A 288358-nucleotide genomic window follows, 5' to 3' on the forward strand; every position below is an offset into this window, starting at 1 on the left:
TTTGATACATGTGTGATTGTGTGTCAGTCTATCTATGGACGAATAGGCAATGCGAAAATGTAGACAGACTTTTAGACGCAGAGTTGTCTAAAGCTTCAGTAAGTATTATTTCTTAGGTGGCACTTCAAAAATGCATAATTATCTCGCGTACCATAAACGTTAAAATCAAATTCAATTTGACATCATAGTGGATATTTGAAACAAACAAGGTTGAGGGAGGTTTTCAAACGGAGATAGGTATATTTCGATACTATCGATTAGGTATTAATTTATTATTTTATTACACAATATACCATAGTAATTTGTACAATCAGGTGGACTTAATGTTAAAAGCATTTTCTACCAGTCAACCTGCAGGAGGTACAGGGAGCAAATTGTATGGAAGTGCAAAAAGTTATGTCCGCACCTATGTGTAGGTATGAGTTAACCAAATTTGTTCAGACAATTGAACAAATTCTATCTTTATTGTAACACATCCACCTACCTAGGTATTACATAGCAATGCGGGTAAAAAGAGAAGAGAGTGGATACACTATAAATCATAGAGTACCAGCGAAGCTAACTGGAATCTGGATGCGACAGGATTTTTTGTTTAGACGTTAGAAATAAATATGAATAAATGCGTTTAAAATATGAGTAGACACTTTTAAAGTCGAGACCGGTGGGATGACGTACTTACTAAATGTTGTACTATAGACTCGTTTCTGTAAGGGCATAACTCAAATAGTACCAGTTTTGGAGTTTTTATGGAATGGGTACAAAATTATGATATGTAATAAAAATTGCATCACAAAAATTTTAAAATATTATGATATACTACGTCTACAACAGTACTCATAGACAGTCAGCATTTTAATTTAATTTATGTAAGTACCTACGTGTCTTTACAATAGGTTTATTAATTATAATTTAGTTAAATTACAAATTATTATTAAAAATAAAGTGATGGGGCTAATAAATTATCATTCGTCAAAAGTTAGATAATGCATGATTACTGTGTGTTATCATTTAAAAATTAATAAGTAAACACATAGGTAGAATTACGCCTAAAATAAAATTCATTTATGAAACTAACAATTTTAAATCAAAACATGCAGTGAACTCTATATTTCTGTAGCTCGGCTATAATGCTATTGCTGTAGCATTACAACAAATTTATATCATTGTAAGACAAATAAGTATTAAATAATAACAATCGAATCTAAGTAAGTTGGTATCAAAAACTAAATAAAAAACATTTGTCGTGCGTAATAGAGTGTCAGGCTAAATTTCCACAGTAAAAAAAAATATTAAGGCCCTGTTCCACAATGTCTGGTTAGTGGCTACTTGTCAGATAAAATACATGCTGTCACTGTCAAAAAAATAATAACAGAGGGTGACAGCATGTGTTTTATCTGACAAGTAGCCACTAACCAGACATTGTGGAACAGGGCCTTAAAGTCTTTAAAACATATTTTGAAAAGATATTCGATTTTCAAACCTTCCAAGCGTCGGGAAAATGCCGACGGTAACTTCCCGTCGGCACGCGTCCCGCGCCATTCTCCCTCCGACCAATCAGAAGCCAGAACACGCCCAAAGAGCGAGCGAGACGCACTCATGCGGGAAAGCTACGCTTCTGACAGAGACAGCAAGCGTGCGTGTGTTTATGTGTCGATAGGGGAAATATGATGCATCTGTGTTGTTTTAGTATCGTATTCAGTTCAGTTATTTATGTATTTTATTTTTTGCGATAGGTAAGGAGTGGATAAGTGTATGGTAAGTTCTTCAGTACCTACCTAAGAATAGGTAAGTACAGGCTACTTAGTATTTGTAAAATAAAACTTTTAGATTTAGAACAGGAAATTTTATAAATTCATAATCTGCATATTAAATTAATTTCTAAATCTAACAAAAAAAAATATGTTTCAATAGTTAAAATATGTTTTGTGTACATTTTCCAACCGTACTTAATTAATTTATTAATCATAAAGATTCAATACATTTTACACCCTTATATACTTAATGGTTATTACTTTTCACATAGAATACTAATTTGTGCTGTTTAAAGTTCATTCTCCAAGTTAATATTCCCCTTCATCAAAATAATTATAGATTCAGAATTCTTAATTTATGAATTCATGGCTACAGGCTCCAAGGAGGGTACATATCATTACAATTTAATACTTTCAAAAAATCTAAAACCATTGTTTGTAATAAAGGCTTTTTAAAAAAACAGTTATACTGATTGTAATCCTTTGTTTTTATCTAGCGATTAAGAATGGTCGCAAAAAATAAACAATTGGCCAATCCGTTTTTGAATTTAGAATTGTTTGGTCGGTCTACTAATACCAACTTGTAGATTAGAAGCTCCGAAGCGTTGCCTATGCTTTTACCCGACTTGCCAAAAAGGAGGGCTATGTTTTTTATGCAACCAGCTTCACAAAGAAACGTGGTTTTGGAAAGACACCGCACATCAAATTGGCTGCATCCCGTGATAATCTTTAACCTATCAGCAGATAGAATAGTTCGCTCTTTCTGATCCAATGCCGTGGGGCAAAGCATAAGAGGAAGCGATAACACCTTGTACAGCTACAGCTTATAATATATCATGAATTCAAAATATAACACGGAGAGCATTTACTTCAATTGGTTTAAAATTGGCGTAAATTATCTTCTAAAACTCTTGAATTTCGTAATAGGAGTTATGAAGCTTGCATGAACACTAACATAAACACTTCTCCACCTAACAAACACTATCTAAGACCATCAACATTGGAAGAAACAGACGCAACATTTCGTCTATTGCGGGCTACTTTTTGACATCTCGCTATTTTGAATCGCCCTGCAAGTGGAATCGCCGTCAGTCCGCTCTCAGACCGCCGACTGTCGGCACACAAAGCGTTACTGAGACCCTTCCACGGCGTGTTGTGAGCACGCAGCCACGCGTGTAAGACGCTGCAGCTGCTGACGTCGACAGCGCTGGGTGTGACTGCTGCTTTATGTTCTTTGCAGAGGAAAGTAGGGGTGTTACACGTTTGTATGTCTGTCTGTGAAATGGACAGTGCAGTTTGTGCTGTTCGATACGTTGCGCTGGGAGAATTTGGCGAGGCTGTTCAAAATGTATGCGTTTGATCAGGGGGGATTGGAAAGAATGTGTTTTGGGCTACGACGCTATGTTGTGGATGTCTGGAGTTTATCGATCCATTGGGAACGCTTAGGATTGTATCGTGTCTAATGTTGCATAGTCTTAAAGGTCAATTGTGAATGCTTCTGCAAGTTCGAATGTTAAATTGCATTGGTGAAACACAGAAACAAATAAAACTATAGAGGCCGTTAACAAAAGCGCCACAATCGGGCATCTTTGTGCAATGTTACAAAACGCACCCCAAGAACAATCCGTTGTAAATGCGAAAGTACAAAATAAAATTATCGATGCGTAAATTAAGGATCCGACGCTATTCATCCACGGCTTGAGTACAAATAATATAGAAAAAATATCTTAAGAAAAATAACTTGGCCCTGCGTATATAGATGTCCCGCTGAGGCAAGCCACATTGTTCTTAGACAAACACTTTCTTTAAACACCGAAAATCTGTATTAACGTTTTTAAATCAAATAGGTGCCTTTGTAATGATTTTTCAAGCTCGAATTGATTTCAAATACGAATTTGGCACTAGAGCAATTTGAGTTTATTCCATCTTGTGATGCTTGGGGTGAATGAACGTTATATACCTCAAGTGCATCATCATTATCATGAGCCAACCATAAAATCGTGATGGACATAAACCTGAAAAGATCAGTCATGTAAATAATGTAAGTTTTAGTTGAAGATCGAATCTGCGATGACACATTCGACGGCCTGAAATCAGGGCTCTATATTATGAGTACAATACACGTAATAATAAAAATGACGACTCAATCAAACCGAAGTAACCAGCCGTGTCTAAAACCGTGTCATGGTATAGCGGGATCTCACAATAAGTAAGAGTTAGCGTGAAATTAGGCCAGTATGAGTTAGTGCCCGCGCACATTGCGGCGTGACGACGGCCACGCGGCCTTGTGCGAAAACTTTTTGTTGATTTTTGGACCGCTCCGTTGCCGATTATGGGCTTGTAATCATAATTAATTGTGTGTGGCGGTGTGTGTTATTGTTTGATTGTGTAAGAATGAAACTGCTGTTTGAATGTTGTCTCGTTCTTTCGTTTTAGTGACCGTGAATGCGCTTTGTCCTAATTGGTCATCTCAAAGATTTATAGCATTCGGGCTGGAGTAAATCAGGTGTACCCTTATCTTCTCAAGTGCAGGTGGAAAGAGCACACGAGATACGAGACTTTATACTACATGGGCTAGTTACCAACTTTCCTAACCAAAAACGACGCATAACAAATGGTACGGCTTTCGTCCTATTTTACTGCCCTCTTAAAAAAAAGAACCCTTTCCGCTGATTCAGCGGACATTTTACTCTCGACATTACCATCAAGCCTCGGACGTAAACATCCAGGGGATGAGCAGATCGGCAGTAAAACGTCGTATCACCAGTTTACGACAGCCACGGTCGAGTAGAAATGTAGCCGTGCATCGCGGCCGGATATACTACCGGCGCTGATACTAAAACACATGACAGTTTCCATTTTATTGGGCAACTAAAATATAACGATATGGCCGCTGCGAACGTAGCTGATGCTCGATATAATTTTGATAGCTAGTTATCTACAAATAAAAATTAAAAACCCCAAAAAATAAACTTTGTAATTTTTGTCTAATCTTGAAAACCCAAATTTTCCCCAAGTCCAGAAGCAGTAGCGTCGCGCGCGTAGTGCCGCGGCGGCGGCGGTGTGTCAGTGTGCGTGAGTGCGCGTGTGTGCGCCCCCCTGCGCCCCCGCGCGCCCCCCGCCCCCCGCGCGGGGTCCAGGCCCCGCCCCCTGCGATGCTCACACGGCTCAGTTAAAATCAGATGGGTCGGCCAGTTGAGCGAGCCGTGACATCGTGAACGGTTCGCGGGGTACGACTCGAACCGACTCAATACTTGAGCATTCGGTGATTACGCGCTACACTAGCCTTTAGCGAAGACGGTTCACTTGCGATTTTGGGCAATTTTGAAATTACGTCCTTTTGCTGTTAAGGCCTTATTGATCGGGATTAGACAGTGCAATTGTTTTTTTATTAGTGTTGTGTTTAGGACTGTGTGTGCCGTGACTGTTTGCAACTTGTCCTTAGGTAGGTGGAAATTGTATGACTTCTAATTCATCTTTATTTAGGTGTCCTTACCTATTATACCAACACCCGTAATTTATAATAAAAATTGAGAAACTTTAGATAAAACATAAAAAAATATTTCTTCTTTACTGCACTTCACACAATTATTTTGGATATAAAATAGAGATATAATATAAACTACATACATTTTGCAGCAGCTTTTTAAAATTTAGGCACGATTTTTACCTAACATCCGTTTAATATGCCCACAACATTGAATATACGACATTCAAAATTATTTTAGAATTTTTTGATAAACACGTTTTTACCGCTTATCAAAATTGACAGTAAAAAGCGACATCGGAAACCATTAAGATAAGTGTAACTAAAACTTTAATTTACCTTTAATATGATGAAATGAAAAAGTGGTTATCCTCTCCCGGTAACCCGATATTTTTGTTTGCATCCCGTCCCGTGCGGGTTTTTAAAAGTGAAATTGAACTACAACAAGTTTGATCCATTGTTGGCAGATAATTTGTAATAGTAAACATTTGGCCTCCTTGTAACTTCTTTAGAAATTGTAATTCGATATTTTTTGAGGCCATATTGGCCAGCATTTGCTGCTAGGAAATATTATGTAATTTACGGATTTAGTTAGTTTTAAAATGGCTATTTTTATTATTTATTAAATGTTTTACACAGATATTTTTCCATAATCATTTTTATAACAATATGCTGAGAATTTAATATAATCATAAATTAAAAAAATACCTTTATGAAATTTCACTGTAGGAGTTTTTTTTGTTGAAAGTGATTTTCATTTCCATGCTTTTTCCAATAACCATGATTGTGTCTGTACATAATACTAGACAAGGACTTACCTATTCCACATTAATATATAAGACCTATAATCGCCTTTAAATCCAAATTTTATTAAGATTAATAATAGTCATTTAGCAAAAGTTATTAATACTACAGCGGCATATCAAAATAAACTACTTACCTACATATTGAAAAAAAAATGAAAAATAAGCAAACAAAATTCGACAATTCTATTCCGAATTCAAACAGGTCATTGACAAAACTGTTTGAAGATGCCGATCGATGGGAGCCCTTGGACTATTTGCTATGGCCATTGTCGCGGAGCTGAAATTTGTAATTTTATTAAATAGAACTCGCGTTCTGTAGCCGGCATTGTAAGATTGTAACTGGCAAATAATTTCTGTGGTAAACGATACTCGGGCCACAATGGCTGACAGTGACGAGGGACTGGCCAGTTTCTTGTTATACTTCGCTACTTATATTTTGAAAGATGAGTTTTACTATAAAAGGCGATTTGATAAGGTTATCTAGTTAGTATGTAAGTTTCAGAGATAGGTATTTGAAAAAATATTTATACATATTTAATTGAAAATATGGGATTTAATGTGTTCAAAGATATAACGGTGCACCGTTATATCTTTTAGTGTTGCCCAAATGCAAGAACAAGACGAGACTTAGCCAGTCTTGGTCTTGGTCTTGCGCCAATACACCTGGTCTTGGTCTTGGTCTTGGTCTTGCGCCAATACACCTGGTCTTGGTCTTGGTCTTGGTCTTGCGCTCCCAGTCTTGGTCTTGGTCTTGGTCTTGCAGCAAGAGTCTTGCAAGTCTTGCAATTACCTATTAGTCTATTACTATTTATTAAAGTTTACTTTTTGATTTTAATAGATATTTTTTTATTCGCTATGTTTATGGTATTAGTCGTAATGCGCATAGGTCCAGTTTTTCATTTTCTTTGATACAGTTTTTTGCATCTCATAGAATTCCTAAGCGTACTTACCTATACACTGAACTGTTACACCTAACTACTCAGTGAAATAGCGCTAAGTCCTGGCTGCAAGACGCAAGAGTCTTGCAGGCTATGTCTTGTTCTTGCTCAAGTCTTGCACGGTCAGTCTTGGTCTTGGTCTTGCTAAAAATACGCGGTCTTGTTCTTGGTCTTGGTCTTGCAAAAACGCAAGAACAAGACCAAGACTGCAAGACCAAGACTGAATTTGGGCAACACTAATATCTTTGAATCCAATATAAAATTATCTCCATTAAAGCTAATTAACTTCCTTTTTCATAAGCACCATAGCATTTAAATCTAGTATTTATCCAAATACAACTCAAATTTTAACATAAGCACTTAAAAATGTCAACCTTAATTTTTTTTATGTATTAAAAAAATATGCGATAAAATTGCAAAAATCTATAAATCGCGCATCGTTTGAACAAGCCGACAAAGTATTGCAAAGTGTCCATTCAAAAATACAACTGTTACTATTATTTATACTTCAAAAGCGATCGCTTTCAAGTGTCGACAGCCCTATTATGAAACATCTCTCCAGGGGTGTACCGTCGGTACTTTGACTTTTTTTTGTCATTAATGTCATTTTTTGACAGAGACATAACCATTGACACCTTCAGATACTTCTCACAAACTGTCATTACACGGTGTTAAAATAAATGTGACTTAATAGACATGACCTTTGAAACTGCTTCATTGTAAAATTTGGCGTCAGTTATGCTGCTGTAAATTTTTAAGGGCACATCTCATCTTAAAAAAAATAAAAAATTGCAAAATAAAACGGCTTCATATTTAAATTTGACATCAAAAGATATGTTTAATTCGACGACTCCTTGTGTTACCTAAGTCTTATTATCCATAAAAAGATGATGGTCTCAAAATAACACCTAAAGTCCTTACCATCACCCTTTTACCGATGAGGCTTAAAGGATTAAGATACAGCCTTTTTAGAAGAAAAAGCTCTCAATGTGTCCCGCTTATGAATATTATTAAATCGTTTTTTATTTGCTCCTTATTAAATAGCTGATTTGGCTTTTCAAGTGCCCCGATGACACTTATTTTATTATTCATTCCAATAAAATGACCGATGATTTTAAGGCGGTAACCGTAAAGATTAGCCTAAGTGAAACCCAAAAATCGAATCTACCCAGTGATTGTTTTTTTTGTTAAATGAGATTCAATTTAAATCAAAGTAAGCTAGGAATATACTTAAGAATAAGGGAAAATTTATTTCTAATAATTTAATTTAGTATAGGTAATATTCAGCGCGTAAAAAAACTTAAAGATACCTTGATTTTGCGTTATAATACATTGACAATAATGTAGGTGAAATAGTCAATGTCAATCTTGGTTACATCGGTTACATTAAATTATGACATAATTGGTTTTTGTTATTAAAAATAAATAAAACCTCCTTTATTAGAAGTCGGTTAAAAATAAAAAAAAGCCATCTAAAGTCTAGTGCCAGATGTAGGCTGGAGATAGATGGTATTTTTGGTTTACGAGGAATCTAGCTTGACCGAGCGTATGCTTTATCAAAAACTGTTCAGTTATTATTCCAAAGTCATAGTACAATTTTATGACTATGGGAAGTTTTAACTGCGGTCAGGTTATACCCTTATTGAAATTTGTAGAGCAAACCTACCAAAAGAGATAGGCATAGATGTAGTCAGTACCTTTTTTCTTTTTTAACAGCCTCGGCGAGAAGTAGCGATAGAAGCGTCATGGCATTGTATCTAGTTTACAATAGTGCTCGATTGATTTATAGTGCCCAGTGTAACAAACTTTGCTACTCTACAGTGTAAACGAAATGAACTTGGATGGTTCTAGTGATGTACTGATCGCAAAAACGCCGTTGCTTAATAGTTTTTTTGTTATTATGCTAAAAGATAGGGTTCGTAATATTTTGTGGCGCTGTGTCTTAAATTCGAATGCTATTAGTTTAATTAAATTTAGTTATAAAAATAATGGGGCTCTACTCGTTGCATGCCTAATATCGCATATTTAGATTTGATGCCCAACGCTGTAACTAACTATTACAATAGTAATAAAACATAACATGGTGAGCCAACAAAAAATACGGCATTTTTTTGCTCTCGCTACCTCACATTCACGTCAAAGGAACAAATCGGCGGACGGGTCGGCTTCTTTGCTGACGGTACGTCGCGCCGGCGGTAATTTATTTTTACTCTGACAGTACCACGTCAGTGGAGGCGGTACATCAAGAAGCGAATGGAATTTCGGTAGCTCTATCATGTCTATGGCATTTTGATACATTGAACGAAACAACCATGTGATCTACCTATCTATCTATGCAGTAGGTTATACTCATCTTCCTATGGCTATTGTAAAACCTGTTCTTGAATATGGATTTATGGTAAACAAATAGTTTTTAATTAGATGAATCGTTTTCCCCGCGATGAAAGCCTTATGGGATGTTCGGGTGACTCTACCTACCAACAATGGATAGTTTACTTTCGTACGATTTACTTACATAACTACATGTCCAATCACACTAGCAATGTCCAGTCACAATTAAAAGTATTGAGACTGGACATTCAATTTTCAATTTCTACAAATAGTAATAAGATTTCTGATCTAAGTAAATCACCGCTAAATGTTTTAATTATAAGATTCATAAAAAATGAGTATTTTTACCTCATTCCGTAATAAAGACAGTCATTTTTATACATCGGTAGATAAATTATAATAAAGCACAGGAAAAACCCAGTAAAATATTAATAATAAAAGGCATCATACACATTTTTAATTAGCCGCACAAACATCACCGGAGCAGAACAGATTTATTCACAAACTTAGTAAATTGAAAACCTGCACTGTGTGTCTGTCTGACTACCATCAACAACGAAGGCTTTCAACAAACACATCAAATACGGGAATTATTACACCACTTTAGACTTGAAAGTAATGTCCTATCTGTTAGCGAGCTTGTACAAATTCTATGTTAATTATCTAGATACACATTTCCAAAGCTGGCTAGAGAACTTTTTTCGAAACAAAAAATGCAGTGAAAAGGAGGAGCTTTGACGTTTTCAAATGTTAAGAGCCTCTCCGCAAAAGAGGTGCATGTTTTGTATTCACTTTTGAAACGTAGAGGGCGCTTTGATGATACGCGGATGAAAAGTTAAAACTCAAATAGGTTTTAATTTATTTAGCGACGCGTGCACTAAATCAGATCAAAGTTACAACTTAAGTGCTTTTACAAAAACGCACACAGAAGCCTTCTTCTGCGACTATTACAACGTATTCAGATCAGAGTTACCAAATATTTCACATACACTGTAATAAAGAAATAAATATTAGCAACAGCATAATTCCAATTAATTGCGTAAGCAAAATAAGTAACACTTTTACACGTAAAACCTTTGCCTCCCACCCTTTACAAAAATCCAAAGTCAAAAAGGGAAGTTCGAACTTTGCAAAGCCAAATAAAAAAAAGCAAAGCCAAGGAGGATCTATTACGGCATCTATTCCCGTAAAGACGCAGGCATTAGCACCAGCTGTCGCTGAATCAAAGCAGGTCTAATGAGGTGTGTCGGACGGGACCGCTTCCAACACTGTATGGAAATTCAAGCTGTAGTGATGGGAAATGGACAGAAAGTTCGGTGAAATGATAAATACTTATACGAGACATAAGGGCGCGTCGAGGGTTTGTCACCACTGTGAATAGGTTAGGTTGTCAGAATAGTTAATAATATTCCCATAATAACGCAGCTCATAGCATATTTATACATTTAATTTAGCTATATGTATAAAATGTTACAAGTAAAATAGTTACACTATGTACCTATCCATTAATAAGTGAAAAAACGTATAACGAGTTGGTAAGCCTTATAAAGTATATATATATATATATATATATATATAAAGTATATATATATATGTATATATATATATATACTTTATATATACATACTTGTAACATTTTATACATATAGCTAAATTAAATGTATAAATATGCTATGAGCTGCGTTATATATATATATATATATATATATAAGTATATATATTTACAGCGTAATATGTAGGTATTTGAAATGCAGACTTTACCCAAAACCTTCATATATAATCATCATCGGTATTGTCCGATAATACAATATAGAGGTATTCCACTGCTGGAAATGGGAAATAGTCATCTGATATCTCTGAAACAGCGCAACAAAAGTATATCATCAGTAAAACTATGCTTTCTTCATCTAAACACAATCCGGCTATACTGTACGGTTTTTGGCGTTTATCAACTTTTGTATTATGTAAAAGCAGCTTCATTGACAACACATCACTAAAGTAGTTTTGAATTTTAAAATGTCAGTTTCTAGTTTATCGTTGGAGAGTGCTCCAGGTTTAGCTTAGCTCTTCTAAGTGAAAGTTATCCTTTGACCGAACCTCTATCTGAGCTTCGAATGTAAACAGTTTTTTTTATATTTATAAAAAGTCACTTTTAGAACGTTTAAAAATCAGTTCCATAATAAAATTTAGTTTCTTTACGATACAGGGCAAACTAGGGTTTTGATGGCAACCCCCAATTACTGGCATTTAATAATAATAATAATTGTCTTGTCCTAAAAAACTGCATAATAATATCTCCATTGGACATAGGCCATTCAAAGCTCGACAATCGGATAAGTTATTTGCAAGCAGTGTTTAATGTTCTGAGCTTTAAGATTACTGTTCTAGAAAACTAATCTCTAACCTTAAATTACGTAGGAAATAGTTATAGCATGTATTAGTTCAATGTCATATTTCAGTTATACCTAACTCCGATTAATATTTTTTAACTAGTTCATCACTTACAACACTCATCTCAATTTATAACATTGACCAAACTTATAAAACTCTACTACAATCACTTCACCGCGCCAAATAAAACGAACAGCCTAAATAAAAAGATGTTGCACTGACGGATTCCCGGCGCATCAAACCCGGGACCGCGAGGCGGCGCCCTTATCGCACGCGGCGATCTCCTCGGCCTTTTAACTCGGGTTTATCTCGACCGACGCGGATCGGGTTTCCGAATCGTTCACACAAAAACTTGCTTCTAATTAGTGTAATGAGAAACGAGTAGCGAAAGTGGCATAATGATCATTGTTTTAGGTTAGTTTGGTAGCTAAATCGATATGGAAAAGTATACTTGCTCCACTGAAGATTTCGGGAAAATAGTCGAAGCAAGGTTTATGTCTCTCCAAGCACAAAGCTCAATTCATACCTAGATAACTTATATTCGTCTGTACCTAGGCATACTTTACATGTATGTAGGCAAACAAATTTTAACTATATTTACATACAACATCAAAACGATATTACAAGTCGCAGGTATTCGAGAATCGTTTGATCTTTTCAACGGCGCCCAATGTCTCTTTGATACGGCCCTCCAATGCTATGAAAGTCGGGAAAAGGGTCGATTCTATTCGGAACTTTTGTAAAGTCAGTGGAACTTCGAGAGGCGAAGTCAAAAGTGACTTAAAGTGACACGTGTGTGACGCAATTAGTGACTTTTTTGATCTGTGAATCGAAATGGTTGGATTGTCTGTGATAATGATAATGGGGACGCGGAAGCGAATAAATTATATTTTCAAGATGGCGGTTGCCGAAGATGTCAATTAAAATAATGATTTTTTATTTATATTTTTAAGACGCATAGGTATTCAAAATAGTGCTTAGTAATACAGCCTAATAACTACTAGCGTCCAAATTCAAAATCTAACAGGATAACTCTTATATTTTCCTCACATTACGCGCAAACGAACAAAGAAGATACTTCAAAATCCGCGTATCGAATCCAATCCATTCACTTTCCAACATAATTGATGACGACTGCAGATCTCTCATTCAATCAGATGAACACATTCAAGCCGTGTAGCATCTCATACAATCAAATTTAAACAAATGGACCGATGGACTACCGTTCGGAGGCCCGCTCTATGGGTGGCACTGCCCTCACAATATCAGAGATTAATCTCTTCGGCGGCCCCTCAGAGATCATTATCGATCACGCAACTATTTCTAACATGCAACAATAGATGGCGCTTTCTTAAAATCCAGCAATATCATCCACCAATTAGCTGTAACCTCTACAGAGTCTTGATTGTAATTGATGATGCTATATTAGGGTCAGCCTTTTAGTGGTTCGTTCGTTGTCCGCTTTTATTCTTCATAGCGGTCCAAAGTTTTATAACAGGAGTTTATTAGGATTATTTTGTAGGGTATGTACTTATTTTACATTTAGCAGTTTTAAAAATAATGCATTATTTTATATTTCATAAAATGACCAAGTTCCTACCTATATTTTTTCAAGTTCGGGGGAAAATTCGTAGCATACTTTCATTTTCATACATTAGACATCAACGCGTAGCTTTATAAGTACCTATTCACTTTTAAAAACTAGCATTGCTTATGCCGCTTAGCTTAGATATTACTTAGAAACCTACCTATACACACTATGAAACAAATCCTATTTTTAAATTAATATGAACTTTAAAACTCACCCTGCATTTTCTTCCTTAGGCTCAAGCGGTCAAAGAGCAGCGACTGCGCAGAAGCGCCAGCGGGCACAGTTGCCGCGACGAGCGCGCTAGTTCTCGCCAGTGCCGGCGTGGCGCTGCACGGAGGGTGGGGGCGTCCGACGCCGGCGCCCGCGCACGCCGCCACCACGCTGGTGGGCGGGCTGGTGGCGCCGCCGCGGGAACCCACCACGGCGGCGGAGGCCTTCTGGAAGATGCCTCATAAAGGTGAGATTCAGCTCTAAGATACCATGTTTTGTTTCAAAAGATAAAAAATATTCAAGTATTTAAAAAAAAAGTTATGACCCCTTGATTCACCCAATTCGGCTTATTATATATACCTTTTTATAACACCAACCCTGTAGAACATACCTTTTTGGTCTTTTTATGACAGTAACTGATCTTTGCGAGATTTTGAGGTCAGTTCTTTTAGGACTGCGAGCTAGATGACCAAGGAATCAATTTAAGCGTAAGCTTGACTTAAGTGTGCCGTGCAGAACTGTCATTGGTTGAATTTTAGTTGAAGTCCTACACTTTTAATTGTGTTCCTCATTTACTTATATTTTACATCCAGCATATTAAAAAAAACTGCCAATGACATCGCTGCATGTCATATAGGTATTGAAGTCCTCCTTAACTTGATGTTCTCAGTTGTGAAAACCGCAGTACCTCATTATTGTATGCTGAGCAGTAGTGTGTCATTGTCAATATGTAGCCCATCTTAAGACCTAGACCGGAAGCAAAGTCCTAACTTCACCACTACAAAGCCTTCACAATACCTCGCCGGTAACTTATGAAAGTTGCTACCTTGTTAGCAGTTTGCTTCACGCTGGCTCAGAGTTACTTAGTTTCCGCTAAGATTCAGCTAAGTTTTCAATACCTTCGATTGGCAGTACCTACTTATCTAGTTTGTAGAGCTACTTTGTTTACCTTTGGATTAAAATAATAGGCATACACACTATGTGCTGAAGAACACTAGAATCTATGTAATTAGCGAGACGTGTGTAACATGTTATAGTTAAAAATAATAATTTACACCGAGGTAAATTGTAATAAAAATAAAGATTTCTTAGTTTCCACTCAATTGAAATAAAAATTCAAGCTTCACAGTTCACACTGATGAAGAATAATTTAAACCCATCAGTCCAACAAGACGGAAGTTAAATGAAAATAGTTGCTATTATTCCGTCTTAAGCCCTCATTTGCGTCTAGCTGCTTCCGTCGCAGACATGTTGCTAAACAGATCCAACTTAAGTCGCCAAGTTAACCAGCAACCGACCGGTGTAAACTCCAACTTAGACTGACTTTGCTTAGGTATAAGCCACGGCAAGTTTGCCCGCTAGCCCGCTCGGGCTTTTGATGAGCCAGATAGAGCTTGTAGGTGTAGCTTTATTATTCAAGATATTATATAACAGCTACTTGCATTTGCCTTTACGCGGAAAGTCTACGTTTATAAGCTAAGGCAGCGGTGAAATGGTAGTTGTTACGGATGGTAGGATTGCCTATATTGTTTTCATAGTAATCGGCTATCATACAACGTCTGATTTGAATAAGAAGCAAGCCATAAATTAAGTTAATGAGTTGTATAGCTAGCCACATACTTTACCTCACCAAATGTTAACTCCGACTTTTACGAGTTAACCAGATGCGTAAATAAGCCTGAAGTTTATCGAATAAAGCAATGCCCTCTCTGAGAGGCTAAAGTTTCGTAGGCACTGTGCCTAAAGTTGTATAGTCGTTAAAGTGTGACCTTCCAGACACGACTCGAAACGTTGCCATGGCAACCGTTCCCACTCCACCGTGAGCCGTCGGTGTGTATCAGTTAAGGAAAAAGACAACGCGGAAAAGAGGATCGAATGAAAAAAAAATAGTTCCCAATAGAAGAGGTTATAAAGTGACCAACAAAGTTTCTATGGAGAAGCAGCATTTTTTGTCGCGAATTTCCAAACAAAGGTAGTTTAGAATGACCCCCTTAGTCACTTGGCTTAGTACACCACTTTTGTAACACTTTGTCTGATAAGGTTTTAATTTATTGAACAGTTCTAAGTTGCCATACTTTAAAGCTTAGGTTTACTAGTTTATTAGGTAAAACAAGCCAATCACCAATGACCTATGCACTTACAGGAATGGAAATGGCTTAAGCAACTGAATAACCCTCGGTGTTCCTTGGCTTGGGCGAATCATAAAACATGATATTCACGACTTGGGCCAAGTTTGTGCAAGCCAAGCAAACGGACCGTGCCACACTTGTCACATTAGGCGCCAGACGGAGACAAATAGAGCGGAAAAACGGCCGTGCGAGCGAGACGGTCACACGGTATTTGTCACGACGTTGAAGATTTTGATAATTAAGGATTTGACTTTTTAATCTTTGATAAATTATATTTTTTTTATAAAAGTTTTTAAAGTACTTATAGTTAATTTACAGTGTGTTGAGTAATGCTCAAAATTGGCGACAGTTAAGTAAACAAGGCCAGAATGCTAAGTCTTCTAAATTCAAAAAGAGATAAAAACTAAAATCAAATCAAAGACCACGAAAAGAAGAAAGAAAAAGATATCCTTGACGCATGCGCGGGACTTTTTTTAGCGCATGTCCAAAAGGACGACTCGCTGACATTTATTTAATAAAGTAATGAAGTTTTTGAGAGGACAAAAGGAACTCTTGGAAAAGACTAGTGCTTAACTGTTTTGATCTTTCATTTCTTTTTGTAGTTTTATGAAAAAAACTTGAGACTTTTTTAAAAATAAAAATACTGTTATTGGTTATGGTGACGATAACTGGGATTGCTATTTTATTATGTTTAGATAATTAGGTAGGTATATCATAAAAATGTTATTAAAATGAAAAATTTTGCCACGTGAGTTTGGACACTAGAAAATTCCACAAAATGCATACCTAAAATATATTTTTCTAAACCTATCAATGGCTTCCAATTCTCTGACATGGCATTCAACAGTCGTTTGTCAATGGTTTCACGGCAGTGTGTGTTTTTTTTTCAATTCTTTTTTCAAACTAAAGTGCCAAGGGGCGTGGTTGCAGTTATTTGCAATAAATTATGTCAGAGCAAAACAAACGAGCGCTATCGTCGCGCGGAATGAATGGATCTGAATGTTACCGAAAAAAAGTTCGCATGTTTTATGCCGTTTTGTGTTTGTCGCTTCTGCTATTAGCTGTTGTTAATGTTTTCTTTTTTTCCAAATCATTGCAATCCTTAGAATTTTGTGGACTCAATAGAAAAAAATAACCTAAAAATTTGCGTTGATTTTGATGTCATGTTTATTTTACGAATTGAAATTCGAATAGAAACCATTCTCTTTGGATTACAACTTAATTTAAATGTTCCAAATTCAAAAATGCTTGCCATCACAAACAGGATTTACAAAATTCAAAATGGCGATTATCACCACAATTAAACTCTCCCCTATAGGTCTGATTCAAAAACAGATACAATAATAATAAGAAGGGTCTAATAAGGGGGGGTTTGTCTGTCTGTGTGTCACCTGGCGTGTTAGATGCACCCCTGTCATGTGCACACCCTTATATACTCAGCTATTATGTACTAGCGTTTGATTAATGGATTAACGTTTAACGGTCGCTTTTATTTCATGTCGGTACATATTTTTTATGTTTGATTATCAACAGAACAACGTGTAAGTAAAAAAAACCAAAGCATGATTTTCTTAGATGGAAATCTCCTTATCTTGCGTATTACTGAAAACACACGAGTGGTTTAAATCTGTGATCTATTAAATATGATAATTTCCACCATCGACCAAAACTATCGAAGTAATACCATAAAATTACTTGTAGGTACCTACTACTACCTACCGCATCACTAAGTAAAAAATATAATGATTTCACCAGCATCCACCGCCACTCTCGAACATCATTAATTGAGTCTCCTTTACCGCGGGCTGCATAAAAAAAGAACTACAACTACATCTGCGACCAACTTATAGCGTCGCGTCGCGCCCATAAAAGCGTGGATTAAAAATAAATCGCTCGAATAAATTGCACCTCTGAAATTAAAACGCCTCCCTCTGTATAGCACGCGTGGCGCGGGGCGGGGGCGGGGGCGCTATTGTCCATTGTTCTTTTAACAGCCGCGTGCTTGTTACCGCGTGCGGGAAGCGTTGGCGACGCCGACAGCCCAAAGGTTAGAGGGCCGTAATAATTAACGCCGCAAATTCTCGCACCTGTATTGTTCCGCGCGTCATTATACGCAAAAATCCAATCACTTTGAAGCTCAGTTCAGTTTTGCCTAATCCCTTTTTACGAAGACGTCGATGGAATCGGAAAAAGGTCGTCGGCATTCGCGTCACGCCCGCGCAGGGCCTGAGGCCGCAATACGAAAAAAAGGTCCAAAACAATAAAGTTCTTGTCCACCCCTAATCAAGACCTGCCCTAAATTCGCCCACAAATTGCATTCAATTGTTCACTTTTTACCACACAAAAGGGGTGTAAAAAAGAATTATCTGCCGGCCCGCTGGTTGGGCACATCTGATTCGATGTGACGCTCTATGGCTCTATGACGCATTGGATCGAAAATTTGGCGAGAAATTGATATTGCTTTTTAGCCCGCCAGAGACTAAACACAATATGCCGCCGCAAATATGACTATAGACTAATGTTAGGTTTCATGGGTTACAGAATTAACATTGACATTTAATAAAATGTGCTACGATTAATTTGTTGGTTCGCTGGAGGCAAAATATGCTTTAGTTTGGTCTGTGGATACAGAACTGAAATCAACATCCACGTGTCGTCGACTGTACGCGAGTTTTCAATACATTTCATGAACAATCAAGGATACCACAAAGCGACCACTTCAGTCGGTTATTTATTTTTAATCGCTTAAAAATTCCAAAAGCTTTCAGAAGAAAAGAGTTGTTTTTTACGAGGACGAAGCGAAAGGCACCAAAAATCGATATAACAAACAAAGCTACTTTGGGAGACCGAAAAAAAATTCGCATCCCTTTGTAAAAGAGATAATATGGAGGTATCGCTATATCTTAGAGATTAGATAAAAATTGAGGTTTTGTGGTTTTATGCCGCGAACCCTTTTTTGCAGGCTCATTTTTTAAGCGGATTAGTTTTAAACGGTTATTTTTTGCACTTATATCTTGAGTATGAACCTTCGTTCAAAGTAAAATAATAATGAAAGAGTATATAGGTATACTACATTTAAAAGAGCTAAAGCGAATAAATGAAATTCAGGATTTACATACGCATTTATAATATTATGTTAATATGAAATTTCGTATTGATAATACACGATCCTCGACATTTAAGTCGAAACGCACTTACAAAGTTAGTTAAAAGGTCTAAAGGCGCGCTATTAATAATTATATCCCTAGCCACCCATCACCTATCACCCTTCTTCAATCATCAATACCTATACTGTATTTTGTTGTTTGTGGATTTACCTTCTATGCCAAGAATGAAAAAAAAACACTATACAATCCCCCCAACCCGCCGTAGACCACTCCATCCAATACACCCACAGCCTTCGTTCCAGACGACCTGATGCACAGCGCGGCCATGGGCGGCGGGGGCCTGTTCGGCTGCTCCTCGGCCGGGCACAGCGGCATCAACCAGCTCGGCGGGGTCTATGTCAACGGCCGCCCCCTGCCGGACTCCACCAGGCAGAAGATCGTGGAGCTGGCGCACTCCGGCGCGCGCCCGTGCGACATCAGCCGCATCCTGCAGGTCTCCAACGGATGCGTGAGCAAGATCCTCGGCAGGTGAGTGCAGGCGCCTTCTTCAGCTACTAGCACTGACATTAGCAATTAGCATGAGTAATTCTCAAGCAGGTGATGTGTATCCAAGATCCTAGTTTTTGATCGGGGGGAAATCTTATCGGCACAGAGACACGATTTGGGTTTCTGACTTCTGTGTGTGTCTCTGATGCTAGGAATGTTGGAAGGGTTTTTGACTGTATGGATGCGGATTTTTTGTTTGATAGTGTCAATAGAGAATGCATATCTATATCTTTTAATTGAAAATGAAACATTATGATTATTTGTATTTGGTGAGTTTTATATTTAGCTGGCTTTGAATATAAACGAAGAATGTGTAAAATCGCACATAAAATGTTACATGATTGTATAAAAGAGTATTACGACAAAATTCCCGTGCAGCCATGACCATTGACTGAAGAAACCCTAAATAATCCAATTAACACATGTAAGAAACATCGAGCTCCAATGCCAACAATAGCGAGCACTATTACCGCGACATCGAATAATGAATTAAGTAAACCTCATTGTAGTATTGTCGCTTTAAAAATCGATTATTCAAAGACGTTTGAGGAAACGCCACGCGTTCCTAAATTGACGAAGTTCCCATAATACCGCCCAAGGCCCCGCACAATGGGTCACAATACGTGCGCCCTGGACACAATTCTTAATTTCAATGACTCAATCAATACAATAGTTTGACTTTACATTCCCATAGATGGCATTGTTTTTGGTTAGACGTGTTCCCTACAGGGCGTCTGAGAAATTGACATCTGTAGTTGTCGGGTGCTGCGGAAGCAATAGGGGCGGCTCTAATTTCGATGCTGCCATTGTTTGATCGCTTGATTTTATCTTGAGATCAGTGGATTTGTGACCCCGGGTGTAGGAACATGTTAGTGCTTATTGAAATGGGATTGCTCGGCGTAATCTAAATTGTTTTCGCTTCGATTTCTGCATGGCATTAGTGATACGATCTAAAGTAATGATGACTTTTAATTTGGATGGTGGCTACTTCATTTTGATTGTCTGAATATAATTAATATTGTATATTTTTAATAACACACCGTAGATGTGATTTTTGGTGCTCATATTTATGAAAGAAACAAGTATTAAAAATATACAAACGTAAATAACGTTGGCACTGTGGGACAAATAGGGAACAATCAAGTCAAAAGTCAATCCAAACAATAAAAAAATGCAAAAGACGTCAATCAAAGAAACTACTCCCATTTTAATAGACGGTATGCCTTTCAGGGCTGTCCCACGACCGCCCCTAAATAAAAATGAAAATAAAACATTATTTCTAGTAATTGGCGCCCCTACCGCGGCACTCGGCTTGACGCCACTTGAACAGTTCTTGTAGGAAGCTCGGTTGTGGCGCGGAACCCTAAAATATTGCCCTCTTCCCACATGTTGTTATTTTGCAATGTTTTGCTTGTTAAGGAAAACAAATTGGGCTGTGAGAATTTGTTTGACCGGTGAAATATCGGAGTTGTTGTTTCATCGATCGGTATATCAGGTGAATTTTTTCAACCCTTGATAGATTCAGAGAGTCCGATTAGTAACCTACTGAATTTTACTAATTAAAATCGATTAATTAGTTCTTACTTAATGTCATCTTAAATTATTGTAGATTACAATAAAGTTATACTTACTTCAACAAGTATACATAATACTACCATCAATAAAAGTTTTCTACTTATTTCTGCCCAGCGTTTTGGCCCCTTTCACGAGCTATCACTCGATCGGATCAGACGTCACGATGGGGCAAGTGCGTGAAAAGGCGGCCGTTCCCACATTCCCTCAGTATTTTTATCTTGCCAATTTGCTGGAGGGTCCCGCACTGTTCGGCAAAAAGGGCTAACGTCACAGGACTCCTAATTAAGGAGGGCCCCCGCTGTTACGCGCCTGTATTACCCTTTTGTAGTATATTGTCGCCGTGAGATGTTTAGTTGCACCTTTACCTTAGTCGCGATCTGGATCTTTATCGTTGGAAAACCGTTTATTTTAGGCTTTTAAATTAGTAGGTATTCATAAAATAAACATTGCCTGCATCAGTTAAATTTGTTTTGCTGTAAGTGCAACAAGGCATAGTAGCATGACAAACTTAATACTTCAACTTAGGCAAGTAAGTTTAAAAATACTTATTCCCAAAATCTCGGCTGCACAGTAGGCGCTCATCATTGATGGAAATGGGCGATCGCAGATTGTTTTTGAAGTGGTTATTCAGACGTAACTAAGTTTCGTCACCCCCGGGCCTCCGCTACAACAACGCACCTTTCCCCGAGGCTATTTTATATTGCATATAAACCAGATGATAATTTTGTTGCATTTTCCCCTCTGTTTGTAATGAGTATGTACATTTACTTAGCTACATAAGATAGAATAGATAGATAGAATACACTTTATTTGTACACCAAAACAGAATAATACAATTAACAAAATGTAACTATAAGAGGGGAGGTTGATTTAATTTATACATACATAGGTACATTAGTCAAACAAAATATTTTGTTAAATTTTAAATTACGAGCCAATAAAACAACTGCACAGTGTGCACGCTCGATTGTTTTTCCAGACATAGTCGCATCGTTTTTTGTGTGACGAAAAAAACAAAAAAGTGACGCTTAAATAAAAAACAAAACCCTCTCGTTCACCGGCGCTCGTCCAAAATAAACTGGCACTCAATTAAAACGCAATCTACACGCGCCGCGACAATAGGTGCGTTGGGAGTAGTTGCTGGAAATTCACGGAAATTGGCCGCGATCGCCCTTGGCGAAAACGTTTTAAAGCTGTTTTGTTCAAGTGAGATAAACCTTGAAAGTTCTGTTACATAATTTTATGTATTTTATGGTGGGGTTTTACATAGATTACACTAGACCATTCAAACTATTCGGCTCTTTGTACTACGGCTGGCCACTTAGTATGTATAATATTACCCATGTTAATAAGTACTTAAATTCTAACCCCCTTATTCATAGAAAAGTTACAAGACGTTTTAACTAATAAACTGTTTTGTCCCTCTCCGACAAAGAACAATTTGTTCTTTGACAGAGAGGGACAAAACAGTTTATTAGTTGAAACGTTCTGTAACTTCTCTATGAATAAGGGGGAAAATATTTAGATATGTAGCTATCTGAGTAGATAACAGAATTTTCCATTATGTACTTACCCATATAATATTGAAAATAAAGTACCTAACCTAAGTAATTACGCTTTTTAGCAGCAAAACGTAAAAAAGCATGCAAACGAAAGGAATTGTATTTTTTTATCGCGCACCTCTCAACGAGATTGCAATCTGCAAACTTTTTCCAATCCACTTCCGAACTATAAGAATGGGGCGCCTTCGGCTGTTATCGCAACAGCCTTGTAATGATACTTGAATGACAATGGCTAAGCAAACACAAATACGAGAATTACTGACAGATGACGATCGAAATATTCGATTTTCGAATCGGTCGTTCGCTTTGGGGAGACATTTGGCGATGGCAGACGTTACGCGGTCGCTGAATAAATAGATTAACTTGTAACAGAATTTATGTTTACACGCTTTACAATCATTTACTTGTAATTTGTAACGGTTGTTTTGGATCTGTTGTTTTTTATACTTTTAGAAGTTTAGCATTAGTTATACCTACTATAACATTTAACGCATGGCGTAGGTATGAATCTTCCAATATTGGCGTGCAAGACGCCTGGCTAAGGTACAGAATGCCAAGTGTTGCCGGCATGGAACAGTATCGATCAAAGGCACAATGGGCCGATGTTCGAGTGGCGACATCCTGAACTCCTCACAATAGATAATCTAGCCACTAGAGTCGTAGTGGGTAACATATGTAATTTTATTTTAATCGCTTTGAAGGAGTTTTTAGGTGCAGCTGGTGGGTTTGATAATGAATCGAAGAATTTATAAGATGAGCACCTTATTATAAGGCAAAGGCTTATGAAAGCAACCTTGCAAATTGTAATAAAGTATTAACAAAAATAACTGAAAGTCTGAGACACGTTAAAACAACGAACACCGTTTTATTAAATAACATGCACCTCTTTAACACGCACAGTGGGCACGATCATTTATTTCTAGACATACTAACACGGGACCTTGGAGCATAAACTGTATAACCAAATACGCTTACACCGCATTCCGTCATCCAAACTAAGTTCAGCTTTGCACACAGATATTACGAGACGGGGTCTATCAAGCCTCGCGCCATCGGGGGCTCCAAGCCGCGGGTCGCCACCACGCCCGTGGTCTCCAAGATCGCTGACTACAAGAGGGAGTGCCCGTCCATCTTCGCCTGGGAGATCAGGGATCGCCTGCTGAGTGAGAACGTCTGCAATAATGATAATATTCCTAGTGTGAGTACCGCTAATTTTTATTTTATACACTAATGCTTACATGTCACTTTTGAAATGAAGGACAGATTGGGCGGCGCGGCCAAGTTTATGAGGTGAACAACTTTGAATGTTATAGGTAAATTTCGCGCTGGTGTTTTTTCTTAAGGTCAAGAGATATCTGCCCGTTTTTTTGTTTAACTCAGTTTATACTTAGGAATTGACAGTGTGATTGTAAACGTCAAAACATTTCTAAAAAATATTGAGTTCCAAAACATATGCTAGGAGTGCCCATTGTGTGGCCGTCAAAGCATTGGACAAAATCCCTACGACATATTCCAAGTTAATCCAATTTTGCGATATTAAAATTTCTAATTCAAACAAGGTTTTTGTAAGTGCCATATGTTTCGGTCTTGACACGGGTCCATTGTCCAAAATTAGGGTCTTTTCAAGATGGACCCGACTCAGTTATTCAACAAGAGAGTCCATTCTGCAAACATTATTGATGATAGCCTTTAATATTTTATGTTAGGATTTCTGATCAGTAGTTTTTTTCAGTTTTATTACACTTCTTTTTAATAATGTTCAAAATGATGTCTATTATGTTTTTATTAGTTTATCAAATTTATGTTCATCTGCCAATTTACTACTTAAATTATGATTGACTTAGTGTGGTGTGAGATGTGATTATTATGAATTTTAATTTATACAAATATATTTATTATTAAAGGTATCGTTTTATCAAGGAATCCTAAAAACCAGACTACAAATTTAGCTCATATCGTATTCTTTCCCAGCTTTCAATTACCCAACACCTTAACTAAACATACGTGTAAGTTAACCGCAACATCCTATCCCACAGACAAAAAAAAACGCCTATGAAAAATATCACGCACAAGATTATAAATAAAGCTGTACTCGAGTTGACGCGGCCAGTAATCGCAGCCGACATTTTCACAAAGCATTATATCCACCCGACATCTGCCCGGCCAATATGCGATGGCAAAAAATGTCAATAGCAACTACAAAATTGTGAAATTCCATTGACTGTCGGGCCAATTTTTCTGTTAATAATGTCACAACTTATTGATGATGTTTCGACCATCGTGCGCGATTATGTAAACACTTGGTCGCACAATAGATCACGCTGGGTCACATCAAAAAAAAGTTTTTGTGCCTTCTGAGTGTTTTCTGTGTTGGTTTGTAAAGCTGGTTCTGTTTGTTGAATGAGTTGGTATCAGAATACAATGTTGTATCTACTTATTTACATTTCTATAACTACTTCATCTAGCTTTTTATCAACATTTATAATTAAAAAGAGAAAGAGCCTGACTGAAGTTTTCAAACAATACTATTTAATCAACACTCCCACAGCCTCAACAAATAACATTAACACAATGTAGATACGCAAAGGTTACTTTCAACAAGGAAAAGCCAATCAATAATTTCAGCCAGCGAGAGCCTCACACATACACACCCCACTTCGACTAACGAGTGGGACGAAAATTTCATCGTCGACGAAAGCACCAGAGAAGATTCGGCGCCAAAGGGGCTATTTTTATGACTGTCATACCTACGCATTCGGCCCACTGGGCACGACGCCCGAGAGCGAAACAAACGTATATTTTTACACGTGTGTTAAAAAGGGACAAATATACACGGTGCGTTGCGTCTGCCACTCATAACGGTCGAATGGGCGTGATGTTTCTTACCGACTGGAAGCGGACAAAAATACGAGGAACAATCACTGGCGCGGATCAAAACGGCGCAAGTGACGCCGCCGCCGCCCGCAAAACTACCAATGTGCTAACTTGCCTAGCTCTAGGTTACCTAGAGCTGGTTTGATGTAAAGTCTATCCTTTTATCTCGGATACTAAATCGTCAAGTCCAAATATCAAGGTGAATAAAAGCTAGTAAGTATTCATATTTCACTACTAGAAATTTGCGCTTGTTAATTTAAAGAATAGGTACTTTAGGGCTATAGGGTATATTTTTTAGTTGCTTGTATTTAAATATTCAACTTATAGGACTAAGTGAACCTCAAATAATAATGTGTATAGTCATAAATATAATTAATTATCTCTTCGTAGATAAATAATACATACTTATAGAAATATCCCTAACGATACTCTACTTAACTAAAGCTGAAAACCTCAACTTCAATGAACGTAGCGCAAAGCTCAAAAACGCACTTACGCCATTTCTCTTTTATAGATATCTTCATACAATTCCGCTTGGGGGCACCCCGTTTACGCGTGAATGCACAGACGTTCTGCCGTCTCGCTCCCACTTGTTATGAAATAATATAAAGATCGGCATTCCGGTGTATTGCTGACCTTGTCACCGGGATTAATGTCAGTTGTCTGTGGAGGCACAGGAACTGTCGATTTATGCCTGTAGAGATGGCTATTGCTGAACCTAGGTACATATAGATAAATACAGATATACACATAAAGTATATATACGTTTTCTTTCGTTTAGCTTCTTAATGTATAATTTATCGAAATACCTATAGATCTACCTCTAGGTAGGGCGCTTTGGACTTGTATCTAGGTTTCTGATCTAGAATTTTATTAATTTAAAGGTATTTACTTGACAAGATACTCGTACGTAAGTTTATATAAACAAAAATACGATAGTAATTAACAACGATAATTATACCTACCATCCGTTAAACAACGAACAGAGTGCTTGTAAAAAAAACAAAAAGCCTTAACCTTTGCGGAACGTCAACGAACGAATCTGAAACTCTTTAACTTGTGAAGTATTCGCCGTCTCATTTGACTTTCATGAGCCAAGTTCCGCACAGTGCTCCGACAGGCTTCGCTTGTGGACTACACTGTAGATACCTATGTTAAATAGCTTAGCGATGTTTTTCAAACTTTCTCTCTTGCTTTTTAATAGCAATAGTATTAAATTTTTAGTTAAACTTAGAGTTTTGGTCACATTTTCAGACTGCTCTGTTCTTGTTTCCAGTCGAAAAATATTTTAATCTTTGGACTCACGACCAAAATCTAAATCTCACGCCCAGTTAAACTTCCATCACTTTCTCGTAACGAGGAATGTTGGACAGTTGTCACCCGACACCGCCAAAAACGTTGGCTACCGACACGCAGTTTGGAGGCTTCGTGTAACACTGCCTTATGTAGCTGGTTTCGTTTTCATGTTACACGCGCAATGGTATTTTGTTACTAAACTTTTAGCTGGCACAATATGGGGCTAAGCGGGGAATTAACTATGTGACAGTTTTCGACCGGTCGGTTATTTCGGCGTTTTAGGGTGGTTTTCTATTATTAATAAAAACTAACTTTGTGTTAACTGTACAAAAGCTACCCAACTTCATACAGTGCTTTTGTTTCTCGTATTGCAGGTTACAAGCCAGCTTATATGAATCTCGGTTGATCTAGAAAAATCCAATCTCAATGTTAAACGCCGACAACAATTTAACAGCCATAATGAACCCTCTCCAAGCTTCATAAGCACAAACTATGCAATCTCGACGCCCCAAGAGAATTGCAAAAAACTCCCCCGGCCTGAGGCTGGCTCACCCCAACGCGAAACCGCTTTCACCACCATCGTCCCAGGGGTCTCCGTGGGTTAAGCGCGTACGTTAAAATGTTTATAGATAATACCAAAGTAGGTAATAGTAATTCTAAGCGGGAATTGAGCGCAACCCCTGTCGGGGCGACTGGCGGAATTTGTATTCATCTTAATGGCTTTTGTCCGGATATCTTGTATCGGTTTGATGTTGAATAGGCTCGGAAAAGATGGAGAGGTATAGGTTAATAGCGATGAGGATTTTCATTCAGCGGCTCTCGAGTTTTTGTGCGTTTTCATTGGGTGGGGTGGCGTGAGTGGTATGACCGTTAGGTTTGTTAGGTACTTACGTTTTGACATAATATACTTAAGAACAATTCTATTACCAATATTTAAAAAAATATTTTATCAGTTCCGAAATATCTTATCAACAAAAAACAAATCGATAATAACGAAACTGACAAAACAGCTCAACCACGTAAACGGTCATCGTTTTTCTTTTTTACTAGACCACCAGCATCGCATCGGCGCATCTCTAACGCTATCCCTATCGCTGGCTAGATGATCTATGGCCATGTCCGAGCTAATGAGGTGCGCGCGCTTCTCCAGTGACACCTGTCAACTGTCAACTTGGAAATAGAACGCCCGCGATCCCGGTATGATGTATGGGACGTGAGAGAATGTGACGCGTGCGAAAAGTTTTGTGTTTCGTTACTTTGTGTTGATGTTAGGTTTAATTAGTTTTGTAATTGTGTAGGTTATATCGCAAGGTAAATTATGTTTTAAATCCAAAATGTTTTTAAACGAATATAATAACACTTAAAGACAAAGACTTAATAGGTATTCCTATGGAGTAATTAAACTTTCTAAATATATCACCTCATACCTAGCAATTTATATTTAGGTACTTATATTATCTTTATTAGCAACGAAAATCGCCTAACAGTTCAACTTAGATCGGCAAATATTTCAATAAATTCTCTAATATTTCAAAACTGATTATGAATTAAGCCGCCAAACGCTGAAAAGACCCAAATACCTCGAATTTGAGCCAAGTCGAGCCTAAAATCTGGCTACTACACTACCGAACAAGGTGGTAACTCTACACCAGTGTCACGATTTCAGCTACGTGTTTGTTCAACCATGGTGAACGCACGAGACAAGACAAGGCGAACGAAACCCGACTCTGGCATGCTTTATGGAAAACATTATTTTGTTATTAATAATTTAAACTTACGCATTTTTGATCTGAGAAGTTAATGTAAAAAAATTATTGATCGGCTAAATTATTTTATGTCTAGAGATTAATGCGAATTGAAGCACTGTGTTTATGTATAGCTTGTAGTATTTCAGACAACTAGGTAGGTACCGTTATACCTTTTAAATTGTATACTTACGTTAAATTTTTTTCATGGCTTAGTAAGATATTTACAAAATACCAAAGCAAAATCCTAATCCTAAAATTGCTCTCCTAAAATCCTTTTACATCTACCGTTGTCGGAAACTATTTAAACTAAAAAGTTTTTTATAAGCCCCTTATAAAGCCCCCTTTACACTGTACGCAGGCGGCACCGAACTGCCGAAACTTTTAGGCCTCTCACACACATCACTGATCACTAATTCGAGATGCGCCAGTGTAAAAAGGCCTAAGTATCGCACGCAGAGTTTGTAAGGCACAAAAGTTTGAGGATAAAACTTTGTTGCGTGGAATAAAGAGGGTAGTTCATTTCCAACCTAGCCAGGTAATGTGTTAGAGTTTTGTGTTTATGACAAGAATATCCTAAAAATACCTAGACTCGACTTGCTATCGACGAATCAAAATGAAACATTTAGGATGTAGATAGGTATTGTTAATACCTACTTACTTCAAAATAAAGTTTCTGAGTTATAAGTAAGTATTCATAAACCCAGGTACAGTCTGGTAAAAACAACTTGATAATTACTAACTATAGGTATATAATTCTTTAATAAGCTTTAACTATTAGCTAAACAAATTGATCGATACATTTTTAATTATATCACAAATAAATCTATTTAAAAAAAATACAGCTGCGTGTGCACTCTTGCGTTTAATATAAAACGGTCTTATTTCGGGAGATCCTCCGATAGTGACAACTGGGTCAATATTTAATTGATCCTATAACTTATCTATTAAACTAATAAAAACAGTCCAGAAAAAGTATACTAAATGGATAGATTGCAATATAATGTTATTATTAATATGTATGTAGTTATTCTAACCTAGAGCATAGACTAACCTAGAGTAAATTTGTAGGGCTACAGTAGGTAAGGTGTAGGTACACTTAACTACACAAACATCGTACATCAATGATAAACAAACGAGTGTAACTCCAAAATTTCATTACAAATGCATGAATATTGAACAAAACCCTTTCAAAATTCGAATAGAACGTGTACACAGCTCTTAATCTTGTCTATCTGATTGGCTGGCGAGCTGTCACGAGCAGCGTTCCTTTTTTAAATGCCTCTCTCCCATTGGTTAACGTAACCCGAAATGTTTTTGGCGTTAAGAATAGATGGTTTTTATCTGATCGGGAAAGGATTTAAATTTAGTAATTGGTTTTATACTGATTAGTTTTTTATACGATGTGCAGCCAGTATGAAATTGATTTTGAGTATGACATTTCACTTTGATACGAGTATGTGTATGTATTTACAAGTGTTTAAACAGGTTTTTGGAAGAGTAATTCGGTAGTCTAGTGTCTCTAACAATCTCTCACGGTCATTATCAATTTTTTATTGAAAAATCCACCAGGGGACCTCACATATACCAGTTCTGCTAAATGTGCTAATAATAATACTTATTTTTGTTAATTTGACCAACATAATATTATAACGTAAGTATTTAGATATGCATATATTTTATTAGTTAATTATCTTCTTTAGACAAAAAATATTATTTTAACGTCAAATGAAAAAGTGTTGTGAATAATCTGCCCGTAGCCCGTACCGTTACAGTCATATCGGAAATAGTCCAAATAGATTGATATCGCTAAAAGGCAATTTAACAGTATCAGGTAAGTGTACAAAATGGTAGCAACGCCGCGCCGGCCGTCTGTCGATAATCTTCCATTAGTGGTGCCGGATTAATTCCAACATTTAACACCACTTTACTATCAGTTTTGAATTTCGCATATTGCGATCGCACTTCGGTTCGTATTTAAAACAATAGTAAGGCTCGGAGGTATATTTTGTTATTACTGTTGCTAAAAGTACATATATATAGTGTCATTTTATCTGTGAACTTTTCTAAGGCACGCATCCTGTATACAACACCTCCTTAACTAATATTACCTAAGGAGACCTGAAATGTATTTATTTATGTAGGTAGGTGTATAATGTATATTGTGTGTGTGTGTGTGTGTATATTTTTATTACCTAGGTAGGCAGGTATTAGTAATTATTAGGTATTTTGTGCAATAAACAATTCAATAATAATAACAGATTCTGAAAAATTTACAAGCTAAAATATTCACAGAGCACATTCGTAGTTTTACGCTCCCACTTCCAAGATATTTCCCGCCTTGTCATAGGGTAAAATACATTTTCTCAGTTGCCACTGGCAACAAGGGAACTGATAATATGGAGGGCTGGCCCCAAGGATGGGTCTACCTACATAAGGCTATACATATTTTGCGCCGAACTGGCTAGAAGAGTATTTGTATGTGTTGGAAATTGGGGCCTTCCGAATTGCGCCCGTGGAATGCATTTTTATTTAATGAAGGATCTGATCAGTCAGTAAAAATATATAAGTATACAAATTGTTGATAAATATAAATTAAATCAGGTTCATTTGTTTAGCGTGGGTCTGCCTCAAGCATGTGTTACATACATGAGAGTCAATAGGCCTAATTTGACTTGGATTCCATACCTATCCGTATGGTGCCTCTTACAAAAGGTATGTGATTAATTAAATAAAAGTTACTTGCATATTTTTTTGTGCACTATTTGCAGGTAATTATACCTACAACTGTAAGGTCTGTAAGCCACGTTTTCCAAGGTACATTCAGGAAGCAGCCGAGTTTTTTACGCATGCGTGGTTTTCGGGTGAAAGTAGGTAGATATTGAGGTTTTTAGGCCCGCGGTAGGTGGGGTGGAAACGTAAGGGTGGGGGCGCCCTAATCCATGCCCCTTTGACGGCTACGATTGGAATTTTAGTGTTCATATTAGATTTTAAATTACACGTGTTGAGAGGTAATTGGGGTCCCAACTCGTTTCGTATTAGATAGTTTTAATGGGCTGCTAACTGGCAGGTAATGGGATTTGGGCTAGTGAGTGGGAAAAGTGTTGAGATTAGATAAGTCAGCCACTTTAATTTGTATTTAATGTTACATTACCTGATAGCCATTCAAAAGTGTTGAGCCATAAAAATATTGTTGACTATTCAGCGTCTTCTACACACTCTACCAGACGAAACTTAACTCTATATACCTGTACCACAAGACACTGCCATTACTACAAACATTCTCAACCCTCATTCTTCCTCATTCAAATAAGATCACCAACCTAACCAACCCTTCCTCGCAGGTGTCCTCAATAAACCGGGTACTCCGGAACCTGGCATCCCAGAAGGAGCAAGCGGCATCAGCCCAGAACGACAGCGTGTATGAGAAGCTGAGGATGTTCAACGGCCAGGCCGCCACTGGCTGGTGGTACCCCGGCCTGCCCGCCCCCGCGGCCCCCGCCATCCCCGCGCCCCTGCCCCCGCAGGTCCAGCGGGCTGGCTCGGCCGACGACCATAAAAGAGGTTAGTGTTTAAAGATACTTTTTCTTTAATTTTTTTCTTTGTGCCAGAGTTAGGTTATCAGTGTAAAAAAACTTGAACAAACTTAAGTAAGTATCTGATTGGCATTTCAAATCTAAACTAAGTACCTAAATAATTAGCAGCCGTTATTTTTTAATCTAGGTAGCTTTACTAGAATCTTCTTCTAAAAGTATCTGTTCATCGTAATTCTTATTAGATTCAAACACGTTACCGTTTTAAGACGTCAAACACCAAAATGGTACCAAGTTATACGGATCAAATACGTACGTCTAATACACTTTTGACGCGTCTACACGAGAGTGCCTATATCACCTTGTCAGCGACGTCTCATATGCGAGGCCACATAGAGGAATGTACAAAGAAATAGTGTTGGAAATAGTGGGGTGTCTCTGCGATAGTCTTTTTCCATTTTTCTTTGACGTAGCGTCGTCGTGACCCCGCACTCAGTCGTCAGCGGGGTTTATGAACCTTAGCATTGGGTTTGGACCTTGTTGGTTATTTGTTACATATATTTTTGTGTTTAAAAATACTTTATAGATAAAAACAAACGTTAGTTAACCTCTAAATTCAGTCTAATATTTCGATTATTTAAATACTTATATTTTTTTTAAATTTTCCATCAATATGGTTTACATACTTAAATTACATAATAGTATAGATACGTTAGTTAGATAAAAAAACTAGTTAGAACCATAGTAACGGTAACGGTACCAAAAAGTTAAAATACTGATCCAGAAAAAAATCACGGAATAGTATGGGTCCAAGCATACCTCCTAGTGGGATGCCGTAGTTATAGAGCTGAGGAGAGGAAAGTGGGGGTGAAACATGTCTCTGCACAGTGCGTCTCGTCTCTCCAAAGATTAAACCCTTTGAATCGACGTGTGTGTCACGCACACCTGCCTTAGATCATTTCGTCAAGTGTAACACGCTTTTTGAACACCTCATTAACCAATCAGAGGCGTGCATTTTGACGCTATAGATGTTCAATGCTTTTAATAGGGACTAAGATTTTATAGTGCGTTTTTTTAAGCAACTTTACGAATAGCATAAATCCTGATTAAATACTAATTGCAATGCCCAATGACCACTCAGCCAATCACCAGTTCTGTGACATACTTAAGTTGAAAAGTTGTAAAACCAACAATGTCGCAGAAATTTTTGCATTTAGCCAACAACCGCTTTAAGCGCGACGTAAGTTTGCACGTCACAACACTTAACCCTTAACCTGGTGAAGTGGCCGGGTCTTTCTGACCTCTTCCGAGTTTCCACGTCGCCGGCGAAGTGTTGTGTGAACACGTGATTCGCATTTTGAATTCGGCCGCACCGAGACTTTTCCGCCATCTTGCTTTTTAACAGATTCCCTCTTTCCGTCTTGTACTTACTTCAGCTTTACACTTTTCGCAGAGTGTTCTGTTTTATGTGGTTTCAGATATAACATTGTTAAATAAAACTGACAGTTATTCGGTATTTTTATTATAATCGACATTTATTCCTGTAATATTTAGTATCCAATCTAAGAAGTATAAATATATTTATTTATATATTTATTTTATTTTTATTATTTTACTGTCCTAATCTATTCGACTGTGACTAGGAAATCTCTAAAAAATCGTACATAATAATTGACGAGAGTAATTTTCTCTCTCTACATTAGAATTTGACAGTTATTTAGACCTTTTACCATTGAGGACCGCGGCGTTTGCGGGCATGTGAGTAAATAGTGATTGTTTGGAGTTCATTACGGCTGCACACAGTCATCGGCGGCAGTGGTCCCTGTGGTTTAGCTTCAATGGACGCTGCACTACTAAACTACCCGCGGGAATCATTAGTTCATGATTACGGAGAATTTTAGGCGTAACGTGAAATTAGATGTACTATTAATGAATATCCAAGTATAGCGTTGTTTAGATTAGACAAAAATATTTCATATAATATACGAATAATCGAACCAAAAAAAACTTAACCCCATTAATAAGCGTCGTTTTTTTTATTTTATAAGCACCTATTTTATAAATCAATCAACAATATGTACACTTCAGAAATCAATCATTCATTAAAAGTGTGCAACTGACTCTGTAAATGAATACCACTTAAATTGCATAGTCTGACTTTCGACACGCTTTTGAAACAATGACTTTTTAACTTGATTGTACTTATAAGTACAATATTTCAAATGAATTGAACCCAAATGGGGTTCATTTCATAATTCAGTATTGCTGAACTGTACTGGCTATGTAAAATTATTTAACATTTCACTAATTCCAAGATCAAGGCAGTACTCTCCACACATTACCTATACATTTTAAACTAGGAAAAGTGAGAAGAAACAAACTCCTTCTTATTTTTAATGATAATAAATGTTTGCACAAAAAAACATTACTGCTTTGCAAAAGAGGGTTTGGCCCAACATTTGTACCACTTGACGGAACAATAAATACGACAAAATGTTATCAACCAGACATATCAACTAATTGAGATGGCCCCGGAGGGCACCCTAAACTAGATCATTACGCCCAACCAGCCTTCGTATGACCCACCATTTTACTGCCTTGTGCAAGAAAATAACATGAACAAATAGGGATAAATGCCCAGTCACAGGCCTTATTAGACTGGCCAGTGTTTCTATTACTCACATCTTGCAGGGCGGACCAGTAAAAGTGTTTATTCGAGTGACTAATTTTATAGTTAGATTAATGTTATTTTTTTACTCAACGCATCTTTTAAAAATTTTCGCCTGTTTGTAACAGGAATATTCAACCATTATCAGAGCGTAAAGGTTTGTTTGACATAATATCAAGCTCACTTTCACAAAAATCGCAATGGGAAAAATAAACAACGATAAAACGGTTCAAACGTTAAGATAAGAAGCAGCACGTTCCATCATACTCGCCAACTTGACACTAGTAGAATGGTCGGCGCATCGAGCGACAGTATCGATCAGAAAATAATCGGTATTATTCCCTATCGCTATCCTGCTGGCGATTTCGCTTCGATAACTCCAATTTCGTTTCCTCCCCCTACACCACCCACGCGCCCTTTTTGTAGACCTATTTTCTCCCCAATTTTTTCCCCTCCCGCCTTTTTTGTTCTTTTCTTATTTCTCTTACTATTATTTTCTGAGTCTCATCTGGCCGGTTTTTCTTGGGTTTTAGGGCCGCGGTGACCGGCAATCTTATTGCGTGTATTGTTTTTTTTTATTTCTGAGGTGAAATTAAAGAAACTGTAAAGAAATTCGACTCTTCAAAGACAAACTGATGCCTATTTGTTTAATAATTTGTTTGTCATTCCGTAATTAAACATACCTAAGTATGTAGTTACTTTCTCTCATCGATGTCATCATGACTAATCAAAACGGATGAGGGAAGCAAGGACTTATGTGAGGACAATTCTGGGGAAATTGCATAACATAGTACCCGAGGCTAAACTCACAACACACTGATGCAGCAAAACTTGTGAAAGGTTTTTGTTTTTGCAACCCGATGACAATTAAGGTACGTATTTAAAGAAAACAAATATGAAAACAGAAGTCTGAAATTAAAATAGATACATTACTATAAATAAATTTGACTTACTTACGCCTCTTTATCTACACTTAACAGTCATCGAACCTACTTCATAAGAACAAATAAACGGTGCAATTTCGTAGCAGAACTCACGTGTGTTGCTCTCACCACATCTGCATCATGCACACAATAATTACATATTACGTACTCACATACCCATATTAATAACACCACTCATTCAAATTGTCTGATACTTTCAAGAGGCCGATGCTAATGGCCCTTACCCCAGATGGAGGGCGATAGTGAAACTAAACGTTATTTGTAATGTCGACATGCCCCTAGCTAATTGATTAATTTGCTTTACGACTGCGTCCCGCGTTCGAATCCCGTAATGGTGGTACGGACAACTGGTTCTGCTCAATGGGAGTCTGTTGCACAATCTGTCAAGTTTTTCTCTGTGTGCCTTCTTGTTTTGACGTGTATGGATTTGCAAAGATGAGTTTGCGTATCTTTTGTTTTGGTTCTGTTAGTTTGTTAGGTAAAATAATTCGTATCTAAAGAAACTGACGGCGTCGAGTAAAGTTCTTCGGCCAGCCACCAAACCATTATTTCTCAATTCTGAGAGGTAAACAAACTAGCTAAGAAATTAAGTTTGACAATTACTGCCATACCTGGCAGTAATTGTCTACCGATCTAGACGGAGATGGCGGGACGACCTGGACAGACTTTTTGCCAGAATGGCGTCAGGAGGTCGACAACAGATACGTGTGTTATAAGCATAGGGAGGCCTTTGCCAAACTAAGCCATCTTAAAGTAACTAAGTCGAACTAAAACCGAAACAAAATTGAATACAGACACAGAAAAATAAAATACCGTTGCAAGCAGAACAGTGCATCGACAAATAAATAACAATAACAATGCCCCACCTCTAGAGCGTCAGCAAAACGGTTCAATTTCAAATGATTGATTGGAGAGACACTCTTCAATCAGGCGACATGGCGAATACGATCGGTTGACAATTTTGATTGATCACGAACGCGTGCAAGCTACGACGCTGGAAGTTGGAGGGCATATTCATGCAGAAAATTATGTGCTTAATTCTGTGAAAATAACCAAATCTTTAAGTCGTAATGAATGAAGTATTTACTACTATTATAAGCTTTTTATCTCTGAAAGAAGCATAAAAATATCATCTGTTACCAAACGTTAACACTAATAAAGTAAGGGCAAATTAGAAAGCGGTATCGGTATTTTTGTTTGACAGGTGATATAATCAAGACTGTTGTTCGAGCGAAGTCTAGGCCATTACTATCAGCTTCTCTTTTCCTTCATTCCAGCTCAGTTACTGGATCACCAGTCCACCACCCTCATTTATTAGCAATCAGCACACCTTTGTCTATCTGTAAGATCCATAACAGTTACAGCATCATATAACGAATGCTGCTTATTAAGGATTATCGACTGTTAATGTTCGATTTTGGTAACCCTTCAGATCTATTAAAACATGTACCTAACCAAAGAACCCTCCACAGATGCTGCACCCTCAGACGCAGGGTCAGACGGCAACAGTGAACACGCATCATCAGGGGACGAAGACTCGCAGATGAGGCTTCGACTGAAGAGGAAACTGCAGAGGAACCGGACCAGCTTCACCAATGACCAGATTGACAGCTTAGAGAAAGGTATAGCTAGAAGATAATGACACAGTCTCTACCGCTCGCCTTTCGAGTCTAGTGTTAGACATTGCAAATGATACGACTTTAATGGCGGATGGTCGAGAATTACCCCGTTGCGTTGGTGTTGATATGAAGACCTTGGAAATTCCCAGGTGAAAATTGATAGGCAAAGCGCCCTTCCAATAGCGTGTTTTATTAGTTTAAAAATAAACTGTCAATATGCCCATCTTTCCATAATCAGAAAATCTGTCCCCAAACCTCCCTAACTCGAGCCTAATGACACCTCCCAGTGGGGCCTATAAACCTATTTCCAACCCTCCCCAATTTATTATTGACAAACATAATAATCACACAGTTTATTAGTAGATAAATAAATATTTTGTCCCCTGTATTTGTGGAGCTCTCGAGATATGGCGTAGAGGCCAATTATTGATGTTGACCCCGGCTTTAATCATAGTTCTGCTTGTTTGTCCCATAAGTCAATGCTGCGATTGGACTTCTGAAGTAGGACTCTTAAGGGAAATCTTAACGACAACATCGATAATAGCTTTCAAAGGAATAATTTCTTTTGCGATCAGCTTTATTATCTTTGTGACGTTCAATTGCTACGTCGTCTACATAACTACTAAATTAAATTATGATATTTTAATCTCATTTGCGGTACTTTATAAGTCAAAGCCATCTCTTCTCATACAGTGTTGTGTTGCTTGTATTTGGGGCTCCGGCTACCTCGTAGTCTGCTTAGCTCACATCCTTTGGGCGCCAAATCAAATTCAAACTCCCATTTCAAATTTGGAATTCGAACGCGTCTACTAGTGTTGTCCAGAAATTGAATTTAGAATCTGTTCGCAGAGTTCGAGCGGACGCATTACCCCGACGTGTTTGCGCGGGAACGGCTGGCCGAAAAGATAGGATTGCCTGAGGCACGTATCCAGGTAAAATAAAGTCCACTTTACACCGCGGTGGGGGTGTATCGGCTAACATCTTTGTACGTGTCGACTAACTGGTGGTGGGGTTTTTAGTGCTAGTGTTGTGCCGCGGTGTTTGTTCCCGTCTTGTACAGGTAAGTGAAGGTTGTGTATGTGTGTAATTTGAATTGTGTAAAAATTTGCGCAATGTAAGGAGAGAGAAGGAATGCTTAGATCCTTAAATAGGTAATTATTTCCATGGATTGAATTAATATTATTACTTATGATACAATGGAAATGTGTTATGATAAGAAAGCGTTAGGTCTAGATCTTCATAAAAGGGGTCTCAAAACAAAAATAAATGTTTGAGTAATTACTGTAAGAAAGTAGACTAAGTAAATAATTTTGTACTTTCACAATGTAATAATAATAGAATATCCTAAAAAATTGTGTACCAAACTACACAACATTTTGTCGAAGTCCGATGGCAAAAAACTACACAGGGGCGTATATTAAAACGAACGCGTTCATAAGGGCATGTTTACACTGCTATGTTTGCGTAGGCACAGGCCGCATGTAGATGCGTCTTTAGCAAACAAGCTAAAAAAACAAGGGCTTTATTATAAAGCCCCACCACACCACGAGTACACTTATGAATATTATGTAAAAATGGGGAACTTTTGTTTGTCCGTGTACATAAAATGTTAGCTTTACGGTATAACTACATGACTATGAAAATATTGGTCGAACAATATGGTAAATATTGTTTTTATTGTTTGCGTTTTATGTGTGTTTTTTGTTCTGATATTAGGATGGCAAGTGATAGTTAGATAAAGCAATATTTTTAATCAATACATATAACATTATTTTATATTGAACAAATACGTAGGTATACAGGTACGCGAAATATTCTGTTTCAATTTCAAATATTTACTGTGTGGATTGTTAGCATTTTATTAAAATATACTACGTACCAAAATTTAAATGTATTACTGTATCTATAAAAACAATATTTTTGAGTGCCAGCATAAAATTACCCTTTCATGGCACAAAACATTAGCGGTGTTATTCTGGCAACAAACGTCAGTTTGTCATCTGACAGTTCGCGCACTCAGCTAGCCCGTCGTATAATGTGTTCCAGACCTTATAAACAGTGTTGCCAACAGTTTAAAAGGTCATTTATCACTTCCGTCCCACATTACTGGGCAAGTTTTAAAATGCCGGTAATGCGCTTTTGACTGCAACATTTAAGTGCGAACTTTTAAAGTGCATTAGGTTGAGTACAGTTTAATCGAATAAACTTAGAAACAGTTTTGTTTGAATAACTTATAGCAAAACGGTACTCGCCTAAGTTTGAAAATGATTTATCATTATTTTTCAACACTAAGAGAAGAGGGTTAGTAAATGTGTGATTTTGAAATCAGTTTCTGTATATTTTGTGTCTGGACTTCTGGAGCTTCAAAATTATTACAGTGTTGTATATTAAAATTTAATTAAACCCTCCTATTTATTCTATAAACACCTTATTTTCATATTGAATTTTCAGTATAAATTGTATTCTATTTAAAAAGTATATTTAATATCTTTACCGAACACCTAATCGTAAATTTTCTATTCAAATTCCGAAAATAGACTCGTTTTAGATCTGCCGCAAACTGCTAAAGCTTAGGGTGTCCATCAGTTGGCATCTTCTCGGGAAACACCACGTGTTGCCGGCGCGGGTTCAAGGCTGTGCTGAAAGATGTAGGGTGACCATCAATACCGATGTGTAGGGAACATACCTTGAGGTTTTTTTTGTGGCTTTTTCAGCAGAACTATATTGTTTGTTTATTTACCGTATTGTATGCTAAATATACTTGTTTACCATGTTATTGCTGATTTATGTTTGAGTTTACTATACTTATTCAGATTATTGCAGATATTCTATCTTTCTATTCTATTTTTTTCATATGGTAGAAAATGATAACATAAATATAATTGAATAAGCTGTAGATAGATTGCTATTATCTAAATAAGAGCTCATTTTGCCGTAACATAAAATTAAAGAACATTAGGTACTGCTCATTTTCCTACATAAAATATATCCTTTTCTGATTCAGAAGTAGAATAAATACGTAACAAAACCGAACCGACCTTCTGATCTTGATGCGCATTTAATCGCAACATTAATTACCTACTTATCTGAGACCGCGCCGTAAACTTAGTCCCGTTAATCCCGATACTTCACGTTATCATGGTCACCCCACGGGGGGTATATTGATCGAGGCGGAGGGGGTACATCCGGCAAGGGAAGGGGAGGGGGTTGTTTTGAAAATTGGCGCGGTCTAACCGCGTATTTTGCACTTTTTTCTTTTCAGTTTATTTCTTTTGTGCCAGTGTTTGTTACAGCCTTTTTTCTTGTTTGGCTGTAAGGCCACCATCTTTAATATTTTTCAATAGTCGTAGTCGGCTTCGCGTATTTTTACTACTATTTATGAATGTGTAGTTTTTAATAGTATATATTTATACTTTATTATTCCTTTGTTTTGGATTCTATGAGATAACTAAACTAAACATCTATACTACGAAACACCACAAGCCAACAAACGAAAAGTATCAACAATTATTTCAGTTATTTCGCATAAAATTAATATTTCAATAGAATCCGAACTAAATAATTATGTATATGTAGTGAAGTTACTAATTAACTAACTTCATACAAAACAAGTTCTAAATAAATAAACAACTGAAAAATTACCGGCATAAACCTGATTAAACTGAATTTGACAAACAAAACATAGGTAGTAGGAACGTTCTTTATGATATAGGTAATTTAATTAACTAAGTACGTGAAAATTATTTTGTTGCCAAAATGTATCTATAATGCGGCAAGTTACTTGGCGACCCTCCTTGCGGGGTGAAAGAAGTGGCGGGGGCGAGGTAGCACGACATGCTACACACGTAGAAAAGTGTGCCCGGATTAATCTCGCGATAGCTTGTAACTATTTCTGACGTAAGTAAAATTTTATTCTATGAGTGTTCCCGTAAATGTCATATTTAGCTTAAAATTTATAGTTTGACAGCATTAAAATTTGGATGTTTACCTTCAGAATATCTACCAATTTGAATTTATTTATGTAAAAGTGTTTTATTTTATAAATCAATTTCCATGTCACTTTCATGTTCACTCTCTGTTTGAACTTGTTCATCGTCGTCGTCATCCTCATCTTCATCATCGTTTTCATTAACTTCAATTATAAATCTAAGACAAAAACCAATTAATGTTTAATTTACAATAAATTATCAATAAACAATAACATACCTGTCCAATACATCGTCAAATACTCTATCAGATTTATAATATTCGTCTTAATTTTTTATGACATGGTCGTCACAATTTCTCCACTTTTTAGGCGAATAATTAGAGAAAAGCAACTCTAAGTCTTTTATCTCTTTATCTAAGTTAGAGTCAATCGACGTTCTTGCGAGCTCGCCTTTCGCGTACCGCCACACAAGTTCAATAGGATTTAATTCCGGGTGGTATGGCGGTAGGCGAAGGACGATATGACCATTTTCTTTCAAAATTTCATCAATTTTGTAATTTTTCTCTGTGTTTTGCTCATTAATTACTTTCATTAAATCACATAAATTTTGGTTGCTTTCCTAGTTACAAGAACTGACAACTGACGCACTGTCATATGGACTCTTCGTCTTTGTTGTTTACTTTTTCGTATCTGACTGCGCAGTACCAACCTTTAGCCGCGTAGCATGACTGATCCGGTACGCTGTTCTACAAGAAGCCCCTATATTGAGACATTATACGATTTGTTGTTTTTAACGTTATTTTGTTGACGAATTATAGATACCTAATAATAATATAATGATAATATTAAAAAGGCCTCAACATTCATCCTAAAACTAATGGTCTCAGGATCAATGATCTCATGTGGGTCGCACTCAAATTATGACAGACTATATAAGACATGTGGCCGCCTCGGCTGCGCGGCCGAGACTGCCGTAACAATGACATGCAATGCACGCGTTGCCCTTCCCCGCTACCCTCCCGCTACCCGCTGTCGTCTTGGGTACCTCGTCCCCTCCGCGTCTTTCACCCCGCAAGGAGGGTCGCCAAGCAACTTGCCAATCTATAGCTCTGCGACGTAGGTCATTTAAGGTGTTAGAAATCATCAAATCAAACAATTTATTTATTCGTTACGATAACCATCACCTGTGTACTTACTAGTAAATTGTACTTACTAGTTTCTGGTAGGCACAGGCAGCCCTATTGCTTAACATATAAATGTACAAAATTCAAAATAATAACATTCAGTTATAGTTATTCTACTGAGGGTTAAAATGGCGGGCGTTATTCATGAAAATGCGGGAAATAAGTAGAAGGGCGGGAAAAGGGCCTGTCATGGCCGCGGAAATAACACAGATAAGAGGGGCGAGGGAAGAAACTTCATCATATTTACTCTGTGTGATTATGATTAAACAAAGTGATTGTTCTTTGGATTGTATATTTTCGTAGATTTAGCGCAACCGGAGGATATAAATTAAACTTTTAGTGAAATATTTACTGTTGTTGACAGCCTTAAATTTATGTAGGTATTTGCCAGGATACTTTTATAACACTAACATAAAATAAGATTTCTGTCAACTTTAGGTAGATTCCATTTTGGTATATTGTTCGTATCCTTTACCACCATATATAAAGAAATATAAAATGGAAACTCACTTCACATATTATAGGTTCTATACCCTGTCAAGTTTCCTTTCCGAGGGTTGCCCGATATAAAATATTGTTGCAATCCAACCTATTTGTTGGAGGCCGAAAGCAATAACATTATGACTTATTGCCTTTCAGACCGCTTTTGATGTTAACTTGTGTTATTTTTTTCGGTGATTTTTCGTATTTCTCTTGTGGGAGCTGATGGGTGTTGTGATTTATGGTTTTCGGTGCAAAGTTTTTTGGTCGTTGTTTTTATACGCTGCATATGACCAAGAAAAGTTAATTGAGTTTTTTAATATTGCTATCATATTGTCGTCAATACTCCATGACATGACACTTTTTAATCTTACATATGGGTGCAACTATAGTTAACTATTTAGCAATCTGTTGTACTGAAATAAATGACTGAAAAGTTGTGAATTGCTTTAACGTTTTTTAAAAAGCTGTATTTAAAATGAAAACGCCTTCCCTTTTTCATCATAAGCTTTGCAATGCTACACATAATAGCGCGACCGCCTCGTCATTACAAAAGGGCGGGAAAGGCGCCATATTGCCGCCGCCATGACACCCGCCGGAAGTGACGCGCACGTGAGCGGATCTTCCGGTCGCGTTCCGTTCCACGCAGTTCAATGTCACAATATTGTGTCTATGGTCCAATTATTTTATCTCTTTAATGTGTTATCTTACTCTGCGTTGATTGCGAAATTGAAGCCGCAATTTTAAAACATGTAATGATATCGTAAGCAAATATTTGAAAAAGGAAGGTAAATATGGCGTGTGTGCCTCAACCACAATTTTCGCCAGTAAAGCAGCACCCTTTAATATCATAATGATGTGAAATATTAACTTTATTACTTAATTAAATGACTTAATTAACAACCGGCTCACGTGATACACGTCGCGTTTATTTAAATTACCCGCTAAGTGTTTATGTTGTGTAAAAGGGTGGTATTTTTTGCGTAATCGTAAATTATGTAAAGTAGGTATTACTTCGTAGTCATGCACAGGGGTTATTATTCTCAAACAAAGAAAATTTAATACACAACTATACCATTTTTCAGAGCTTATGATATGTGGGACGTTTTGAGTTTGACAGTTCTAGAGATGTCCGAGAGTGAAATCCTATCGACTTGAACATATCGATTTGTATATACTCCATAGTTTATATAAATATGAATTTATTCGTATTTTCGGAAAACACATTATACTTGCCGCTTTCAGTATATGCTTCTACTGCTATTGCTCTCAGAATCTGATGTATCCTAAAAATGGTTCTCCATATAAAATTTGTTGGTCACTTGACTTAGAATTTCTTAAAGTCATATAGCAGAAGTTGTTCCGAACCTGTATAGTTAATGTAGTGTCATTAAAATAAAGATATCTCGAATAAAAATATGTAAGGAAAAGTTATGTTTTTTAAAAATAAAATACCTCTCTCGATAGTTAATTATTTCATTTAAGGGATAAGTTGACTTTTTGGACAACCTGTATAATACAATGTTGTAAAATTTCTAATATTGTATAAATTTTAATCGATTTTAGAATGTCGACTTTGATGTGTCGCATCTCTAGTACGTTCCATTTTACCAAAGTGCGTACTCTAGAAATATATATTATCTGTGGTCATTGTCAATAAAATGACAGATTTTGCAATAGTATTCATGCGTTAAATGGAAAATTTTAAAGTGTCACCCATGTCTTTGAATCTGGAAAATGGTATAAAGGGAATAATAATGAAGTACCTTATGGATAGGTATTCTTGAAAACCTTAATTAATTGTATGGTCAAAATCCTAAGCACACCTAGTTATAAATATTCTTAACTACTTTACATTTTAATGAAACCAAAACCTAACCTAAAAATTTCCTCACCAGGTATGGTTCTCCAACCGACGAGCCAAGTGGAGAAGAGAAGAGAAGCTACGAAGCCAGCGGCGGGACGCCCCCGCGCCCTCACCCCCCGCCCCTCCGGCGCCCAGGATACCCCTCAACGGGGGCTTCAACTCCATGTACAGCCCCATACCACAACCCATCGCCACCATGGCGGATACGTATAGGTAAATATCACCTCTTTGCTGCGAAATTGTGGACGTGACTTTTTGTGATCGATAAGCGCTTGATATTATTATTCTGAGGGATTGATTGACGATTGCTGGCTGAAAGGATTAGAAATTAGAATTATGTTTATGAATAAAAATATATTTTTTTAATTATAAAAGTAGTGCTACGTGAGTGCTACAAATGTTTGCTACGACCGCTACGAAAGTTTGCCTACGTAATCGCGTAGCACGTCGTAGCCGCTAAAGTGTGTGAAAATGAGTAAAACGGACTGAAAGGTAACCGGTCCACAGCGTCTTTCTAACGCCATCTATGATCGAAGAGCGAGACTAATTAAATTGCACACGAAATCGAGCGGCAAAGGTCGCACCTCCTTGCGTTTTCCCGCCAACCGCAGTAGACGTCTGAAAATGGCGCGGAAAAACCAACATGGCGGGTGAACTAAGCTATGGAAATCTCATTTTCACGTAGACACTAGCGCCACTGTTAACTTGGAGATTTACTTTGCCAGTCTTTAGACCGAACAAGGTCGGGTTTTCACTTGAATTGATTTTTAATAGTGTCTTTAGTCTATGGGCTTTGGCTTTTGTCGTCGGGAAACTAAGTTAGTGAGACGAAAAGTTTCCGTTTTACCTTTAGTTTCTATGTTGGATGGGATCGGGGTTTTAATTTTCATTTACTTTTCGTGCCCTTTTTGATATTCATTTTTATTCCTTTAATTTTTACAATACCCTTTCCTTCGCTTATAATATTTTGTGACCTTAACTGTAGGCTCTGACTGTCTTATGGTCAGAATTCTATGACTAAAATTTATACGGCATAACTTTTAAAAGCACCGAACTTTATGCATATATATCAGTCAAGTCAGTACAGTAAGAATCAAACAAAAGAATAAATTAACCATAGACAACACGATGCAAAATTTTAAGCAAAGAAAACAACTGCATTCTGCCAATATCGCGTATTGACAGTCGTCTGCTAGTGACAGCTAGACGTCGCCCTGCCGCGTCTGTCAGGTGAAGCCTGTTTGTTCAACGAGATATTCCTAGGAATATTAAATATCTGGACTGAAGATTTTGTAAAAAATATTATGTATAAAAGAGCTGTTATCGTGTCGTGGCTACCATAATCAAAGTAAAAAGTAAAATGTAGAACACATTTTGTTTGACGAATCGCAATGTGTTCACATTCTAAGCATTTGTCTGACTTTTCCCTATATTTTTTTTACAAATTTGTGTATCTCAGAAGAATAACTTTCACGACATGCGACTTTCCCGCGCACTCAACTATCAACCCATATTTTTTTTCGAAACAAAAGGAACACCTCTATACGGCCTGTATAAGGAGTTCTGTTTACAGCCACCCTTACCTCCACAGCTCCATGTCCAGTGGTCTGACGTCATCGTGCCTGCAGCAGCGGGAGGGGGCCTACCCCTACATGTTTGGGGACGTGCTGGGAGGGGGGGGCTACTCCAGGGCGCCGGCTGCGCATCAGCAGCACTCAGCCTACTCGCAACCACAGGCGCCGGGAAGCACTGGTGAGTTTTTTTTTTATATTTGTCTATGTCAGAAGAGGTAATGGAATTTTACTGATAGAGCCTGGATTTCTTGGAAACGTTTGCGGTGAATTGGGTTTACGTTCCACTTTAATATTCCATAGGTAACTCAGTAATTTGATGGAAAGTTTATAATATCGAATAGTTACTTGAGGCTAGTAAGAATCTTATTTGAATTCAAACGCATAAGTACTCTAGTGCTAGTGTGTTTCTAACGTTCATTTGTTATTAGTAACATACCCAATGGCCAACTGTTTATTGGAGTCCTAAGATAATAATCCAATTCAATAAACTGTATTTGAACTAAGAAAGTCAGGTCGTCGGCAGATTTCTAAACCTAGGTAACTAGTCTAGGCACAAACCAAACAAATGCAAGATCTGTATAGTTCAACAAAAACAACGTTCCTGGTAATGTAATTTTATAGTAAAATCCTTCATCCATTCAACAACATCAGGTCCCCAAGTAGTCAACAAAAACACTCTTTGATCTAAACTCACAAAGGATTCAAATGTAAAGTTAGGTACAAAGAAACGGTTCAAAAGCAGAAAATCAAAAGTACCTAGAAAATATTTACCGACATAATGATCAAATGTAAAAAAATGCTGCCCTCAAGAGCTAAGGGCGTCTGGGCCGGGAGAAAAAAAAAAGACAGAAATGGAAAATTGAAGTCTATGCCCGGATTGGATTTACGCTTGTCTGTGTATCTCACAGAATGGATTCTAAATTGATTTTAAATATAAACACTTTTTGCGCTGGCTGGTAATAAAAATAAAAAACTTTGGCGCAATGGCAACACAGCCAACAGCCAAGCAACTTTCATTTTTGTAAATGCGAAAAAGCGCGGCAAAAAATCGGAGATTTATTATTCCCGAAAAAGAATAAACCGTGAGTTCTCATTGTTTTAAAAGGCCGTAACTTTTCCATTTGATATTATATATCACAGGGCCGACATTTTTAGCCGTAGGTGGTGGGGAAGGAATGAATTATTGTTTGTTTCGGGCCACGCCGCCATTGTCCGGAGTTTCCAGTTCTGATGCGAACAAAAGAGTTTTTCATTCAAAATGTACGCTCGCGTTTCATTTACTCTTTTCGTAGCTTTCGACGGGTGCATTTCCAGCTTCCCGCGGTATTAAATAATGCGGATTTGTTCCACTTTTCGCATTTTCACTCGGCTCTTTCATGAATTGTTGTAGTACTTGCATAAGTACAGCGGCGGCAGCGAGGCTTTTCGTTTGTTTTGCGTCTGTAATGGATTTGTGGCTTCAAGAAATGGACGAGGAATGCGCTAATGCTGTTTGCATAAGCCACTACCAACCACCAAGTATGCACCAGAGGTTATTGCCTAAAGGTGATACCCTAAAAACCCAAGCTTGCAAATAACAAACAATTAAATATCAGAGTATTTTTGACGGAAACAAAAATTCCCGCGTAAACCAACGAGCTTCCGACCATAAACACAGTATAAAACCATAGACGAACGACCATAGACACAGTCCATTGAGTGCAGCCTCCAAGGAGTGTTTACGTTCGATAATAACGGGTAATGAATGTAGACGGGCTCTCTGGTGCGGGGCTGTTATCGACACTGCGCACGCCATGGGGACGCCCGCGGCGGGAGCGATGTGGTAATCAACGTTTTATAGACGACTTCCTATTTATAAAGGAACATGTATTTACTTTTATTGTACACTGAAGTTATAGGGAGGAAGCAGATAGGAAGGTACTTAAAATATTTTCCGGCTTTTCTTTTGAATAATATTGGAGGTAAAACATAATGTTCTGTTGTAAATAGGAGATCAATAAAAGAATGACGGGTAGCGATATTTCCTTTCAGGTCCGCCATTTTGTAAAAAACCCAAACTGCCTACATCCTATTCGCCCCAACCTCCCCGTAATACGGGCAGACGTCATTCATAGGAGTGCCGATAGCTTTATGACGAACACACAATATTCAACCTTATTTACCACCCTATCTCGCCGCCTTCAAGTCCAATTTCCCTCAACAAGCGTGAATTCAGGCGTCAAATTTAACGTAACGCTTTGCTGCCCTGGACATAGGGTTGGAAATGCGGCGATAAGCGGCACAGGTTGAGCGTTCCGATAACTCGATTGTGTGTAATAAACGGAACCCTAATTGGAATCCTATTAGACAGATGGCGGCCGATACGATACGAAATGTTAATAGGTTTCAGGATTTGAGTTAGCATGTGTTTAGGATACAATTAGTACACGCATCGATGTTCTAGTGTATCGATATTGCTTCGATAGCAGTTCGAAGTGAACTTAGTGCTCAGAATCTGCGTCTATTCTTGAAGCACTGCCTTCCCCGTATCATGGTTTACCGGCCTTCAATTTAAGTAGCCTTCCATCCACAATCAAATTGACGTAAAACTGTAACTGCTGTTTCTAAATGTTACAAAACGCCGGCCACTCAAATTACTGGCAAAAATTCCCCGCCCGATACCGATCGCCCCAACTGTAAAACTTTAAACTTCGAGCCATTGTCTCTTTTTGCTTTTTTATTTTATTTACCCCACCCTTTGTGTCGTAGGTGTAATATCGGCGGGCGTCAGCGTGCCAGTTCAAATACCGTCGCAGGGGCCAGACCTCGCCAGTAACTACTGGGGGAGGCTCCAGTGATCGCAGCTTTTCGGGTTTCCCCATCGACTGCTCTCGATGCCGGAAAACCCGAACACCGAGTCGCCACCTAGCGGAGAAATGCCGCACAACTACGCCGACTTGTCGATGAGTGCGCTCAACATGACGGCGGGCCACGACGCTAGCGCCCTCGCGGCGGAAATGACCACTGAGAACAACTCAGCCTCGTAATCCCTCGGACTCACTCGAACCAAATTGAAATCTAACTCGAATTAAACAAAAGTGTGTGTGGTTTAAGTTTCGCAGAGAATCTCTGCTCTCAATATTTATGGTGCAGTTTAGTTTTGTAACATAGTTTCCGTTGTTCGATTTAATACTAAAGTTAAGCAACTGAGATGTTCAAAAGTAATTTGTAAGTAAATAAGCTAGGTAACAAATCAAAGTGTAAATAGCGCCATCTTGCGTCGGGTAGCGAAACTACCGGCTCGATGGTTTGAGTGTCAAATTGTGCCAATGAAAGAGTTTGTTCAAATAAAAACGGTTTCGCCTTTTACGTGCAAACCCTTTTTATTTGTTTGATGTTATGTGTGGGGGTGCAGTTCATTATAGCTAACATTGCACAGTCGTTACGTCGATTGCTTGCACCCTCGCGACAAATTGTCATACAAACTAACGATAATTGTATTTATCTTGTATAAAGTAATATGAATGTTGTAAGAATTGTACGTAAAGTGTTGATTCAATTACAGTTTCTCTAGGGGTTGAGGATATTCATTTATTACTAACTCACTTGTGTATATTTATTAGTTCTATTTCTAACAAGATAAGTAAGATCAATATTGCTGTGATTGGATATTAGAATAGACATTTTATTTCTTACCTACTGTGGAAATGTATCACTTCTACAATACCTGACGGACATTGCAGTTAATTTGTAAAAAAAAACTACTTAAACCCAGTTGCATGTACAAAATGTGAACCTACCTACAGTAATAATGTAATAACAGTAATAATACTTTATAAATTTCTCACTTATATCATCTATCAAATGGTGCTCATAACTCTGATCAGCACAAACTTAACAACTGTAAGTAAAACACAACAAAAACTGTACATTTTCATTTAAGTAAATAAACTATACAATGCAATACAGAGGTATAGGTTTAAGGTTGCGAGAAATTGTATATGTAATGTATTTTTAAGCATAATTGTAAATTAAATTATTACTAAATTTTAAGTGCATATAGAGGAGGAAGAATTACAGTGAAATTTATTAATAAATATTGCATTAACCATTACATTTTCTCGTTTTTTAATCTTCCCAAAGTACCTTCCTAGCATAAGTTTTGTAGCTAATATTTTGACACAAAAATATTGTGCAAAGAAAAACATATAATATCCACCCCAAACAAACAGTTATGATCAATTAAAATGATGTATGGACACAACACTCGAGTGTGTCAAATAATTTAACAATGGTCTAATAAAGTTCAATTCAGTAATAATATTAATAATAACCGTCACCCAACAGATGGCGCTGACTGCAGCGGAAAAAAACTTCTATTCCGTAAACTTAAAGTTACTTATTGCCACCCTCCAGTCATCGGCAAATAAAATATAAATGCAATTGCGTATTTCCCTTAATCCTTGGTTCTTATCCTGTTGTAATAAGATTTGGATTTGCAAAAACGCTAGCGTCATATGGATGGGTATTAGAAATTATGCTGTTAACTGTATTTGGGCGGTACATATTAATTTTGTGTGATGGTCCTTTGGCTTTCGTGCGAGGGGTCCGTTCCCTTATAGAAGCAGGGGTGGGACAGTACAATGGGATGGGATTAAATGTGTTGTGTTGTAGGCATTATAGTTATCTAAGCTATGGAATGGGGGAGAGCGGACCTAACTCTATACAGAGTGTTTTAAAGTGAAAAAACGATTTTAAATAAAATATTGGCGAGGTTATTACGGTAAGTATTCGCAGTAGCAAAGCAGATTTGAATCAACGAATCGGTTTTTTATTTCAAATCCAGTATTTCATATGAGTTAAAAATAATTTTTACACCTAAAATTTATTGTAGCTAAATTCAATTATGAAAAAGTAAAAAATATTCATTTAAAAGTTCTTTCACAGTGGACCTCCGAATTTAATAAACATTACAAAACGCATGGCAATCATTTTCACAAGTAATTTAAATTTCCCGCAATTTAAGTCACCCCTGTATATTCGCACAACTTTGTGCAACAATGGCCCGCCTCAAAAACGCACACCCTGTATAGCAACTGACAGATACACTTGTTGGGATTATTCACGCTATTCTGAGAGTATGTCTGTTGCGATTACTTCACAATACTTACACTGTTCCCTTTTCACATGCAAAACTATTGAAGTAAAAGTTTATTTATAGCTGGCATGGTGTAAATGTATGTTTTATTTTTATTATAAGAAGGCATTTAAATTTATGTCTAGCCTATACACACGGACGACGTATGCGGTGGTAAGTATTTTACTATGTTTATTAAGATTCACATTATTATGTTATCGAAATAAAATACTTTAGTTTCAATATGATTGAAATGATTTATTGGGGAAGTAATAAAATAACTATACCTTTACATAGTTGACTTAAGAATACCTATTACTACTAGACTATCACATTTACAGTCTTATAAGTTTTGGCTCAGGGGTTTGAAAACTGTGATGGCGACTATAGTTAAGAACTATTAATATTAAGTAATGTAGTTATTTCTAGTTTATAAAAAGGGTTTTGAATATTTATTTAACAAACGTATAAAGCGATAGCGAATTTCGATGATTATTTATTTAATAAAACTGTATTAAACACTGTAAGTGTATATAAAATAGTAAATATTGAGTCAAAACAAAAACAAATAGTTTAACAGTAAAGAGAGCATAGACTATGAATTATTAATAACGTATATTTAACGTATGTTTATAACGTTAACATTTATATTTCTGATGATAGGTTTATTTTGAGAAGGTACTTACTAGCTAGTAACTTATGATATAAGTTTTGTGCCAGTATTACTTATAATTAATATATTTTTTTGATAAATTCAACAAACGCATAAAAAATCAACGTCTTCACTACCTGTAATATCCAAAGTCTTTTGAGACGCTAGAGTATACTTTACTCCTACAAAACTAAACATAACTTAACGAGACATTTGATATTCCCATGAAATCATTTAAGGAAGACTTATTACTTTAATCATCATACCAATATATTCCTTATGTCTAGCCCCTGTAGAGGCTTTCATATAAGGTCGACTTATTATATGAAACATCATACCAATATATTCCTTATGTCTAGGCCAGTAGAGGCGTTCTTTCCGTGGTGCGGGCCGGTTCCTCTATCCTGATGTTCACTGGTTGAGGAGTCACTGTGATCACTCGCTGAGGGTAGCTGGAAGTTGAGAAACAGTGGTTTAAGTACTCATCGTGTTGGGAAATAAAAATAAAATGGTTGCTAACTGGGAATGTTGAATTTAATAATTTACTCATGATTAGAGATGATTAATTTAACTTGAGAACCACAGATTTTTGCGGAACATACTTTTTGTTTGTCTGTTTAGACCTAGGCAGCCCACCCCGTGCAGTTTGTCAAGCAACTTACTGGACACGCTGTATACGCCTGGCGTAAGTGTCCAGCCAGGGTTAGGTACTTAGGCTTTCAGCGACTAACAACGGAGACAAACGGTAGACCAGTGCAGAAGAAGCAGATAAGTCTCTGTCTTAAGCCATAATTATCTAGACCTTATACTTTGAAAAATATAGCATTGAGCCCTATGGCTGTTTTTAACAGCACGCGGATTTCATCATGCACGTTGGATGGCCGCCATTTTCCCGCGTCTCGTGATCAAATCCGCATGCTGTTACAGCCTATTACGTTGGACCGATCCTTATTTCTGGTGAATAAAGTTTGTATTCCCTTGAAAACCTACAAATAATGTATAAAATCTATACATTTGACAGCTGTCATAGGGTATATGCTATATTTGACAAGGTATAGACAAACTCACCCAGTCCACACTCCATACACCGTAGGACCCTCGGGCATCCTAGGGCTGATGCTGCGCGGCGGCGGCGGGAAGGGCGGGCGGCCGCGGTGACGGTAGTGCTGGTACAGGAACCCGGTCGCGGCCAGAGCCACCCAGAGCAGGGTTAGCAGGGCGTCTGGAATACGAGGTGGGTGTTTAAAGGGTTAAAAGGCTGCTGGTCGTGTCTGGCTGGAAGGGTTGAATGGAAGCGGGAAGCTTTTAGAGATCAGAAGGTGACCCTCATCATCACAACCCTGATGGGTCCGCAATGGCTTATACAGGTAAGAAGGAAGACCCTAAAAACCACAACCTATCAAGCCCACAATGACTAGCAATGGGTGGCGGCCGCGGTGGCGGTAGTGCTGGTACAGGAACCCTGTGGCTGCTAGAGCCACCCAGAGCAGGGTTAGGGGCGCGTCTGGAATACGAGGTGGGTATTTGGAGGGTTGAATGATAGCTGGTAGCCAAGGAACATAAGGAATTCTCTAACGAGAAGTGGTAGCTTATAAGATTATACCACCTTCTGGTATACTCTTATAGTGCTGTTAGAGGAACCCAGTCGCGGCTAGAGCCACCCAGAGCAGGGTTAGTAGCGCCTCTGGAATATTTGCCAGGGGTTAAGAGGGTTGCGTGGAAGAAGACCGTTTTAGAAATGATGGGAATATGTGGATGTTTGGACGTATGTAGTCTGTATAAAAGAGCAGCACAGGATCGAAAAAGTTGGCGTACACAAAAGGAGGCGTACTTATACCCAACAGTGGCAATAGACGGCTCATGATGACTATAATATTGTTTTGTTACCACTTCATACTTTTCCCATTTGAACGGACGCTAAAGCAGTTCCCACGAGAAATGAAATATGTCAATATGCGCCTACGCATGTAGTTTTAGCAACAATATTGTTTGGATGTTGAAATAATGCTAAATGTATCTTCTTCTCGATTACTTTTTTAATCGAATCCGGGAAAAATATTATTATTTAGGTATAAAAACTTACCATTGAGCTGAAACGGTGGGGACAACACAGCATAATTGAACTTCGGAACCGTTGCTCTCCTCAAAGTATTTATAATAATGTACTTCAAATTGCCCCCTATATAGAAGTCTATAGGGTAAATAATCGCATACGCTCCCAGTATGCAACAGCATAGCAAGTTGGATAGGAAGGTTATAGATATTAATGTGACTGATGTGAGTGTCATTATGAATATGAACACTGTCCAGAAATTGAAGTCTTGCTCTAGGATTTCATTGCCACCTGAAAAAGAATGTTAATGTTAAGATAGAAATAATTTAAAGTGTGCTTTAAACTAGAGGAAAGTCTTCAATGTTCTTACTGCATGTATTTTATGTGTAGTGTCTTATATTTTATAGCTCAGCTAAAGCAAAAACATTAGTAAACACTGTGATTATAATACTAATTAAGTACATTTGTTGTTATATATTTCATCCAATTGTAAAGGTGTGGGCAGTGGATCCAATTCGCCCATTATTTTCATAAAGATTGTACTCAAAGCTCTTTAGGTCAGATACTTTTGTTCTCTCTTTCACCTAAAACCTGTTACATGCAGGCACAAATCCACCTCAAAACTATCAACAACCAATCAAACTCACCAGGCAACCGGTAATACACAATGGCGGCGATCAAGAAGCCGAGGTTGAGCGTGGACAACAGAACAGCGAACACTGGGATGCCGTAGAACCACCAGAACACCAGCCAGATGGCCCCGAAGAATACGCCGGAGAGGAGCGACGCTCCCACTAGAGCTAGGAAAGAGAGAAGGAAAGAATGAGTGAAGTTTTGTAGCATTGGTTTTTGTGTTGACACACCGCAATTAGGAGTTCCATCATCAGCCTATAGCAGTCCACTGCTGGACATAGGCCTCTTCCAAAGCACGCCACTTAATGCGATCTTATAGCTTTCCGCATCCTATCATAACCAGCCACCTTTCACAAGTCGTCAACCCATCTAGCCGAAGGGCGTCCTAAACTACGTTTGTCTAGTCGCTGTCTCCACACCACTAAAGTATTTTACGTAGTCGGTTTATGCCTGATGACATCATCAACGATCGTATGGTGTAGTGGTCAGTTAAGGTCCGGGATTCGACCCCGGCTCAAGGCAGAATAGATCAAGAAGCCGAGGTTCAGCGTGGACAGCAGAACAGCGAACACCGGGATGCCGTAGAACCACCAGAACACCAGCCAGATGGCCCCGAAGAACATCCCTGAGAGGAGCGACGCTCCCACTAGAGCTATAGGAAAGAAAGAATGACGTTTCGTATCAGGGGGTATATCAAAACACAGTACAATTTAACAGTACCTAATTACTGTCAAATTCATACAATCCGAAATTCTTTCTCAAAACAAGTTCCCGATAGGGGGCTGTGCTTTTTGTGTTGAACAACACATTGGTCAATCATAGCGCGATCTGGTACCGTTGTCAATTAATGGTTGATGAACAATATAATCCACAGCTACATAAAATCAGCGTCCACTGCTGGATATAATGCCACACTCAAGGAGTAATTTATGACATACGAAACTCAGCAGTCCTCGGCTTTCCTCATCCAACCACTAGTATTTAGTAGTCTCCAAATCAGTGGTGTCCTAAATAAAAATACAAAAGCACCAATTTATATTCAACGTGATGACATACCACCTAAACTAATACATTTATCACAGTTAAACAAACGCAATGCCCACACGCTAGTGATGCAACGAATGTGCGTTTTTGGACATTCGCGAATGCGAATATCTGAAATCGACATTCGCGAATGCGAATGCGAATATTCAGTTTGTGTTCAAATTTGGCGTTATTTGTATGGTTTGGTGGTAGTCTCGTACTGAACGAGGTACGTTCCGGTCTAGGCGCATTCCGAATCAGACTAAACAATACTAGACGCAATTTTTTTTTAAACGTTATTTAGCTCCGTAACATTGCGACTGTGTGCAGTTTCTGAGGACGATTTACACGAAAAACGAAAAACGTATTTAAATGTATGGCTGTCTTGCTCTGACACTATACTGTCAAAATACGCTTTTTTTTATGTACACTCACGGACAATGAAAATGATGCATTAAGAAAAACACCAAATTACTCATAAGCGCAAAAAAAATACTTAATGACGACTTCTGCAATTTTTAAGTTATTTTAACGACGATTTGATTGATTGATTGAATTGCACTATCCCAGCCAGGTTTTACCCTGCATCCTGGATACGCCAGGCCCACTGGGTAGCACAGAATATTTTTAAAGGAGGGGGAACACACGCTCAGGGACAGGTTGGGAAAGTGAGTATAATCGACCGAGTATGCACCCTTAAAAGCCAATATAGGAAGAGTAGGTACAGGTAAGGAATAAGGTTTTTGGAGAGCGTATCTGTGGCCATCTGTGGCTTACTCGTGGCTCGCAGTGGTCCTGTACTGATGCTGCAGTGGTCCTGTGCTGATGCTGCAGTGGTCCTGTGCTGTTGCTGATGTTGTCCTGTGCTGATGCTGCAGTGGTCCTGTGCTGTTGCTGATGTTGTCCTGTGCTGATGCTGATGTTGTCCTGTGCTGATGCTGCAGTTGTCCTGTGCTGATGATGCAGTGGTCCTGTGCTGTTGCTGATGTTGCCTGTGCTGATGCTGCAGTGGTCCTGTGCTGTTTCTGATGTTGTCCTGTACTGATGATGCAGTGGTCCTGTGCTGATGATGCAGTGGTCCTGTGCTGATGCTGGTGTTGCCTGTGCTGATGCTGCAGTGGTCCTGTGCTGTTTCTGATGTTGTCCTGTACTGATGCTGCAGTGGTCCTGTGCTGTTGCTGATGTTGTCCTGTGCTGATGCTGATGTTGTCCTGTGCTGATGCTGCAGTTGTCCTGTACTGATGATGCAGTGGTCCTGTGCTGATGCTGGTGTTGCCTGTGCTGATGCTGCAGTGGTCCTGTGCTGTTTCTGATGTTGTCCTGTACTGATGCTGCAGTGGTCCTGTGCTGATGATGCAGTGGTCCTGTGCTGATGCTGGTGTTGCCTGTGCTGATGCTGCCGTGGTCCTGTGCTGTTTCTGATGTTGTCCTGTACTGATGCTGCAGTTGTCCTGTCCTGTGCTGATGCTGCAGTGGTCCTGTCCTGTGCTGATGATGCAGTGGTCCTGTGCTGATGATGCAATGGTCCTGTGCTGATGCTGAATTTGTCCTGTGCTGATGATGCAGTGGTCCTGTGCTGATGATGCAATGGTCCTGTGCTGATGCTGAATTTGTCCTGTGCTGATGATGCAGTGGTCCTGTGCTGATGATGCAATGGTCCTGTGCTGATGCTGATTTTGTCCTGTGCTGATGATGTAGTGGTCCTGTGCTGATGATGCAATGGTCCTGTGCTGATGCTGATTTTGTCCTGTGCTGATGATGCAGTGGTCCTGTGCTGATGATGCAGTGGTCCTGTGCTGATGTTGTAGTTGTCCCGTGCTGATGATGTAGTGGTCCTGTGCTGATGCTGTAGTGTGTGACTGTGGGTGGCTGAAGTGTTCCTGTGTCTGATACTGCAGTCATGTGGATGTAGATTCATCTAGCGTTCCTATGCCTTGCGTCTGTGGCTTCTGGGGTGGGTAGTTTACGGGATTGATGATACTTATTCTGTGTTTGTGCGTCTTCGAATGGTGGTGATAGTTGATTGAAAATAGATTGATGTTTATTTCTATTTATGATTCAGTTCTAGCTTGTTCATATGCATGCAGCGGTTGCATATTAGCTATAGTTGCTATAATGATTTTATTGTATTTTATCCTGTGTTCGTTTTACAGTTTCCTTTGAATAGCGTTCGTTGATGTAGACAGCTACATCTCTCCATAATATACCAAGTGGTCAAAAGAAAAAAAACTTTAAAGAATTCCATTAAACTATTCGGTGAGCTATTGTTTTAGGGGTACAGTTTCTTTCTATAACATTTTTGTTATTTTCTATTTCAAAGTATCGTTGTTGCAATGTGGGATTTTTTTAACCAACTTTGGCTTTGTCTACTTTAACCCCATTGTTTCATTTTGGGTCTATTTTATGGCTTGCAGATGTTCTGTTTCTTTTAGCGCAATGGGTCTACTGCCGGGGTTTTTGTAAAGAAAATACCTAATCTGGGCTGAAAGAGAGCTTATTTTTAAGAATTACGTTTGCTGTGGGAAAAATATTAGTTTTTATGGTCCTAAACCCTGCACGTGTTTGTATAATAGGATACCTACGTTAGTGTTCATGCAATGAATAAATTGGGGATATTTTAATTTAATAACTGCAGTTTAAAAAAAAATCGTTGATATTTGCTGGATGGTGGAGGCGCCGTGCTAGATTTTATTTTTTGGGTACGCACTGGTTTCATTATTACTTAATCCTTTTCAAAATATAACAGACTGATATTAGGTACACTGTTCATGCAACAAAGAAATTTGAGGTTTTTTGTTGTTGACTAAAGGTAAATTCATTTGGAGATACCTTGCTATTTGGATTAAAGCAATATGTATTCTTGTGACCCTTTTAAAATATGTATTATAATCACCACGTTTTTCTTAGTTGAAGTAACCACCACTCTCGTTCAGGACATTGAGAGAAAAGGCTTTTAATTTCAAATGGAGCATTTGGAAGGATGATAAAGTATGCTGATTGCCTTCTGCCAAGTGCCTTAAGGTCTAGATGGTCAAACTACGGTGGTGCAGATAGTTGGTATTACTGAGGCAGCGTCAGCCGGTCTCTAGATTGGGATTGGAATTCTCTCACCAGATTCTCGCGACGATTGTTGCTTTAGGGTATGACGGTGGCGGATGGCGAACTTCTATCAAGCCTTTAAGGGTCGGTACAGGTACAGGGGCTGCGTCACACTATAATTACTTATACACTTCACTCACACACTAAAACCGCACACATTGTTTAGATGACTATTGGTGCAAGGCAAGAGATTAGGTAATGTTATACTCTAGTATACACATTCCAAAACTTTTTCAATAAATAAGACATCACTTAATAACTTATAAAGACTCAGGCGCTTTCGTACAACGGTTACTGATAAACAAAAGGCAACGCAAAACAAAGGATTTTTGTGCGCAAGGGCCAGCGGCCAACACGTGTTGGGGCCCGGGAGCGCCCGGCGGACCCGACCGTCCCGCTTGCCTGACACAATGCAACTCCTTTAAGTTATTTTAACGACGAATCAGAATATTACCAACTAAAAACGTTAATATTTTATTAAAATTTTCTATTAAATGTTAAAAAAAATAGGGGCTATTTGGTGTCTGTATTTTTTAAGTAGAACTATTTCTTTGCACGTGAGTGTATGTTGAGGTCTTATGAAACTACAAGGTGGACCAATAGAAGTCATCCGATGATTTTGGCTCTCATTTTTTTATGAAAAACTTGGATTCTGTTTTTTGATTATGTTTATTTGAACCTTTACAATTTTATTGGTAAAGTCTAGAAGATGATATCGGCAAAATGGGCGCCGTCACAATTGATTGCCATACGGGCTCCTTTTGTGGCATTTCTCATCACTCCAGCGAGAACTTCGGGCAAGAGATTCTCGCACAAGGGCTTCCAGAGACACGGGATCATTCACATAAAAACGGGTCTTCAAAGAAACCCCTCAAAACCGTCACAAACGGCAAAATCGGGCGATATAGCAGGGAAAAAGGACAGATAAAACGAAAAAAAGGCTTCCCGAAAACTGAAGTAAGTATACACAATTATTCTGCGATCTTGGGGAGTATATCACTCTATGGCCTCTGAACTTGTATTCTGCATTTGTCTAGTCCACGAATATCAAAACAAATTTGAAATTAGCGTCCATTTGTACAAATGAGAGCAACTTCCAATAGGGTGATTACTTTTGGCCCACCTTGTATTAACTATTTCTAAAGTTTCATTGCCCAAAAAAATAATTAAATAAATACCAAATGATAAAGGTAATGAGATTAAGAGGGTAACTTGTAATAAAAGGTTCTAGACGAATGGATTTTGATTTTGTTAACCTAGCATAATTTTAAAATACTTTTTTCTAATAAGTACTGATATTTGCAAGACATTCGCACAAAATTTTGCGAATGCGAATGCGAATGCGAATATCCAAAAATGTGCGAATATTCGCGGATGCGAATGTGAATATTCGTTACATCACTACCACACGCAAGCAAATGTAAGGTCATCAAACAATTAGGGCCAGGAAAGACGGTCGTTTCTTAGAACCTTTTAATATGTAATATGCTGCTGTCATTGTACCTTTCGGGAAAGGCCTGTTGAGTTGGTGACTCACATTTGTGATATACTTAAGTACATATTTACAATGTCGGTCAGGGTATAGGTTAACAAGTGTGTTGGCACTTGTTTTATAGGTGTGACAGATACGGACAATACTAGGGTATGATATTTCTGTTGTTGTACGTGTTTAAATGAGTACCTATTACTATTTTATTTACTTGGTAATGACTAATTAACTTTAAAGTTTCCGATAGTAGATAACTACTGGGCAGAACGGCTGAAACGATTTGGATGAAACATAGTTTAGACATAATCTTCTATCCTCGTCATTTTTTTAAAATGAATATAGTTATTTACATACTTACCGATGTATAGCTGGGCAGTCAGCTGATTGGCTAATCCTTTCACCACGGTGACAAATCCTAGGCCAGCTTAAGTGTTTTGTAAATTCATGTGAATACATACCAGGCCGCTCCAAATCCGCAATAATCGCGATGATGATGTACGTGACGAGGGCACCAGAGGCCATCCCTATGAGGAACATCTCCGTCTTGAAGAACCGGTGTCCGAAGTAGCAGACGAACAGCCCCACGAACAGAAGGGCCGCGCATATCATCTGGGAGAGCACGTCATCTGGACAGGACAATTATTATTAATAAATATGTAGGTACATAGGCGAACTTACTTGGGCGTTGTGGAGAAAGTGATAGGTAGTGCGATTAACCGAGAGGAAAAAGATAATTTGTTAAAATACCTATAAACACCTAGAATACACTTACTTACATTTAATACATGTATGACAATTTTATTGTGATGAGGGAAAGTGTAAGTCATCAGCTGCTAAAGAGTGACATAGTGTTATTGTGATGAGTAGGCATTGATTTATATATTCCTAGCGTAAGGACAGGCCGAACCGCTGAAGAAAATGGCACCCTCGCGCTGGCCCTAAAATCTCATATACCTACCTGTAATAATTTGTTTGAACTAGGGCCTGCGCGCGAGTGTCATTTTCAGTGAGCATCCTTTCTTTTGAAATTAATTGTGAGTAGGTAATTGTAAGTCATCAGCTGCTTAAGAGGAACATAATGCTATTGTGATGTGTAGGTAATTATTTATCATTGTCATTAATTAGTAAACGTTCGCTGTTGCTGAGGAAGGGCGTTATCTAAACAAAACATTGTTATTAAGAGTCATCACCGGAGAGCGTTGGTAGGTAGCTCAGTCGGTAAGCGCCCGCTTCTCACGCAAGAGATGCGGGTTCGAATCCCGGCGCTGGCATGTACCAATGAGTTCTTTTAACTTAAGTACAATGTATACCATCGCTCTTACGATGAAGGAAAACATCGTGAAACCTGCATATCTAGATTCAGCACATCTAGATATGTGAACCCACCAACCCGCAGTGGCCCAGCTGTGACAAGTTTATAGCTACCTGGCCCTGTAGCACAGGTCGCTGTTAAGACGTGACATGAGTTCTCCGTCGCGCTCGCTCTTGAGGCTGCGCGATGTGAGTGAGCACGATACAAAACTCTTGTCACGTCTTAAATGCGCCCCATACTAGCCCTTCTGTCTCAGGTCACCAAAGAGCCAAACAGAGTAAATTTTTGTATAAGTACCTTTGTCTTTAATAGATCGAGTGCAGCCAATATGGTTGCGCTGCGTGTCTTAACACTGGTAAACTTGATTTTAGGGCTGTCACAATTATCGTAGGGCTATACAAAATGGTAATAATATCGCACTGCAAGTAATCTCACTCAGGTAACTCACCCAGCAGCTCGCAGTCAGCATCGCCCAGCTCGGGACGACATGCGTATGTGACGGCGGGCACATACAGCGAGTAGCCGGACGCGGCGCGCGCCACGCCCACCAGCGCCGAGCCAGTGCCAGCATAGGCGCTCAGCATGCGCCGCATTGACCACATCACGCCTGTTTCTGGGATCTGTGGTGAGGGACTGTGGTCAGGGATAAGGATGATTTCAAGCAGAAATTGGATAACGTGACTTATGTAATCCAATATTTTAAATAAAATTTAAAAGAACTTGAAAAGTACAATCATAATAATGATATAATTATGTATATCACGAAATCATATTTCTTTTTATTCGAGTATTATCAGTCTCTCATTAAAACCAAGAAGAAAGAGTCTGAGATTTCAGTAATTATGCAGTTGTGTGTTGGCCAAGTATTTTTCCATAAATACCCAATAAGTACGTAATTAAGTAATAATTTTAATAAGAATGAAAAACTACTATCCACATAATCTGGGCTGAAAGAGAGCTTATTTTTAAGAATTACGTTTGCTGTGGGAAAAATATTAGTTTTTATGGTCCTAAACCCTGCACGTGTTTGTATAATAGGATACCTACGTTAGTGTTCATGCAATGAATAAATTGGGGATATTTTAATTTAATAACTGCAGTTTAAAAAAAAATCGTTGATATTTGCTGGATGGTGGAGGCGCCGTGCTAGATTTTATTTTTTGGGTACGCACTGGTTTCATTATTACTTAATCCTTTTCAAAATATAACAGACTGATATTAGGTACACTGTTCATGCAACAAAGAAATTTGAGGTTTTTTGTTGTTGACTAAAGGTAAATTCATTTGGAGATACCTTGCTATTTGGATTAAAGCAATATGTATTCTTGTGACCCTTTTAAAATATGTATTATAATCACCACGTTTTTCTTAGTTGAAGTAACCACCACTCTCGTTCAGGACATTGAGAGAAAAGGCTTTTAATTTCAAATGGAGCATTTGGAAGGATGATAAAGTATGCTGATTGCCTTCTGCCAAGTGCCTTAAGGTCTAGATGGTCAAACTACGGTGGTGCAGATAGTTGGTATTACTGAGGCAGCGTCAGCCGGTCTCTAGATTGGGATTGGAATTCTCTCACCAGATTCTCGCGACGATTGTTGCTTTAGGGTATGACGGTGGCGGATGGCGAACTTCTATCAAGCCTTTAAGGGTCGGTACAGGTACAGGGGCTGCGTCACACTATAATTACTTAAACACTTCACTCACACACTAAAACCGCACACATTGTTTAGATGACTATTGGTGCAAGGCAAGAGATTAGGTAATGTTATACTCTAGTATACACATTCCAAAACTTTTTCAATAAATAAGACATCACTTAATAACTTATAAAGACTCAGGCGCTTTCGTACAACGGTTACTGATAAACAAAAGGCAACGCAAAACAAAGGATTTTTGTGCGCAAGGGCCAGCGGCCAACACGTGTTGGGGCCCGGGAGCGCCCGGCGGACCCGACCGTCCCGCTTGCCTGACACAATGCAACTCCTTTAAGTTATTTTAACGACGAATCAGAATATTACCAACTAAAAACGTTAATATTTTATTAAAATTTTCTATTAAATGTTAAAAAAAATAGGGGCTATTTGGTGTCTGTATTTTTTAAGTAGAACTATTTCTTTGCACGTGAGTGTATGTTGAGGTCTTATGAAACTACAAGGTGGACCAATAGAAGTCATCCGATGATTTTGGCTCTCATTTTTTTATGAAAAACTTGGATTCTGTTTTTTGATTATGTTTATTTGAACCTTTACAATTTTATTGGTAAAGTCTAGAAGATGATATCGGCAAAATGGGCGCCGTCACAATTGATTGCCATACGGGCTCCTTTTGTGGTAACTACTATCCACATTACATTAGAATTTACTTACAACCTCGCCATTTTCAAGCACATTGTCCAAAGTCATCACACTCTTTAGGCCCGCAAAGTAAGCCTCCGGACTGAAGTCCCGTTCTTTCAAGTACACCCTGTAGAAAGTAACCTCCACATCCTTCACACTGTTGCAGTTGACATCAGTTATATCTTTGGCTGCGGCTCCGTCAACAAAGAAATACTCCCGGTTGTAAGTGATGCGGAGGTATGGTGCTATCGGTATGGGAAATTCCATGTTACAACCCCCTGGGATTGGGTCTAAAATAAAAATAACACTTCATTTGTAGTAATTAAACCTGTTATAAGCAAGTATCTGAAATATAGCCTCATTTAACATACATTGAAATTGAACTGTTGATATTAGTTACCTACTAATGTATTTCAATACAGATTATATTAAATCTTTATCTACCAAAAAATATGAATGGTGAAACATGACTCCCTCTGTTTTAAAATGTGTTATATGCAATGTGTGCAATAATAAGTTCTTATCACATTCACAATACAATAACCTAACACCTCAGTTGAACTTTTGAACAAACCAATATTGATAAATTTGCAACTATAGATTGTTACCCTCTCTATAATATTGGTTTTGCAGTTTAATGACTGTACCTTCAATCAATATAAAAAGGACATGGACTTATATGTTAAATCATAATCTTTTGAGGGAAGGCAGGGAGGAGTAATTTAATGCTGAATTTTGAACAAAAGACCTAAGGAACATAAGATTAATAAAGTCAATCTTAGTATGGCAAAACTTGCAAATCTATTAGACAATGCATTATAAACTATTAATGAACAACAAAACCAAATACCTGTAATCTTATATCCGTGTACAGACACATATATTTGAACATCATCAACATTTTGATTGTAAATAAAGAATGTATCAGGCTTTTTAGCAGAAGTGTACAGTCCAATGTTAGTGCCAACAACATAAGACCCCGCAGTAAGAGTATTATTGTACAATGTCACATTAACCAGGTGACTGTGAACTTGGAATATGAGAAATGATACTGTTTTCGGGACAGCACTAAAGTTAACTTGTAGAGTACTGGACTGGTTGACGTACAGAAAGTCTCCGTATAGTTCCTTATTGTTTGTCGTGATTGGTTTGTTTAGTGGCATTGTTATGGTGGCATCTGAAACAAATATTACAATTCATTTGATATATTCAAGTGACTTCTGAGATATTTGAAAAAATCTGGACACTCATATTGTTATGGCATAACTTGTTTCCATTTATGCTATGGCAGCTTGGCGACGGAGTGAGGGAAGGAGAGCGAAACCAAGTGAGGGAAGAACCACACATTCCAGATTTCCAGATCTATCTGCTTAGATACTGCCACTGCCACCGCCACGTCGTCGGGATCTTTAGCACCGTTACATAATATTAGCATCAATAATATGTTGAAAAAAATACTAACTACTTAATAAATTTTCTTAAAATTTATGTATTTTTCCTGAAAAGTATGAAAATATAGATTGGAATTGGAATTTCAATAATGTATAGGTACCTCTATGAAGTATGATAAAAAATTAATTAAGTATGGACGAGTTTAAGTTAAGTATTCCCCTCATATTGTATCTGTCTCAAAGGTTCTCATGATTACAGCTGAATAGCCTACGTCACTGGAGAGCTAGGGAGCTTCTAGGGAGGGAAAATGCATAAATATCATACAGATAAGAACAAACTATCTTACCTGGGAAAACGTATTATTTATAAGTTTTTTTATTACTTACTTTGAGTGGCAACAGCAACGGCACTGAACAAAACTAACACGAAACACAACAAACATTTATCCGGCACCATTATCACATGTCTTTATTGCGATTAGTCGGTATTTTTGTATTTATTTACGTCGACCTTCCTTCTGATTTTCGCTTGTTGTTGTGTTTCTAGCTGTCAAAACTTTGATCAGCTGTTTGTTTGACAGAGCCAAATGTAGGCTTCAGTGAATAAAACTGGCGTTTCCTATTAATTATCACTCAACTAGATGAAATGTATGTTTCCCTTTTTTATGCACCTTACATTATGCTATTCGTTAAATAATCACCGACTTCATTTTTAAACAAACAAACAATAATCACAACAATAATCCACCCACTACCAAATTGAATGAACGAAAACAACACAGTTAGTGAGCGAAAGGAAGGAAGCAGAGAACGAATGTTGTGCGAATGTACGTAGTGTGTGAGCGAGATAGAAAATATATTTTGGAACGATAGCACGTAATGTTATTCACAGTATTTATACATTTGCATTTCATATGACCAAAATAATAGATTTTATTACTATGAATCAGTTAGTAATATATTCCAAAACTGGGGCTGCCTCATTCTGAAAAAAAACTCAACATGTACAGTGATGTCCAAAGTTTGTGTTTGTTCGGAAAGAGGAAAGAGCTCGGCAGTATCGATTAAGTCACGCGTCGACCGCTAGAGCGCACTCACGTCTAAAAATGGCGTCGGCGATCAATGAAATAGTAGTGTGTAGTGAATTCTAGTGTAAAAAATGAAATGATGGGACTGAGTGTTGTTTTTGTGAGTTGTATCAATACCTGAATGGATCATGGGAAAAGGCCAAGAGCTATTGGATGCAGCTCGTGAAGGCGATAGGAAGACGGTCGAGAAAATACTTGGCCAAATAACTAAAAGGAGTGGTCCCTTTACAAGGTGGGTCTTAACTCAATTCTTGGAATATCCAATCTTATCCTTAACATAAGTAAATATTGTAAAAAATATGTGATTTTCATGTTTTTATTGAATGTAAAAGTTCTTTTTAGTAATTGAGTCCCTTTTGTTATTTACCTTTGTATAAAATAAACATTGCCCACCGTTCCTCAAATGTTTATAAGCTTATCATTATAGTAGATTTCGTGATAAGGAGCTGAATAGTATGAATTGTTTTTGTAATAAGCCTCATTTGTTACTCGTGTTAACTTAAAATGTTGATTAACTAATTATGATCATTTTGTACCTAAGTACTAGGTACCTATTATACATACAGTGATGTTTTAATGACCAATTATTATTACTTATAGCGTAGAACAAGGTCGGTTTAATAAATCTTGACACAGTATAGGTACAAATTATTCTTGTCTCCTCTCCTAAATTATAACTAGGTACCTAATTAAAAATTATGTTATATGTATAGTTTTTATTTATTAATTTTAAACTGCATGTTCAACGGGACCTTTTTGCAATTTTAAATCTAGTTGGGTCAAAAGTACAAATTGTTCAAATTTTTTTTCCACAGTGGTTTAAAAATCAAACCTAAATGGTTTATCAGCTCTTAAATAATTAATTTAAAAAAATTGTACTGGGCGTACTACCTACCTGTAACTCGGGCGTACTAACTCCTTCTTAATTATGATTATTTTCCGTTTTACCCAGAGAATATTTTTGCATTCAATAAATGTGTCCTGGCTACTTAACAAACTTCTTATACTTCATTAGATACGTTCTTGTCTTGAATTAATAACAATGTAATACCTACCACTACCCATAGTTATTTTAAATTTATACTACATATCAATATGTATGTAGATGAACCAAATTTGATCAAATAAAGACGTACGCATGTGAGAAAGCATGGGTCTAGCTACATTACCACCACCAACTTGAATCTGACCGATTTTTGACAGATGTGTGAGGTCAGCAGGTCAGTTAAGTTTCTTACGGATTCTTGATTGCTTATGTATCAGTCGTAGTTGGTAGTTGCAAGCTACAATTCCAAACCTACTTTTGAAAGTCTATAAACTTATGAACAAATTATTTCTTGTTTAATCCTTTGGCTCAGCAACCCGAAGTGGGTCTTTGACTCAGTCAGACACAAAAATCTCATCCTGGGTGGAACAAATTATTATTCATTAGAATTTGGTAGGCAGTTTGATTATTACAGGAGTAAATAGATGAGTAACAATGGAACAATACAATTAAATCAAATTGTCATCATACCTAGGTACCTCTATGGTAACACAAAAGTGCAGGTTGCATTATCTAAGAATGGAAATCGGATAAGACAATAATTTGAATGTAGTAAAGTGTTTGGCTCATAGCCAGGCACCAATCGATGTCCAGTAACGAACGTTGAACTTAGCTGGATTCGTGTCCATGTATAATAGAATGAGCGTAATTTTATTTCATATAGCACCTACTTCTATACATTCAGCCGATTTCAAGGTGCTTAAAATGTGAATGAGCTTAAACAATAAAATTATATTTTCTATATTGGGTCATCTATATATATTGGTATATCTATAACTGCCTATCTCCTATGTGATTCGTATTGTTTATTAAATATTTGTTATGATTCATTACTGTTTCACTAACTGACGAATTCCAGCCATCCAATGATTGCCTCACAAATCTATTTCAGTATCGTTCAATGATCTCAGAAGTTCGATTGTAACATTGTTGATCTATATTTTGTTCAATATGTACTTGATAGTGTTACTATGATAGTCTAGTGCTTTTTTACCTATCTATCCAACACATCGCTATTTAGGTACCAAATTTATTCCATGATACATTAAACTCAAACACTTATATTAGAATTTAGACTCAGTATTATAATAGGTAAACATTCATAATTAAGTATTAAAAAACCCGCAGTATCTAGGTACCTATACAACACTTTTTTATCTCTGTATTATTATTTCATACTGAAGTTAAATACCTCCTTACTTATAAATAAACCACTGAAAACAGTAAATAATATAAAAAATCATTTGAGCGGTAATTAAGAGAGAATTAGAACAGAGGTTCTCTTGGTACTGTTATACTAGCGCAAAAACTACCGCAATAGAAAAAAAAAAGCATCAAGTGAGGCGACCCTGTTCTGTGATCCTATGATTCATCAGAGTGGCCGGCATTACTTTAGTCAATGAAAACCGTTGGAAAGCTCAGTCGACCTTTGTGTAAATTTAAGATGAATATTACTTACATTTTACAATATCAAGAGCAATACAATTGTGCTACTGATAATGCTAAGTAAAAATATTGTGTTATGGGAAAAACGTGTGAAATATAGTGTTATAAAATGAAATTCGAGTTTCCATATTTCAACAAAGACATGTTTAGAAAATTACGAAGGAGGTTAAGGTTAGTACCACTAAGTTTTATGTCGTAATTAAAAAATAACCAAGATGATATTAAAACTATCATAACATAAAAGTGAGTTGATGGATATAATGACAGCGGAATATATAATTATGTACTTCAAAAAATCATTGTAGTTGGTTACTGATGGCTGAGTACAATTGTGATTCATAATGTTAACTATCGGTTAATATCCACATTATAATAATGTGGACTGAGTTGAAACCGATAATTTGCACATATTATCGATGAAGATAGTTTTTTTATGCAAGCCAGTAAACGTCGTGGTACATTCTATTTCAAACATTATTAAAATGGATACACGATTGAAGAATTAAAGAACTTTAAAAACAAAGAAGATATATACATATATGTACATATATTATGGTTCTATATAATACGACGAAACAAGTACTACTAGTACTACTTGCAGTATAAAACAGTTATTTGCACAGGACTGCCAAATAGGATCTGACCTAATTCTTGCTGACAAGAAAAATCGTTTGTAGGTGGATCCTATCCTACGCTCAATAGTTAGTGTCTCCGCTTGATGTTTTCCACTGATTACTGTTAACTAGGTATTTGCTCGGAAGTACCTAGTAAAGATATTAGGTTCCCGTCCCCTATTTTGTGGTATCATTTTGTATACATTTGTGTCTGCAATTACTACTGAATCGATGTCTAATATGTAGAAATATTTTAGCAAATGGCTTTCCAATTATTTATACTAAACACATTTAAATAATTGTTATTTATTATATATTTATTTATTGGGTCACTAAGTAATTAATAAATACGAAATATATATGTTGTTTCATAGATAAAAATGGTAATTTCCTTGGCCTCCTTGAAGTGTTTTTATCAATACGTTTTATGGTTTATCTTATCGATTACTCATAAACCTGGTAATGTCATTTCAATATTTTGATGAGTCGCGTTTAAAACTCTCCTAAAGACAGCTGTGGCAAAAAATACATGTATCCATAATATATAATATCCATAATAGTCAAATCTGTAATTAATTCGATTTGTGTCGTTAACTAGCGTCAGAATAAACGTAACGTGCAGTCGATTTAGGGGTGAAATTTCCATGTGAATAAAAGTAAAGTGTAATTTGAAATGGCCTGTTCATTAAAAGAACCCATAGTGACCTGTTGTGGTGATTTAAACTATAATTTTAAAAAGAATTGGAGTACTAAACGATTAAGAAAAAAAATATTAAGAAAAGATAGGTAAGAAATTATGGACTGGTTCATAAAAGATCTTTGTAATTTATATTAGAAAAATTATTTATCGTCTTGACATTTTTGACATGGTCCAAAGTAAAAGGTTTATTAGTGATAATACTACACGTACCTTCTCAAATAATAGATCACGTCGTGTAAGTAGGTCAGGTCAGGTCACAATATCGAATAATTTTAAGTTTTAGAAATTTATGTTTGTAATTTAAATAGGTAACTATTATGAAATTTAAAATATAATGCTCGCAAAATATTAAACATAAAAAATAATAAGTTTGAAAAATTGTATAAATAAGTTACGTTCTATGCTTTGAATGAAAGGTCTCTTTGACAGTTCTTAATTTTCGGCCAATGTGTCACAGCAGTCGTGGCCGAGCGGTTAAGGCGTCTGACTAGAAATCAGATTCCCTCTGGGAGCGTAGGTTCGAATCCTACCGACTGCGGACTTTTTATATTTTATTAGTAGTTAATCATACTTATTTTATGTTTTGTTTCAGTTTACGTAGAGGCGCTGGAGTTAACGTACAAGATGACAACGGCTACACACCACTACATCATGCCTGTCTACGGGGACACAAGTATGTTAAAACTGTTAAATCGTTGTATAGTGAAGTTGCAGTAAAATTTACAGCAATTTTTGTCAATTTATACCTACCGTCTGTTAGCTACTTGTATCATTATGTTACCTATTTATGTATTTATGCTGCAAATTTTCAACAACACAAGGCGTCAACACCGATAAAATCGTCGCAAACTCATATCACTCTGCTATCGCCAACGATTACTTCATAAATAGCCCGAAAATGTCGTAAATCGTAAATTAGACTGCAACATTGCGTGCGGACGGCCCCGATGGCCACACGATTGGTTCCATTCAACAACTTGTTGCCTACTTTCTCCTGTCAGGCGCTGGTACCGATTACAAACTTTCATTCATACCTTTGATTGGTACCGAGACTACCAAGTCATATCTTTTATGCAAATGCGAACTCATTGCCCATACAACTAATACTATGCTAAACAGTAAACAGGTTATAGCCCAAACTCTGAAGTCTAAAATTTCACTCCTCAGTTCAACAAGTGAGGTCTTTCACTGCAAAGAAAAGTATCTAGAGATAGATAGAGAGAGACCACTCTAAAAAAACTTTTCGCTGTAATGCTGTTGAACATTTTGGCCTAACCATAGTCACAAGTGTTCAGGGACTGCTCTGTGATAAAACGGGCTTAATCATCACCTTCTCATATTATGTTGGCCATTTGACATCATCAGCCCCATTGGCATCTCTGAACATCGCTCTAAAACCAGTTCCTCTTCCAGGGACATAGTCTCTCTACTTCTTTCGGTGGACGCGTCACCATGCGTCCTGGACAAGAAGGGGGCGACGGCGCTGCACCTGGCTGCGTGGAAGGGGGACTCCGACGTGGTGTCCATGCTGCTCGCGCATGCCAACCCTCATGTGAACATCGATCAGCGGGTATGTACATAGAGTATGTATCTGTCGCAGGCAACTGGTTTAATCTGCTGTTTGATTGAACCACTAGCCCGTTCAATGGATGGCGCTATTCAGTTGTATGACTAAAGGACAACTCGTCAAGTCGTTGATTGTAACGTTCGACGTCTTGACTGAACGTCATTCAGCGAAGTCGTTGAATGGGATATAGTATAGCAACTTTGTAATGTCTGGTTAGGGTGAACATCACCAGACAAGAGTCAACAAAAAGACTATGTCACAAAGCTCTTATCTCACAAATTAACTTAACAATAACAATAAACGTACCTTCATATTGTTGTTCATAATTATCTAGTTTCGCCACTTTTTTTCTTTGAAACTATCCGCCCGCGGCCTAATAATAGGTAAATCCATGTTGTCACACTATTTTAACACAAATAACGCACTTTAAAGCTAATTTATTTGCAAAAAACTAACAATATAGGTGTTTTTTGTGTCAGCTGTTAGCTGTTAGACGCCATATTTGTTTTATTCACCACCTGACTGATTTTAAGTCAGCTAACTAGTTGGACGTTTTGTGACGCTTGTACAATCAACGTTCGGCCTAGTCATACAACTGAACAGCGCCATCCAATGAACGGGCTAGTGGTTCAATCAAACAGGAGATTAAACCAGTTGCCTGCGACATATCTACAGGGTGTTGCAAAAAGGGTATATTAAGCCGAAACCTACGCGTGCAGCATGTTATACATAAGCCTGAAAATTTAATCAGAATGTCAAAATTGGCGAAAAAATTATTAATTATCCATATAGAAACTTTATTGGTCACGTGACTTCTTACTATGGAGAATAACTTGATAACTGCACATGTAGGTGTCGGCTTAGTATTCCCTTTTTTTAACAACCTATATATATGTGCATCTGGAGCGTTACTCTATACTGACGAAAACCTAACGAACGAGAGCTGTCGTGCAATCGGCGTGTTTAATACAACGAGATAGAGTGGTGGCGCAGTAGCGCTCAGAAACTTAGTTTTTCGTCATATAGAGTGATCCCCTGGATCTTTTTGGTTACCTCTCTATGCTTGTCTGTGGTATACTATACCTATAGTTATAACTCATCGGGTGTTTCCTGGTTCTCTCTTCATCCATGCTAGTTGATTGTTCCCACGGCATGGGCAGTCTCTAGAAATTTACTTAGATTAATTATTATTATACTTAGGTATTTGATTGATGGATTGACAACGTTTGTGAGTGTAAAGTTTACACTTCTACAGTTTTTGGCAACAGTATCCGCTAGATTTATGATATCTTTACACTTTCTAATCGTACGTATAATTTCACTGTTTTAGAAAGTCATAGAGACATGAAATATCCGCTGTACACATGAGAGCTATTGGCTAAAAAATATAGCTACAATTTAAAACTCAGTTAAAGTCCATGCTCCACGATATTGTCGATACAAGATAAAATCTAAGAACCCCTTTACAAAACCTGACCGTGAATCATGTCGAAGGCGTTTGACCCGTTGTGTCCAGTCGACCGTGGCCTTCCGGTCACCGGTGGGCCTAGATGAGTAGTGGACTCAATAGCCAATAGATAGTAGGTTCAGGTAGTGATATTTAAATAATGTTGTGGTGTTTTAACCAGGCTCTTAAAGTAACTTATTGCACAAGAGATTTAAATCTATTGCTCGCTTGCTTTGACAGTATAGTGACAGAGCAAGACAGCAACAGGTTTAAATACCTACATACGTTTATTTTATTGTGCAAGTCATCCTTAGTGTAACTTCCTCTGTATTTAGTTAATTACATTCTGAACAATAATAAAAAATCAATAAGTACACAAGCAATAACAATAAGCCTGAGGATAAATAAACATAGCATACCGGAGAAGTTACAAACAAACACAGTTCCGTATTTATAATATTAGTATGGGCAGCAGTGTTTATTTATGTTAGCTTCCTGCTATTGTGAGAATCATCTCAATTCTATCATAACTAAATGTAGTCGCCTGATCTTTGTATGCTGCCTAGTAAAGTGGGATTCTATAACATCAACGAAAACTGAAACCGTTTAACACCTTAAAACAATTTTATTTTCCTAACAACGAAGGCACGATCTCACGAAAAACACTTCGCAAAATTCATGACAACTTTAACCCTATGGGTAGGTATAAGGACCCCTTGTTTTGAACTTTAAGTCATACCTACACTCGCGAGCACTGAAAAAGTTCCACTCCCACTCACAAAATGGTATCACCAAATTTATATTTTTCTCAATAAATTTATTGAAAATATACTTACATACAACACAATATTTTCGTTTTACCTACTTAGTTGGTAAAATCTGATGCGCTGTTAAAAAAATTAACTACGATATTGCCGAAAGCGTCTTTAAAACCTATTTTTTTATCCGTTTAGGAGTAGGTAATTTGGTGCTATTGACACTGAAACTATTTTAATGCTGGTGAGTGTATTTCTATTGTAACCGTGCCGCTGAATATGCAAACCTCGTTCGGCACAGGTCACCAGCTTTGTCAGAATAAAGGAAGGAACTCCTGCTCGAGCCACGACTCTATATTACATACCTATATATTTGTATTAAACGTGCCAATTGCACAAAAGCTCTCGTTCGTTCGTTTTTCGTCACTATACAGGGTGTTGCAAAAGGAAGGATATACTAAGCCAAAACTACATGTGCAGCATGTTTATATCTAAGCCAAAAATGAAATCAGATATTCGAAATTTGCGATGCTGCACATGTAGGTTTTGGCTTAGTATACCCTTTTTGCAACAACCTGTATAAAATTACAATCCTGGCAACCGCTCTCACATCTCTCCTCCCCACAGACCTCGGACCAGGAGACGGCTCTGATCATAGCGGCACAGTTCGGCAACGTGGACGTGGTGGCTCAGCTGCTGTCGCGCGGGGCTGACGTCACCATCCGGAATATTAAGGACGAGAGCGCCTTGGATCTCGCGGCGCAGTATGGCAGGTCAGTTATTGGTATTAGGCCGTGCCCCCACTAGGCAAACTGTTAGCGGCGAGATACGCTGCAAACTACCTACTAAACTAGCATGACACTCCATTTCAAATATACTAAATCGATACAAACACGGCCTTAGACTAGAGCAGGGATGGCCAACCGGCAATGTTTTTATTGAAACTGGTTCATCTGAGATTTCAGGTAGATATTATTTTGTTGATCTCAGGTTGAAGCAAGCTGTCCACCTCTGAACTAAATGCTCTGTTGGGGGGACTGTAGTAAAAAAAAACTCCTCATACTTTAAAGTAGTAAAAAGTAGGGTACACCCGAGTTCGCGTTGTTCTATGGAAAAGAGCAATTTGAATGTTTTCGTACATGGGTTGATAAAATGCGAAAATAAAACTATTGATAGTCATCGATTGAAGAAGTATACAATGTCATCTAGTTCTTATGTAAAACGAGATTAAATTCTGTTTCCTTCAATAGTATCTACTGCGTACCATACCATTGAATGTATTTTCTATTCATACCAATTTTCTCAAATGGCGCGGGCTTATTGTATTCAACCTCCATTCAACAGACAAATCGACTCATACAATATGTGACCTGATGCTCGCATAGATACATATTGTACACAACCTACCTAGGTCTATTGTATCTATCTGTATCTCTGTCTAACATTCGGGCTTACTGCTTAAAGCAAGCTCTAACAGACGTCCTTTGCATGAGTAGATCTCTCTTCTATCTTATGACTTGGAATATTTTGAATACTACATGAGCCCATAATTCAAAAGCAAGTAGTATAGGATATAGGCATACCGAAAGAACTTTCAGGAATTCTTCGAAGTAAATCATACAAGTTATAGTCTTAAGCGAAGCAACTTGCCGAGTTCAGACTTGAAGTGCCCTCTGAAAGTTTCAGGGCATGCGCGAGTAATTACGGCTGAAGTTTTCCACTCCGATGTAGCCGGGTTAAGAATTCATGCAAGTTTGTTTGGGTATTTTTCTTGATAATGCTGTATAAAACTATATGTTCCAAAAACAGCTCCAATACCTTTTAAATGAAGTATCGCACACTAGAGGGTAAGTATGCCGCGGTGTACAGTGGGTTGCATTATCATATACTTACCTAAAACACGATTGCAATGCGACCCAATATAATATGCTCGTACGAATTCATGAATCATGATTGGGAAAAGGCAAAAAATGCTCCGTCCCTGTGGGTCTCACTCTATATTACGGAAAACAAAGTTTCCAAGCACTACTGCGCGAGCCACGACTCTATCTCGTTGTATTAAACGTGCCGATTACACGACAGCACTTATCCGTTCGTTTTTCGTCAATATAGACTAATCCTCCAGTATCTACCGTATGAATTCCATCCGCCAATCTTCACCAGCTAATCCCACCCGTCCACTGTTAGCTGACCCCTGAAGCTCCCCTTCTCCCCTCAGGTTGGAGACAGTCCAGCACCTGCTCCGGGCTCGTCCTCAACTGGTGGACCCGTACCGGTTCCCCGTGTGTCGCGGACGACTGTTCTCGGCGACTCCGCTGCACCGCGCCAGCAAGAATGGACATAAGTGAGTGGCTTTTAGGTTATTATAATATACTTGTGAGCAATGAAAAATTTCCAGTACTCAACATAAGGAACAGCCATGGCAGGTGGAACTTTTTCATTGCTCGTGAGTGCACTAACTTGATATACAGGTGTTGTAAAAAGGGTGAGTGAAAAGGGGTCATGGAGGTCCCTCAGGAGGTCTTTAAAAGCCAAACTGTGTGTCCTACTAATATATTATTATTATTTACCTTATCAATATTATTGTGTGTCCCTCGTCAACCTACTCTAGGTATGGAAGAACTCAAGTACGGAATAAAGCTCATGAACCGTAAAGTCTAACCGTAAGATTGAGCTAGTGGAAATTCAGGCAGGCAAATAAAAAGTTCCACTGTTTATCATAAATCATAATAAGCACACACATTTTGGGGACCTTTACATTAGGGTAGAGGTTACTCTCTAGCCACAATGCCTGCACGGTTCAGCCCCACACGCGGCTATGCTAATGTCTTGTCCGGACTCCACAATCACTCCGTATTCATATTCATTCGTTCGTTATAACGCTCCAATCGCCTGTCGCGGGTTTATGCGTTGTCTGTTGATGAACGACGAGCTAAGAAACGCATTGGTGGATGTGGTTTTGGTTTCTAACTCGGGTTAGTTATTGATTTAAGTATACGATGATAACGGTAACCAGAGAGGTATTTATTAAGTAAGGACCTTGGTTAAAATTTTAGGGCAATTACACGTTAGGTAACTATATTATTATTTGAAGGGTGTATAATTGTATTTGTATATGTTGATGTATATGTTGATTGAATTCAGTCAAGTGTTTGTGTGTAGTCATATAATCGTTGGCGGGGGTTTTACCGTACCATCGGTCAGGTTCTTTCATTTTGTATTTTTATCTCACTGATATCTCCACATCCTGCGTCATCACTCGTGAATATTTTACCAGTTCTATTGTGAAATTGAACCATTTCTAATTGCCACATCTAATCTTTCGGCACTCGCGGCGCTGAGTTTCGGCTGTCAATTTTCCACATGTACGGTTGAAGGGTTAAATTGTGAACACGTGGCAAACGGTGCCCGAATGTAGTTGGGGTTCATGGGATAAGAGGTAGCGATGCGGTTCGGTATACTATGTATTTGTTTCGGAATAACCGCTGATGATATTTCCATTTTATCAGATGGTGGCTAAGAAGAAAAAATACTAAATTTAACGATCAATACGCAGGTATAAAGAAGGTATCACTATTCAAAGTCAAAGCGAAATGCTTTAATTCATCGTATAAATATAATCTTGTTGCCTGGAGAAGAACGGAGGGAGGCCAGAAACTCTTGAGATTCAATCATCGATTTCTTCTTTCTAAGTTTGTATTTTAAGTCTCTTCTTGCTCATAGTTTCTACACTACGCTCACTAATTTGTAAATATTCACTGATAAATTAAAAGCAATCAAAAGTAGAGCACGTCGTACTATTAGCGTCGATCGCTTATCATTATCACTTGCACCAATCAACAATTGCGCGTCTTGTTTCGTCTCTATTAAAATATCGGCCAAATTGAGGTTTGTTAGACGCCAGATTTGCCTGATTGTAACAGTTTGCGTCGCATATTCAGGATTTTGCCCTCAATGTATTATTATTATTATCATTTTCGCAACATTCAGGCGAGAATGGAACGAAATTATTCAAATAATCTTTAGGAAATTCGTGTTGTGTAGGGAGATTAAAGTATTTCTGCCTATGTACGGTACGCGATGGTATGAAAATGTTACACACAGTACATAAAATCGAATTTTTATTTATGTAGGTATTTGTTTTGATTATTTACTGCTACAATAATTTATATGCCACATAAGTTGATCGTCTTTGGTGATCTTTAAAAACAAAGGCATATTTACGTAAACAGTTAGGTACTTCTGTCCTGTACCTGTCTAAAAAATCATAGGGTCTGCTATATTAGACTCGTGATTTTGACTGCGGCCATACAAGCACATCTACATAGTTAAGTTTGCTCATAGAAGCGTAAACAAAAATCCCAACTACAAAATGTTAATTAGACACACATGAAAGCATATAGATTTTTCATCTCAAAACTGAATTCGTTCGTTAGTGCAGCGCGGCATGAATATTTATGATATTTCATTTTTACATGACCAATGCGTGCCGGCTCTCCACCAATTTGTGTTTTGTTGTAATCGGAAATGCTTTGATTTTTAAAAATTGATGATTTTTCAACTCACATTTTGGAGTGAATAGCAATCAGTTTGATTCATTGATTCATATTCGGGATTAATATATATATGTCGCAGGCATCTGGTTTAATCTCCTGTTTGATTGAACCGCTAGCCCGTTCATTGGATGACGCTACTCAGTTGAATGACTAAAGAACAACTCGTCAAGTGGTTGACTGTAACGTCCAACGTCTTGACTGAACGTTATTCAGCGAAGTCGTTAAATGTTATATAGTATAGCAACTTTGTAATGTCTGGTTAGGATGAACATGACCAGACAAGAGTCAACAAAAAGACTATGTTACAAAGCTCTGATCTCACAAATTAACTAAACAATAACAATAAACGTACCTTGATATTGTTGTTCATAATTATCCTGTTTCAGCACATTTTTTTCTTTGAAACTATCCGCCGGCGGTGTAATAATAGGTAAATCCATGTTGTCACACTATTTTAACATAAATAACGCACTTTAAAGCTAATTTATTTGCAAAAAATAACAATACAAGTGCTTTTTGTGTCAGCTGTTCGCTGTTAGACGCCATATTTGTTTTATTCACCACCTGACTGATTTTAAGTCCGCTAACTAGTTGGACGTTTTGTGACGCTTGTACAATCAACGTTCGGCCTAGTCATACAACTGAATAGCGTCATCCAATGAACGGGCTAGCGGTTCAATCAAACAGGAGATTAAACCAGATGCCTGCGACATATATATATATGTATATATAATATATATATATATATTGAAGTACTTCAATCTTCATAACTTTACTTAACAAAAATAATCCTAACAATCCTTTCTTTCAACAGAGAAGTGGTGTCAACCCTGATCTCCGCCGGTGTAGACGCGAACGTCAGAACATACAACGGCACGGCACTCCACGAAGCGGCGAACTACGGCAAAGCTTCAGTAGTCCGCATCCTGCTGGCTAAAGGAGCTGATCTGAACGCGGCCGATCGAAGAGGGAAGACTGTTCATGACCTCCTCAATGAATACTCCGAGGAGGCCACGAAGAGAGTACGTAGAATCATCAGAGGTCAGTGCTGGTTTTACTATGTATTACATTTATGGTGAATAAGAGAGGAGCCAGTGTAGTTCCTTGTGGGACACGTTACAGTTTTGTATCTGTTGGTTATATGTTACATTTTATAAACATTTTGGCAATTTACATTAAGAGAGTACCTAACTATTAACATGTTTTATTATGTAAGCTTTATTTTGTTCAACTTCTATATAGACAAATGCCTCTTTATAAACTGTCCACTGTTTGCGATTATGCGCCATTTTAGACCATTCAGGGTCAGATGCTCAGAAAGTCGGGTATATTGAATTTGCAATGGGAACATCACTGATAAAATTCCACCCTGTTTATATAAAAAAAAACTTAATAAGGTAATCATATGTGTTACTTCCTACTCTACATTTTTCAAAGTTAGGTTTGGAATTTAAAGTGGACAATTAAAGTTATCTTCTGTATAATCTCCTCATTAGAGCGTATTAGTCACTTACTATAATTAAGTACCTATGCAACAAATTTCGTGTCTCGATAGCCGTATCACGACTATTTGTCACTAAACACACACAAAAAGTTAGAGGTAAAGTAGGTCATTACTCCAGTTTGCATTTGAGAACAATCACTAACCAAGCCACCGTTAGGGGCAAAAACCTTTTTTGCACCTGCAATACGATTGTCTGAAAGAAACATTTAGTAACGGACAATCGAAATTCACATGAAAATACTTCAGACAAAACTGTTTCCCATCTACACTTATTTCTAATTGACATGTAGACAGTATAGGTAGAGCCTTAAAAACTTATCAAAAACGAGAAAGCGATAAGAGTAGAATGTACATTTATAAACATGGCCGATGATGAGTCATTCTTTAGTTAGCACCAACGCCGTCACTGGGACAAACCGCTTGATCGCGGTATCGAGTGGGAATTTAAACTTGTTTTCCTCAAAGAATGAATTGAAGATTTAGTTTTATACCTGCACGCTTTGGCAAAGCTTGAAGAAGGATTTCTTATGCTGTGTTAACGTGTTGTTATGAGTGTCAAAATAACAGTGCTGTTATGTTAATGAAGATATTTGTTTAACTGAGGAGTTTTGAACTGTGACTGTGTCGAATTGTCTGGTGAGTTTTGTGCGGCATTTATTTTGGTAGGTTTGTTTTACTTAGGATTGGTTAACGTTTTGCTATTGAAATGTAACTGAATGCAAAACATTTTGTATTTAGTGAAGATGACAGATTTCTTGAATATAATTATGGCACCATGGCTGACCATGAGAACCAACCCTAGACCAGGTATAATGATGTATTATGATTTTTAAGTATAGTGAACTTGACCAATCAGAATAATTATATTCGCATAATTTCGAAAAAAGCGGAAATCTGGGGATATAAAGCCACTTCATCTTTCATAAATAATGCTGCCACATTTTTTACAGATAATAAGTTCTAAGTAGGTAGGTTTCGGTACAAACAAACACCATAAGTTACTTTTTAGTGTCTGCTGTCAGTACGTAGCAATAAAGATACCAAATAGTAATGTTTACCTACTCGTACTGCCATCTGTTGAAATTCCGATAAACTGCGTACCAAGCAATCGATCGATAGCTTTGGTAAAGTTTGGACAATTTAGTACTTTTCGTAACGGTTACTTTGCTAATGCTTTAAGACCTTTAAGTCATTTACTAAATTACATAATACGAACTTAAATAAACAATCATTTGTAAATAGACTGAGGTACAAACACCTCTTATCTACAAGATTGTGAGGTCAGAGTGGTATGATAAGAAATGACAGTGAGTTACTGTTAGTAACTCCGATACTCACCTACTTAGGTACCTTTACTTATTGGTTTGCCCTTTTAGGGCTCCGGCGATATACAGAAAATGAATTTAGGACTTATTTCTGTATTTCAAAATGGAACCAGATCTAAATGAGCAGAAGTACAGTTTAGCGACGACGATATTTATAAATTTAATCAGTCATCAGTATATCATAGCCCAATTTATTAAGTAATAGTACGGATTATGTTTTTTTCAAATCAAATATTTTGTTGCCATTTCACATATTACACCGTAACCCCAACGTAAGTCCGCGTTGTTCTATGCTTCCAATATAACTAGGTATACTTAACTATTTACTTACTGAAAGTTTTTTTATTTTCTATACTTAGATATTTAAAAATTTAAAAAATTATAAAATTTCTTCTCTACACTTTCTTCCAGCACCATAATTGTTATTACTCACGGGGAGATTCCTAACATAGTTCATGTGATTCCCAGCCACATCGCTAATGCATAGTGTTGTCCACAGAACACATGGCGACCAGCGGATACGAGAGCGAGGAGGACCTGCCCCCCTTCCCGGTGCAGGACTACAGTCCCACGGGATACCCCACCACTGTCGGCATGTGAGTAGAGTATAATGCATTCATTCTTATTTGGCAGAAAAGGTAAACAATCTTAGGGTCACTTGTGAAATTCCACCGTAGTGCGTCTATTCATTTGAATTTATTTACATAAAACCGATGAAATACTAGCAGAAATGATTAATGTCGTAATTTATTTTAGCTGTAGTTTATTTCTACAATAATATCTTGATTAAAAAGGCACGCAAAGATTGTTTACTTACATTTTGTTGCGGTAGTTTACTGGCAAGAGTCTAACAAAGCCAACTTTGCGATAGATCGAGAGCCAATGTGAAAAAAGTTTTGTAGGACATAAAATTTTGGTTGTAATTTCTGGCACTGAAATATTGCTGTTCTTCGTTATTTAGGGATATACCAGCAGTTAAAGAAGACGAATATTTCATATTTTACTAATTGCAAAGTTGGCGTTGTTGGACTCTCTCTAGCTCATTGTTTAATAAAAATCCAGCGAATTACGAACAGACAAATTTTACGTGAAGTAAATTTCACTATCATCTACTCATTCTACGTTTACAATTGTGTTTTAAACTGAACCTCATACATTACCTAACCACCTAGTAAAGTGTAAAATGTCTTAACTTAAATCTACATACACTTCCGTAAAATTAATGGGCCTGTAAAACATGTCTTTTGAGTTGTTATGTTTGCTTTTGATCTAACACAAACAGCATGCCATTGCATTCATAGAGAACGTCACAAATGATTATATCTAAGTTTGTAAAAGAGCGGTTTTTAAAAATGGCTAGCGAGCTGTGTAAATGCGGGACTGAAGGACCGTTTCCAGTAAACACTCCTGGTGAAATGGCGGTGATACTCCGTCCTGTCTATGGTCTGTAGGCCAGGGGGCATGTCTTGAGCGAAAGCGGTAGCGAGTGATTTCAGTAAATGAATACTGGCTTACATGCAAAATAATCTTCATCTTTTTAAAGTAAAATGTTTTAAAACTCCATTTGCTCAGCATCTAGTTTATTGATAAGAGTTTCAAATTCGTAAAAAAATACTGCACTGCAATTTGAAAAAAGTTTATTGCCCTGTTATATGAGTCTGAGTCAGTAGAGGCAGCCTATACGAGTATTGCTGAAATAAAAAAAAAAAAAACATAAAAAAAAAATATTGCTGAAATTAAGTTTTTTTATCTTATCTCTTACGTTCAATGTGCTCAAAATTACAACGATCAACGATGTTATCAAATATGCCTCTAAAAATATCAAATCTAAATAATGCAAACTTCCGCAGTCAATGACTTGGAACTACCAAACCAAGTATTCAAATGTTCAGGTTAATGAAATGACTCAAGAATACAGTGAGGGACAAATCTTGGTGCTAATTGGAGTGGCAGCTCAATTATGACATGCGGTGGTCTTCCTTTGAAGACTTTGAGCTAAGAGCCGCACAGAGTCGGATTTAAATGATGTCACACTTCAACTGAGCGCTAGGCGCTAGTGAAGAGAGAGCCTCCGTTCAGAGAAATTAAAATACGTTCATAATATTATGTAGGTATATTTCGCAGTATCTAAGAACAACTTGTAGGTATATGTTATTAAAATTAAAATAATCTTTTGCTAATTAATGGTCTTACTTACGTGAAAAAGCAAACGTTATATTTTTAAGCGTTGAAGTTGTGCTTTTTGACGTTTCATATTTTAAATTAAAACATTTTTCTAGATCTCATATTCAAATACTTTCGCATTTCCGCAAAAACTTCCAACTTATCTTCCTCTAAACTCGAGTCGTCTTCGTCGGGAAAAGCACAAAACAAAAACTGTAAATGCAGATGCTCATTAAAATGTTCCGAACCCCTGACTTTGACTCCAGGGAGCGGTCAGGTGGGAGGTAGGAACAGAAAAATATCCGAGAACTCCCTTTGAACATAGACAAAAGGATCAGGCCTTTGCAGTCCGAAAAATGTTTAGACTAATGAGAGGGACGCTGGAAATTAAAATTCATGTGTTTTGTTTGCGGATTCGTGGAACGCTTTACGAAAAATGTAATGAAAACTGACTTTGACTTTTGTTTTTACGTACACAGCATGATTTTTAGATATTATATTCATTGATACATAATTTATTCACGCATTTTATTTTAAGACACTTTTTACACATTTATTTTATTTTTGTTACTTATGTGTTTTACAGGCAAGCCCAAGAGACCCACAAAAACAATAAAAGCTTATCATCCTCATCATCCATTCTAACAAATAAAAACCAGCCTCAGAGTTTAGTCAAAAGGCTTGCTAACAAATATCTGGGAATTAAAGCGAAATTTAGTTCTGCCCCTAACATACCTAACACTATTGGGCCAGAGTTGGAAGCAAAAACAAATTATAATCTTAAGAAAAGTAATACTAGTAATACGGTACTAATTGGCAATAGTAAATTTTTCGACTTTATGCAAAAGAAAGATGACGAAGTCGGTGAAATAGTATGTAATGACGAATTTGACACAGTATCCTTAGGTAGAATGTCGACATTAGATAGAAACACAACTGTAAACAGAAGTAATCGAAGCTGTCCAGGTTTCAAAACATCTCTTCCAAATATTGCAGAAAATGGTGAGCTCAGTGATTCTCGTGATTCTCAAGACTCTATAGAAATTATCGAATTAGACAACGAAAATAACAATAAATGTGATAAAAAAGATTGTAAACCAACTGAAGCAATTAATCCTATTCGAAAATTAAGTATATTTGAACCCAGAGATAAAGATAACACAAATCCCAGAAAATCTAATGCATCTACTGAATCAAATGTCGTAGTAAACGAATGCTACGAACCCTACGAGTTTGAAAAAAGTAATGATGATAGTCTAGACAAGGTTGATCTTAAACCTAAACCTCCACCAAGACCTATAATTCCTGTTCGTAAAAATAGCAGTGAAACTAGTATTTACGAAAATCTAACTGACGTAAAAACTACTCCTCCAAAACCTGCAGCTAGAACACATATCCCTCTAAAAGAAAATAATGCCATAAAAGTATCCTATGAAAATGTTATCGTTCCAAAAACCCAACTAAGGAAAGCACCAGAACCACCTGAAAGATCAATATTAGTTCTACCATCAGCTCCGAGCAAAGAAGACATAGATTCTATTGCGACTGATAAGAGTTCCCCTAGTATTAGTCGTTCATCCACAGTATCTTCAGAATCTCTGACAGACGAAGCAGACTTTGAAGACATTTTGTTGTCTAAAAAATCAATGTCGTTTAGACATAGTAAGGTGCTATCTGAAAGTAATAAAACTCAAATTCACCGAACTCAGTCAACAGCTTCAGCTTACTCTGACGTTACTGAAGCCAGTGCCATGGACAACGTCGATGTGAGTGGAGAGGTAGATGATAAATCTATGTATTTATCAATGACAGGCACGCTCCCAAGTAAAAAAGCCGAACGTGCTGTAAAAAAGAAAGTTCTTTTTAGACACAAAACGTTCACTAATATAGAGTTAGATGGAAATTCTATCAATAAAGATTTTCCTAGATGGAACAACGAATTTAAAAAAGAAACGCTTGCTAATTACCATATTCGTGGAACTGGTCATTGTATATACAAAGCACCGACAGTTCAAGAGTTTATTTATATCTTCAATAGAGATACACTGTACAGTGACGTTGCACCTTTCGAAAAAGTGCCCAATAAGCGAGAAAGTTACTTTGAGACAGCAATATGCTTCTGTAAACCTGAACCGCCTAAGTTTCACAAAAGCGCAGAAGACCTATTAGAACTTCCTATTAAAGCCGAAGAGAAAGTCACAATAGATATTGATGCTCTTCGCAAAAGCAAAGAAATGCAATCTACATCATTCCAATGTTTCTGTGATGAAGAAGATTGTAAATTTCACGAGAAAAAACGAGAATCAAGTATGTTTGTGATAAAATTTTCTGCAATTAAAAAGAGTATTTCAACTCCTGATATAACTTTGGTTCCTTCACCAACGTCCACTGTAAATAAGCCTTTGATAAAAAATAACTCGGTGCCTTATAATTTAGAGGAACCGTATGCTGTTGTTGATATTGTTAGTAAAACTGATAATACTTGCGATAGTATGCCTAAAGATACTTGTGTTGCAAACGATTACAGTGCCATGAATTCGATATCTCAGCCATCGACTATTTCATCGTCTTCCCGTCCTTACTCAATAAGAGATATAGCCGAAGAAATATCTATGAATTCTGCCAACTCTAGCCTATCATCTAACGCTTCTGATGTCATAAATTTCTTGAGACAGAGCTCTTCAGATCATTCCGGTCGTTGGTCGCTTCATACGTGCAACTCTAACGCCACTGTCAAATCCGATATGTCTTTCAAATCTTGTCTCGAAGATGTCGATTCTTCCGATGACGAGACTTTGCATTCCGAGGAAGATGTCTCTGACACGGATACCGTGGCTAGCGTGGCTAAAAGGCCCTGGGTCCACAGTGACTCGTTTAGGTTCGGAAGCAATGACACGAAGTTGGAGGAGGGTGATGTCATTGCGGAAGAATCGACAGAGAGCGGTATCGAGACGTGTTCAGAGATGTCTCCGAGGGAAGGGTTGGGTGTGTCGCTTGCTTCGCTTGAGCGTGGGTCGGGCGTTGTTCGCAGCGGGTCGGGGCGGCGGCGCTGGGACGAGGCCGAGGCCACCAGCGAGGGGGACGCCCTGAGCGTCTCCAGCGCGGCCTCGAGCTGCGCGCCGCACCACCTGGCGCACCATCACGACTACAACAAGGTTTCGGTGAGTATTCTTCATCAACTTTTTGTCTTGTTGCCAATTTGTCATATGTGGAAATGTAATGGTTTTCTGAGTCAATATCTGCCAGTTTCAATAACTCTATCTAACGATGATTGGTAGGTAGTTACTTTCATACGATTTTGCCATGTGTCTAATGTGTATGAAATTAAATACCAGTCATCGGTAGATAGAGTTTTTGAAACTGGCAGCAAACCTATATAGATCATTATTGTCTAGCGGTTACTAGCAGTAGCTAAAGATGAACTTAAGTGAGCCATAATTAAATAAATTCCGCGATACTTAGTTGAAGAGCAATGGGTCCAATGATTAACTGCAAACAGCATGCAAAGTAATAAACGGAGCGTTATTTATAGCATATTCGATTTAGCACTTATTGCGTTTATGAATAAATTTGTAAACTGGCAGTTCCTGCAACAATATCGCTAAAGTAACTTTATGTACTTGTGTGAAAACGAAATTACGACACTATAAGATGTGCATGCTCGCATGCAATAAAAGTATACTATAAAACATGTTCGCGGATGGCTCGAGAAATATGGCGAGATTGTGAAGTGCTATCATCTTTTATGGCTGTGTTTTTAAATAGTTTTATTTTCTTTAACATGTTTAGCATGGTTGATAGTCGTGGTTTCGACAACTCAGTGTATCATAAAATATACAAAGCTGTAGCCAGAAGTCATTAATTAATTATACTTTTGCTCCGTCATGTTAATTCCAAGTGTTTGATCTTACTCGATGACCCTTTTAATTAAAACGATAACTTTTTTATTGGATGTGAGAATATATATCTTGAGATTCTTACTCCTAAACATTTAGCCATGTTTTTAGGTCATTCATTATTCCGATATACACATACTTTTATAAGTACTTATACGAATTTAAGCAATACACGTGTTACTTTGTTGGGTTAGCAAATATTCCTTTTAATTAAAATCGAATTACGTATACCTTACCTATATGTGATCGCTTCTAACAGATACGTCATACAAATATTTATTTTCTTCAAACTACTGTTTCTGTTATTTCAAAAAATACTTTTATGATCAGCTATTCCTTGTTGACCTGTTGCTGGTATTATTAATTATGTTTTTTATCGTGTCGTGTCGCAGCAGAGTGTCACGTCATGAAACTCGCAGTCACGACAACTCTAATCAACTGAGCCATTTTACACCATAAATAGCTTTCCTCCATTATGAATTCAGTTAATGGAAGTGAGGTTAATTATTCCGTAATTTATACCTACTTAATAAAATTGGCATAATTGTATACCTCACAGAAAGAGAGGTCTTCAAGTTAACTGTGTCTGTCTGTAGACTCGACACTCTTTTACTTATTTTAAAACATCTTTAACAGTTAAGCCAATAAAATATTTTTTTTCTGAACGAACAAGTGATATTTTAGGTGCCTAGACTAAAATGTATACTGTACAGTCCCTTTTAGCGTAACGAAATGAATTTACCTACTAATATTTTTGACAAACACAGAATTTCAATTCGGCCTACTAATCCTAATATTCATAATTCGAACTAACTAATCGCATGACAACTGACGAGGTTGTCAGTGAAACAAATACATATATAAAAAAACAACATAATTACGTCTGGCAAGCTAATTCTGTAGGCTGCGCAGAAACAAGAAAAATAGCGTGTGAAATTTTATACTATTATCTCCCAAGACACCTATTTGCCATGTTGCCAACACAGTATAGTATCAGTCATATTTATTATGTTCCAACCTATCACATTTATGTGAGACCGCTCTTATTTCGTTTGTCGTAGAGTTGAATTGGTCCGGCTCAAGTATTATGCTTCATTAGACTTCTTCTGTACCTAGGCAAGTTTTTTCGACGATTGCGTATGATTAGCCTTACATTGTTAATGAATAAAGCAGTCTTTGTGTCGGCATTTCGTCATAGCTTGATTTATTTTGATTTGTTGTGCGTTTCTCATCGTATTTCTACAGCAAAACCACGTGTAAGTATATTGAAATTTAGTTCACAAGGTGCCCTAAATTTTTGTCCTAGTCTAGGCAAGTAAGATACAGATTAGCATTTTGATGAATCAACACTATTAAAAGTCTCAAACCAATTAACTAATAATCAGTTACTTGATAGAGTACTCTCTCACACCCATATGTGATCTTGCGTTGCGTCACAGCCCTAGCCATCTGGCATCAAAACAATTATAATGATAAATAGTTCTTTATCAAGGCGTCTTAACAATTTTAATCATTCTTAACAGCCTATTCACTCTGGCAGATGACAGCACTAATCCGTTAGGAGTCGCTATCATTCAGTAGTGAGGACGCGGTGGCGCGGCGCACGCGTCGATTTAGTTTTTCGATCGATCCGGCGATCGATCTGACGCGAATTAGGGTTGTGAAAAAGGGGAGGATTTTTGTGTGTGTGTGTAAGTGTTGTGTAGATTTGTTTGTGTCAAGTGTTGTGTTGTGTGTGGAGATTTTAGTGATAGTTTGTATTTGTAAGTATTTTTCAGTTATCGAAATGTGAGCAGTTGTGAAAGAATGATCCTATAAAAAATCATACAGTTAGCCACATACATATATAGGTAAGGTAGGTACATTCACTACAAGAAAACGCGTCTCTCAATCAAAGGAATTCTTTATAAATACTCGTAGTACCTACGAGGGTTTAATTCGGGCTGAAATTCCTGAAAATTTCTCTTTCCTAACTTTTAACCTTGAACTATGCATGAATGTGGTACAGATTATATTATTACGCATTTGTACGAAAAGATAAAGGCAACCTATAAATATAGGAAGCCCTTACATTATCCTTCAGTAAATAGATACCCTGAGTAAGAGTTTGATGTTTGTTTATGAACAAAAGTTTATAATCATTTCATTCAATACATTGCGACTTACTATTGTAGAAGTAACAATCAGACGTAGAATATTAAATGGGTCTGTTGTGCAGTTGAGAGATGAAAACGGAAAGTTATTCGATTCGCTTGCACTCAACACACAGAAGAAAGCTTGCTACCTGTGATATTAAATTACTTAAGTAGGTATGTTTTAGATGTTAAAAAAACACATTAATAAACTCACCAAAAACAACTATGCTCCACGGGAGACGTTACTGCATACATATTTGGTTTTAAATACGAATATTTTTTTTAATGCTAGAAATACATAGTTAACGTTACCTATATTTCTTGAGCAGTACTATATAGACATGGACAGGAAACCATTGTTTCCTGCAGCGAGTAGGTATGCTATGTATGTGTGAATGACTCTACTATTTCGGAATCTCTGCATAATAAACCAATAAATACATCAACGATGACTTATAAGACTTATAAGTTATAACATCATAACTGTTAAATAAAAATATTCACACACATGTTGTGACTGTATAGTTATAAGTACAGTATGAATATTCTTAAATGCATTATAGCATTCCACATGCAAGTTATGGTGTTAGAATAACAGGTAGGTATGTCAAGGGCCCCATAACCCAATTTTCTGGTTTCGTAATACAAACATAATGGACGAGAGAATGAACTTTTGACAAAGATTAGTTTGGAGAGAAATAGACAGTACATTCCCTTAAAAGTGATGAAGATAGTTTAAAATTTATCTTATGTAGATGTCATTTTATTAAGATGCAGTACGTGCAGTATGTTGTACATAAATATTGCAAAAAAGTTATTGTAAAGAATTTTTATCTTTTTTATCTTATCAAAAATTGCCATGCATTTTAAATGATCGTAATGATTTGATATAACCTATATAATACTTAAGTACTTTTACCAATGACAATTAATCGAATTACCTACATACCTAACTTCATAATTATTCTTATTGATACATAATTACACTTAAAATCCTTCGTAACTAAGCGAAAAACGTAGCTATATTAAAAACGTCGTATGAAAATGAAAATGAAAAATGAAAAAATCTTTATTAAAATTTAAAAGTTTAACTTAAATCACAACACACTGTGATCCTCACACTAGGTAACACCTGTATCGTGAGAGATCAGGTTCGAACTTACACAAAAACAAGCCGTAAAACACAGTTTGTCACGCAGGACAAACTACACGTATATCTACGAGTAATCCCAGGACCTGATGATGATGATGATATCTACGAGTAGCTATTCACAGCTCATAGTGCTTCTGCTTCGTTAACATATTTTACTGGAAAAACAGAATAAGAATGCATTGGTTTCTGAGATGGCATAACTATAAAAATAATTACAATGGTTTTTTTAAAATTAAATTTACGAATAATCTTATGAATGAAGTTTCACTTCTGTGTGAACAGTAGCTCGTCTACTCTATGATGACGTGGCGGGAAAATGCCATGTCTACGGAAATAGCTCTCACAGAGTCGATGGCTGGCTCTCCGCCAATCATATTATGGTTTTGAATTATTAGACCGTATAATTCGATTATAGAAATTTGAGATTTTCATATTACTATGTGAAAAAGGCCACTTCATAAAAAAAGACTCGAAGTTTCTAAATTGTGGTTAAGACATGAGAGACTGGACTAAGCTTCTGATTCCCATTTTTTAAATATCCTTGCAGTGATAGTCATGTAATACAGTACAGGCAGGCCTGCAATTTTGGTACTTAGCTCAAGATCTCTCAGACCGTGGTGGTCATCCGTCCCCCTTTAATTAAGGTGATGGAACAGAGAGTTCTCTTGTGTACTTACTTATTTGGGGACAACTAAAGTATGACTCTCTATGCTCCTGCGCAGTTCTACATAACAACTGCCGCAGCTGAGTTCGACATTCACATGGAAGACCACTGTTATTTTTATTCCAGTGGTAGCGACAGTACAATGCGATCTGATTTCATGAAAGTTACCCCCTGGCCACAGCCAGTATTGCGGCGCGGCGAGCGGCGCGGCTAGCGGTGAGCGCCGAAAACAAACGCTAGACAACGTACGAAGTATGCCACAGCTAGCCGCGGCGCGAAATGCGGCGCGGCTAGCGGCGCGGGTTGACTGGCGCGGTGCGCGGCGGCGGCGGGCGGCGCGGTGTGCGAGCGAAACAAATGTACTAGAGAGTATCGAGGCGGCCACAGCGCAAAGCGGCGCGCGCGGCGGCATCAAGTGGACGGACTAGCCAACGCGCGACCAAAACAAATAATTTTGTTTTTAACGCGCGTTGACCGCCGGTCGCAACTGGTCGAGCTGTGGCATACCACCGCAATCCGCACCGCCCGCCGCCCCTCACGCCCCTCACCGCGGCGGAGCGTTTTGGTCGCGCGTTGGCTAGTCCGTCCACTTGATGCCGCCGCGCGCGCCGCTTTGAGCTGTGGCCGCCTCGATTCTCTCTAGTACATTTGTTTCGCTTGCACACCGCGCCGCTCGCCGCCGCCGCGCACCGCGCCAGTCAACCCGCGCCGCTAGCCGCGCCGCATTTCGCGCCGCGGCTAGCTGTGGCATACTTCGTACGTTGTCTAGCGTTGGTTTTCGGCGCTCACCGCTAGCCGCGCCGCTCGCCGCGCCGCAATACTGGCTGTGGCATGGGGGTTACAGCACCAACCTCTCAAATCTAATAGGTAGTAACAAAATCATTTTATTTATTGACCTGAATAACATTAATAATAATAATAATATGTGGGGACATCTCACACACGGCCAGCCGACCCCAAGCTAGGCAGAGCCTGTGTTATGGGTATCGGACAGCTGATATATCTACACAAATAAATAGATATAGATACATATTAAATATAAATATCAACACCCAAGACCAGAGTACAAATATCTGTCTTTAAACAAATATCTGCCCTAGCTGGGAATCGAACCCGGCACCTTCAACTTAGCAGTCAGGGTCACTAACCACTACACCAGTCGGCCGTCATTGTTGATAATACCTACCTTCCAAATAAATATTTATGCTGCACATTTCAATGGCTCTTTCATAAGCAATTTTCCGGCTCCGAATTGGAAGGCTGGCGTTCTGTTTCATTTGGTTTCGTAATGCCGACTATACAAACATTGTACCAGCTAATTAGATTGCAACATAGTAAGAATATGAATTATGTATGTATACTCAGCTGTTTTTATTCATCTTACTACATACAAATGGGTCCATTCATAAGCCAGGTGGCTTCCGCGCCATAGTACTTTTGGTAGTTGTGTGTGTGTGTGTGTGTGTGTGTGTGTGTGATTAAAGGAATTATTTTTTATAGATAGAAATTAACAATAATTATGTCCAGTTGTTCACAATGAAAATGTCTACTCACTAAATCCCGTATGAAATTCAATTACATTCAATAAAATCTCTTCTGAACATAATAACCGGATCAAACCGCTCAATCACGGGAGACAACGTGCATCTTTACGCGTTCCTTTATTATAGCTTGTCCTTCTTGAACGGTTGCATCATTGTAATATTTGTAATCGTATTTATGTATAGGTACCACTTTCCTTAGCTTGGACCATTTCCCACCATGCTGGTCCACCGGGTTCGCGGGTTCACATACCTAAACGCGCTAAATCTAGATTTTCCGGTTTCCTCACAATATTTTTCTTCACGATATTTTCCTTCACCGTAAGAGCGATGGTGTACATTGCACAATGGTACCTACCTCTACATTGCTTACCAGACTGAGCTACCACCGCTCTGCATGGTTGTATCGTAGTACTCGTATGTATGGATAGGTACCACCTCAATAGTCACCTTTTTTCGACTTACTATATATTTTTTGTAGCGCCATGTATACCAACGAGCATTTACAAACGAGTGGATAAAGCATTGAAATCATTAGAGGGACAAGTTAAATTTAACAGATAAACCATCCTTCATTCACCGCATTGGTTCCGGTTATTTTAAACGCGACCAATAGATTCGTGTGTTGATTCGATTCATTGACTTTTATTTATCTGTAGTTTAAGTTAGAAGCGACTTGGACTTTTCTTGTAGTCTGATACTGATCTGATAAATAATCTTTTTACCGAATGCACAGCACTGTGATTGGGTGAACGGGGCATATATTTACAGGGCATTATCATGCTATTACCAATATAACCATGCTACCTACGGACTTCTAGTATAATTAAGGGCCTGTTTCACAATGTCTGGATAATGGCTACCTGAAGGCCTAGCACGGGGTGCAAGACGCGTAAATCAAGATGTGAGAAAAGTTATTCATAGCTCGCTCGAAGCCCGGCGATATGAGTGAGGGCGACGCAAAACTTTTGTCATGACTTGGCGTGCGCGTCCTTCACCCCGTGCTAGGTCTTCTGTGGGACAATCTCTGTAATCTGTCTTTTATGCCACAGCGCACAGGTAGCCACTATCTAGACATTGTAAAAAAAAAAGATCCCGACGAATTGAGAACCTCCTCCTTTTTTTGAAGTCGGTTAAAAATAGGTTCTTAGTCTACTTACTTATTCCTGTCTCTCTCTCTTGGCCCAAACCCGATGGCGTCAACATACCTCGGCGCCGTATTAAACTGTCTCCCGAGAACCATGACGACTCGTCTGCTAACTGATTTATAGAGCGGCCCTTTCATGTGGCCCTTTGTACAAAACGAGCATAAAAACGTTTGTTGAAATTATCGAGAAAACACAGAGAAAGTGTTTCTTATTGCCCAGCGGCTAATGAATTGGCCATGCTAACTTTTTCTTATTTACCATCGAAATCGTAAATATTGTGTTCAAATTTTAATCAGCTTTCAGTTATAGTGTGGCAGGAGTAATTCACACTGCACCGGTCTACAATCTTCAAGAATTGCGCTTAAATACATCAATAGGAGTTAATTATAGCTCCCTTTTAATCTATCCACGGTAAACCAATTCAATTGGCCATGCTACCAATTTATGATATGTATTTTTTATAATTTATTTTGAAAAAAAATAACGAAATTAGTTTCTTAAAATGGTCTATATTTTAAGAAACTAATTTCGTTATTTTTGATTTTTATTCATTACAACTATTTTTAATATAATTTTAAAATTTGGTCGGCTGAATGGATGTATGACGTCACAGAACGTACTAAAATATTGGTGCCTTTGCCTGCGCCACAAAAAAAGCAAGTGTCACTTAACGTCAGTGAGGTAGAATGTCATTGCCATCTGTCATCTAACTCTTAACCTACAAATAATACTCTATGAAGCAATAATACTCACTGAAGAAATACTATCTCTGTTCTTGTTGTCATCGTAGTATCCACTGGTTATTATTTATTCGTAGTAGAGATTCAAAACAAGGTAGAAAATAAATAAACTAAATCAATAAAGAGAAATAAACACACGGGCACCTACTCTGTGCACATGGGTGACACGGGCTGTGAGGTTCACAGAGTACATGAGGTTTGCGTTTATTGACGTTTGACGTTTACTTGCAAATGCATTCTGTGCATATATCCTAATCAGTATGTATACTATACTCTATGATCCTAATGTGACGTCATAGAAAGGACAAATGAAGGTTATTAGTTTTTATTGAATAATTAAAAAAATAGAGAACTAATTTAAAATCTGATGACCAGAAATTGTACTGGAAGCATATTCCTCGAAACGGTTTTAAGCATTTCATTCTTGTTCAAAAAGTTAGCATGGCCAATTCATTAGCCGCTGGGCAATAAGAAACACTTTCTCTGTGTTTTCTCGATAATTTCAGGAACAAACGTTTTTATGCTCGTTTTGTACAAAGGGCCACATGAAAGGGCCGCTCTATAAATCAGTTAGCAGACGAGTCGTCATGGTTCTCGGGAGACAGTTTAATACGGCGCCGAGGTATGTTGACGCCATCGGGTTTGGGCCAAGAAGAGAGAGACAGGAATAAGTAAGTAGACTAAGAACCTATTTTTAACCGACTTCAAAAAAAGGAGGAGGTCCTTTTTTTGAAGTCGGTTAAAAATAGGTTCTTCCTGAAAAAACGTTTGTTCCTGAAATTATCGAGAAAACACAGAGAAAGTGTTTATTATAGCCCAGCGGCTAATGAATTGAATTGGTTTACCGTGGATAGATTAAAAGGCAGCTATAATTAACTCCTAGTGATGTATTTAAGCGCAATTCTTGAAGATTGTAGACCGGTGCAGTGTGAATTACTCCTGCCACACGATAACTGAAAGCTGATTTAAATTTGAACACAATATTTACGATTTCGATGGTAAAATTCTGATGCGCTGTTAAATGTACTTCAATATTGCAGACCGCGTCATTAAGCTAGCCTTTTCAGTTTAGGAGTAATTTGAGTTATGTTTTAAATAAACCTACCTTATAAAAAATCCCATAACTATAACTTAATGTTGTTTGTGCAGAAACCGTTTCGCATAGTTTAAGACTTTAAGTTACTAAAGAAGATAGAGTTCCCCCGATTGCTGCGTTTCAGATGCGAGTCAGAAATACACCATTTGTTGTAATGAGAACGGAAGAACAGTTTTAACCCGCTGGCACTGATGGGCTCATAGTGCTGCCGAGTTCGAGTAAATTAAACAGATTATTATCGATTGATATCAGTCAAAAATATCTTTGACTGTGTACCGAGGTTTAGCTAATAATAGTATATAACATAAATTAAGTATATGTAAGTGTAAGTAACATTTAAAACAATTGAAAAATTTGGTGTAAGTTTATAAAATCTTTATTACTATAGGATTCATATTACTTAAACAGCTTTGAGACCATATTGACCATGACTTATATTTATGAAATAAAATATCTTATTACATTTAAATTAAAATCGATCCAATATTCATGAATAGGGGATAAACTGATGTGCTGGCAACACCAGTGCTGTGTAGTAAATAAAATAAGACCGTTTTGTTTACATCTACACGTCTGTTCAGCAGTTTCAAATGACCTAGTTTAAAAAAACACTTTGCACAACACGGGTAAACAAATAATGGATATTAGGAAATGCTGATGAAAATAAAAATGTGTTTTCAGTTTTTATATAGGTAGGTACATAAACCTACCTACATAGTTCATTACAATTACAACCCATGAGTTGTAATTTTTAAGAACATAATTATACGATACATTGTAAAATACATTATGAAGTCAGTGCTTACTTAAAAAATTGAGCTTAAAAGTTCAAAAATGATTACCTATCTCGAATACCTATCTTGAAAACTACTGAAAATTGGTTTATTTGTCCGGCGTCAGGTCTAAAAATACGTTGAGCTCAGTGCTCTCATAATCGGATGGATCTAGATTTTCTCTTAAACCGTTTAGTGGGCGGCTGCTGGCAATTTACGCCTTATCCGCGCGACCATATTCGATCACGTGGTCCACTTATTGTCGCGGGATGGCGTTGTGGTCTAAGGATTGAGGGTGAGCGGCGGAAATGACAAGAGGTGGAAATATTTTGATTTTTCAAACCCGTGTATTCGCAGGGTTAATGGAGTTTTAAACGGATAAGAATTTCCATCATTAATTGTATTATTATAGTAGGTATTTGGTTTACTATGATCGTTTGGATGCTCAGAAGGTATGACTGCTGTGAAGTGTGTGTGCTGTGTGACTATAATATATGTGTCAGTCGCTTATTTGGCAGCACCTATCGGACACCATCCGTTCATAAATGCATAGAAAGTGCGATGTACTCTTTTGTTTTAACTTTTGGACGTTTTAATTAACTCCGGGTAACTTGCGCTATATAGATCTCGTTGCGTGCCTGCATACATAGTAGGTAATGTTAGTACATGCAAATCGTGCGGATTATGAAAATTATAATGAGTTGTGGAATGCAAGTCTTCGCAAAACGAGCAGGAGCTCTGGCACGCGAGTTTAAATTTCTCCCAAAAATCTACAAAACATAAATAATGCCACTCCTTCTAATAAGAATGTATGTAATAAAATTCCATAACTTAGACCAAATATTCTAGTCTAGAATAAATGTAGTGTTTTAATAAAAACTGAAATATCTGGTTCCCTATCATCGTCACCGCTTGTCTCTCACGCCACATTCTCAATCCCTGTGTCATCTTCGTCACTATTGAAATTCCCATTACTCAATTGCGTCTCGTTGGCAACGTCGGTCGGTGGATAAGAATAGGCCAATTTGTTGATAGCTTTCCGCCAGATGGCATTGTGTACGCATCCGTTTCTAGATTGTCCGTATTTACATGTCCAAGAAGCATTAAATATTGGACGTATCTGGGATGTTAGTCGCTTAGGAATGGAATTCCATTACTAGTATTTTGTTGTATTACGAGTGTAATTGCATCAGGCTTTTGTTATTCTGTTCAAGAATTCGTAGGATGATTGTTATTGTTGTTGGGAATTTGATATTTATGTATGTACTTAGTACGTGTTATGTTACTGTACTGGACCTATGATGCTCTGAGTTGTCATAACCTTGCAGTAAGCCATAGATCATGCTCCTTAATTCTTGATGAACACTGTCAAATCCCATGTCTTCATTAATAATTAACCAGCTACCTTTATTCCTTATTCTTAAAGATAGTCATGGAACCCAAGCACTTTTTAGTGCACTAAAGACCATTGAATCCGTCAGTTTATTCTTGTTTGACTACCTTTTGCTTTCAAATCTGACACCCTTAGGCCTACGTTCACCATAGTCTGTTAGTTCATTAACACCCCTGTTTCATTGTAAGTGGCATCTAGAATAAAATTTCCATATTGAATTCTTGACCGATGTGTCAAAAGTCAACAACTAATGCTTTGTTATAATGTAACAGGATGTTAATGATCTAACAGAGTAATGTGAAACTAGGCTTAGGGCTTTACCGTATCACCAGCCCATAATCTAACCAGCTCCCTTCCTCCTCAGCCGACGCCTCCGAAGAAGCCTCCGCGGCGGAACCTGTCCGTGTCGCCCACTCACGCCAACTCGCCCTCGTCCGGGTACAGCTACGAGATCCGGCCTCACGCCAGGAGTCAGGACGACCTGGATGATATACAGGTAAGGATGATATGCTCTAGGGAGTCTAGGGTTTACAGCGTAAGGTGGATGGTGAGGTTTTAAGTATGAAAGTGACTGGTTGTGATTGTTATTTAGTCTACTGTTGAAGAGATATTTGTAGGACGGATGATTGATGGGTATAGCAATATGTGGAGGAGATATAGGAGTAGTAAGGTTCAATGAAGAAAGGTAGCAGTCATCCTAGGGAAAGTTCTTCAAAACAGGAAAGAGTGCATTATAAATATCAGACTCTATAGCTTTTCTCCGTTGTTGCAGGGTGCTAAACACTACCTCAAACACGGCCGCTCGGTGGACCAATACGTTGATGGAAAACTCTCATACTCAGAGTACGAGGAAAACCACAACTCTCCCAGAGTGGCCCCCATCCCCAACCCTCGGCCTAGCCTGAAGAACAGGCCGCAACCAGTTGCCATCACGGCTATGTACGAAAACGTCGTTATAAAAGAGCAGAACCCCAGAAGAAAGCTCAGAAGAAACAACGTACCGCAGTATGATAACTTCGAGCCGAGAATGACAGACAATAGAGTGAGAAAGTATTCTGCGCAAGAGAAGTCTTCATTAGAGAGTCTGCTAGACGATTCTCAGTCGATGAATAGTCCGAGTGACTGTGAGCGGTACTACGAGGGGCCACGGGTGGAGATCCCCCTGTCTCCGTCGCACTACGACCAGCCGCCCACGCCCGACCACCCGCCGCCGTCGGCACGCCAGGCCGAGAACAGCATCCATGAGAGAATCCGCCCGCTCAGCCAGGTTAGTGCGCCGAAGTCAGTAGCACGGTAGATCGATGCACGTTGCGGTCGCTAGATGGCGTTGTAGTATTGATTTTTGTTTAGCTGTTTGCCTCGTGTAACACATCATATAGTACTGCGTTTGTTTAGCAGATATATTATTTATTACTATTTCGTTTATTTCCACATGTCTATTCTGACCGTTTTTTGACTGAATCAAAAAGTGGTTGTTACTAATTAATGTTCGTACTAGACCTCTTCAAACATAAAAAATAACTTCATAGCTCATCGTTTAAACACAAATACTTTCCTATCAATGTAATTAACTTTCTAAACTATCAGTAACACTGGCATTACTAAAAATGTGCATGCGCATCCATTTTGCCTCATGAAAAGTTTGCATGGTTTGGATGTGCTCTTTTGATTTAAAATTTAAACCTATTTTCGACTATTTCAGCGTATAATGGAAGTTATTGAAGAAATAAGAATAAGGAAAAAAACTGAAGCAGGTTTTTCAGAAAATAGTCGAAGTTAGTCTTCTCACAAAAAAATAAGTTAGAATTAAAATCTGACGGTATTTTTGGCCTAGTCCTAGACTACGGTGCTTTCTTTAATTTCAATTAGGTACTTTAACCCCTTTGAAAGTATATTTTAGATTTTAGTGTTTCCTGTAAATAAAATTATTAAATAAGGTTAGATGTTTATGAATTAGGTATTTTTAGGTGCTATTTACATACAGTATAGGTGCTATAAATCTGGGATTTTGATTGAATGGATCGGTTAAACAGGATTGAATTTTGTTGTGTCCATAATGAAATTCAACCGTGTAGTAAGTATTGGTAATGTGTAGGTACTTGAGTGTTATCGTTATTATTGGGTGTTAAAAAAGGGTAAATATTAGTTTTAAAAAAGTCGTTGTTCAGAATAACCCCCAGAGTTACTTACCCTTTTTTAGCATACTATACCACATTTCCAACACCCTGTAGATAGTGTTATCACATTAATTACAACATATTTTCGTTATGCCTATTCGTGCTTTTTTACTTAGGAGACTGCAAATTTTGTTTAAAGGTCACAATTACATTGTTTTGTATTAAGTAACTATATTTTTTGCGATGGTTGCTATTTTTTTATCTTGGTTATAAGTATTGCTATATCTACTTAATGCATTTGTTAGAAGTGATGATGAAATTTACACTGTCCAATAATTTCAGGTTAAGTTATGTCTATGGTTTTAAGTTTTACATAAGTATTTTGTTTTGTAATAAGATTTTTTTAAGTTGTTTTATTTCATTGTATTTTTGTATTATTATAAAATATATTCAAAAAGCTTTTATTCAGACTGAATTACGAAAATAAATGTGTTTGAAACGTAGATACTAACAAAATTCCTATGTAGATTTAGAAAGAAACGTACCAGGTACGTATATACCTAAAAAGTATATTAGTTATGTTATAGGTTTGTATCAATACAAAATATATTTCTTAGGGTTAACTAACATGAAAATACGTTATGTTTATTATGAAAAAGAGCTTGATCCTGTATTACTTTAGTATATATTTCATTAAGTTATAGCTTATTATTTTGGTAATAAATTGTTTTAATGACCAATTTTTATTCTCGTTTCATTTTATTTTAATCTGCTATATTTTGTGATATTTTGCTGAGCGATTCTTTCAGTTTACAATTTAACACCTACTATGTGAGTACTTTCACAACAAAAACCTTTTCGTAGGAACGTAATGTTTTATTTTCTTTACCGTAATACCCCCTAAGTTACTTGAAGAGTCACCCTTTAAATCGACGAATCGGCACGCTTAATACAACGAGATAAAGCAGTGTTTCGCGCAGCGCTCCGAAGTTTAGACAAAACAAAACTGCATCGCTAACCACGTCTCTATCTCGTTGTATTAACCTTGCGGTTCCCTTTTTTGTTCATATATTTTTTTTGGCAGAACCCTAGGTTAGGGATTTGACCTGTATTACCATACAACTACGCTACAAGAAGTGGTTGATTTTAGCATTTTTGAATTTTCGCGGAACCCTTGCGAGCCTCTTACGGAACCCTTGTAACAAATACCTAACCAAAAAACCGTGGATCATGGAATCAAAAATTAATACGTTATTTCTGTTGCGAAGTTATTTAACCTGACCATCCAGCCACATTACTACGTTTTTGAATCTGGCGCCTATAGTTACTATCATAGCAATGTTTCAGTATGTAAAGTATATTCTACGACGTAAGAATCCGCAAAACATATTTTACATCATTCTTTATACAATATCCAAACTCACACAATAGGGGACTTTAACCAAACGCCAAATGTATCAAAAAATTGTATTTAAATCAAACTGACATACGTTTGACAGACGACTAAATACGTTTAACATTTGGTGAAAGTCCACCTAAATGTACTCGTTTTTCTACGCTACGGGACGGTGGAAGCTACGTGACACCTGTGTATATTACACAACACTGTCGATGTCGGTAAGTGGAAAGCCGAAATAGGGTGAATCACGGGCTCGTTCTAAACAACTTTTGTTTTTAGTTTTTGGAAAATTCGCTTTTATTGTGCTTGTTTTGAGAACTTATTGATTTAACTACTTATTCTCACTTCAAAAGTCGAAAGACAATAAAAGTTGTTTCGGATGACCTCCTCAGTCATCCCTTTTGGCGTACTATGCTACTTTTGCAACACTTTTATACATAGATGTGGGGTTTGGAACGCAAGAGGAAGGAGGTGTCTATGGTGAGGAATGACAGAGAGTGGAAAAAAGGAAGAAGATTGAAAGACGATGAAAGACGTGTACTTACAGTGCGACAAACTTATCTGTTCCGGTGAGAGCGAACTAAATTGATCCATATCTCATTATTTACTAATGAATTATATATTTATATAGATTAGATGGGTTTATTGAGACCACAAGAGCGAATTACCACTACTGGCAAACTTAACATCTTATAGAACAGGGATGCACAGACTTATTAAGACTAGGGGCCACACGGACAAATTATTAACTGATGGCGGGCCGCCAGAAATATAGGCAATTAAAGACAACAAATAATTGATAATAAAGCTAAAATTCAAAAATAACTTATTAATTTGAAGCATGGCACTGCATATTGCTTAGAATCTTTTTTTTTATATTTGGCTAAAATTTACTCGTGTTACTCGTAAAACTGCTTCAAAACTTTCGTTTGCAATGCAGTTTCGATTTCTTGTAAAAAAATAATAATAGCCTAATTTATGTCTTTCCATTATTAAGTATTGAAAAGGTTTGTTCAAATATATGTCTAAAACCAAACTTAATAACCTGGCACATCTTGGTGCGTATTTTTATCAAAGCAGCGGTAAAAGTTCAGCAAGTCTCCTTCGTTGATTTTGTTGCGTTAATCATGGTCGTTTTGAATGTCGATAATTTCTAACTAAGGTACAATGACTCTGGCGCATTTTCATCTGAAATTGTGAAAGGATTGCTGAATACGTCCAACAGAGGTTTCATGTTTTTGAATTCCGAAAATCTGTCTTGAAAATATTGAAATATTTTGATTAGGCTTAGGAATGGTTCGAATTGCCTGTGATTGAGTACTTTGCGAACATATATATTTTAATTGGTTTTATTCTGGAATATTATTCGAATGTACGAGAGTACAATTTTTCTGTCGGCGGGCCACCAATATTCGACTGGCGGGCCGCATGCGGCCCGCGGGCCGCGGTCTGTGCATCCCTGTTATAGAATGAAGAAATATAACACATTTATGTGAGCTGTCACCGTAACAGATAAGTTTGTGGCACTGTATTTGGATTTATTTTATTAAAAACTAAATAAAAGCCAATAAAATCTTAAAGCCAGTCTTTCTAATACCACATAGACAATAGGTATCTGTGGCGTGAATGACTGCATTTTAGGTGCCCACAAACACATATTTAGGGTACCTAGGGGATACCTAAAATGGAAAGACTACTCTTTTCACGCATTTCACTTACACATATATGTTAGAGAAACCTGCACATCTAGATTCTAGATATGAACCTACCCTAAGTGCATTGTACTCATTCAAACGGCGATACGGCTCGCGACCTATCACGTGAGTACAAATGAGCAGCAGAACACCGCTTCGGGGATTACAGTCGTGGGCATAATTATGTATTACATAATAATATGTATGTAGGTAGTTAATGTATGTGAAATGCTCGTGAGTAGATAAGTCTGTAGCAAAAAGTGTTAGCTGTCGAGAACCAATATGCATCAACCTGAAGCATCGCCGAATCTTATTTACAGTGATAGATATGACTTTTTAAGGTAAGCGTCCTCTCAGCAATACTCAGCATCATACGCAACGGGCGCATCGCATTCAGTATTCTTTGTATAGAATTTCACACAAGTGCGTCCACTTCATCGGCATTGCCGACGCCGTTTCTCCATACATTTATGACAATCTGTTTGGTCCAATACGTACGATACCGGTAGGTGGACGTGGACGCTTCAACCAGTAGCAGATCACATAAAGTTTCAGCAGACAACTTGAACGCAACGACAATGCTGGTTTCAATGTATTTCTATGTACGTGTCGGCGAACAACATCCAAATGCCAAATAAATACCAATCAAAGGAACCAGGAGGGTCACTCTCTAAATCGGAGAACGAATAGTTGTCCCACACTGTCTTTCATCATCAAGTCCTGTCATCAAGTCACCCACCTACCAGCCTTCAAGTCCTCTTTATACCCTCGCACCTACCTCGACGATAACAACGAAATAACGATTAAATATAACGAAAATATAGGATAAATGACGATAATAACGAAAAATTAGGTTTCGGAGCGCTAAGCCAAGACTCTGTCTCGTTGTATTAAACGTGCCGATTGCACTATAGCTCTTGTTCTTTCTTTTTCGACAGTATAGAGTAACCCTCCAGGAGCTTCACCCCGCTCAGAATAGAATAAGTAGAGAATAGAACCTGACCCGTCGCTCCTCCCCAGGAATACAAGCGTCGCTCAGCCCTGCGCGACAGCTACACGGAAACGGAAGTGAATCTGTTGCGCGCCGCGTCCGCCGCTTCCGTCGCCAGTGGCGCCACCGACCGTAGCGGCAAGTCCGACAACTGCGTGGAGGAGTATGTTTGCGATGTGCCGTTTGCTGGTAAGTACCTCTTCTATCACCATCACGACCCAGTGCCCACTGCTGGGGCACGGGTGGATTTCTAATGAAGGAAGGGTTTTAGGCTTTAGGCCTAGTCTATCACGCTCTGGCCTAGTGCGGGCTGGTGGACAATCCTCAGAAAGGAATGTACCACTATCTACAGTTTTGCTATTTTTAACCGACTTCAAAAAAAGGAGGAGGTTCTCAATTCGTCGGGATATTTTTTTTTTTATGTATGTTCACCGATTACTCCGCCGTTTATGAACCGATTTTGAAAATACTTTTTTTGTTGTATTGGGTTGAGCTCCCAGGTGGTCCCATTTTTTTTCAGAATTTTTCTCACCCCTAAGGTAAAGGGGTAAAAACAGGGTATGAATTTCCATTTTAGACACATATTAACCGATTCTAATGAAATTAAGAACGTAAATATAGTTCTTATAACAAAAAATATGATAGTGACCTTGAGCTGATCTGATGATGGAAACGGAAGGCAGTCAAGGGAACTCCTCAACGGTATAATATAGCAACTACCTCGTGTTTAGGCTTGAATGATTCGTATTGATTAGTAGGACTTTTTGGTATCATTTGCATCTTACTTTAGATTAAAAATTATTGCAAATAAACTAAAAACTATAAAATAATAATTAAAAAAAATAAAAAACCGACTTCAAAAAACCACTAAAATGTAAGAAATAATTTAAGGTTTACACAAATAATATGTGACATTTCAAATATACCTAAGCAGGAACTGTTCTTTTTTTGAAGTTAGTGCAATATTTCTTCAGATTACTTTGCACCGCACCAACATCAAAAAAGAACAGTTCCTGCTTAGGTATATTTGTACTCTCACATATAATTTGTGTAAACCTTAAATTATTTCTTACATTTGAGTGGTTTTTTTAAGTCGGTTTTTTTATCTCTTGACATGTCCATGGATACCTAGCAAGTGGGTGGAAATGCTTTGTAATGGATTGAATAAATATTTTTTCTATGTAGCTTAGTAATACCATTTTTGCAACCCTGTATATATACCTACCTTCCTTCCCCAATAAAATATTGGTAGCGTATGGTTGGGGCTAGTGCTGAGTTGCTGACCTAGAAAACTACTAAGTAACTAACTTACGTCAGACTCACCTGCGAGTCAAAACGAAGGGTAATAAGTATAAAAAATGAAATACACAATTCCACTCTGTCGAGCTCGCCAAATATTGACACAGCATTTTGGTGCGGGATTTTTGGTCGAACGGCTATGTATTTTTTTATTTGTATTCTGGCAACCCTAGCGAGCTGTGTTACCAGTGTTTACATGGCAAATACAGAAAAATAGAGAAAAACTACGAATTCGCGAGAAGCTTCCTCGTAAATGAAAAATGGTAAAATACTTATTGAATTGAATTTTTTGATAGATCAGTTTTAAATGGAGTTTTGAGCCGTAATAAATTATATTATGGAGAACCACTGGTGCTTAGAACCATTTTAGAACGGTATAAAGTGACGGTTCGACTAAACACAATTATAGGTACTTACTAGGAATACTATAAATTATTAAGTACGTAAAATTCGCTTTTTGCTATTGCATTATTTGCATCCCTATCAATAATAACAATCTTCATATCTATATGTACCGTAGTCATTACATGCAGTTGGGCAGTCATTTGTTCTGGGTACTTACATGTCTGTGTAATTGCTGATGATTATCACTAGATTGACCTACAAAAGACACAGACATCTACACACTACAATAATTATAAGAGCACGGTGCCTACTCTATTAATTGTGTCTGTTTGTAATGTTTGCATTTATTCACAAGGTTGTTTTTTTGCCTCTTAAGATTGGCGGTTATTTGGTACTCAAAAAACCAAAGTTTGGTACGAAAACATTACCACTGCGTGACCAAAACAAGCTCTCTATTATATATCAAACCAGTTACATAGAACAAATGAAGAGGTAAGTACTCACGTACGGTGGCCTGCGCCTAAAAGTATACAGGCGGAGTTTTTAAAACAGCGATCTCAAGCTCACGTGCTGCTCAAGCACATCCACATAAACACCACTGCTACACACATCACACACAACACGTCCCCGGATTTATAACAGATGTAGCTGGTCCCTTCATCATCAGGGATCGCTATTTTAAAAACTCCGCCTGTATACTTTTAGGCGCAGGCCACCGTACGTCTAAAAGCAAGATTAATCACGTGATCGAATCACTGCGAGACATGCAATAATGGTGCTTGACCTTACCTCGCCTTTCCCTCCGTGTCTAGTGTGAATATGTGAAGGGCTAACACATGCTTACCTAACACCATGTAGAAAGGTATCTATTAGATATACCTACATGTGAGTGTATTTACGTTTTCAGTAGGTAATATTCTGATGCGCGGTTAAATGTACTTCAATATTGCTGAAGGCGTCATTTAGCTAGTCTTTTCCGGAACTTGTTCATTGCTCGTGTATTTTAACTTTACTTTGTTTGGTATGGAGTCATTGATTGCGATAGTGCGTCTGCTTGGTAGGCCCAGTGAAACGATATAAGTAAGTATATAGTTGTTTACATTCGGAGCAATGTTCAGTTGAGTTTTATTGTTTTTCGGGCATTGCTCATTTTATGTACCCACCCCATTTTGAAGATTGTCGACATTTGAATATGTACGGTGGCCTGCGCCTAAAGGTATACAGGCGGAGTTTTTAAAATAGCGATCTCAAGCTCACATGCTGCTCAAGCATATCCACATAAATACCACTGCTACATACATCACACACAACACGTCCCCGGATTTATAACAGATGTAGCTGGTCCCTTTATCATCAGGGATCGCTATTTTAAAAACTCCGCCTGTATACTTTTAGGCGCAGGCCACCGTACTAAGAAAGAAAATATGCAGTAAGTATACGTGGAAGAAAGACTTCGTATTTTCCACCTTACTGTAATCCTGCCAATCTAATAATCATCATCAACAAGAAATATTACTTACTTGCTGGGTTTGCCATACAGGCTGTTGCAAAAAGGGTAAGTATACTATTACTAAGACGAAACTACCTAGCATGTGCAGCATGTTATATCTAAGCCTGAAACTGAAATCAGAATTCGCGAAAAAAAAACTTTTTCCATAGAAACTTTGAAATTTGAAATTCTGATTTCGGATTCGGGCTTAGATATAACATGCTGCACATGCTGGTTTCGGCTTAGTATAAGTACCCTTTTTGCAAAACCCTGTATAGGTAATTACCTACGATTTTCATTACAAATAATGACGGACGTATCGTACATTAACTATAATATGTATTTAGGTACCTAGCAGCACAAATAAAACCATTTCTTTCATTTATTTTTATACAGCGGCATCAAGAGTATCAAGACTCATCTCTACGGTATCTTAATCTTAATTTTCTGTTCGCGTGACTCTGTCCATAATAAATCTCAGGAATACTCGTTTTAAAGCTGCTTTTGATTCTAGTAATAATCTTATAATGCTCTTTGGTTAGACCATAATGTGGCCGTGTAACGTATACTTTACTACCTCTATTTTAATGAAAAGATTATTTTAACACATCTTATTATTAAGTACAATGCTACTTTTAAATATCATACTGTAAATTTTTAGTCTTATATTAAGGTTATTTTATGTATTCTACTTTAATTCTACTTTTGTAATTGTATTGTTATTGTTACTTGCTAAAGTACTTTAATTAAATATAACTAATAGATGTTGAAAACCTAAACTTCGTCAAGTAAAAGCGCTCTGGATCTAAACTTTGTGTTCCACAGTCATACTTTGAGTTTATATATGATATATTATATACTTAGAGTGTATATAATATATGATATATTATATACTTAGGGTGATTGGATATTAATATCTCAATTAGCTTACAAGCTTCTCTTGAAGCTGATTATTACTAATTTAATGCAACTCTGTCCATAAAGAGCGGTTATCATTTAATTTCAAAGTCAAGGTGCATGCGGCAATAATCAAAAATAAATGGTCATTTTAACCCAAAAATTTAAATCTGTTACAAAAGTTCAATTTAATTCAATAAGTTTTGAAAAACATGGCAACTGACGTCCCCAGACGATATTACTCAAGCGATAAATAATCTGTCCTTTAAACGAATATTAAATGGTTTGAGAGGCTATCAGAGCGAATTTATAACTTACATTTTATAAATAATGTATTTTTTACTGAGTTAGTTGCTGATTGTAAAATATATTTTTTGTTGATGTTGTAATGATTTGTTTCTTTCGTTTCATTACTATCCCCGGGGAAGTGATGGTACAGTAAGGGGCAGAGAAACCTGACCCCCCTCAGAAGCATTGTTACTATGAGAGGGGGGTCAGGTTCCTCTGCACCTGACCGTATCTGTGGCATATCACATAAATTATAGTTTAATTTTAAATTATAAGTAACTAGATATTGAAAAAAGCCTGAAAGAGTATGAAAATAAAATAAGTCAAGAGCAAGATAAACGACAAGTCGTGGTTTCGAATAAACTTAAGCGTGAATAAAAGAACGAGAAATGTAAAAGAAAAAAAACAACAATAAAAGAAAGATGGCGTCCGGCGCCGGCGCAGTCGTGATGCTCTTATTGTGTCATTCATTAAAAACGATACGAGCTAGTTTCGCTTTTACTTCGCGAATACGAAAGTGTGCGAATAACGAATATTGTCAACTTTAGTCGATATGTAATTTGATAGCAATTTGTATGACATCTTGATGAGCGCCCCTATCGGTATCCTTAGAAACTAAAAAAAAGCATACACACTCCAGTGAACCGCCTATCGAATTACTATCGTCTAGAGTCGACAATATTCTTGATTCGCACAAAGTTCTTTATAAAATCTAAGGAGCATAAATATTAGGTCGTACTCGTATTTTTTTTAACTTGTGAATTGTGATACCTTGCCGAGAAAAGCCAATTCTTCCAGGCAACCTTTGTGGTTCTTTTGATGGAAAATTTTATAATCGTAGAAATATTTATTATTTATGTGTAGCTAACTACATACTTTTAAATAAGAAGGTACTTATCATATTCTGGTAGCCATTTAGATATGTGACCACACCTATGATTTTATCTTGAGACTATCTTGTTAGTATAAAGTTTCATAGCCTATTAACTATCGTAAATTTACGACTAGTTATTAAAGTTTTACGGTTAAAATAATCAAGAGAGACAGTAGTATACACAGTGAAAGTTTTTTCGCGTTCATAAGCTCAAAAGCTTAAAAGCTCGTTAACCCCCTAGTAAGATTCTTATTGAACGGTGATAAGGGTAATAATCGTTCGCCTTAGGAGACTTTTTAAATTTTTCAGTTCTGTTCAGTTTCAGTTTAAAACTATATATATGGTTTCTTAACCTCAATAATAAGTATCTAACATGGAAAACTCTATTAAGTACCTACCTACTTAGTATAATCAAAGACTTAATAAAGTAAGGCTAGCTCAAAATCCCAAGTACCTAAGTGTTACAACATTACTGATGCCAACAATTACTTATGCATCTACACTACACACAGGATATTATTTACTACTTTCAATAATTCTTTCTAAATAGGTACTTATATATTATTATATGCACGGTGAATTCGGTTCGATAAAGTATGGAATTCTAATGAAGACATTAGAATGTCTCCTCACCGAATTATTGCACCAGAGCAATGGCACCTGGGGGGTCAGTCTCTAACGCACGTTACGCACAGCGCTTCGAAGCTTCGGATGAACAAAACTGCAGCGCTAAAATTGACTCTATCTCGTTGCACGACGATCGCGTTTGTTAGTTTTTCGTCAGTATAGACTAACCCTCCTGTTCATAGAGAACAAGTTTAGAGCTTCTCCACCTTTGACCCGTGCCGTGCGCAGGCGCAGCACGCATGCTCCTCGCTACAGTCGCTCTATGTTCGCGGAGGCTACTCTTGCTTGACGAAATACGAAGTTTCAGAGATCTGCCTTGCAATTGGTATACTTACGTATGTTGGTGTTCTTCTGTCTGTTGTCCGTGAACTATAACACTTCACCTTAAAAAGTTTTCACGCGAACTGATTGCCGTTCAGTAGATTTATAGTTGTGAAAAAGTACCAAAGATACAAATTAGAAAGATTGATAGACCCCGCCAAGACTTGAAGTGAGTGTGTGGTTCACACCAGTAGCTTTACAAAACGCAAACAGTTTTATGAAAGTAGGAAAGTTAAGAACTGACGGACGCAAGCAAAATAAAACAACAATCACACTGAACGGTTCAGTAGTAGTTAAAGCAATTAAAATTGAACCAGCCATAACCAATTCTGAAGCCACAACCAAATCAAAATGGCTAATTCACAAATATCTCTCTCCGCATCAGAACTAGCAACATGGCATGAGGATAGTCACGATTCCCAGGTAAAGGTCGTGTATACAAACAGGCACAACCACAGGGGAGTTACTCTCTACATTGACGAACCAACGAAGAGAATTGTCACGCAATCGCCACGACTTACAATACAATCCTCTTTATTTGCACCAAAAAAACAGAAACAATCCTAACTAATCCTAATCCTAACTAATATTATAAATGCGAAAGTAACTGTGTCTGTCTGTCTGTCTGTCTGTCTGTCTGTCTGTTACTCTTTCACGCCAAAACTACTGAACGAATTTGAATGAAATTTGGTATACATACGGTCTAGACCCTGGGAAAGAACATAGGCTACTTTTTATCCCAGAAATCTCACGGGAAAACTTTTTAAGGCGAAGCGAAGCGCGCGGAAACAGCTAGTACAAAATAAAACTTAAAAATAAAAACAGTCCAAAAAGGCGGCCTTATTGCTTACAGCAATCTCTACCAGACAACCTTTGGATGGAAGAGAGTTATATACTTAAATATAAAGAATAGAAGTAGTTGTGGTGCAAGAGTATAATATACTACTTAAACACTACCTATCCTAACTAATATTATAAATGCGAAAGTCACTGTCTGACTCTCCTACTATAGAATTGATTTATCATATTAGGTTTTGTATTTATTTCAGACAGCTGAAAAACTTCAATACCGCGATGTAGGATTTCATATTAATTGGCCTCGGTTCCATACAAGCTCTCTGTATTGCGCTTGTACTAAATAAACAAATAAACCAACACGATGTACGACACTTACAACGAGGTAGAGTCGTGGTTAGAGCTACAATTTTGTTTTTCCCAAGCTTCAAAGCGCTACGCTATATAGGGGTGGATTTCAACAAGTCCTAAAAAATCTTCATTTCCGTGGACTTTTTTATCTTAAGGTTTTTTATATTAGAAAAACGCTTTTATTAAAGTTTTTGTTAATGTTAGTGTTCTTACTAAATGGGTAGCAGATAAGTTAAAAACTTAACGAGATACGGATGATTAAAAATTTCGTGCCACGGCGATGAAACATGCGTTCACGGCAATGAAACAAGCGTCCACGGCAATGAAACAAAGGCCCACGGCAATGAAACTAACTTCCACGGCAATGAAAGAACTGTATACAATGGAAATGAAAGAATCAATCCACTGCAATTTTTAAAAAAGACTGTGAGGGAAACGCAAACTTAGACAGGCATGTATGGCAGACATATTTCGATAGATATTGGAACGAAAGAAAGAACGACAGTATGTATAAAAAAATAAGAATCTAGTATGGAATTCTCTAGGTAGCACTGTGGGGTCCGTATTGCGACGTATAAAACAAAATGTTTCATTTCACACTAATAACGTTCACAACATATAATAAACCTTACCTATAACATCTATATTTTATAAGGTATAATACCCAATATGTATACTGTTCATTTTATGTAAAATTCATAAAATATACTATAATATGACATATATTCTCTGTGCTGAATTACACAACACCGGCAAAATACCTAGCACCAAAATATAAACATAGGTGCGGTTAGGTGCACATGTTAGTCAGCTAAGCTTCTCCCTACATAGCGCCAATAATAATAACGCAGTCAAAACTCCTTGCACCAAAACCTAAACATAGAGCGTCTCCCCATGTAGCCCCGCTTCGCTTTTGCTGAACATGTGCACTTAACCGCTCCTTCTCGCTTTTCTCGTCATCGCACCTATCTTTAGGTTGTGGTGCTAGAGGTTTTGATGGTGTTGTGTAATTTAACACACATTATGTGATATGATAGAATATTTAATGAACTTTGCTAAATCATAGTATATTTTAATTAGTATAATAATATGAAATGTACATGTTGTAATTATCAGCCTATAATCATCCAATGCTGGACATAGGCCTCTCCCAAGGAGCGCCACAACACTCGGTCCTCGGTCTTCCGAATCCAGCCACTACCGGCTACCTGCCTATACTTGCGTATTTTGACAGCTATGTTGGTAACCTTAGTCCTCTGACGTATAACTTCTTTTCTGATACCATCCATTAGAGAAACCCCAAGCATAGCTCTCTTCATAGCACGCTGAGTGACTTTAAATCGGTGGACCAGTCCCACCATCAGTGTCCAGGTCTCTGCACCGGGTTCCCCTCATCTCGCCTAATCTTTATTATCCTAAACTCATTTCGCATAACTCGTAAGGTCTAAACTTTTTTGGTAGAATCATCACTTTGCCAAGACTTATGTGGCATAAGACTCGTTTCGTCTAAAACTCTTTTGGCACAAACTTGAAACATCTAAGTCTCGTTTGCTCAAATTGTTCGTATTGGTATAATCTTGTTTCTCCTAATATTATCTTAATAAAATTGTGGTATTTTTCTCCTACATCCAGAAAATCACGATATTGAATGATCAAAATATCGAAAGTGAATGACCATTATAATTATTACAATCGCCGTAGGTGCGACGACGAGCAAAGCGAGGAGGAGCATGTTAAAATAAATAAATAAATATGTGGGGACATCTCACACACGGCCATCCGACCCCAAGCTAGGCAGAACCTGTGTTATGGGTGTCGGACAGCTGATATATCTACACAAATACATAGATAGATAGATACTAAATATAAATATCAACACCCAAGACCCGAGTACAAATATCTGTCTTTAAACAAATATCTGCCCCAGCCGGGAATCGAACCCGGGACCATCGGCTCAGTAGTCAGGTCACTAACCACTACGCCATTCGGTCGTTAGGTGCACATGTTCGTCGAAAGCAAAGCGGAGCGCAGCGGAGCGGAGCGGAGCGTTACACACATAGCGGAAAATTAAATACCTAATTCAAGGCACCAGTTTGCGCTATATAGGGAGACGCTTCGTCAAAGTTAAAGCCAAATGAATATTAGTAGTTTTTATAAGCTATGCCATAGTATTGTTAGGCTATTTGAGATTTGACCATACCGTTATTAGGCTAAATAAGATTATGCGAAATAACTTTTTACTAAACGAGATTTATGCCATACAATTTTCGGCGAAACGAGACTTTGACCAAACATTACTATGCAATACGAGATTAGGCAAATAAATCTTAGGCCAAAAAAGGTAGAACCCTCTGCACCATATGTCATAACTGGCAGGGCGCAATGGTTGAAGACTGTTGGATGCACCTTTCAGGACCCTCCTTGTCGAAGTTGCTTCTGCCTAGCCGAATAGTCTGCCTCAGGTAGTCATATTATTGCACAACTTCGATAGTTGTCTCACGAACGATCACCGGCTCCGGTTTTATGTGAACATTCTACATGACTTTTGTCTTGCCCAAGTGGTTCTACCTTTTTTGGCATAAGATTTATTTGCCTAATCTCGTATTGCATAGTAACGTTTGGTCAAAGTCTCGTTACGCCGAAAATCGTATGGCATAAATCTCGTTTAGTAAAAAGTTATTTCGCATAACATTGTTTAGCCTAATAATGGTATGGCCAAATCTAGAATAGCCTAATAATGCTATGGCATAGGTTTATACAAAGTAATAATATTCGTTTGGCTTTAACTTTGACGGAGCGTCTCCCTACATAGCGCAAACTGGTGCCATGTATTGTTTCCGCTGTTTGGAAAACGCTCCGCTCCGCTTCGCTGCGCTCCGCTTTGGTTTTGATGAACATGTGCACCTAACACGCTCCTCCTCGCTTTGCTCGTCGTCGCACCTATTTTTAGGTTTCAATCTCATGGGGTTTGTAATAATTATATTGGTCGTTAACTTTCGATTTTTTATCATACCCTCCTGACACCTGGCGTGCTATGAGTAGGACAGTAAAAATACCTACATTAAAAGTTTTATGGAGTATCCCTGTTATTTCTTTAAAGTTTTATAAAGTACCTATCCCTTAAACAATTTGTTCTTTGACAAAGTGACAAAACAGTTCAGTAGTATTTTTTTAAATTTTTTACAGTTTTTTACAGTGTTTTTTAAACAGTTTATACATTTATACCTCTCGGGGTCAGGAGGATACAACATCGTGATTTTCGGGATGTAGGAGAAAAATACCACAATTTGTACATTTACTACATACTTAATATATTATTTATTAAGATAACATTAGGAGAAACAAGATTATACATAGGTATAGACGAACATAAATTTGAGCAAACGAAACTTAGGTGTTTAAAGATTGTGCCTAAAGAGTTTTAGACGAAACGAGCCTTATGCCACATAAGTCTTGGCAAAGTGATGGTTCGGCCAAAAAAGTTTAGACCATACGAGTTATGCGAAATGAGTTTTGGTCAATAAAGATTATGCCAGATGAGCGGAACCCTGCCCAAGTTCATACGGAGCAAGCAGCATTAAGGCCACTTAGCATCCAGATGAGTTCCTGCAGAGATGTATGTTCTATTATATTCTATTCTACTATCTGTGGGAGGTGTAAGTACCTGCACCTGGCTCTCTCGAATGGGAGCTTTGTGCAATGTGCATATCCCCAAGGTCTAAGCTGCTGCCTTTCTAAGCTTGGACCATTTCCCACCACGCTGGTCCACAGCGAGTTGGTGGGTTCACATATTATCTAGATGTGCTAAATCTATAGGTAGATATGCAGGGTTCTTCACGTTGTTTTCCTTCACCGTAAGAACGATGGTATACATTGTATTTAAATTCAAAGGATCACATTGGTACATGTCAGCGCTGGAATTCGCACCCGCATTATTGGAGTGGGAAGCGGGCGCTTACCCGACTGAGCTACCACCGGTCTTATTTATACATAATGTTCATTATAATTATGTTGTGATTGTTATTATTAATGTAATATTATGTATTTCGTTTTTATACATCGCGATACGCACCCGTTTTAACGCACTGCAAAAAGAACTAATTTGACTAGTTCTGTAGGTAATGTCAGTGATCGGTATTACCTGTATTACAGGTAAAAGATATGTTACTTTGGCTAATCATACATACCACGGCGATGAAAACATAAGTCACGGAAATGAATAACCTGGCCACGGAAATGAATAACATAACCACGGCAATGAATACAAATTATTTTACAAGACATGGCAATGAAATTTTTTTAATTGCCGTGGCTTTTTTTTCATTGCCATAGCAAATATTGGCCACGGAAGCCACGGAAATGAAAGCATGGCGATGAAAATCAAGGCATTAAATATAAATAACTAAAAAAGTATTAACTATTCGAAGAAATAAACACTTTATAAGGTAAATATTTTCAAAAAGCTTTCTTTTGAATGCTTACTCTAGAAGACAAACTTAATTTTATAGAAGTTATATCTAGCCACGGCAATGAAAGAAAAAATGTCCAGTCCCCAAAATTTTTACTGATTTTCACTATAGCGCAAAAACGCGGGCACCGATGTACCTCCTTCCACGTCGAGCAGTTAGGCGACACTTGTAAGAAACGATTAGAGCACTGAGGGGGGCACCCAAGTTCATAGGTAAAACAATAGCCTTGATCATGTTTAGGACACGGCGATGAACAGAAGTTCTGGGACACATGAATTTTCACTTACTTTTTAGTACCGATTTCATTGATGCCACGCAATTTTTGGCCGCGGGAAATTCACCCATAGAGTGACCCCTCAGGAACATAGGTTATTAGCTGTGGCCGCGAACCAACAGAGGATGAAACTCGGTGGTTGGACCGCAACGCAATCACAAAATTCGTTTGCGTTAGTGCCATGGGTTTTGACGCTCATGGACTTTAGGAGTAGAGGTGTGGATTGTGTACGGTTTGTTTGACTATGATGTTCTTGTGAAAATACAATTTCAAATTAATATGTTTTCCATTTATGAGTTACGTACGTTTAATGTTAATAAGTGTAAACTTAAGGTGTCAATATAAAGCTAAAAGAACAAAATTTCAGTATGCATGGAGCTTCTGAAAACTACTCTCGTACATCGGAATCATAAACATTACTTACAAATAACAATCAGCGGGATTTCGTACTTCAAAATTCAGTAGCGAAGTCCTGCAACAGTTACTTACAAGGCAACAGATATTTTCACGTGAGCCCAAACTGACAATCCAAGTTAAAATAGCACAAATATTTTGTGGTAAATTTTCGCTCATGACATGAAAAGGCTTTTACAATGATGATGCCTACTCCTACTTTGTTAGCTCACAGCTACACTAGTACCTAGTGCCTTCCAATTTAAACTATGATACCGATTTAGACTTTGATACCGATTTAAACTATGATAGACAAATACAGGACATGCTATAAAGGACAAATAAATAACGAAGACTTAATTTCCACGTTGCTTTTACATCTGTATCATATTCATAAACACAGTTTAGTTAAAAGAAGTAAAAAATACTGTAAATTGACCTCTGTTTTTATTTCCCGAACAATAAACCGAGTAACTGACCTAACATTGCCAATTGCCCCTGATGGCCGCCGCGTGATACAGCGAAAGGCGCCAAAGTTGACTCAGTTTTCACCAGTACCTCTCTTTTCAACTGGATAAAGACCTTATAACTATATGGTTAAGAGTTAGGTTAGCCCGTCAATGCAATGTCTGTGACGTCACATGACGCCATGCTGACGCTAGTTCTCGTCATCAGAACAAATATAGACAGACAGACAACAGGACAATGATGTATCTTTGTAAAGTATAATAAATACTTGAAGTGACGCTATTGTAGGATGAAGGGTTAAAGAGGTTTCCGGACACTATTCTTTGGTAATCTTATCTTCCTTTAAACCTTATCTCATGACATCAGTCACCAACGCCATAGCACCATCAACCACAAGCAGATTAGATTACAGTATTTTCTTTGTAGATGCAAAAACTGCAACTATTTGGCCTGCAATTATAAATGTATCCTATCTGGTCACCAAAAAGTTGGTGTAATATAGCCAGATTAGCTGGTCCATATTTTTTGTTGTTTGCTTACGAATATATATAATTTTCACCGCATACATTACCATAGTTACACAATTATGTAAGCTTTTATAAAGCCAAGCCTACTTATTACAAACACTTTGCCTTATTTATTTCAAAGATTCCAATGTATAATCAGTTATTATCGAATCAAAATACAAATATATTTTTAAAGAGTTCTTCAAAAAAGTTTTAGTAGGGTCAGCCAGCTATTGACCTATGTGATAGAATTGTTGAATGTTGACCTTCGAAGCTTTCAAACTATACTGACCACATAAGGCAAGGCTGCTGATTCGTCCGCTTCCGTAGTGATGGGAATTTCATAAAAGTTTATGACTGTGTTAAACTAAAGGAAAATACGCTATTTTATATGGAAATACGTACGTATGCTTTTTAAAGTTAACATTTAACAGACCCAAGAATTATAATATATTAATGACGGTCTTACCGAGACCAGAGGCACAAGAGAGCTATACATATAACAATAAATGTAATTAATAAAATATAACTGACTGAGCAAAAAAAATATATATTTGTCCAGAGGTATTTCGTACGAATTTAGACAAAAGAAAACAACCCAACCTAAGGGACGGAAGCAATGTTCAATTTATAGCTGGCCCTGGTTTTGTTAACAAGATACATAGAAAAAACATGTTCCGATTTGCTAGTATTAGGTATATTGTACTTATTTATCAAAATTATATCGATAATCCTGAGTGTGTCTATCTAACGATACGAGTATATTATCCCATCCCTAGCTGCGCAGGAGTGGGCGCAGAGCGTTGACACCGCCACGCGCTACTGGCCGGCGATCAATCGATCGATTTTAAATACCGAACTCAATTGAATCGATTGCCGAAAATACCGATGGCATGTTTGTTGTAAACTAATACTGATGTTGATTAATGGGGGTATTTGATTCATGTTTTTTATTGGTACTTAAAGGTACATCGGAAATTGAATGGGGGCTAATTGATTTCTGTATAAAGTACCATAAATGTGTGTGGGTAAACATATCATAGCATAACGTAGGTATATAGCGATACTCACGTCTTCTACTAGTATACTCCCCTGAGGGTAGGCAGGTGTGCATGGCTGCACCTAGTGCACCTGTACCAAAATATGCCCGCCTATGCCTATGCCAACGTACTTACTATCCCACAGATTTGTAATAAATATAATATTTTCTATGAAAACAACGAAGAATCTTATAGGTTTTTTGAACCGATGCTAAAGTATGAATCTACTGTAAATATAAATACCTACTTATTGAAAGATGTATTTTAGATTCTGGGTCAGATTAATAATCGCAACTGGTTTTGTGTTGATAATAATTTTACATTACTTAGCACACATATGAAACATGGATGGCGATGGCGTTGCTAAATCAGGATTATTTTAACTAAGTAGGTAAGTATGTATACATATCTAATGACTTGAGAAAAGTGTGAAAAAGGGAATACTAACTCTTATTCCAGGGCAAACATTGATGGATACACTTACCGTAGTAGTGATCATTTCAGGATTCGCGACGGCATATCTGTAATTTTGGCAGACTTAAGTTCATTGACCTGTCTAGATGATAAAATTTACCCATGTGTACAAGTCACAGCTGTTCAAAATAACAACAAAGATCTGCGTCAAAACTTGTAGAACCTAAATAAATGCACTTGAAAGTCTACAATAGAAATTTGTGAAGACATCTCAAAATCTTTCACAATACAAGCCCTTGGCCTAAAGCAGTTCTTACCTGCCCCTACATACGCAGCTAAAAATACATTTCGAATCTACTGAATAAACACGATGGCAATACTACCTATTTGAAACTCTTCTAAACTAATACGGAGAGGCTACTAAAGCAGTAGCTAACTGTGGCAGTCGAGACATCTTAAAATAGCCGGGTAATACCGTCGCGAGCGCATGGCATAGCATCGATCCACTCTGACAGTTGGGCTCGGGCATCGATCCGTGTTGCGCCGCGTTTTGTACATCACTATCATAATATCGATCTTATTAAATAGATCCTTTTTAGTCTGCAAGTGCGGTTGTTATTAGTGACTTTTCGTATCCTGTAATTACTGGATTAGACAGTTCATTGGTTGGTGAATTGAATCTACGTTTCCTTTTAATATTGATTATATTGTGTTTATCAGTTTTAGGTTTCTGTAATTTGTGGTTTTCAAGATAACAGTGATAGTGGTTTGGTTGACATTTGATTGGGTCGTTTGTTTTTTCTAATATTTACCTATCTATCAAATATGAGGTATGATTAAAGTGTAAAATTTATATTTAATCATTTAAATTCTATAAGAAGATAATTACACAAGCTTCATCTATGAATATCTAGTCTACCTACCTACGATGAGTTTGATTATTATGATCACCGAACAGGTGCTAATGTTTTTGTAGAGGTATGGATATAAGTGTATGAATCACCTCTTTTTTGTAAGAACTACTTGTTACACTACAGTCACGTACCTACGTACTCTGACTGCCTATTTCATGATGTCTACAAAAATATATCATTTCCACAATAACCATGCTAACAATGTGATTTCATGATGTTTGTTTACCCCGTAGATATCCTATAGCAATCATTTTGTAACAGACTATAGTTTACTTGTCTTCATTTTGATCTTTAACAAGGAAACCTCAAATAGTATTTATCAGCAAGAAATTAAAGAGAGTTGACTATAATTCATGTTATCGTGAGAAGCAGTAGGTATAGGTAGGTAGGTACTATCAATAACTTTGTTTACATTTCTCACAAGGCTATTATCCTTACTAATAGCTAGAATTATTACATCGTTGTGTATTTGAACAACTTCTGTTGAATCATCATTAGATTTAGGAGATGTTTTCTCAGCTTACTAATGGAAGTAGATTCCTATTTGTTCAAAAAATATTTGTTTAGCTTTGATCGATAAATGATGAAAGGTTTCGGTATTTTCTAAAAAAGCTGCACTGGAATCATTTAATTTTAGTAATTATGTAAATTAACTTAACCCTTACTTTATTCGGCTACCATAACAAAACATAGAAACAAAAAGACAAAGAAATCACGCTCTATAATGCTCCAAATATTTCTACAAGGCTTTCGATTCACACCGTGACGATGAAACAGACATATTAGTTGGTTCACAAGATGAATGGCATCTTGTTCTAAAAGTTTTTATCAAATTATAAGTGTTTCCGGTGCTTAAGCTTCTCTCCGGATGCAAACGATTAATTTCAAAAGTTCTGTTCCGTTATGCGTTTGTGATACCGACCCAAATGGGGAATTGGTGTAAATTTCAAGGTGTTCCAAATTTGGAATAGCCAATTCAGTGAAAATGGTCAAAATTGCATTTGCATTGCTGGGTTAAGTCTTGTCATCGTAATGGAGAACTCTTGAAATTTCTCTAGTTGTTATACACGTTATCCAAAACTGATAACGCTTATTGTTTATTATTCATAATTATTTGTAACTAAGATATTCATTTAAATTATTGATTACCCTAAATCATAGTCTTAATTCTTCATCCTTATCCTCCGTCACACCCTATAAGTCTGGAGTACTGTTCGGATACCTACTTTCTTTTTATCTGCTAGCTGTTCACAGTCACTTATATTAAATAATTTAATCGAATCATTATTAAAATTAATATTATTATCAGAAAGCTTAACAAAAGAAACATCATTCTTTAATCTGTCTATATTTTTATACTACCCATGCTTTTTAACTTGTTTGACCTGTCCGTAACATTTGCGAGTTTTTTTTAATGCAAGAATTAATTTACATATTAAAAACCTGACAAATCTGACACTTTAATTGATTAAGCAGCATTCGATTCGCCATGTTTCACTTTTCACTAGCTGTGAGAAGTGATTGATTTTTAATAATATTTTAATTAACTGAACATACCATCTAGCTCTGTTTACTTAATTTGGTATAAAAAATCAAGAATGATTAGATGGCGTCAAAATATATAGTTTAATATCAACGCTACCATAGTTTCAATAGTTACCAGAAGTAGGTAGATACTACGAGTTAATGTATACAAAGTATTACAAAGGGCCCCATTTGGCTTTTTGTTAAACAACCTTGATAAACAATACTATTCAAAACAGAACAACGCAATTGCAGCCGGATCAAAAAACAATACACACGGAAAATAAAAGCATTATTCCTAATGATCTAGCTGCAGTTCACAACACCTTCTCATCTAATGTAGCTTTTAACATATCGAAAATAAAGGTTAAAATAGTATAATTTGCTACAGCAGATGTGTGTTCCACAGTTGACATAACAGATAAGGTGGTAGATAAATTACCACGTGTGATAGACGGAGTGGGCGGCAACGGTAACCAAATGGGTATGAATGATTCGGAGTACAACACTACAGAATTTATGTTACGAGTACATTCTTTTTATTGATGAAGTAATAATTAGAAAATTATGGTACTTGTTATCAATATCTAATAGGCCGTATTTGACATAAATAAAGCAATAAGAGCTGAATTTCACTATGCTCTGATAATGAATAACCCAACCGCAATAACTTATTTTATTATCGCAGGCAGTTACTGTTTCAGCTAATCTTGCATCTCGTTGAAAATAATTAAAATTCCACGTAAGTCTTACTACATCACGTAAAGCAAAGGTTGCATCATTTTATTCTAGTTTAACGCGAACATAATATGGAGCAACAGGTATTGTACTTTTATCATGGTTTCGCCACCGGATACCATCAGGTACCGGGCAAACAGACCGCAAAGGATGTACGCTTTGTTAGAGAAAAACTATACAGTATCAAATGGTGAAGGCAGAATGGCTCGAATAATATGACGCGAAATTTACCTTTATTCTCTTGCTCTTGGGGTATAAACTAAATAGTCTTATTTTAAAGGATGAAATGATAGATCTTGGAAGGGGCATTTTTTATTAACTTCTTTGCTATCTATTTTGGTGCTCCCCTAAGCGACAAATGATAAAGCTTGAGGTAGGTCGGTGTTTTTGACGGCTTTTTTACCTCGTAATGAACCATACAAGTGTTTGCTCGCGGCACCCTCAGGATAAAAATCCTGGGTAAATGTGTACTTTTTGATAATACCTTTATAAGTTTTTAAGGCTAATTATGTCATATAATTATGTAGTTGCTTGAATAAAGAACTGCCTAAATGTACAAGGACTAAGAATACATTGAAATATCTACTTCCATTTTCCTTTATTCCGCGAACTACATAAAAGAGCTGTACCGTGACGACTGACTGACGAATGACGGTCATATCATTGTTATCTATCGTTCATTTACGATGAATCCATGACTCATGCAACAACTACTGGTGGACCAGATAACATGACCTTCGCTACCCCTCTGTAGTCTTTATTGACTCTTAAGGGTTTTAAAATATCCTGCCGATCCAATTACATTGGTCATCCTATGACCTCAAAATGGACTTTTGTTGCTCCATCAAGTGACATCATTTGACTGATGCAGGTCGTGACCTTCATTTATATATCTGGATCAGTCATGGAAATCTTTGTCAGTATTTTTAACGTGACGTTCAATTGGACATAGACATGCAAATTCACTTAATGTACACACTATATTTGGTTAAATCGTCTAATCGTTATCAGGTTTTTTTTATGCATGACTCTTTTACATTTTTGGTTTATGGCGTGGGTGATAGCGCATTAAAACTTTATGTTACTTTAACTAGCTTTTACGATGACCATAATTTGTTATTCTTTAAATGGTAATAGTCCATATAACTTCAGAACAGCCCATTTATGTTTCTTACGCTCCTATCTACCTCTTTACAAGCACCATTTAATCTTAAACGAATGTCATTTGTCCTATATCGTTTAACTTGTGAAGAGAATTCGCGTTTTTACACCGCAGTTTGTAGAATGTTAGCGAACACATTGAATTTTCGACTTTATATTCTACATCTTGCTGTTTCTTTCTGTTTTCGTGTTCGTTATTATCATTGTTAATTTCAGCAGTGGGATCCCTCTCGACAATTGCTTGATTAAAGCAATTAATTACAATTGGTTGGGAATTTGAGTCACTTCCTACTTTATTTTGCTATGTTTTGTATACCTTCAGCCTCGAAGTTTTACAGGACAACTCTTTGGTGACTCTTAAATTCCTACCTATATAATTTTACTATCATGATGTCTAAGGATTACTAACTATTTTTTACTAATAAACGATTAATAACATATCAATACTCAATTAAACTTACCTAGCATCCAATCAAATTAGACAGTAGAATGAAACTCACCAGTCGCGAATCTACTCATGGCAGGAATCCAATCGCAATTCTGAGCCAATAGCTTCTGAGAACGAACAGGAAACCTGCGACTGCGCCTGCGGTATACCATTATAATTATAACATTAGAGCCGTACTGCACGTTCGCACTTTCGTTCACGTGTTGCAATGTTGCTGATGGATCTAACTGCTTGTCTTCCATTGCCTTGGCATCATTAGTTACCAATCTAATATCTTCTGTATTTGTACGTTTAGAAGAGTTACGGTTAAAGTTGTCAATGAAATCCGTGATAGTAAGTGCAGTAATCGTTGGCTGTTCGATTGCTTGATCACTTGATTGATCAATGAGGTTTAAGTTTTTATATCACGAAGTCTACACTATACTTACTACTTTATTTGTGGTTCCTTTGTTGATAACTTCTATGTTAGAGTATTTATTGTTTTATTTGTTATTTGTACATACTTAGACATACTTTGAAACTATTTTGCGTGAGGTGGCTTTCATAGACTATATCAACCAAAATATACGTAAAGTTCGTTGACCGTGGATTACATAACCACTGTTAAAGCTAATGCAAATGACGCTAATTAGGTACTGTAAAGACGACAACAGTACTTAATGTTTATTTTCACCCAGAATTTCAAATAGTTTTAAACGTTTAAAAAAACATTTCGTAGTTAAGTGAGCTTAACTGGAAAAGCAATTTAAGATAACGATAATGGTTAATCATGGTACAGTCAAGATTATTTTTTACTGATGATTTGTTTTTTTTTTTCGTCATAAGAGGTGGCGTATTTACGATATGCTCCAAAACAATTGTTACGCCGAAGCGAAGTTCAGAAAAATGCTAGTCTGCACTGCATCGTTTTGCAGAATCTTACCACGACGTAGACAACCCAGTGTAGTTTTGTATTACAAGGAATAAAAAATTGCGGTGCTTAAATTATGTTCTACATTAAGTTTTTGTAAGCTTGGTAATTTAATTTAAATATTGAATAAAAAAACTAAAATTAATAATGATTTGCTGTTGAGTGTAAAAAGTATTACGTTCCATAAATTGAAAATATTGAAATTGACATCTCAGAACGACTTTTATCAAATTATCGATTGGTTTTGGTTCAAGGAAGAAATCTACATGGCTTGAATTGCAGTCGATACTAATGCTATACAAGATTATTAACACCAATAACTGGTTTGTGGCATATCAAATCGATTATCGGATGCCGAGTGTGAAAGTAGATCCTTGAGCGATTCCGCTGCTTTAGTAGCTCTGTATCCTGTATGCAGACTTGCTGACAGCGTTGCAGTGGTTACTAGTTAATTATGGTGAGCTATGTCTATGAATTCACATTTGGAGGTTTATAAATGAAGACATTCTAGGGTTTGGACAAAAATACTTTTTAGGAAGTGTATATTTAACGTTATAACTACACTCACGGGCAATGAAAAGGTTCCACTGAGAAAATTAAGCAATTACTCCTAAACGGAAAAGGCTACTAAATGACGCATTCTGCAACATTGAAGTACATTTAACAGAGCATCAGGATATTACTATTACCAATTAAAAACGGTAATATTTTATTTAAATTAAATTTTTGAAAAAGTTGGAGTTTTTTGGTGTCGGCATTTCTCGAGTGGAACTTTTTCATTGCCCGGCAGTGTACATATATACATAATACGTGTAACTTTCACTGATTAACAACTAAATTATTATAAATCTCACGTGCTACAACAACAAAAACATTCAAAAGAGATTGCTGTTGAGATACTTTTATAGCGGTGGGCCAATAAACCATGCTCTACCTTTATTGTCGTCCAGACTAACTATCCCTTATTTATGAAGATATAAAGTAATTTTATTGGGACCGCCTTAACAAAAAAACGTCCTAAAAACACGTGTTCCAGCATTTTGTTTACAATGTCCTGTAACGATCCAACTGATGTTTATTTGTTTTGTCAACAGCCGTTCTGTTCGCATCGTGTAAGTTTTTTTTTCTAAAATCTATAGACGACCATAGACAAACTAATCGTGTGCACATTTGAACTGTCGCATTAATAATTTAATGATTTGCATAGTGTCGCAGTTTATAAAGTTCATTTACTGTTAAAATGTTCTTTATTGTAAACAAAGAATATGTTATGTAAAGTAAGCATGACAAACCACCTAAAAAGTCAATCTTGAAAAGACAAAGTAATCTTTGTAAAATACGTCTTTTGCGTCACAATACAGCTTTTCAGCAACTGTCATGTTCGGTAACTTAATTATACTTTGTCGGTGGTGTTATTGAGACAAAGAATCCAAAATATATCACGTACCAGATTAGGTGTCGAGTAGAACTGGGGCCGTCCCATTTTAGGCCACAGATATGTGACGCTTCAGGACATTTCGTGACTTACGAAGGTAATTTTGTCACCAAAATTAGTCAAGAATACCAATTTATCTTGACACCCAAGATGAGTGTGATATTGTGCTGGGGTGAAGCTTGAAAATAGACAAGAGACTCATTTGAAATTATGTGGGCCTGGTTGAGCAATTTAGTGACTTGTCATTAGGTATGATTGAATGTTGTAAATTATGCCTCAAAATTTAGTTGGATCTCCTTTTTCTTAGCTTCACATTTCATAAATTATGATAAATGCCAAATTACATGATATATGTATAATATATAATGTATATTATCAAATTAAGACAGAGTATTTTTAGTGAAATTATAAATAATATTTTAAAAAATTAAGTAGGTACCTACCTACCTACTTAAATAGAAGTGATTGTAACAGCCAGATGTTTTCCCCACAAAATAAAACAACGCGGAAACGGCCGTTAAATTTAAATAATCTCTTTCGTTGACGGAAGAATGTCGACCTTGAACGTGACGAAATGGCAGGATTCGAAATTTAAAAATAATTTGAAATTAGATTGCCGGTTCCCGCGGCGCTTCACTAACTGCCCGGTTTAAAATTAGAACGTTCTATTTTAGAATGTGAACTCGCGGCCGATGCCTTTTCTTATTGTTTTGCCAGCCAGTTACCGCGTGTGTAGGTGAGGTGTATCAAAATCTGTTTTGTATAAGTATAAATATTATTAACCGAGATAAAAGGGTATGTAAATGACTAAATGTATTATGCTGATATGTTACTATACTTAGTTAAAATACACGAGGTAGGAAACTCTATGGCTATTGCTCTGCAAACCTAACAAATATTTAAAAAAAAGTTAAAGCTTAGTAAATGTTAGTAATTTAAAGTCTGTTATTCAATATATTTTACTAAAATAATATATCTCCGTATAGAAACGTAAACAGAAGTGTTTTTGTAAGGGATACTTTGAGTTATAATAACAGAACATAACATTTCATTTTTGACATGTCTTGAAGAAACCCATGCTACCCAAATAATAAGTCGCATTGATTTATAAACATAGAATGTTGTTTTATACATTCTGTGGTTTCAAACAATAAAATATTAATATCCAATAAACAGTAGGTATAATTTAAATTAAAAAAATAACATCCTTAAAATCATACCAAACCACTATCACTTCAATTCAAACTCAGTTCACCATCAAAATCAGGTGAATTACCTATTTATTCTATTTTAGGACACTGCCGAAAATTCTCAAAAAAACATTGGCGTGAATTCTAAACGTGACGTAAAGGACAATGAGTGACAAGTGAGCTTCGAATTGTCGATGTTGATGGACAATGTGTAGTGATTGCCTAAAGTGTGCGTCGTGACAGAGTGTGGAGGTGGCTTTAAACATTCCAGACTACGCGACCGGGTCTGACGGCCAAATGGGTATGTTTATCGTAATTTTTTTAAATCTTCTTTCAGTTGTTCCTTTCAGTCTTACTTATCTTTAGGTTAAACATTTTCAAATTATTATGCGAGTTTTCAATATCTCTAGGATTTTCGTGACAAACTACTTTGACAGCTAAGTATAACATTTTTAAAGGGAATTGAAAGTTCATTTCTATATCACCTTTTCAGGATCCAATTTCGTGTAATGTTTATTTTTCAAACCTCCTGGTTGGCGTACCACATCCTTTTAAAATTAACATGTATTGTGGTGGTAGTAGGTGAGGTAGGGTTATAATTATAAGGTGAGTTATAGTGAATTCAATGTTATTTAGGGACCCACCATAAAAACTTCTTGAGGACACTTTAAAAAGTTCAAATTGTATAGCTATTGTAACCTGATGTCACCAAAAAAGTTAATCGAAATATCGTTATACATAAATACAGTCAATTGTACACTGTAAGTTACCAGCAGTAAAGCCTAATTTTCCTTGCTGATGTGGTATATTCGGAGACATAAGAATTTCATATGGGACTTTATTTCCTATGTAACAAACCGTATAATTCAATGATTTCTGTAACGAAATAAATGGAGCACCAAAATTTCCTTTATTTTTGTGTCCGACATCATTAATTTAAAAACGTTTTCTATAAATCCATGAGAATAAGGTTTCTTTTTGATTGAAAAGGCTATATTTTTACATCTGATAGCAGCGTGTTGAGTATCAGTAATCAAAATCTTTAGCTGTTGCACGTGATATGAATAACTTTGCAGTTTTTTTCGTTTATCTCAGAAGATTCTTAATAATAATCGATATTGATGTCGTCGCTTCGTCCACTACTGGAAATTATGTATGCCTCCCCTTAGGTCTAAAGCGTAGGGTAATATTATGAAATACCTAAGTATATATGCGACGTCCCAGCACATGCCACTTAAAAAGAAATAATCTTATCGTGAAGATGGAAAATGGATAATAAGTAAAAAATGTTTTTAAAAATTCAAGTAAAACCTAGTCTTGGGTAAATAATTTTATGACCTATTATTAGAATTGTGAGGCAGTGTGGCATCGCCGCTTGCACACTATAATAATTAAGAAAAGTAGAAGCTCCATAACTTAAAACATAATCATTTTATGAGATACCTACAAACGTTGGCTTCACAGAAGACATTTTAAGTAAGAAGAACTTGGACACTTGATACATTTACCCTTGTGAGGTTGTGGACGCGATCATTCGAGGTGGCAGCTGTGGTTGCACGGCTACATCAGGATATCCCGTCGATTACAACAACATAATCTAATGTGACAGCTCATCTGATCCCCTTATTTAAAATAATAAAATAAAATATAAAATAGCCTTTTATTTTCACTATCATGCAATTTCAAAATACAATACATATATTACAATACTTTTACAAATTGACAAAATACTAAGTAAGTAAGTAATTAATCAATTTCCTGACATTTCACAAAGCTTATCATGCATTTCGAATTAAATTGAATTGTATTTATACATCATTATAATTAATTATTATTACTTATTATTAAATATGTTTGACAGTTGTAGTTATATACTTAATTGAAAATTTTTTATTAAATTAATTGTGAAGCACCCATAAGCGGGTAAAGGCCTCCTCCATCCTGTTCCAATGCTCCCTGCATTGTGCCAATCGCGTCCAGGTGTGGCCGGCCAGGCGCACGATGTCGTCGCTCCAGCGGCGGCGCGGGCGGCCTCGCGGGCGAGGTGTATCGCGCGGCCACCAGTGCAGAACTCGCTCGCTCCATCGGTTGTCTTTGGCACGGGCGCAATGGCCAGCCCATCGCCATTTTAGCCGGCATGCCAACTCCGCTGCATCTGTGACTCGAGTTCGCTTTCTTATGGTAAAATTCTTCACCCTGTCTCTCAGTTTTAAACCCAACATGCTTCTTTCTACTGCTCTCTGAAATATCTGTAGCTTGTTGATTATTTCTTTAGTGATGGCCCACGTTTGACAACCGTATAAAAGAGTTGGCAGTACCACAGTCTCTAATGCCTTTCTTTTTAACTCTATAGATAAGTTTGATTTAAATATGTGCTTCAGGGACCAACATTTTTTCCATGCTAACTTTACTCTACGTTCTACTTCCCCTTATCCCCTTATTTAGCAACTTAAATATCTATAATTTTTTACTGTAAATAAATAAATATAAAAAAATTGATGCGTACCTAATTACTTATGCCTAACTCAAACTTCACCATTATGTCTAATCTAGTGTGTCTGTTTTACTCTAAATTTCCTAAAAAATTGATTCAATTAATCATTGACTTACTACTAATCACTGACAAGACCTTTTAACTACGAGGCTTTTGTGACAACGTTTTTTTCTCAAATTTTTCTTGTTTCGATAAAGTACCTATGTCTTTTAATAGTAAAAGTTTGGAGTAATAAATCTTTTTACCCGCAGTTCCTGTTCTAAATTCAAATGCGTCGGATCCGGATGCAGGTCGTACCTGTGACTTCCGGTCGTGTCTGAGAAACAATGCATGTCATTTATATATTTTTTTTAAACTATAGTGAACAATTAAGGGCTATAGAATATGAAAGTACTCAAGAAGAATAAAGAACACAATGAATAATAATAAACCACAAAACAACTTTCCACAAAATAAAATGAATACTTACACTTTTTTCGAGCTCCCATACTAAATTCGGTTTTAGGTGTCGAAATATAAGTACTTATTTAGGTGTAAGCATTTATATATTTCAAAAAATGTTCAGTTTGTTTTCAGGAGCATAATATAAATGCAGAGATTTTAATACTTACAGATAGTTTTATCACCATTCTAAAACTCTACAGTTTAAAGTTTACTTACTTCAAATGTTACTTCTCTACAAAAACAACACATCACAACTTAAATACAATAAAAAAAATACTGAGCGCAACCTTCTTACACAAAACCCTTTTAACGGTCTATAAAAGAAACGAAAGAAAAAAAGTCAACCAACAATCAGCCAGCATATTTTTTTTAAGCGAAAGACACAATGCAGACACTCACAAACAGATTGAGAGCCAGATAGTAGCATGCTTCTTATAGCATATTGTTAGAAAGGCACTTTTAAATTATAGCGACCATTTTGAAATAGATTCGAGCTTTCCGACTTACCTAACGATTTAGGGTCACGTTTGATATATTTTATATGTAGGGCATAAAGTATTAAAAATGTATACTTAATGCATTTTCTTTACAGCTACAATTTTTTTATTATCTAATAATAATATGTATAAGTACTTATATTACGGAGAAATAGCATATGTCTACATTTAATAGACACCAAAACTGTTCGTGCTCACATAACAAAGCAAGAAAAAGTTAAAGCTCATTATAAGAGTAGTACCTACTTAAGTATAAATTGAGTCTCGAAAGGCTTTCCATAGCGCGGTCCCGTGCCGAAGAGCACGATTGAAAAAAAAAACGAAAACCAGAGATAAGCGAGGAACTTGCAAGGCTGTTCGGCGTTCGGCCAGTGCATTGACTTTATTGCGGGTTCCCATTAACCTACCAGTTACGATTACGACATTTAAAACGCTTCTGCACTGCTCCTTTATCGACCAAGATAAACGTCACTATATCGCATTTAGCGTGAACCGTGTCAGACGTGTAGGTATTAGATGAGTTTATCTAAATTGATATCGAAAACGCAATCCTCGGGCATTTTTTCTGTAAGATTCAAAGTGCAGTCGTTTATTTTTCTCAATGTTAAAATTAAATATTATGTTGGCAGTCGAGCAAATAAAGTAAACTTATTCAGGCTGTTACATTACAGAAGTATTATCATTAACACCTTTGTCACGGCAATTTAAAACTAGTTTATTACACCAGTCCATATTGTGAACTGCATACACAAACAATGGGAATGTATACCAGCCAATGACCTGAGGGCAGCCTTTTACGGCGACCATAAATAATTTTATTAGCATCTTTGCCCGACCGCCTGTACCCCAAAGCCCATATAGGATGAGTGGAGTACTAACCCAGCTAGATCATCTAGGTAATAGGACCTAGGGCATACCTTTTTATGGCTCTACAAAACGTGGCCCCTGGTGGGATTCTAGTAATTTACTTTGCATATTTAGGTGTGTCGATATAGTATAAATAAATATTGAAGGTCGGACTTAGTTGAAACTTTGGTGTAAGGTTTGGAGAATGTCGGCCTACTGGTAAAAAACCATAAAATCGCGGTAAATATTTCAAATTCCTTAAAATAATAAACTAGAGCAATTCGTATTTAGCGGAAACACGTACAACATCACTCTGAATCAGAAGCCAAAGAATGACTCACATAATTACAACTTCAACGGTAACTATTCTCGTATCCGATACTTTATAACGAACCTAATAGGAATAGGTATAGTATATATACATTTTTTTTACAATCTTTATTCCCACGCTGCTACCTTCGCGCCATACAAATTCACGTTAAATTTTCACTAATCGGTCGGTTACAACTCCGATTAACCACTCAGTCGTTGTCATTTACAATAATTATATCTACTGAATTTGTGTGACATCTTGAGCAGCGCTCCTTTCAGTAACGTTAGTAAATAATAAAATGCATACAAACAGTGCAGCGATTACAGGATTCAATACTAGTTTCAAAACAACAGTAACGTCTACTGTCACTGTCAAAGTTATAAGGCAAATTTGTCAGTTCCAAAAGTGACTTTTGTTTTTTCCATATGTTTGTGTAGATTCGAATCTTGTGATCATACTTAGTGAACCGTCGGCGTCGATCGAATTACTATCGAGTAGAGTCGGCAATATTCGTGATTCTTCCGATGTTTTTCCACTCTTGTACTCGAGTATTTAGTGACGTAGTACCGTCGGCACGTGCGAATATGTGACTCAGAAAGGAAAAAAAAAACATGATCTTATGATTGTTTTTGCTAACGCAGACTCGTCTCAGACAAGTGGTTGATAATTTGGTGTCTATTTGTCACCATGCAATGACTTAAATAAGTTAACTATGTAAATTTTCGCGTTTTGTTTGTAAACAGTGAACAACTCTGTATGATTGATAGTAACTGAAATATTAGCCATAAATAGCTATATGTAGATGATTCTAATAATCATCATTGCTTTTACTATTCAGTTTGAGTTTATTAAATTATCTACACGAATCAGTAGTCACTATATGTCTCAGGACACCTACATTTATATTATTATATGGAAACAAATAAAAAATCACCAGTTTGAATACTAAAAAGCTGTAACATAAAACAGTTAATTGACTTTTGACTCTGAAATAACGAAATAGCGTAACAACATCTGGGCTCGTTTTAAACAGTTTTATTTTACCACAAAAAACTAACCACCAAGGGACTATCAAGTTTCACTATTTCAAAATAATGCTCAATGTAAACTCGTTTATCACCTTACAATGTACCCTATAGCCCGTAGCAATAGGGATTAAATTGGTTTGTTCGAAAAGAATTTCCCGTGTTTTTCAAGTTTGGTAATCGAAATTTTAATTGAAATCTTATGTTACAAGAATTTTCTTTTACACATTACGAATGATAAGTAGTTCATAAACTTGATGAAGGCCATTTAATTCGGTCATGTTTTTAAATAACTTATTGGAACATAATAATATTTGATATATTATTATATCGTGTAAATACAAACAAAAATTTAAATTAGATTTTATATTCTTATTTGATAGTTTTATTCGTTTTATTATAGTAAGTAAATTAAAATATATTACATTGTTTTGTTAAGAATCTTGGTAGCGAAGGAACTCTTACTATAGTTATGACCTTGTATGATAAAACATTGTTAAAAACTGTCAAAATTATAAAGTAAGTCCTAATTTCTATTCGATAAGGTTTATTTTATGTAAACATGTTAGGAAGTGTGTTTATGAAAAGGCCATGAAATGTAACTTGAACTTTATAGTAGCCATCTGCTACTTGTATTTAGAATTTTAATGGACTTGAAATTTTTATGTAGCAATATGTATCAAAATACCCATTTTTCGGAGAACACTTTCTTTGGTGGCCGTCTTCTTGTTTTGTGAGTTCATAATATATTAATTATAACATAATATGATACATGTAACAAAATATGAACTTGACCTTCCAAACAGGATAATAGGTGAGTTTTAGACGGTCGAATGGCGTAGTGGTTAATGGCCCTGACTGCTATGCCGAATGTCCCGGGTTCGATTCCCAGCTGGGGAGCTGGGGCAGATATTTGTTTAAAGACAGATATTTGTACTCGGGTCTTGGGTGTTGATATTTATATTTAATATTATGTATTTGTGTAATATCTACCTATGTATTTGTGTAGATATATCAGCTGTCCGGTACCCATATTACAGGTTCTGTCTAGTTTGGGGTCGGATAGCCGTGTGTGAGAATGTCCTCGCATATTATTATTATTATAGTTAACGATTATGTTTTTAAGTAATGTTCCTGTCAGTGCTAGCTGTTTGGTCAATAAAACAATAAACTGACTGATGGTACCTTCTCTGCTATCCACCTTGTTCGTTTCAGTGCAAAGAGAAATTAGGCTGGCAAGGAGTGCACTCAGAATGGTACGGGTCGCATGATTCGTATCCTTGTGCCTTGAGAGTGGTCTATAATAGATATTTGTCCATTAAACTTATACATAAATACTTACATACATAGTAAAGAAAAGGAACGTAGGTATATCTCATAGAAAGTGTTTTCACGTCACTCACTCGAGAGCTAGTACTTACTATCTGATCAACCGCGAGTAACCAGTTGCCGAATACCCTCCAGCTACTTGACAGAATGAGAGATACTGATACCAGCTTGACTTTGATTCTGCTAAAAGTAACAAAGAAAGACGATTATGATATCGTATATATATTTATGTAGGTTGGCTGAAAGAAATTGCTTTTTGGCAATAAGCCCGCCTTTGTATACGTCCTATATGTTTTAAATTTGTAATCTGTTTTGTATATTGTGTACAATAAAGCGTTTATAAATAAATATCGTCATAAATCGTAGAATGATTAAGTATCTCTGTTCTACCAACATTACTAGTTGGCATACATTGCATAGTGAGGATGAGAATGTGTCATAGAGTACTTTCATTACTAATATCGATTAATGACGATAATAACTAATATCTAAATCGTGTTTCGATATTCAAATTTATTCAAAAGTTTCAAAACTTACCACGTTTTTTTACCAACAGCCAAATTATTACTGCATCAATAGTCACCTTTATTAGCAAGTTCATAAAGTCTATATTCCCAGTAAAATGCGAACGAAGCTAAGCATACATTTTGAATACCCATTAATTTAAGTAAAAGGTAATCAGAGCGTTATATTTTAATCTTAAGTTGACTATAAATAAGAAGATTTTAAAATAATGGTCAAATGCATTTAAAATCTTACGTTGATTAGAGCACACCTTTTTCCTTAAAATTATTTGATTTTAAGTGTTTGTAGAAAAATACTATCGACAGTCTTATAGCAGGGTAAAAACGCTAAAGTACTGAGAAAAAAAATAAGAGCTAAAATTTCATTTCCTAAAATGTCAACTCAACTTGTGAGTGTTATCTTGTTGTGTCGTGTTATCGCCACCACTTTGTAAAGCGATTTCTTTTCAAAATATTTCGGTTAAGTTTCACAAAAATTCTTAGATACAGGCTTTCAAAATTCCTGCTTTTTGGTTAGTACTGAAGAGTTTGAAAGTAGCCATAAAATATTCTACTTTAGTCATATTTTAAGTAGTAAGGATTATTTTTCAGCATCAGTGGAAATATTCTACATTATGGATGAAAACAGTAGTAGGAAACTATAAATAATGCATGTGATGCTCCTTAAAGAAGAAATTCTAATGAGATCCCAGATGCATACATAGTATGGAATAAGTCTGCATCAAATAGTGTCACCATTATAACATAAAGCTGTTCCCGCGCGCTTCGCTTCGCCTTAAAAAGTTTTCCCGTAGGAATTCCGGGATAAAAAGTAGCCTATGTTCTTTCCCAGAGTCTAGACCGTATGTATACCAAATTTCATTCAAATCCGTTCAGTAGTTTTGGCGTGAAAGAGTAACAGACAGACAGACAGACAGACATACACAGTTACTTTCGCATTTATAATATTAGTTAGGATATACATTACCAATATGTAGTAAAACAGTAATTAGTCCTATAATTTGTGTGCTCAACAATAATTTGATTCCATTCGACCCGCTATCATTAGGCCTGATTAAGTCTATAAATGTTTCATTAAAACTTGATTTAGATTTGCTAAGTGCGAACGCAACATTAACGGAATAGTAACGTTTAAACATTAACGGGATCTGGATACAAACCGTGGTATTAGTTTAGTATAAAACACACTTAGAAAGTAACGTTTTGGCTTAATAACCTTGCATTTTACTTTGGAGTGATGTGGCAAAAAAGATTCAAGAAAACGTTTACTTAGACTTTTCCCTATTTTTTGCAACATTTAGGTCAGTAGCTAATGTATCTTATTCTCTCAACTGCCCTCAATGGACTCCCAGACTGTGCACAATCCTTGCAGCCAATTGTCTTACAAATTGACTCAGATTAATAAATTGGAGTACAATAGTGTGACGACAAACGGTTTCTTATCAATATTGTTTCAGTCGCGCCCCAGAACGCTTGACAGGCGTTCGTCAATCGATATTTTTGCACCGGTGCTTATATTCGGTAAAAATTTCGTTGCTGACCCTACATTTTGACAATAGTTCCCTAAAGTTTGACTGTAGTTCCCTATAGTTTATTGCTATTATTTATATGATTTTTATCACCATACCTACATACCTGTATTTTTTTGTTAACTTTATTTTGTTTATCTACTGTGAGTGGTTGGATTAAAAAACAAAATATTACTTGAAAAATGAAGTGTCAAAGTTCATCGTGAAACAGTGATCGGAGGCGATGTCGAAGTATTGAAGATAAACGACAATGTCCATAGATTTGATAAAGGAAATTGATGGTTGTGGCACCGATGGGAAACTGTGAGTAGCACCACTTGTGTAGTGAATGAATAATGATTTATATCTATTAGATGTCTCTTGTGAGACACTGGATATTGGTCAGTTATGTCTTTGATTGTGAATTTTGTAAATGGATAAAAATCATGGTTGGCGGTAGTTTTGTTGAGTTGGTCCCCTTTATTTACCGAAGAAAATCTATTATATATTACATATAAGTTAGTGCTAATAACTAAAAGAGACCAGTTAGAACAGTTTAATGATGTAACAGTCGTAAAGTAAATGCAATAAGTTACACAAAATAGGTCACAACTAAAGAGACCTAGCCTAGATAAGTGTCCACATTACTTGTAGATACGACTTGTTTATTCAATTATATCGTGACATATGTGGAACTATTAATGCATATAAAATAGTTACCGTGAATTAAATATAAATATATATTATAGCAAGTAAATAGTTTAGTGGATTGGACCACATAAATCTCATCTCATTTACTATAAACTATGCACATGGTATAATCATACAATATTTAGTCTACAATTGTTTACATAACCCAACATAAATTTATGTACACAAACGATCTGTCGGGTTAAAATAAGTAAAAAATCTACCTATGTTTGCGTGTGTGACGTCGAAATTCTAATCTAAGTCATAAGGAAAAATATAATCAAAGGACATCTACCTGTCTGCAACCAAATATGACACATGAAGTGTGGGGCATGACATGAGTCATAATTGCATGACACTGCGATGGCGATCAGACTCTAAAATTGCATCTTACTAGCAATTTTTTAACCCCGACGAAAAGCAGGGGTGTTATACGTTTTACTGTCTGTGTATCTGTCTGCGGTAGCGTGGCTCTCAAACGGCTGAATCGATTTTCGATTGTTTTTTGGTAATGCCATGCATAAATATTAAAATATTTGTAATATTTATAATTATTAATTCGGCTGCGGTCCAATAAGGTCTTAAGTGTAAATTCCGGTAAAGGTTCATAGACTATATAGCCACGATTTCATCCAATCACATCCAATAATCCTGAAGCAAGAATCTTAAATGCCTAAGCACAGTTGGAATTATTAGAGGTAAGCGGGACTTTTATGCTTATGGGAAGTTGCAGTCTTGTCTGGATCTTACAGAATAACCAGAAAGCCATACAGTAACTTTGGTTTTAATTGGATATTCAGTCTAATATACTTACAGAATATTTTGTACTTAATTAGACAATGTTTCCCACGGTATGTTGATTGCGTTTCGTAACGTTGAGATGGGTTCCGATAAGATTACAGTCGTCTCGGACGGTTTTACTCAGAATTATAATCTTGATAAATAGTTTTATGGGTAAGTAAATAGTTTTTTGATGACAAAATATATATAAGTAAAATTGGAATAATTGTAATAAAGCATAAACAATGTAAACCCATTTATTATAATAAAATATTAATTTATTTATACATACTAGAATTTGAACGAATATTAATTTATAACACCAAGTTCCGTTCAGCCCTATTGAACAAAAGGTAACGACAACTTTTAGTGATCATAAAAATAAAAGACGTTTGAAAAAAAACTGCATTGTTTAAGTAATCGTAACTTCCATCGGCCGGTAGTTGTCAGTTGTGATGAGTCCTGTGACCACACTTTGTGTTAACAATGGTCCATTGTTCCGGTTATTGTTCAACTCATGGTCACTCTACACAAGGGAATGAGGTGTGTTTGATTATTCACAGCTGATTTGCTGCTCTGCAGGGGATAGACTCACAATTATTATTAGGAAAAGAAAAAAATCCTGTACGTAGGTGTCTTGTCTACTGAAAATAATATTACGCTTACTACGTCCATAATGATTTGTAGAGTTATAACGTACCTACCCGCCTTCAGATGGTTGTTTATAAATGTTTGAAATAACTTATGCACTATTAACATTTGCGCGATGATCCTGTTTTAAACTGAACAATAAGGGTTGACGAGAAACGTGCATCAATTTAAATATTTGTGCCAAATCAAACGTTATGAACAGGAAAGAACACACTGTTATGTGTTTGTTTTTCTATTGTATCACTCCTGTTTTGATAACTTAAAAGGAAAGGAAGAGGAAGGATCAGTTAACATAATAAAAAACAAAATATTTTGTTTAGATTTGACCTCATGTACTTACATGAGGTCATGATGTTATCTGAGGAATAAAATTGTTACTGTCACTGTCTAATACTAACATTCAGATACGACAGCATCAGAGTTATTCCTCAGATAACTTATCTGACTATTGAAAAATCAGCCCTTAATGTATTTAATTAACTAGTTGACCATTCGATAAGTAGGTACAGCAGTGAAGAGGCCAATATCTTTGCACCTTTAAAGGAAAATCATTCTAAGTTAGTAAACACATAAATACTAGAAAGTAGGCCAAACAATATTGTAACTCTAACTGAAGGAAAAGTGTTGTTTGCCTAAACTGTTACACTTGTGATGAACACGTGTTCACGTATACTTGTAGATTTATTGTGATAAAAACAACATCAAGTGAACTTCGATGTTAACTGTCTGATCTAATCTTCATCTAAATCTTAGATTAACAATATACTAACGTTAACCTAAGATATAAATTCTACACAAAATATCTATTAAAAAATTTAAGCATTTTGTATTTTTTATTGAATGTAGAACCTAGTACTAAGTACTGGGTTGATTCCGTTGCATTGGGGATGTAGGTAGATATACATATTAGCTGTAGAAAGGATAATAAAGGACTTAGGTAAGTAATACTTTTTTATAACCGACAAAAAAGCTACAACCGAAATTACAACACCCATGACCCGTCATATATTTCTGTGGATTCGTATGCAATTTCTTTTCTCTCTACAAAAAAAAACGTTTAAAAGCCATCGCAACAGGTGATTGGTAAAGAAGCCAAGGCTAAAGCGACTACAGTGTAAGTGTGAGCTATCAAACTCAAACCGGTATCTATTGAAGAAGCGAGGCTGAATTCTGATGCGGCGATAAAAACTACTTATTCGAAGGTTTGTGAGAAAGAACTTGTTTCGAATGAATTGTATTGACTTGATAGGCGATGTAACAAACGAGGATGCTCGTAAAATTTTAGTAGGTCTATACCACTTAGTTATACATATACGGTAAAAAATAATGTATAATAGTTATAAGTTACACTAAGACCGTCCGATCAAAATCGTACTGTATCTACTAGGTAAACTATCTATATACTTTAATGTCCCAGCATATAACGTACAACACGACGTATACCTATGTATAAGGTAGAGTGCATAGGTCACTCGGGGAGGCTCCTTCCATGTAGCGAACGAATTCCAATCTTGGATTAGAATAAGTACTAATTATGTCATATCTAAGAGCGGTGGTAGCTCAGTCGGGTAAGCGCCCGCTTCTCACGCAAGAGATGCGGGTTCGAATCCCGGCGCTGACATGTACCAATGAGTTCTTTTAACTTAAGCACAATGTATACCATCGCTCTTACGGTGAAGGAAAACATCGTGAGGAAACCTGCATATCTAGGTTTAGCACATCTAGATATGTGAACCCACCAACCCGCAGTAGACCAGCGTGGTGGGAAATGGTCCAAGCTAGGAAGGCAGTTTAGACCTTGGGGATATGCACAAAGGTTCCACTCGAGAGAGCCAGGTGCATGTACTTACACCCCCACAGAGAATAGAATAGAATAGTCATATCAGATACTTACATTCGACTAACCCCCCTTTCCTTGTCCACAGGCCTGTTCAAAGGCTCGACGACGACACTCGACGGGATCGGTCTACGCCCGATGCCGGCCGAGCGACCGAAGACGTTGCGGAAACTCAAATCAGTATACGACTCCTCCCCAACAGACCTGCCGGGATGCAACAATATACACACGAACAGCAATGGACAGGCTGCCGAGCGATTGAACGGCGTCGATGAGGAAGTTAGGAGACGCAGTAATACGACCAGTTCCACGCATAGTGGAGACAAGTCCCTGTCGATTCTGAGTCCGTTTGATGAGCAGGTCAGTGTTTTGTTGTTTTTTAATTTTGGATTCAAAATTAGGGATGTTCTAAATTTGAAAATGATATCTCGATGTTTGCGTGTGGTAATCTGAAGGCATAGGCTCAAAACTGGTGGATGGAATTCATACGATATAATTTAAAAAGAATGGCCAAGTTTCTACTTTCAACAATCAGTAAATATTGGCATCATAAAACGGAGAAAACCATGCCTTCAATCAACAATTTATACGAGCGTATCTTTAGTCACGCTCAAAATTGCTGATGCATAAAGCGGGAACCGTGACTGCGATAAAACATCTTTTGAAAAAGGAATACTTATTAAATTATTTAAACAGCGTATCCTAAACAGTTGTTGCAGTGACGTCCTGTAAACAATACGGATAATAACATGTGAAGATGAAGACACAAAGGCCGGAAGTCAAAAAATTAGCGCGCTTAAGTTGGCACACCTGTTATTTTTAACGGTTTGCAACTGTCGTGTTGGTTACTCACTGTTTTAAGCGTTACTTTCGTTCGATGTTTGAATTTTAAGAGGGATAGCGATTTTAACGGTACCTGCATTATTAATACTCGTAACTCAAAGATATCATAACGATAATTGAAGCAGTAAGTTAAATTAAATTTATGCTTTATGATCTAATAAAAATGATACTGAATTAACAATCTATATAACTTACAAACAAAACTGTTTAGAGGGAATTGCTACGGCCTTTATTAAATACGTATAACTGACTGTAGAACATGGTCCTTTCTAAAGTACCTAACTACCTACATAATAATGTATTTAATCATTAAGCTGTATCATATGCTATAGTTTTTAATTAAAAATACTGCTTGTCGGTGTCGGGTCACATTTGCGTAAACTTGTTAACATAATAAAGATAGCCAAGTCAGATAAAATTACACACATGCTTATCATTTTACAAATCTATTATGCCTTGCAAAAACGACCATTTTTATATTATGCGTGTCTGTGCAGGCTTTGTTTTTTTAAAATGCAGGAATGACAAAATGGCGCCTATATTATCTTTGTTTAATGCAAATTCCAACAGATGCAGTTAAAAATATAATGCTTTCTGTCTACTACTGAACTCTACTAGTGACACACTGATGACGACTGATGATGATGAAACTGTGTTTGGGTTTATTGCCTAATGTAAAATATTCTCACAGGCCATGGTTTTCTAGCGGTTTATGAATGACACACATGTTAAATTTGTATGAATGTTATTCGTTATCGTACATCGAATCTCCATTAGCGGATAACTTTGACATCAAAACCCGTTGATCTTGTCATTAACTTTTATTGTTTCTTGTTTGAATATTGAGTAACTATGTATTAAAAAAAGCCCTGAGTAGAGTGGTTGAGAAAATATTTTTTGGTAATTTTAAATTACATGCTCAACATGTTTTGAGTAAGTCCATACTTAGCTGTCCTTTTTGTGCTCGTTGTTAATGTATTGTTTTTATTGAATTTTATGACATGTACTGAATATGGATCAAGTTATCTGAAATAAATGAATTTAATTAATTTACTCTCCTATCTCTGCGACCTATCAACGTATTTACGGTAACATCTAAACCGCAGTTTGACAGATGCTACACACAAAGTACTCGTCCATCCCCGATCATTTCACATACATACATAATTATGCTCACGACTGTAATCCCTGAAGTGGTAGTCAGAGGTGACACGCAAGCGTCCGTCTTCAAGTCACCCGCTTTTCGTTGTTCTTTTGTACTCACGTGATAGGTGGCGAGCCGTATAGCCGTTTTTTTTTCAACACAACCAATAAGTGTTTTCAGCGGTTGTTTGTTTGCTGTTGTTATATTTTATTCTAATGTTACTAACACTTAAACCGTATCTACTAGCAATCTCTGAATCTTGTTACTGCTAATTTTAATACTCTATCTGTCAATAGCTCACAGTTACTATCATAAGATTTTGACACACAAAAAGTAGTATCGAAAATAGTATCGAATAGACGTTAGCCCGTGATAGGCCCTCAGCTATCGACAGATAGAGTTATTGAAACTGGCAATTCCTCGAATAAATTAATTATTTTTATAATAATAACCGCACTTCTCCCACAGGAGGAATGGGCAAAAATCTCCGAGATCATGGCGTCGTTCGGCAGCAAGCTGGTCCGAGAGTCAGTGTTCGTGTCAGAACTGGAGCAGGAGTTCAGCTCGCGGCTCGGAGTCGGCTCCGAGAGCCACAGCCGCGTGGCTCTGTGGCTCTGTAGTGTGTCGGCGCAGCACTATGAACCGACGTTCGTGGAGCATGGATACGATCATGTGGACTTTATTGTGAGTATGACTTGACCTTGACCTTGGTTATAGTGATCTGCAGTCTGTGCAGAAGGTCCCGGATTCGATTCTTGGCCGGGCAAATATTAGTGTAAAGACCTGGGGCAGGAGTTCAGCTCGCGGCTCGGAGTCAGCGGAGAGAGCCACAGCCGGGTCGCTATGTGGCTCTGTAGTGTGTCGGCGCAGCACTATGAACCGACGTTCGTGGAGCATGGATACGATCATGTGGACTTTATTGTGAGTATGAATGGACTTGATGACCAACTGGTGTAGTGGTTAGTGATTAGCAGTCAGTGCAGAAGGTCCCGGGTTTGATTCCTGACCGGGGCAAATATTTGTAGGTATAAAGACAGATATTTGCACTCGGGTCTTGGGTGTTAATATCTGTTTTGTGTCAGTTTCCCGATACACAAATTACAGGTTGGATAGCCGTATGTGAGGTTCCCCCACATATAATTCGTAATAATTATCGTCCACCTGAGGAAATGAGATGATGGCAGTGGAGACATTCCACTGAGGAAGAGGGGACTGCAAATGTATTGGTGGATTTTTAAGTGTCTTAGTTCCGCCGTCTCGCATTGCCTCAGTGGACCGTCAGCCTTATGACACCTCATCGTTTCTCAATTAATTATGGCTATACCCACAATCATTATCATTTGATAACAACCAATCCCACTTGGAGTTATAGAATACAGGAGCTGATAATGATAAAAATTGTATCAGTACTATTCTTTGCTTGATATGTCTTAGTCTGTTTTATTTTAAAGCCTCTATTAAAGCATTACGTAAATAAATAATAATGAACTATGTGCTAATGTGAACACGGATCAGGTTACATTTATAAATCAATAGTAATTGACCGCAACTGTAATTAAACATAATAACGGCATGATTGTCTTTAAAGAAAACATGTTTTATATTATTATGATTAATTGATTGTTACGTGTTAAACATTGTATGACACTGTAGGTGCGGAGGATAATAATTGTATTTAATCTTATACTAAGACTGTTTTATAAAAAAATAGTCACCTGTAATCACACAAATATTCCAATTTGTTACAGAACGGCGTCCTAGAAGAGTCAGACCTAAAAGAAATGGGAATAGACGACGCAGATAGAACTAAAATACTAGAATCATCGAAACAGTTACCTCTTAAAATAGCGGAAATAAGCAATAATTATAACAATAATAACATTAGCAAAGCCCCAACGGAAACCGTTGACGAGTGGCTGAAGAGTATACATTTAGAACAATATAGTGAGACGTTTAGGAAACATTTGTATGTAGACATGGATAGGGTGAGGAGGATATGGGAGGTGGAACTGACGGCAGTGCTGGAGATACAGAAGCTGGGGCACAGGAAGAGGATCCTTGCCTCGGTGTCGGGGCAGCAGAACGGGCCCGCCAACCACATCGAGGACATCAACGCTGATCTCAACACTTTGGTGAGTGGTTTTTTTTAAATATGGAATTGGTAATAGGTCAGGAAATGGTTCGATCGGCGTAAACACGCTTAAAAAATGTATTCTCTTTATTTCGCAGCGATAGGAACAACATTAACGGAATTGTAAATTAGGAATGACTTATAACATTAAAGATCAAAGTTTTAAAACCTAGGACTTCTGCTTATATTATAATAAAATAGGTATTGAGACTTAAGACAATGCCCATTATTAAAACTGTAACATTGTCCTAGGCAAGTCATTAGAACATATAATTAGCAGCCTCTTTAGCATAATGCCTATAATCACTGCGAGAAACAAAGACTAGGTATATAAACAGGCATTCTATTGCTAGGAAACCTTTGTACACATTCAAAATTCAAAATTGTTTATTGTTCAATTACATATCAATCGTACAAGTTGCAAGGGCACCTGTACTAGGTGACAAACCTGTGTTACTGGGTACCATAAAAACATAATACATAAAAAAATACTTTTAATTTGATATTTTTAGACATAATTATAATTTGAGTCCTTAAACCTTATCACATCTATATTTAGTACAGGGTGACGCTGGGCTGCAAAAGTTGTTAGTAACCCGAAAATGCATGCTTTTAAAAATGAACTCCTAGTTTTATTTATACCTACGTGACCAACTAAGTTTTTGTGAGGAGACAAAAAATATATCGCGAATCTAAGGATCCAAAGTCGTGGATCAAAAATGGTTCAGAATGAGCCCGTTTCAGCTTACTATACAATATACCTATATACACACGCACGCACTTACGCCTTGTACTAATGTACTCCCTTGCGGGGTAGGCAGAGGTGCATTGCTGCACCCACTTTTCGCCAGAGTGTTATGTTAGTCCCAACCTATATACTATACAATAATGGATTAAATGAATAAATATGTAAATATACCCTACCACTTTTGCTAGATACAGTAGCATCCACAACATGTGCTACAGACCAACATCTACAAACACAATAGACCACAGATTACTAAACACATAGAGCTGACATCAGATGCTGCAATATGCATATGAGTCGCCGCGGCGTCGCTTGTTGCTGGCGACGGCGACGTGACGTCTGTCTATGCATGTCAATTGACGTGTTGAATATGTATACCACTGCCACTGGAGACCGGTGTTATGCCTATAGATACCGACAAATGAGTTTCAATTGTTTTGTTACTGTGTTCTAATTGGCTAATGGACTAATTGGCTTAATTGAGGTTTAAATTTAAATACAAACTAACAGGCACCCTGTAAATATTCAACTGTAGGATATGGACCTCCACCAATACTGGCGGGTTATAGAATAGATTTTCAGACAATCTCTACCAGACCATCCTAGAATAGATGAGACAATTTTAACAATTATTTTCTTATAAAAGGGTTATTGCCATTATATCCACAATTGTTAGGCGGGTTTCAGATATCTTAAAACATAAGAATATTTAACCTTTACTGACTAATTTCTCTAACTCTTCGAAATTAATTAGCCATAACCTAGGTCTAAAGTAATTTCGTATAGTGAAATTATCCTTAATGTCAATAAAAATATCAGCAATGCAAATACCTATATAAAAAAAATCGACGCACGAATAAAGGTTAAAAAAGAACTTCAGACTGAACCATGTACTTGACTAACATAATTTTTACTGTAGCAGACAGGGCGTGTGCACATGCAGTAGAATTAGTCCACTTTATTGTGCATCAAATGTGCACTCGCCTTAATGAGGATTTCCTTTGCTCGTAAAACGTGTGGTAATATGTATACTTGTGTGTTTTATTTGTATTCCGTCGACACTCTGCAACACAGTTAATGGTATGAATATAGAATAGCATTACGTACTTTGCTGGTTTTTTATATGGAGAGGATGACATTACTTCTTGGGAAAAATATACGTGTTAAAATTTTTCTCTAGATTTACTTATACATGACCAAAAGGTCAAAAGACTATGTGCTCTACATTTTCTTTAAAAAATATGTATAAGTTTTTTTTTGTTACTCACAGGCTTTTCAATCAATGTGTGAATGAACATACCTAATTGTATTAAAAAACTTTAGAAAGCCAATAAAGGATTTGGAACGTACTTAATCCATTCGGTATCGCAGGTATAGTATGCGACTTGGCAACCCCCCGCGTCTATCGCCATATAAGTACCCGACGCTTATTATATCGTTGGGGGCATCCCTTTAAAGGCATTCAGATGATCCTGTCTGATGTTCACTTCACTGTAGCTTATTGCTTTACGTTGTTGGTTGAAAAATATGCTTCGCATTTCAAATACAGGGTGTGAAAACTATTCGATGATTAAACGTAGTCATTTTAAGAACCTGTATATCTTAGATTTTTACAAACTTTTAATTATAGTGCGACTTCTAAAATTTAATGAATTTCAGACATTCAATAATTGGCCATTGATGTCATTTACTTTCGAAATTTGACCAAATTAACTGATTTTCAGATGCCTATTACAGCGTTACGCGAGGTACAGTTTTAATAAAGCACTTTTTTATTAAAAATATAAACATAAATTACACATTCAAATTCTTTATTCGGTCAAACTTACACAACTAAATTTTTTACATTAAAATCGACACCTTATTTATTATGTTTCCCATACACGATATCCCTTATCCTTCCCACTTAAAATTTTACCCCACACGATACGCCGAAAACTTATTACCCCGCACCGTGACATTTAAGTACTTCTTAATTACCTTTTCGCCGCCAAAATCTAACACAAGATTAAAATGGCTAATCTTTAGTAAATTGCTCATCTCGTCATAATCACACCCTGTAGGGGGTAACCTGGCAACACCCTTGAACAGGTGCCATAATATACGGCTGGCAACACTCAAATATATTGGGGATTTAAATGCATGCTTTTTGGGGCCGGCCGGTAGAGTGGTGATTATAGAGGATGCACTATAAATATGTCTATATAAAAAATATGCACTTAAAATTGTATAATTATTATGCCTTAGCTTTCAAAACACTCAATAAATAGTTGTACAGAGGTATGTTGAAGTGTTACAGCTACGGTAAGAATCACACTATTTGACAGATACTTTCAGGTGAATCTGAATAATTTATTGCACACCAGCAACAAATAGAAATACCTATAACCACCACCCTAACCATATATATTCAACTACACAGCCACACACAGACACACATACACATAGGTACAATCCCGAAAGCCGTATGCGATTGCTATAGAAACGCACGCATGCGGTTGCGGCGCGCACTTTTTTAATTTCACACATCGCTTCCCGTGTATAGGTAATTAGTGCTCAATCCAGCCAGCATTCAGCCACGGCTATTCATTCCGAGAGAGCCACTTGTGGCCGCTAGAACCTTGGTCTTGTCGTGGCATAGTCTGGTTTGATGGGTCGTATTTGCGTCAAAAATTTGCATTTCTACGTAATTTTTACACGATTTTACTGATGATGTGGTGTGGTGTGGTGTTGCTCACTTTCGTCATTGATACTGTATGTAGAAATTATGTGCCATAAACGCCGCCATAAAAGATATAATGAGCAATTCTCCCTCGTAAATATTTGATGGATCATTCACATACCTACTATTCTTTGTTGAATCAAAAAATGAAATAGATCCACCGAATTGAAAAGTGTCATCTTATGCACCACTGACTGTACACTGCATGAGCATCAATTCACAAGGGTTGTCACCTTTCAACCCATTCGTGTTCATTACGGCACGGATAGTCCTATTCAATCAAAGTAGGCTGAATAGCGCACTCCGCTACCACTTTTATATTTGAACAATAACCATTCCCACTTTCCCTACAAATTAGTGTCTCTCAATTATACATCCCGGGCCTTTAGTGGCTTAATTAAAATTTTACGCAATGCCAATTCGAATGTTTTTTTTTTGTCACTGCCTCGTACCTCTTTTGTTTGTCACCTCTGAAGTGTGAAGCGGGATCCTGTTTTTTATTTTATTATTCAGTTTTGTAACAACCTTTTCTGATACAATTAAGCGTTAATTTGCAGTGTTGTTTCATGCATATTTTTTGTTGTTTTGAACAATTGTGTATAGCTTGAAGTTTTGTCCATATTTTTTTCATTTATTCGATTGTATTGTATTTATAATTTTTGACATATGATGAGCTTTTCTCAAATACAACAGACACTATGCACTAAAACTTTTAACCTTTTTCGCAACTGACTTTAACCAGTCACCTTTATTCCAGAAATCCAACATCCAACAGCTTAAAGACGAAATCAAAGAAAAACTCCCCGAAAACCTGAAAGCCGTGCCTCCTCCCGTGGTGCCAAACCTGGCGCCCCCTGGTGGGGAAACGTTGAAGCGAAGTAAGAAGAACCGGCCGGCGCCTCAGCCGCCGAGACCTTCGGATCTGGAGATCAGGGCGCCGTCAGAGCTGATGGTAGGAGTGCCGGGAGCGCTGAAGACGCAGTGGAAACATCAGCCCTTCGTTCTCGTCACGGGCGCTGTGACGTATGTTGCTAATGTAAGTGATTGATTTATGTTTTTTACATTAATTATTCTTGGCAGAGTCCTACAAGTATCTTTATATTTTTGAGGCATATAAAATGACTTTGAACATCTAGTTAAATGTAATAATAATTTTAATATTGTCATTGACATAGCTCGTCTAACACTTGCATTTTTATTTTCAAATACAGTATTTAGGGTCGACAGTGGTCAAAGAACTCCGAGGGACGGAATCCACGAAAAAGTCGATACAGAAGCTAAAGAAGTCAACCAAAGAGCCCCGAGATTCTCCTGATATCATTCTGTCCATCAGCTATAGAGGTGTCAAGTTTCTTAACACTATTACGAGGGTAAGTTTTCATCAAAAATAATTATACTTGTTGGTAATGTTTTAATGAGTAAAACAGTTTTGAGGTGCCTTGGGTAATTTTTTACTTGATTGGACATCATAACGTTTATTCTTAGTTTTTCCATGACGAGATATCTTGTTAAAACACTATTGTCCAAAAAACTAATCAACCGGCTGGAGGCAAACAACCCTTCTCCCTAAACAAAAGGTCCTCTAACCAACTCTTCGCTTTTGTTCTTTTGGTTATTAATTTTGGATCTTTCCTCACACTTCATCGATTCACTGAGCAAGCCTTTGTGTTTCTTCTAGACACAAAAAGGACTGTTTTCTCCTTACAGTTTTTTTTGGCAAAGCATTTTTATATTATTTTTGAACTCTTCACGCTTAGTTAGATGTTCTAATTAGTGTTTTTCGACGTTTGCTGCTCGTGAATTTTTTGATATTGTTTTCTTGCATAATTTTCTGTTTTCGTCAGACCGTTTCAAATTAATTATTGTGAGAACTTTTTTCATGGAAACGGTCGAGTTTTTACTTTAAATCATTTAAATATTTTTTGCCTGTAGCTTAAAAACATAGTAGCATTGGAGAAGTTTCTGGAACATATCCGAACATTTCCCACATATTATTAAACCTGTAAACAGCAACAATATCCTCATCATCACCACTACTCCCCAGGAGTTGATCTGCGAGCACGAGATCCGCAACATCCACTGCGCGTGTCAGGACGCCGACGACCTCACGCACTTCGCCTACATCACCAAGGACCACGCCACCAAGAGCCACTACTGCCACGTGTTCTGTGTCGCTACCATGGTCAGTGTCTTCTGCATTTACTTTGTTGTTTATGGTTATGTTAGATTTGGCAATAAATTTTAGAGTTCTATCGTAACCTAATAATATGTGTCATCTATAAAAACATAGACCTCTCTCTCTCTCTCTCAGCCTTCTGTAGTCCACTGTTGGACATAGGCCTCTCCTAACGATCGCCACCCCAAACGGTCACCCGCCATCTGCATCCAGCGGCTTCCCGCTACCTTCCGCAGATCATCAGACCAACGGGTTGGGGGGCGACCGACACGCCGTTTGCCGACACGGGGTCTCCACTCCAGAACCTTTTTACTCCAGCGGTCGTCGGCTCTGCGGGCTACGTGGCCAGCCCATTGCCACTTCAGCGTGCTAATCCTTTTGGCTATGTCGGTAACTTTAGTTCTCCTGCGGATTTCTTCATTACGAATCCTATCTCGCAGGGACACGCCTAACATAGCCCTTTCCATAGCACGCTGAGCAACTCTGAGCTTGTGGATAAGCCCTTTGGTGAAGCACCACGTCTCGGCTCCGTAAGTCATCACTGGCAACACGCACTGATTGAAAACGTTTGTTTTCAGACACTGAGGTATGTTTTCAGTGAAGATGTGTCGTAATTTCCCGAACGCTGCCCATCCGAGTTGGATTCTACGAGCTACCTCTTTATCGAAGTTGGATTTACCTAATCGGATCACTTGTCCTAGGTAGGGATACTGATCGACAACTTCGATGGTGACACCTCCTACAGTTACGGGCGATGATGAAACATGTTCGTTCGACATGACCTTTGTCTTGTCCATGTTCATTTTCAGCCCAACTTGTTTAGAGGCATCATTGAGGTCTGTGAGCATTTCGCCTAACTCCTCCAGCGTTTCCGCCATAATAACTATGTCATCAGCAAATCGTAGATGAGAGATATATTCGCCATTGACGTTAATGCCCAGTCTTTTCCACTCTACAAGCTTAAAAACATCTTCCAGTGCACAGGTGAACAGTTTCGGAGAAATAACATCTCCCTGTCTCACGCCCCTTTGCAACTGGATCGGTTTTGTGCTATGTTCGTGTAATCGAACTGACATTGTGGCAGCATTGTACATACATCTCAACACCTCGATATAGCGATAGTCTATATGGCACCGCTGAAGGGATTGAAGCATCGCCCAGAGCTCAATAGAATCAAAGGCTTTCTCATAGTCCACAAACGCTAGACATAAAGGTAGATTATACTCCTCGGTCTTCTGTATAACCTGCCGAAGCGTGTGTATATGATCTATGGTACTATAGCCTTTTCGGAACCCGGCTTGTTCGGGTGGCTGGAAGTCGTCGAGTCTTTGCTCGAGACGATTCGTAATAACTCTCGAAAACAGCTTGTACACATGGCTCAGAAGTGCAATGGGTCTATAATTCTTCAATAGGGCTTTGTTGCCTTTCTTGAAGAACAAAGTCACTACACTTCTGCTCCATGCCTCCGGGCTTGTGCCTTCGAGTATGACGGAATTAAACAGCCTCCGAAGTGCTATTAAAATCGGTCTACCGCCGGCTTTCAGAAGTTCTGTCGTTATTCCATCATCTCCCGGAGCTTTGTTGTTTTTTAGCTGTTTGAGAGCTATACTAATCTCGTCTAGACTGACGTCCGGAATATCTTCGGTATAGTGTCGGGTGAGTGGCGCTCGGCTGTCGTGAGCACCGCTGGTAATAGGGTTTTGTGTTGTGGTGTATAACTGTCCGTAGAATCTCTCAATTTCTCCCAGAATTTCGGGCACTGATGAAACGGTGTTGCCAGTGTCGGTCTTCAGTTGGGTCAACAGAGTCTGCCGAACAGGTCGATCTCTAGCAAAGACTTTGGAGCCCTTGTTTTGCTCTATTGCGTCTTGAATGCGCTTGCAATTGTAGCGTCTCATATCGCAACGTCTTGCTTTGGCGATCTGTCTGTTTAGACGTCTGTATTCGACCATATCAACTGAAGACTGCAACCTCATTTCTCTCCGTTCTCTTATGAGACTCAGAGTCCCATCTGAGAGTTTTTGAGGTCCTCGGTTGGTTCGGGACGAAAAATATTTCGATCCTACCTCTCGGACAGTTTCCACAAACCTATTATTTAAATCGTCAACTGTAACGCAATTCTCTAAACATATCAGGCGGTCGCAAAGCTCAGACTGAAAGCTTTCGGGATCCTGGATTTGAGCAGGAGTAGGACGGAGCGTGGACTTCATTAGACGGGAGCGTTCTATTTTGCAGTTTATATTCAAAGTGCCTCTTACGAGTCGGTGATCGCTGCCGGTCTTAACCCTACTGATCACTGAGACATCATTGAATATGTGCTTCTTATCCGTCAATATGAAGTCGATCTCGTTTTTAGTCTTCCCATCGGGGCTAATCCACGTCCACTTCCTTTGTGGCTTCTTCTTGTAGAAGGAGTTCATCATATAGAGGCCCTCCTTCTCCAAGAAGTCAGCCAGCATTTGCCCACGATGGTTCCGGACTCCAAATCCATGTGACCCCACTTTCGTCTCGCCGCCTTCTTGTTTTCCGAGTTTCGCGTTAAAGTCTCCCATCACCACCGTGAAATGAGTAGTGAGCTTACGCAGGGCAGACGATACGTCTTCATACGCAAGTTCGACCTCATCATCGGTGTGCTTAGATGTGGGTGCGTAAACCTGTATGACCTTCATTGAGTATCGTTTAGATATTCTCAGGATGAGGTACGCAACCCGTGCCGACACACTTCCGATTTCAACGATGTTGTTGACGAGGGACTTGTTGACGATGAACCCGACACCCCCTTGGGACAGTTGGTCGCCCTCCCGGTGGTACAGCAAGTTTCCGGACTGGAGAATTTCCGTATCCTCTCCCTCTCGTCGGACTTCAGATAACCCTATAATGTCCCATTTTAGCTTGCTAGACCTAAGACGAATGTAAAACGAACCTACGAATTACAACATAACTTAACTTTACTTTCCAGGATCAAGCCACTGAAGTGATCCTCACGTTAGGGGAAGCATTCGAAGTGGCTTACCAAATGGCGCTTCGCGACCAGGCAAACAGAAGCCGGGTGACACAGATACAAGCGAAAACCCCCACCCATGACCCCATGAAGAATTCCAATAAGGACAAAGTTAACCCGAACCACGGAAGATCACATTCCATTACGGAGATCAAATTGAATGGGCACCAGTTGAAAATAGCACCGATGCCGGCCTCGTTGTCTAATGAAGACTTCCAAACTACCAGGGCGGCAGACGGGTCGAGGAGCCCAAGGACACCGCTGTTGAAAGCACCCATCGCCTCCACTGAAGAATTGTGAGAAGGATATTCTACTAGGAATCTATGACAAGAAGGGTATCGAAATTTATTAAGATGATAATTATTAATGAAGAGTTGGTACCTAATAAAGTATGTTTATCATACCAATTTCGCGAGTGACAATGGTAATAATGATAATGATTATGGCCTAAATAATATTGGCTGAAATTTAGTTTCCTATTAGTTTAGTCTTCCGGAATATATACATCACATTTTTATATAATAAACTTTGTTGGGGGTTACCGCGAAAGTGAATAATTCTGCTGTATTTAGTATTGATAGCAAACTGAGGAATGTTCATTGAATCATGAATATCACGATACTTTTGTAAGCTCTAGTTGGAATGTTGTAAAAAATACCAAAAATATAATACTTATGTATTTAAATGGTCACAGTTTAGGTGTTACTATAATTATTTTATTATACTACAGTTTTGACTCTGATTTTATGAACCATAACCACGATATTTAATATTATTGTATAGTAGTTAATATTACCAATTTTACTATTGAATAGTAATGAAATAGGGCTGTTGTTTTTGTATAGTGGTTTGTAAGTTTTCTGTTTCTGTTGCGACATGACTTGTTTGACATGGTTGTTCTATATTGTCATTGTCATGCTACTAAAATTATGGAAGCTAAATTACGTGTATTAGGTAAGAAGTTTAAAATGTTGCGGAAATTTACTCTTTGAAATTAAAATATGGCTAGTGTTACTGCCTACGATCTACGATGTATTCGATATTTATATGAGTGAGTAGGCCTAAAATATAATCTCGGAAATAATATTTAAGTTGCGTTACCGTTTTTTTTTTGTTTAATGGTGTAAATATTCATTTGTTAGTTATAACTTTGTATTGTATAATTATTGTAGATGAGTTTTTGAAAGGTTGTTGAAATGTAACTTTGAACACAATCATATTGACGACAGAAGGCGTATATATGTATTCGCCTATCACAATTAAATATTACATAAAACATATCAAGCCGAAAATATGAATTATATATCACGTTATATATTGTAATAGAGACGCTTATTTAATGTCGTAATTTTATTATAGGATATAATATATTATGCTGAGCTTCCGATGTTGATTTTGCTCCAATAGTTATGCTAAATCTAAATTTAGAATTCGTTGTCGAACAATATTAATGTCTCAAAATGACAAAAAATACTGGTTTAATGTTTTCAATTATTGTAACTGTTTGCTCAAAGCCTGTGTGGTTTCAAAGATTTATTTCAATTTAATATCTGTCTATCTAAATGAAATTTGTCATAAACTCGTCGATTAAAAGTCTGATTATGTTTTTTTCACTTTTCCTGTATTCTTTGTGATACTGAAAGTAAATAAGTATTTAAAATCTTTCTTCTTTTCTTTTATTTATTACATTGTGGCCAGGCCCCTGGCCTAGAATGTGTGTCAAAAATCGTATGATAAAATATATTTAAAAACACTTTTTTTTTATACAATTAAAAGAATAATAAGTGTGGAGTGTGATTGATAATATATGTATACATATATAATATATTAAATTAATAGTTATTTATTTCAATTTGTTCATTGCTTTTTAATTAGCAAGAAATGTGCCAAAAAATTAAGTACAGGAAATTACGCCAGGCAAAATCCATAGAAAAACTAAAAACGCTCATTATATTCAGGCCTCACTATTTCTTAGTAAATTATATTTAAAAAAACGTCTTTAATCTTACTTATATAATAATACCTTTATATTATAATCTATAACTTCGGTAGTTACATGTAGGAGATTTCATTGTATTTGATCAAATAAGATCCACTTGAAATATCCATTGTCTCGTAATATATACGTTCATGAAACAAAATCAATCATTACAATTACCAAATGCTATTTATTATGTCAAGCTCCTAGCTAAATTGTGTATAATCAATTTATAATTATAATCCCTTATTATTCCCGCAAGTCTGGAAATTTCGCATTTATTTCAATTCTCATCTAAACCCGGCAATGTTTAAGATCATGATTTTTTTTCTAACTACCTACAGTTTTTACGAGCTGATTGTAAGTATAAACCAAAGATAAATTTAATAAAATAGAAATCGTTTCGTTTATAAATAAATATAGTGCTGGTCGCCTAAGTATGTAATAAAAAGCTTGACATTTATATATATTTTTAAATAAAAACGTAAATTAACACTGCCGTTGAAACGAATAAGTAATTTATTATGTCGTATTTTGTAGTTTGTATATTTATGTATACTAGTACTTACCCATTATTTTATATATTTCTATATTAACTAAAATCAGAATTATTTCTGTTTTAAACATCACAACGAGGCATCTGCCGCGACTTACCAAATGTGTATAGTACACCTACCTTATATTCGTACGTATATATTTTACATCAGTAATTCTATTCAATCAGCAAATAATATCATTTTTGTGTCAAAAAGAAATAAAATTGTTTGACCTACTGATAACTACATAATGTATTAATTTACTATACCCCTATTCCAACTACTTCTATGTATACCTATATAATACCTAAATAAAAATATTGAACATCTCAAAGTATTAGACTTATTAAATATACTTAGCATAATTTATCGGTTGTGTATTTAGATTATTATTTATTTATAAGTACATAAAATATATTGCAGTTGATGAATCTGAATATTATTGTACATAATATTACACCTACGCGATATATTAAACATTCAATAAAATATTTAAAAACAACTTCAAGTATGCTTTTCTTGCTTTTATATCTATTATTATAATAACATATCAGAACTACCTATATCACTCATTGGCTATAATATATACCTACAAAGTTTCTAATGCTGCTGTAGGGTTACACTAGCTTCACTAAGCACGTTAAGTTCTGGAGTTTTTCAGGCTTAAGAAAAGTAAGATATACTTATAGTCAATCTAGAGGAAAAAAATACCAGCCGATATGTTTCAGAACACTGTGACACACATTGCACTAATCCTAACTAATATTATAAAAGCGAGAGTAACTGTGTCTATCTGTCTGTCTGTCTGTCTGTCTGTCTGTCTGTTACTCTTTCACGCCAAAACTACTGAACGGATTTGATTGAAATTTGGTATACATACGGTCTAGACCCTGGGAAAGAACATAGGCTACTTTTTATCCCGGAATTCCCACGGGAAAACTTATTAAGGCGAAGCGAAGCGCGCGGGAACAGCTAGTGTGTGTATATTCGCGAGCAATGAAAAAGTTCCAGTGAAGCACCACTTTCTCCTAAACTTAAAAATAAATAGCTTACTGGCGCCGTATGCAATATTGAAGTACATTTAGGGCGTCTTGCACAACAAAGTTAAATAAAATTAAATAGCAACTGTCAGAGCAAGAGGTCATAGATTTAATTTTATTTAACTTTGTTGTGCAAGACGCCCTTAAAAGCGCATCAGAATACTAAAAACGAAAATATTTTGTTCAAATTTTAAACAAAAGGACTGGTATGTAGTTAGTTTCATACGATTTTGACAGGTTGTGACTTTAACTGCCAGTTTCTATATCTCTATCTATCCTTAACTGGTAGTTACTTTCATACGATTTTGACATCTATAGTCAAAAGTAACAATCTGTCAAAATCGTATGAAAGTAACTACCAGTTATAGATAGATAGAGTTATAGAAACTGGCAGTAAATGTGTCAAAATAGTATGAAAGTTAATACCAGTCATCGGTAGATATAGTGCCACAAACTTACCTGTTCCGGTGAGAGCTCACGTAAATGTCTAATATTTCTTGATTCTATAAGATTTTGAGTTAGCCTGTAGTGGTAATTCACCCTTGCGGTTTTAATGAACCCATCTAATCTATATGAATGTATAATTCATTGGTAAGTTATGAGATATGGATCAATTTAGTTCGCTCTCACCGGAACAGATAAGTTTGTCGCAAGAGTTATTGAAACTGGCAGTAAATGTTTAATAAAAATTATGCTGTTTGTTGTTCGCATTTAGTGAGTGGAACTTTTTCATTGCTCGCCTGTGTCCTATAACATAGGTATAACGTTTATCAGTGAGCATATTACTGGAAACACGCTCCCCTCCAGCTAAAGGGTGTTCACCAGGAGGTGATTAGCGTCGCGAGGATGATTCTACAACATCGATCTTCAGCTTCATTAGCCCGAGTTAACAAGTGAGTAAAGCGCGCTACAGCCTGTATATACATATAAAATACCTATGCTATATTATTAGCCTACCCGTATACAAATGATGAAATATATTTAAAATATAGAGATAGTGCACAATTGAAAATAAAAGTGATGCGAGTACGTAAATCAACGTTATTGTAATACGAACTAATATTGAACGTAAATTGTAAATATAAAGCCTTTTTCTAATTTTTTTTTTAAAGTTGTAGACGTATACAGTGTCTGCCTGTGGAATTCTACTAGCCATTTTATAGTGTTATTTGTTACTAACTAAAGGTAGGTATTTTATTTTAACTTAATTGAGGTACTAATGTAAAATAATACATGTAATTAACTGAATCAAAAAATCATGTCCAATAAAAATAAAAGTTACCAAAATGTCTTATCGTGGATTCGTGGGCAGCGCTAGGGTGACCAAGCGTTATTGATTCACTCGGGCCGGGGATCACTTAGTGACCATCCTTCAGGAGCAATCGACCGGACACAACCAAGATTAATCAATTGATCCTAAATTTAAACCTTTTTTCGGGATGCCTAATGGAGCTTGTGTAATTAGACGTTTTTTCAGGACGACCACCCATCGATTTTGGGTAGGAGTTGGTTTTTACGTGGCTGTATAGCATTATAATGTATCTTTACATAGGTTTTCTAATAATATATTGGGATGGTTTATTTATTGCTAAGTAAGTCAAATATTCCTGGATTTCATCTTCTTCACTTGCTAATCAATAGGTTTCATTTGAATTTTTACTGTTATATTTAAGTAAGTAGGTATCTTAAATCCAGAATCTATCAGTCGAGTACCTGACTAGGACCCCATTTGCCCATCGCAAACTCTAAATCCCTACTTCAAAATCTATCAATTTCAAATACGAAACTACCCACAACACTTGAAATAAAGTGCAAACATTTGTTCTAACAATCTATGGAGCACTTCAGGACAATCGATTCGTAACTCGATTCAGCCCTACAATCGAGTTCTCGATTATAACAACTGTGTAATTGCTTATTTACACTTGAGCAAAGCCGCATCGCGGAATATAATTGTTTCGTTTTGCGAACCATATTTTTAGAGCTATAGAAATATGAAAGTTACAGACCGGACGTTGTTATGAATTTTTTTTTATTAGAAATAATGCTTTTTTTATTAGAATAAAGAATATTCTATATATCTTTCGAATATGGAATAATAATAATCAATAATTATAAATTATCTTTATTTCCAGACCATAGGTCCAAAAAATTCACATCACAAAAATTCAAATTCAATTCACATTTCCAGACCATAGGTCCAAAAAATAATAGTATAAATAATTCACACATTAAAGATAAATGATTGGTATTTATAGTACCTACGTGAAATCGATTGCTTAATGGGGATAGTTTTGGGAGAGTATTCGAGACAGCAGATTTGAGAGTTTGAATAAAGCTATATACTGCAATTTATGTTTCTATTTTGTCCTGTAATTTATTCCCAGCCATGTCTATCCAATCGTAACTCTATGTCTGCAGATAGGGCATGTGCTGGAGTGCTCTCGATGCAGTCAAGAGTCGCATTTACATCGCATAATAGCATCCCCACTGCAGGCCTAGGTACTGGGAGGTACCGCGCCACTCGGTGTAATAGCATTTTGTTATTATCTAAAGTACTTTTAAATGTATGTACAAGAATTGTTTGGAGGGTAGAAAAGGGATAGGTTAAAAAATGCTTAAGCTAAATGACAAAATCGGTTGAGAAAAAGAAGAGATAGTGGATCTACAATTTTTGACAAAAGATACGTTTGGTTATCAATATTTTAAAATTTCTTAAATAAGTGATATTATACTTTAAAAATTAGTACAGATTTCTTAATCACTGTGTAATTTATTTGGCCAGTAAATACAGTATCTATCAACGTGCATGTTAGTACCGAACCCACAGTTCAGAATTATCATGATTGTGGTGCCATTTTAAAAATATCTTCGTCAGTTACATTTATTATTAACTAGCTGTTCCCGCGAGCTTCGCTTCGCCTTAAAAAGTTTTCCCGTGAGAATTCCGGGATAAAAAGTAGCCAATGTTATTTCTCAGGGTCTAGACCATATGTATACCAAATTTCATTCAAATCCGTTCAGTAGTTTTGGCGTGAAAGAGTAACAGACAGACAGACACAGTTACTTTCGCATTTATAATATTAATATAGGATAATACTACAGCATGACAGCCTCGGCCGTGCATCGTGGTGCACCGTAGCCTCGTTTATTCCGCGGCGGGAGGGCGCAATACTTCCGGGCGGGCGGGCGGCAAATTTCTCATCAGGAGCTGCAGCACGCGCCATCGATTCATTGCGCCATTGGCACTCGGCTGGCCCTGCTGGTGTACTCTGCTTTCGACAGTTTCCTGTTATGAAAAGTATTAAATGTCTGAAATGTAGTTCTGAAATGAGTAGCTGACATACTGACATGCGTCGCTGATACTATAGTTATTTAGGAATTACCTACCTTGCATAAAATCAAAACGTGATTTCTCCAATGCCTAAAAGGTAATGAATAATAATAATATTCCCTGCATGGATTTTTCCATGCGGTTTGCTCCTGAAATGCATTTATTATTTATTATAATAAATATTAGGATTAGAATGAAAGCTGCTGATGGTTATGTGATAAAACGTACATATGATATGATTATGATTGATTGACCCTTTAAAAATATTATATTTCATAACTGCAAAGATATACGACTTCATTAAAAACTAACAACATCTTCAAATTTACGATATTGCCTTTAGAAACATTACTCATAATCTAGTGAGAATCCTACCTAGTGAAAGGCTTGCAGAATCGGCAAATGTTGTTTTTAAACATGTAATAAAAATATGTTGAATGCAGCCACAAATAATGCATCGAGGGAAACTAGGTAATGAGAATTCAAATTTCTGTGTCGCCTAATATGAAGCTTATAACGTTAAAATGTCGGTGTTATATTGGTGTACTAATATCCAATTCTGTGTGTACTGTGTATATTATGTACACTGAAACTGAAAGAAAATATACATTCATACAACGTATCTTCATGGCTTATGACTGTAACCCCTAAAGAGGTAGGTACTCGCAAGCGAGCCACCAGCTTTTCGCTGTATATTTGGACACTGTGGTCAAGAGAGGTACGAGACCGAAATATTTGGAGTAAGTAGACAAAAAGAGACGTATACCCAATAGTATAATATGATAGATGATGACGATGATGATAACATGCATTGCATACACATAACAAGTCAAACTATACATATTTTTGTCATGCTAACAATTGGCGATTTCCTATCCCGTAATCTTCAATCCGCAAGCAACTTCATTTAACTTCTTTGAAACTCTTTCCTAATCAAACGCGTTGATAGGCGGGCGCGTTCAACATATTAAAGTCAAAGTTAAAGTCGGCGCGCGGCGGTGGTAGGTTACCGTCAAAGCTGCTTGGAATTACGCACACTCGTATGAAGTGCGTAATTAGAACGCAATTATACGGCTAGTAGGGTCGCCATGAGGCAAGGTTCTTTTGGGGATATTAGTACTTTTTTATTAAAAGAAATCATATGTTTATTGAAAAGTGTTGTTACAAGACCACTATTGCTTACCGGAAAGCGAGTAGCTAAAACTGTTCCTGTGGTAAGAAATGTATAGCACTCAAGAACATACAATGTTATTCCTCAAATAATTTGACAAAAAGTCCTTAAAAATTAAGTAAGTAAGTACATAAAAAATGTGCTCTTCTTTCCATCCGATATGACCACATAGGGTTCGAGGATTACAGTCGTAAGCATTTATTATACGTGAACGTAATACGAAGACATTATTTTTTAAGACAGTTAACAATTTAAAAAATAAGTTAGTTAAGTAAAAAGACCTTTATTTCAACCCGGCTTCAGACAACTTATTTACATAAAAAATCTGAACTATAACTGGTTCTAAAACAGAAACTTTAACCTTATCTTTAGTCTTCGTTTTATAATATCCCGGTATATGGTAATGTTTCGTAAAACCCCTAAGTCATGGTCACCGCGTCATGTCCCACCCTGTATTACAGTAATGTGTTTATTGCGACATGCCGCTCTTTGACTTTGAACCAAATTGTATTAGTTCCTCCCACGTGCCTTGTTACATAATATAGCAAGGTAAAATACATTAGATATGTAAGTATACCGACCTACACAATTAGAACCCTTAAATAACCGCGGCAGAGGTTGAAAGTGCAGATACTTAATATTTATATGATACTTCATAAAAATTAGTATTACGTGGTATTGAAGTAAAAGTACAGGAAAGTTATTGCACAAACTATAGAAGCATGGGCTAGGTTATAAACGACAAAGATCAGCCAATAGGGTTTTGTATACTTTTTTAGAACATGAAAAATTTAAATCGATTTGATTTAGGTACCGTTTTACAAGATTTTACCTCCTTCTTTCTTACCCTACAAAATTCGACTAAAAAAAAGAATTTCCACATGATATTCTTTGTGGCATGTCATTCTTAATCCAGTTCCCCCTATTCTGTTCACAATAACTCGTTGATGCGTGCGTGCGGGAGCGGCCGTGGAGCTCAGAAGAATAACCTGAGACGAAACAAGGCCGAGGTACTGGCAGGGTATACTAGAAAAGATTTAAAAAGGAAAAAAAACTAACCTAGAAATTCGGAGATTAGGATGGTATTGTTAAAACGTTTGCCAAATGGATGCGCCGTTTTTTAGAGAACATTCATCATAATAAATCACATAATCAGCCAGTAGGTAATAATTTTAAGAATATGGAAAAAATTGGATTAGTGCAATAGACCTCTGCTCAAAGATGTGTGACAAGAATATAAAAAAGCCTGCCTGTCCCAAGAATTAAATAAATGTAATTGTAACTAAAATAACATAAGTAGCTGCCATGATTTTTCTTATAAAAAAACATGCTTAACTCCTTGGCGATACATTCGCCTCAAGACGCACAAACCGTCGTGATTTTTTTCAGATAATAATCTTTTATTTAACGTACAAAAAATATCCTTATTGTGTTCACGTCACCCGTTAAGCTAACCGCCGCATTGTTCGCGGATTAAATTATATTCCATACGTCGTGGGGGGGGGGGGGGGGGGTAGGGGGACAAGTATTGGGAGATTTCTATCTCTGGAGGAAATTGTTTTTTGGAGATGTCACGGCGACTATTTTACGTGAGTACGATAAGTCAGAAGTGAGGATTACTGCGATTTTGTATTGCTCGAAATTAGTGCAATAGAACGGTGGTAGCTTAGTCGGGTAAGCGTCGGATTCGAATCCTGACGCTACCATATACCAATGAGTTCTTTGGAATTTAATACCATCGTTCTTACTTGAACAAAAACGTAGTGAGGACACCTACCTACCTAGATTTAGCACATCTTGATATATTATGTGAACCCACCTGTAAAGAGTGAACCTGTGAACCCGCAGTGGACCAACGCGTGGTGTGAAATTGTTTCAGGTACTTACACCCCCACAGATAATACAATATAATAGTGCACTGGATGTATGGCTTATTAAAAATCTATTTTTGAAGAATTCCTATACTTGGAACATTTAAGAAAAGCCGCTGAATGCCTAAAAAATATAATATAATATTTATTTGCACACCGAAAAAAAGTACACATTACAATTTAACATAATGTATAAATGGCGGTCTTATTGCTAACGCTTTATTTATATTTAGATTGCACGTTTATAAATATCTTGAAAAAAGTTTTCTAGTGTATGTCAGTTCTTTAGGAATAAACTAAGCAGTTTTTGAAACTGCTATAGTTATTTTATCATTTACGACTTTAAAAACAACCTCATATTCGCCGTTCGCCATTTTCACCTGACTTTTTTTTTTTTTCTACTACCCATCACCGAATTTCTAAACGCCTAAAATAAAACCAGGTTCAAGCAGTACGTGGTCCTACTGTAGGTCCACGAGTGAGTGTGACACGGTTCGCCGCCACTCAATAGGCGATCCTCATTGGCCGCCCGTCGCCAGATGTGATGAACTAAATCATTTCCAATTCTGTCTGCCCTTTCTTTGTTACGATAGGCGACTTGGTTGACTTAATATATCAAGTCTTATACTATACTCGGTTATCCGAGTTATATGAAATGATAGTAAGAGATTACCAGCGGTTTCGAGCTGTGGTTTCCGACTGCGAATATAAAGAGTTTCGCTTGCTTTCCGAAAGTTTACTGATGAAATTCCATGTAGTATCCTAACTAATATTATAAATGCGAAAGTAGTCTAGACACTTTTAATCCCGGAATTCCCACGGGAAAACATAACAACTAGTTATAGATAAAGTGACAGCTTTTTGATCCGGCCATCATGTGCTACGAATGGCTACGAGTGCCCGTAGCGTTGTCGTAGCGGCTACTACGCCGCGCTGTAGGCATTGGAAGGCAATTCTTACTTAATTTTCCTTACAACTTACTGTGTGTAATAATCATATCTTATAGGTACATACATATTTTAAAATAATTATGAACTTAGCAATGCAAAATAATAGTCTTCCAAAGTTCCTACCGTCTTCCGTCGGGCAACTGCCGTCGCGTTCTTGAATCGGAAAATCTGTATAAATCGCATCACATCATAATATCATTCCTAACTTCGCAAATTATTACTAGCGGGCTATGCAAAGTTTGTTTGTCTCTTATTTCGTTAATGCGCAAGCCTTTACCGAGTTGAATTAAATTATTAAATTTTCAATTTTCCGACTCGAAATGGGAGCGAACAATTAGAATTTTAGATTGTGATTTTCTCCCCAAGTGTTGGTTTTACTAATCAGACTGGCGTCTTTTGTTCTTAAGGATACATACATAATTATGTTCATTACCTTACATTTCAATGTTTTACATAATTTATATTTTTGGTGTGTTATTATTGTAAATTTTCACATCCATAACTGCATCAGTGAAACGCGCTTGTCATTAACTTAACTTTAGTTGACTGTGTGATAGTGTTTCTTATTTTTTGGGGTATATAAAATAAGAGATATCTATCTTGAGTGATAACTGTGCCTTATATGTTCATAGATCTGGCGCACCACAGTTAGCAGTACCTTACTGGATAATCATTTTACTACGGTGACAAACTCCAGCTCAGTGTTGTCACCGAGACGCTAAGATGTGAGAAGAAGAATAAGTTTTTTTTTAATTACGGCTAGCACTAAAATTCGCCTCTTGAATAATAAACAATTTACACCAATGGACTTACTGCATCAATCCTTAAATTTATACCTTAAAATTTCGTTAAGTATAGAAAAACTCCTTAAACTTTTTCAGTACATAAATAATCCTTATGAACCTACATGCTGTATATAAAATACAATTTAAAATATAAAATAAAATTTCTTTATAGAAAAACTCCTTAAACTTTCCAGTACATAATAATTCTAATAAACCTACAGGCTGTATATATAAAACACAAATGGATGTCTCCAACAACAGCGTCGCTAAACAAAACGATTCTGTCTGCAAGTGATCGACAGTGATTAATGTCTGTTTGTTTGTCAACGATGTTTAAAAAAAAAATTTGTTTCGCAGTTTTTGTGTGACGGAATCTGTGAAAATCTAAAAATGGTGGGTTTGGCTTCTTTGACATAAGAACTACCTTGGATCTTGGATGGGTATTTGTTTTTAGCAGTTATAAATCTTTAGTGATTGATCTTTGAAGTAGTCTTCAGTTTATGTCACATGAATGAAGAATCTAACGAAATTAACTTTTTGTTACTAACTGCTTTACATAATTCCACAGTAGGTATTTTTGGAATAAAGATTGAATACTTGTGATGGTTTATTTCTTAAGGAAAATTGTTCAATTTTATAAGTACTTAAAACTATTTTGATATGTGGTTGAAGATTTCGAGACTATCATTTGTACCTATACTGATTTAATTCGACATTAGCTTAAAGTTTCGTTCTGCAACTCGGCATAAGATAATTATTTCTCACTATGAAATAAAAATCATAAGCATGAAAACCCTCTAAACTGCTGTGTTCAAACGTCACCAATTTCAGTGACATCTGGCGGAAATAATAGATTTTTTCAGTCAGCTGAAGGCGAAAATTTAATTTATGGCGATAACCAGCCAGGAGAAAAATGGTGGCGGTCGGACGGGTTAACTTTTTAAAAGTTTAATTAAATCTATGCTATTACTTATAAATAATTAAGGCTTTTTAGTTATGTAGTTTACAAAGTTAGATTGTAGATAATTTTCCATTTAAGCTGTTGATGTTATGTGATAATATTTACTTACAGTACTTTTACCTAGGATTTATGGACTGTTATTTATAATAATATACAACTATTGAAATCTTAATGCAAATTATTTTATCACGTATGTTGTTTTTGTAATTTATTATAACGGATCATTATATTGGATTCCCTTCTAAAATACGCCTACTGCTAGTATAATATCTCAATAATTCTATTGTCTAGGAAGTTGTAGACAAAATGGCAACCCAGAGATGCCGACCAAACTTAGGCCATTTCCCCTACAATATTGTCTCGACTCATGCCTAGGGCAACCATGGATCCTAGTTTATTGATTACAATTTTAGGACTTCAAACCATTCAACTCTAACCAAATTTATGTACTGTTTTTGTAGCAGTCAATAAGCAGTGCAAAGTCCGTTCTTCTGCCACATAGGAAATGTAGATCCCAAAAGCAACAGTCACTGTAAAACATAAATGTCCTCACAGCCTATGCATTACGTGTCATTAACTGGAATAAAAATCTATAACAATAAAGTTCACCTCTGTACAAATTTACTACTTTAATAAAGTTTTAGAAAATGTGCCATACCAGTACCACCTACTGCCATAAAAAATCTTTACTAGGAGCATTCTCAATAAGGTGCCTATCCCTTGATTACGAAGTCTTGTAATCTTCCCCATATCATACACACCCTACAAATAGTTGCCGCACTCATAGTGCTACAAGTTACAAGTCTCGAAGTCTCGAGTCTCCGGGTACATCCGGGCCGCATTGTCTTCAGCCTATCAGGGAGACGATTCTGCTTCCTTGGCATTCATAGTGTCTGTTAAAGAGTTTTTCTTTTTAAATATGAGGTGAAGTAGGAAAGCATCCGAAATAGGAAATGTCCTCACCTCATCCGCAAGCGTATCTAGAAAAAATATATTTTAAAAGAACCAACTTACCAGGAGCGCATAACTTCAAGAAACATCGATCTACAAACAAGTGAACGCAAGCACCAGGAGGGAAATAGCTCGCGACTCCAACGACATCTGTGCCGCTCACTGACGCAGCTAACGCGGAGTTTCAGCTTCACTGACAATGAGCGCGCTCAGTGTGCGCCAGCCCTATATATGTGGAGGAAGGTTAAGATCCGAGTTTAGTTTTCGATTGTTTTTAGGTCGGGGACGTTCAGTTTTTATAAATTGATTGTTTCTGGCAGTCAGTGGTTTTCTGTGGAGAAGAACGATTTGGCTCTTGCTTTGCATCTCCAAAAGCAATGGTCTATGTTACTACGGAGCTGCTTAGATTGAACGCATTTGGACTACAGTGTTTTATAATTACGAATTTAGTTACGTATCCATCTAGCTTTCCATCGCGCTTCTATTATCTAATTGTCTATACTTCTTATAGGGTAACAGATTGAAATTGGAGGCATTGTAAATGGCCAGATACATGTTTTCACTAATGGCCTTACCACAAAAACTCAGACAGTATTTAACAGATGTTTAGCGCTGTCAAACGCCTACGAAATCTGTCAAATTTAGTTTTACACACTTGTTAAACAGTGTTTAAAGTTATTTGTGGTAGCACAGTAAATGTTTAACTAAAATTTTCATTACAAACAAATACTCACACACAAAAAGCAACATATTTAAGCCACTTACAAAATCTCGACCGTCCAAGCGAGGCGACCGAAAAAAATACATTTCCGTAAAAAAATATGCTTTGCGAAAGCACGACCAGCAAAAAGTACATAAAATATAAAATAGAGATTGAAACAGATAAAAGTTGGGTAGAGCCGGCCATTCATTCCGCGGGCAGCGGGGTAATGTATATTCTAATATATTTGCAGCTACGACTTTTCATATCCACCAGCCCGTGTGGTCTGCGGTTGCCCTTAGGCGCGGGGCGGAGCCAGCCATGTAATGCTATCGATATTTTTGTATAAAATTTCACTAGCAAGCAATGGAAAAGTTCCAACTGCCATTGCTGTTCCAAATCTCACTGGCTCTTTCATTGCCCGTGAGTGTAGTACCTAATTAAAATAAAATTCATACGGTCTTTGGATTATTTTCTTAGATTTTTAAGATATTAAATGTATTGCTGTATACCTGCCATGTAATAAGTAGATTTAAAAAATCCCGTCGCGTCGCCAGAAATTAAGCATTAATTTCACATTAGTTTTAGTAAGTTTATTTAAACAATATCGATAAATGACATTTCCCATCCCTAGCCAACCCGTATTCACTCTGCACCTCGGCCGTTCATCTTTATTTTCCCCATTTCTGCCGGGAAAGGAAAAAAAGCTTAGCCTTCTAGTAATGAGCAAAAATCCCGTCCGAAGATACCTGCGCCATTTGCAAATGAAGATTTTTACTTTAGCGTCCAAGAAAAGTGGTTTCAAGGCGGTTTTTTTAATTTACAGTTAGGCATCGCTGAATGAAAAGAGGTATTATACTTTGAGTTTATAACTCTAGTTTATAAAGTCTGAAAGGCATAAAAATTGTTTTTGTTTTTTAATTTGAGTTACATGCATAACATACGACAGGCAGACCCATTGGTTTTCCTAGACTGGCCCATGTATTTAGAATAACTGATAGTAAACTGGCTTTTTTCAATAGGTATAATTTATGTAATTCATGAGGGTAGAGACTGAAAAGCTTTGATTTCACCTTTCTGATGCGCGTAAAAAGGCAGCAAGTGCATATCTATAGATTGGCACTTTTTACATATTATATTTTATAATATATTATAGGCTAGTTCTTATTATATTCTTTTTCACAAATGAACACTGAAGTAATAAGTACGTATTAAAAGTAAGTTTATGGAATTTTAGCTACCAAAGAGATGATCAGTTTTTGTAAGAAGCAAGAAAAAACCCTGTTGAAAAGTTTAAAATCCATTGTCGAAGGGATCTACTTTTTATTACATTAACTGCTTATTTTGTCCCATCCTGGGTAAATTTTAAAGCCAATTTGTTCGTGAAAAATCTTTTGAAACCCACGTTACCGAGAGGGCAGCGTCTCATTGGTTAACCCATTATGCCGGTTCACCCCAGGGCCCGAGGCACTCCTTGTTCTTCAATTTACTGACGATTAGGGGACCCAATTTGCGATCCTAACCCGATGGATTGTCTTGTTTGGAGTCTTGGATTATTTCAATCTGTGCAGGTTGGGTTTTAGTGAGTGGATTTTATTCTTTATTTTGTTGACCGTATGCGTTTCGACACTAGGTACACCTAGATAGTCTGTATTGATAGGCAAAAACTAGTAATTCTTACAAGTCATCACATTGAGATTTTGCAGAGCTCTTTGGTAAACTTGAATGTTAATATTTTTCATAAATTTTACCGGTATAACCAGAAAATCCTGCCCTTTTCATTAGATTTACGTTCTCCGCGGCCAAGATTCGTAAATTAAACATACATTAAACCTACATTAGGCTCCAAGGCTACGGAATTCCTTTCCACTGCTGCCTTACCTTCAGCGGCCACATACCACCAATCTATTACATACAGTTGACATCTCTGCGTGCATACACTTCCACCTTGTCCTATATCCACTTCAGCAAATGACTCCTTTTACGCAGCAATAACAGTAAATTTCGAACGACAACAAGCTATGGCAGGGGACTAATTATTGCGAATGGACTGTAGCGTATAATTTAATATGTCGTGTGACGTCACGCGAACATACGTTTGCTACGAGGCAGCGTTCGAAAACCTTTCCGCCCGGCTGATATGTTTAATTAATTTGCAAACGTTGCTGCGTACGCGATATATTCTGCGTTTCTGAACACTGCGATTGTCGGATAGTTGGGAGGAATTCTTGGATTGGATATTTGTGTGCGTGGGACGTTGTCACTTTCATTATTCGCTCAGTAGTTTAAGATTTCAAAATTACGTCTTGTTCCAAACTCTAGCTATCTAGGTTTATAAGTTTTGAAACTGTGCATTAAAAGGTAAACAACATACCTAAATTCAATAGACAAAATTCAATAGCCTGACTAACAAAAACTTCCAAGCTTTTTAGCGCTCAGAAACTACAGGTGAAACACTTGCTATCTTTGTTAAATAAAGTCAGTGAGAATAGCATGTCAGTCGCTGATTGTCTACTGTCTAGGGTGCACCATATAAGTCACTCAGCAAGACTGCGTGGGTTCATTGGAGGTGTGGTGTGTAGTAGATCTGTGATTGGAAGCTATTTACATATAAAACAAAACAAAATTAAATATGGCGGCCCTATTCCTCAGTGTCCGCCTAATTATTCCGATGTGCTTGCGAGTGACATGTTCACCCAGCTGTGTATTTGTGTGTGTGTGTGTGTGTGTATGTGTGTGTGTGTGTTTATGTGTATGTATGTGTGAGTACGCGCCAGCGCACACGACTGATACACTCCCGGTTTTTGGCAACTGATAGATTCTCCCTAATTGGCTGACGGTTCAATTGGATGTGACATTTGCGGTTTTCGTTTGTGTTTATGTTAGTTGCTGTTCTTGTTAATTTAGCTGTTTCTGTTTAATTGTAGAGTGGTCTGTAGTATGTGTTACTGCTGCCGTGTTGCCAACCACCCGAAGCAGTAAAGTTATGCCCAAGCATTGTTTACCTATACGAATCGGTTAATTATCACCCTCTGTAAAACAGATTGATCATAGTCTCAGGAAAATATATGTACTGAAGAATACGAATTACTTAGATAATTTAGATATACATATTAAGCTCCATTACGTATGTATGTCGAATAAAAATCAATATGATATCCAATCACAGCTTCAAACAGTTGGTACTGGCTGCTTCAAGCTGACCTTATACGGATACCCTAAATTACATAAGTAAATTATGATAAAAGTAGTGGAAAGGCAGCTTCAAGTACTTACGTTATTTTTATCCGGGATGTTTATTAAATTAACCAAATAGAAGAATTGAAATTTGAAAGAAATCTCATCAAAATTTTCTCAGGAATAAAAGTATTTTACATAAATTCTTTCCAAACTTTAAACCACTGCCACATTTAGGCCGTAAGTAATCTAAGACAACAATTCCGAAAATTTACAACTGGCAAACTTTAACCCCTCAAACCAGGCGACCCCTGTCCGATGTAATCAATAGTCGATTAATCAGCGGCGGGCGGCGCGCGCGCAGTCGCTGGAAAATCTTACAAAAAATCGCGAGAGCCGCGCTTCACGCCACGCTGCGCGGCAGGGGAGAGGCGTGGAGTCGACTTTGTTTTTATAATAATTGAAAAAAAATATGGCGAATAAACATTTTAATTTCTGGTGCGTTAGGTTTTTGTTTTGTTTTATCCTTTAATCGGTTTTATTAGAAATATAATAAGTAAATAAGAAAGAAGGGGTTGAGACAGTTGAACACATTAAGTTAGGTAGAGAAACCAGATTATCTATTTATAAGCCAACAGATTGCCTTTCACAGCTATGTGTTACACGGCGGTGAATCAGCTGAAAATTAGGGGATTGGGTTCCACTCGAGTGGCACCACACCAGATTGTTGCTGATCTAATTTATTGATGAAAATAAAACAAAAATATTTAAACCAAAATCTATATAGGTACCCTTTTATTAGATTAGGCACATCGTGAGCACATCAAATATACACAGGAGTACAGCGACTCCACAGCTTCCCACGTTATCAGCAATGGAAGGGTAGGCTGTGAGTTGTCGATAACAGAGTTCCATAAATCACATCACACAAATGTCTTGTCGACGCGCCGCCGCCGCCGCCGCCGCCGCCGCCGCCGCCGCCGGTGACGGAGGGTTACACTAGCTTGACAAAAAAGGAACAAACGAAATCTATTATGCAATCTGGGGCCATATCGCGAAATCAAAACGAAGTATGTTATTATTGTCAAACCCAATACATTTTGAATCTGAGAATCGTTGTCAAAACCTGTTGATAGGTAAGTACACTGTAATAATCAAGCATCAAGCAAGCATTCCTTGCCTCTCCAGACTAAGAATATTTGTATGGATCTGATAGATATTATATTGATTGCTAAATAATTTGTCCTTGGTAGTAAGGCAGCAGATAGAGTTGTGGTAGCTAATGTTTAGTGCCTATTTTTAACCGACTTCAAAAAAAGGAGGAGGTTCTCAATTCGTCGGGATCTTATACCACAGTAAGCCATTATCCAGACATTGTAAAACAGGCCCTTGATCTGTGTTCGTGGTTTTTTCCGTAAGCTAGAGTAACCCACTCATAGTGCGTGTGTCGGCCGCAGTGGATAAAGTGCCGGTTTACTTTATAGCCTCGCTGCCTGATGAAGTATAGTTTCGTAGGGTAATGCCTGAAATAAATGACCTGTGTAGGATGGAATTTTAGCAGCAGTGATGCAGGAAATGGTAATTTTGAGATCCTAGTGAACATTATCGGCTATTTGAAATTTCAATACTTAAAAGCAATACTTAATAAAATGTTCATACTTACATAGTTATTATTACTCGGATCTGTCGATTTTTAATTCATTAAGAACATTGATCTTATAAAAATTTGTTATACAGGATGTTGCAAAAAGGGTATACTAAGCCGAAACCTACATGTGCAGCATGTTATATCTAAGCCCGAAACTGAAATCAGAATTTCAAAATTCGCGAAAAAAATATATCATTTTCCATAGAAACTTTGTTGGTCACGTGACTTTTTACTATGGAAAACATTTTATTTTTTTCGCGAATTTCCAAATTCTGATTTCAGTTTCGGGCTTAGATATACCATGCTGCACATGTAGGTTTCGGCTTAGTATACCAATTTTGCAACACCCTGTATATTACATGTATAATGTATAATATGGTGTAAAATAAGGTATTGTTCTTGTAAATTTATGATTTTTTATCGGAATAAGTAAGGTATATTTTCATGTTAACTTTCCTGATAACATACGCATCGCAATTTGCAGAATGAACCAACTTAATTAACTACAAATCTTACTAAATATTCAGTAGAAACTAATATTGATATTTGTGGGAGTATACCTAGTAGACGAGACATCTTTGATCTCGAGTCAAATTAGCGGTTTGCGGTTTTGACATGTTTCATACACTTTCAGGCGCGTTTCAGGTAATAACTTTACGGTGTCCGTGAGATCTGTGAGTATATTGCTTACTTCAGTATGCCACAAATGTATAAACTTATATAAATGTATGTTTGTGATGTTGTAAACTTTGCCGGCGAACCAATATACAGATGGTTTCAAAAGTGGTAGACTAAGCCGAAAGGAGTAGAACAAGTTGCTCAGTAAAACCATCATCGTCGTGAAATGATTAGCAAGTCAGAATAGCGTCAATCGCTGACCACCCAGCGGCTCTATCGCGAAGTCAAAGCGAAATAACATTTACGAAGTAATTAGTATCAAATTCAATACATTTTGAATCCGAAAATCATTGTCAAAACAAGTTTGGGATAGGTACACAAGTTGCGCCGCAAGTCCATCAAAATGGATGGACTCAACACTCTGGGAGGCTCCTTTCGTCACATCACAACCAAAACCAATTCAATGATCAGTTATAAACATTATTCAAAACAAAGAACTAAATGTTATAACTACGGACCATAGAGTAAGTAGACTCGCAGACAGTACATCGCAGTAGGTACGTATACATACTATGGGCGTTACCCACGGCCCAATGGGTTTCACGCGGCTTACCCTCGAAGTCATCACATATAATAGGATATACTGTCAGTACTGTTGTACGCAGCCTACTTATATTGATAAGTTGAGCATTAAACTTTAATGTTGACGTGCTGCCACTGGTTGATTGGGGTTTTTGGAGGTTTCATTGGAAGTCTGTAGTGATAGGACTCACATAATATCAGTCATAACTACCCGTTACAGTCCGTTACTGTAACGTTTTAAACTACACTTACGAGCAATGCATAACCATTTTTTTTTAATTAACACAATTTTTTCAACCATTTAATTTAGAATTTGATCAAAATATTTACGTTTTTGTTGGTTACGTTTTAAGTTCTACAATATTGCAGACGGCGACATTAAGGTAGTATTTTCCGTTTAGGAGTATTCTATTCTATTCTATTCTATTATCTGTGGGGGTGTAAGTACCTGCACCTGGCTCTCTCGAATGGAACCTTTGTGCATATCCCCAAGGTCTAAACTGCCTTCCTAAGCTTGGACCATTTTTCCCACCACGCTGGTCCACTGCGGGTTGGTGGGTTCACATATCTAGATGTGCTAGATCTAGATATGCAGGTTTCCTCACGATGTTTTCCTTCACCGTAAGAGCGATGGTATACATTGTACTTAAGTTAAAAGAACTCATTGGTACATGTCAGCTCCGGGATCGAACCAGCATCTCTGGCGTGAGAAGCGGGCGCTTACCCGATTGAGCTACCACCGCTCCGCTCGTTTAGGAGTAATTTGGTGCTATTGTCACTGGAACTTTTTTATTGCTCGTGAGTGTATTAGGTTAGTCTGCTACAGAGTCGTACGCATTTACACAGGTATTTTATACCCCCGATTAGCGTTGACGCTTGACGAATATAATTTTCTGTATTTCTTCATGACGACCCCCTGAGTCCCCTTTCGGCATACTACACATATTTATTTATTTATTTATGGGAAAATCACAGCAGTAAACCTTAAATAACTCAATTCTTAATTACTAAATACAACATTTGATTTACTCCCTTAATGCTTTCCTCAAAGAATTAATTACAATAATTAGATAATTGGCAGCACTCATAGTTCATAATAAATAGTATACAATAATCATATATTTACGATACATTGTTACGATACATACCACTTACGCAACACCCTGTATAGAAAGGTTTACTACATACAAAGCTTTGCACTTGATAACGAACTGTCCCTTGGAACTGAACAACCTATCTCCATATTCTCCAATACCTCCAAAATATCCGATATAGAGCTAGTCCGTATTCCGTACCTCGCACCGACATGCCGTGGTCTATCTATTCGAATCTGTGCATTCCACTCAGCTCTGGCTGTAGGCGTACTAATATTATAGAAGTTCTTTTTCATAATTTGGTGTAGTTGTCGCCACCGGGGTTTGACATAAAATAGTTATTTTATAATTTTAGAAGTAGGTATGTATGAATTATGTTGATATAAAATAAGTATAACTTATGTAATTTTTTGCAGATTAACAGGCGTGAAAAGTGGGAAGCTTTATGCGCTGACAAAAAGATGGCGTGACCTGATAATTAAAAATTAAGTTACTAAATATTAGGTATAATAATAATGTATATAAATAAGTGCCATAAATTTTTATGTATATACTTACTTTTAAAGATAAAACATAGTATTTCATTCCTAGCGTGAAAAATCTCACCATGATCAATTATCTACTCATATATGTACTCGTAGTATATACGAGTGATTGTAAAGGGCAAAAAGTTGTCGCTAAAGCTGACCTGTCTTTAATATTCGTAGGTCTATGCTGCGTACTCTGACCACAACACATGTTCAGTGGCGAGCTGCATTCGGACGCTGTCTGGAGGATCAATGCCGTGTCTATCCTACACCTATAGCTTAGCTTTATGGCGTGCTGTAAACGGAATTGGGATATGTTCGGTGGACGGCCGGCAGGTCTCGAATTCACGTACTCTTGGAGTGGTTTTGTGAAGATTCTGTAACTGGTATGACATAAGCCACTGTGGTGAACTTGGGTTCGGTAAAATATATGATACAAATAATAACAGGATGCTATTAATTGTATTTATTCCAAAATCCGACGATACGGCTAGCGCCCTATCACGTCAGTATATACCTACAATGTATAAATAAATAAATGTACAGCTAAAAGCGGGTGAGACTCACTTGCGTGAAAAATAGTATAGTTATATGTAAATACCTATTTACTACTAGTTCCTGCCTATTCCATTCTTAAACCAATTAATACAGAGAATACATCAAATTAATTTAATCTCGTAATCAAAGCTAATTCCCCAATTATGCATTAAGTAGCTAATTGGTTTGATTCTGTTCTGGTAAAGTGGCTGTTTCAATTATTAGGATAGGATTCCTAAGATGTATCTATACCTATATATGTAATGATTTAGCTTACGATAAATGTGACCAGTTATTTAATTGTGAATGACTGTAAAAAAAATGGTTGTTATTTTGTAAAATAATTCTTTTTTCAATTATTTAATAGGAATTAACATTATAACATCGATGATGAGGGGTTTCAGCAATGGTTTTGCAACGTTGTAAGTAGGTATACCTAAAAACAACAACTTTTTTTTTTGTCGTTAAAAAATGATTTAAATCAATTATTAACATAGATGTAGGTACTTTTATAATATGCATCTGTGTGTAATATATATGTTAGTATATCAGCTGTCCCATAGTTCCGATACCCATATTACAGGCTCTGCCTAGCTTGGGGTCAGATGGCAGTCTGTAAAATGTCCCCACAAAACTATTATTAACTATTAACCCAGGCTTTTTAAATCCCGCCATACGGCAACCTAACCAAAACACACGACCGTAGGTACCTACTGAACCGCCCAACCGTAACGTCAAGATGTTAATTATTCAAATCATCGACACGTTCAAACAGCGGCCGGCAGAGGGCGCTCGGTGGAAAACTCGCAGTTATTAATAACCCAACATGGCGGCCGCCGCGCAATCTTTGTCATCGCCGCCCGCCCGCCCTAGCCTGCCTCGATGCATGTACAAAACCACCTAGTGTGACAACACCTTAACCCCCACAAAGCGGCAATGCAAAACCTACTTCAATTTTGAAGCGATAAGGTTTGGTTTTGTATGAGGTTGCTGGGTGAGTTACGCGCGGGTGGCAACACACACCGTGTTATTATAATGCAAGCCAGTACAGTGTTCCAATGCTTGACAATAATGCATGGCTGGGCTAATGTTTGCTTTGTGCCAGCTCAAATCTAGACTAGTTACGCTGACCACGGCCCGCTCGGGGCGTGACTACGTAATTTGAGTTATGGAGTAGAGAATAGACAATTAATGTAGTCATGAATTGTGTATGAGATTAGTTAGCCGCTTTGTATTTTAGTTTACGGTGTCTTGGTCAAGGTGCGGATTAGCGCATAGATTAATGTGATTTAAATTATACGCTCGCTAGTTTATAATGGTCTATCAATGTGTCATCCTTCCAGTCAATCGCCACAGCAATGGATTAATTCTGAAAAAAAGCGTGCATTCAATTTTTACTAGATATCCACTCTATGTTTTATGCTAGTCAGTATTTTTTTGGCTCTCCTTTACATACTTACTATATAATGCAGTGTATTTCTATTGAGCATCCGTCTACCCATATAAAAATCTGTTGTGTATTTACCTAATAAGTCTAATAACTAATGATACTAGGAAGGTATACCTACGTAAATATATTCTTTTAGCGTCCACATAAAGGTATAAACATACAAAGGGAGATGTTACGCTGCACGCTTCTTTAAGCTTCGATTATATAAAGCTCTGCCTATATTATATACAGCATGTTTGATAAACATGTATGTTTTTACTTTCATTATCAACTCGTGCACGTGAAGTGTCCGAGTCGCATACCTATTGCACCTACTTTTCAGTCGCTGATTGGAAATATTGACGGACGAACGATAATAAGTGTGTGTTTGTAATTGTAAGCAAGCAGTTTCAAATGACGATTTTATTTTGTTTTGTGATGTTAATAAAGAGTGTTCTTAACTATAAAAGCAAAATATTATGACCTGCTTTCAGGGGATTTTTAACTTCAGTCCGGTTCCTAAATTCTAAAATTATAATTAGTTAGTATTTGTAACATCCTGTAGGCGTATGTCCACTCAGGCTGTTTCACAGTTCACGCGTGTTAGGCCTATCGAGTGATCGCAGCCTTTGTCAGTGGCACCCCACAAGGCACATGTACCTACCTCTTTGCTCTATTTTTATATTTTTTTTTATCTTCACGTTCCTTTTTTTCAGTCAGTGTTTTTTTCCCGGTAAAGCCTTTTAAGCTTAGGTACTTAGTTAATTTTGGCAGGGGTGCAAAGTAAGCTTACCATTTTATGCATTTTTAGCAGCCACTTTCCAATGTTTACATTCACATACCTAATGATTACATACGTTTATAAGTATCTTTAAAGTACTTATCGATTTGTTTACTGAAAGTACATACTTATATAATTATATAGCATACAAAATACAAACCTTTGAAACCGATAATCCCAAAATAACCTATCAGCTTCATCCCATCTTTGTAAATTTTCCTTTCAGCTACTAATTAAGCTTCAGACATAACAGACTCGGTACCAGGGCCGCATAACCCATCAGCTAATACATCGCAGTAGAGATCCGTCGTCGGAAATCTAATCACGGAAACAGCAGGCCGAAGATATGCAGGATTGCGCTGCGGCTGAACAACGTACCGCCTCCTGGTTTCTGCCACCCTGGTACTCTGTGATAGAACTCGTGTTTAACTTTACGACGCAAAAAGAGGGGTGTTATATGTTTAATATGTTTGTCGGTGTTCCTTTGTCCACGTAATACTTACAGTAATTTTAAGCTGTCCAAACCCAACCAAATGAACTATTTTTGTGTTTGTGGTTATGATTTTCAGGTGACACCGATGTGACCATTGTTCTGATTCAGACCATTACTGAAACATCTTTGTTTTGTGAAAATCCTGAAATAGAGGTATATGTAGGTTTATGTTAATTAAATTATGATAAGTACCTACCTAATTTTTGCCATTTAATATTATTGTAATTGTAATCAGCGTCCAAACGTGTATTGCTCGAGATAAGACTGTCCTACGGAGAACATCACTCTCATAAATTTGTAGTTTACAGACCTTTTCAAAACCAATATACTTACCTAGTTTTTTAGTTACAAACCCCGAAGGTTGTATCGGGAGCCCATCGCCCCGTGTTGATGTCTGCTGCACACTACACATCGGCATGTTAATTGTAGGTATTCGTAGATACGAGCGAGCATGTGCCGAATGCATTGGTGCATTGATATCGTCGGTGTAGGGCTGCCTCCGTCACGAAGGTAAGAGGAGAAAATTTATAGAAAATCACTCGTACACATACGAGCATAATACTGCTTAAAGAAACCCTTTCATGTCATCATCATGCATTTTGTTTTTTGTTTATGTATTTTGTGATTAGTAGTAGTTCGGTACTTCGATTTTCTATGTAATTACCTGTATTTTATGCCAGATATCACGCTCATATCATAAGGTAATCCTTATCCTTACTAATATTATAAATGCGAAAGTAACTGTGTCTGTCTGTCTGTCTGTCTGTCTGTCAGTCTGTCTGTCTGTCTGTCTGTCTGTCTGTTACTCTTTCACGCCAAAACTACTGAACAGATTTGAATGAAATTTGGTATACATACGGTCTAGACCCTGGGAAAGAACATAGGCTACTTTTTATCCCGGAATTCCCACGGGATAACTTTTTAAGGCGAAGCGAAGCTCGCGGGAACAGCTAGTATGCCATATTTAGGCTGGGATGGGTTGATAAAATGGTAAGTAGGTACTTATGAAATTTTCTACGAAATCTTCCTTTTGAATGACGGATCCTGACAAAACAATCATCATAGCCGTCCATAACCTCTTCACTAACATAATTATTAAATTTTATTTAAGTTTACCGTAAACTGGCTGGCAGTGGCAGCCCTACGCAAAGGCAGGTAGCGCGGCGAAGTCATTAGCAGTAATGGCTGGAACCTCGGCCAGACCTACCCGCACTTAATATATCACGAAGTCGACGCGCTGACGTACTTGCCAGGTCCTATTCCAGTAGCTGGATGCAGAATGTACAGTCAGCTGCGTAAGTAGCTATACTTGGCCCCTTGTCAAACTGACTATTCATTTCAAACATTGACGGATTGTAAATAAGGTAGTTTGACAAGGTACAAAAGAGTATAGCTACTAATGCAACTTTTCGTACTATCGGGAAATCGGATGGTTGCCTACCTTAAATCTTAGAACCACTTGGAGCCTGCCCGCGTGATCACAACAAACACACAAGCTTGCGCGACGAGTTGGGCACTTGTTATTGTTTTAAAATCGCGACATTGTGAATTTCCCCGATAAACATTTAATTTGAATTTTATCACAATCTTTACGTTTTTAGTTGGCAATATTTTCATGCGCTTTAAATGTAATTAGTAAAGCAGCTCCTAGGCATCATAACTATGTTATTTATGTTAACTCTATGTTTTCTTATTATAATAAGGTGGTTTGAATGTGAATCCCGAATCCCAAGAATACCAGTTTACTTAGCAGAATGTGCCATCGGCATCAGTATAGCATCCCCATACGACACAGTATGTGTTCGTTACAACTGTTTAAGCACATAATAATATAAGTAATGAGAGCTGCTGCCTTCAATTATACATATCTAGGTATTCAATTATAGTATTTGATTGATCTAGTTTTCTATTATTTATTAGCTAAGCATGACGGCGTAGTGAATTATACCAAGTAATTAGCCTTCTACATCTTAGCCTGTCGGTGACTAAAAATTGAGCTGGAGTAGGGTTTGTCACTGTGGTAAAGCCAGTCAGGTTGTTGCCAGTCGCTGATGGGCCCCTAGGCACCGGAGAATGGAAATAAGAACCTTTACTTTACCATTTTTCGATGGAAAAAAAATATTTAAAGAAATATTTTTCAGATTATAGTTTCAAATAACCTACATCCTTACTTACCGTATTATATAAAAAAAAATCTGTCTTATTGCACCCAATACACATGAAATGTAGTATATCAAAGCGAACTATATCGTGTATTGTGACTTGTGTGCCGACTGGCAAATGCATCTCTGGCTGAATGCGAACTCATTACTCGTAATGGGCACCTTTGTATTGAAGCTGGATGCTGTCAGATGCTCAGTTGATTCAGCTATCGTATAGGTGCATAGAGGAGATGTGTATATTCAGTGTTGTACTGGATGTTTAACTTAGTGTTTACGGTTCAAAATAACTGTAAGCATTATACGGTATACCTTTAGGTACTTAATGAAACTATTATATAAATAATATAAATATCGGTATTTAAATAGGTTGATAAGTACCCTAAGTAAGTATTTACACGAGATTATTGTAATACAATACACATAGATACTTACGAGTACTAAGGCTTTACAAAATTAACTACTCGTTTTACAAATGATATATACCTACTTACTTTTAATTTTACTTTCAACATGTTTTATACTACCCTTTTATAGGCACTCACTTTTTTGTAAGCCTACTTCAGAAAATATAAAATAGCTGAAGCCCTAACATTTCCATACGGGCTCTTTTAAACTCCCACGAGGGAGGATAACCGGGAGTTAGTGGGAAGTTCGCCCATAACCGTATTTTACTTATGTCATAAAAACTAAGAAACATTGTGCCGCAAAAGTATTATAATAAGACGGCGGGACGGAATGGAGAATGAAGTTGGTATGTGAGATTTTTAAGATAGATTTACTGCTTGGGACAAAAATTATGATGAGATACTTATTCATAAGAATAAGTAAAAGGTTTAAGTACCTGCAATGTTTAAAACTAAAAGTAGTTTTATGTTAGCTGGAGAAAACTTTGAAATTGATTTTTGTAACGTCATTGCCTCATTTTCTATTAACAATTCATATAATGTAGGTACGCTAAAATATGACTGTCTGATAATAACTAAATAGTTAGGTGTGTGGGACACCTAACTTGTTTGAAAGTTATTATCAGACAAGTCAGTTCACCATTAACCGTATCGCGTTTATAGTCCAAAAACTAATACTATGACATAAAATTACGACCTGCAAAACCGTCCTTTTCATGCCAAAACTCAAGTTCCAAAAGTACATCACAGATTAGCAAACAAATCTCGATGCTGTTGTACAAAGCACGACCGCGACTCCGTCACCCCAAACACGCATTTCACCGGAATTTTCACTTACCAGCGCCCCCTGCCGGCACACATGCAAATCTCCCGCCAGTAAGTTTTACCCCACTCTCCCCTTTACGGTCGTTATGGAGAATATAAGATGAATTTCTTCGCAAATAGTTTCCTCTAAGTATCCGACTTTTATATTGGCAAACTGGTTTTTAATCTGGTAACAACTTTTGCGTTGTGGTTTGGGGATATGGGGGTTTTCATTTTGACGTTAGGTTCATAATATCATGATAGTACTATTGCTACTTTAGTACTACATACATTTTTAATGAAGTACTTGTAATAGTTATAGTTATAAGCCAGATACTATGTGTAATAATAATTATGAAACTAGTTAAGGAAATCTTGTGTAAGTTTTCCTGACTTTGATAATTTGAATAAAATATTACATATGTATAACTAAAAGCTGTATGATATACTAAAAAGTTTTTAGGCAACTAAATAAGAAAAGATAGGAGTATGTATGCAGAGCTGACCGTCAACCTCCAGTAATGCATTAGAAGAAGAAGAAGAAGAAGAAGTTAGTATTGTAATGTAATGAGTTGTGTTTCAAACGTAGTTAATAAATAAATAATAAATATGTGGGAACATCTCACACACGGCCATCCGACCCCAAGCTAGGCAGAACCTGTGTTATGGGTGTCGGACAGCTGATATATCTACACAAAGTCAAAGTCAAAGTCAAAATTTTTTATTCATCGTACAAATATAAAATTTTCTGATGAACGTCAATTTTTACAAATTACTCTCCGTTCGGATAAGGGGGGGCTCTTTCTGTCACAAATACATAGATAGAGAGATACTAAATATAAATATCAACACCCAAGACCCGAGTACAAATATCTGTCTTTAAACAAATATCTGCCCCAGCCGGGAATCGAACCCGGGACCTTCGGCATAGCAGTCAGAGCCACTAACCACTACGCCATTCGAACGTTTGGTCGTCTAATATTGTAGACTGAGAAAGCTTCCGATTTTCCATCCAGTAGAGTGAATAAAAAAACCGAGCTTTCATGAAACCACTCTCCTTACATCATAACTTTATCAATACTAGAATAATAATCACATATTTCATTGAACTCCTAGTCCTATAAACTGCCTTACAATAACATCTAAATCGAATTACCTACTTGTCCAAATGATCACGCCACATATTAATTTATACACCAATAAGTGTAGAAGCGACGTAACACAGTAATGCCAACATAAGCCAGTGAACAGATGCGCCGCTGCAGTTGCCTGCACTGATGCGATTTGAGCTTTACACTTCGTTACACGGCCGCCGTTAAGTCGGTTATGGAAGTGCCGTGAGTGTCGCGGGTAAAGCTGTTATTGTATTCCGATGATGTTGCAGTTAAATCTGTGCGGTTTTAGAAATTGACCGTTTTGATACTTACCTACATACATTTTTTAAATGCTAAATTAAAAAAATAAAATTGCTGGCAATGCTGTAATACGGTTCAGAAGTTTTTGATTTGAATTTATACACTAGGTACATTATTATTACATTTTCAAAATTCGCGAATTTTTTTTTTATTATTTTCCGTAGAAACTATGTTTGCCACGTGACTTTTTACTATGGAGAATGTTTTTATTCGCGAATTTTGAAATTCTGATTTCAGTTTCGGGCTTAGATGTACGATGCTGCACATGTAGGTTCCGGCTTAGTATACCGTTTTTGCACACCCTGTATATACGTATACTAACTATACTAATTTAGAAACACAATGGTCGTATCCCAAAAATAGAAACAAGTTAAATAGATACCTACTTATTTAGCTCTAGCTATAGCTATCGTATGCATCTGTCAAACACCGAGTTTAACGGCGATTAAACACCTAACGATTTATTTTCATTACAAAAATTAGAGAATAATGTTTTGGGAAAATTGTTAGGAGAGGTTTTTTCAATTCATAAGATGTGATTTAAGTGCTCTATATAAAAATATATTTAAATAGCTACATAATTTTGTTTTTTCGTTTGATTTTAATAATTTCATGTGAGTTTCAGGTTTTTCCGTGCCCATAGCGTATCCTATGTACCTATCATATATTTTTCATATATGCCACAGTGTATTTGTTATTCATTTTTTAAAGTATGCAAATACTGTAGACGCGTCTATCATCAGACAATCACGAGTCATGAATCATGAGCATGAAACCTCTAAAATTTACAATATTCTGGAAATTTTATGATTGTAGCCTTATCTTTTTGGAGAGAAACTTCAGCCATTCACGAAAGAAAACCTCAGCCCCTACCCATTTCCATTGACAAAACCTCACATTGCAGAGGACCATTAACCCAAAAACTTGTCCTTTCGAAATGCAGAGCATTTGCCAAATGAAGGCGGCTTCTTACTTCGAGGCTGGTCCCAAGAAAATACCGAATGCACAGTTGTTGGAAATGCATTTTCCGAGTGGGCGTGGTCTGAATCAGCCAATGTGCAGTCAGGCGATGTTTAGAACATCCATAACTTCTTGGACTCTCACCCCCCTTTGTTCCTCGTAGTTCAGCAAGGAACCAGAGAATAGCTATGAATTTCAAAAGCTCAGGCTACACCGGTGGGTACAAGCCACGCCCATCGGATCGCTTGGTTGGTTTTCGCTTCGCGTTAGAACGAAATAGAACTACGTGTTTGAACGGGACAGCAGTAGCTTTTCTTAAAAGATAGTTGTGAGTTATGTAAGTTGACAATGTGGGTATATACCTAAGGGGTTATGTAAATTAGACGTTATTTATGTGTCACTGAAGACAGAAATTAGCGTAATGTGAATTGACTGCGGTGAAATATATTGCTCAACTTTAGCTTATTAATTCTGGATCTCAGAGTTTAGTTTTCCTGCCAAATCTTACACGATTTATGGCAATGATTAACGTGTTTTGGCTGATCGATATAATAACTATATGTAATTGAATAAAAGTCAGTAAAAGAGTATTTGCGGTTGTGAAGTTAGGAGCCATTTCAGTATTAGCATATTCAGTAGAGCGATTTTCAGTTAGTACAGTAAGTATCGAGTAAAATTATTGATTGACAGTTAAGTGCCAGTAAGTACATAGAATCAACTTTCTAATTACTAATCTGGCTTCTATACTTATTGAGTATAAGTAATATTGAATTCTCTACCCTTTTCGACCTTCGAAATTAGACAGGCAAAGGGTAGTGGTTGGATGAGGAAATCAAGGGATAAAGTATTTGTGTGGCTCCTTATGCCCTGCATGTGAAAGTGAAAGTGGATGTTTGCTGATGATTACCATAGTAACGAAGTATGGATATGAATTTACTAAAAGCCCATCATCCACTATGATATTAGTAAAGTTTTACTTTGTCTCGCACGCAGCTCACACGTAGTACTTATCATAAAGTTAAACAGCACCCGTACCGTACTAAATCTGATGTAACTTGTATAAATAATAATAATAAATATGTGGGGACATCTCACACACGGCCATCCGACCCCAAGCTAGGCAGAACCTGTGTTATGGGTGTCGGACAGCTGATATATCTACACAAATACATAGATAGATAGATACTAAATATAAATATCAACACCCAAGACCCGAGAACAAATATCTGTGTTTAAACAAATATCTGCCCCAGCCGGGAATCGAACCCGGGACCTTCGGCTCAGTAGTCAGGGTCACTAACCACTACGCCATTCGGTCGACTTGTATGGATCTGGAAGAGGTTTGAAAGTCGAACGACGCTGCTTATGGATTGTTTATTGCTAATGTTTCGGCGGTGGTAACCCCACCAATCGATCCCTCTACTGAAGGCAATCTCAAGATAACTAAGGTGTTTGCGGATTTATCATCAACTGTTTCTAAACGTGGCCAGATCAACAAGGATTATAATTATTATTAAATTCTTTATTGCACAAAGTAAATTGGTACAAAGGCGAACTTAATGCTAGCAGCATTTTCTACCAGTTAACCTTTGGTGATGATGAAAAAGTGATTGGTAGTGCTTAAGGCTTTGAAGAAAGAAGATGGTCTATATTGAGTACTTAACCGAAATATTAATATATACCTACTTATACAATATAAATATACACATCATACCTAAATAAATACATTACATAGGGGAGATTAGTCCAAAACCGGGTATGGGGGTAAAACCGGGACATGTCATTATAGCCACTTAACGAGTGTCAAATTTTCGCGCGCTTTGCTCACTGCAGTCGGCCATCTTGACGACACTGTCAACAAAAGTTGAAGGACACTCGTGTGCGCTCGTAAAAAATTATTGCAAATCAAGTTTTTAGGGAGTTTTGATCTAATAATTAATGGAATTCATTCATTTACTAAGCATCGGAACATCCAGGTATGTGGTATTGGTTTTTAATCTTGGTTAAGCATGTTTTCATGTTTAATAAACACTGCTTAGATTTTTATTGCATTTCGTTTTGAAGTCAGTTTTTTTATTTTTTTTCTTGCCAGGGTGCTTGGGGCAAAACCGTACGGGGTAATACCGGGTGGTACCCGGTTTTGTACAAGAATCAGTGACTACGTGTTTAATTATTTTTTTTATAATTTTGTTTGAAACATTGTTACAGTTTGAATGAAAATGCCGCGAAATTATAAACGATGTACAAACCGGCAGTCATGGACTGAAGAAGCCATGAAAAAGGCCATTTCGGAAGTAATAGAAGGAAGAAGTGGATACCGTCTGGCTTCTCGACAATTTGCAGTTCCACAATCGACATTAGACGATAGAGTTAAGAAGTACCGTATAAACAATGACCTGGAACAAGCTTCTAAAAAAGGCCTAGATCGTTTCAAGACTATTTTTACAGATGAGCAAGAATATATTATGTGTCAGCATATTAAAGATCTAGAGGCTCAATTATTTGGTATAACATATTTATATTTTATAACAGATTTTAGAAAACTTACATTTGAATTGGCAGAGAAAGATGCCATAGATCACAGTTTTAATAAAGACACAAAAATGGCTGGTATGGAATGGCTTTATGGATTTTTACGTCGTCATCCGGAATTATCATTACGCCTTCCAGAACCGACTTCTGTTACACGAGCAATGGGGTTTAATAGAGTAAATGTCTCGAAATGTGCATTTATTGCACAGAGATTTATGGCAATACGCAAAGAAGCGATGCTTGGGTTCAATGCCTGAAGTGCAAAAAATGGGCACATGAACGTTGTACGGGATGGGAATTGGAAGAACTGGATGAGTTCTGTTGTTACCGGTGTTAGGGGCAAAGTCGGGTATAGAATAATGGTATACCCGGTTTTGGACCAGGCATGGGGTAAAACCGTAAAAAGTTAAGATTTAGAAAATCATTATTATTATTAATTAGAATAGTTTAAACATTGATTTTGTTGAGCAAGACTGTTAATTATAAGGCATAGTAAGCAAATTTTAATAAAGTTGATTAAAACTCCTTAATTTTAATTTTTTATGAATTATTTTCCTTAGCGTCCCGGTCTTACCCCACATTCCCCTACATACATAAAATTACTATCATCATCATCATCATCATCATCACACAGATAGGATTGGAAGTATTTTCCCAAAAAACATAGTGTAATTCAGTGTTATTGTCTTCAAGGCAAATTACTGCATTTTACCAGCGGCTTGCGTCTCACGAAACATTGTATTTATATGAGGTATTTTGCATACCAAAAATTATGATATTTTAATTAATGTTGACTTCGTTATTATCCATTACCAAGTGTTTCATTGTTTTTAATTTTATACATTAACCTCCTTTATTGTCTACATATATTATCATGTTTTCAAGGGGAAAAGGTAGGTAAGCAAGCAAGTGCCGCAAAATAATATTGGCGTTTTTCCACAACTGGTACATCATAAAACGTGAAATAACAGATGTTTTCTGTACTTTTAACTTTCAGGTGACGTAATTTTAACGACGCACGTCAACATTACTTCCTGCGCAATAGCACGATACATATACCTAACTAATTTCCAAACTTCTAAAAAACATGTGACAGTCACGGTTTAAACAAAAAAAAAGTGCGTCGTGAATCACGAATCGCGAATGAGGGAAACCACATTTTTTAAAGCTCACCTCCTAATGCCATTAATCTCCATCCACGGAGGTACAACTCGCGCTCCGCTGGCTTTCAATTCCATCCACCTCCCTTTTACTCCTCTCTTCCACCGCTACGGATTATTGTAGGGAAATGAAAAGATTTCTTGACGTTCCCGAGTTGAAGTCCGGCTGGTAGGGGTCCGCCGGTGTGGTTTGGTGGACGGTTGTTTTACGGGACCCGTAAGTGAATGTGATTGTAAAAATTCTTGTTACAATGTTGAATATTATTGATATTACAATTTTAAAGCTATAAAGTACGAAAAGCATCTTGCATACCTATGTATGTATACCGAACTTAAACGATATTACCGCCGAGCTTCAACGTATCGAGCTTCAACCGACGAAGGGGTAAGATGATGATATTGGATGCGAAAACCTAGTAGAATGCTTTGGGAGAGGCCTACGTCCAGAAGTGGACTGGTATAGGCTGAATAACAACTTAACGTATCAACGAAGGGGGTAAGTATAACAGACTTCCGAGACCCAGAAAGGCCGCATACATTTCACCCAGTAAGTATGCAACTATTATACATTTTATCCTTGCGATTCCATCAACATATTAAAAAGTTTAAACTATATTTTAGCCCCGGTCGCGTGGCCCGGAAACTAAGCTCCGCTGTGACAGACAGACGGACGTCATCTATTACATGGAGTATCACATTAGAGATTGTAGAGGGGGTTGGAAACTCACGCTTTTAATACGAGGGTCTGGGAGAGCTGATTTATTTAGAAATTTAAAGTTACGTTGAAAGTAGGTAATGATCTTTTCGGAGAGTTAGTTTTCTTCATTGAATTAAAATGCAAGCTGTTTTATTGGTTTCAATGATTTAAAAAGGAAGGATTTCGCTTAAAGAAAATGATATCCGCGCGCTGGCCCTAATAAAACAAATTATGACAGATAAGTATGTATATGAGATTTTGGGGCCAGCGCGAGGTGTCATTTTCTTAAGCGGTTGGCCCTGTCCTTACGCTGGTAATATAATGTATAAATCAATGATTGGTGCAAATTTTATTCACGTATGAAGCTAGCTACAATTTAAACTTGTCGTATTGTTTTAGGTTGCTGCGGTAATAACTATTGAAGATTACAAAGGTTTATAGAAGTTAAAGTAGTGATATATAAATTCAATGATAGAAGCCAGTAGTTAAAGTCTATATGGAGACTATAAATCTCAACTTAACAACAGAAAACGAGGTTTTAAATAAATTTTAATGTAAAATATTCCCGTAAACCCAGCCCCAAAGACGCGGGCCCTGGGTCCAATGGTCCATACGCCATTGTCATTTAAATGAACCCTCAGTAGGTAGTTTACTTTGCGAAATTTAAATATTTTACACAATACCTCTACGTTAATATACTGTGTGGGGCACACAATTTACAAGGGTGAAGGGATGTTGATGTTAACTTCGAATTGATTAGATAATGAAAAGCCTCTCTCATATTTTTTGTATTAGTTACCACAAAAACATTAAACATTGTTTGGTGTAAATTTCAAAAAAGACGACACGAAAAAAGGATGCAGTAGCTTATCGTTTCTCAGTTTATCTGCCATGCTCATGCCTACATATCTCTCTTTGATAAGCTTATAGGTTTATAATCAGTCAATTGTTTACAGAATAAACGACTAAAAAACATGTGTAGAGTAGAGAATTTTTGTCATTAGACTCATTAGGAAAACACCCGAGTCCTCGTGGTTCTATGGGTAAGCATCATAATTAATTATATAATACACCTACATGACGCCAACATGATAATATACATGTAATGTATTGTATTTCAGTATTATACATAATAAAGCTATTGAAATCCTCGCAACATTTTGAACTCCTAAAAACAAACCTACAAAACACCACTTCAAAACCGAAAGAGTGCACTAAAATATTTATCGCGCTATTAAAATAAACTATCAGATCCCCTCCTCTATAGGTATAATAGCACAATTGAAAATATGTATTTTATACGAGTATGAGTGATATGACAGGACGAAGGCGTTGCGAATCGTCGTACTTTATTATATTTTCAACACCCTCAGTGCGGATGGGGTGAGCAGTTTGCACCCTCGCTGATTAGGACTCTAATCTATGGGGTCCGAGGATGAGGGTATGCGAGAGTTAGAAGTCTGTTTTTGTGCAATTTATACTTACACTTACCCATCTCTCTATCACCAACACGCACTAGGCCAGCGTGGTGGGCTAGGCCTAAAACCCCTACTCATTGGATGAAGATCCGTGCCTCAGCAGTGGGGACGTGATTGGATGATGAATGGTACAATACATCCATAGATAGATTTTTCGTTCAACGCCAATAACGATGTCATGCTGCCGCGGCATCTGCATGTCAGTATAGTATATTCAGAGTGACGCATTGAATAGAAATCTCATGAAGAGAGAGGAGGACAAACTAAGTTAGTGTATTATACATAGTGTACATCTTCTTCTTGTTATAGTTACAAATACAAGAGCTACAATAGGGTTTGCCGTGTGTGTCAGGATGGTACCACCATGGAGAAAGGATTGGCTAATTAGAATAACGGTAATCGCTGACTGTCCTGGGTGCGCTGGATGAATATGTACAAGGAACAGGTGATACTTTAATTTTGGAGGTTCGTGTCGTGACCCTCGATGCAAAAATGATCAAAAATATTTGTACATAAAATATTATAAATCCTCAGATATTGTTAAAATCATTTTGTCACTGTTATATTATCTAAGCATGGCCTCCACCGCGCCATCGCCACCACGCCAGTCTTCATCCCTATTGGTTCACACTCGCATGACACCTTCCAGTTATTGTTCAATACTCGTGTCAGTCTGTATGTTTATTTAACATCTTAAACTGTTCTCTAATGAACTCGGGATCAGCGCGTGTAAGCTGGTTAGTGAACATGCTCACTGTTGGCTCAACATGTTGTCAGTTTTTATTGTTTGGTCAATAATTAAATTCATTTATATTTAATACTATGACATCCCCAGAATTCGGTAAATCGGTTAAAGTAAAAAAAAAATTAAAGATTTTTTGGTTGTTTTTAGGGTTAAGTCTTTTCTTAATCGGGTTGGTTATAAACACACTAGAGCTACTACGGTACGCTACTACCTATAAGTCCTGTTCACATTCCAGTTTTTGTTACGAGTATATTAACTACACATTGTGACAGTCCATAGTTGGTATAAAACTGCAATTAAATTACTTCTTGAATATAAGATGTTCTTCATATAAAAATAATAATAATAATTATGGAATGTGATCTTAAAATATTCATCATCATCAGTAGTCTTCTATTGTCCGCAGTCCGCACTATTGAGTATTTTTTTTCAATCATGTTGAATTTTGCTAAATTAACGGTGATAAACCCTACTCTATATAAACGATGATAAAATATGCTTATTCAATAAAATCTTTATTTATTGAAAAGTTACCTACTTTGATCATTGAAAACCACCACATAACATCACTAGATAAAAGGCAAATGTTATCTTCTATCTAAATAATAGCAAAATGGTTCCCATGGCACAGCAGTTCCGTATTGGAATAACAGAAAAAAACCGCAATCCTCAACCTCAACAGAAGTTAACAAGAAATAAATTGCCCATTAACCGAAAAACTCTCCATTTAAGTAAACAATAAAGATAATAACCATTATTAACCGTACATTCGGGGGGTTGCCACAAAATTGCGTTCGGATATACTCGCAACATTGGGCGGGCGGAAGTGCCGTCACCGGAAGCGGACTCCATCGATCCATTGTGAGCGTGACGTCACTTCCGTCGCGAGACGTAATGGCGCGAACTTGCGCCCGGTAGGTGGTATATTACCTTGTGGTTCATGTTGTCCTGATCGGTTATGGGAAAATATGCTTTTGATTTTATTATAATGTCAGATATAATGTAGCCAAATTGAATTGGACTCACCAAATGAAGATTAAAGATTGTCTAATCTGTTTTTCTGCAACAATTGTATTTAACTAACGTACCTAAGTACTAACACTTGAAATTATGTTATGTTATATTAAGTAGGTATTCAAACAAAACAGCAACATCGATCATAAACATTATTCCTATTCTGCACAACAAAACGATCAAGCCACCAATTCGTCACGGTGACGTTCAAAATTCGAATCGCAATGGGAAATTGTAAAAACCGTCAGTTTCGTCACGCACCGACCGCGTGCGTCCCACAACACGTCGAGACAAGTGTTACGATGACGTCATTAAATTTTTAACACTCCATAGCTTTTGTGTGATGCTGATGACAGTCATGTTTAATGTGAATGCGTTTCTGATTAGCTATTTAGTGAGCGGGCCTTTGTTGTTTAAGAGACATTGTAAATCTGGAAATAATTTTAATAGGCATTAGTGTGAGTATTTTTTGCTAGGTTTTATGAATTAACAGACCTTTTTTAAATACTTACATTAAACCCTTTTTCGTAATCCGTAGAAATTGTAAGCTTAGCTTTCTTACATAATCATGTAAACTAATATACCTACGTAACGTAGGTACTTATGTACTTATGTATGGTCATGCTACGGAGGATAACTTATTCCCCAACAATGGAGCTATGGATGTAAATTCGCTTTTATAGTTGGCAATACAATGCTATATACAATACGACCCCTTCGTCTTTACGCGCAATGTGGCGTGAAATTCATATTATTCCTATATTTTAGAATTTTAAGATTCGTTTACAACTTTCTTCCAACAATGTTAATAACTTACGTATGTCATCATCACAACCCATCAGGGCCCCAAGTCTGCTAAGGAATGGCGGCACAGTTGTGTGTCGGCAGCATGGGTTTTGCACTGTAGGTATTATCTGCGTTTTAGGAAATATTTATTGCAACTTTTTTAAAGAACTAACCTTAATAAACAGTAATAAGTGTTAAGTGTTTCATATTGCACTACTGAGACTCACTAACCAAGAGAAAACAGATACCTAAAGTCGGAAAACCATTCAGACGACACAGCATTGAGCCGCCATTCATTAGCAGACTTGAGGCCCAGGTCCCCACTGCTGAGGCACAGGTCTCTTTCCAATGAAAGGAAGGGTTTTAGGCCTAGTCCACCACGCTGGCCTAGTGCGGGTTGGTGGACCCCAACACAAGCAAACTTGTGTTGAGAGAGTTGTGTGGTAAGTGTGCATAATTAGGTTTTATGTAAATGTTATTATCCCTAGACGAAAATACGTAGCGTAACTATAGTTAAATATCAGGAAAAAGCGGCACGGAAACAAAACACCTAACCCATACATTTACGTGGCCAACAGTCGCACAAATTTAAATCGCGATTCACGCACGTCGTGTGATTTGTGGTTATTTACTGCGCGCGTTAACTTCCCATTATCGCGATTCAGCCGTGCGGAAGCGATTGTGTCGCGATCCAGAATTTTTAATCCAGAATAGGCCTGCGGCAATAGCAATTTAACTTGCCTATATCATTTTGTTATTATCAAGTCGCATTATTCTGTGCAGTGATTCCGAATTCAATACGTGGTTGGGAATTGTAAAATATTTTTTGCTGGTTAACCGTGTGGTTAGATTGGATTTCAAAGGATTACACAGATGGTTGACTACGTTTTTAAATTTCATATTGTTCGTGGTCATTCGTGGGATCATTCATTCTTTTATTGCTCTTGTTCACTCAATATTACAGATTTATATTTTAGCTCATTCACACTCTATTTTACTAATGCGTACGGATTAAACTCATAACTGTTTAACGGTAACGGTAACCAATCGAACTACAATTTTTACAAAACATTCAAAAATAGAAAGTCAAAATAAAACTAAAAATGCAAAAACCGCGCGGCGCCGGCTGGCGAAGTGAATCCAAACGTTTCTCCGTCTGGGAGCAAAAAGTCGCGCAAACAAACGTCGGAGGCGCAAGTCGCAACCCTTCCGTCGACAGCTTCATTGCGAATTCACGGCGCTCCCGACCACGTAGTGCACGCACTGCGGCGGGAAACGCTACGGTTTATTAGACGCACTGTCCTACGTCTTCTGAAAATATTGACTTTGAATGCGTTTGGCGTTGTAGAAGATGATAGTAATAATTAGTTATGGAGGTATTTTATTTGTTTAAATACTAACATACAGGTTGTAAATGGCATGCTTCATTCCAAACAGAACTAAGTTAGCCTATTTGATATTTAAGTTTAAATGTAGGTACGGTAATATGGTAAAGTTATAATAGCTTACCGTTTAATTCTGTCTAAAGTTTCATGTATACCATTATATCCTTAACCACGAACTCCTCAAACTTATAATGTGCATTCAGTGCTGAAAATAAAATCACGCAAAACACGTGACATATAATAATATAAATGTTAAAACACAACATTATGTTTATTTTAATCAATCTTTTAGATGCGGTTTGTCATTTAAACCTAACAACTTTTTTTTATGACAGTGGATATCTTACAGAGAATGAAGAACTCTTTGATCTACCTTCAGATATGGATCTACGAAAGACACACCTGTATTTAAAAAAAACGGATGTTTTCCGCAGCCAGTGCGTTCCACCGAATTTACATAGCCCGCCCCAAGAAACTGGCTGTGACTTTAAATCTAGTAAATTTAGTAAATCTAGACTTAAACCGATTTGACGCTCACCAGCAGACGACGTGCTCGTTAGAACGAGAAGAATGGACGGCGTAATTTAATTTATATTGTATTCCTCTTTATGCCTCTTGAGGATTAAAGATGGAGGATGGTTTAAATTGTGAAATTTATGATTATTGTTAGAAGTCTATTAAGGGTATGGTTAGGCGCATGAAAATAATTACATTTTCAGTTGTGATTGTAGGATAAAGTAATGGATAGTTTAACCTACTTACCTACTAAACCTTTATAAAGATGACCTATCTGTTTAATACCATAATCAATTTTTTTATTTCTGCAGTTGTTGCAAGGTCTACTCAGGCTAATTTGATGTATCTCTACATCATCACTTTTAGGTACCCTAATTTATGCCACTTTGTATTTTAATTCAGTCTATAAGTTCGTAGTCTATGGAAGCTACAATTCTTCCGTGCACCTCAGTGTTTGCTCGGAGCGGATACATTGATTCGACACAAATACACGCTTCGATTCAGATCGCAGAGAAATCTACGCATATCTGGAGTTTGAAAGTGCAATTTACTTATTGCACACAAGTTTGTAATGATAAAAACTACAGTACTAAATAACTAAATTTAATATCCCCATTCACGTCGCATGCTTTTTGACTTTAATTTCTGTGAGTGTCTCTTTATTTACAGTCTAACTTAATTTACTCTTTATTTACAACTAAGTAAATAAAAAGACATTAAAAATACCTCGTTCTAGTATTTCTTTGTATGTTTTTTTACTTGAATATTTCGTGATATTGTTTATTTGTATGTACTTTTTTTGGTGTGTGGTACTGGACACCGAATAAAGAAAATAAATTAAATTATTATCTTTATGTAATATCTCGTATTGCATTATCAAATTTTGCATAAGTATCGTTGTCGTATCGCTCAATCTTTCTGAAGTATTAAGATTTATAAACATTACATCTTGAAGCATAAATACCAACATTTTCTTAAACATAACATAAAATTAAAACCACATTTAAAATATTTATACTGTTTGCAGCCTTGACACTAAAATAAGACAGACAAACAGACGGAGCATCGTATAAACAGGTTTAACGCAATTGGCGCCCCAAGGAGGGCCAATCAAATAAACTGGATCAAAATAAAAATCTAATTAGTGAATGCTCCCTGCGCTCGGAGGGGACGTAATTATAATCTGTATGAATTGCACAATTTCATTTTCTATGAGAAATTTGTCGTTTTCGAGTGTAAGGGTGCCCTCTCAGATCCTAGTTTTGTATAAAACGTGCTTTTTTTGTAGGCATAGACTTAATTCAATATAAGTAAGTAATAATTATTAAAGGTTTTGTAAATATTAATTGAAATAAATATATTATAGTAACGAATAGTTTGTTTGCTACGGATTGCTACGAAAGTGCTACGAGATATTTCGTAGCAAAGATAGACACGGAAAATAAGAGTTTTTTAAAGCACGTAATTTGTTATCATATCATGTCAGTGCGATATTATTATAGTCAGTTTATTGTTTCTTATAAGTAGGTAGTAAATACAGTAAAATTTAATCAGAAGTCGATATTTTTACTAATCAACCAACGCAGAAAAGAAGAAATGATTTATGAAAACTTACCACTTACACTATGATTACAGACTTTATACATCGGTAAATTTAATGAAATTAGTAAAAAATCGAAAATAAACATTGATAAGAGGATACACGAAGACCATACTGTGTGTTGCATTGTGAGGCATTTATTGGGAAGTGCATAATATTAATTGAGTTTTTTTTATAACTCCCTATTTCTACAGCTCTACAGAATCGATCATCGTGCGGTCCACAATCGAATTACTAAAAACGCATCGCGGCTTTTTCTGTTATAATGAATTTATATATAAATTTAGTGGTTCCAACCTGCGGGGGGTAGGAACGTACCTACCCATGTTTAGGGTTACCAATCCATAGTTTCAAAGAAAAAAGTAATAAAACAATATTTTTTTTACAAAATAAACCAACTGCCGTGCTCTCAGATACCTAGATAAATATTGAAATTAACGCTGACTATAACAAACAAATACCGCGTTCATTTTCTGGAGGAATTAACCTGGAAAAAGTTTTACGAAGTTGAGTTTCTGTGTTGATTAATATCAATTTGTACATATGTACTTACATCTTTGTAGGTAATTCTGTATCTGTGAAACTGTCTGTGGAAAATAGATTCATAAATTCACTAACCCTTACAAAAGCGTTTATTGCTTATGAGTGTTTGAATCAGATTTTTCATTGTAGTTTACGTTATTTATAAATACTTAGATAAAAAAATAAATAAAATGTTTATAGTATAGTAGGACTCAGTAAAGAAACAAGCAGCTGGCAACCCTACAGCAAAACCAAAGACAATGTAGAACTACAAGCGAGTAGTAATCAGGTTAGGAAACAATTTGCCTGTGTTGCCATGCGTGGTATATATCTGCCGTAATCTGTGCTGCCGTCTGTCTGCCTATTTGAATGTTCAATTCATTTTTCACTGATAGAATATGTTGTATAGTTTGTGGTTCGGTATGGCTTGTGATCGATCGAATTTACGTGATAGTTTGTGAAGACTGGTAGGGCCTGGATTTTAAATTAAGTAAGTGTTTTCGTTATGGGGTTAAATTTAATGTTAAGGGTTATTTCAATATCTTACTAGAATAAACATTAACATTATGAATGCTACGCCCGCTACGCCATAATTTCGTAGTACCTCCGTAGCGTTTACGTAGCACTGCGTAGCTTTTCAAAAATACATTTTTTTTTCATAGTATACTGTAATAGTTAATAAAATCTAGCAAAAAGGTCTTCGCACTTTAAATGCGATTGTGCAATAACCCATCCTAGATTCTACCAAGTATAACAAAAGAATAATGAATTCAAAAACTTAACAGTAACTACTACTCATTCTTAATGATTCAATACAACACGCGTCGCAACAAAAAAAGCACTGTCATACCTCATCAGCGCATCACGCAAAACGCGCGACGAATGTGTCAATAGAGACGTCAGCGTCATAGACAATAGACGCACTAGCTGCGCGGGCGCCGGCCAATCGCGTTGATCCGCGGCGCGTGGCCCGCACGCGGCGTCAGTCGGCGCGCGGCCGCCGACGGGTGAACATCGTTAATTAGGACAAATAAAGATGACCGGCGCAGGCATGATGGTGCTGCTGTTAGCGTGTTTGTGACGGATTTATGGATTGCGTTTTTGAGAGAGTTGGTAGATGTTACTTACTCAGTAAATTGATTTTTTGCGTTATTTAGGCTTAAGTTATTAAAAAAAACAACGTTATAAAACAAACGGCTAAGAAGATTGTCTATAGAAGGTGTCCGCAAGCAGTTTATAGTTCAGATAGCAACCACTATATGGCATAAGATAAAGTCGCTTTAATAGTTTAATACGCTCTATCCGTGACTCCGTATGCCTATGTACCTATGAACTAATATTATCGAGACTGAAAATATTTGAATTTTTCCTAAATCTGTATTTAAAAGACACTAAATATTGGGTCCTGATAATATCAGCAACAAGTATATCAATCATAATGCTCACATTAAAAAAATACATTTATAAACGATACAACAATAAAAAATATAACTTATACAAATAAAATAAATGTATTAACTTGGCACGTGACTTATAATGGGTTAATATGCGTTTTAACGGACAAAAGGGATATAAAAAATCTGAGTGGTGACATTGATATCATAATCAAAATATGAAATGATATTTTAGGGGGTGCGTGTAGGACATTGTACGACCCTCGAATGGGATCAGGGATTTCTCATGTTTGTTTTTTATGTGTTAATGATACTGTTTGCTTTAATGTTGTAATCTCTATTTCACTGTTTAGATACAGCAAAAGCTGCAGCATTTATAGTATAGTAATTGATGCACTGATTTTCAGAACGGTTTGTCAACAAATACCCATATAGGAATATAAGCTATTAATTTTTGCAAGTTGAATATTTTTCTTCAGCCACTTAAAATGGCAGACAATAGTTCAACCCAACTCCGAGCCAAGTCCTATCCAAAGAAAACGTCGCGACGAAAAACTAAAACCATTTTATGAAAACGTGCAAACGTGGTGGGCATAAGAATTCACCCCTTCTCGTTCAGAAACCTAGGGCTTGGAGCGGCGCTCGAGCCATTGTGACAGCCTCCGTCGCGACCAGACGCCACTTCGATTTCACACGAAAAATACGATAAAAAAGAACGCCAACCGCACGTGCTGGTGCATTATTCGATAACCGTCGTAGGCGGTATTAATGTATTGTTGGCAACCCTAATTTTACTCCTTCACCCCTTGAACCAAATCGCACTTTATAACTTGCGCAACTGCGTTGGTTTTCGTATGCAGGGGTGTAAAAATTGGTGATTGGGAATGTGAGTTTTGGTGCATGGTAATAAAGGCGTTTTTGAAGGTTTCCGGATGGAAATGAGGGTTTTCTCAACTATTTATTGGTGGGAAAGGCCCCGTGTCAGATCTAACACCAGTTTTAATATTTTGGATCGCGTGGCCGACACGCGCTAGTCTTTGGTAAAAAACTTGAGCGCGCGTAATTCTTGTTTTATTGTTGCATTCTTCTTGTTAAATGTTTTGCCGCTTTTTCTCTTTTTATTTTATTTGTGTGGTCGTCATTATAGGTTATTTGAATGGCTGGCTACGAATGGTCGCAATTTGGAGGATTTAGTGTAATTTTGTATATTAATTGTTGGGAATTATATAGTTGTTGCTTTAGGCCATTATTTTTAAAAGGATTTTTAAAGGATAAAGAAAACTTTACAGTATATGACGTATTCTAAAGTATTTGCAAGTATAGCACACTACACATAAATTTTAAGTAAGTACTTACATAATATCGCTTGTGCTCTCATGCCCTGGGCACGGGTGCGATATGAAATCAAAAGAAATGAAATCGTTTATTTTTTCGACATAGAATTACTTGTCAAAAGTCGATAGAGATAGAGACCTGCGATAGAGATTATATAGGTGCTGATACCTAAAGAATAAATACTTCATAATTATTGTAGGACAACGCACCTTATTATAATACGTACTTACAATAGAAATACAGTTTTGATCATTTGTAGGTAGTTACTGTGGTTTAAGATTGCTATAATTTTTTATACTTATTCACAGTTACAAGTGTATCCTAATGTAAATAACTACCTTAAAAATCTTAAAATACATTTATAGAGTATGACTAGCGATATTACTTTAGCTTCAAACTTAGAATCAGTTAAGAGGTAACTACTGCCATCTATAGCTCAATGATGGAACTACAGTTTCGAAGTATTTCAGCCCCAAACGGCTTATTTCCCGTCGTGTGCCGATTATAATGCGATAAAACTGCTATTTATTATAACTTGATGTCACATTGACATCATTATGTTTAATAACAACTGCAAAGCAAATACTTAGAGGTACTTACGTATTTTGTAAGCATTTGGGCAAGTGTAGGTAGTCTTGTTGTTTCTCGTTGTGTGTCCGCGAGACAGGTACAATAGGTATTCGTAGGTACCTCTAGGATATTCTCCGATATTTTATTGGCATGCATGGCATGATTTTACCCAAAACCCATATTGTCACAATCAAATAAAAAAAATTGGGGGGGCATTTATTGTATTTTAAGTTTTTTCTTATTGGATACTTACCTACGTCATAACAGCACTTTCAGTAAGCTTTTCATGTTGGAATAATTATGTATTATATTCTAGTAAATTGACCTATTGGGGGCGGTCCGGTATATTTTTGGTGTATTTCCCTAGAATGCACGCAGCATTGCCCCTCTGGACGGCAAGGGAGAGCCTTTATTCTAGTTAGGTATCTATATTTAATTTTGAGTCATGATTTTGTAGAGTATTGAGAAAAAGGTATAATGTATTCCTAGTGCCTACCGTATCGCTATGTTTTTACAACTACTAGCGCCATCTCTATTTCAATAGCAATCAACAGCAATATACAAATATAGCTTTATTAAAGTTCCCAGCTACTTTCTTTCATACCTTCTTATTATGGAATGAAATGCCTAACATAAACAAGTGATACCATTTTTCTCAAAATATTTTATTGCACTGATTGACTAAGCTTGCAACTACTACTGCCATCTATGGTTGGACTTGAGAACTAAATTTAGGGTGGTTCATAGGAGTAGGGTGGTAGGCATTAAGATTTTAATAATTTCATAAAAAGACATATTTCCGGGCACGTGGCGATATTGTTACGATACCATTACGATACGATAGCTGTGTCATTCAAATGTCAATAGAACAATGCAAATAGGGGATAAAATAAATAAAAGCAAAAGATTGACTTACTTATATTAACTTTATTGCAAGCTTAGAACAAAAATAAATTAAAACAAAACGTAACACTTCATTTTCTCTTAGAACTAAATCGAAACTTCATTAGAAAACTAAATATTTTGAGGGAAATAAAGCTATTTAAATATTTTCTTACTTTAAAATTCATAAATAAGAACTTTACTTACTAATTGAAAATATGCTTAATTGAAAAAAATATAGATAGGTAATTTTAATTATTAGGTACGTTTAACTTGCTAATCCGAGTCAGAAAGAGCGATACTGTCCTGAAAAGAAACATTCAATTAACATTATTTTTATGACGAAACATTTGGTGGATTACTTAATATGGAATTGTTAATTTTAAATTGGTCTTGCATGAATATATAAAATATTTAGAATTATGTCAAAAAAAAAAATACATAATAACATCTCTAAAATACAAGAAGGTATGTAACAGAGCTGGCTGTTTATTGATTCGTCAAGAGGGTTTAGATATTTATTGAATATTTATTGAAAGTTGTTCTCATTATGTAAAAGTCTTACATTGATCTGGCAGGGAGGAAGTTAACATCACCAATACCACCCCATAACACGAAAAGTATTATTAACCGCAGTGGTACGTTACATAATTCAAACCAAACTGACTGTAAGCCGTCGAAGGGAGTGAACGTTACGCAGTTTATTGTATTTCCATACATATTCATTTTGTTCATATAGTATATATCCGACAAATACGTTATTACGCTTTGTGTAGACGCTGACATTTTTCTTCTTAAATTTCACGTTTACTCCGGGGCTCATAGTAAGCCTGCTCACTTTCGGAGGCTTACAGTCAGTTTGGTTTGAGCACGGCCTAACGCCGAAGTAGGGACTACTTCGGCACTTGCACCCTGGGTACTTGTATACTATGAAATTGTTATTCTCACCTGAAACTGCCCAATTAAGACGCTGGAGTCATCAGACGGGGGGTGGTCGTCCACGGACGTTACTTGAGACCCTGCGGAAAATAGCCTACTTAGATAGGCAAAACGTACGTTGATGATCATCAATGAATAACTAGGAAGTAAGTGCATGGTTACGATAAAATATTCCCAATTCGGTATGTTAGGTAATTTTATGATGATGAAGTATATATGTCGGAATTTGAGACACTAATTTGAATATTTTTTTATTTTACAGCTCTCGTTAATTTAATAAAAAAATGTAAAGATCGGCTCTCCGATGATTTTATTACGCCATTGGCTTCCGTGCAGACGTTGACGTCAAAAAAGTCGTACATTTTTATTCTCTTAGGTTGAAACTTGAACCTTGCATTGTCCTTAAAGACGTTCATAAAATAATCTTGGAATATTTTATTTCAAATAGAGATACTTATTAGTAAGTTAGTATCTCGAAATGGTTTTAAAATTAGCATCAAAAAATTACTTAACCTACCGAATTGCACACAGAAGACACCTAAAGCATAAATAAATAGAACTAATCATAAAATAGGTGCAATTGGCCTTACTTCTATACCAAATTTATTTCAGATTCAAAACGTTTAAGTAATTAGACATTATTTTACATGTAGGTAATTATGGAGCTAAAACGACAAGAGATGAGCAACTGAGAGTTGTATACCAGAACATTCAGGGGCTTTCTCGCAAACTTCTAATGCTAGAGTTATTTTTAGAACAATACGACATAGACATAATTTGTATTACTGAGCATCACCTTAAAAATGATGACATGAATTTTAATGTAAAAAATTACAATGTTATTAGCTCATTTAATAGGAAATCGTTAGACAAAGGAGGATCATTAATATTTGTAAAGAAAAATTTAAAATGTAAGGATAGGAAAGATATTGTAAAATTATCGGTCGAAAGAATAGCTGAACTAGCTTGTGTTGAGATGGACAAGTATATCATTTTAAGCGTGTACAGGCCCCCCTCTTCTGACTATAAAGTATTTGAGAAAGTGATGGAGGATAGTCTTACCATCTTATCTAAGAGCTCAAAACAAGTGGTCGTGGTGGGAGATTTTAATATTGATTTATTAGTTGAGACTTCTATGAAATGTTGTATAATTAATTTGTTCAAGTCATATAATTTAAGTAATGTCTTCCTGGAACCTACCAGAATTACTCCCACCTCAGCCACTTGTATTGACAATATTTACTGTAATTGTGATTTTACTAATCATTCTGTAATCAATTGTTTACCATCCGACCACAGTGGGCAAATTATTACGTTTCCTTGTACTTTTGAACGTAAGTCAGCCACTTTCAAGTTCAGACCAGTAACATCATACAGAATTGATAAGTTTAAATCTCGATTGAACAGTAAACTTGGCTACTGTAGAAGCTCTGAAAGAAATCCCAATGATGGCTTTAAGGAAATATTTCAAGGTTTGTCTCAAGAATTTGAAAACGTGTTCACTAAGAAAGAAGTAGATGTTAATTGTAAACTAAGTCTTAATGACTGGGCAACATCGGGAATTTATAAGAGCAGACGTAAATTATATGATCTCTATGAACAGCGTACATTTACTCATGACGATAACTTTAGAGATTATGTAAAGAAATATACAAAGATATTCAAAGCCGTTTGCCACCAAGCTAAATCAGATTATATAAATAGAAAGATTAAAAACTCTAATAACAAGATTAAAACCGTATGGAATATCATTAATACTGAAACCGGGAAGAATAAACCACGTGATTTAAATTTTGAACTTAAAATTAATGATAAAATTGTTTCATCTAGTGAAGAAGTGGCTTCCGTCTTTGAAGATTTTTTCCGTAGTATACCGATAGCTACAACTGAGAACCTTGATTCATCTTGCGCTGAAGCTGAACGTTTGCTAAGAGGGAATGCACCGCCTTGCGATCTCGACTTTCAATTTCATGGTATAAATACACAGACCATAATTACCACTTATAAAGAATTAAATTTAAAAATGACAGAAGATTTATGGGGCATGTCCGTTAAAGTTATTAGTCATGTTATTGATATCCTAGCACCCCACTTGGCTAATCTTTTTAACAGATGCATTGAGGTCGGTGTATTCCCCGATTTGATGAAACTTAGTAAACTAATACCGCTTTTTAAATCTGGTGAGAAAAATGATCCCAATAATTTTAGGCCTGTATCAGTTTTGCCAGTACTGAGTAAAATATTTGAAAAAATTATGCTGCATCAAATGCTTTCGCACTTTAGTATTCACGGCCTTCTCCATAACCAACAGTTCGGTTTCACCAAAGGTCGATCTACAACTGACGCTGGTGTCGCGTTGGTCAAACACATATTTAGTGCTTGGGAGGAACGTCTTGATGCTGTGGGTGTATTTTGCGATCTATCGAAAGCATTTGATTGTGTGGATCATGCCACTCTACTTATGAAACTTAAATATTATGGGCTAACTGGCAAAGCTCTTACATTATTGGAATCATACTTGACCAACAGAACTCAACTAGTTGACATAAATGGAGTGCGTTCGGCTGGCTGTCCTGTCAGTATGGGTGTTCCCCAAGGCTCGATTTTAGGACCATTCTTGTTTCTTGTATATGTTAACGATTTACCGTTTTTGGTAGATAAATTATGTGAGATAGTACTGTTTGCTGATGATACTTCACTTATATTTAAGTTGAAGCAACAAGAAGTCAATTTTGACAATGCAAACAGTACTCTTTCCATAGTTGCTAATTGGTTCACTGTAAATAATTTAGCTCTTAACTCCAAGAAAACAAAATGTATTAAATTCACTTTGCCTAATGTAAGACAAGTAGAGACATATTTGACATTGAATAACGATAAGCTAGAGTTAGTAAATGAAACGGTATTCCTGGGTATTACAATTGACTCAAAGTTGCAATGGGGACCCCATATTGAGAGGATAGCCGGTAGATTGAGTTCTGCAGCTTATGCGGTTAGAACCATTAGACAGTTAACAGATGTAGATACAGCCAGGCTTGTGTATTTTAGTTATTTTCATAGTGTTATGTCTTACGGAATTCTATTGTTGGGACGAGCGGATGACATTAATCAAATCTTTGTTCTCCAAAAACGAGCAATTCGAGCCATATATGTATTAGGGTCTAGAATTTCATTAAGAGATACGTTTAAGGAAATAGGTATACTAACTGTTCCATGCCAATATATCTATGAAAATATTATGTATGTTCGTAAAAACTTAAATTCATTTAGTAAAATAGGAGCCACTCACGGTATTGAGACCAGAAACAAAAATAAGTTGCTTTTCCCCACACTCAGACTTTCGAAAACAAACACATCATTCATGGGGAACTGTATACGTTTTTATAATAAATTATCAAATGAAGCAATAAACCTTACTGAGCAAAAATTTAAGAATTATGTTAAAGCTACATTATGTAGTAAAGCTTACTATAGTATAAATGATTATTTAAACGACAAAAACGCGTGGTCTTGTCCACCTCAGCTAAGGCTATTGAAAAAATGAAATGGATATAGGTACTTAAGTAAAATTGTAGGTACTAGATATAAGTAAAAATTGTAATAGATTATAAGGAAAAAGTTGAAAAGATGCTCGAGGAGTTTCTTTCGCCATTTCTTTCCTTCTCAATGACGGGGCCTTTGTGAAATGGTGGTAGATGACTATCGACAAATAATTGTAAAATTTTACGTCGATTAAACCATTTGAATTTGAATTTGAATTTGAATTTGAAAAAATTTGAATTTGAAACGATTAATTACGAACAAAAGTGGTCCCAACGTCGAGCCTTGTGGAGCTCCTTGTTGGAAACAGTGGAGAAGAGACACTTACCCATCGGTATGCATTCCATGTGTTCAAACAAGTCCAAGGAGATGAGGTCGAGGGGCGGGGAGGGCGCAGGGGGGAACAGCGCACACGATGAGGAAGCTCTGTTGCCTGATGATAGAATAGAATAGAATACTCTTTATTTTGCACCATTATTTATAAAATAGTCCAAAAAAGACGGTCTTATTGCTTAAAGCAATCTCTACCAGACAACCTTTGATGATCATGGAGATATTGTAATTATGATGATTTAATATAACTAAGGCGTTTTGAAATGTATAGGAACAGAATATTAAAGATTCAAGAAAGAAAATGAATTATGCGATATGTAATCATAAGTATAACATAAACAATGGTCAACAAATCAAATCAGAGATAAAGCCTGTACTAACCATTTGATTCAGTGTAATTAGGGCAGGAAGTAAGCGGCGGCGGCTCAAGATGCGGTCCCGGGGTCTCGGCCGGGAAGGAGTGGGGGGGCGAGCTCAGGGAACAACCTTCTACTTCGACTGCAAGGAAATGTTAAGAAAATGTGTGAAACATAAAGGGTAATGAGTGTTCAGAATTAGGTACAACGTGTGCGAAGCTTCCCAAACATGACTGTACTCAAATCTCTAGCAACATCACCGTATCGGTTGGAGAATTCTGGTAAGGTATTAGCAAATTTGTTTACTTCTTCTTCTTATCGTATCGACGACAAACCAACAAAGTCGCTAAATAATACATGCCCAGAACTGGGCCACTGAAACTGCACCGCTGGTAGCGGTCATGAGCTCTTCCCGCGTACAGGTGTATTGTTTACTTTAGAGTTTAGACGTAGAATCTCAAAACCGGTTCACGCTATTCTTCGACAGCACTAGTCACCCCGACCCGGAGGGTAGGAAGGAACTTTTCGGAAGGAGGAAGGACGCTAGTTCAGCAAGATTGGCAAATGAGCTTGTAATTTTTCTTCTTGTTTACGCCCAAAGGCATACCAACCAGTGGCATTGAGTGCAATGTGGAAATGCTGGGTTAAGCGAGAGTTAAGGTCCCCTTGTGGAGCGCAGTGTACCGCAGGGGTGGAATGTCTACGACCACGCTATTAGTCCTTGGCCGCTATTCGTATGTTAAGGCAAGGAATCGCTCCGGATACAGTCTCATCATTCCGATACCCACCAGTGGCATTGAGTGCAGTGTGGAAGTGCTGATGCGGCTCCTGGACCGCCAGCTGTAGGCCGCCGCCGCGCAGCGACGCCGCCACCGTCGCCACCACCGGCACGCGTATCTGGACTCCGAGCGAGGGTTGAGAGTCGGAGATAGATTGCTGGATGGAGGAGATTGTTGGTTAAGTAAAGGAGAAACTATGAAAAATTAAGTTGAAAATATACTGAATATAACCCTCTGTCAAAGATATTGTGAGTGATCACCTTTCTCCGCATTATAGGTGGAAGATCTTTGACTTCATAGTTTGAGGATTGGTTCAAAATGTTTCCCATAAATATATACTTATGTAGAGTTTCGTGGATGAGGTTATCGATCAGATTGGGTCTTGATGCAAATTTCATTCCTGTTTACGAGTTATACGACCAGTATGTCTAGAGTAGGTATTGAATCCGGTAATCAAAATGTTTGAATTATATAACAAAGACCATAAATATCTGACCTGAAGTAGAGACTCTCCATCGTTGTTTACAGTTACTTTTCCTCCGAACCTTAGATCATCTGCTGTTGCTGGCACCAACATCTGTTCCAAATACAATGAATCTTTTAATAAGGTTTAGGGAACTATTAAAATAAAAGCTTTATAAGTCGGCATAATATATATTATTTCAAATATGACTATGCAGATATCATGTTTTAAAGACTCGACTCTCTTACCTGTTTTCCTCCAGGCAGCTTCGTATCGACTACCTTCACCAAAACGGGTACTCCATGGTCTGGCTTCAGCAAAGCAAATGGCGTCTGTTTAGTCGCCATAGCTACCCCCATATGGAATGTCTTTATAGGCTCCACTATAACACCGCCCCCATTTAAACCAGACATGGTCCAAATGTCAGAAGACTCTTGGTAAGACCTGGGCACTTCCCAGTCTATTATAGAGGGAGATATTGAATGCCAGGAAGAGGTCGATGGACCTTCTATGGTAGACAGGTAAGGTCCGACTGAGGATGATACTTCGCATTGCTCTGATTTGGACCTAAAAAAGAAAGATTGTTGCAATAATAATTCACAATTTGTAATTTAGAAACTACACAATATGTGTATCGTCCAGAAATAGTCTATAAATTTAGCCTAGTCTAATGTGTAAGGTCTCGAATTCATCATAATTAGCCAACATTCTTTCACTGCTGGATATAGGCTTCAAGTAGCGCCACAACACTCTGTCCTCAGCCTTTACCCATCACTACCGACTACATGTCTAGTGTTTTTGGTAGTTTATGTTACGGGCTAGATATATAAAACATTTTTTTTTATTACAAATGTAAAACTTACACAGTAGAGTCAGGCCGCGCTTGGCGAGGAGAGCGGCTTGGACGTGGTATTTCAACTTTAGAAGGAATCATCTCTGGAGGAATGTTGGGTAAGTCCTCGCAATGAGCCTAAAAGTGGGAAAGTAGGTATAATTTCATTCAATATTTCAAAAGCTTTGTTTGTTACAAAAAATAAATGCTTTTCTGATTGAAAGGGTAAATAAAAAATATGGCTCGAATAACTTAAACCATATTCCTGAATTTCTTGAATAATATTTGAGTGGTGGTGACAATGGTGATATCATTAACAATGTTTTTGTTGTCCGATAGTATTCCAACCGAACAGAGGGCCTTCACAAGCGTGCGCTACACCATCCTTTCCCAGGCATCTGCTCTGGCTGATATCAACTAGGTTGATCAATTACATAATGACCTTATTCTTGTGACAGACGAGGTTGGACTGCTGGTTGAAGCCCTTGTTGCAGACGCTGCAGCGGTACGGCCGCTCGTTGGTGTGCGTGAACATGTGGTTGCGCAGGTTGCCTGAAACATGCAAATAAATCTACTTACTGAGACTAATGTAATGTAAATTCTTCATAATCTTTAGCCACAAGCTCCTACAGATTGACTGGGATAAAATCGGATTGCATTCTGAAGAAGAGCTTTAAGAGCTAACTACTTATGTATTAAAATATTTTATGATCCTTTCCATTTTATTTTTACCTATTAGGTACGAGAGGCTTAAGTAGCTATACTATGAAAAATCTTTGATAACTTTACTCTCTATCGTCATACATTCATAATCAATATTATTATCAGTCATCACCACCGCAGGTGTTACCTAAAGATACTAATAATGAAGAAGATAACAACCTTTCTGATGGAATCCTTTAGGACAGCGGTCACATTTGTATGGTTTGTCGTTGGAATGGGTCTTGCGATGGGAGATGAGGGTCGACACACGGTTGAAGGTTTTCTTGCACATCTAGTGGGTGAGGAAAGGAGTATGAGAGGATTTAGGAGTGAGGATGTATTGGATTTGAGGATGACTGGGAATATAAAATTGATAGGTATCTGGGGTCCACTTTTCAAAATTCATACATTTGCACACGAAAAACTAAAAGTGCATAACTTTATAAGAGATAGACAGCATTCAATTTGTTCTAGTGATGGTAAAACACTAGTTTGTTCAGAACTGTAAAGGTGCAATTTTTTGTACATGAGGCTGCAGCAGTCCATTCGCGACGGAACGTCACTAATAGTTTAGGTATATCTATATTATTGCTACGGACTTCTTATTCTTATCCATTTCTTGTCGAGCGTCATAGCGCTAAATTAATCCAGGAGCATGTTACGAAGCGTCATCCGCTGTAAACCCGGTTCTTCCATCGCCAATTTGCATCTTGAACAATGTAGATATGGTAGTATGACAGCTGGACAACCAGCTGACCACAAGGTCAGAAACCCTAGAAATACTCTTTCCCTTACCTCGCAAGCGTAGGGCCTATCAGCCGAGTGTATGGCCTTGTGCTGGCTCAGCGTGGAGAGCTGACGGAAGCTCTTCCCACAGGCCCCACAGTGGAAGTTCCTCTCATCAGTGTGAGTAGGGACGTGGCGGATGAGCGTGTACTGGTGCTGGAACTCGCGGTTGCCTGGGGTGAGGGTGATGGTGATTAATTAAGGTTAAGATAACATATACGTCATTACAATGGATGGTTTGTAGGTGCGTGTACAAAATGCTAAACGCAGTTGTATCTGGTAATTGACTGCATAACAAACCATCAGTTCGTGAGTTTGACAAGGAAAAAAAAGTGTACAGCTACTTATGCAGCTGACTGTCCGACTTGACGTGTTAATGACACCGCACACAGATCTGTTGTTTGTCACTGTGTCGGAAACAATAGCTAGCCAGATTAGTAGTGAATTTATCCTGTACTGGAAACAAAAGTTAGGCAGATTAGCTGTAGTTATTGAAACAAGTGACACTCACAAAGCCCGCACTCCCAGATCTTGACGGTGCGTCCGTGCCTCTTGACGTACTTCACGAAGTGGAAGCGCGAGCGCGGGTCCGACTTGTCCACCTTCGTGCTTTCCTTCTTCGTCTTGTCTGTGCCCACTGAAGATGATCATTGATTTGTTTAGAATGAGAAGTAACAAGTAACTTTGAGCTTTCACGATTTTAAGGGTTTTAAAAATTGAACAGTAAAATAAAACGTTTTCTAAGAGTCGTATACGTAGGTACAAGGGGGTCACTAGTCTACGCTTGAACGACCGACAGTAGTCAGCATATGCATAATATAAAGCGATAGGGTCGTGGTTGCTCTACGCACAGTCCACCAACCCACACTGGAAGGAGACCCGTGCCCCAGAAGTTGGGACGTGATGGGTCGTGATGGTGATGATGAAGTAAGTATATAAGTATTATTACCTTACCTATACAAGGTACTTACGTATAAGAGACGCAGGCCCCGTTGTAGACGTAGACGACACGAGCTGCGGGTCCAGTAGAAACGACGACTTACTGAAGTCATCCTCAGTCGGCGAATATTCGCCAAGTACAGAAGTAGAAGTAGAAGTGTCAGGCTCCTGAAACAAGCAAGATATAAATTTGATACCTCATCATTATCAATTCCGTTATATATATGTGATGATATACACCCGTACTTTTTGATCTTTGCATTTTCTGCCAGTCAACCTGCAGGAGGTATAGCAGGTTTTTAGCTTAATAGCTAAACTGACTAACTAACTTCCACCTGATTGTACATTATTTCTATTGTAAATTGTGCAATAAATCGTGCAATAAAGTATAAATAAATATATAGGGCTCGAAGTATCTATCTTACTCCATTCGGATCGGTTTATCGCTCGTTGTAAGTTATCTACTAGAAGTACCTATAGATTATAGTAGTACTTATAGATATTGTCACATTGCCAGTTTGTTAACTCACGAACAATATTATTCTTAATTCATTTTGATTTTTTATGTTACTTCTTCATAAATGGTTTTTCTTTCTTTATTCTTTCTATAGATAAGTCGCAAGATGCAATTTTTAAATGGGGTAAATCGTTACTTTATGGACTAGGATTAACAAGCATGGCCTACTAGATTGAACATCGGTCAATGATCTTCTCATAACTCTGAGACAAAAAATAAGGAAATTACTTACAATAAAATTATACGATAGCTATATTGACATTGACATCATTACATAATGTGCTAAGCGGCTTGCGGTTCCTTTACCTATAGTTTAGGTACTTAACCTACTTACATTCTTGAGCGCCCGGTCCAGCTCGATTTCTACACTAGCTTGTCCCTCTGAGCTGAGCCCTGGCCGCGCCGGTATAGGCTGGTATAGGGACCGGGGCACGTCCAACTGGGAAAAGTATAATTATAATAATATATATAACTAGGTGTTCCCGCGTGCTTCGCTTCGCCTTAAAAAGTTTTCCCGTGGGAATTCCGGGATAAAAAGTAGCCTATGCTCTTTCCCAGGGTCTAGGCCGTATGTATACCAAATTTCATTCAAATCCGTGTAGTAGTTTTGGCGTGAAAGAGTAACAGACAGACACAGTTACTTTCGCATTTATAATATAAGTTAGGATTATTACATTCGTGGGACGCCCTCCTGGCTCCTGGCTTCCTCCCACTGGACCGACGACCTTAGGCGGGTTACCCGTGGTGGCTGGATGAGGAAGGCCGAGGCCCGAGTGTTGTGGCGCTCCATGGGAGAGGCCTATTTCCAGCAGTGGATGATTATTGGCTGATGATGATGATGATATTCGAAGGGCTAGGTACATAGAATGCAATAAAACACGGTTGAATATAGAAAGAAACACTCGTTTCTCAACTTACAACACCCTGCTTTTTCAGTCATCATTAATAGACTTCATTATTCTGAGAAACCTACGAGTACAATAAAAGCCTACTTATCTTGAAGTACATTACATCCTCAGAATTATTATTCTGATTACTAAAAGATCTCGGTTACCTTATAGTACCTACCTATATTATTGATAGTATAAAACCCATTATTTTGCCATTTAATTTAAACATTAGCAAATACAAACTTACCTCAAGTTTACCGGCGGGAGGCAGCAAAGAAAAATCCCTTTTTTGAAAATTATCATTCAAGCAAACTTCATGGATGCTGAAAAAAGGTTATTATTTAAAAAAATAGTACTTATAGGTAAAATAAAAAATAATCACAAATCCAGGTTGGTCATGCGTGTGATGTGTGATGGTTTGAATATTTTGTTTTCACATAATTCTAAAGAAAATAAAAGAAAAACGCACCTTATGATTTCATCGCCCGGCCGCATGAAACTATTTTCAGGCATTCCTTTTATATCGTCATGAGAAAACATCTTTTATTTTTGTAATATTCAATTATTTTGACAAAATACGCGAGACACGTCACACTTTCCTTTTTTCCAGATATTTTATTGTTATTTTTGTTTCAGTGACAATATGCGTAAAAAATTCAAAATGCGATCACTGTTTTTACTTTTTAATGACACACGTCAACTTAACTTTATAGTGTGCCAGTGTTTTGCGACTGCATGGATATTTGACCTCCTTTGAACTTATTGAAAGTTCGTTGCACTTTTTAAGTTTTTATTGTGTCGTTTACTACTAGTTACGATTAAAAATTTCTTGGATTTATGAATGTTATTATTATTTTAATTTGGATTCAAAGTTAGTAATAAATAGTTACCTAATAAGCTTTTTATTACTTATCTAGCCGAATTAAAGACGCTGAAACTCCGTGAAAGTTCATGTTTTTCAATGGGACAAAAATAAACTTACGAAAATCCAATGAAAATATCTTTCTGTGAATGTTTTCGAGTGGTTTATTATGACGTCTAAGTGGACTGCTCATTCCAGACTACTTGAGTGCTTGATGATACTTCACAATGTTTACTAAGAGAGAAAATTATGATATTATACGCAGGATAACATATACCTACCTAATATTATTTTTATAAGGCAGCTCTGCGTGTTTTGAAACTATACAAGGCCAGAACGCAGAGGGTGGGACTGCTCGCTTATATTTTCAAATTGAAATGGTGCCATGATTTACTTGAAAGTATACAAGGCCATTACGCACTAATTGCGTATATTTTCAAGTAAGTTGGGCCAAAATTATGGCTTGAAAATATACTGCAGCAGTTACCACTGCGTACTAATCGTGTATATTTTCAAGTGCCAAAGGGCAATGCGAGCACTTGAAACTATACGTGATTAGTTACCAGGTAGCCGTTTTGAATTGTTGCTCTCTCTTTCTTTCATGCGAAATAGTAATAAGTCTATTGCTTTCTAAACGGTTCTACCTTTTTTGGCATAAGATTTATTTGCCTAATCTCGTATTGCATAGTAACGTTTGCTCAAAGTCTCGTTACGCCGAAAATCGTATGGCATAAATCTCGTTTAGTAAAAAGTTATTTTGCATAACATTGTTTAGCCTAATAATGGTATGGCCAAATCTTGAATAGCCTAATAATGCTATGGCATAGGTTTATACAAAGTAATAATATTCGTTTGACTTTAACTTTGACGGAGCGTCTCCCTACATAGCGCAAACTGGTGCCTTGTATTGTTTCCGCTGTTTGGAAAACGCTCCGCTCCGCTTCGCTGCGCTCCGCTTTGGTTTTGATGAACATGTGCACCTAACACGCTCCTCCTCGCTTTGCTCGTCGTCGCACCTATTTTTAGGTTTCGATCTCATGGGGTTTGTAATAATTATATTGGTCGTTAACTTTCGATTTTTTGATCATACAATATCGTGATTTTCGGGATATAGGAGAAAAATACCACAATTTGTACATTTACTACATACTTAATATATTATTTATAAAGATAACATTAGGAGAAACAAGATTATACATAGGTATAGACGAACATAAATTTGAGCAAACGAAACTTAGGTGTTTAAAGATTGTGCCTAAAGAGTTTTAGACTAAACGAGCCTTATGCCACATAAGTCTTGGCAAAGTGATGGTTCGGCCAAAAAAGTTTAGACCATACGAGTTATGCGAAATGAGTTTTGGTCAATAAAGATTATGCGAGATGAGCGGAACCCTTTCTAAACATTGCATCGTAATTCCGCACTTGGCATTGTTTTCGTAACGTGTTTTTTGTTTGCACCGTACAGTTAAAAATTAAATTGATATTAAACTGTAGAACTGTTGTTAATAGTAGAAATTATCTCAGGAGAGGGTGTTCATTTATAAAAGACAACTACAGTGAATTCATCAAAACTTGATGAAAAATATGTCTGTAAAAAAATTGACTGTGTACACTCACGAACAATGAATAAGTCCAAGTAGCAAAAAGTACCAAATGACCTCAATTATTAAAACATTTAATTTTGAATTTGATCAAAATTTACATTTTTAGTTGGTTATAATATTTTGATGCGCTGTTAAATGTACTTAAATATTGCCGACGGCGTGATTAAGCTAGTCTTTTCCGTTCAGGAGTGTAGTAGGTATTACTCTAAATTCATATAAATAATAACATATTAGTATTCTTACTTGCAAGTATGATTGCTATAAATATCAATTTGTCAATCAAATTAGAGCTTGTTCATCTTTATTTATTAACATTATATAGGTATGACACGCAGAACAAGTCAATTGTAGTCATTTACATTTACCGAAATAGTTAAGTAAATTAGAATCAGGATGTAGGTATAAATTATATGCGACAAGACGCCAATCAAGCAATGTGCGTAATAGCAATGTATATTTTCAAGAACGATTCAGTAAATTCCAACTTGAAAGTATACGCGATTAGTACGCACAAATCGTGTATATTTTCAAGTAAAATAATATTTTTTTTCACTTGAAACTATACAGTGCTAGTACACTATGGGTGCGTTCTGGCCTTGTATAGTTTCAAAACACGCGGCAGCTCTGCTATATTGCTTACAACTTTGGTACCGCAACGGCGAGTAGTTCGGCTGAGACTTAGATAGATAAATATTAAGTATAGGTAGTAGCATAGACCTACCCCCTTATTCATAGAAAAGTTACAAGACGTTTTAACTAATAAACTGTTTTGTCCCTCTTTGTCAATGAACAAATTGTTCTTTGTCGGAGAGGGACAAAACAGTTTATTAGTTAAAACGTTCTGTAACTTCTCTATGAATAAGGGGGCTAGTATTTAGGTAAGTAAGTACCTACTTAGATACTCTAACTTGTTGAAAGAAGTGGTGTTTATTAGAAGTTAATTTATTGCTTTATAAGTAGCCATTGAAATTGAGTTGGGTTGTACGGGCTTTATTATCGACATACCTACTTACAACCATAGAAGTAATAATGCGAATGCTTGATTCTTCAAAGATTTAGCGCAAGTTCGGTGTGAAAACCTTTTTAGCGCCATCTGTTGAGTAAACTTTGAACTACGATGTTTGTATTACATTGCAATCTCAAACCAGCAATTTCATGATAACGTAGTTTTAAATGTTGAAAATAGGTGGCGCTGTTTCTATTTTCTTTAAAATTAGCACTGCCATCTGTGTTTCAAAATATGAACTACGTACTAACGAACTGTTCTATCCTTAGAAAAAAGAAAATCTGAATTGCACAGGTAGCTCGGTAGGCACGTGAAATAGGAAACAGTTCTTTCATAATCTGTACAGATGGCTCTTAAATAAATAATGGCAATTAATTTTAATATTGGTACTTTACAGTGATTTTAATTTTGTTTTATTTTCCTTTACTGGGTTTTAACAGTAAACTAATGCAGAAAAATAAATACTTAATGTATTTTTTATTTTCTATGTGTTTCTTCTCGCTCTCTTCTCAAGAATTTTTCTTCATTATAGTACAGACCTACATTACTGTGTAAAGGTGTTCAGGTACATACAACTATAGGTACTCATAAGTAGTGAAGTCACTACGCCACTTTTGCAACATTGCAACACACAATCTGACGTCCCAATCTTTAGCAGCTATCTGCTTCCCGTCAGGGGCTGTCAGGAGGAATAAGATCGAGTAGACCTCCGTAACTACATCGACGGACATTGGCAGCGAACACTGGGGATGAGTGTATTGAGGTAGGTAGTTAGGTACCTACAGGCGGTTTCATTAGTAGCTAAACACTTTTGTGCCTTTTCTATCATTGGCCAAATTGTGACTTCGACATAGTTTCGAAGCAGCCCCTGTGTTCCGTTACTGCAAGTGGGATTGGTTATTATCAAATGTATCATTTACTAACTAAACTAACTTTAAAAAACGTTTGGGAAGCATATAAATATTTTAATGTTTCTATTCTATTCTATTCTCTGTGGGGGTGTAAGTACCTGCACCTGGCTCTCTCGAGTGGAACCTTTGTGCATATCCCCAAGGTCTAAACTGCCTTCCTAAGCTTGGACCATTTCCCACCACGCTGGTCCACTGCGGGTTGGTGGGTTCACATATCTAGATGTGCTAAATCTAGATATGCAGGTTTCCTCACGATGTTTTCCTTCACCGTAAGAGCGATGGTATACATTGTACTTAAATTCAGAAAAGAACTCATTGGTACATGTCAGCGCCGGGATTCGAACCCGCATCTCTGGCGTGAGAAGCGGGCGCTTACCCGACTGAGCTACCACCGCTCTTTTAATGTTTCGTTCGTATCTTTTAAATTAAGATTTCTTTGAATGTACTTAGGTACCTATCCACCCCTTCTGAAGGTTATTTCTAATGGTACGTTTAACAACGTCTACTGTACCTATGATAGTTAAGTTGAAGTCACCCTAAGATACAACATAACAACACGTATCATTTACGCCTGTAACCTTACTCCCTTGCGTCCCATCGCACGTCCCAAATGGCGTTCTTACTATAATCATGATTGCAACAATTTGAGCCGATGACAATTGACGATATCGGCATGACTGTCCGATAAACGTGTGGGAGAATGACGAGATGCGATGCGATGCGACAATCCCGCGCATGCGCGTAATGTAATTTGGATGTGATCTAGAATCTAAATCGCATGGGGCTGGATAGGGTTATGCAGAGATGTCAGCCACAAAATTTTATATAACAAAGCCCGTTGAAGATACTAATGGACTCTATAGGCAGAATTTCTCGTCTGCTAGCCTAGCACGGGGCGCAAGAAGCACAAATCAAGACGAGACAAAAGTTTTCCATCCCTGTGCCCCGTGCTAGGTTTTCAGATCCCCATATTAGTTTGAAGCTCGTATGTAGGTAGGTACAGCTGATGGTACTTGTGAGGTAAGTACATTGTAAAGTAAAAAATTTAATGATATTTACGGAAAATCTTATAGAGTCGAATTTTAAACAAAGAATTAAAGGTTCGGAATCGACATCAATTTTCCCTTTTCATTTTAGAAATAATAATAAGAGCGAGTCGCTCAAGGGAAACTGCTTCGTTATTCTTTCTGCATGAAACCTTTCTTAGTTATCACAAACCATAGTGAATCTAGACAAGTGCAGTCCGAGAAAATGACATAACGTGCGCCCGCGCCGGTGCAACGACAGAATTATTGTCATCCAAGTAATGGCAAATTGTGACTGTTTCGTACTCGTACACTTGAAGACATAAAAATGAGAATACGCACCGCTAACCGAAAATCTTAATATTTGCTGTGGTTTTCTGTGTTTTTTAAAATATGATTCGAATAAAGTATGTATTTATTACTATGATCTTTTGATTATCTTGTTTTTAGTAAATACAAGTTTCTGTATAATTAGCATTGTAATGAACTACCTACCTACAGTCCTACATTTCACTTTTGTAAAACCCTTATCCATAGATATTATGTGCAATTAACAGACTTATCGAAGGTCCTATTAAACAATCGTTCGCCTCATTACTATGTTTTTGTCAGTGTCTCTATTTTCCTGTCATCCAGTGTAGGCTTCAGTCACGTCGTGTGAAGACCAATCACAGTGATCCTTGCGCGTGACGTCATCACCCTGTGATCTGCTTAGTGTTGTCATGTGTCGTTATAAAATTGATTTAAAAAAGGAAGTTAAATAACATCGAATAATAAACGCATTCTTGTGCGATCAGAGTGTGATATTATCATTTTCCTGGGGGATTACCTATGCATTACAGTTTGCAGAATAAAAATGCTCTACTAGTTAGGTACTCATTCTAATTCTAACTTCTAACTAATATTATAAATGCGAAAGTAACTGTGTCTGTCTGTCTGTCTGTCTGTCTGTTACTCTTTCACGCCAAAACTACTGAACGGATTTGAATGAAATTTGGTATACATACGGTCTAGACCCTGGGAAAGAACATAGGCTACTTTTTATCCCGGAATTCCCACGGGAAAAGTTTTTAAGGCGAAGCGAAGCGCGCGGGAACAGCTAGTTTTGTATAAAGTATAATAAGAAAAGTCTTTCCTTTCTATGTATTTTCAGTAACAAATACCTACCACAAGTACAGTTACACTGTGTTTTATGTAGGTAATTCACATTGTAAAGTAATTCAAATTTCATATTTATTCCATATATTATAACACCTAGGTCAAAACTTTAACACATTTAGCCGTCATTGAATTCCCAACTGATACTCCCGCAAATATATCGTAATTGATCACAATCGGATCCTAAACGATGCGAAACAATCGTTACGATGATCACGTCGCTCCGTGCCGATGATAGCGCGGTATTGTCTCTGGTTGTCGTAATGTGAGTCGTTCCTTGTTGTACGTGACTTATTGTTGTGGGACGTTACGGGTACTTTAGTAAAATACAAGGAATATTACCATGGAAGACATAATCTTGTTTAAAATTGCCCTTAAATTTTATTGAAAACTGAGTATTTCCTTGAGTTTATGGATATTTCTGACGGCTGAATGGTGTAGTGGTAAGTGACCCTGACTGCTATGCCAAAGGTCCCGGGTTCGATTCCCGGCTGGGGCAGATATTTGTTGAAAGACAGATATTTGTACTTGGGTCTTGGGTGTTGATATTTATATTTAGTATGTATTTATGTAGATATATCAGCTGTCCGACACCCATAACACAGGTTCTGCCTAGCTTGGGGTCGGATGGCCGTGTGTGAGATGTCCCCACATATTTATATTTATTTATAAAACATAATTTCAGTAATGAGTAGGTACCATACCTATGTACAGAAATATACTCGCGGGCAATGTAATAGTTCCAGTAATATATGAAACAGCAATGGCAGGTGGAACTTTTTCATTGCTGGTGAGTGTATTAGTAAAAAAGAAAGATCCATTTCGAAAGAAATCGAACTGCTTCGTTATAGTTACTTAATTAATGATTGATTAGTTTTACAATAATAATAACCTACTGAAGTAATTATTTTGCACTTCCGTCAGGATAATTACAAAAAGTTCTGACATCTCCATTTACCAAGCTTTCGTTTCGTTAACTATCAGAAATGATTAAAATCAATCAACAAACTTCTGATTAATTGTAGAGTTACAAACCTCAATCTACAGGCACTTAGCTCTTAATGCTTTGGAATAAGAAACAAGTGTTTAATGTTTGTTGAAATTAATGTTAGACAAGATACATACAGCGCACATGGTTTTTGGTTAATATATTGAAGCACGCAGTTTCAAAGACGATTTTCTAGAACAAATTTATAAACCCATGGGTCAAAGTATGCGGCTGAAGCGTATTTGAATATAATAATTTGAAATAGTATCATGCACCCATCAGTAAGATATTCTGTGCTTCAAATTTTCCATTACCATACAACTCTACGCGGTCATTAATCGGTCTGATTAGACTAAAAAAATATAATTACCTATATTAATTTTAATTGTATTAAGGTTACCTACTAATATTACCTGTTCTAAATGTTTTATGCTAAGAGCAGTAGTCGTCGTCCTGATTGGTAGCGATCATACGGTGTTGTTCAAACATAATGTCCTATTTGAAATGCCGAAAACGCATCGCTCCATCTTACGATAGCTGCCCATTAGGGCGACGCCTTATAATTAAAAAATACCTATCACCTCTATGATATAGTGCAATATAAGAACCCGCTATATTTTAACCCTTGCACCGTCACACGGTAAGTCTGCGCGGACGCGGCCCAGCGGGACGCGATCTCCACAGTAACAGACAGACTGTTAACCTTTAGATTGAGACATGAACCGGCGCATAATAGCTTTGGGAATTATTATGAGTATCATAGTTAAAATATTGTATCTTCCTCCTGTCCAGCGAATGAAGACCCCCAAACAATCACCTTTCTCCCCCATAATCGTCTGCCTCGTATGAGAAAGAGAGGAACTAGAAAGGTCTTCGATACTAGTGGTGTGTGTAAGCATTTGAATCTGTGATTGCCTTGTTTTACAGCGTGTTATGAGGTGGAAGAAAAAAATTAAAAGATTGAAAGAACTATTAGCATAGTGATCTTTGTTGGCGGGGTGTCTAAATTCTTAAGCATTATTGTTTGATGTTAGTTAGTGTGTTGTTTTTTCTATATACTCGTAATTGCTTTTGGTTATTAAATCATACCGTAGTTTGCTGCATATCGGTGCTTTTTCTATGATACTTGGATAAATATAAAAACCATAAATATTTTTTAAAACCTTTAACCCCTTGTTTACCATGCAATCAGACAAATCTGTTGCGACTCGTGTGCTACCGGGTTTTTAGTAGATGACATATTGAAGCACAGAAAAGCAGGGTAGGCAGAACAGTGTAATCCCTTCTTAATATTTGCATTGTCTGGTATACCAACATTAATAAAAATGGCGCCATACGACCTACAGTCCTGTTTCAACAGTTCAGAAATTCCGCGCATATTTATAATAACGAGTGTTCGCAAGCGCACATCAGCTGACCTAAATAATTAGACTGCAGGTTACAGATAAATCAACTCGCGAGATTGTTTATGTGGCTACAATGAGGTGGTCCGTAGTTCGAGTGGTCCTAACGGATCACTGATCCGTCTGTGCGCAATCTTAATTTCAACGGATAGTTTTGTTTCATAATATTCATAATAACATAAAATCTCATATTTTTTTAAAATTAGGTAAGTATTTATTTACATTCCGTACGAACTTGTCTATTGCAAGAACTATGCGCCGCTGCAAAATATATCTCATTGAAGTTTTAAACGTAGTAGCAGTAGTAAGCTTTGTGATAATTTAAGTAATAATTTTTGAATGTAAAGTTAGCCATGATTTACAAAATAAAATAGTTAACTCATACTAAAATAGGCGCGTCTTATTTTAGCTTCCTTAACTTTATGTATTAACTACGGGTACGGGTACGGTACGGGTCATACGTTCTGATAATTCCCATGATCAGTTTGGAATGAAAGATCCGGTCGGCAGGTGGTGATAATTTAAAGGTTTCGATGCGATGCGATCATAAATTTTAACAGTTTTTGTTGCTCACTTGCTCGAACAATAAGACAATATGTTTTGCCACTGAGAATGGTAGACATTCGTTATCGATCGGATAAAGATGGAATTATTAAACCTATGGCTGAAATGAGGAAATTTACAATGATGTTAGACAAAAAATCATGAAACTAATGAGCCTAAAATGTAAGTTTTCTTTCTTGTGCCCCGGTGTTTGAGCGATAAGGTCTCAAGAAAGACAAGTGTTCCCAACCCAACGTAACAACGTAAGACATTTCAAGAACTTTTTTATTTTATTTTTTTATTTTCCACGGAAAAACCTTGTGAACCGGTGCGGGAAAACTGCGGTCTGTTATATATAGTTTATAAAATAATCTAACTGATGGTATGCTTGATTTTTTTTCATATAAAAACAACCGTACTAACCACTTCCGCTATCAAATTCAATTAGCTCACAAATACTTTCTCTGATTTATGGTTATTAATTTTATTATAAACGACGAAACAGCAGCATGTCTTTAATGAAATTAAATAATTTAATGCGTTTGAAACATGTCGTTTAGCCTATTTTTTTAAGCTATACCTACGGCGGAATTTATTGTAATTATAAATTCAGTAAGCATTATAAAATAACTGGCTCATATTTATAATCGAATCAAATCTTATTTTTAAATTAATTTTATATGCTCTAAATTATATTATACATACACTATAGTACAGCCAGTAGCCATCCAAAACAAATGCACTCATTCTGTAATCATCTTTGGAGTTAGGTTATATCAGAAACCTCACACACTGGGAATCTACAGGAGGTTCATTATTTAACGGCCCGTTGCCAACTAACTAGGGTTTCTGATTTCTCGACCTGTTTTCGTTCTCGAGCTTCGAAAATTCTCGAGCCCAAATTCTCGAGTCTTCTCGAGTCTCGAGCCTTTCTAAGAAGACCTTTAGAAAAAGCCTTAATTTAAATAAAAAAAACTCAAAATCTCCTTTTTTACTTTGTCAACTTAATCACAAAGAAAATACTCTACTAATACTCATAATTAGCAGCCTAGCTACATATTACTAAAGATAAAGATAAAATACACTTTATTGCACACAAACAGAAACAGTTTCACAAACATAGAAAAGAAAACCGGCCAAGTGCGAGTCGGGCTCGCGCACAAAGGGTTCCGTAGCAGCAAATATAATAAACTTATTATGTCATTACAGTTAAATCAACCTATCTCAAAAACTATAAAAGATACTTTGATCAAACCAAAAATCGTTGAAAGAGTTAATTAGCATGCATCACCTCTATTTTTTTTAGAATTTTATACCCCGTAGTTATAAAAATAGAGGGGGGGGGACATACTTTTTACGACTTTGAGAGCTGATATCTCAAAAACCGTTCACTTTAAGAAAAATGTTTTTTAGAAAACTTTATATCATTTTAAAAGACCTTTCCATTGATACCCCACACGGGTATGTACGGTGGCCTGCGCCTAAAAGTATACAGGCGGAGTTTTTAAAATAGCGATCCCTGATGATGAAGGGACCAGCTAAATCTATTATAAATCCGGGGACGTGTTGTGTGTGATGTGTGTAGCAGTAGTATTTATGTGGATGTGCTTGAGCAGCATGTGAGCTTGAGATCGCTATTTTAAAATCTCCGCCTGTATACTTTTAGGCGCAGGCCACCGTACATCGAAAAAAAAAATTTCATCCCTCAGTTACATGTATGGGGGGCCCCACCCCCAATTCTTTTTTTTACTATTTAGTGTCATATTTTTGTAGCGGTTCATACAACACATATTCCCATCAAATTTCATCACTGTAGTACTTATAGTTTCCGAGTAAATCGGCTGTGACAGACGGACAGACGGACAGACGGACAGACGGACATGACGAAACTATAAGGGTTCCGTTTTTGCCATTTTGGCTACGGAACCCTAAAAATGGTACAATTGGCGGCCTTATTAATAAAAGTAATCTCTTCCAGACAACCACATTACTAGTACAAGGTGGGCCAAAAGTAATCGACCCTATTGGAAGTTGCTCTCATTTATGCAGATGTCCGCCAATTTCAAATCAGTTTTGATACTGGTGGACTAGACAAATGCAGAATACATGTTCAGAAGCCGAAGAAGAAGAGTGGAGTGATATATACTCCCCAAGAACGCGGAATAATTGTGTTTATTCAGTTTTCGGGTCGCCTTTTCGTTCGTTTTCTTTTTTTATCTGTAATTTTTCCCTGCAATATCGCTCGATTTAACCGTTTCTAATAAAAAAACAGAAACGAGGTTTTTCATTTAGAAAAAAAATGAGAGTCAAACAACATCGGATGACTTTTTTTTGGTCCACCTGAACTAAAAAACAGTACGTAACTATTACTACGTTATCTTTTAATCATTCATTGGTATTATCAGTAGTATCAGTACAGCACTAGCTTAAATGGAGATGAAACATAATAAATCATAATAATAGGTGCACGCGCATGGTAACTATACGTGTGTATTGTAAAGCTGCGCAGAAAAAATCGAATCGAAAATACTTAATTTTTATCAGAATCTCAAGGCTCGAGAAATTCTCGAGTCTTCAAATTTTTTTCTCGTCTCGAACTAAGCCGAATTTCTCGAATCTTCTCGAGCTCGAGAATTCTCGAGCAGAAACCCTACAACTAACCAATAACAGAAGTGGGATCATATTTTTTTGCCACAAACGAGCGAGATAAGGTTGCCTGCACACTGACGGATTTGCGAGGCAGCGCGGATCGTAAAGATGGCGCGACGACGTTGATTGTGAATATTGTGATTATTTGCATATCACACCTGAATTCACGTAGAGTGGAGAAGAAATAGACAGAACGTATTTAAACATCGTGTTTTTTAGTCTAATATAAATTAAGTGTTGTACCATGATGATGATGATGAATGTTTCAGTAGAAATAGACAAAAAACAATTAGGTACTTAAAAAAAAAGATTTCTTAACTTGAAAAAAACTTACGGTCTACAAAATGGGGAGGCTGAACATTCTTATACATCATTATGAGACAAAAAAAACATGCAATTTTCATAGAGCTAAGTCTCGTCTCGATACAAAACAAATTTGACAAGCCACTGCACCAACCGATCGTAGCATAGTACAGAGACGTAAATTTAAATTTATAATATTACTTATACACTTGTATTATAATTTTACCTATCTATTTGTTCATAAGTGTACAAATATTTTGATTTACCCGCGCGAGTTAACAACGGCCCGCCACATCGCCGGTATTTATCGACCGGGTGAGTGTAAACACGCCTTTATATCTCTCCCTGATTGTCTCTCTTAAAACAACGATATTTGTAGCATTTTTATAAGCCATAACGACAATAATATTGTGTTGCAGGTACATTATATTCGTTATTTATTATATAATCTATTCGAGACGACCGAATGGCGTAGTGGTTAGTGACCCTGACTACTGAGCCGAAGGTCCCGGGTTCGATTCCCGGCTGGGGCAGATAGTTGTTTAAACACAGATATTTGTTCTCGGGTCTTGGATGTGCCCGTAAAATGGCAATAGGCCCACCCCCTATTACATTGGGACTAACAGAACACTCTGGCGAAAAGTGAGTGCAGCAATGCACCTCTGCCTACCCCGCAAGGGCGAGTACATTAGTACAAGGCGTGAGTGTGTGTGTGTTTTGTTACATAAAAGATAAAAAAATACCTAGGCTGGAATGCGAACCCGGTACCATCGACATATGGGCAAGAGTTACTAACTACTGCTCTACTGGCTGATAAAATGATTAACTAACACATAAACTTACAGATTTGCTCTACAAAGTATAAATTAGGAATAATTTGTACCCAATTCGGTAGCAAAATACCTCAAACAGCACGTTTCGATTAAATACAGAAGTGCCCCACTTTTACTGCAGCTTAAAGTGATACGATATTTCATAAGGACATCTGTTAATTTAGGAGGAGAATGTCATAGACTTATATATACAGGGTGCTGCAAATACATAACTTGAAATAGGACCAAGAAACTATAATAATATGTAAAAAGCCATTCTTAAAAGTTCTTCAATAATTTAATTTGTTGAGCAAAAGTTACAAGATCATTTACTTAGTTAAGTAAATAAGTTTATAGTAGTGTTATTCAAAGTCACCACCTGATGGTGGAAAGAGCTCAGCTGACAATAATATTTTATAAGTACTTATTCGATTATGTAGGTATTAGCGGGATTCCATTGTCCACCAATTTTTTCAAGTTATACGTATGTATAATAGCTGTTCCCGCGCGCTTCGCTTCGCCTTAAAAACTTTTTCCCGTGGGAATTCCGGGATAAAAAGTAGCCTATGTTCTTTCCCAGGGTCTAGACCGTATGTATACCAAATTTCATTCAAATCCGTTCAGTAGTTTTGGCGTGAAAGAGTAACAGACAGACAGACAGACAGACACAGTTACTTTCGCATTTATAATATTAGTTAGGATGTAGGTACTAGGTAAGTACATTTATTCTTAAGTAAACATAACAACAACCTGTATATAAATCTGTGTAAACAAGATAGTACAAATTGAATATCCATTCACTATCGTGCATTCTGAGACATGGAAACAATTCATTAGTGATGATGATGATGCATCGACGTACGGTTGGCAATAAACAGATTTACAAAGTGTCATGGCTGATTCTACACGCGTGGCGTGAGTTAAAACTGTATAAAAGGTGATGCACGTGACCTTTTAAAAATTTATGAAAATATATATTTTTGAATACAAAGATTTATTTACAAATAACATTTACATTTAAATTATAATAGACAAATAATAATTAAAGAAACCTTATATTGTGAATTCCCAAAACTCGTAGGATAAAAGTTGTTCAGAATTACCCCCTGAGTCACCCCCTTTCCGCTTAACTATCCCATTTTTGCAACACCCTGTATATGTAAGTAGAATTACACAGTGAGCTGGTATATATACCGTATATATTATATATAATAGTTAAAAGTACCTAAGTAGGTACATATATTATTAATTTATTATATAATTTTCAAAGACGATTTCATTGAACCAGTGCGTGTTTTATAATATGTCTGACCAAAATTGATTACTTAGGTAGATATTACACATTATTTTTATTTTCAGACTCTATTCTACGTATTAGTCGTTCTGAAATCGCTGAATTTCATTGAATAGAGCAGTTTTCAACCGGAACGAGTCACTCGGCGCCATTTCCGGGTGTTCCCGCGAACCTGCATTGTGGATTGAGGAATTTCCGCTTTTTACCGGCTCTAAACTTTTGATTGACAGAAGATTTGCGAATGTGGTGCGGAGAAGGGAGAAAATTAACTCCATCTTGTGTGTATATTGTTAATCTAAGGTGTGTTGCGAAAAAGTTAGTCAGTGCATAAGAAACGTGTTGACAAAAAACACCCCACTTCCACCACTGAGCTCTTATTTTAAACAAGTTCGATTAGAAGATTCGTCACTTTACTCATTGGTACAATCATAGACTATCACTCCAATTCATAAACCGTTTTGTAAATTTACAACAAGGTCAAAATTTACTTTGAAACACACGAGTTTCGACTATTTACGAGAGTCAAAAAGTTGTAATTCCTATCACACAGCTTGAATTGTAAACCTATTGTAAAGTGTCAAAAAACTCTATGAATTTCGGGGTATGTTTCTGTTTAAGTTAAAACGGTTTTACAGTAAACTAAATGCGCACAGTTTTTTGCTTAGTTTTTGTATGTGACACACCATATTGTTACGTACTTACCTACAATGTTAATCTAGGGTGTCGTCAGGTATCTGTGTGGTGGACTGTACCTATCCATAGTAGATAAATAGGTCTATAGAATTACTTTGTATCCCACATAAATCAGGATTCTACCGATTGTCATTGCTGTAACGGGCTAGGAATTTGTATTCTGTGCCGCGTTCACACGAGATAGTACACTTGAATGAATAGAGGAAAGGAGTAGAGAAATTTTATATACTTACCTATCAAGATTTGTTTATTTTATTTTTTGTGATACAGAGTAAACTCTATATATTTATTGATCATATTTTTATCTTTTCCACAGCGCAGCGTGGTAAAAAAGTGTAAGTACCAATGTTTTTTTCCCTTAGTTTAATGTTTGTATTAGACAGTGACAACAACAATTTTATCCTTCAGATAACATTTATCTACTATTGAAAAATCTGCCCTAAATGTAACAGAATTCAAGTACAAGAAAAAAATATTCTAGTTACGTCAAATAGCGCGGAGGATTATACGTCATAACGACACTGACGTTCTACAATATTTTAAAGCATATTAAGCAAACGGGCCACTATCTTGACTTATGACTTCGATAATGCAAATAGCTTAAGTTATTGTTAAGTTAACGCCGTGTTGTGCCTGCAACAGGACTTAGCTTGAGTTAAGCTACTTAAAATCTAACTTAGCTTAGCTTGATTAAGTTACTTGCCTATAGCTTATTGGACTGTGGACACCGCATTAAACGCAGCACGAAAAGTTCAAAATTGACTCTTAAGTTGTAAGGATTAGGGCCGATAGAGTGTAAAGCCTTCCCAAGTCCTACTGTACAACAATGGTGCAAGGGATTTCCATATTATCATCTAGTGAGTCAGCATCAATAATAGAATGTGTGTATTATTTGCAAGTCGTTACTTTATCTGATGGTAATACAATGCGTTTGTTGTGATGTTCATAAGAATTGAATGATATATACTTGGTACATAATACCTATACGTTTTACATTGCGTCAGTACTCCGTACTTACTTATACACTCACGCGCAATGAAAAGGTTCCACTGAGAAAATCACCAAATTACTCCTAAACCGAAAGCTTAATAGCTTAATGACGCCTTCTCAGTACATTTTACAGAGCATCAGGATATTACCAAGTGTACAAGCTGTTTTCGAGAGTTATTACGAATCGTCTCGAGCAAAGACTCGACGACTTCCAGCCACCCGAACAAGCCGGGTTCCGAAAAGGCTATAGTACCATAGATCACATACACACGCTTCGGCAGGTTATACAGAAGACCGAGGAGTATAATCTACCTTTATGTCTAGCGTTTGTGGACTATGAGAAAGCCTTTGATTCTATTGAGCTCTGGGCGATGCTTCAATCCCTTCAGCGGTGCCATATAGACTATCGCTATATCGAGGTGTTGAGATGTATGTACAATGCTGCCACAATGTCAGTTCGATTACACGAACATAGCACAAAACCGATCCAGTTGCAAAGGGGCGTGAGACAGGGAGATGTTATTTCTCCGAAACTGTTCACCTGTGCACTGGAAGATGTTTTTAAGCTTGTAGAGTGGAAAAGACTGGGCATTAACGTCAATGGCGAATATATCTCTCATCTACGATTTGCTGATGACATAGTTATTATGGCGGAAACGCTGGAGGAGTTAGGCGAAATGCTCACAGACCTCAATGATGCCTCTAAACAAGTTGGGCTGAAAATGAACATGGACAAGACAAAGGTCATGTCGAACGAACATGTTTCATCATCGCCCGTAACTGTAGGAGGTGTCACCATCGAAGTTGTTGATCAGTATCCCTACCTAGGACAAGTGATCCGATTAGGTAAATCCAACTTCGATAAAGAGGTAGCTCGTAGAATCCAACTCGGATGGGCAGCGTTCGGGAAATTACGACACATCTTCACTGAAAACATACCTCAGTGTCTGAAAACAAAAGTTTTCAATCAGTGCGTGTTGCCAGTGATGACTTACGGAGCCGAGACGTGGTGTTTCACCAAAGGGCTTATCCACAAGCTCAGAGTTGCTCAGCGTGCTATGGAAAGGGCTATGTTAGGCGTGTCCCTGCGAGATAGGATTCGTAATGAAGAAATCCGCAGGAGAACTAAAGTTACCGACATAGCCAAAAGGATTAGCACGCTGAAGTGGCAATGGGCTGGCCACGTAGCCCGCAGAGCCGACGACCGCTGGAGTAGAAAGGTTCTGGAGTGGAGACCCCGTGTCGGCAAACGGCGTGTCGGTCGCCCCCCCAACCCGTTGGTCTGATGATCTGCGGAAGGTAGCGGGAAGCCGCTGGATGCAGATGGCGGGTGACCGTTTGGGGTGGCGATCGTTAGGAGAGGCCTATGTCCAACAGTGGACTACGGAAGGCTGAGAGAGAGAGAGAGACAGGATATTACCAATTAAAAACAGTAATATTTTGTTCAGAATTTAATTTTTTAAGTTTATTTTATGTGTGTACAAATAAAGAATTTTCTATTCAGGTTTATATGCAATGAGAAGTTAAAATATACCTTATCTGCTTATACTAAACTATTTATATATTTTACAAATAAAAATAAAATACCTAATAATTTAAATTAAATTTTGAAAAACTTGGGGTCGTTTGGTGCTGTGCATTTTGTGAGTGGAACTACCTATTTCATTGTCCGTGAGTGTAATAATTATCTATATTTCCACAATTTTCAACACTACAATAAGTAAAGATATAAACATAGTTACTATGTAAAAGTACTTCCCAAAAAAAACGTTTTAAAAAATAATATAAAACGACCCTGCTAAGAATTTTCATACATTGACACAAAACAAAATTACCCATCACTTTTATTTACTCCAACCGTCTAAACTCCCCATATCCTGTTTTAAATTGCAAATAACGGGGCGGGAAATTACTAATATTTGTTTTGTGTATTTACATCTGGCAACCCACTGATTGACAGGATTGTAGAATCGCCCCCTTGTTTCAGTATTGCGAAATATCTATACAGGTATTTCTTATTGGCTTTAAAGCTTTGATCATGCTGTACCTGCATGTATGAGTTGAGTACTTGGTATAGTTAGGATAGTTTTATTTTATCTGCGAGTTGGTAAGTTGACATACCTAGAAGTGTTAAATCAAGATATGCAGGTTCCAGGTGCAGGTAAATGCGATGTTATACATTGTGTATACTTACGGTCTTATTCATAAAAAGTTACGGGAGACCTATAGGCCTGCTATAAGCAAATGTCAAAAAAACTTTATTCATAAACGATCAATAGCGCTAAAGAACTCTCCAACTGATTCGTAAAACCTTGATAATAATATGCTAAAGTTGGCTGGACCCTACTATACACCTTCCGTAAACCTCCTCTTGTACAAAAACATGGCGGCCGGTCAACAGCTGTTCTGCTTTATTGACGATTTGACATTTGTTGTGAGTTAATATTTGCTGAAAATAAGTTGCCATGGTAACGTAAAAATTTAATTATTTTTTTTGTGGGTTTTGGCTTGGCCAACTGCGCCTTTAAGCCAACGTAAACTTTTTTAAGTGCCGCGCCGTGGCTAACATAGATAATAGAGATTGATAAATGAATGAAAGTTTTCGCTATTTTTGTTTATGGTTTCGTCGGACCGGCAACTTAATAGGGTAAATGTCAAAATGTTTGGTCTGTGAAATCTATTAGCATCACTATAGTTATTGAAGGTTTACGGAACTATTATGAATAGAGATTTTTACGAAACCTCAAATAGGCTTAATGTGTTCCGTAACTATTGAGCTCAGTAAACCTACTTTAAGGTTTTTTTTATGAATAAGACTGTTAAAATCCAAAGAACTCATTGTTACACACTGTCGTGACGTGACGAAGAATCGAACGCTTAAGGCGCCGACACACTAGCGGACGCGGCTGTCAGCCGCGACTTAAAGTTATCTAGGTAAGGAATGTACACTACGCTGTTCAATCTATCGCACGTAAGTCGCGGACGTAACCTTGGGCTGCCCTTCAGCTTTCAGACGTCCGAGAGCGATCTGGCACGATCTGTCCCAAAAGACCGCGTCCGTAAGCTCCGTCCGCTAGTGTGTCGGCGCCTTTACCCTAGCTACCACTACCACCACACCCGAGCCCGCGTTGTTCTATGACCATCGCTCGCCCATCAAATCAATTTGATGATGCCTCTCTCATGCACCACTGAGAGCTATGAAATCACGCTATGCTACACCGAATATCGGTATTCCGAAAGTCGTGCCAATAAATCTCACATTGTTGTCAAATGAAACCGGTACTTGTTCGACCGAGCAACAACCCGACGTTAATTATTACAAAAGTTTGACATACTCATTCTGAAGTGAACTACAAAAAGCCGTCCGACCGTATATCAAAGCGGATCACGCTTTCGGTAAAGAAAGCAAAAACTGTATCAAACTGTGAATAAATCACGCTGACCCGCAGAAATATCTTTGAGCGCAATCCGGTAATTATCGAATTGTTTCATGTTTCGGCGAAGCGCGAATCGGTGAAATTGTATTGGGTCCGTCGCGTCGTCGTGAGAGAAGATTATATTATTATTATAATAATAATTTTACATTTTTGTACCTAATTATGAAGAGAATTCGTCGATTTGAAAGGGATTATGTTCAGTGCGGACTGTAAAATATTTTGCAAGTGGGCAGGTAAATAAGTACCGAGTTACTAATTTAATAAAAATAATTAAATTAATTTTATATTTATGTCATTTTGTGGGTTCATTGTGTGATGCCACATTAACATGGAAAAATAAACCATGACAATTAGTAGATAGGTACGTGACAAATAATATGACAATGATTAATTAATAAGTACAGGGTGTGCTAAAAATATTCAACGGAACCCGAGAAAAAAGTGCGATTCGGGTCACGATTTCTCAATTTTTTTCCGCCAGGCTCATGTCGTCCAGACATGTTACTCGTTTCGGGAATGTAATTGTTGCTGCCTCATTGTTCTTTAACGAGGAAAAGAGAGACAAAAACTCTTTGTCCTTAATTATAAAAAAAAAACAAAAAAACCCGCCAGCTTCTTTTCTCACGGTTTTTTCATTCCTGTTTAGTCATTTGTCCTGTAATTAGTTGGTATTGATGAAATGGGAATTTTTGATAACATTAATTTTGAACATTCACAATAAAAAAAACACGGATTTTTATAATTTTTTATAGATTTAGGTACTTAGGTACATGATGATGTCCTCCGGCCGATACGGCTACGGCGAATGCTGCTGGTTGGGGTTGCGCCTTAGATGCGCACGGAAATGGCTGATGTAGCCAATCTTCTTGGAGAAAGGTCGTCCACACTCAGGACATGTTAGTGTTCCGTTCACATAGTTGTACGGTATGTCCGCGGTGGTAGGTACTTACAGTATAATACATTATCAATTGACAGGTTTGATTTTAAAATTTTTAGTTTTTTTATCGACACGACCCAACTACCAGATAGGTACTAACAAGAAAAAACGAAAATCGGTTTAGCCGTTTGAGAGTAAAACTTATAACACCCCTATTTTGCGTCTGGAATCAGGATTAACAGAGATCCTATTGAGATACCTAATTACTGAAATAGGACTACCATGAGCTGAGTAGAAAAGTAATCTTGGTGGTGGACGTAAGCGAAGTATGTAAATTGCATACAAACTAAGCTAGTTTTAATTCATACTTGCCCATCACAGTGATAGCGTTAATACATAACACTCTTGCAAATTGTTGCGGTCGGGTAAATGTTCTCGTTGGTACACATACACAATGCTCCGCAACCCGGACATAAGGTGCCTTAGTAACTATAAAAATATATCTTTTTTATATAAATTTACGAACAAGAAACAGAGCAAATGGCAACATGTTGGCATTTTATTTGCTGTCAAACCGTTTAAAATCAACCTAATAACAACCATTGTACTAATGAATAAAGTTTCAAATCTTCTAACAAAACTAATTCAAAATAAGAGCCCAGTGGTAGAAGTGGGGTGTTATTTTATCACAACGTTTCTTTAGCACTGATACTCCGTATTGTTCGCATATTGATAATCTAAGGAGACATCAGACGAAAATTCCCCTGCAGCTCTGTAGTATCATAGCTGTAGCCTGCTATAGCCACAGCCATACAAGGTACAAACCCACGTCCCAACCCATCTCACACCAGCCAGTAATAGGCCGCCACTAGCCGCGTCCACCGCCGCGGGCGACACCCGCCCGCTACCGGACTTCGACCGCGCTGCGACCGGTAATAGAAAATGATGCCTTTGTAATTGCCCCGTCTGATTACCGGGTAATTGGATTCGTAATTGAACTTTTTGGTTGTGACTCTTTAATGGTTGGTTTTTTATTGATTAAGTTGGGGTAGGGATTATAGTGAGTGGCAGAGAATTGCAGATCAGGACCCCAATTCTCGACCACTAATCTTTAATGGTTACTATTTACAAGGCGTTACGTCGCGCCACTGACAGTAGACATTAAAGACTAGTGGACGATTGGGGTGCTGTTTCACTTATTTTTGCATTCGTTCACATCTTCACATAGGTAGGCGGTCTCTCGGTTTTGGGCATGCCTAACTTCCTCATCACCTGTTAGTACTCGTATAGTCGTGTAATTCTTATACATCCTGCATACTTATAAGGACTTACCCATACTATAAAACGTTTAAAATTATATTCCCAGATGCCCACGTATATCTACCATCGTAAAGTCTTTTACAAACCGAGTTTTACTACATATTTACCTATTAACAAAAGGCATCTAAGCCATGCTGTTTAAATGACAATTGGTATAAAATGAAAACGAAAATATTCGCCGACAGAGAGGGCGGCATTAAATACTTATTTTATTTGTGTTCGAAACGGGACAGTTATAAGCTTTTCATAGACAACTATTAAGGATTGCGAACCTTTTAAAAGCACCGCCAATGCAGGATTATTTTTAGTTATTTAATTCCAGATTATAGAATGTTAAGCGGCTTCCTTACCGAACATTGTATACCTTTTTGCAACTATGATACCTACCGATAGCCGACATACTTATGATAAATACGATCTAGCCCCAGAATCGATACTAATTTTGTTTGTTTAATTCCTGGCCACTTTTGATAGAACACTTTCACTACCTATAATATTATAGTTACTTATATATATAATTACGACTAAAGTCATCTTTCGGAATGACTAGAGAGCAAATAATAAGTGCTCGAGGTTAATGCTAACAGTCAAATCTCACGGGTTCCATTTCAGGTCTGGCGGAAGACAGTTTTGTACTCAATTTTGTGATTATGTTTATTTGTCCTAAGTATACATACATACATTATAAGAGGGTTACTCTATACAGACGAAAGACGAATGAACGAGAGCTCTCGTGCAATCAACACGTTTAAAGCTAGGTACAGACCGGCCCAACGAACGCCAAACGATGGATTTTTATCATCCATAATACAGGGTAGATTGCAGCAACGAAGGTCAACGAAACCCGTTCATTGGCGTTCGTTGGGCCGGTCTGTACGCAGCTTAATACAACGAGACAGAGTCGCGGCTCACGCTGTCTCTGAAACTTAGTTATTCCATAGAATAACGAGTACTAGTACTACTTTACTTGTTATTCTATAAATAAATAAATAATAAATATGTGGGGACATCTCACACACGGCCATCCGACCCCAAGCTAGGCAGAACCTGTGTTATGGGTGTCGGACACCTGATATATGTACACAAATACATAGATAGATAGATACTAAATATAAATATCAACACCCAAGACCCGAGAACAAATATCAGTGTTTAAACAAACATCTGCCCCAGCCGGGAATCGAACCCGGGACCTTCGGCTCAGTAGTCGGGGTCACTAACCACTACGCCATTCGGTCGTCTATGGTTTTTCGTCTTAGAGAGTGACCCCGCAGTCGGTTTACAACTGAAGATTGTAAGAAGATAGCTATTTCTTTTACGACTTTCTATATCCATCCAATAATAAGTTGGTATTCCACATAATGGATTGTAATATCAGTTTAACTTTTATTATTATGCATAAACGCTTTGATTTGATATTTTGTAGTAAAATTATTTTCATATTCCTCCTGTATCAAGGGAATAACTACATGTACAGGGTGTTGCAAAAAAGGTATACTAAGCCGAAACCTACATGTGCAGCATGGTATATCTAAGCCCGAAATTGAAATCAGAATTTCGAAATTCGCGAAAAAAATAGTCATTCTCCATAGTAAAAAGTCTTATCAGTCATCATAGAATACCCTTTTTGCAACATTCTGTATAACTGACCAAGTCTTAGTTCAAATCTTGCAAAAACAATTCCGTACTAATACAAAAATACGTAGGTTATACAATTATACATAAATAAAAGTACTGAGGCTTGTTTTTGTTACGCGCAATGTCATTTAAAGTTTATTTCTTTATTTATGCATAGACTATCCCTATTTCCAGTGATATCAACAATATATTTACTAGGATTTGTTTACTATCTACGAACCACATTAATACGCTGAAGTAGTCACCAGAACCAGTTTCATTTTTAACAAAACGGCGCTTAATCCTTTGACACATCAAGAATACCGCAAATTCTTTGTACTGAGATGGTTTTAAAACGAAGCGTCCACCTCTCCGGCTGTCCGCCCAGACATTTTTCAAAATGGCAGGTTACATTTATTACACGCGACAAAATAAGAAAATAAACTGTTTTAGGCCATACAGTTTCAAGCGAAAATCAATCCTATGCCCTTAAATTCCTCCGATCATAGTAGATGAAAAATCTCGTGTGATTTAAATGAAAATGCAATCAGTTCGTAATAACTGTTTTTTTTTAATTTATTTATTTCTAATACTTATATCATCTAAAAAAATACACGTAATGTTCAAAAGTAAAAAAAATGCATAAAGATAATCACAACAGAAGATAACAAGTTAAGTTTTTTTTTTTATAAATGTTGCATGTGTTGCAGTTAAAGAGAAGTACCTATCGTAGAATTAATTAATATTATGGTGCATGGAACGGTAAGTGTAATTTAATGACAATAATATATTAAAATGTCTGTACCACTTACAAAGATGAAACGTAGCGCAAAACTTCTTATAATAAATTATAATTTACTGTTTGCCTATATATAAGTCTGTTTAATAACATCTGTTTTATAACACCTGTGTCCCAAAGCAAACAGGTGTTATAAAAATCGGTTGGACCGTTCCAATGACACAGCGGCAACTTTTACAAACTTCAGTTAGGCTTTTAATACATTTTTAAATAGCTGATTTCCTATGTAATTAAATAATTGATATAGACAATTTTATTAATACAGTAGATACCTATATAACAACCCTCCTTTTCATAACACTCGCACAATATATTCCCAGCAGATAACCAGTATTTAATCCACAAAGTGTAAAAATAAACAACAGCCAACCTATACAAAGAGAAGCCTTAATTACAAACCAGATTATGCATAAAGCTTAAAACACGCAAGCGACTGCGAGCGTCCGTCCAATCCATCCAATTTCTAAAAGGGCAGTTCCAACATTTGAATAAAAGATCATTAACGTAAGATTCTATTCTTCAAAGTCATTAATTAGTCAATTAAAAGTCTTCTGTCTTCCTTATTCCACGGTTTAGAGTGTTCCCGGCAAATGAGATCTATAAATTAGACAAGCATTTGTCTTAACTGATCATGGTTCTTGTGCAATCGAAGTTTGTGGGCATAAAAAGTAAATAAATAAATGTCCTCCTAGCCGAATTTCGACTACGGCGGCCAATCTCAATTGAGATCAGCCATCTACGCAGGAGTAGATTATAGTGCCCAAGTGTGTGCGCAGTACACAGGAGCACTCTCTGTTCCATCACTTCGCATAAAAAGTACTGAGGTAGGTACTAGGTGTATCCATTTACTTGTAATGGAAAAGTAATGCTTAACGTGAAAAAAGTATTATAATAATAATGAACTGTTATAGTTACTTACATCACAACTGGTTGAACATAAAATCGCTCATTACTGATCTTCAAAAAAACCGTCATAGGCCAAATCAGTCCGATGTGATTGTATCCTTTTCTGCAGTGGTTGTTTGAGGAAGGCTGAGGACACACTTTAAAGTGATGTTCCTTCGGAGAGTTTTATAGAGGCCAGTAAAGGTTTAATTAATGATTAATTTTATACAAATACGGAAATTCCTTACTGATTTAAATTGAAGAGCTTCCGTGCGGATCACAAGGCTATGATCAGTCGAGACTCGTCAACGCGACAACAATCGTTGACTGAGACAAAACAGGTTTGGCCGAGCTCTATCTGCGAGTAGGTGGACAATTATCTTTATTGTTCAGTGATGCGAGTTCTACATTACGGCCGAGTTTCGTCTTACGAAAGAATGAATTTGTTTAATACTTGACTCGGTGCCGCACTTGTCAATCTGTTGCATAGATATCGATGTTTTTACAATAGGTAAGTACATGTGATAGGTACCTTATTGTTATTAGTATTTACTGGTAACTGTCCATGAGTATATTAAGCAAATATAAGTATTTGTATTTTACTTCGTTGAATATTCTATAGAATATACTTACTTACAGGATTGGAATTTTATTACCCTGTACGATTCCCGGAGCCGATAATTTCGAATTACGTCATTATTTTGCCCTAAAAAATATGGATTTTTCTACAGGCAACCCAAAAAACAATACTTTTAAGAGACAAATAGACTGGGGCTCTATCGCAAATTCAATAGGAAGTAACATTTACGAAGTAATTAGTATCAAATTCAATACATTTTGAATCCGAAAATCCCTGTAAAAATAACCTAATAATTCTCATACCAAAGTAATTGTATAATTCGTATACCTACGTACATAGGCGTATAAACCTGGTATAATCCCGCAATAGGCAACAATGGCGGGGCGTCAAGTCGCCGCGGATTTATCGCTTCGTCACCCGCACAATAAATAGTGATTTTCACGTTACTCCACGCACAACGCAACGGCATAGCACGTAAGCGGACACGGCTTGTTTATTGAATTTATATTTGGTATAATTTTTAAATTCTCTCTCTCTCTCTCAGCCTTCTATAGTCCACTGTCGGACATAGGCCTCTCCTAACGATCGCCACCCCAAACGGTCACCCGCCATCTGCATCCAGCGGCTTCCCGCTACCTTCCGCAGATCATCAGACCAACGGGTTGGGCGGCGACAACGGGTTAGACACGCCGGTTGCCGACACGGGGTCTCCACTCCGGAACCTTTGTACTCCAGCGGTCGTCGGTTCTGCGGGCTACGTGGCCTGCCCATTGCCACTTCAGCTATTCAGCGTGCTAATCCTTTTGGCTATGTCGGTAACTTTAGTTCTCCTGCGGATTTCTTCATTACGAATCCTATCTAATTTTAAAATTAAACAATCAATTTTGAAGCAGTTAGGTAAGCCGTTGAACGATAACTCTGTTTAGAAATAATGATAGGTATACTTAACATTTTGGATAGGTACTTAACTACGTATCTAGAATTTACATCAATCTCTATTTCCTGGCAATGAAAATGTGTTAATTGCAGCTGCGGAAAAGGATCTCATCAAAAAGTGAGGGAGAGATATCTTACCTATACCCTTTACCCCATTTTCATCACCAAGGTTCTCCATCGGATACAATCATCACTACTGGACACGGCCTTCTATCTACCCTTCTATCGCAGCTTACTTTACCCATTAATGTAAGCGTCTACCTTTCGCCACGTATGTAACGGACGCATCGCATTCAGTATTCTTTGTACAGCAATTTACGCAAGTGCGTCCACTTCATCGGCATTACCGACGCCGTTTCTCCATAGGTACATTTATGACAATTCACTTGGAGCGATACCGATACCGAGCTTACCTTTAAGCCTCTGAGTTGACCATTATTCTTGAAGTATTTAAGAGTACCTAGTGGTTTTAGCCTCGGCCAGGATTTTCTCCCTACACCAGACCCGCGCGTCGTTACCTAGCTCGCCTCAACCGGCTGGCACGTTCGTCCATTGTCCCTAGAAAGGCTGGCAGCTAGATATTTTTATTCGATAGTCTCCATTGTGCTGCAACGTAACTGTTCTCCAGTTCCGTGTCAATACTGCATGAGGATGCTTATAAGTACACAATAGCTGATGCAGCCGGTCTGCCAAAAGTGGAGGATTCAAGCGCTTCTGTTGGACTGTAGGCCGACATATTCATGTTATTGTTTCAAGTAGGACGGGAGTATTCGCTGTGGTGAAAGGAATCGTTGTAGTTACGTGAGGTATACGGTACAGTTGATACCTGTCATGGCTCCTATCGGAAACCCGAAAAGTAAAAAAGTGCAATAATAAATAAAAAGAAATTATATTTCTCCGTGTTTCGGACGGTACGTAATGCCGTGGGTGCTGGTTGCTGTTTCTTCAGCAGCCATAAAGCCAAGTTAGAGGCCTTCAGGCAACATGAAAACATCTGACAGTCGGGTTGCCCTCTACCTAGCAACTCTCTCTGCACAACGAATGAAACTGAACAGTACTATAAAACAACTTTTTATCCGTTTCTTACGTCTTAGCTATACGCGATCACAAACTAAACAAAAACTTGCACACTAGTTATATCTATCTTACAACAGCAAAATTTTCGGTGGTAGCTTTTCCTTTCTCATTAAACACAGTATACGTACGGAGACATCTAATCTTATATTACATAGAAGAAAAATATATTTTAGCTATAAAACTGAATGAGCTAAAAGCTTACAGTCATCTCAGATATAAAATGATAGAAGTACTTAATAAAAACACAATAGGGTAACGTAACGTACCTAGGGACATTTTCGACTACCCCAACTTTGAATGAAGATATCGCAGCGTACAACTAAGATATTAATGTGAAATTTTCTTTATTCGGTAGGATATATAATCTATTATCACTAGTATTTGTGCTAAAGCTTTAGTGTGGCCAGATTTTATTAAATTAAGATAAAAGTAAAAATGCTTGTTTTGACCCAAGGTACGTTACACGTTTGTACCTTGGGACACTATTTCCTATAGCTTTGTACTATGGAAAATGCAAACTTCTAAATAACGCCTTATATCTCTGTTCTTATTTATTTACTGCATCTCTCTTCTGTCTAGTTTCAATCTGGCACTAATAAGAACAGAGATATAAGGCGTTATTTAGATGTTTGCATTTTCCATAGTACAAAGCCATAGAAAACAGTGTCCCAAGGTACAAATTTAATGGTGTCCCAAGGTACAAAAAAGCAATATTTAACCAAAATTTAAATATCTTTATTTTTAATTAATAGGAATCTTTCAGATAATTGCCATGTCATAAAATTAAATAACTGAAAAGTTATACGTGACATCCATGTCTTTATTTTGAGCATACCTCAATGAGATAAAGCAACACAAAAAACTAAACAAAAGCTAGTTTTGACTCCAAAAAACTTCATATTGTCTTCACCACACACTCGATGCTGGTATGATCACGAGACTCACTAGTTTTGCCAAGCGAGTAAAATACTATGCCTAGGGTAGAATTTTAATGTGTTTATTTAGCCGGTTTTTAAAATACAATCAATGTCCCGAGGTACAAGCGTCCCAAGGTACGTTACGTTACCCTACTCACACACAATCGCACATTCGTAAAAGTCAAATAACTTTAGAGTCGTGTATTTCAAAAGTTTTATATCTAAAGCGGTGTTCACACACACACCCTGGTTTCTTGATCAATTTGTACTTTATAAAAAGTACCCATGGAAAAGTGGTCCATCTACGGAAATCATAAGGAATTAATGCAAAATTTTAAAAAAATCTTTTCACATTTAATTTTGGGATCAGCGTTTCCGTATTACCTTTTTAAGGTCTTCGCACATTATAACAACTCACCGGCGACTCGACTCTATGCTAGAAATTGATATTTAAGTCCTGTGTCATATGTTCAAGGTTCAATTTCAAAAAATTATCATAAAGTAGTGTACAACGAGTGGCCTACGCATCGTACACTAAAGGTCAACCCCGACACGTTTGTCACGCAATGACTATGAGTTTGCGACTGACGCGTGACGGGCAACCATTTGCCAGCCCATGATTCGAAATATAGTGACACCGCGTTGTCCACTCGTTGACACCGCGTTGTCCACTAGTGACCATTGGGTGGATCAACTAGTTGACTACTCATCGAGAGTGTGAGTAGAGTTGCTGCCGCGTTGGCGTGGAGTTGTTATAATGTGCGAAGACCTTAAGTTCGTCAAATGTTTTGGTAACAAACGCCGGCACTGAACCAGTAGGGTATGTCACAGTGGTAAGATTAGTTGTCAATCGCTGATGTATACAATACAGTAGATACGTCACTCGGGGAGGCCCATTCTGTCTTCATAATGACCATTTGACATGAATATCTTCTAAAAGAACATAATTTAAGTTTCATCCTGAACACTTTTTAGCATCCACCCTTTGTACACTTATGTACAGACGTATATTTATACAATAACGGATTAAATAAATAAATAAAGCCGAATAACCAAATCCAAGCATTCCAAACCTTCAGTTGAATGTTTTGTATAACTGTGCTTAACCCTATTAGAAGAGGCTTCGTGGAGTCGTAACATTCGCGAGTAATCCTCGCCGAGTAATACTACGCTGGGAACATCGAGATAAAGAAAATATCAAGACTATTATAGCCCGTCGCACGCATGTCTGTCCAGGGTGAGGATTGGGTGGATGAGACCACGATAGAATCAGGGAGGGTTACTCTCTAAATCGGGAACGAACGAGATTTTTCACGCCATCAGCACGCTTAATACAACGAAAGAGAATCGTCGATGTGAACACCTTTTGTTCCATGATTTTTTTTTACGAATTTTTAAAAGTCTTGGAACTAAAGTTGTTCAGATTGACCCCCAGAATCACCTCCCTTCGGCTTAGTACCTATACAACTTTTGCAACACCTTGTTAAGCAGTATGTGAGAGCAAAAGCTATAACTTTGGGCCGTTAAGAATAGTTTTTTTTTACCATAAACAATCTCCTAATATACTGTCTTCAAAAACTTAATTATATTACAACTAAAGGTGTATCCACACTGACCCAGCTAGCGCTTGGCGATATCTTTTGTAGTGGTCCGTCCCGCGGCTGTCATACCGGGGCTTAGCGAATTAACGCAACGCTCGTGGCTGCGTGTTTGCTTATTGCAGGCCGGGGAGGTATGTGCACGCGGCTTTATGCACGGCAAGATCCATTCTTACACTTTTAACACGCGAGCTCTAAGCGCTGGCTGCGAATTGTGACAATTTTAAATGAAATTGATTCGTTTTGTTTAGTTTTTTGTAATTGGCAAATAATTCGTGCGGCCTACGTGATAGGTTGCTTCAATAAACTTGTATAGGCAATCAATCTTGATATTAATATTATAAATTCACTATTTATCGCGATATTGCTATAAAAACTTGCTAAGTGCAGCCTAACTAACAGCATCCCTTTACGAAGACATTTCGTAAATTACACCTAATTACAACTTGACTGCAACATCCAATGGTTACTGACATCGTACTTATTAATCAGATGATTAATACAGGTGAGCCTATTTCGCCATGTTGCAGTCACGCGGCGCGCCCCGGCATTACTGATAATGGCTGGAGATCGCACCGGTGATAGATTAATCGGGAGCAGCTTCGATGCGGACCTTGACGCGTGATAAAGGAATATGTACGGATAACAAAACAGATGTATTTTTATTGTTTAATTAATAAACTGTGATTTAAATATATTAATTGAATTTTTATTCGAATAAAAGATCTAAATTTTACTCAACTTGTACGCTTTACTTGTCTCAAATTAAACTATTTTCTTAAACGGTATAATTAAACAATACCAAATGAATAACATAACATCCTGAAAATTAACCTGGAGTAGATGTAAAAATAGTTTTTTGTTGTTGTGTATTTTGTTGTCGCTCCCTGCGGTCTAAAGTAATCAACCTATAAATTTCCTTGCGTCCGTCGAATGCAAATGAACAAAACGTCTTCATTATAATATACCTATACAATAATGAACAATTATTATCTCTCAGCTCTAATCAATATCCAGGCGAAACCGGCCGTTTTAATTGATTATGATTTATTAAAAGGCTCTAAGTTATTAAGTAATATTTCATAGGCTGGATTTTACGTCGGAAAATTAATGGTATGAGCTAGTATTCAATACGCGTCTATTTTCACATAAATTAGGCAACAGCTAATATCTAGTAACTAGTAATAGGTACTGGAATAAATCGTGCTTTGATGATTTATGGTTAATTTTAGTAGATCACGATTTATCAAAGCGTCAGAAACCTAGACAATTTTTTAATTCAAACTTTAACAGCAGCGAAAGTTTTTCCGCCATCATACTTCAACCACAATGATAATAATATGCATCGTGAATTAAATCATGTATCTTACAGAAAGAGAAGAAGTTGTTACATTAGAGAAAGCTCATCATCATCACAACTCAGCACGTCTCCTTCGAATGAAGGAAGGGTTTTAGGCCTAGAGAACGATAGATATTATCACCAACTTAAAGTGAATAAATAAACCCTTCTCAGCCAGTCACAATACACTTATACCTAGAGTGTTGCAAAAAATGTATAGTTCGGCTACTTTCGGCATACTTACCTAACCATTTTTTAACAACACCCTGCAGAGATTCCGTTATGTAGATATAATAATTAGTTACGTAAACTCAATCAAAAGAACCGTTAAGTTTTTTACTTACGATCAACCTGAAAAAACTACCAATATATCTTCTAGTCACGAAACAACGTATCATACCTACTTTGTTTTTATTTCATATTTGTTTAAAGGTATTGTATCCATATCATTATATTTTTAATTAGAACTCATGCTGAGCAGTTGATTGAAAAACTTCTTTATATTCCGACTAGCACGACACGTGTTTGGGAGTAAAATTATTATAGTTATACACATGTATACATGTTACATGTTATACCTAAATTATAGGAACTTACACATTTTTTATGTCCCTTAATTAGTTAATAGTACCTAATTACAAGCGCAATCATTACCATCAAATAAAATTACATTTGATAAATATCTAATGTAAATCCCATTTCAATCTGTAATTAAATAACTATTCCTATTTATTTGCATTTGTAATTGCATTAAGTCCAGATATTTTATATTATTTTTCCCTAATAAGACAAAATAACATCAAGTTTTTAACTAACAAAGCACTCCATAAACTTAGATATACAAAAGACTTTAAAGGAAATTAAATATTGAAGTTAAGATGATAGCCTAATAATCATGTTTGGTTGACGAAAATAATAAGCCAAAGTTTCAACGTTACGGGCCAACTTCTTTTTGGAAGCATGACGGATGAAGCGGTCACTATTAAAATTATGCAAATTTACCGTTTTACCGTTGCATTGATACATTTACTACATTAGTCTCAACTCGAACGCATGTGTAGCGGATCGAATGTCTAAAGCGTGAGAAGTTGGAATGAATTAGCATATTTAAAAGTGTTTTCCATTGATTTATGAGGACTTTAGACAAAATTTAATCACTGCCTCACTCTTTATTACTGCAAACAAAATATTTAACGGACTACTGGAATGTTTTATAATGATAGTGATCGTCATAACGTGAGACATTATACAGGGAGATTCTTAAGAAGGGAGTGCGGTGCACAACATTTTTTTTATACGAAGAGACTGGAGTGTCAGTGTAAAACGTCTCGTCAAAATAACACCCCACTACTCTCACTGAGCTCTTATTTTGAATTAGTTCCGTTAGAAGGTTTGTGACTTTATTCAGTTGTCATAACGTTGAACCTGTTTTGGTTTGAAAGTAAACAAAATGCGGACAGTCTTTTGTTTTCTAAGGGTGTAGGAGAGAAACCTCATCGACTGACAGTTACAAATGTCTGGTGCACCCTGGACAGTCTGCCATTTTCAAAAAGTAAGTAATCTGACTCTCAAATCCTACCAGAGTTTCAAAATATTTATATTCTTTTCTATACTATCCTATAAGCGATATAGGGCTATAAGGGATAGTGCTCTTTGACTACGGATAACGGCATACCTAACATATAACACGCAGACAATAATTCCCAGAACCCATACAAGTCGCAGCCTAGGCGCCACACAACCTTCCTAGGAGCATACATAATGCCGTAATGAGCATAATCTTAATAATGAAATGTCGTGAACTGGTGTTGTTATCAGAGGATGGGAGATGAGCACCGTATGTTGTTTCTGCAGGGAAATTGCAGGCAGCTGGTGTAGACTGCTGGCTATGTACCTATTGGCTAGTTTAAATTAATAAACGTAGGTATGTTGAACAATCTTAAGGATGTTTGAAAAAGGCTATGGTAAGCGTAAAGAGGATTTACTTTTGGAGTGATTCTAATCAAGTTTGATCTTTTCTTGGTATTTTTTTTATAAATTTAATACGCATGCATACCAGTGATAACAACCTAACAACTAACAAACATAATTAGATACACGGTATTATGTCAACAAAATATTGTGGTCGCTACAAAAGCACTGGATTAACTAGAATTAATACACTTTTGGGAAAGTTATTACCACATCTAATGTATTCTTACAAAATATCTAAGATATTTGTCCATACGAGAGTTACTGAACCTAAGAACAGCAACCAACTACTTATTTTTTTTGACTGCTGGTCAAAAACATCATCAGTACAAATCTCTCTTCCCCCACGCAATGTACGCTAAACAACAGCGGAACGTCGCAACTAAACCGACGAGCATCGTGTCACAGACGGAACCAGTTAGGTAAATTATCTGGACGGAATCACTGGCTACACCTGCCGGCTGAGCGCTATTTATGCACACTTGCTGGAGATTGCACGGCTACATTGTCTGGGGATTGGAAGAATTAAGAATTGTCTAGGCCTATTCTACATTGTTAGATATGGTCATTTTCATAGAAAAAACCATAAACTGTCTATCATACTCGTAGCAATCATAAATAACTTTCCAACAGACCTGTACTTTTGTGTAGAAGCCACTTTTCAGTGACCTTAGAAAGGAGTCAAACATTTGACGAAAACACGAAACATAATAAGTGCGGGTTCAGTCGCGGGTCGAATGTGTCGAAACCACGTGACGTCATTGGCTACAGCACTAACCCACTCAGTCGCTATCCGTCTATTGCAGGAAGGTACTCCAAATCCTCACATCATTCGCTCGTAGATGCATCACCTAAAGATGGCCGCCAGTATGGTCAAGATAACATGATTTTACCTATACCAAGCAGCACACAATTTCATTAACAAGGCCTCATTGTTCCCACGGGGAACGGTACATTGTTGTGTTATTATAAATAAGGCATTATCTGCAATAATAACTCGATTGAGCGCTGAACAATAGTCGGCGGACTTATGGGCGGCGGATAGCATCGCCGTATCGCGAAATATATGGAGCTGCTAATACAAATTCTGAAAGTTATATACAATATATTATTTTTATTTGGACTAACGATGGTGGACAGGTGTGGAAGTGGATGAGGAAGGCAGAGAACAGAGTGGTGCAGCTTAGGAGAGGCCTATGTCCAGCAGACGATTAGCGATTACTACTGGCTGATTATGATGAATATTATGTAGTGTAGAGAGAAAATTTATCGAATAACCAGTAGTCTTATTAAAAGCTGTCATATACCTACCCAGTATAGTACATACTTAAATATATATAATACATATCTCTCCTGACACGGCCCGTTTTCTAAGCGAAAAATTATGTGAATAGGTAACATACCAAGTAAGTATGTAATACTAAAAGAAACACCACGATAATATTCCTACTGCCGTCAAAAACGCATTAACAGCTCCAACTAATTAATATTCTCTTGTAAGGGCTCAGTCTCCCTGATTTAATTGTGCGTTGTGTTAATTGGCCATTGTGCGCTTATTGCTCGCCCTAGCCGAACAGTTAACTCGCTCTTTGTGTTTTTATTTTATTTATTACAAACCTGCATGGAGTTTGTAATTACTTTATAGGCTTGACCGGTATGGTTCCACTGAAAAAAAAGAAAACTTAAGCTTTTTTTGGTCGTTTTGCAAGAAGAGTTACGATAGGTTAGAAATTTGGTCTTATAAAATTATTATTCCTTCAAAATTATTATTTAAACTCCTCGATAATTTTGCAACCCTGTATGCCCTATGCATAATTAAAGCCAAAAGCGTTTTCCCCCAGCCGACCTACGGTATAATGCTAGCTATTATTGCCGACTAATGGCCTGAACCTCCCATTCTCTCGCCAGGTGGTCACATAATGACAGTGGACTACGGAATCTACAGGCACGCGCAACGTTGGGGTCAAATTAAAACAATTAACCTCCCCGCAACGCCGCGTCAGTGTTGCCAACTTACCACAAATAAAATCTAGCGGACTAATGAGTTGGCCGCTGAAAAACCACATGTGCGGCCTTGGCGTAGGGCGGGCTGTGTGAAGGATTTAATTGTTATCGATGTTTAAGGCTGCAAAAGGATTTTATTAAGAAAATTATCAGAAAATGTTGATATGAATTGATATAGGTATTTTAATAGGACTTTAGGGATAATGTACATATTTTTCTGTCTGTTAAGTTTTAAGTTTTTCAATTAGTTTTTAATTGTGTCGAATAAGCCCAGTCTTGTTAAATGAATATTATCTTAACTATAAATTAACACACACACAATTTAAAACTAACTGAAAAACTTAACAGACAGAAAAATATCAATCATTCAAGATGTCGAAATTTTCGATAGTAATTTTGTATTATCTCATAATAAAAAGCTAGAATGATCTACTATTAGTGTTCTATTTCTAGTTTATTCTAGTTTCCGAACCAACGTTTCTTCCGTTCAAGCGTTTATTTTGCGAAAGCAATTATTTTGTGTTTATTTAGTTAGGATTTGTGATAATATCGACATCCAAATTAGAGCAACATCACTAGTACTTTGCCATTGATAAGTGGATACGGTGGTCGGACGAATGTGTAGTGTGCAGGTACCAGTGCTGCTCTATAACTAAGCTACGGTAAAGACGCAAAATAGTACAAAAAATATTGTGTATTTTAATTTTGATAAAACAAAATACCTACCATAAACATTGTATAACACAGAAAATACCAAAGAAATTCATCTGTATGATTTACTTATAAAATACTTGACAGTTTTTTAACAAGTTTGGAAGCATTTGGATGCTATTGGAAGCTCGCTTTCATATTATATACGTTTCACTGGCTCACGCGGCTTCATTATACACTGCAATCTTCTGGTAACTTTGGTGGTTAATGTAATCAATCACACCTCAGTAAACGGGCACTGCTAGACTAGTTCTACTCTATAAGGCTCTATAGAGTAGAACCACAACAACAATTCCTTGGCCATCCCTTTCCATCCAATCCCAGCTTTTTCATTCTCTATCCATCCAGTGAGAAGGATAGGGATCACTACTTTTGCCAATCAAAAACTCGACTGTCCTACCATTCACTGATTTTCCTGGGCATTTCAAAAACCACCAGAATTTTCTCTCTACCTGCAACGCGCAGCACAGAGGCACACGTAATTGGTTCCCCACACGGCCAGATGCAGATGCGAGCCAGATTTTTATCTTCAATTATTGACTTTTCGCGCCAATTAATATTATCTCATTTCCGTGGCTGGAGGGAAATGAATGCTATTCGATTAAACCCCCGATTATGTTAAATTACCCTGTGGGAAATTATATTTTGTTCCGATAAGCTTGCGAATGACGCTACGCCACGCTAATGAAGCTACTGTACAAAAGTTCATCAGATCTAAATTTTATCTATTAGCTTAGCTGAATAAAAAGGCTTGAAAATGCTCGTAACCAACTTTTCAAAAGTGAAATTAGTCGCATTTGTATGTATACGTATGTAATTTATAATTATTATTTATATTTTGTGAACGACAAGGCCAAAAATATTTATTTATTGGGATGAAAATACTCACGTACTACATCAAATTACGAGTAGGTTGGCAGCGATATCTTATGCCCAAATATTAAAAAAAAACTATTGGTAATCACGGTTAGCGTTCATTAATTCTTCACGCTACTTCTTAAATCATTACAAATGCTTATCCCACTTATAATCAATGCTACCAACTCTACCATTAACCAATTTTATTTATAACAAAATAACACTTTATCAATATTAGTCAACAATACGGAGATTTCCATAATACTTCGTTATGCTTTCATCTGGAAGAAACCTCTTTTCCCACGGTGACGGCGACTGGTCGGCTTTTAACTATATTCTAAACTAGTTAGTTCATTATGTTAATTATAAGTTAATTTGGTTAAGCAGCACGTATCGGGCATAGTCTATGGTTTAGGGAAAGCTTTTTCTTTATATCACTTAAAGGCCGAAGAACCAATAACCGTTTTTGGAGACGACTTACGTTTCGCTTCGATTTACGTAATAAAACGTCAACGACATCTTACCAATCGGCTTTGTGAGTCCGTTTTTTTTTTCAGTAGATCTTCGATTTTATAGTTTGATTTTATCTACCTACTAGGAGTAGCTCTATTTATTTGCAGATTCTTCAAACAATCCATTATCAAAAGGTACCAAGGTAAGCATCCAAAAATAAGTAGTGTATATTAACTTAGATATAGGGCTTGAATATAATTGGTGGATGCACCACTCAATATAATCTAGTAAGGGTATTAAGAAATGGGTACAATTTAAATCGTCACCAAAAAAACTTTTTGTACGCTAAGGTTTAGCACCAATAAAATTGATTAGGACCATATTAATTAAACTTAAACCAAAACCGAGATACCCAAACAATAACGTTTACGTTCCAAAATAAATAAACACGCCCCAAAATAATTGTAAGTTTACAATAGAAAATCTTTTTCGTCACCAAAACGGATAAATCATCACCAAATCATGCTATACTAAAAAAAAACATTGACACCAAAACAAATGTTCAATTTTTTTTTATATCACCAAATTATCCTACCCAAAAACACACACAGATAGACAGATAGGTAGGTAGATAGATAGATTCTACATGTATGCATACGACCACTCGCTTTTCGCTGTACATGTATGTATTTACGTGATAGGTCGCACTTTATCGTAGTTTTTAACGAGTTCAATGCACTTACACACATAGGGTACATCTAGATTCTAGATATGCAGGTTTCCTCACGATGTTTTCCGTCGCCGTAAAAGTCCGTGATACTTACCTATCATCATCATCATCATCATCAGCCAATAATCATCCACTGCTGGACATAGGCCTCTCCCAAGGAGCGCCACAACACTCGATCCTCGGCCTTCCTCATCCAACCACTACCGGCTAACCGCCTAAGGTCGTCACGCCACGCCCACGCTGTGTTTGCCTGTTCGTGGTCTCCACTCGAGAACTCTCTACCCCAACGGTTATCGGTTCTTCGGCAGATATGACCAGCCCACTGCCACTTCAGCTTGCATATTTTGACAGCTATGTCGGTAACCTTAGTCCTCTGACGGATAACCTCATTTCTGATACGATCCATCAGAGAATTTTTAAGATTTACTTTCACTTTTTTTGCTTAGAAAGGATTATTAAAATGATACTGATAAAATAATATATTGGTTACATCTATTTAGCGATGATATAATTTATTTGGTTTGAAATAAATTTTAATGATGTTAATATAGTTTTACAGTATGCAGTAAAAAATAATTTGGTTCATTTCAAAAATATTATAGGAAGCATGATTTGGTGATGATTTATCCGTTTTGGCGGAGATTTAGAATTTATTGGCGGCAGTACCACATAATTTCTGGTGGAGGTTTAAATACAAGCCTTAAGAAATCGGTACATATAAAACCCAAGTCTAAGGATTTTCCAGTCGCATTTTGTTTTGTCCCAGAAAATCGACAGCAAACCATACCTAAATATAGCAAAGAACCATCATCTACAATTCAACGCCTTACAATAAAATATGCAATCAAATATGACCCCTATTGTACTATTCAATGCAATTTAAATAATGCTTGTGTCATATTAAATCCAAATGCTAATATCCTTTGACCGGATTTTATAGAGACAGCAATAAACATTACCTCCCGTAGAAAGCTTTTGTAGGAACTCGATTGAATCGAATGAATAATCGTAAATGTAGAATCGATTCTTATGAATCGCATATTGAAATCGGTGGATGAAAGGTATCACTGCAAGAATAGCGTAGATGTACGGACGAATGAAAAGATCGATTGTGGGACGGTAGCTATGAAAGGTAATAAAGATGGGAATTATGGACAAATATACAGTTATTTCTGTATTGTTACGTACTTCTTTAATGATCCTTATGTTTGGTTACTATTTGTAATATGAACTTGATAATTATTGTTATATTTAATGTAAGCTTTAACTTTAGGTAGGTACTCTCACAAAATCGAAAAATATATTTTGGCAAATTTTTGAGGCAGATAAAACATTTATAAACTTCTAAGTATATACAGAGTTAAGTATTTTAAAAATAGTTAAGTGCTGCATAGTTTCGCTGTATTTGCTAGGTGTTTCAGACAAATTCGGCATAGCTGAATCCTATAAACTTCAGTGACAAAATATATGAAGAAAACATGTTTGTAACGAAAATATGTATTTGGAATCTCTAATCTATCTATCCTTCATTGTTTTCACTTTCCAAGTAAATCTCCATGAAACGTGGACTCATCTGGTTAGAACAAAACTAAACAAGTAAACATTAGAGAACAAATAGGATAGCATCGGTATGTTATCCGGGCCGCGGTGCAATGGCGTCACCGGACGGCACACAAAATATTCATTGTCGTGTGGCTGATACGCATCGCAGAAATATACCGAATATATTGAATTCGGATCGCTGGGATACTATGACAACTCACTTTCAACCGGAAAATTACTTAATCGATATTTATTTTTTAACTGTATACCTAATAGTTTGATAATACGTATGTGATCAGCCCATGATTTCTACTTTTCGACAGAGTGGAATCGAAGAGTTGAAATACACTACTTTATATCATGGGTATCAGCAGAAAATTTCTAGGCTCATGATATAATTTTAACACACCCTTGTATGTTACCTATGTAGATTAAGTGTTAGATATAGGCCGTCAGAATTATAACAAACGTATACGATACGACCCATGATATATTTTCTATGCTGAAATCTGTAGTCGGCTGACATTGTGCGTAATACTAAAATCCGTCGAGCTCGGATGTCCGTAGTCCCCCAGCGGACATCCGAGCTCGCGTGAATGATGCCATCGCCTCGCGTCCGCATCGCCTCCGCAATCTCACCACACTGACCGAACTGGTCAATTTGTACCGATGCCTTACCTTTTTGAATACTTCGTGCCGTCCATTTCGATGGGCGATTGTACTTGTAAATGCCAAGCTTATTAGACTTGTTGATGGACTAAGGTCGTTGCATAAAGATTTAATCGAATAGGAAGCAGCGTGGACACTTCTTTGAATAGGTTTTTGCACTTTAGACACCAATAGAAGGTTTGCTATATAAATATGATATAATTACGTTACGTAGCGTGGGACGCCCTGATGATATTTTGTAAGTGAAACATTTTCATTGCTCGTGAGTGAGTGTCAGTCAAAATCAAGTTATATGGGTGTTATCATATTTTATGATATTGCTATTAATACCACTCCAAAGACAATACATTAAATTATATTATGAAATCATCCGTGCTTTAACTGGTACGATGTAAGTATTCCCATCCTTCGCATCCGTTGGCCATTTAACGGACTTATCGTGGAATATATTCCTTGCACACAAACACTAAACCTAATTCAAAGATACCCCTGACTCCTCCCGGTGATTGATGACCGATTGAACGAATGAATGACCGAATGAAATCGATTTAGTGAACGATGTGAGGCATTTGCATATGTAAGGGAAGGATTACTGGAATAGTTAAACGAATCCCATTATCATTGAAGTAGGTAAAGTACTTAAGTCCTTTGAGGTGATAATCTTCTTATGGACGTCTTTTGTGATCTAGCTATCTGCATGACTTCTTAGGTGTATCGCGGTAATAAGATGAAATCAAATTTAAGAATTTATGGAGAGAAGTATGTGTGTTGACGAAGGGAGTAAGTATGAAAAAGGAGGTCATCAAAGGATGATGGCTGTGGCAGCAGTGACCTATTTATACATAACTTATAAAGGACGTGAAACGGATAAGATCCTGAACTTCATTCGCGAGGTCGTGGGTTCGAATCGGATCCCGCCAAGGGTAAAGAGTAGGGTTTCTAGTTACAGCAGTCACATGTCCGGCTGACGATGATGCTGGTGATGATTTTTTTGTTATGTTCCTACGTATTGAGCATGCTGTTAAGTGGTAAGTACATGTTATAGCTAAGTACCTCTTTAACCTTTTTTGTTATTCTATAATCCTAATCCTAACTGCGAAAGTAACTGTGTCTGTCTGTCTGTCTGTCTGTTACTCTTTCACGACAAAACTATCGAACGGATTTAAATGAAATTTGGTATACATATGGTATACACCCTGACAAAGAACATAGGCTTTTTATCCCGGAATTCCCACGGGAAAACTTTTTAAGGCGAAGCGAAGCTCGCGGGAATATCTAGTAGTATAATAAATGTATAATATAGCTACCTAATACATTTACTGTTGATGTGCCATAATATATTATTTTATAAATAAATAGTGAAAATCAAATTCATACCAAATCACATACACCCGTCCCGCTATGCAACAGATAACAAGCCACAAACAAAAGAAGCAGTAAAACAAAAAAATTCCCTTCAAAGTTGAAGGAAGCACAAAATAACAGTGCAGTAGCAACTAAATTGAACAATTTGTTGTTCAAATGGATGCTTTCCAAGTTAATCCCGCCGGGAGCTGGACAATGATAGCTAATCATTTCTGCTGGCCACACGTGCTAGCATAACGTGGATAAGACAAGTATAGCGGGATCACGAAAGGAGCTTCTTTGAGAATCTTGTCACTTGTGATTACGTCCAGCGAGCGCTTCGGGCAGTCAGCGAGTAACGCTATTCCGACTGACTAATCTTTTCACTCTGCTCATTGACGATTTAAATTAATGACAAGAATTAAAGACAAACCAATCCCCAGCCAATCTCTATAAACTTATGCTACTAATTTCAAATTGAACCCACATTTTTGTACATAATTAACCGCTTCAATCCCTTAAAATCATTCACAATATTAATCAATTATCAAAAGTCTTCGGTACACAAAAGGTTAAACAACCGCAGCCACATCCACCCTATGCCTTCACCAGAGCTAAGGCTCCCGCGTAACCCAGTCGCCTGCACCTGTGCCTGAAACACGAATGCAAACACTAGCCTACGTGCACCATCCACCAGACAATAGCCGCTATTCTCTATGACATGTATTACTTGATTTACTTGCAATCAAACACAAATTGCCGTATTGGCTCACGATTGTGGGGAAAGGGGAGCATTGATGATTTTGCTGCTGATGTTTGTAGGTAGGTTATAATAATTTGTAGCGGAAAAAGAGGGCAACGTTCTAAATTTATTTATTTTATAACATGCAATGCTCCTTACCCATAAAAATATACTGAAAAAATAAGTAGGTATGTTTAATACCTAATACTAGGTCGCTATGTTCCTTACCAATACCCAAGCTGTACTGAAAATATACTGAAAAATAAGCAAGTTCATTACTGTGTCCTCTATCTAAACAATATTAACAACACAACATATATAGGCCTTAATAACGAGGCCCCAAGCTTTCACCACCTGCATGCATATAACTGGAGGAAACTAATTTTCCTTAACTGGTTGTGCGTCACTCATTGAGACTGCGAGGCCACTCTAGCTTACAAAAAAACAAGATTTGTACGGCTACTGCAAAGGGGGGTTACCCTATTCTGCCGAAAAACGAACGAACGGGAGCTGTCGTGCAGTCGGCACATTTAATACAACGAGATAGACTTATGGCTCGCGCAGTAGCCCTTCGAAATGTTGTTTTTCGTCATATAGAGTCACCCCCCTGTCCAGTTTCCAACTACGACTGTTTCATTGCATGTAAACCCTCGTTGGCCCGTATTTTGTGAAGCTAGAGTAACCCGAATAATCTGGCCACATACTCTCACTTATGTGCTAATCGGTGTATGTGTGTGTCGATTTAATACATACATAATAAGTGTGATTACCTAAGCGCCGCGGGGCATAGCGGGAGGCTATGTGCCAATCTTTGCTATCTAGGATTGCGCGGGTTACATCGGGTTAAGATGCGATAGTGAAGCAGTTATCCTAGTGCTTAAAGTAAATTTTGTTTTTAGCCGCATTTTTTTGAGTTGCCACACCGATCTACCTCTCTATGTTTAATTTATTATCATTCATTAATAATTATTTTATCATAGTTTTAATTTAAATTCATTCATTTATATCATTTGAGGACCTGAAATAATAAATTGGTGAAGTTTGGGCTAGGAATAAACACAAGGCAATTTGTACTTGTTTTACCAAGTATTTGGCTTAATACCGCGTTGTTACAGTCTATCTATAAATAAAAAATACAGTGTATCCAAATTAAGACCAATTTAAAAATCATTTACCTACCTAATACACAAAAAACTTCACATAAACAAACCCGCCCGCCCTAAGGACGAGAACCGCCCATCAAAACCCGCCCCATATAAACCCGCCGTGTCCCTACGCAACACACTATTACAAGTCGTTGCTCCCGAGTGTGTAGGTATGCGCCCGCGCCGCTGTAATCATAACAACGGCTGCGGCTACTGTTTACTTGTCCTGTCCGTAACTACTATGTGCGACAAGTTGCCTGCCAGGATGTATATGGAGCTGCTAAAACGGATTTTAGCTGTGGAGGTTACCGCTAGATGGCGCTGGTAGTGGTTTATGGTGGGCACTAGAGGGTTGATATGCTTAATTGAATGTTAAATATTATTTTACAGTAAACGGAAACTCTTCAAGCAGCCTCTTAAATCTCTTCTTCTACTAATCCAGAACCGCGACTGTGATGAATATCATTATTAATTTCAATGTATGTACCTAAATTAAACACTATCATTAACCAAATATTCCTACCATCGGAAAAAACATTAATTTCAATTTTCTTCCAGACAGTATTTTTTTGATGAATCTCTGGTATGTTTTATCGTGGTATATCTGAAATAAAAAGCCTATTAATCCAAGGTTTCAGTTTCCTTCAATTCCAATTTTCACCTAAATTCGTTCAGTACTTTCTGAGTGAAAGAGTAACAAACAGTATACTCAACAATCTTTATCTTTAACACTATTTTCAGTTACTCTTGTCAAACTATACCAGCTCTAATGCATGTCACCAACAAGCAGTCTCTTCGCCACGTTCATAGCAGCTCCTACTAATTCCGGTAGCAGGTAACAGATGGCAATTAGATTGTCAATGGACTCTGTCACTGCGACTCGTTCCCGACAGACCGGTGGTTAGGAAACGCTAGCTACCACATTCTGATACCCATACAATTATGCACCGGCCTCTATGCTACTATGTATGTAATCACACTATCACTGTACAACTGTATTTGAATGCTAATGCCGTGGACAATGCTGAAGGGGTAATGGGGTGATCAGAGTAGGGGTTAAATTGTTGCAGTGTTCTGTTCAGTTCGTCCTGTGTTTTCTATTCTATGATTTTATGCGAATTTTTTGTGCTTTTAAAAGGTATTATTATTTATTTATTAAACATTGCAATGCTATAGATTAGGTACAATATAATTCCCACAAAACCAAAACTATTGCTCTAATTTCATTTAACTATTTCATTTCCGCTTGTCGGCTACTATCAATAGCGAATCGTCTGTTGAATTTCATGGAAAGATTAGATAATAAAATTTGAAGGTTGATTTTGTTTGTAAGTTTATTTACATAAGAATGTATGAAATTTTCTCTCCTCGGAGCGACGTATTTGTCTACCCTGAATAATAGAAAATTAGATAATCAAAATCAATTCTACCATGAAAAACATGGATTTCTAAACTCCTTGACCATCTTTTGTGGCGCAGCTTATTATGTATGAGTAGGCATCACCATATAAGTCATAATTCAGGTTCTGGTCGCGGCGGTGGGCTGCCTATCGCCAATCGCGGCGGAATACCATTATCTATCCTGTTACATCGTTAAGTGATGCTTCTATTAATGCCTCGGTTGTTAGAACTTGATTATTTTACTATTTTTAGATAGAGAGCTGAGGTAGTGGTGGGTTGGGTTGAGAGGACATTGCTTGAACGTGCACTTGCGTCGGAAGAGATGTTATAATAATAAGCTGTTAAATTTATATTACTTACATAATAATATAAGAATTTATATTATTACCAAAAAAACACTGTGACAATTTACCTACACTGGCAAGCACTATGACTACAACCCAGGCTTCGATGATAAACTGAATGGGACTTTATAAAGCAATGGGATCAATATAATGTATAGCAATAGGGTCAAGCTCGATTACACCTGAGTTACAAAATAAAGCTACACCAAGTTAACCAGAGCACCAGAGGGGACAACCAAAACACATTGTTCCCCACAATCACAACATAATGCAAATAATGTCATTGCTGCAAAGAAGTTTCTCAACCAACATAATGGGTTCCTTTAACAGACTGTCACATAAATAAAGCACCTGTTAATAGCTTGTAAATATATTAAAATGTTAACACAAGCCTCTGGCTAAGACCTAACAGAGTAATGGAATGTCTGATTTAGTGGACTAGTCTCATGTGAGCATGCAAGTAGGTTGACTTGCGCACAATGTGGTTCGGTAAATTAACATAGGTGATACGGTTGCGTTCGGTTTTGATATATTTATTGTAACTTTCGGTATTAGTTAAATACTGGCTTATTATGTTTGCAATGTGGGGAGTTAAATCATATTTTATGATATGTACGATATTTAGCACTTAATGTCTTAAAATAAAATGCGAAATGCATGTTTTAAATCTACCATCTTGAGCCTAACATGTTTTATTTACAGAATATCCCATGTGGATAACCATCCACCTTGTGGAAATCACATAAGTATCCTATTATGTTTGATGATGGGGCGGCGGTCTTACGCAAAGACAAACAATCTGCCTTACATGCCGTTATATTTCAGCTATCAGAAAGCGGGCGCCAAAACCAAGGTTCACCGAAGATGAAGGTCAGCCTGGCTGAAATCCGTCTGAAGTCGGAAGGTAATCATCATCGGTTTCATGAAAAAGGCAGGTGAAATATGAAGTGTAATACAAGCTTATTCTTACTTTATATCTTTGTTGAATAACGACAGACTGGAACCATTCGATCAAAATACAATAAACCAGTCACTTCCTTCGTTATTGCGGCGTCTAGTTGCAGGAAATTAACCAACTTCGTTATAATAATATGCAGATAAAATCCAAATAAATTATGGAACGCGACCATTCAATTTTATCTAACACAATTATTGTCCCGGAGCAGTGTTGCTTAGTCCCCCGGTTGCGACAAGTGAAACAAAATAATAAGTGCTCTGCCATGCAGATCAGTTGTTGCGAAAATAACTGGTAGTGGCTTTGTCAGCTCACAGACACAATGTAGGAAGTCACCGCACTGCCCGGCCAGGGCTACCAACACTACCGACTAGGAACTAAACAATCAATCCATCTTTAACTTTTGATTAACATTAGTTACTCTTACAGAGTGAGATGACAAATGTATTGAGCTACATGGCTGTGTGGATTATCTAATTGCAACCTAGTTTGTATGTTTACTAGTCCGATGTCCGGTAATAAAATATGTCTCGGTAATCAAGCTGACATAACAACAATAATTAATCTTTATCAGATGAAAACACAACAAACAAAAATACCAATCAACTCTTTTTAATTTCCAGAAGCATCGATCAAGGATTAAAACGAAGCCTGCACCGGTCATCAAGATACCAGGCGGATACAAATTCTTCATAACCGAGGGCATAAATCAAGAATCATTAAAAACACAAGAAAATCATGGCTCAGTTGCAGCCCTGGACATAAAGCATGTCAGTATTGAAGCAGATGGCGCGATAGCAAACGATTTCACGCTTTTAAAGCTACCAGGTTATAACTTTGCTACTATTACCAGCTGACCACTTAACAATGCGACTTCCAACCGCTTGTAAAACAAAGGAGTAGATGCTAAAGTCGATTGGCGAAAAGGTAAGGATAAATTTGCATAACAGGACCCTGAAGGCAAAGAAATCGTTTCTGCTGATCCCATTGTAGGCATAAATTCCATGGTAAGTTACTGTGTGAAGGCTGGTCAAGTGCTGCGAGTGCGTGCGCAAGGTTGGCGGACGTGGGGAGCTCGATGAAGATAGCTGCTGCGTAGATAATTTGAGTAACTGTTTCTGTAAAAGGTTAAATTCTTATGGATTTAAAAATGCATTGGGATATTTTTTACGACGAGGATATTAGTATTATGTTTACGTATACGTAGCGACGCAGACTGTAATATTGAAGTTAAATTAACAGCGCATCAAAATATAACCTACTATAGTTATTATTCTACTGTTATTATAGTGATAGTAACTAATGATAACCCAATTTACCACTACTTCTATAGCTAGATGTATATCTTAAAAATACTTCGTATTTGAAGGAAAGACTTACAAGTTATAAATAAGAACCATTTTACAATCATAAATATACTAGACAATCAGTTTAGAATTCAAGCCACTGGCGTTAAAGATTATGCAGTGGCAGTCAATAACACTAATTCTACTGATAAAAATCTCTCCACAGACAAAAGTAATTTTGTAATAAATCACAGACACGGTGTAACTAAATCAGCTACTGTTTCTACAGACGGCGGTTTACGCGTAGACGACGCCTCGGGCTATCACTCGCTTACTTCTCATTCAACTGTACCCTGTCCCTTATTACTACTGAATACTGCAACAACATAGCGTCTATTACCAACCCTTAAGTTATACTAGTTAAAGGTATCAAAGTAACTGTAGGGGACAAGTCAAATTGAAAAGTCAAAAGTTGTATAACCGAAGGTGTAGCGAAACATTGTGATCGATAGCGACTTGAAGGCACAATGTGCGGGGTTTGTGCAATTTCCGTAGTTAAACTTCGGATGTAATTAGAAATCGTGAGAATGGCCGGCTAAAAGGAAAATTACAGCATCATAAAATGAAGTACCGGATAGGACTTTAGTTACTATACATTATATTCATCACGACCCATTACGTCCCCACTGCTGGGGCACTTCCTTCCAATGAAGGAAGGGTTTAGGCCTAGTCCACCACGCTGGCCAAGTGCGGGTTGGTGGACCCCAACACAAGCAAGCTTGTGCTGAGAGAGTTGTCGGGTAAGTGGGCAACCCGACTGTCAGATGTTTTCAAGCCGCCCGAAGGCCTCTGACTAAGCTTAACGACTGCTGCCGAAGCAGCAACCGGGACCCACGGCTTAAGGGCCCGTACAGGGTGACGTGCCGCGCCAATTTTGGGTTTTCAATGCTCTTCACACAGCACACGCAGTGACACGCACACATGTAAGTTTGCACAGTGGTGTACATAAGTACATTTTGGGTGATTTTAGGGTAAGTAAGTATAATTCTTACTTACACTGGTAGGCACCAGGAAAGAGTAGAAATTAATAGGGGTGCCACTTTACTCTATACTCGGAACCCGATTAGCTTTCTCAAACAAATGTGGTATTTACTTGTAGAAAGGTAACTACAAGTATTAAAGTGTAGATAATAAGTTTCGGGCATCCTCCAGCCAACTGAACCCCGACGACAAAGCAAAGTAAATACATAGTGTCGCAAAAGGGCTATACTAAACCAAAAGGGGATGACTCAAGGGGTCATTCTGAACAACTTTTGTTCTACGATATTTGCAAATTCGCGAAAAAAAATATTCGTTTTCCATGGTAAAAAGTCACATGTCCAACAAAGTTTCTATGAAAAAGGTTTTTTTTTGTTAATTTCCAAAACTCGTAGAGCAAAAGTTCAGAATGACCCCCTATCTTACTCCTTTTTACCCGACTGCCGAAGGAGGAGGGTAATGTTTTTTGATTGTATGTATGTATGTTTGTTTGTTCCCTCCTGTAGCCTAAACGGCTTGATAGATTTTGATGTATGAGGTATTGTTAGAAGCGTATTGATGGCGCGATGGTTATAGGCTATGTGACGTTCCATTAAAATGTACATAGCGCCCTCTAGAGGACATAACGTGATGATCGAAAAAATAATAATTAAACTTTGCCGCGTAAGGTATCGAATGAAAGGGCTTGATTTTCACATTACAAAAATATGCATATTGAAGGTATTTAAATAACAACACCAAAATTATTGAAATAAAAAATGATCATGAACTACTGACGTAAAATTCCATAAAATAAAAACAACTAAAAAGTTACAAATAAAAAAATACAATTATAAACAAACGAAAAACCCGACTGTACGCTAAAAACATGAAAACAAGTCTCAATGTTAATGGAAAGTATCGCAGGCGGGGACCAACTTGACCGCCACTCAAGGCCGTTTTCTAAGTAACATTCAGCTAAATGGTGAACCCTCTGCTGGTCCCCGCCTACGATACTTTCCATTAACATTGGGACTTGTTTTCATCTTTTTAGCGTGCAGTCGGGTTTTTTGTTTGTTTATAATTTGTTTAGTACTATATACCACTTTTTCTATACCTGTAAGTACATTTTTTGGTAGCAGCATAATATTTTTACTTAATTTTAGGGTTTCGAACGTCAAAAGAAAAAAAGCAACCGTTATAGGATCTCTTTGTTGTCCGTCTGTCTGACTGACTGTCTGTCACCGCCCTTTTTCTCAGAAACGGGTAAAGATATCAAACTGATATTTCGCATAGATGGGGAGTACCCTAAAAAAAATATTATGGTACTCCCTGTCCCACACAAGTAAATTGGGGCTTATATTTTTTCCAGTTATTTTGATGTGTATCCTTTTTTTTCTTTGTTGTTTTGTATAAGTATGTGTTTCTTTTCTTTAAATCTGTATTTTTTTTGTTGTTGCTGTCTATGTGTCGAATAAATGTATCTTTATCTTCAAATCACGCCATCTATCGTTTGTTTTTTTTGTGGCTACTGCCTATAGAAGAAATTCCGTCATTGACAATTTTACGTTACGAATTTATTTTTATTTATTTTATTTCTATTTTACATTTTCGTGGAGAACCAACAGCATTTTGTTAATAAATAATTATTACTTATGAACACATAACAACTTCATGCCATTAACAGAATGAACTTAGTAAACCCAGTAAACCTAACACATCCAGAGGAAAAATAAAATCTCTTTCTCTCTCTCTGAAAAACATACTTAATAGCCTAAACTCGATGCTTTTAGCTATTAACATCTTTGAAATAAAATTGAGCCACCACCGTGTTCCTGCTCCTCATCAGACCTTTACGAGACTGTAATGTCACGAGAATATTGCACACTATCTAATTTAATTTAATGTATTGAATATACTGGAAGAATTATGCTTCCTCAATTTCAAATCAAATTATGTTGGTGTCATAAAAGTTGAAAAAGTGCAATGACAACCAATGTGCAGTGATTTTGTATCTGTACACGATAAGATCGCGAGCTGTCAGTGCTGCCTAAACCGACGTGACCCTTCTTTGGAGGCCAGCGGCCAACTGAGTCAAACGTCACTTGTGTTTATGATTTTATAACACAGAAAGCCGCCATAGATATTTGTATGAAGATTTGAGGGAAAAAAATTGCTCAAGTTTGGGATTAATTTACACAAAATAAGTGTGTGTTTATTAAAAAACAAGGTATTTAGCGCCTAGTCCAAGCCTTTAACTTTATAATATGATAAAAATCATATGAAATTTCTTAATAATTACGACACAGTTGTTACAATACGGGATAGTGATTTTCTGGTTATTCGTCATATTCTGAATTTTATTTACAGTTATCCATAATCATTTACTTGAATTCGAATCATTCAGCACCTAGCTAGACTCTTCGGCTACCTGTGTGATTTTTTTCAAGGTTGTAGAGCATCGTTTACTACATAATTCTATGACAATGCCAACCCTCGATTCCCCCTTGCAGACCCTTAACGTGCCGTCCGAAGCACGGAAGCGTTCAGAAAAGCACCACTTGAAATTGGTCACCCATCCAATGGCTGACCGTGTCAGTTGTTGCTTAACCTCAGCAATCAGTTACGATCACTGAGGCCCGCTCGACTACGGACGCTTCATTATATTAACGTCACAATAATCATAGTGTAGATCCTTGAATATGGAAGACATAACCAAGGGCCAAAGTTCACTTACATAATGTATGTTTTAGATATGTATTTACCTTTTGGGTAACACTGTACTATAACAGGCTTCGAGCCCTGTGCGCAAAATACATAAAACAAGCCAAAACAAAAGAAGTGCCACCATTAAATAATTGTTAGAGTAAATAAAGGAGTGTGGAGTAATTCTCGCGTGCCCTTTGCGTGTTGTTGGTCGTAACGTCATTGTCTTGTATCAGAGGCCATTAAGGCCTGGACCGTTTTAATGGACACTCTCCTTTATCAAATTGATTTTAATGACCGTTTACCTTTTTCTCTTTGAACAGTTGGTATTCCGGCCGCAATTAAACAGTACTTCGTAATTATGTAATCTGTTACTTTTGTGTTTCCAAGTTAGGTTCGATTTTACACACCCCGCTGTCGGTAAATTATTCACCGAGTCTTCCATTACGAACTTGAAATCATGTATTCTAACTTTTCAAGCAATGTTTTTCAGTTCATCTTTACTCAAAAGTCTCCCCATACTTAAGTTGTTGAATATTTTTCCATACTTTGCCGCAATCTAGATAACGCCCACGAAAAGCCACATAAAAGCCTACAAAGGTATCAATTGCTATCTACATCTCGCATACGCCGCGCACGGTAACTGTGCATATAATTTTCGGTGCCCACGGCTCGGGACGAAATAACAATAATTTCTCAAATTTATTCACTTGGCCACAGCGCTTTTGTTTCAACGTAATGAGAGGTTACCGAGCTATTATGTCCATTGAGAATTTAGTGCGCAACTTAAATTATTATCGGCTTATGTGAGTATTGGTAGTTTGGTAGCCGGCCCGGTGTCCGGTATGCGTTTGCATGTGGATGTGAGTTCGAGTACCGAAATAGTAGGTTTGGATAAATCGGTTGGATTGTAAGTTTGTAAATCACAATTCTCAATCGATCATTCATTACCCATATATGCATTATATTTTATTATTATGTAAATAGAACTTCTTCGTAAGTTTATATTTTTATACTTCCTGATCAAATAATTCTATTATATTCAGGGAAAGAAAGACCTGAACAGTATAATTTAACTTTTTTTTATTTCGTCTTATTTTGCAAGTAGCTCAGTGAGCAGAGCAGTGGTGGCGTAATGGATAAGGCCTCGTCCTCTCAATCGAGAGGCCGTGGGTTCAAATTCTGTACGAATGAATTCTTTCAATTATATTTTTACCCGACTGCCGAAGGAGGAGGGTAATGTTTTTCGATTGTATGTTTGTATGTATGTATGTATGTACATACATATAAAAAATATATTTATCCAACTATGCCGTGTGTGGTATCAAATGAAAGGGCTTGATTAGAACATTACAAAAATATGCATATTGTAGGTATTTAAATCACAACACCAAAATTATTGAAAAAAAAATGTTCATAAACTAAAACCCGACTACTGACATAAAATTTCATAAAATAAAAACAACTAAAAAGTTAAAAATAAAAAAATATGATTATAAACAAACAAAAAACCCGACTGCACGCTAAAAAGATGAAAACAAGCCCCAATGTTAATGGAAAGTATCGCAGACTGGGACCAACTTGACCACAACACAAGGTAGTACCTACTATCTAGGTAACATTCAGCTAAATGGTGAACTCTCCGTTGGTCCCCGCCTTCGATACTTTCCATTAACATTGGGGCTTGTTTTCATCTTTTTAGCGTGCAGTCGGGTTTTTTGTTTGTTTATTCAATTAAGGAGTTCAAGTACAATAATACCACGTGCTCTGACCGTGAGGAAACCTGCACATCTAGATTCTAGATGTGTATCCTAAGTGCATTGTACTTGTCCCAAAACGGCGATATGGTTCGCAACCTATCACGTGACCACAAATGTGCTGCGAAAAGTGGGTGGCTCGCTTGTGAGCCACCTCTGACTACCCCTTCGAGGATTAAAGTCGTGAGTGAATAATATATTATGTATGTAATATATATATTTTATGTGTATGTATTAGGGCATGCAATACCGCAATACCGGTATCCGTAATACCGGTATCCCGGACCAAATTCCCGCTTTTTTCAATACCGGTATTGAAAGTTAATACCGGTATTGAAGTAATACCGGAATCTGACTTTTTTAGGCTATAAATAAAGCGATTAAGATTTAGTTAGCCTTGTGTTCCTATATACCGTTTAATGCAGTTTTCGGCTGCTAGAAACCTACTGTTGACCATGCGTAAACCGACACCGGATGTAAAAAATAATTTATTCTAAAATTTAAACTCTAAAACTTAATTCTCGTAAAAATCTACAACAACCGGTATTGAAAATTGTTCCGGTATTGCATGCCCTAGTATGTATACAATATGTTGCAAGTATGTAGCTTCTAATCTGCCTGAAAACAAAAATAAACCTGTTGAAAGCACTGACGTATTCCAACTATATGAGATTCTTGGTTCCATTCTGATGGACCGAACATTAATAGGGTATCATAGGCCTGCATTGTATAAATTTAACTATTTTTAATCTCACGCACTCTACCCATAATGCTTCCAATTTGTGGCAACACACATAAATAGCAATCACCGAATCATATACTGTATGAAATAGGTTTATTTAATACCCATAATTATAGTTAATATGACATTAATATACGGGAATTAGTGACTATTATAATAAAGTTTACTAATATTCGATCGTTTCTTGATGAGTTATGAAAAATACATTACTTACTGTTGTGCGGCGTGCAGCGGGAGTCTCTTCAGTGAAAATTCCTTTTGTAACTTCACCAGTTTATTAATGAATTTCACTTAACACTAGTTCACAATAATTAGTAGCTTTAGCTTCAACACCGACGACGCGCGACTCGGAACTGAACTTAAAACGTGACCTAAGTATGTACTTAGTTATTAAAATTACGAAATCATTGAATGCGCGTAATGCGGTGTTTGCATTTTACTGTGCGGACATAACAGCCCCCCCGTTTAAACGGAGCTTATCTCTGCGAGAGTTAAGCGCAGTATGTAATCGAAGTTGAAGCTAGAGACATCTTAATAAAAAAAAATGATATAGAAAATAAAAGAAAGAGATAGAAAAAAAAATTAAAACTAAAGATCTTATGATAATAGTTAAAACATCAATAATTTGATAAGTTGCGGTTTGACAGATGTTTGACACTTGGAGGTAATGATTTAACAGATTTTTTATCATCAATGGATACTTCAGATAATTCGATAGATTTACTTATTTTAGAATTAGTTAACTTTCTATTATTACATCGAAAAACGTTAATACAGCGATTAGAAGTTTGTTTAGGTGTTAGGTATCTACAACATTTATAAACACAAAATAAGATAAAAAGTATTGTCAAAACATATGTAGTGCTAGTGTAATATGAACCGTATTTAATTATATGAGATTGCTTTTGAGCCTTATTTAATTCTGTTTCCAAGTTATCTAATTTATGAGAAGCATGTCTTAAAGATTCTAAATCGATACTAGTTAATGAAACCGGAGAAAGATAAGGTATTGTGTTAAAATAAGTCTCTTTTGCAACAATCATCTTGAGTAATATCGAAATCCAAATGTAATTCACTGTTAATTGATATCGTAAACATTGTAGTAGGTATTAATTGTATAGTCTTACAGTATGCAATACAATCCTCGGTGAGTGTGAGTACACCTGTACCGAATAAAGAATACTCTTTAGCAAAATTACCACACTTAGTTATTAATTTATTAGGCTTTGACTGTACATAGATCCATTTATTATTATTTAGTGGTTGCCAAATATCGATAGTACCGTAAAGAAGTCTTGAATTGCATTCATTAGGTAATGTTACTGTAACTTCGGTTAATAGTCTCGTCTCGCAGGACGGGTTGCTTAAACTAGAAAATATTGAACATTGAGGACAAATCGAATATTCGTTATTAATGAGCTTACATTCATACATATTATCTAACAAACAGTAACTTAATCTATCATCAGTAATAGCTAAATAATTCTTACTAGGACTTATCAGAGCAAAGGTCAGCGGTTCAGATTGACCATGAGGGGTTGGTAAAGGAATGTTTTTATACAAGTTAAACTTAGTTGGGGCAATTAAAGGAATTTGAAGGACAAATACTAATTTGTTATTATAAAAGTAGGAAGTAAGTTTGGAAACATCTATTATAGTGTGAATATTATTAATGTTTAAAGTAATCGGGAAATCAAGGTTCCTTTTTATATGATTAGACCGTTTTTCAAGTTCAGTAAGAAGTTTTGACGGAGATAAAATGCTCGGGTGTAGAATGTTTGCCTTTGCGAATAATACCGAGTTTAGGATATTGTCTAACATATTGGAAATAGTAAGAAGAGAACTTTCTATTAAATGGACAACATTTCAAAAAACTAAAGCTGCTATAAATCGAAAACCATTTCGAGATTTAGCTCTAAAGGGCACAAAAAAAATGTTTTTGTATTTTTTGGATGTATCATTTTCGAGATAATCATAAAATAGTAAAAAAGTGCTGATGACGTCATGCATCAGGTGCGATGCATTTTGATGATCAAAGCTCATAGATTTAAAAACAAAGTAACTGTCACTTTCATTTTTGATTGACGTTGACGTTTTATCGTGACGTTGTTGTTTATTTGGGTCATTTTCATTAATTCTGTTCTGACACTTTCTGACTATTTTTTTTATTTATTATTAAGAGATGCCCTCTATATAATATGTCCCAGAGCATGCCACCGCCTACACAGTTGAAAAAATGCTTCTGCTTATTTTTTTACATGATAAGTACACACGGCAACGTTAAATGGTTGGCAGGGCACACTAACGCAGGTAGTGTATGTGTGTGTCAGCGACGTCGACGTAATTATTTAGTTCTGGGCAACCCACACACGGATATTGTAAGCATGTAGTTGTGCCAGTGACAATGATTCATTGTTTTTATGATATGAAGCAAAATTTTGCAATAAGTTGTAATAGATTGAATGGCTCAGTTGGTATGATACAAGACTTACAATAATCGGTATGGTGGTTCAAATCCCTGTGAACTTGCAAAATTCCTTTTTTGTTTTTTTTTTATAGATTTAGTTTATTTTTTAATATGGCTAATAATAGTATTGTAGTATATACGAATAAGAGCAACACAGAAAGTAAATGAAACAAGTTATTAAGTGTTAAAATTACAAAATTTATTCTTGCCGTAACATAAACATTAAGGATGTTACGTTTTTGTTGTTTTTCGTTTTAAAACATAGTTGTAGTTTATATTAATAAGGAAAATTTTCAATTAGCAGTTTTAAATCATAATAAACATCAGAAAAGGATGGACTGGCTGTTTTACTAAAGTAAATAGGCAAGTCATTAGTTAATATATGAATCAACATGTTAATTAGCTAGAAATAAGATAACTTATTCCAACCTCAGTAACAATAACATCATTAACACATTGGCTTACCCATAATTGTAAATAATAATAAGTATTTAACAAAATAACTAAAATCTTATACAAATGGAAAAATAAAAATTACTGAGCTAACCCCAATAACTATAATTTTCACCACTTTTTCGCCATAATATCTTACCACCCATCCTTGTCTGACTTAAAGGACTTTTCATCACTAAATATCACCACATTGTTGCACCAATCAAAGTTTAAAATAGTCAGTCGCAAAACGCACTCTGTTTCGACGATGCTGATCGGTTAGAGCAATTTTCTTCGTCGGCCTCCGACACCGCAACCCTGCAGCACGCAAGTGAACCCGTACGGTTTGTAGGGATAGATTATGTGTTGTGGCCGTAGAACGGGTGCTGCAGAACGGATCAGCGCTATGTGCAGCTACGATTTCTCGATGGCGTGGTGATGCATCCGTATAGACGACTACTGTCCCGAATCTGCGTATCGGTGAACCCATAATTGAACAGTTCTCCTCTGTAAACAAAAAAAACAAATACTTAGCTTATACAATTACAAATATTCTAACAGTCAAATAAAATATTTACAATTCTATGTTACTTACCGTTAAACGTCTTGCGATTTCACTAATTGTAATATTTTGTTCATATAATACAATTATCTCCGCCTTTTTGAACATGGTCAAATGACTTTCCATAGTGACTGCGAAGATAAATTAATTATAAATTGACAAATCACAAAGTGAATCACTATGCAGACGCAGAGGTGAATTGTCACTAAAACTAAAAACTAATTTCGTTTATTCATATTGTATGAGGGTAGAATGGTTTTACTTCTCAAATGAAGAACGAATCATATATTTTTAGCGAAGAGAAATAGTCGACAACTATGCAGCTTGTAGTCATTTGTCAATTTCAAATGAATTTATTTTATACTCAACAGCGTTTAAATTAACGCTAAATTTAAATAAAGTAAAATAAAAATACCCATCAGTGGACTCGAACTCACGACCTATGTTTCATAAGTCTAACATACTACCAATGAGCTACGAAGAGTATAGCTACAAGTTGTGAAATTTTGCTTCAAGTCAATTTTATAACTATTTGACTTACTCGACCGGTTGATATTTTTATAGCTGGTGTAAGGGCGTTTGCCTACGCGCAAACTCGTTTGTGCTGCTGTGTGTGTGTGTGTGGTTTGTTACTGGTGTATTTACCGATTTCTGCTTTATTGCACACATAGACCACGTTAGTGTGCACACATACACTACGTTTGTGTGCCCTGCCAACCATTTGGAGGTGCCGTGTGTACCTACTTTCCATCATCAGAAATATCAATGTCATTTGAAAATGACCCATTTGTTGGTTGGCATGTAAACAAAGTTTAAATGTCACTTGTCAGTGTCATTTATGTTTTTTTCGAGACTCAGGCAATAGACAAAAATAAAAATTGAGTCTAATATGTAACGTCACTTCCGGTTTTAAAATAATTAACTTTAAAGTTAAAAATAACATGCAAAAATTAATGTATATACAAAATAAAAAAATACGGGTCCACTAATTTTCTATAAACTTTCCGAATAGCTAATAAAAATATAGGGTAAAGAAAATGAAATGTTGTCCATTATTGAATCCTTGTAACCTAGCTATATTAATTAAATCATTATTATTACGACTTATGTTTGATAAGATATACTGCATCATAGATAAACGACCATTTAATTTCTGTTCGTTTACGTTTAACTTAAAAATAGTTTCATTAAAATTATTTATACTAGATTTAACAATATGAATATTTTCTTTCATAAGAGAAAACAAATTTTGTTCATTAGATTGGCAAGCGGCGATAGCGTCGTCGTACTTCCTCGCGTCGTCAGCGTCGAGAGTACCGAAAAAGAATTTTAAAATTTCTCCGCCGAATTCTAAAGCTCGTTTAGAACGACTAGAACTTTGATCCGAAATTAGATGAGAAATAGACTCACTTTTAATAAAATTTGACTCAAGTAAAACCTTAGCAGGATTAATAATATCTGAACAATCAGCGACAAATAATTCTGATACATTTTGTACTCTACTACACAGATTAAATGTTTTATTTATGTTTGATTCGACGTTTAGTAAGTATGGCGTAATTGAAAAAACATCTACATGAGTAACTACTTTCCAGTAGTCGTTGTAAAAATGAATAGGAAGCTGTGGTTCAAAGAAGACACCAGGACTATGCACGATTGGTTTAATCGTGGCTTCAGCGTGGGCGATGCCGATCAATCTGAAATAGAAGGAAATTGGACAACTAAGGATGTGCTGGTTTTATCTCATTTACATGGTATTTGACATGTTTTCTACCTATTAGCAAAGTTACATTATAGGTTCCGTTCATTTTTATAATTTTGTAAGGTCCTTTCCACACGGGAGATAAGGCTTTTCGGAGGCGATGATGATGTTTAACGTAAACTAAATCACCTGTTTTATAAGTGACGTGGCTGCTTGTTTTATCGTATTGTTTTTTGGAATTTTCCTTGCTTAGTGTTATGTTTTCGAGAGCTTTTTGACGGCAAAATCGCATTCTATATTGTAAAGCGCGTATATACTCATGATATGTAGTGTTTGATGTTGTCTCATAAAGCGAACTTGGAATAGACGGTTTGTAGCCGTATAACAACTCGTAGGGAGTGTATTGAGTACTAGTATGTGGGGTTGTATTATATGCTAGGATGGCTGTAAATAAGTAGCAATGCCAATCATCATGATTGTCATTGACGAATGACTTTAAATACTCTTTTAGCGTAGCATGGCTGCGTTCTAGCGCACCGTTTGTTTGGGGATGGTAAGGAGTTGTGAAGAGAGATTTAATTTTGCAAATTTCAGTTACTTGTCGGAAAAGTTCGGATGTGAAGCTAGTTCCTAAGTCTGTAAGGACGGATTTTGGAAAACCGAACAGTGACATAAAGTGTATTAGGCTTCTTGCAACATCTTCGCTAGTGGAGGAGGCCAATGGATAGGCGGTTGAAAATTTCGTAAGATCGTCTTGTAAGGTGAGTATGAAACGGAACTTTTCAGGACCGGATTCCGGTAGAGGTCCAACAAAATCGAGAGCGATTCTCTCAAACGGCTTGGTACTTGAGGATGTGATTTCCATTGGGGCTTTATTTTTCGACCTTAAAGGTTTATTTATTTGGCAAAGTTTGCAGTTTTTAACGAAGTTTTCGATATCAGTCCTCATAGTTTTCCAGTAATATGCAGATTTAATTCTGTTAAACATTCTTTTTATTCCGGGATGTCCAGCGATTGGGGTACCGTGATTTTCACTTAAGATTTTTGGAACTTCAGCTGGGGTCGGATATATTAATTGGTTTTTATAAACATGAATAGTAATGTTGGTATTGTGAAATATATAGGATATCATATTATAGATTTTTGTGTATGCCAACTTTGTGAAAGGCTCTGTAAAATCAGAAATAGCAAGATCGGTTTCGGTTTGATTTTCTTTCAGAATTTTATCACGTAATTTCGTTAAAAGTTCGTAAATTGTTTTGTAATTAGTTTCATCGTAATGATGTACCTTAGTATACAATAAATAGTATGTTCTATTTTTAGATTGCACACTTTGCACGGACGGTACTTCGCGCTCAGCTGATAACAGTTCAGCGGCATTCTCTAAGTCGGATAGTATTTCATAACAATGGGGCATAGAGTAGTCAAAATCTAGAGACGTCGGGCATGCAATTAATTTATATTTAGATGTAAGTAATCTTTCTGAATGTTCTTCGATGGTGGTGTTATTTGAATTTGATTTTGTAAATTGTAATTTAAGATATGTTTCATATGCAGTTTCGTTAAGATTTTGATTTAGAACACATACTGGATATCGCGATAAAGTATCTGCATTAGAGTTCAATCTGCCTTGTTTATAGACTATCTCATAGTCGTATTCTTCTAATTTAAGGCGCCATCGAACAAGTCGGCTGCCAGGGTCTTTAACGTTAAATAACCATATTAATGGTTTGTGATCTGTGACGATTTTAAATTTTCGCCCATAGAGATAGGGTCGAAAGTTGTTTACACCGAAAATAATAGCTAATAACTCTTTTTCCGTTGTAGAGTAGTTACCTTCTTGTTTGTTGAGTGTTCTTGAGGCGTATGCGATAGGTTTATCTTTACCTATATCTCCTTGAGATAAAATTGCACTAACAGCGTAGTTAGATGCGTCTGTAGTGAGAACAAAAGGAATTTCGAAGTTGGGATATTGAAGCAAAGGTGCGGAAGTTAGTTTATCTTTTAATAAATTGAAAGCTTCTTGTTGCTCTTGGGACCAATGAAAGCATGCGTCTTTCTTTAAAAGTGACGTGAGAGGCTTTGTTATTTTCGAAAAGTTTTCAATAAAGCGGCGGTAATAACCAGCGAGTCCGAGAAAGGATTTCACGTCCTTGGGATTTTTTGGTACTGGAAATTCGGAGACAGCTTTCACCTTTTCGGGATTTGGGGAAACACCTTTATCAGTGATGACGTGGCCTAGATATGCGACTTCACGTCGGAGAAATTCGCATTTGTCTGGTTGAAGTTTTAAATTAAAATGACGAAGTTTGTCGAAAACAAGGTTTAGTTTTTGAATGTGCGATTCAAGGTCATGTGAATAAATGATGACGTCATCAAGGAATACGAGACAGTGGAGACCTTGAAGTCCAGAAAGAGCGGTATTCATTAATCTTTGGAATGTAGAAGGAGCATTTTTGAGTCCGAAGGGCATCCTAGTGAATTGATAGTGTCCGGAAGTGCTTCCGTTTGTGATTACGGAGAATCCAGTTTTGTCAGCATCTTGGGGGTCCATAGCTATCTGATGGAACCCACTTGCGAGGTCCAAGGTGCTAAAATATTTGGAATGACCCAACTGATCGAGAATGTCATTAATAAGTGGAAGCGGATAAACTTCTGATACAGTGACGTCATTCAATTTTCTATAGTCTATGACAACTCTCCATTTTCGTTTTCCAGAGGCGTCTAACTTTTTGGGCACTACCCATACTGGGGCACTCCATGGTGAATTTGAGGGGATGATAATATTCTGGTCAAGCATCTTTTGAATCTGCTTGCCAACTTCCTCCTTATGGCACTCGGGGAAGCGATAGGATTTGACGTGAATGGGAGGTGAATCACCCGTATTTATAGAATGTTTTATAGCAGAAGTATACGATAAGGGTTCACCTTCCAAATAAAATATATCAGTAAATTCAGAACAGCAATTTAATAATGCTTTCTTTTCTTGTTCGTTTAGATGAGAAGTTCGTATATTATTGAGAACTTGTTGAGATCGACTGGAGTTAGAAAGTGTAATTTTATTTATTGATTCGGAAGTGGATTCAGCATCTTCCAAATTGAAATCGATAGGGGTTAAATGAACTCGGTAGTCTATGATTTTGACATCAGATTCTGTAGTATTTAAAAAAGAAACATTAACTCGTTTATTAGATTTTAATGTTGCTAAGCAATTAGAAACATAGACTCCTTCAGAAACAGTGTGATCCACGATAAGCGCTACCTTGCAGTTTGATAGCTCCGACTCGTCATTCGATACGGCGCATTCAACAATGGCTATAGATCGAGAAGGTATTATGTACACGGGTTGTGTGAAATGAATGGGCAAATAATAACCTTGTATGAGAAGAGTGTTAGTTGAGTATTGAACATCTGCATCTAATGACTGCAATAGATCGTTGCCTATTGTGCCATCACAGTCCAGGTTGATGTCACTCAGGACAGCGTGAAACTTGTAATCAAATGATAACGTAGTATTATTTGGAAATGGGTGCTCGATGTGTAATTGTAATGAGCCTAAAGTTTCGCTGTAATTTTCAGAGCTATTTATCCCTTTTATATGGATAACGCTGCCATCAATCGGTGGCGGTTTTTGTAGGCGTGCATGTTTTACGAGAGAGACACTTGCACCCGTATCTATTAAGAAACAAAGTTTCTCGTCAGCGTGACTTGTTTTTAGATATACATGTGGTAGTGATATCTTTTTATTTAATGAATTAATTTGATAGCACGGTTTGTCACCATTGTTGTTGTTAACTGTGCAGTTCTGCGATGTAGTAGGTATAGAAGGACTCAGATGTTGTGACTGAGGTGAATTCAATTTAGTAGGACTCAACTTCTCTGGTTGAGATGTATTGGATGTAGTATGACTCAGCTGCGGGGACTGAGATGAGATTATATTTGTAGGACTCAGCATCTTTGACTGAGATGTATTTGACATAGAATGACTCAGCATCTTCTGCTGAGATGTAAGAGATGTGGTAGGACTCAGTTGCGGGGACTGAGATGTGTTTGAGTTTGCATGACTCAGCATCTTTGGCTGAGATGTAAAAGATTTGGTAGGACTCAGTTGCGGAGACTGAGATGTGGTTGAGTTAGTATGACTCAGCATCTTTGGCTGAGATGTAAGAGATTTAGTAGGACTCAGTTGCGGGGACTGAGATGTGTTTGAGTTAGTAAGACTCAGCATATTTGGCTGAGATGAGTTTGAGTTAGTAGGACTCAGCATCTTTGGCTGAGATGAAGATAGGATTGAGTCAGTGGATTTCGAAGGGTTAGTAATTTTTGTGCCATTTTGGGTTTGAGATTCCAGCAGACACGAAACCGAAATCTTTTTTAGTTTAAATTATTATCGTTTGACCCAGATTCATTATTGGCGTCGCAAAAGTTGATTGAACTTGAATTTACACGAGGCGGGTTATGATCACGTTGCGCATAGTTTGTGTTTTCGCGTCGTTGCATGTTATATTTCCGTTTGCGACATTCGTCGATGGTATGACCCATGTTTTTGCAATATCGGCATGACTTTATATTATTATTAGAATTTAAATTGGTATTTTGATTAACTGGAATATTCCTTGATGATGACGGCGACGGCGCGTTTATATGAAATGACCTGTGACCTTGATTGTTCTTAACTCGGTAACATTCAGAGTTGCTATGGCCCTTTTTATGACAGATGGTACATTCTTTTACGGATTTAAATGAAATTTTACTCAAGTTATGAAGTTTTTCTTCTTCCAGGGCATGCGTGATTGCTTCGCTAAGATTTTTCGGGTTACGGCATCTAACAATAAAAGCAATGTTGGAATTTATACCTAACATAAATGCATTTAGGGCAACTCTTTCCGTGGTTGCTATTCTTCCTTTCAACTCAGACTTGTCTTCACAAGTAAATTGGGTTTCAGCCTGTAAACGGGTTAAACATGACTCAAATCTAAGTACATATTGCAAAATTGATTCTGATGGATGCTGCTTACAAGTCTGAACATCGATTAAGAGATGAGATTCATGTTTTCTTTCGCCAAAAGTACTTTTAAGAAAAGTTTTTAACTCACTCCACTCTTCAAAAGATTTAAGGGAGCATGCAACTTGAGCTTTTCCTTCTAATTGCGATATAATAAATTTAAAAAGAAAAGTTTTTTGTTCTTGAGAAGCAAGAGATATGGCATTTTCGCAATTAGTAAGAAAGGCTGGGAGTGTGGCTGTATCGCCATTGTAAGGCTTTATGAATTTGGTGAGGACATTGAGGGTAATTTTATCAGTCATTTTTGGTTGACAATCGGATAATTGAGAATTATCAGATTCAGTGGACTCAGATTCGGAATCTGATTGCTCTTCAGATTTGGTCTTAATCTGAAACTCTGACTTAATGCTCTTCATAAGCTATATAAATGAATACAGAGAATAGAATTATTAAAGTAAACAGTAAGATACAGTGGAATTGGAAAGTAAGAATCAGAGGAATCAGAGGATGTAGAATAGTTGAGTTCCGCGAGTTGGAGTTGTGAACACTTATTTGAAACACTGCACTTGATTTAGAGGCCTTTAGATTCACTTTCAAATTTGGGAATAGATATTGATAAGATCACTCACAGACCGAAGACCAGCAGGATACGAAGCATGGCTCTGGAACAATGGGCGAGACCGTGAGACCCAGGAGGTCTATGGCGACTCACTCACGTGGAGAGTGATCCCGTAGTACAGTGATGACTCGAAGATGTTCGGCGCGTGACGCGGGCTCCGGCTATACAGCGGAGACTGACCGTCGATCAGGAGAACAGCTGATGATGAAGCGAAGGTGGTGCGGGCTCGCGCAGGGCGGAGACTGACCGTCGACCGGAGTATGGGAACAGTGCGGCAGGTGCGGGCTCACGCTACTTGAGCGGAGACTGATCGTCGACCCAGGAGACCAAAGGGCTGCAGGCGGCTCGTTTAAGATCCTCTACTATACGAATATAGTTCTTCCAGAGGATCCCACTTCTGACACCACTGTTGTGCGGCGTGCAGCGGGAGTCTCTTCAGTGAAAATTCCTTTTGTAACTTCACCAGTTTATTAATGAATTTCACTTAACACTAGTTCACAATAATTAGTAGCTTTAGCTTCAACACCGACGACGCGCGACTCGGAACTGAACTTAAAACGTGACCTAAGTATGTACTTAGTTATTAAAATTACGAAATCATTGAATGCGCGTAATGCGGTGTTTGCATTTTACTGTGCGGACATAACAGATTTATTAGATAAAGAATTTGAAGCATTCTTCTTCTTAGAGTGTCGGTGACAATCACGAGTTGGTCCAGGTTTTGTCACCGTGGTGAAAGGATTAGTGTCAGTAGCTGACTGTACAGGGTCCCATCATTGACTTCCTCACGAATATTCCATTCATTGCGTTTTAGCAACATCCTGTATACTAGATATGGCCCCCCAGCACGATAAGCTATTTTCAGTGTCGAAGCTGTTTTTTTATAATTCAATTGTTGTATGAAAACAATGCAGATTGTTAAACAATGGCTACTTCAAACAATCAGGACAAATTGCAAAAAATATGTAAAGAAAATACTCAGAGAAACCGTGCAATATTTCAGATTATATTCAAAGCTAAGTGGGTAAAATATAACCATAATATTGTGTAGAAAAGCTATTACAACACCCAGGCCTGCTACTCCAGTTTACTCGGGAGCTAGGCTGGCTGAGCTGAAATCAAGGGGATATGTACAAAGGTTCCACTCGAGAGAGCCACGTACAGGAACTTCACCCCCTATGAGAATAGAAAGAGAATAGAATAGAATAGCATCCTTCAGGTACTAAATTATAAAAAAAACATTTGTTGAAAAACAAATGCAGATAGGCTTTTAAATCAATTGAACACGATCATTTACTTAGGGCCTGTTCCACAATGTCTGGTTAGTGGCTACCTGTCGGATAAAATACATACTGTCACTGTCTAAAAAATAATGACAGAGAGTGACAGCATGTATTTTATCCGACAGGTAGCCACTAACCAGACATTGTGGAACAGGCCCTTAATCACGTAAATTATATACATACCAGAACTATGTATCAGATGAGGAAATTCCAGGAGCTTCCCCGAGTGACGTAGTTTGGCACGATACGAGTATAGGACTTACGTCTGGCGCACACTGGGCAGTCTACGACTAATAAGTAATCTGATTCTGACTGACTATCCAAGCCAAGTCAAGTTGATCAAAAACAGCGGCACAACCGTACCATCCTTTTCTGAAGAGCAAGCAGGGGTGCAATTAAGACGTGACGAAAGTTCTCCGTCGCGCTCGCTCTTGAGGCTGCGCGATATGAGTGAGCTAGCCCCCGTGCTAGCCCTTCTGGAGAACCTTTTCACTGTCCTAGTCCTGTTTGCCGCCGACTCGCTAAATAATCACAAAAGAACAATACAGCCGCCTTTTTTTGCACATCTACAATTACCGTGAGTGCATCAAATTCGGTGGTCATCTACATCCAGCACAATGCGCCGCCGCCGCCGCCGCCGCGGGCGACGCGCCGCGCGGTGCGTAAGCGCACAGAATACAAATTTTAATGTTTATTATGAGCACAGGAAAAAGTAGCGCGGACTGTGCGCCCCCGGCCACGACAACTGAAGGAGTCCTGCGCGGGGTAAGGAGAGGCGTGGAGAGGTGTTGGTGAGTGAAGATTTGGGAATGTTTAAAATGCAGGGTTTTTAGTGATGAAGTCTGGCACCGTTTCTGATAGGATCTAGGTATAGTTACCAATCTAAAACCGTGAATTTGGGTTAAAATTGTTTTAGCCCAAATTCCCAGGGTTGCCCTCCTACCCGACTGTACTTACTATCACGGATTTATGCAACACTATATGTTCTGCATTTTTCTAACTTCTGTGTCAAAATATTATTAAACCAATAAACTACAGCTAAAATAAATGTTTACATGGCAAAATTAGGCATTTTTGCTTGTAGAATACACTCATTGGTTTTTATCTTTTATGACAAGTCTAATACATTTACTATCTCCGCACCATCTCACACCAGGCGATTTGAACGGAATTGATCTGAGCTCGGAAGGATTTCCTCCATGGTACTATCGAACAAAAAAGTTTTTTGTTCGATAGTACATGGTAGTAAAGGTTGTCTGGTAGAGGTTTCTATTAGGAATAAGGCCGCCTTTTTGTAAGTACTGTTTTATTTTTAAGCTTTTGTGATGTTGTAATTATGATGCAAATAAAGTAGGTATATTGTATACCATCCAACTTTATCGTAAAGACTCCACTCCACTCCCTGTCCCAATGTCGTCTCACTCAGCGGTCGCCGGCGGCCGGCATTGTTCGTCGTACAAATGTGATCAAATTATAAGCGCGGCGCCGAGCCCGCGGCTCCAGCGGGGAATCGGCAGGCCAGGAATCGCAGACTCCATTATAAATGTATTATCTACCTCTACAGCAGACGTTTAGAGAGTTAGGAGGGTGACTCTATATTGACGAAAAATAGATGAACAAGAGCTATAGTGTACAGTTTAGCACGTTTACAACAGCGAGATAGAGTCGTGGCTCGCGCAGCAGCCCACCGAAACTTAGTTTTAAGTCATATAGAGTGACCCATTTGGAGTGGCAAATTCTGCTGACGCGCCGTGCTAGGTCTGCTGTTGTGGCATGCCAGGGGAATGACAATTCGGCTCTATTACAAATGTATTATCTAACTATAATAGAAGATGTTTAGGAAGTAGCCGCAAATTCTGCTGGCACGATATGGCAGGGGAATGACAAAAATATAAACTTGTTAATCTACAGAGTATAAATCCTTACTAGGCGAAGCGATGCTCCAGGAAAAACTAGATTTACCATAAAATCTAATAAATTCTTACAATTAAACAAGTATAAACGCACCTAATAAGCGACGCATTTGTAAATTATATCGACAGATCATTAAAAAACAAATCTAACGATGATGAATGTAATGTTGATCCCATCACCATTATTCAAAGCAACTGTGCCTCTAGATTAACACATCCACATCCCATCGACCCCGGCCCATAAAGATATCAACAAAAGAAAAATCGAATCGATACAGAAAATAATCGATTCGGTATCGATGTGAGGGCTTAATCGATTCAGTAAAACAATTTCGAGCGGCGACATGCGACTGGGTGCAGATGAGGTTCTCACATGCATATATTTATATGCCTATGATATTTATTTGTGTACCTACCTACAGTTATTTACAGGATGTTTTAATCGGGAATATTGATATTTAATAAATATAAATAAAACTCGATATAGAACTAAAAGGAAACCATAATGTTGTATGATTGGGTTGGAATGCTCTTTTAATAAAATATGACAAGTAACAGTCTCTAAAATGCTACTCCTAGAATCCTAGATAAAGAACTTCTCTTGAAATGGCGTTATTATATGGTTTTAACACTTGAGTAGCTACGCATTTCAGTAACATTCTGAAAAACCAGGGTATATTGACTGTGGGCCTCTGGGCAGTTGAATGCTGAATGTTACAAGTTGCATAGATACTATTCGTAAACGCTATTTTTTATTATAGTGATGATGATGAAAAGAAAGCCTAGTCGAACTTCAAGTATAGAAGTGTGGAAAATATTTCCTGCCCACTGGACTGACAACCTTAGGCGGGTAGCCGGTAGTGGTTGGATGAGGAGAGGCATATGTCCAGCAGTGGATGATTATTGGCTGATGATGAAGTATAGTAGAAAGTTATTTAAGTAATATAGATATGGAGGTATGTAGGTAATTATAATTTATCATGATACAAATATGAGTAAGTATGTCGCAGGATCTAAACCCATTTACCGCACTTTTCATATTTTTTAAGGCAGGAGCTTTTAGCATTAAAAAATTGGAATAATAACGACACAGTGCCATATATTCATAAATAAATCTCGAATTGTTTTGAATTTGACACTAATTACTCCATTTTGACCTCGCGATACGCCCCTGTACAGATCTAACAACTGATACTCCATCCGTACACTGTACAGTGCATGACAGGAGTTTAGGGCCGCGGCAGCTCCCGCACAGTGGCGGCGGCGCGGTTAATTGGCCCACCGATATTTATTATTGCGATGAACATATCAACGTGCTACGCCGAGGACATAACTCCGCCATCGTGATTCTCCATTTTGTATCGACGGAGCTTGATAAGTAGCACAGGGGAATGTATGGAGTAGGATATGTCGGGCTATTGTTTTGTGTGATGTTAGTATGGAGCGTTTATGCCAAATTTAATTCGATATTTGGAGTGATTGTTTTTTTTGTTATGACTTGTGTGTTTAGGCATTTATAAGCCTAAATAAACACTGAAATGTTTTAAATAAATAGGTACCTGTAAATTGTTATGATTCAATAGTAAAGTGAAGATCGTAATTATCGGATAGCTCATTTCTCACCTTAGCTTAGAATGAAGCTTTCATAAAAAGAAATCTTTAATATAGATCTTTCAAATATCTTTATAGTTATTTATTCAAATCTTAAAACAGTAGCAACAACGACTCCACGAAACAAAGAAAAGGAGAGATAGCAATTTAACGAAGCAACATCTTCATTTATTCTGAGTAGCGTCAGCAACAAGAGCAAGAAAACCGCCGGCATTATAATATCAATTTAGGTAAATGGCCTCCATGATTTATGGTATGGGACCATTTAAATGTATTGATGTTTGTATGACGTATCGCTGGTGGTTGTTTGTTCTTTTGGTAAGGCGGTGCGGTGTGTGGGTGGAACGTGTGGTTTAGTGAGGTTTGTAGTGTGAAGTGTGTGCATGATTATATGTAAGTAATGATTAGATCCATTCTTCTCCCACTAAAAGAGCCCCCTTTTCGAACAGAAGAGTTTGTAAAATAATTACGTTCCTCAGAAAATTTTATATTTACTAAAAGCATGACTTTGACCTTGATCGGTAACAATGATTTTTATCGTCTTTTCTTTTATACAATAGTACAGTTACCTAGTAGAGTCGTCATACAACAATGAGCTCCGTATCGAAAAATGAAACACTGTTTCAAAATGTTATACCAACTAACCGGTAGGAGGAGGTTCAGAAGCAGACAGTATTAGCACTGTAATATTTGGTATTCAAAATTCAACAGGTTTCAGGTTTAAATTCGTGTTTACATATTAGGTATATTTTCAGGGATTAAAGAAACCTGGCCCCTTTCAGGTAGCACTTTGACTCTGACAGGGGTCAGGTTTCCTTTTAATATGTCTTAAAACAGTAGCAGTGTCTTATTATAATAATAAAAGCACATTTAAAATACTTTCAATCAAGAAGAAACTTTTAAAGAAACATATCTTATTCTGACTCACGAACCAATCAGCCACCGTAACGCGGCGGATAAAAATATAAAACAAAATGACGATGATAAAAAACAACAAAAAAACAAAATGGTCGATTATATAAGAGTGCATTGGCATGAGATAAAATTTGCATTTTGTAGTCCTGCTACCGTTGTCTTTTTGATTTTGTGTTTTTGGTGTAGTATTTTTAGTATTTAATTTAACGTTTGTTTTTTGTCTTTTTTTATGAGTGGAATGTAAAGGTGGTTCTTTTTTACAATATTAGTATAATACGGGATGTAAACACTTGAAGAATTACACGTATTCCTCGTAGCGCCTAAAGTTGATACCTATTTATGTTAATGTAGCTAAATGCCGTCTTTACGATATAATGCATTTTAAAGATTAAACACAGTTATTATTATATGAAACAAAAGCGTTATAAAACGTAACTAGAAACATACCAACTAACATTCTGCGTCGCAGGGGGTCACTCTCTAGACCAACGAACGAACAAAAATGTTCACCCAATCGGCACGCTTCATTCAACAAGGTAGAGCTCGCGCTGAACGCCAAAACTTCGGAAAAACAAAACTGCAGCGCTAACCACGGCTCTATCTCGTTGAATTAAGCGAGTCGTTTGATTGACAATTCTCGTTCGTTCGACGACTTAGTAAGAGAATGACCCTCCAGCGAGGTCACATCTATATGACGATAATCTAAGTTTAGGACTGCGCGAGCCGCGACTCTATCTCGTCATATTAAACGTGCTGATTGCCCGACAGCTCTCGTTGGTTCGTTTTTCGTCAGTATAGAGTAACCCCCAGATCTCGGTTGTGTAAAGTAAAGTGATGGTAATGCGGCCACCGCGTCCTATCTACACAACAAACGGTTTTAAATTTCCACCGCCATTTGCAGATGAAAGAGTGAGCTCCCTGATTCAGTTTACTACTCACATCGATTTGTTCAGTAGTTTTGTTAAAGAGTAAAAAACTGATAGTATATTGTCAGAGCAAGAGGTTATAGATTTATTTTGATTAACTTTGTTGTGCAATTCACTCTTAGATGAAAATGAAAAAATGATTATTTAGTTAGGTAGGTACTTAACTAAACTTTATTAAGTACATTTGTGTCTGTAAGTTTTTCAGACTACTTAATTAGCACTCAGATCGATTACACCTTTCTTTTCAAAATTGGGGGATTCACAAAAGAATAATTTTAACCATACAGTTTATTTATAATGCCGTGTATTTAAGTTAGAATAATGTAAAACTTAGGTTTATGTTAGAACTAAAACTAATTTTGAATGTAAAATCAATGATTAAAATATTGTGTAATACCTACATACATTCACAATCATATCTAATCTAACAGAAAAAAATATACACGTTACTTAAATACGATACAATTTTATTGTTATAAACATAGTGCCTGAATAGGGGACATACGAGAGCGTATCACGTCCCGACTGCGAGGAAAGTGTTAAATCGTTGCGATTATTTTGATCGCCGTCCGCCGCCGCGCGGGTATTTCATATGCTTTAATTGCTTCTTACGCTGATATCTGATTACTTGAGAGGCTACACACGGGCACAGGTTTTGTGGACGAGTATTTATTTAATTATATGGGAGTTTTAAAACCATCAGCATACGTTTTTAAAACAATCTGTTTTGTTTGAACCTTTTATCAACTGTTATGTAAGAGCTTTATCTATTGGTTTTATGAAAGAAAATGTGTAGGTAATATTAGGTATAATACATACTTTTACAAAGCTCTTATCGTTAAAAACTACTAGAAATATCAAACCACTAAGATCATACCGTTAAGGTATATTTGAAGTTTTCTGAAATTCACTGAATGGCGTATTATTTGCCGAAGTGTCTCCCCGTAGATTTGGAAATGTGAGCCGATCGGCCATTTGTACCTGACGACCGCTGCGAAGTGGTCTTTTGTCTTGCGCGTAGCGTTTTAGAAGAATTCGCATTCTTTTTGGCCGAAGCTTCGCGTAAAAGCCGTTCGTTGTTGTTTAAAAGTAGCGATTTGTTATTAGATGGCGAGTAGGTAGGTATGTTTTTATTTTGTTTTTGTAAGGGAGGCTGTGATAAATAGGTACGATTAAAGTTTAATGCATTGCATTTAGGAAGTATGCACCATTGCACATAGACTATTGTGATAAGATAACTAGATAAGTACTGAATTTATCTTTCGCTTTACCCGAAATGACAATAACCAGCCTGTAAAATTACACATTATGTAAATCATGTATTTCCCTACAGAGAAAACTAACTAACGGACGCCGTCGATTAATAATTATTATGAAGATTTAATCTTTTACACATATGAATGATATTTCCTTTGGAACACTTGTTAGTTTTAATGAAGTTAGGTGTGTCTGGAGAAACCTACGGATGTTACATGGTACTAATGCACGTCTACCTTGTCTATGGACAGGGATAATCAATTTACTGCGCCATTTAATGGTAGTAGAAAAAGTGAATGAATATAAGGGCCACCGCCACGGTAATATCGGGAGCATGTTATTCACACCCTGTATGTAGTAGTGTAATGTGATGTGGAAAGAAGTATTACCTCAAAAGAGAGCTACTGAAGACATTCCAATGCATAGACACCAATTTATAGATCCAATATTAATTATCGAAGCCGAAGCCGTAACTATTCTGAACACATCACACTGGCAGCTATTTAAAACTCATAAATCACGTGACGTGACAAAACAAAATGGCGTCCACTTTCCCGCTTTTCCCGCCAACTGTGTGTCGGCGGCTGATAAATAGCGCGGATTGACAATCGCTTTAGTCACAGTTTAACGATGTACCAGGTTGTATGGTACAATTGCTGTTGCTACTAATTTAGAGGCGGTACCTTATAGAGCGAGACAGAGTGTTAAGAATCCGCCACTTGATAGGCGTTTGTATGAATGTGAACAGAGCGGGCTTTGACGAAAGCACTAAGCCAAATAGGGTTGGCGATGCGGTGAAAAATTTGCTCTTCAACCCCTTTAATTGGATGGTGGCTAGGGTTGCTCTACTTCGGCTTGAATAAGTTCTTTTGCATTGATTAAATTACATACTATTAAAGTACATCATCCTAACTAATATTATAAATGTGAAAGTAACTGTGTCTGTCTGTCTGTCTGTTACTCTTTCACGCCAAAACTACTGAACATATTTGGATGAAATTTGGTATACATGCAGTCTAGACCCCGAGAAAGAATATAGGCTACTTTTTATCCCGGAATTCCCACGAGAAAACTTTTTAAGGCGAAGCGAAGCTCGCGGGAACAGCTAGTTTTAATACAAAACATAGGCTAAGCCTGCCTATTTCACATTATCTGAATCATAGTTTCCTGTGCGATAAAAGACATTAAAATAACGTGTTTATTAACATTCGACAGAAAAAGAGTGACACTCGTAGTAGCTCCCAGACAACTGAACCGATTTTCGTTTTGGTTTTTTAGTTTCATAGTTTTCATAGCATCACTCCGAGTGTTCTTGGCCATTTTTATCAAAATTGGCTAAGCCGTTCCAAAAGTTATGCGACTGCGTTAGGTTATTTGGTCTCGAATACAAAGATTACTTATTAAAGGATCGCCTTTAAAAGTTTTCCTGTGGGAATAAAGTAACCTATAGTGTAAATCCAAGATATCATCTATCTGCATATCAACTTACATTAAAATCCATTCTTTAGTTATAACAGCGAACAGTGACAAACACGCATCTTCTCAAACCTGCAAGTTTATAATATTACCTACTATGATTTGACACTCAAAAAAATCTACACGGTATGGACAAAAAAAACGATATCTATTTTATGTAACCGAACGCACACTTGCGGCCTCGATGTCCCAACACTACACAGAGGGATTGTTTAACCACTAGGGTTGGCTCTGATTTGTTGTTAAGATGATCGTTTGTCGTCGAAGTGACAGTGAAGTGACATTGATTTGAATGTACGAGGTGCGAGCTGCGAACGAATGGAAATTCTACTTTTGGTGCTCTTTATGAGCGTGTTACGTTGTTTTATAGTCTGTAACGATTTTCTATCACACATGTGGTAAGTTACAATGTTTTCGATTATACTAGAATTGTCCTAACATTAAATGTTTGCGAATGTTCATTCGCGATTCACAATCTTAATTAGTGAAAGACATTTGAGTAGTAGATATTTTAGTGGGAGCAGCGGTCTACAAGACATTTTGTATGGGCGTGGGTCCTAAGGTGTGTCTATACCAATGTTTTATCATTAATTTTCATATCTACGAATAGGCAGGTCTGTTAATCTGTATTCGATATCATTTGCAATAAGCTGTGTTACCACTCGTAGTCTCAGCTCGACTTAGTAATGCGATATCACAAACTGTGTCCTAGTCCTAGGCAAAACTGGATTATAATCCTAGTCTAATATGACAAGAGATATGCGCTTAGAGGCAACTTAGACGCACTATCGTAATTACAGTAGGTATGTGTAGAAAGTCTACTTTCAAATCCAGAGGCCTATTCTCTCGCCTTACTAAAAAGTAGGAAAATTTATCCAATATGAAATATATTTTTTTAAATAAGGACTTTTACATGTACTTACACACTTATCACACACCAATACAGCTGGTGCTAAACCATATTAAAATAGAAAAACAAGAACTCATAAAAATATCCTCAAACAAAATGTTTCCCTTCAACTCCTCATCCTCCTTGACAGAACAGTGGTCGACATTTTCTGCCCTAGACCCCCAGAATTCATAATGACTAGGGTTGGCATAAGAATACCTATATTATTTATACAATAGATGCCGATCTATCGGAATTCATAGTAAGTTTTATGACGTATTAAACACCACCTTATATAACAGAACTACCTACTTGTATCTTGTTCAAACCAATTTTTGGTGAAAGAAAATACGTTGATATAAAATATTGTACAAACTCCTCTCCGTTCATACCTAGATATCCGCAACAATAATGATAATACAAACAATAATGAGACATCCGAACGGTAATAGCGCGTTATTCCGTCCCTAGGGATTTTCCGGTGGGGACGTGGGGACGAGCGGCGACAATACCACGGCCAATTGAGCGCGCGCTGTTGATCACTTGATCCCCTATTGTTTCCGCACTTGACGCTAGCTGTGGGACGCACGGTCTTGATACTTGAAAGCCAATAAATTTGAATCTTTCGGGTTCACACTATGTATTATAGAATTTTTTTTTAAACAAACGAGTGCTGAAATTGTTTTAATTGTTCTATGCGTTGTTCTATTTAAGGCATTAATGGAATTATTCATAGAATTTATATAAAAACTGACACACTCTCTCTGTACTATCTGTATTCTTGTACTCATTGCTTGGTGTCAGTGATCGGGTTAGACCTAGGGAAAGCTTATTTCTATCCTTAGGGCACAATTTGATTGACAATCTGCAATAAACTGCTATCAAATAAAACTTGTAAGTACCTCTGGTATTTGACAATAACTATCACGTGATTATTATGTAAAATTTATATTTTTGAACAATTCACTTATCAACCTTAGCAGCGGCAGCCGGGTTAAACATACAAAAGTATCAAAACTTTCGCGTCGCACTACAGAGGTGCGTTGCTATGATCAATTGGTGTGTGTCAACGCGAGTCTATTGAGCATACTTTTGTTACCGTGAGATCAAACACTGGTTTATATTTGCAGTATGTAAGTACCTATCTACTTCATTCAAAGTAAGTACAGACCTATGTATGTAACTCTGCAACATTATATTGTCTCAAGTCTCAAGTCCCTGTGTATCAATACCTGGGATACGAGACCTAGGTAATAAATTATGTAAGTAAGTACCTAAGTTTAACGTGAATGAAAATGCCTATGCCCATCAGTGGACGATAAAAACTTTTAGATATTTAGTTAAATAAGATATTTAGTTTAAATAAACGTTTATTTTCGTATATTTTTTACGTGTTCTTTTCGAGAAACAACAGTGTAAACACAAAAGATAGATAAAACATTATATGGCCGGTGTGTCCCATAGATTGTTAAATTTGCGAAATAATAGACGTGACATATGTAAATAATAGTACAGATCTACATACATCGATCTCCGCAGTGGCCGATATTAGAGGAGAGACACGACACGGCTTGTATCCATTGCTTGTTTATTTTTATTTGTTTGCTTTTGTTCTGACATAGTTCTAAAGCCATGCTA

General features: G+C 37.0%; 4 protein-coding genes and 1 non-coding gene across 10 annotated transcripts; 3 read left to right on the top strand and 2 right to left on the bottom strand.

Moving 5' to 3' along the window:
- The first annotated feature begins 4928 nt into the window (after positions 1–4928).
- On the top strand, positions 4929–50219 carry LOC105387567 (paired box protein Pax-6). Of its 4 annotated transcripts, none has more exons than XM_011558307.3 (10): positions 4929–5196; positions 13529–13752; positions 19032–19269; positions 23430–23622; positions 31684–31903; positions 36957–37106; positions 37953–38035; positions 44594–44775; positions 46136–46314; positions 48885–50219. In XM_011558307.3, exons 2-10 carry the CDS (start codon positions 13740–13742, stop codon positions 48971–48973), a joined length of 1347 nt encoding a protein of 448 aa, XP_011556609.2. In that variant the 5' UTR covers positions 4929–5196; positions 13529–13739; the 3' UTR covers positions 48974–50219. The 4 variants fall into 4 exon arrangements, with proteins under 4 accessions (XP_011556609.2, XP_011556610.2, XP_048481394.1 ...); XM_011558308.3 differs by having other exon boundaries at positions 46154–46314; XM_048625437.1 differs by having other exon boundaries at positions 23442–23622.
- A 1659-nt stretch (positions 50220–51878) lies between these two features.
- Positions 51879–66032, bottom strand: LOC105387570 (transmembrane 7 superfamily member 3). Its single transcript, XM_048625432.1, has 9 exons — positions 65628–66032; positions 64700–65026; positions 63880–64139; positions 61962–62133; positions 60660–60827; positions 54605–54757; positions 53988–54248; positions 52973–53126; positions 51879–52356 (listed from the first exon to the last, which is right to left on the bottom strand). Exons 1-9 carry the CDS (start codon positions 65695–65697, stop codon positions 52260–52262), a joined length of 1662 nt encoding a protein of 553 aa, XP_048481389.1. The 5' UTR covers positions 65698–66032; the 3' UTR covers positions 51879–52259.
- Positions 66033–66120: 88 nt separating this feature from the next.
- Positions 66121–154728, top strand: LOC119690311 (ankyrin repeat and sterile alpha motif domain-containing protein 1B). 3 transcript variants are annotated; one of them, XM_048625430.1, is made up of 18 exons: positions 66121–66560; positions 70726–70806; positions 71547–71703; positions 74530–74675; positions 76121–76246; positions 79273–79499; positions 81787–81883; positions 84037–86611; positions 98354–98485; positions 98762–99256; positions 104220–104379; positions 140387–140658; positions 142754–142969; positions 144034–144417; positions 148644–148922; positions 149098–149256; positions 149931–150068; positions 153022–154728. In XM_048625430.1, exons 1-18 carry the CDS (start codon positions 66457–66459, stop codon positions 153361–153363), a joined length of 6090 nt encoding a protein of 2029 aa, XP_048481387.1. In that variant the 5' UTR covers positions 66121–66456; the 3' UTR covers positions 153364–154728. The 3 variants fall into 3 exon arrangements, with proteins under 3 accessions (XP_048481387.1, XP_048481386.1, XP_048481388.1); XM_048625429.1 differs by lacking the exon at positions 66121–66560 and adding an exon at positions 70030–70219; XM_048625431.1 differs by lacking the exons at positions 66121–66560; positions 70726–70806; positions 71547–71703; ... (1 more) ...; positions 76121–76246; positions 79273–79499 and adding an exon at positions 79929–80598.
- On the top strand, positions 70590–70671 carry Trnas-aga. Its single transcript has one exon. It is a non-coding gene; the product is annotated as a tRNA-Ser (tRNA).
- A 45891-nt stretch (positions 154729–200619) lies between the features above and the next one.
- Positions 200620–212412, bottom strand: LOC105387571 (transcriptional activator GLI3). The gene is made up of 16 exons (XM_048625542.1): positions 212133–212412; positions 211911–211986; positions 211108–211212; positions 210289–210424; positions 209829–209954; positions 209327–209490; positions 208712–208823; positions 208272–208381; positions 207861–207967; positions 207246–207564; positions 207031–207111; positions 206544–206691; positions 205781–205897; positions 205395–205499; positions 201536–201606; positions 200620–200893 (listed from the first exon to the last, which is right to left on the bottom strand). The coding sequence occupies exons 1-16, from the start codon at positions 212201–212203 to the stop codon at positions 200864–200866; spliced, it is 1878 nt and encodes a 625-aa protein (XP_048481499.1). The 5' UTR covers positions 212204–212412; the 3' UTR covers positions 200620–200863.
- Positions 212413–288358: the final 75946 nt, after the last annotated feature.

This window comes from Plutella xylostella, chromosome 14 (assembly GCF_932276165.1).
Source record: "Plutella xylostella chromosome 14, ilPluXylo3.1, whole genome shotgun sequence".
In the NCBI taxonomy this organism is placed as follows: domain Eukaryota; kingdom Metazoa; phylum Arthropoda; class Insecta; order Lepidoptera; family Plutellidae; genus Plutella; species Plutella xylostella.

Excerpts from the sequence above, each read along its gene's own strand:
- LOC105387567 (XM_011558307.3), top strand. Across the intron at positions 23,623-31,683 it reads ATAATGATAATATTCCTAGT|GTGTCCTCAATAAACCGGGT; the intron begins GTGAGTACCGCT and ends CCTTCCTCGCAG. Across the intron at positions 44,776-46,135 it reads ACCATGGCGGATACGTATAG|CCACCCTTACCTCCACAGCT; the intron begins GTAAATATCACC and ends TTCTGTTTACAG.
- LOC105387570 (XM_048625432.1), bottom strand. The coding sequence starts at position 65,697 with ATGGTGCCGGATAAATGTTTGTTGTGTTTCGTGTTAGTTTTGTTCAGT. Across the intron at positions 64,140-64,699 it reads ACACGGATATAAGATTACAG|ACCCAATCCCAGGGGGTTGT; the intron begins GTATTTGGTTTT and ends TTTTTATTTTAG. Across the intron at positions 52,357-52,972 it reads GTGTATGGAGTGTGGACTGG|CTACCCTCAGCGAGTGATCA; the intron begins GTGAGTTTGTCT and ends CTCAACTTCCAG.
- LOC119690311 (XM_048625429.1), top strand. The coding sequence starts at position 70,107 with ATGGCCTGTTCATTAAAAGAACCCATAGTGACCTGTTGTGGTGATTTA. Across the intron at positions 79,500-81,786 it reads AGTACGTAGAATCATCAGAG|AACACATGGCGACCAGCGGA; the intron begins GTCAGTGCTGGT and ends TGTTGTCCACAG. Across the intron at positions 99,257-104,219 it reads GAATCCGCCCGCTCAGCCAG|GAATACAAGCGTCGCTCAGC; the intron begins GTTAGTGCGCCG and ends GCTCCTCCCCAG.
- LOC105387571 (XM_048625542.1), bottom strand. The coding sequence starts at position 212,203 with ATGTTTTCTCATGACGATATAAAAGGAATGCCTGAAAATAGTTTCATG. Across the intron at positions 211,213-211,910 it reads CTCCCGCCGGTAAACTTGAG|TTGGACGTGCCCCGGTCCCT; the intron begins GTAAGTTTGTAT and ends TACTTTTCCCAG. Across the intron at positions 209,491-209,828 it reads GATCTGGGAGTGCGGGCTTT|GCAACCGCGAGTTCCAGCAC; the intron begins GTGAGTGTCACT and ends CCCTCACCCCAG.